The sequence below is a fragment of the Tetrao urogallus genome (assembly GCF_951394365.1).
Source record: "Tetrao urogallus genome assembly, chromosome: 2".
NCBI classification, from domain to species: domain Eukaryota; kingdom Metazoa; phylum Chordata; class Aves; order Galliformes; family Phasianidae; genus Tetrao; species Tetrao urogallus.
The window spans coordinates 102,939,015-103,225,638 of NC_136814.1; the positions used below are offsets into that span (position 1 = coordinate 102,939,015).

Sequence of the window (286,624 nt, forward strand, 5' to 3'; positions counted from 1 at the left end):
TCCTTTAAAAGCATTCAGAAGTCCCAGTAAAGCCTATTAATTTTAATAGGTTTTGCTTTCAGCTGTTATGAATCTGTAGCTACAAGGTAAAGATTCCACATGAGCATACTTGAGCCAAAATCTTAGTCCAGTGATAAAGAGGTTGCAGAAACTCCTGGCTGATCAGAAAAACTTGAATATGGCCTAAGATACTATTGCTAGATCAGATGTGGAATTGCCTCTAAACTGTGTAGCACCACCATTTAATTTCTTGCACGGTAAGCTAGGTTGATTGACCATCAACTGTACAGTTTGACCATAAACTGGTAAGTTTTTTGTAATTTTCTTTTTTTTAGTGATTTTCTTTTTTTTACAGCTTATTGTTGGCCATAAAACAAATGAACTTTGTACATTTTCTTGTGAGTTTTAAATAATGTGTACTTCGTATGCGTGCTCAGTACATGTGACTGGAAGAAGCAGATTCTCTTACTGACATCCATTCATACAAGAGCCAATTGAACACAAACCTTCTGCCTCTCCTGATCGTCAATAAGAAGGGCCAGGCTCCCTCCCCAGGGCTCTCATTCAAGTAATACCCAAATAAATTTTAAGAACATGGGAGAGTGGATTAAGCTAGCTGGGGGTCTGATGGACAGAATGCCCACCTGCATACAAACTGTTCCAATAAATGGATTTACACAAATAGAGGGAGAAAAGGACAAGAGAATTAACTGTCCCTGGGTAGTCCTCTGTAACGTGGACTATGCCCATTCCCAGGTATTTATACAAACTGGGAGAAGATCTCCTTGATCTGTGGAGATCCCAAGCCCCGTGGAGAAGGACTTGGGGGTCCTGGAGGACGAGAAGCTGGACATGAGCCCGCAGAGTGTGCTTGCAGCCCAGAAGGCCAGCTGTGTTCTGGGCTGCGTTAAAAGGGGTGGCCAGCAGGGAGAGGGAGGTGATCGTCCACCTCTACTCGGCCCTTCTGAAGCCCCATCTGCAGCACTGCATCCAGGCCTGGGGCCCCCAGTACAGGAAGGACATGGAGCTCTTGGAGCGGGTCCAGAGGAGGCACTGAGATGAGCAGAGGGCTGGAGCAGCTCTCCTGTGAGGAAAGGTTGAAGGAACTGGGCTTGTTCAGCTTGGAGAAGAGAAAGCTTCGGGGAGACCTCATTGTGGCCTTCCTGTACTTGAAGGGAGCGTAGAAACAGGAGGGGGAACGGCTGTTTTTGAGGGTGGATAGTGATAGGACAAGGGGGAATGATTTTAAACTGATACGGGAGGTTTAGGTTGGATCTTAGGAGGAAGTTTTTCCCCCAGAGGGTGGTGAGGCACTGGAACAGGTTGCCCAAGGAGGCTGTGGATGCCCCATCCCTGCAGGCATTCAAGGCCAGGCTGGATGTGGCTCTGGGCAGCCTGGTCTGCTGGTTGGTGACCTGCACACAGCAGGGGGTTGGAACTGGATGAGCATTGTGGGCCTTTGCAACCCAGGCCAGTCTATGATTCTATGATTCCACGATTCCATGATTCCATGATTCCTTGTCCTTGCGTGAGGTGAGCTCACGGCCACCCAAATCTTCTAGGCTGGCCTGGTTGCTGCTATAGTCAGTAGCAGAGCTTGTCACATGTCTAGTTTTATCCCCTTTGTAGTTTCCGCTCAAAAATAATGCTGAAAACTTCCAGCTGGAGCATTGCTGCTGGCAGTCAGTCACCCTACAGGTCGCAACTGAGTGTGCAGACAAGTTGCTGTTCCCTGTCACTGCAGGGGAGAGTTGCTGCTGGCAATGCCACCAGCCATTGTGCTGTCCTGTCTACCCCTGGGCTTGCAGGCTGTTGCAGCTTAGGGGGATTAGATCTCTTATGCTGAGTCCCCCGCTTCGATAGGTGACATCGGACATCTGTCCCTGGGCACCTCCTTAGGTTTCAGGTCACCAGGTTTTCAAGAGAGGCTCTGTAGATTTGAGAACTAATTCCTTATGTCACTTCTGTTCCTCAGCATAATCACTGCTGGAGTCAATCCCTGCTGCATCCTCTGATTTCTACACATTCTGTACTTCAAGGAAAATCCTCAAAAGTGGACAGAGCTAAACTCTGCTTTTTTGGGTCCACGGATATAATTTGTTCATCTTCTTTTCTACTTGCCTTTCTGGGACACAGAAAAAAAACCCTAAACTAAACCAGTCATCTCCTTCATCTCTTCCAACCATCCATCTTCCTGGATGGTTGGACTGGATGATCTCGTAGGTCTTTTCCAACCTTGGTGCTTCTGTGATTCTGTGATTCAGAGGAGGAATTTCCTTGAGAGAAGTCTGAGTTCTCTAAGACCTGATATTTTTTTGGCAAACTCTTCGAAAACAAGCAAAAAGAAGGCAAGGATGTTCCAAGTCTCATGCAATAGGGCACAGCCAGTAGCTCTTCTGTGTACAGTAGTCACATATCTTGTATGAATTTCATATCACTGCTTAAAAAATTGAAAAACAGCCTCGAAGAGTTACAGTAGAAGCTTTCCCTTCAGAAAGCTGCTTGCCTCATTGATGGAAAGGTCACCTGGATTCACCCAACTGACAGGTGAGTGATTTTCTGCTTGTTTGTAATTTCTTTCTGAGATCACAAGTTCCTTGCGCTGCTCTGAGTGCTTCTTTTTTCCAACTTAACTCTCTGTAAGACCGTGGTTCAGATACTAGCAAGAAAGCTGAGTAGCGTGGTTATAAAAATGAGTTTCTGTTACAGGTTTAAGATATGAAATTAGATAGCTTTCACATCATTAAGCACCAAATCTGCTGCATAAACACATGCTAACTCACTGTGAGGCTTCGTTTAAAAGACAGAGAAGTACATTTCAGTCCTTGAGGTGGAAGAGGAAACTTTTCTGGTTTACACCTGAAATCTTGCAGCCTTTGAAAACACAAATTGGTGAAACAGAGAGCCGAGCAGACAGCTGAGGGAGGATGATCCTGGAGCTACAGCACTCTGCAGGAAAGGTGGGTCCCTGAGTAATATCACAGGTGCTTACAGAGCAGTGTCTCTAACCGCAGCTGGAGAGCAGCTGTGCTGTTGGATGGCAGGGAAAGGTGTCTTTTCTAAATCAGAAGATTTGGGTCTTGATGAAGTTCTTCTCTGCTTTCTCTCTTCAGTGTTGCTGCATTCTGCTACAGGTGGTGAGGATCCTGTGGGACTGACACTTGTTCAGGTTCACCTGATGGAGGTATGCCTTGGAGCCCCACGTCCATCCCCTGCCTGTTTGACTTTGCTGGTGCCTCTGCAATCACTTACCTTCAGCAAGGGATCAATGGGATTTCCTTCACAGCTCTGTAGGCTCCATCATCTCTTTTACCTAGAGCAATTTTATACTTGGAGATTACCTTTTCACTCTAGTGTCCATTCAGGCCACCAGCTTGTCATGTTGGTAACAGCACCACGCTTATAATGGCTAACCAGTTTCTTTTTTTCTTATCCTGCCCAAATGAGCTGCTGTCCATGAGGAAGAATTTCCATTTCCAAAACAAACTCACCCTTTGTCCATCATCAGAGCCATTGAGAAGAATCTGCACGTTGCCACCAGCCTCAGCTGCAGCATTTCTACCAATGCAGGCTGACTTGAGAGATTTTCTTTGCAGCTTTTAGCTCTGTTGTACCTTTAATATCATATTTTGTATGCAGATGATTTATGACAGTGGCTAAATTTCAAAATAGGCAACATAAAAGAGACTACATTATTGCAGAGGCAGCAGCTCCAATTCCATAATCTCATCACTTGATTCCTTCTCACAGTTAAGTGTCACTGAAAGCCCGATAAACCGCTTAATGTGACCATGCTTTAATTTTACGGGTAGCAATCTTGGATTACTGTGTTTTCCTGGTGCTGCAATCCAGGAAATGCAGTCCATAAACCTGTGCAGTTCTCTAAATGTCACTGTTTCTCACTACAAAGGCATTAGAACTCCAGCCTTTAAACTGGAGGCTCTCAGGGCAGCAGGTGATGGGCATCCTCTTTTGCCACTTTAGCACACAGATAGGCAATAAAAAGCTAATATTTATATATTTGTATATTGAAGGCAACTTTGTTAATATAATAGTATTTCTTCAAAGGAAACAGTGAAATTTTCAATACTAAGACAAAGAAATCAATGAAAAGAATGAAAGCATTTGCTAGGAAGTTGTAAAATGAATCAAAAGCAGCTAATGTCGCTTTGCCTATGGAGATGGACTAAGTCTGGCTGCCCTGGAGGTAAGTTTTCTTTACGGCAGCCCACGTGGCGCTGTGCTTTGGATCTGTGACCGCGCAGAGCTGCTGACACAGCAGTGCCTCACCTGTTGCTGAGCAGCATTCACACAGCATCAAGGCTTTCCTTTGTTCCCACTTTCTGCCCAGCAAGGAGGCTGGATCATCAAAGGGACATTCCATTCCACACAATGCCACGCTCAACAATAAAAGCTGGGGGAAAAGAATGAAGGGGGGTGAAAACATTTGGCATTACAGAGTTCCATTTCCCACGTACCCGTTATGCAGAATGATGCTCTGCTTGCCCCCAAAGCTGCTGGAGATCTGCCTGCTGATGGGAAGTGCTGAATGAACTCCTTGTTCTGCTTTGCTTGCACACACAGCAATTTGCTGCTAACCTTTTAAACTGTGTCTTTCTGAACTCATGAGCCTGTTCTCAATTTTGCCCTTCTGATTTTCTGCCAGTTTGGGTCAACTGACCACCCACACCTCCACACGTGACAGTCACTTCCCCACAGTCACACTGCCAAGTAAACATGGGCACAGGAGGGACAGAAGGTCTCACCTCCATGCACTAAGGACCTTTACATGACCCTACGTTGGCTTAACTCCCTACACCTGAACCTTACAGCACCATCTGACACCTGGGCAGAACCAGATGCATTCTGCTGCACACAGCGGCTCCCTGTTTCTGAATAAGAAGGCAATATTTCAGGATTTGGCAGAAGTGAGAAAATGAAGAAAAATGCTGTGTTTTCACAGATGTCTTTATTAAGCAAGTTTACTATTATCTAAAAACACCAATACATTAAAGAGTAGAATCATAGCTTCAGCTCTGCTGCTTTAAGACCTCCTATCTTCAATCACTGATACAAATACCTGGTATACATTGCAAGAGGCATATTAAAAAACACATCTCAGAATAAAATAAAAAGGCTAAGGTTTCCAATAACTTACAGCGATGGTGAACAAAGATGATAGAAATCCAAAAGAGGTTTGAGACAGACCTTCATTAGAGTTTGCAGTCCTAAACTGTAAGTTCAAAAGTCTCCTATGGTAAGACAGGCACTACGAAATCACTGTCCAAAGTTACATTTTACTGCTGGGCTGCTCAGAAGGACTGCTGCCATCCAAAGCCTTGGAGGAGCAGTCTCGGAGGACTTCCAAAGAGCTGGTGATATCCAGGCTTTCAGAAGCAGCATGTCTGCACCCTTCTGTGGAACTGATGATGTCTAACGTTTTGGAGGATCGGGCACTGTAGCCTTTCATGCTGGCATCTCTTACAACCACCTCCTGCATGGATGTAAACGTCAACGGGACGAAGCCGTCGCCGTCTGCTGTGAGAACGATCCAAGATGAACCTGTGGAGACAGAGGAGCACCCGTTCGTAAACATCCCTCTCATCAGCTATGTTGATGGTATACAAAACCTACTTCTTCTCCAATGGAAAGTTAAACGCTTCTGTATGCTTACAGCTTTTGTAGCACTAAAAGGGATGGGAAGATGCAGGTTGCATAATCTCAGAAACAGAGGACTGATAGCAACCGTGCAGAACTCAGCTTCCTGAGCAGCTTTCCCACTCAGAGATGTGACTGTGAGAAATGCACGCTTAAATAAGTGGAAGAGGAATTAAATTCTGAATAGAATTCATAACCATCCAGACTTGGTTTTAATTAGGTGTTCATAGGCTGCCCTACAGTGGCTAAGCTGTGCAGGCACTGTACAAACAGCCATTTATTAAACTGTATGACAAATTTAATTTTAAAAAATTAGGAACAATTCTGCGACGTTCAATATAATTAATCCCAATAAACACGAGGAAGAAATACTGTGCTGTATTATGCAACCCCGTGCACCTGGCCATTTTGCTATTTGACTTCACATCATCATTACTTCCAAGTCAGAAGCACTGACTTTTACCAGTTCTTCCAGAAGCTGTCATAGCTGTATCCATTAAGTTGATGAAGTAATGAGATAAAGATGGGGGCGCAGGGGAATTCAGGGAACCACTTCCAGCTGTTCATACAGTTACATCATGGAACTCCACGGCACAAGTAAGGTCAGGAGAAGATTGCAGCCTAAAAGCATACGGCCCTTTAATCTTTTGGCTTCATATCTCATTTGGGAACAAACCTTGAATATCAATCCAATTCAGGAATTCAAAACTACCATTCCTGCTGTGCCCATTTACCTCCTAACACCAGATCAGATTCACAAACCTGCCTACCTTTCTCCCTAGGTATATTGCACCCCTCTGGGCTGTCGCACCAGCAGTCACTGTGTGTCACTACAGGACCCTGCAGTATGACAAGCATTCAGCAAAAATAACAGCAGAAAGAACCTTTTAAAGATTCATCAGTTATTGACCTGTCCCTTCTATCTGTGTATTGGAACATCAAGCATTTTAACAACTGTTTATAGAAAAGTAGGACTTGCATAGTGGTAAGTACAGCAACCTGAAGTCCTTTGGATAGCTGCAAGTGAGGAGACAGCAAACAGTGGTGAGCAGCTGCAATACAGTGCTGAGAATGTATGCAGTCGTGAGAGGCTGCATCCCAAAGGCAATCCACTTAGAGCTGACATGTATACAGGCACATCAACATGCACGTGGGACCTTCGGGGTTATTTCTCCAGATCAGATTATGCACACTGCCACTGCCCACTGAAAATGTTACCCGTGTTTCAAGTGTTTATATGACTGGATAATTATATTACAACGTACCGTGCTGCATCTCTACAAGAGAGATGTTGAAGATCTGCTGGACGACACTTAGACGGAGTTTACCCTCACAAAGAATAACAGATCGCCTTTCATCTGCATCATTTCTGGAAAGCTGCTTCTGCAAGTGCAAGAAAGACTCATTAGATACAGCAATCTATTTTTAAGCAGAAATATCAAGATAACAACCATCCAAACGGAATCACAAGTTTGTAAAGCACCAAGTTCTCTCCCCCCCCCTCCCAGATCCTTATCTTATGAACAGGTAAGAACTCCTGTCCACAAACCAGGACGAGGAACAGGCCAACAAATCAGCAGGGGTTGTCTGTCTCACCTCTGATCATCACTGCTCTAAGCCTTAGAAGCTAGCAAAGCATATCCCCCCACGGGGCAAAGCAAAGCAATTTTTAAAATGACAGAAACAAAGTGAATCCTGACTCCTCTTCCATGCCATCCATGCACACAGCCACCCATCCACGAGAGATACGTTAAGAGTGAAACTTGGAAATGTACCAATTTTGCATATGCTAAATATTTGCAAGGTAGTGTCATAGAATTGTGCATTACTGGCCAGCTTTGACTGTAAGTGAGCTTTCTGCTGTCACAGATTTTCTACCTACATCAGTAAATACCATCTCTGCAGTCCTTCCATGCTGCACAACCTCATTTCTAGAGGCCATACCAAGAAGATCCCTGCTCAGCCAAATCAGCCTTCTGCTCTGCTTGCTTGACTTCCTACATTCTGTAAATGCCTGCTCCTGTGCTCTTAGGGCAGTACCTAAAAAGTTACCAGCAGATGCCTTCAAAACTAGATTCCCAGGGGACCCTGGTAGCTGGTTTCCTGAGCAGCCTGAGGTCTGCTCTCCCCATAAGCAGTGCCAAAGCTTTGCTGGCAGTTTTCCCCCTATCACTCGAATGCTTCATGTCACTATGGCCAAGGTGGCCACCAAAAATCACTCTTCCCACAAGACCCTCTCTGTTCACAAGCAACAAATCTAGGATGGCACCTTTCTTAGTACCCGTATTCAGTTCCTGTACCAGGAAGTTATCAGCAAGGTGGTTTAGAAATCTCCTGGACCTGTGTGATATTCCCACTTAATGTCAGACAAGTTGAAGCCACCTACAGAGATAAGGATGGCTGACCTAGACATATCTCTTCTCTTCTTACAGATTAATTAATCAGTGTCAGTGTGGGAGTCTACTACAGGCCACTCAGCCAGGAGGACAACACCAGCTGTGTTCTTGGGCGTCCCTTGGCCCTCACTCTGAGGCTCTCAACCACATCACTGTGATCTGCAAACCCCACAGAACCCAACCCCTCTGTTCCATACAGTTACTCCCTGCCCATCCCTCCTGAGGAGCCTGTACCTACCAACTACAACACACCTACACAGGCCTCCTCCCACCAGGCTCAGCTTCACACCAATGATGTCCTGTCCTTCCTGTGTATAATCCAACAGCAGCTTTAATCCTGTGCTTTACAAAGACCATATATCCATATACAGATACTGTCATTCAAGCTTACAGTGCTAGAGTTACCTGATAGGTGATGTTAATAAAAGGGGGTTCCTGAGAAGAAGGGTACATTGAATGATTTCTCTTCCCCGATTTTAGCAGCTCAGTTAATTCACAGACATGATGCTGTAGTTGAGTAAAGTTACCAGACAGTTTTTCTACATTTTTTGAAAAGTAGCTTGCTTCCTTTTCACTTAGTAGGTTGTTTTTGTAAGAATTTGGTATTTTGGAAGCTGTCTCTATCTGTCTTTTTGGAGACGTTGGCTTGTTAGAAAATGCCAGCGATGTGGTGGACAGCGATGCAGACTGATTAAGTGCTTCAGCATTGAGAGACTCAACAGCTGGAGGAAAATTCAAGGAAACCTTTTTTTCTTTGAGGTCACTGATGTTCAACAAGCAGCTCTGTTCATAGCCAGGACTCTTAATTTCCTCAATAAGTTTTCTTCTGCTGGTGGGGGACTGGATGGCAGCGCGATCTGGTAGCAAGAGTCCACGACTAAGAGGGTGAACATCTGTAGAGACATCGTGAGGTAAGTTTGAAAGATTCAAACTCCCACTGACGGATGCACAGCTCCCATTAACCGACGCAGATGTTGAAGGAGCCGCTTCAAATATCAGCTCCTTTATCATCAACCTGATCATGTATTTGTCTGATCTCGAAGACGGAAGAAAAGCAGGATCAGTGAATTTCTGTTTCCCAACCAGTATCAATAACAATTTATTGGTCAAGAAGCACAAACCCTTTGGTTTTTCATTTTTCTCTAGCTGAATTTGTTGAATATTTGGTAAATTGGACGAAGTCAGCGAATAGACTAAAATAATGTTACAGGTATTGGAGGCGACTGATACGGTTTGAGTTTTGAGGTCAAAAGCCATTATATCAGGAACCAGAATGCCCGGGATGCTAACTTTTTTGGTAGAGGTCACCTTTTTTTCAAAAGTCACCAAAATGAGATGTGAAGAATCTTGGCCGCTTCCCGTTAGGTAATCCTTGGGCCTCAGATGAAGCAGAGGACTGGAGTCAGCACCCGGCTTGCTAGAGAGTATGTGGGTCAGATCCACGGGAGATGTAACTGCAGACATGGGCTTCTCAGCATCCAGCACCTTCTTCCCCCCGTCCATGGAATATTCTTCCTCACCACATAAGCTGGACTGCGAGGGAAAGGATTCCGTTTCAATGCTCGCTGGAACCTCGAAAGCCACACCGGCATTCAAGCCACAGATCTTGTCTAGAGGAAGCTCAGTAGCGACAGCAATTTGAAAATTCCAAGTAGCTTCTACAGCACAGATGTAGCCTCCCACGTCAAAGATTGGGCAAAAAGTACAAGCACTGAGAGTCTTCTGAGCGTCATCCCAAATATAAGAATGAAGGGCACTGCCTACGCCGACCACTAAGCGATTGCCTTCCTTGGTCCAACAAGCACAATGGATGAGACCGCTGCCTTTAATATCGGCTTTAATTCTACAGTTGTTGAGATGAATGGAGTGCAAGACCGAGGCATCCCGCGTCGTCAGCACGGCCAAGATCTCCTTCTTTGGATGCCACACGCAGCCTTGGGGGAGCACTGGAAACGGCTCACTGATGTCACAGATCTGAGAAACCAAGAGCTTATTTCTGTCTGCAGCGTTAAAGCAGAGCTGCCAAACAGTGATGTGCTTTTTGTGTTGAACAGCGAGCAGTGCTGGGGCATCAGGGGGACCTGGGCCCCAGTAGAGTCCATGGACGTGTTCAAACTGACCAACAACGCTCGAGTCACCAAATTTTGGCTCTCCGTTATGAAGATGTAAGGAAGTTAATATGACCTGTTTCCCATCAGTCCAGGCAATCCCGTGCACAGGGTGAATTGCTTGGTGTAAGGCATTAAGGCCCGTTCTCAGCAGCTTTGCCTTTCCTAGCTCCATGTCTTTTTGATACGAGACATCTAAACAAATTAAAGAATAGAAATTATTGTAGAGGACAGAGGCAAACATCTGTATGTATATTTAACTTATGACCCTCCCCGTGCTGGACTCTTCCTTTCAGTCAAGGCAATGTACACAATACTCACCTACACTTAATCCACAACCCTACTTTTTTTTTTTTTTTTAATTATTATAATGTCTTCATAGTGAAATGTAATTTTAAAAGAAAGAAGTTGTGATGTTTACATAGGCCTAGGCTGCTGCACTTTCATCACAAAACCAGTTTGTTCATTCTATTTGACAGGATGCTGCTTCTCAGAATATTTTGTAACAACTTCTAGCATTCCAAATTTTCAAAATATTGCCTCCTCATTCTCAGCTTCATTGACCATTTGTGATCAGATAAAGTAATCCCTTACAAGTATAACAGAGCATTAATGTATTATTTATAAATCTGATCCTGTATTAAGAGGGTAAGCAAGAAGCACTTGCCTGGTTATTCCCAAAACCTTCCTAAAAGAGCAAGTGAAATTTTGAAGGAAGTTAATATCAAAGCAGATTTTTCTGAGGAAATGTACAACGAAGAATTTAAAAGAACTTAGAACACAAATGGGGACACAACCATCGACCTGAGGCATGACTGTACTGTGATAACTTGATAATGAGTGACTCACTAGCTTCAACACCGTCTAATGCAGTCTCATCTAGCAATACAGATCACAAAGAGAATAATTCAATAATGTAAGAACACTGCAAAATAAGTCAGTACAACTTTAAGAGAGATGCCATACAGCAGGGAGGTAATTACCCCATTAGCCACGAGCAAGTGCTATCTCCACTGGCATTTTGTGCCCAGTTCTGAGCTTCATGGTCCAATGACAATGAAAAGGTTTTGTAAGCTCCAGCACCAAAGAAACACAAAAAGTGGGTTCATTCAGTTTGGAGAAAACTGTGAGAATAAACTTGCAAACACAAACCAGGTCATTGGTGAGAGAGCACTTATCAATTTTCTCCAAGTCCACTGTGCAAGGTAATAATCAGCTTAGTGTTAACAAAGGAGATTTAGGTCAGCTCTGAAGGAAAAATTAAAACAAAAAATGACAGCTCAGCACTGAAGCGGGTTACCTTGGAGAGAAGGTGCTCCGTGAATTCGATAATCCTGAAGAGCTACTAAGTGAATGTCTGTCAAGAACAAGTCTAAGTGGTCAAGTGGACAAGTCTGGTGGTGGGTGGATGGTTGGACTAGGTGATCTGACAAGTCTTTTCCACCCTTAATGATTCTAGGATTTTAAGTATGCTGGATGCTTCCTCACAGTAAAAGAGCACTCGGAGGAGTTGGATGTACCTCATCACCCAGCTGGCTGTCCTCTAAGCTCCAACCACCAGCCTCAATCACTGCAGAAACATCGAAGCATGAGTTGATCACTGTAAGCAACCTGAACGACAGCTCTCTGCACGGCAGTACTTACTTAGGGAAAGGAGGTGATAACTCCCCTCACAGGATACAGCGAGACACTGAGCTTTGTGGCCATCTGGGTGCCTTCCTCTGCCACAATAGAAGCTTCACGTTCCCCACGGCAGACCTGGGAAGATAAAACCAGGCACAAGGGCCGGCGAGTTCACACAGCCCTGTGCCACAGCCCGCCCCTCAGTCCACCACACGGGCACGACCCTTGGCACGCCGATTAGGCCAGGTCTCCCCGCAGCCACCCGGCCCTCGCTTCACACCCCAGCAGCCTCCAGTCGCCCCAAGATACCCGCGGGGACCGCAGCTGGGCTGCAAGGCGGGGCTGTGCAGCCTCGGCGAGAAAGAATGCCAAAACGCGCCCGCCCGCCCCTCTTCGCTCCGCGCCGGGTGCCGCCCGCCCGAGCGTCCCAGCGCCCCGCCGCTCCCTGCTCGGGCCCGCCCGCACCGATCTCCCCCGCCTCCCACAGCGGTCCGCTCGCCACGGCCGGCAGCCTCACCCGCCCGGCGGCTCAGACCGACTCCAGCGAAGCGCCACCGGCAGCGGAGCACGCCGTCCTGAGCGCCTTCTGCCCCCAGCCCGGCCCCGCCCTCCCGCGCGGCGCTCCCGCCGGCCACGCCCGGGCCCCGTGACGCAGCGGGCGGCGCCTCCACGGGGAGGGCGGCAGGACTACAGCGACCATCAGGCAGCGGGGCGCGCTGTGTGACGTCATCACAGCTCCACCAATCCGCGGGGGGCGCGGATGGTTTCTTCCGGGCGCCCGGACGGCCGTCGTGCCTGAAGGGGGAGTTTTGCTCCTGAGGTTCCATTTAAACTCAGTAAAGAAAGCGGCTTCGGGACCTCTGCGTTGTGAAAGCAAAACAATAAATAAATAAACAAAAACCTCAGGCTTGAGACAGTCATTTATGAATATGAGGTTACTTTTAGCTTAGAAAATAAAGCGGTGGAGCCAGATGCCAGCTTTCCTGTGTTGCTCCATAAATTAATCCTCCATAAATTAATCCTCTGGGACTTATGAGAATTCATCTCAAAGTGAAAGTGATTTTCATTATCTTTCCATTCCTTTTTCTTTGTTAGCAGCAGACATGGTGCGGAATGCTCGCCACTGCAAAGAGAACAATCCAAAAACAGCGTGCAAATGGAAACCTGAAAAATTATCTACTTCCCATAGAAATGTTCTCACAGTCGCCGTGCACACGTATGTCCCTCATCCACTCTCAGATGTATGTTGGTTATATGTTATGACTCTCAGATGAGCAGAGCTGAGCCTCGCCTGAGAGACAGCACTGACAATCATTGCATTTGCTGCTCCTCTTCTAGCTCTAGGAGGGAAGCTTTAGGTTGGATGGCAGGGGGAAGTTCTTTGCAGAGAGTGGTAAGGTGCTGGAACAGCTGCCCAGAGAGGCTGTGGATGCTCCATCCATCCCTGGAGGTGTTCAAGGCCAGGTTGGATGGAGCACTAAGCAGCCTGAGCTGGTATTAGATATGGAGATTGGTGGCCCTGCGTGTGGCAGGGGAGTTGGAACTTCTGACAAGCCATTCTCTGATTCTATGATTCTATGAAGTGCAAATGTAAGCACTGAACAGCACTGAGAATTTCTGCTCCCTCTTTCTCACCAACCCTCCCTCTGGGTTGGTGAGAAAGTGAAATTTTCCAGTTCATCTGCCTTCTCTCTATAGGACTGTATGTGCTGGAACACTCAACACTGTATTACATCAGTCACTGGCATTGGCACAGGATCACTGCAGTGCAGAGAACAAGAGAGCCTGTTGTCCTTTTGTTACAAATAAATAAGGGTGACCAAAATGTGCACCTTCTGTAGCACTAATGATGTGCCCTATGACTTTGAAAGATTGAAGGTAATGCAGGAAAGAAAACTTTGGGGGACTCGTTTCAGTGCTGGGATGGCCATATGGTGTTGTAAATCGTGCCCGGCACCCAAGGGCTGCGCTGTTCTCTCGTGCTTAAGGCAGAGCTGGGCCAGCAGAGGGCTATACCAGACAGATTGCTGCAGAGGAGCTGAATTCCTCAGTGCCGTTATACCCCTATAAAAGACCTGATTTTTTTTCTCTTCCTGTATGAATGTATCAGGTGTCAGGAGGAAAGACCACGCTGAAAAATGCCTTGGAAGATATTTTTGCATTCATAGAATCATAGAATATCCCCATTTCAGAGGGACCCATAAGGATCATCAAATCCAGCTCCTGGCTCTACTGTCTTTGCCTAGAATCATACAATAAGGCATTTTTAAAAACTTATTTTCATCGTGTGAATTTTCTCATAAATGTACACTTAAATCTTAACCAAGTTCTACAAACAAGCCACAGACTTTACAAACACATGTAGTCCTTTGTAAATCTGTCAAATATGGCCAGTTGTGTAATCTTTTGGTTGTAATCGAATTGTCTCAGCCTATCAGATGGCTGATCAGCCTGGATGGTAAGAGGGTAGTTAGTATTACTCCTAGATTGGCTATTTCTATGGCCAATAGGGTATGTCTGGTTTGTGTCACCACAGGATGGTTGTTGATATTGTAGAACAGCATGAAAGTGACCATGGGCTGCTTGGCCAGTGGCCACTAGGCATGGCTAGTTACACAGCTGTAGTCACTGTGCTTATTAGTGGCTGTATGCAAGTAAACATCTGTTTTCTCTCTTCTATTTTCCCCCTAGATTCTTCAAGGCGTTTACTGCTGACATATATGCTGCCTCTGTTACTTCAGGGATGCAAAACCCTTAGGAGCTGTACGTAAAATAGAAAGTTGGACAGTGAAATTACATAAAAGAAATTGTGTTTAAAAATCACAGAATCACAGAATGGCCAGGGTTGGAAGGGACCTCAAGGATCATGAATCTCCAACCCCCCTGCCACAGGCAGGGCCACCAACCTCCATGTTAAATGCTAAACCAGGCTGCCCAGGGCCCCATCCAACCTGGCCTTGAACACCTCCAAGGATGGGGCATCCACAACCTCTCTGGGCAGCTGTTCCAGCACCTCACCACTCTCTGGGTAAAGAACTTCCCCCTGATGTCCGACCTAAATCTCCCCTCCCTCAACTTAAAACCATTTCCCCTCGTCCTACGCGTATCAACCCTTTCAAAGAGTTGATTCCCCTCCCCTCTGTAGGCTCCCTTTAGGTACTGAAAGGCTGCAATGAGGTCACTGCAGCCTTCTTTTCTCCAGGCTGAACAAGCCCAGCTCCCTCAGCCTGTCCTCATAGGGGAGGTGCTCCAGTCACCCTAGTGGCCCTCCTCTGGACCCTCTCCAACAGCTCCCTGTCTTTTTTGTACTGCGGGCTCCACACTTGGACGCAGTATTCCAGATGGGGCCTCACAAGAGCAGACTAGAGGGGGACAATCACCTCCCTGTCCCTGCTGGCCACCCCTCTTTTGATGGAGCCCAGGATACCATTTGCCCTCCGAGCCGCAAGAGCGCACTGCTGGCTCATATTAAGTTTTTCATCTATCAGGACCCCCAGGTTCTTCTCCACAGGGCTGAAAAAAAAAAAAAAGCTGAAATTGTAGACATAATTTCCTATGGTCATGCTCATTCAGTGCATTATAAAGTATATATATTCTTGCATTGAGTCAGGTTTGTCCTTGAACACTGAACTGTTTCACAAAACTGCAGTTCCTGCAATGAGCAACCTCCCCTGAGACAGGCCAGGTTTAGGTTGGATCTTAGGAGGAAGTTTTTCCCCCAGAGGGTGGTGAGGCACTGGAACAGGTTGCCCAAGGAGGCTGTGGATGCCCCAGCCCTGCAGGCATTCAAGGCCAGGCTGGATGTGGCTCTGGGCAGCCTGGGCTGCTGGTTGGTGACCTGCACACAGCAGGGGGTTGGAACTGGATGAGCATTGTGGGCCTTTGCAACCCAGGCCAGTCTATGATTCTATGAAGTAGAATGGATTTGTGTTCTCATAACTTACCTTGCAGCATCATTTTGGCATCTGCTTGTCAAGTTAGTTTGAAACACAATTTTAATAAAAATGTAGGACAGTCTGGGAAAGAATTATGAATACCTGTTGAAGAATGGCAGGGAAAGAAAATGAAATGGATGCAATGAAGAGACATGCTGTAGTATCATTATTTATGTGCTCCATAGAGTCTTCCTCTGCTTTTATTGAATATTTCCTCACACAAGGAACATAATATTGCAAGGGAACTGAATAATTTGAAGATACTTGCTGTTAACTTCATAAATATAACATTTTATGAGATCTGCTTAATCCGGGCAATGGACATCACTGAATAAGCGAGAAGATCTCATCATTATTTCTTAATGGAAAGCTCAGTGAGGCACTGCTGTGTAATTTAGACCCTTAAACTAGATGTGGTAAAAGCCTAAGATCAGTAATTAAAATGTACATGCATTTTAACTGCTTTTTGCTATTACAGTAAAGATGCTTTGGGTTTCTTCTTACTTTTGGGAAGCGATTAGTAATAAAAATAATAAAAGATGAGCAATTTTGCAGAAAATGACTAAGACCTGGCTGAATATCATGCTGTTACAAGAAGGCAGACATCGCTGTGGGATGTGTGAATGGGATCATTGTGTGCACTGAGTATATGTAAGTAACTTTGGCTGCGTGAAGCCAGAAGGGCTCACAGTATTTTGTAGGCATAACTGAATGTTTCTGCTCTGTAGTGAAAGGACTCGGAGGGAGTTCCATGTGGCTCCAGTCTTTAGAAGAACAATGAGGATCAGCGAAAGTTTGGGGAGATTAAGTCAGGGACAAAGTGAGACGGGATTGCTGCCTTTCTCTGCAGCAGTAGCTACCAGCCGTGTCTCTGCAGCAGCTTCTGCTCCACATCCCCATCCCCATCCAGCCAAAAGGCAAAGCACATAAACGGTGAATAGTCAAAAGCTCTGCTTTAGGACAGAAGGAATGGAGTAGGAAACCTTCCATCCACTGTCATGTGGCTTTGTGTGCAAGTGCTCAGAAGGAAGCTGTGTCTCCTGACTAGTCTCAGTTTGTTGTGTCCCGTCATAACACGTAAAACTAAAACAACGGGGTATAAAAAGTGAGAGAGCCTTTTGATGAGAAATGTTCTGTTTTATAACTGATTTGGTTAAAACTATTATTTCTACATAATGATTTTTAATATGACAGCATTCCTTTGGAATAATCTTTCCAAGGGTATTTGTAGACAGACTTTTTCAGAACCAGCAATATATTTGCTTAAGTCAGGCGTGTCACTGATCTGTGAAAGCACTGTTTTCATCTCTGCTATGTTGCAGATTAATCCTGCTTTTCAGGCACCCTCTCACCCTCTCTTGCAGTTTTCTTTTATGTTGATTACAGGTCCAAGCCTTTTGAGATAACGGTGTATCAGTGCAGATCAGCATGGATCTATTTTGTGTCCCTAACTGTGCTGCGTATCTGTGCTGCTTTTGTCCCTTGTCTGCTAGGATAGCACGGTGCCTGCTGACAAGTAGGAGGAATCCTTGCCAAAGGACAGAGGTTGTCGAGTCCTAATGGTTTTAACTGGCAGGTCTGTGCAAATGTCACCTCCTGTGCAGGAACTCTTCCTGTGCCAGTGCTGGGCTTCGGCACCGCGTGCCTCCAGACATCTGATCACACCTGGTTGTTGACACACTCTTGTCAAATAACAGTGGAGGAAAGGTAAAGTTCAAGGACAGCATTGGCTCACTGCAGACAGAGGCTGAGCTGCAGCAAGCACTCTGGAAACTCAGCTGAGAGGTACCCAAATGCCATTAGTGGGGAGCTGGCAGCCCTCTGTTAGATAACAGCACCAGCAGGGACCTGCTGAGCCTCCGCAAAGTGTGTTTGCATTTAACAGAGATGGTGAAACTGCCTCAATCTGGCAGAATGCTGAAGCAATAGTATTCACTGATTAACATATCTAAACATATATAATAGGTAATGCTAATACGTAAGTTCATTTCTGCAGTGTGGGACAATGGGAAATAAGTTCGTAACTTCAAGTGAGATACTGAGTAACTTCTGGGATTCACTTGCCTGACTTCACGTGCTTTAAAGTTAGGTCACGTGAGCCTGAAGGATTGAGCTGTTTCGTCTTAGCAATCTAGGACTGTATGGTGGGGGTTTTTTAAGATCAAATTAGTAAAACTGTCTATTAAATGTTATTTAGGAATAGGGAGTACTGTGTTGGGATTGAGAGGACTTCTGGTCTACACCTTAGAATCAGAGAATCGGAGAATCATTACAGTTGGAAAAGGCCTCTGAGATCCCGAAATCCAACCCCAGCCCAGCCCACCATGCCCACTGCCCACGTCCCTCAGTGCCACATCCCCGCAGTTCTGGAACTGTGACCCCACCACCTCCCTGGGCAGCTGTGCCACTGCAGCACTGCTTTTTCTGAGAAGAAATGTTTCCTAGTGTCCAACCTGAACCTGCCCCAACTTAAGGCCACCTCCTCTTGTCCTAAGGAATACTGGTCTGATGCTTGCAGTTTCATGTTAAGACAGGGTATACATTCATTGTCCAAGCTGGGAAAACAGATAAAAATCACAAATAGGGAAAAGGAAGTTAGGCTTGATTTATGCTGTCTAACCGATTGAAAGTGTGCTAAAAGGAAATTCATAACTGAGATTTTGAGCATGAGTACAGACAGTAATATTCTGGAGCTTTATTCAAGGGTACCCAGGTCTTTAGTAATAGCAGAGGAAGAAGGGGAACTAAATGGTTGAGGGTCATGCAGGGTGCACCTCATACACCTGCAGTAAACGCTGACTTTTCAGTTGTTATGAAGAATACCAAGGAAATATTTCACTGTGCAAAGTCAGCACCACAGATTGGCCAACAGCCATGCAACTGACTTTCATTTTGTCGCATGACATTTTTCTATTGTTTATCATTGTTTTCACTATACTGTTTTCAAAATCAAAAGAGGGGGGAAAAAACCTCAACCACCTGTCATACAATGCTCCTGTGCTTAGCAGCTCCCTCAAGGAGGCGGCAACAGAAGGAACCAGGAAGACTGAAACAGATGCCACATGTTTAACAGCAAAATTATGGAGAGCGTAAGGTAAGTTTCAGCTATAATTTGGAGCAGATTGTACTTGAAAGTAATGACATACTAGCACCTAAAATATACCAGGTTCTGTATAAATGTGCTGGATAAAGATGCAGAGGAATTTAAATGGAACTCAAATTTTCTGGTATGCTCTTTATTCCCCACAAGGGAAGGAGGAGCTGGTATACCGTGAAGCGTTCCAAGTGCCACCAGTGTGACACACTGAGTGCAACTGTTAAGCTTTGGCTTCTAATTTAAGTCCCAAGGTTCCTTAGCTTTCCTTTGTTTAAATTATGAAAGAGACTTCCCCACAGGGTGACTCTAGGCAGGAGTCAGCACAGCTATCCCTCCTTCTCATTGCTTTCCTGGAGGAGCCCAAGCTTTCTGCTGAGCCTGAAGAGGGGTTCAGCCCCTTCACAACGCAGAGGTCACCCAAACAACTCTTCCCTTTTTTCTGTTTTGGCCACCAGATATAAAATAGCCTTGCTGGAGGAAGGTGAATGCTTCCCAATCTGTGTTTTTCTCCTTTTCACAACCTATGGTCTGCTCAGCTGAGCCCAGACTCGTTTTATCTTTCCACATGCCTTTTGCATTGTTTGTGCAAAAATCTTCTGTACAGCTTGTGCTTAATAGAACAGTCTTCTATCTCTCTACTTCACTGATTCTCCATCTGTTCTCCATCTAAACCAAAGCTGAAAATTTATCCTCTGCTTTGCATAAATCCCTTCTGCGCTTCCTCCAGTGCTTTTATTACTTTCAATTTTAAATTTACAGCCCTGTGATAGACACTACATAAAATACTTCTGCACTGGATCCCTAAATCATTACCTGTAAACAAATATTTCTTCGCTTAGGAGTCGTTTAGTTGTAATTGCATGCATATGATTTAAACATTTTCAAATTGATTTAGATGTGCGTGATGTGTGTTCAGAAGCATGGAAGGTGTTGCTGTTTTTTATATATTAATTTGTCATTGATTGTAAAGAATGCTTCTCCTAAGCCGTCCTGTGCAATTCTCAATGTCCTCAAATGAGAACTGGGGTCCCCATTTGCGACTAGACTAATTGTGCTGAGTAACAATAATGCCTTCAGACAGACTGGTTCCTACTTTGGTCCATGAATCATACAGCAAGGGAAAACAATGACCCCGAATTATAACAAATAAAAAAAAGTTTGTTAAACATCACAGAATTAAGTTTTTGAACGTAACAGTCAGCTATGCCCTGAAACTAATTGTTCTGTCATCTGAAAGTTTGTTGGCCTCCTTTTATCTCCAGTGAACCAAACCAAACTTTGATAGCCATTCTGGCACAGAAGCTCTTTTCATTCCTGTTCTCAACATTCAGATCGTTTCGTAGAAAAGCAGCACATACACAATTAAAATGGTAGCGTGGCAGGCTGACATTGAAATGTCTAGTGATAATTGTAAGTTCTGAGGCAGCTTTGATGCACACACTTCCTGATCTTAATAGTTAAGATTTCCCCCCTTGGTTGCTGTGATGGCACCAAGGCATGAAGTTGACAAAAGGTGGAACACAAGTATTCCTCCAACAAGGAATCATTTGGAATAATGCATATCACAAACTCAAAGAAACTATGGAGTACAGATGGAAGTGCGTTGGTGTGTAACCAACCTGGAAGGCTGAGCCCTGGTTTTGTTCAATTTTGTATGTTCACAGTGCGGATCTGCGCCATATAGCACACATTTTGTGTTTCAGTAGCCTCATATAAGTGGACCAACCTGTGGGCTATCACCATTCCCTTTAGAAGGGAACACTTGTCCAAAAACATTTCCTTTAGTTCTTCCCTTAGTTTAGCCTAAATATTCTTATAAAATATATCCTTCCATCATTTCTAGTTAATTACAATTTAAGTTTACTTGGCCCCAGGCCTATATATTTTAAACACCAGATTCTGCTGTGAGACACGAGGATGTTGTTCAAATATATTTTGCTTCTTCAAAATACGTTACATGACTTAGAAATGTGGCAGTACAAATACACCCAGCTACATCTCACACCTGAGCTTGAAGGCTTGTTAGAATGATGATGTCTCAGTCTCTGGGAAGACGTTTGCATGAGAAGGACATTACTTATTTCAATGAATTGAAACTGTTCTCAGAGTGAGGTTCATCTGAATAAATGTAAATGTCTGAATTCAGAGCAATCACACCCGCTTGCTTTGCAGCCACTAGAAAGGAATAGGCACTTAATTACTTATTTAATAGGGATGGCTCACCATGACCAGTATTAGAAACTATGTTAGGACACGAATAATCTGCTATAGGGGTGTTTTCCTTTATTTGTCTGATCATACAGGATGGCAAGTTCAGCACAGACCTCTGCATTTAGCCAAATGACATTTACACTCAATGTCTTTGATCTTTAATTTACCTGACAAGTTGTTTCTTTTTTTTCCTTTCTCTTCAGTGTGCATGTATAAATCTCCATGCTGTGTGAGACAGTGACAGGATGCAGTGATGCAGCTGTATTTGTAGCTGAACGTTTTCATGTTAGAATTACGCATTTCTGAAAATGTTGCAGGTTTCCATGGGACCCATAGGAACTTCATATAGAGCCAAAAAGTGCTTTCCCCTCTCTTTTTGCAGTTTTCCTTAGTATAAATGCTCGTTAGTAGCACTTTCTCCAGCTTTTGTGTGGGCTGTACTCCCATATTGGTTAGGCTGGTTTTTACTGCATGATTTTCAGCATACTGTTGTTTCTCCCAGAACATCCTGACCACAGTTGGAGTCTTGTCACTGCTCCGGCCCACTGGCAGTCATTATTAACAAAACGTTATTAATAACAATTAATAACACTGGTAAACTCCATTCTAGGTCTGATCATTCTGAAGACATCATGAGGGTGTAGTCAACCCTAGGACTCAACTATTGTGTGACCGTGCCCCAGATTTTAGTCTGAATATATTGAAAGTAGTGAAGACAACTTTCTAGTCATTCAGTGTCTGATGCCACAGAACATCTCTGTATTGCTTCAGCAAAAAAAAAAAAGGGGGTCATTGGTGTTTTTTGGTGAGCGCTTATGTCACTCTGCTTGGTGGCTGCATTAAACTGCCCTTTTTGTAGGAGTGACGACCGCAGACTTCTGAACTGTCAGTTCCATCCCTTATGATGATGTCCTGTCTTGCTTTGAATATTAATGGCACAAAGCCGTCCTTGTCTGCAGTGAGCACGATCCAAGAAGAGCCTACAAAAGTTAAGCAAAAAAGAAAATGAGTGCACTGCTCTGGTTACATAAATTGCACAGTGATGCTTTAAGACAGTCATCTGGCACATGAGCAGAGTGGGCTTCCTTTTGCACTAAGCCTCATTACCTTCATGGCATTAAGACCTGGCAGTCCGTGCTAAACACACCTTTGTATAAATGCAAAGGGAGGCAAAATGAAAGCTCTTGAAAGTTTTAAGGCATTTTGTACCTTATCACAGAATCACAGAATGGCCAGGGTTGGAAGGGACCTCAAGGATCATGAAGCTCCAACCCCCTGCCACATGCAGGGCCACCAACCTCCCCATTTCAGACCAGGCTGCCCAGGGCCCCATCCAACCTGGCCTTGAACACCTCCAGGGATGGACGGGGCATCCACAGCCTCTCTGGGCAGCTGTTCCAGCACCTCACCACTCTCGTATCAAACCTTATTGAACTTAACTGGAAAAAACCCACATATCTTTGCCAGTTCTGATAAACAATGAGTATCTTCATTTTCTGAAACCTCAGACAGGCTTTCCATGCCAACTTTGATCCACCCCTGCTTCTCCCATTTGCTCATCTGCTGTACCCAAACAATGAAGCACAGAATTGCAGGGATTTGAAGTCTTTAGCCATTTCTACACACCACTGAAAAGAGCCTGGCCTCAAACAGTTGCCTCCCACACTTCAGATATTTATGACCACTGATCAGATCAATCTTCTCTTCAGATCCAGGCCTCCCAGCCTTTCCTCATACAGGATATGCTCCAGGCCCTTTATTATCCTTGTCGCCCCCCACTGGACTCCTTCTAGGAGTTGGCAAAGAAAATGGTTGCACTGTATTTATTCTAGAGGAAAATAGGGGTTTTCTTCTCCTACACTAAGCCAGGGTTGTGCAGTATGCTTACAAATTCATATAGCAAATGGAAGTTACAGCTCGATGATTTACAGAATTGATACTATAAATTTTTTCATTCTTTAATTATTAATCAGAACTTTTCATAGAGAAGAGACTGAACAAAATTCAAATGATATTTTTCATGCGTTTGTTTTGTGTGGTTTTTTTTTTTCCTGAAAAAAAAAAAAGAGACAAGATTACATGAAAAAGACATCAAAATCATTCAGGTTCACTTTCTATATCGCAGAGAAACAGAAATTAAACTTAACCCTTCAATTTTACCTTCCTTTGAAAGTAAGTTTGGAAATGAAGCGATCTGTACTATTTTTTCTCTAATGATTCATCTGTTTCCTGATGGATGCTGCAGCTGTTACAGAAAATTCTGTCTTTTGTTCAGTTTGACATTTTGTGGAAAGGAAAAAAATGCAAACAAACTGTAGCAGCTGGTAAGCATTGCAGGAGCCTTGGTGTCACACACTGCTCTTGGAGAGCATGATCCTATCGTGGCTGGGTGCTGCCATTGGCTGGGATTTGAGGTAAAGAGAGCCTTGTTACAGTTGCTGTTCAGATTTTTATTTTGGGGACATAAAACTATTTTTAAAAACAATGTGGAATAAGAAAATGTAGGGGATATAGGCTTAGTTTTTGTCATAACAAAACCATTTTACTGGACAAAGCAAATCTCCCCTCTTTATACCATTAAGAGAGCACCTTTCCAGGCTGCACTATTCCACGTTGTCATGTCACCTGTTACATCATAAGAAGATTGTCATTCCAAACCACGAATCTTTAATCTTCTGCTCTTAATACTTTCTTATTCTGGACAGTCTTCTGATTCTGAAAACAATGGGCCTAGAAGTAGAAATTCTGCCATCCAAACTGGTAATTACATGGGTGTTCAAATTAATAAAGCATATTCTTTTTGTCGTACTCTTAGGACTTTTTATTTTCACCTGTTGAAACATTTGAACTTCTCTGTGTAATTGCTAACACTTGCTTTGAAGCATAACCCACATAATATATATATTGAAGGTAGGAAAATCTTACGTTGAATACATTTTCCTTTTGTTATGCCAGGTTCTTACCATGATAACCTTCAGAAAAGAGTGACTTTTAATGTAGTGTGCTAATACCAGGGCTCTGTGTGGCAGGTTATATTTAGTACAGGTAATGTTATTACAGTTCTGGACTTAACGTACACATGATGAGGCCAAGCTCATTGCTCTTATAACTGTTATGATCTTAATAGCTTCGCCGTGGGTATGAATTTGGTCTGCAGTTATCAGCTTCTTTATTTCCATATATTCAAGTTTAAGTGTATATTCATAGCTAAAAACATGCAGGACTGCCACTGCAGTATAAGCACACTCTTGATTACATCTCTTTTAATTGTAAAATGTTAAAGAATGGGAGTGACATTTTTAAACACCAAATTTAATATTCAAGCATAGTGGTGAAGGAAAGGTTTAGGAATTTAAACCTCTACTGATCGTAAGTGAATGAAGAGATACATAACAACCTCTGCCCAGAACCTGATAGTTCTTCAGGATTATGGGGAGTTTCAGAGTGATTCTTGATTCAGTCTTTCTTTCTGCTGGCAACAGATCTGATTTCTGAAACGCCAAGCAGCGCAGTGAAGAGGCAGAGGGGCAGAGGGACACGTTAGGGTTCTGAAGTCTGACTCAGGAAATCGTAGAGTTCTACTATCTTAATATTCAGTCGTCTCATTGAGCTGAAAATAGGCATTCTCCATCCCATCACTTATCATTTTCATACTGAATAATGGACCATGAAAACCTGGTTTCATTATGGGCATTTCCTTCCAAAATCAAGAAGTGGAAATACAAGCCAAAAATTACATTCTTCTTGCCCTGCAAAAGATAGCATTATCTACATTGCATTATCACAGAAGCCTGCTGAGAAATAGGTTCAGGCCTTTGCAGCAAGTGAAAGTTTTTTATCACAGAATCATAGAACGGCCTGGGTTGAAAAGGACCACAATGATCATTCAGTTTCAAGCCCCTGCTATGTGCAGGGTTGCCAACCACCAGACCAGGCTGCCCTGGTCTTTTCATATCGGCCTTCACTGCATGTACAGTGTCAAGAAAGACTGCCTTCAAAAATACAGAAGCTGCATATCGTTATATTCTGGAGCAGCTCTCAGAAAGCCAGGGAAAAACCGAAATATCCCAGTATGCCTAGGTGAAAGGCACTTTCCTGATCTGTAGTATGTATGTAGCCTTCTTATCAATTAGCCTATTACACGCCAGTCATTTGGAAAATCAGAGTGTTATTACTGGCCTTTTCATTTTGCTTTCACCAAGAGTCAAATTCAGTTCTGGCTGTACTGATTGAGCCGACGGGTCTCAGCCTGCAGGGGCTAAGGGCCAAGACAGTGAGTTAGTTGTGGATCTCTCCGTGGGGAAACAGTGCAAGCAGATCATAATTACAGCCAATACTTTGTACCTCAAGATCTTGATCTGTCTAGGCTGAGATGAGAAAAGCCTTTAGAAGTGTTATAGAGAAATGGCTAAGAAAAATAATCTGTATATTGCTGAGAAAGTAGCATGCATGAACAGACAGGGACAAGGTAATTCAGTGACCAGTCTGGGGCTGGGTTTCCCCTAGTAGTGTCTGCATTTAATCGGTGGTGGTAAATGTGTGGTGGGAAAATTAGAGCACTGAGCTTTGCTGTTTGTCTTAGAGTCAAAGAATCCCAAATGCTACACGACACACATCTGTCGCGTTCCGAGAATGAATTTTCCTCCAGCCTATTCCTTATTGTCAGGTGTGGGACATGTTGTGCAGATAGAAAAGGCAGAATACCAAAAGGTCTCATAAGGAAGAATTTCTGTTTCCATATAATGCAGTGGACTGATTATTTTCTCAGTCTTCCTCTGCAGAGGCATCCAACATATCACTCCAGTAATAGGTAGCTCTGCAATTACTTAGCATTTAAGTGAATTTAGCTATCACCATTTTCTACAGTAGGGGATAATTACCACAAATGCCTCATTTACACTAAAAATCTCGGTTGAAACCAGATACTTGAAATAGAAAGAACGTACCATGTTTCATTTCAATAATGGTCAGGTCAAACAGCTGCTGGACTAAATTCAAATGGATCTTGCCATCACAGAGGAGAACATCTTTTGTTTCTTCAGTAATTGCTCCATTTGAAAAATTTTTCTTCAAACACATATATGCAAAAGAAAAGATCTCGTTAAAGGCTTAGATATTTTACCAGAGTTCTTCTAACCGTTGCTCTACTCATAGTCCTTTCAGTTCTTGAATAATTTTGCTTTTTTTTTCTCTGTTACTGCTACAGTTTATCAGTGCCACAACCTCATAGTCCCACGTGAAGAAGCGTTTGCCTCTTTGGTTTTTGCTTTTTGTGCTTACGCAGCTCCAAACTGCTTGGTCTGTGATATGTAATGTATTAGGCCACACTTGTGTCCATTGGGCCCTTCTGCCTTAATGGTCAATTCAGTGAAAGGGAATATATGGTAACAAGTAGAAAGTAGCTTAGATCTTACACTGCCAAAGCCAGTGCTCTGCTCGCTATCAGTGCTACATGTGGGTGTTCATTATAATCATCATTCAGCTATTCCACCCCAGTAAAATCCCCCATTTCTGGCACGGAGAGAATTTCATGGAGACAATCTCTTTGAAAAGCTGTCACAACAATCTAGCTTGGAAACTGTATGGCTTTTTTTTTTTTTTTTTTTTTTTAATAGAGAGAATACATGGACTCACTTCCCTGGAAGCTGCTCTAACATTCACAAAAAATACACTTTAAACGTAAAGCTGGCATAGTTGAGGTGGCATTTGTGAAGTTTATCTGGTCTTGAGAATTGACAACATTATGTTCTGTCATTCAGATTACTACAAAGTGCAAGGACCACAGAATAGCTGAGTTAATATTAGTATGGGATGAATATATATTTGCATTTACAACTTCCTGCTATCCTTTGAAAGTCAGTCTTAACATTAAAACTTTTCCAGTGACTTAATGCCATTATAAAAATATTTGAGTCAGCCATTTGCTTCTAAACAACCTTGCTCTACTTTTGTTCTGCCGATTTGGATCTTTCCTCTCCACGCTTTCCACCAATACAACAGAACTTTGTCGTTTTTAGGTCTCTTCAAATTATGTAGCATTATATTCTATCGAACCTACATACAATTGAAACTCAATGGACTGGATTTTCAGCACAAGCACATGCATTGCATTTGCACTCCAAAGATGCTATTTGCCTTACAGGTATTTCATTGGTACAGAGCTTTTCATTGCTGCATAAAGTGGATCAGTATATCTAACAACTACTTCATTTTCCCAATCTCAGGATAAAATACCAGCGTTTATTCAGACTTGTACCTCAATTAATGAATTATAAAAAGAGGTGGGCTTCAACTGAGACAAGTACCCAAGTGATTTTTTTCATTAGATATGCATCAGCTCAAAAATAATCAGAAAATAATCTAGCTGTGCCTCTGTTGACTTGCAAGCAGTTGAATGGATGTGGATGACTTTGTTCTAGAATGATTTCTACTTAACCATGCAAGTTACTTTAATGGCCCTTAGAAATGGAAGATTTTTGCATACACAAAACCACACAATATTTCGTTTTTATCCTTTCCTATGGTTCTACAGTTTTTCAAGTACAGACATCAAAGCTTACATTTCAGAGGTGCTTGTCTTTCATCTCTTTGGGGCCTTCATATTGATTCTTCTGTCTTTGTCACATACTCCTGCTCATCACGTTAAATGTGATCACATTTACATTTTATTTTTGTCTGCTGACAAATTCTGCTCAAGATTTTTTCTTTTTCTCTCTTCTGTTTGTTAGTTTCTTTTGTTTAACGTTTGCTTTAAGTGATGATAACATTTCTCTTTGAGGAGTATGTTCACACACGTGAGCTTTCTTGAGAGCTGTGTAACTGCTTTTATTCTCTTTTTATAGAAGATCAAACCATTACACCAGAAGATTAAGAGATTTACTCAAGGTCATGCAGGTAGTTTGTGACAAAGTTAGAAGCACAAATGAAATCTCACTTTAGTACTTGCCATTTTCATGCCTTAACCCAACAACAATTTTCTGGTCAAATCTAAATTTAATTGTCCACTTCCTAAAATATGTATCTGTTTTACAGTGCTGCTGGTAATCTCCAGCAGAAGCAGACGAGGACTTGAAGATTTCATATTTAAAGCCCTTACTGTTGGTTGTTTCATTCTAAATCAAAGTTTATTGGTGTACTTAGCACACATTAACCACAGAATAAACAAATATATTTCCACATACTCGAGCGGATACTTTCAGATAAAGTCTCTGTAGCCAAATTCCTGTAGTCTCTCAGGTCCAACCCTCCCTCAACAAAAATCCAACAGAAACAAACCATCAATTCAACAACTGCTTTCCTTCATCTGTGTCAGCCTGCCCCTCGATCATTTTTTATAGCCTACAAAGGATCTTCTGGGCTGCAGCCAGCCGGTCACAGTGTTGCCAATCTGTCTTTCAAAATTCTTGTTTTGGAATACAAATATATATGGGAAGAAAATAATTTATTAAGGCCAAAAAAAAAAAAAACAAAAAAAACCAAAAAGGTTCCTGGATTAGGTGCTGTACACTCTATGACTGCATAATAAATAGCCTTCTTTTATAGCTTTGTTTGCACCCGCTGAGCAGCCAGCCAATTCTGCCTCCAGGGCCTTCTGTCTACGTATCTTTTATTTTCTAACTCACAGCCTACAATTACCTGGATGCAAAGATCATCTCTGTGAACTTAAATTCAATGACTGATGAAACTGTGATATCCTTCATGACACTACCAACCAAAAATGTTTTGTACTAACCTTGGGTTAGTAACTGCATGAAGTTTGAATGTGTTTTTCTTGCGCATGGATGTCTAGAAATGCAAACTCCAGATGAAGCCTCACACTGCGTTTCTTTCTGTGTATACCTCCCCAATGTATTAAAAAACTGCCTTTATTCTTTTCATAAACTTATCATCTTCCTGATTGACACTTGTCTTGCATTCACTCAACACATGTAAGCCTTTCTCTTTCTCAGCTGTTTCCAGACAGTGAGTATCCAGTTTACAGCATCAGTTTTTGCTCTTAATACTGGTATTTCCACTATGCACTTCAAACCAGTTCATTTCAATCCATTTTTATTATTCTAGATGTTAAGGACATCAAATTACAGGTATGATATCTTGATCCTCTATTGAAAATACTACCAACATTAGGCCATAAAGAGATTTTAATAGCTTATCACAAAAGTGGTTGGTGATCCTGTATGTAGCAGGGGGGTTGAAACTAGATGATCATTGTGGTCCTTTTCAACCCAGGTTATTCTATGATTCTATGAAACTTTTAGATTAGCCTGAAGATCGATCATAGGCAAATCCAAAAGTAAATTTATTCCATTTTCTTTTATAATACTACAATCATGTCCTATACTGTTCCCAGCCAATTTTTAACTACAGAACCACAGAATCATAGGGGTTGGAAGAGACCTCGAGAGATCAGAGTCCAAACCCCCTGCTAAAACAGGTAACCATCTTTCACTTCTTCTATTAATCCCAATTCTCTGCTGTCAAACCAATAATTTTCCCTACAGCACAATTTTGAGTGCTGCGTTGAACCACAGATATTTTAAATGTTCTTCATATCTTTTGTGTTCATAATCTGTTCTTTTATAAAGGAGAAGTATCAGGTTAGTCAGTCCTATCTATGCACTGTTAGATGAAGAAGGGCTGTAGTTGCTTAGAACTCTGTTTTCTTTTTCTTACACCCTCGATTTCAGCTCTTTGGTTTGTGTTTCATTGCATCTTCAGCTGTGATGCCTTAGTACCTATTAGTCAGCTCGCTCTTGCTTTGCCCCCGCACTCATTGTGTGGGATGCAAGACAGCTGTCAAATCATATAGACATGAGAGATCCGACCAAGAAGACAATGAAAGATAATTGAATGGCTGAGGAACAGCACTGAAGAGGAATAAGAATTGTGATTGCTGATATTCAAGGCACTGCCTATCTGGAAGCTTTGTGCAGCATTGCTACAGGTACCAGTCCAGACTGCCTGGGCTGCTTCCCTTTCCATGAGTTCCACTTTTGGCGGATCCTGATTTTATTTTGGTGGAGTTCTCAGTATCCCCACAAGCCCTTAAGTGAGACATTCCAACTGCGACCCTATAAAATGTGAGAGAAGTATAAGCCTGTCAAATGTTTAGAAGAGATTTGAGGTGCTCAGGGGTGCTTAAATCCCAGTGCAGTTTGCATTTATAGCACACAGAAGGACTTCAGCTCTTCCGATGATACAACGCTAGGACTTCTCTGCTCTTGGCTCCCTGCTGATAGTTCTGCAATTAATGTTTTAGTGCCTCGTTATCTAAGATACACCTTATTCCCTCATGCTTCCTGATCTTCCAGAGCTGTTCTTAAAAAAAAAAAGAAAAAACTTGAATCTTAACTTTCTTTCAGTACAAAAACTTGGCTACGGTTTTGACATTACATATTCCTTTCTCTTTTGCGTCTATGTATCTGACAACCAAATGATCTGGCCTAATAAAAGGTGTCACATCTCCTGTGCAGACCCCGCTTGTCTGCTACTGATCACTTTCATAGCGGTGTCATCAGAATTTGTTCTTAACAGATTCTCCAATCTTTGCTCAAAATGTTGTCCATGCATTAATCACACCTCGTCTTGGCTACTGCAGGTCTTTTATGGTCCTCCTAAATCTCTCCCTTCTAAACTTCGAGATGACTAGTTCTTACTCTGGGGAGCAGTCAGAACACCTTCCTCTTCCATCATTTTCATGACTTTCTTTTATTGCTCAACTCAAGCCATAATTGCCCTTTGGTTTTTCAGGAGGTTCATGCTCTTCTTATAACTGATCATTCAAGTTTCTCCTTATGTCTTTGACTACTTTCCTGTCACCATTGTGCAGTCCTCCTCCTTTATCTCTACTCTATTTATTTGTATTAAAAAAAAAAAAAAAATTGGTGGGATGTGTTTGGACCCCTTCTATTCATCTCCCAGCTCTGCATAAAAACTTTTATTTCACAGCTGACCTTGTCGATAAAATTTCCTATAGTGATTTATAGAAAGATATCAGAGAAGGACAAACTGATTTGTATACAATTGTTGGCCAAGGTTAAGAAAGGGAAATCCTGGTGACTATTGCTGAAAATAAGTTTATTTCCAGTTTAATCATGAAATACATGCTTTCAGCAATACAGATTTTTGACACAGTGCTGCGTGTGAGCAAAATGTAGGAGTTTTGCGATACTCCTCAGATAAGAAAGAATCTGATTCCTTCTGGAGAGGTTTGCCTCAATGCCATTATTTTCAAATCCAGATTGGCTTTATTTCCACTGTAATTAGCTTTTGAATGAGGCTAGTTTAAATATTCTGCAGCTGTTTCTTTTCTGGGAGATGGATGAGAAAATGGATAAGAAAAGTATCTTTTTTTGCAAAATGAAACAGAAATAAATTCCCTCACTTCTTTTTTTCTTGTTAAATAGTATCTTCTTATTGCATCTGTCTGTCTGCCCTCCCACGCGAGCCTGAATCACAAGTCTGTATGTGATGAAAGAGCAATAATATTTGCTTTTCAGGGTTGAATGATCAAATCACCTCTGGTGGCTGAATGCTATTACACAAGTGATAGTGCGGTGACATTTCCGAAGTGTGAGTGATCATGTTTTTCTTTTATGGCTGTGAGCTACAAAGCATATAAATTCTGGTAGCGCTGCATGGACGTGACTTCAGAGAAATTATGGGCAGGCTGGCAGTAACAGGATAAACAAAGGTTTTGAAGACTAGTTAGTAAGCAGATATTATGAATTATTAAGTAACATACATTCTGGTTTATGTTAGGGTTTTCTAAGCAGAACTGGAATCTTTCTGGAAGTCAATACTGCTTCTGCACAGCAGTGTTCATAACTGACTGTTAATTACAGCTGCTTTTTTTTTTCCATAATGTTTTAAACTTTCACATTTGTAATGTGTAAATGTGGTTACGTAGTATCGATCATGATACTTAATAGAACAAAGGATTTCTCAATCAAGATTGGGCTTCTGCTGTGCTGGGGATTATGCAAACACTTAAGAAGACGCAGACTTGGCACCAAAAATTGACAGATAATGGCCATATTATGGACTGGACTGCAGTGTTTCTGAAGTTTAGAATGTTTTCCACTGGCTGATATTTATATCATAAGGCAATAAAGCTATTTCCTGACTCTCTGCACTGTGAACAGTGCCTGGCTGGAACCCACAGCCCAGCTGCTCTCTGAGCTCCTGGAGCGCTAATCAACTCCTGGAGGAGAATCAAGGTTCAGATGTCTCAATGCAAACTAATCAAAACAACTTTTTTCTGAAAAAAAATTATTATCTGCCTACGAAGCAAATATTTCCTTCTCTGTGTGGAGACCTTTTTGCCGTCAGTCTATTTTTCATTATCTTTTGGCATCATTTTGTGATCCTGTTAGACTTCAGAAGAGAAGCGGAGCTATGCAAAGCATTATAAGTGAGGCTCAAACAGAAAAGCTATGTGTTTTGGAAAGCCATGAAGTGGCACTTTTTCTGAGTCATTATAATGTAGTACTAGAGGGGCTTTCTTCTGGCTCAATGCAAAATTAACCTGCTTAGAGAAATAAGAGACTGCTTTTCTAAATGTAGTTTGGCAGTATCTTAGGCCTGCTGGTTTTATTATCTTTGTCTTATTCCCAAAGAGATAAACTGGAAAATTATTTCTTACTGCATGTGTAAGTCAACACGTGCACAGTGAATTCAGATCTTAGATTAATGTTAGGTGTCACAACCAGAATTTTTCTTTGGAAAGGTTAATCCTATCAAATCCAAGAGATAGAGCTGCTTGTAAAATAAATAAATTGATTTATATTAAGAAAACAGTATTAATTTGAACATGCTGGAACATGAACAGAAGAGCATGCTTCTTAGCAAACAAAATCCTAAATTATTTTCAAAAGGCATCTTGTTTTTTCACCAGAATTCATATAATATATCAAAGTTATGGTGCTAATTCAGGTCAAAAGCTTTGCTTTTATCCAGTCTACTTAGCATACAAGAATCTGCTAAAATACCAAGTGAACAATTGCTAAGAACTAATGAATATTTTTGAATGGAGTCACGGTTCCCTTAATGAGTGTGTAAGGAAGGATATTTAGATGTCTGTATTATCCTTCCAAGTGAAAGGAGGCTGTATAGCTGTGAGTCAAATCTGTTCAAGAAACAGGTACTTTGGCATCGTCACTGTGAAACAAATGTATCACTTGGCATAATTCTGCTCATCTTGTAATAGATAAGAATCCATTTGAAATTGGCATCAACATCCTGTAAGGAATCCCAGTTTTAGCAGCAACACAATGAGTATTAGCACAAACAAAACTATTATCAGTATAATATCGGTATTACTGCTAATAATGCTAAGAATTATAGCAAGAAATTATTGCTATGTTCCCAAGTTGAAATTCTTATTGAAGCCAGTAGGAATTGTGCCAAAACAAGGGTGGGGTAGGAATTTGATTTGACATTCATATCTTTATTTAATGAAATGATAATTACATACTGGCAGATTTTTTTTCTGAAAATTTGAAGTGATAAAACTTGCAAATTGATTATGTCCAGCTGTGAGAAGACTAGCAGTAAGACAAGTAGAAATAAGCCAACTTTGTATCATCTGCGTCTGAAGTGTCCATAAATTGAGATTCACTACTTTGCTTCAGCCTTCATGAGAGTCCAGTTACGTTCAAATTTTGGATTTGAGCTTAGGTTTGAATTGACCAGGTTCCTAGCAGGGATGTCTAATTATGGCTACTTGTAGGCTCATCTCTACACTAAGCTAGCACATAAATATTTTTTGTACATCATTAACTGCATAACTGTTCTCTTATTCGATAGCTGCACCCAGAATCAGCTACTATGCAAGACTTTTGCTACGAAGTTGTGCAAAGAAGACGCAGACCTCCTGTGTGAAATATCCTCTAAGTCACTCACAACATCCTTAGTTACTGTTTCAAGAATAAATCATAATACCATTTAAAACTAAGCTTGACGCCAAACTCAGTTTACATTTCTCATGAGTTGACAAGAATCAAACTGCATCCTCTTGCTTTTAAGTGATACAAATAAAAGATAGCGTAAAACATCAGTGCCCCATCACAGTGTTTTTAAATTGATGAAAAGTTTACCTGGTAAGTGATATGAATGACCGGTGGCTCTTGTGAACTTGGGTAGGCTAAAGATACCCTTCTCCCGTTTTTAGCAAAGTCTGTTATTTCAGAAAGACTCAGTTGTAAGTCATTGAAACTGCCACAGAGTCTCTCTAAATTTCTAGATATGTGACTCATGCCTCTTTCACCTGGCAAATTGTTGTTTTTAGGAGAACTCGATGTTTCTTCAATTACATTGAACTGCACTTTAGGGGCAGCTGGTCTGCTGGAAAGCCTGGTAGCTGTTCCAAAACCAAGAAGAGCCATTGAACGATTGATAGGTTCAGCATCCAAAGTTTCTAAGGCAACAGAGGGGTCACCTGGGAGCTTTTTCTCATCCAAGTCACTAACACTTGATGAAGAGCTCTGCTCATAACTAGGGCTCTTCACTTCTTCGATGAGTCTTCTCCTGCCGCTGGGAGATTGAATAACTGTACTTCTCGGTATTAACAGGTCTCTGCTTTGATGCTGGTCTTCTGTGGCAAGGTTTTCAAAGAACTTTCTTTTTCCAGGTATGTTCACAGACGATACAAAGTTATAAAGCATATGCTGCTTCGTGTCTGGCAGCGTTGAAGCATCTTCTTCCAGCATCAGTTCTTTGATCATCAAGCGCATTACATACCTGTCCGAACTTGAAGATGGAATAAGACTCGGCTCAGGGAATTTCTGCTTCCCAATTAATATCAATAGGAGTTTATCTGTCAAAAAGCATAAGCCTTTTGGTCTTTCATTTTTTTCCAGCTGGATTTGTTGAATATGAGGCATGCAGGAAGAGGTTACTGAATACACCAAAACAATATTAGAAGTATTAGAGGCTACTGCCACGATCTGAGCTCTGAGGTCAAAAGCCATTATATCAGGAACCAGAATACCTGGGATGTTGACTTTTCTGGTGGTGGTTACCTTCCTTTCAAAAGTCACCAAGATCAGGTAAGAAGAATCTTGACCATTCATTGCTGCAGAATCTTTGCGTTTCAGAGTAATGAGAGGACTGGGATCGGACCGACGGTGATTTGCAAGGATGTGGGTTAAATCCAAAGGACCTGATGAAGAAGAAGCTACTGAATCAACAGTACCTGATCTGTCAGAGTCTGTGGACTTTCTTCGCATGTCCATAGAGTACTCTTCATCACCAAGTGCTGTAGTAGACTGCGAGGTTAAAGAACTAGTTTCAGCACCAGATGGCATATCAAATGCAATGCCTGCGTTCAAACCACAGATATTATCTAAAGGAAGCTCAGTAGCTACAGCAATTTGGAAATCCAGCGTGGCTTCTATAGCACAGATATAGCCTCCTACATCAAAGACTGGGCAAAAGGAGCAGGCATTTAGAGTTTTTTGAGCATCATCCCATATATAGGAATGCAGGGTGCTGCCTATAGCAACTACTAAGCGATTACCATCCTTAGTCCAGCAAGCACAATGAATAAGCCCACTGCTTTTGATATCTGCCTTAACTCTGGTATTGTCCGTTCGAACAGTGTGCAAGACTGAAGCATCTCTTTTTGTAAGGACAGCCAAGACCTCCTTTTTTGGATGCCACACACAGCCCTGGGAAAGCAATGGGAACGGCTCACCGATTTCACAAGTCTGAGAAATCAAGGGTTTGTTTTTCTCCGCAGTGCTGTGGCCCAGCCGCCAAACGCTAACATGCTTTTTATGCTGAACAGCAAGCAGAGCTGGGGTCTCTGTAGAGCAACACGGGCCCCAGTAAAGCCCATGCACGTGTTCAAATTGACCAACAACACTTGAGTCTCCAAACTTCAGCTCTCCATTATGGTAGTATAAAGCAGTCAGTATCACTTGCTTCCCATCTGTCCAGGCAATTCCGTGCACAGGATGGATGGCTTGGTATAAAGCATTGAGGCCGGTTCTCAGCAGTTTCGCCTTTCCCAGCTCCATATTTTTAGGCTCTCTGTCTACTGGTGATTGTTCCAAAGACGAGAATCTATGGAATTCATTTGCAGATCACAATGAGGAAAAAAGTGCCTTCTATTTCCTTCCCTTCCTTTGCGGAATGAAGCTTTGTTTTTTTCCTTTTCTGCTAGTTGTTGAAGAGTCTGTCTTGTGAACTCCTTCCCAGTAAGCCTGCAGCTGCTCTTCTAAGTATAAATCCATGCCAAAGCTGCTTTTGCTATGTCTTTTCCTGGGAGGAGTTATCATCTTCATGTGATGCCTAACAAGGTTTAACCAATTACTGGACGTTTTTGTAGGAGTCTATTTTTAACTCTTTACTGCTGGGTGTATCTTTAAAAATAGCATTCTAATACCTTGACCTGCACTGAATGAAGGTCTTTGGTGAACAGTGGAGAGAGATCATATACTGTTAAACCTGAGCATTAAGCTACCGCCTGAAATAATGGCCTAACACTTCTTTCAACCAGCTTTTGAAGGGTAAAAGAAGATTTAAATATATCCGAGAGCTACACAAAGCAGATTGCAATCTCCAGTGGACAGTACATTTCAGATATCTAAGACCTCAGTGGCTATGAAATTTAGGTAGAAAAAAGAAATTACATTCTGCTCTGCTAGTAATTATAGGAAGATGAAGAAAGGTGAAATTAAAAAAAAAAAAAAAAGACAAATGTTCTCAAAGAGAACATCTGATTAATGTGCATTTTACTGGATCAGATTTTGCAGCTGCAAAGAAACACTGATTTTGACTAATGTGAATAAATTATACCTGAGCAAAGAAGGTTTTCAGCTGATGGATGTAATAACTACAGCCAAAGGTTTAAGACAACTATATGCATTCTGTATCTTTGGCTGAACTCTAGAATCACTAAATCCTTAAGGTTGGAAAAGACCTCTCAGATCATGTAATCCAACCATCCACCTACCACCAATATTGCCCACAAATACTTCATATATTTTATACTACTTTTTATATATACTTTAGGTATCTTTATATACTACCTATCAAAAGGAGATTTCTTGTTGGATCGCTGCTGGAAAATTTGTTTTAACGTCCTTTTTCAAAGTGTTTTTACTGAAGATGGTGAGTACCACTAGGGAACTCCCAAATTTATGTACAGCATGCTGTATTGTCATTTACAGCCATTTCATTTTGTAGATGATTTCATGAGCATTTCATTCAAAATCAGAATATTTTATCTTCATCAAGGACAAGCCAGCAGTGATGACTGGAATAGGTAAAAATTATCCTGTTTCCTACCACAGAACATCTTTATATCCTGAACTAGAACTTTTCTGGAAAGTCTGAAGTCAATCAGTAGAAGGGCTTAGGAGACACCGAGTTACACTGTTCATTTGCAGCAAAGGCAATTCAGAGATCTGTGCCTACAGAGAACCTTTGTAACACAAATACAGTGAATTCAAGATAAGGCCAGTGGGAGCCAGGCTATGGGGACACAGAACCTTTGAAGAGTTTGCTCTGGCCTTTTGGTAAATTTCTAAGGCTTTGTGTTCCTTGAGAGCTGCAGGGTTTGGACAGACCACGAGGCTTGTTCTCTAGCAATTGAGTTTGAACACTGGGCTCCATTGGCATAGCGTTTGAGAATCCCAAGGAAAATTTCCTCCCCTGGTTCATTCTGTGGGTTTTTGAGTGGGAGAGAATAATGTGCAAAGAGAATCATTGAGTACCTCCACAAATGCAACACACAAGGAAAGTAATTTGAGATACGATGACATTTCAGAGTTCATCATTAAATAATTTTCTAAATAACAGAAGACTTGTAAAATATACAAAGGGAAAAAACTGGAGTTCTAGCACGGGGACAGAACTGAAATAGTGTACTCTGGATCGAAGCAAGTTCCAGATGCAGACAGAAAGCGAATGAAAGAGGAAAGAGATTTTGTTTGACACATTCCCATTTCAGATACAACCGGTAAGGGGGACGTTCCTTTCATTCCATCCATCTATTTCTCTGGAAATGGGTGAAACATTTTAATAATATTCCTGTGTCACCTTGGCACACATAGATCTATATAATGCATGAAATAAAGTCTGGCAATTGAAAGCTGCCCTGGCAATACTTTAGTTCTCCTTTGAGACTCAAGAAAGCAGCAAGAAGAGTAATTTATTAGTAATCTGAGTCGTTCATTGAGCAGTCACAGTCTCTACGCTGATACTGAGCTAGATTCTGATCCTATTCATGTAACTGTGCCTCTGATTAGCTTTGCTTTAACTAAGGTGTTCCAGCTGGTGGCACCTTTGCGTCTACATCAGTAGTTGTTAGAAGTACCACACAAAGTCTAAGACTGAACGCAGTCCACTGATGGTGAGTTCATTAACAGTTATGTTAACAGCACAGAGCTGTTGAAGAGCAGGGTTAAGTTCCCATAGTTCACAATGAGTGTTGGAAAACCAAAACCAGCCCTCATAGTTGCAAAGGTTGTGATACTGTTTTTACAATTGTGATTTTATAGTGCTGTGTTCTCACACTGCTTTACCCATTATTCACCTCTCTCTCCTGGGAAACTCTGAATACTTTTTGTATTCAATATGAATCAGAGCTAATGAGATGCAGGCTCTTAAATATACTTCCTTGCCTATTTCCAGTCTAGGGCAAGATAGGTATCTTAAGTATCTCTGTGGATCAGAGTTCAGTGCCTTGCTGGAAATGCTGAGACTTCATACTTCATTTTCTCCTTTATTCATGATAAAACAACTCCTTCTGGGCTAAATCTTGCTTCGAGTTAATTAAATTGATGTTAATATTCCTGGTGACTTCAAAGGAAGACAGATCCAGCTCAATATGTAATGAAAACATAACAGTAATAATTTTTCTAATAGTAATTTAACTCAAACGTATAAAATATCTAAGGCTTTGTGATATTTCTACTTCAAAAACATTTCTATTTAAAGCTACCCACCATGATTTCACCAATTTAAGTTGATGTGTCATTGAGTTCAATACTTTCAAGAAGCTTGAGTAATGTATTTATTTTTCCACATTGACATTTCTTTTCCTCGAGATCTGATTCTAAAAAACAGTTATCTGTCACAAGCTGACTGGAACAGAATGTGAAAATGATGTGCAGTTAATAAAGATACAAAATACGTAATCCATCAGAGCAGATCCACTGATCACACGATGTAAATCAGCATCCTTCTGACAGAGCTATGCCTGGGTGCTGTTACTGCTCTCCAAATAGGATTTCAGCTGCTCTTTTTTTGCTAGCAAGGTATGTGTCAGGTAAAGTGGGAAAGAGCCAATGAGCTCTTTGTTATTTAAATAAATTTGTTCAAGCAAACTGTTCGTAATTCCGCCTGGAATTAAATCTGGCAAAGGGGATAAAGGATAATAAAAAAGGTTTTTTCAAGTACATTAACAGTAAAAGGAAGACTAGGGAGAATGTGGCTCCCCTGCTAAGTGACGGGGGTGTTCTGGTAACGGGGGATGCTGAGAAGGCGGAGATACTGAATGCCTTCTTTGCTTCTGTTTTCAGTGAAAAAGCTCCCACTCGGGAATCTGAGACCCTGGAAGTGAGTGAGAGGATCTGGGGAATGGAAGACCCCCCTTCTGTCAGGGAAGAGGTGGTCCAGGAGCGCCTAGGCAACACCAATGTTCACAAATCCATGGGACCCGATGGGATTCATCCACGGGTGCTGAGGGAGCTGGCAGAGGTGGTTGCTGAACCCCTTTCTGTCATCTTTGAGAAGTCTTGGAGGACGGGGGAGGTGCCTGAAGACTGGAAGATAGCCAACGTCACCCCGGTCTTCAAAAAAGGCAAGAAGGAAGACCCAGGCAATTATAGGCCAGTCAGCCTCACCTCTGTCCCTGGAAAGGTGATGGAACAGCTTGTGCTGGATGTCATCTCCAGACAACTGGAAGAAGAGGAGGTTATCAGGAATAGTCAGCACGGGTTCACAAGGGGGAGGTCGTGCTTGACCAACCTGGTAGCCTTCTATGATGTTGTCTCTGTCTGGGTGGACAGGGGGAGAGCAGTGGATGTAGTCTACCTTGATTTCAGCAAGGCATTTGATACTGTCCCTCACGACATCCTTATAACAAAGCTGAGGAAGTGTGGGATAGATGAGTGGACAGTGAGGTGGGTTGAGAACTGGCTGACTGGCAGAGCACAGAGGGTCGTTGTTGGTGGTGCAGAGTCCGGTTGGAGGCCTGTAACCAGCGGTGTTCCTCAGGGGTCTGTGCTGGGTCCGGTCTTGTTCAACATCTTCATCAATGACCTTGATGAGGGGATAATGGCCACCCTCAGCAAGTTTGCTGATGATACGAAGTTGGGAGGATTGGCTGACACGCCTGAAGGCTGTGTTGCCATTCAGCAAGACCTGGATAGGCTGGAGAGCTGGGCAGAAAAAAACTGGATGAGGTTTAACAAAAGCAAGTGTAGAGTCTTGCATCTGGGGAGGAATAATTCCATGCACCAGTACAGGTTGGGGGATGAGCTGCTGGAGGGGAGCTCTGCGGAAAGGGACCTGGGTGTCCTGGTGGACGACAGGTTGGCCATGAGCCAGCAGTGTGCCCTTGTGGCCAAAAAGGCCAATGGCTTACTGGGGTGCATTAAAAAGAGCGTGTCCAGCAGGTCAAAGGAGGTGATCCTCCCCCTCTACTCTGCCCTGGTGAGGCCTCATCTGGAGTACTGCGTCCAGTTCTGGGCTCCCCACTACAAAAAAGACAAGGATCTCTTGGAAAGAGTCCAGCGGAGGGCCACGAAGATGGTGAAGGGCCTGGAGCATCTCTCCTATGAGGAAAGGCTGAGTGAACTGGGTCTGTTCAGTCTGGAGACAAGAAGACTGAGAGGGGACCTGATCCAGGTCTATAAATATCTAAGGTGTGGGGGGCAGAATGGCGAGGCCAGACTGTTTTCAGTGGTGAGTGGAGACAGGACAAGGGGAAACGGCTGGAAACTGCAGCATAGGAAGTTCCGCACAAACATGCGCAAGAACTTCTTTACAGTGAGGTGACGGAGCACTGGAACAGGCTGCCCAGGGAGGTGGTGGAGTCTCCTTCTCTGGAGATGTTCAAGACCTGCCTGGATGCCGACCTGTGCGACCTGCTGTAGGGAACCTGCTTTGGCAGGGGGGTTGGACTCGATGATCTCTGGAGTTCCCTTCCAACCCCTACAATTCTGTGATTCTGTGATTCTGTAAGCCTCCTTAATTTCAAAACATTATGTAAATTATTATTTAAAGTAAAGCCTTGAGCTTTTCTATGCAGGCTATATTCAACTAAGGAGAATCCAGGCATGGATGTCACAGCTTCTTGTGTCTCAAGGTGAAGCTTTTGGTCCATGGGGCTGGGGGAGGAGAACCAGAGCATTCTGGAAGGACACTTCATTCTTGCTCCTACCCAGACTGTCGGGCTCAACTTTTTTCTGCCTTTCACAATGCTAAAGCAAAATAGGTGAGGAATTAGGAAGGAAGGCACGTAGAGGGTAGTTGTGCAAACACAATCACAGAGAATGAGATTCAGCTCACTTTTAAGTGTGGGAATGGGATTCATCTCCCAGATCAATATGCTGAAGTTGAGGTATGCTGAAGTTGAGGTATGTACATATAGCTGCCTACAGGAAGAACCCAAGCTCCCATGGGGCAAATGAGCTGGGCCTCACCTTTCTGACACAACTACTGGCATAAACAGCACGGTTGTCTAAGTCTGACCCTCTGCTTACTGACTCATTTAAAAATTATTAGTGAGAAATCGACCTTTTTAGGGCATGATTCATTCCACTCTAAGGTACCTAAAACAGACAAATGATTCTTGCTTTATCAGTCCAGCTGATGTACTTAGATAGGACGTGGTTATGGGCAGATGAATGCCAGGTAGGCATTACGTGCATGTCTGTTACAGCTAGCAAACTTATCAATGATCAGCCCACTGACAGCTCTTTCTAGAGCTGCATGCTTCCTACCCACACCTTGCCCAGTGCTGAATGCCCCTCTGCCTCACACCACTATCTGTATATGCCAGCCTCTTGTGCTTGCTGTACAAAGCAGCCACAAGTTTTTCCAAGGTGTTCTCAAAAATGAATATTTCTGAACTTAAGCAACGTTTATGTGGAATAGAATCTCAAGGAAAGTGATAGAAACTCCAGCACTTATGTTATTAAAATTAGAGTAGGAAGAAGAGTATGAAATGTTCTTTAGAAAACATTCCTGTCTTGGCAAAGAGGGGGAAGGAATGATCTAATAGGTCTTTCCATCTGTAAGTCGGCATTCAGCTTCCAAATAGTGCCAGTCTTCTTCTTTCACAAGCATTACATTTATTTATTCTTAAGGAAATATCTATTAATATTTTCCATTGCACACAATGAAGCAAACAGAAGGTATATACTGGTCCTAGATGGATAATTTGCAAAGTCCACTTAGAATGTGTACTGGGAAAGCAATTTATGGTTGTATACCGTAGGACAGTACCCAGGACAGTAGGACTCTGATATAACCCTGTATCAAAACTGGTTCATTAACACTGCAGACCAAGTCAAACTCTTGGCAACATCTGCTTTGAGAAGTGCACTAGGAAGCAAATTTAATAAAGTGTATCAAAATTGGCTGCTTCTGAGTCAAATGGATTCCAGTATTTTTTCAAGCAGTTAAGCAGTGGTTGAGAATATCAATCGAGGGGAATCACCAGGTCTCTCTCAGAATCTCATTCTGCTTCATGCGTATGAAGATAACGCTTCCGATGGAATGTAACGTGAACAGCTTCACTGCTGCCTTCACTGGTAGAAGTGTTCTGCTTTACGGATGATGAAAGCCCATTTTCAGAAGGATGTGAACAAAGCTGCCTCCCAGCTGTATTTGGAAACCCTTGTAACAAATCACCTTTGGCTTGGTCTTCCCTAGAAAAGTTCCTGCTAGTTCTTCCTAGGACTCCCCTGTTTCTCCCCACCAATACAGACAAATAGGTCAGTGAGTGTTGTCGAATACAAGCATAATAACTAAAGAGTGCTAACATCCTGCTGCTGTCCATCTGTGCTGTTTGGACACAGGTCTATGGTAGACCTGATGAATCTACCTTTCTGCCTCCGGGTCTTTTCTTTATAACTTCCAATCACTTTGGTCTGGAGGTTCTAGAAACTCATTAAACAGCGTTATAATTTCACATGCAGAATGAAGGAAAACAAATAGAGCCTTAATTTTCTGAATCCATTATTCATCTCCCTTGATTCATGTATCTGGAGGACTGAGAATGCCAGTTAATTTCTTTTCCTCAGTTGTATTTTCCAGAATCATCAGAAGACTAATCAGGAGCTTGTAGCTAATATTTGCGGTCTGCTTGGTTTTCTCCTGTTGTTTGAACTGTTTCCAACACGTCTAGCCAGTGACATTTCCTCACAATGCAGAATAAATACCAAAACTATAGAGAAAAGAGTTTTACTGGGAGATAGCAGTAAATGTATTGCATTGTAAATACAAAGATTCTCAGAGTGATCCCTCTGTCGCTTCCATGGCGAGGAAATGACAGAGCTGGAATAATTGGTGTACTGTTTATAGATAGGATTCCAGTTCTGTTTTGTTCAGTGTGAAAGACAGACTTACATTTCTTTTTATCCCTTTTTATTTTTGTTATGAGAGATTGGATGAAAGAGAAATGTTAATCCCCCTGAGCTGTCTGCATGTGATATTGTTAATATGAGAAGTTTTATCTGTGAGAGCACACCGCATGACCCTGGGTTTAGTCTCTGGGCCCCAAGCCGTTACATTTATTTATTATAAAAGAGGACCTCTGCTCTTCAACTGTTTGCAATCTAAACAGACGAGGCAGAATTATCATCCTCATTATATAGGGGGAACACTGTGGCACAGAGCAATTTGGAGTAGAACTTCAGTTCAGCAAGCTGGCTTCCAAATGGCAGGCAGTGAAGCACATCCATGCAACAATCTACATAGTGCTAATCAGCTGGATGGATGCTGCTGTTTCAGATTTATATGGCATGTGAAATGCCTGCTACTTTTTACACATACCATTGTACATTGCCCAGTAGACATATTAGCCAGTTTGGAGTATTATGCATTGCAAACATAACCAAAGTGATTTAGTGATGCACTCAGTCTGTTCCAGAGCTGTGAGTTGTAATTGCATTTCTTCAGCCTAAGATTAACACTGTGCAGTTCACCTCACTACCATTGCTCTTCTTCCTTCTCTTCCTCATTCTATGGGGAAAATATTACAGGCTCATAAAGCAGTTGAAGGGAAGGGAGGCCATATGGTGCAACTGCTTGGTGCACCAGCTATTCCCAAGGTTTGGTCAGGTTCCCCAAAGCTTTGTATGGTAACTCACCTTGTGCAGAGTTCCCTTGTGTTGGAACTTCCCTTGTGACTTGTGTCCATTGCCTCTCACCCTTCTGCTATGTACCTCCACCCCTATGAGGGAACTGCAGACAGCAGTGGAGGTCCTTCCCTAGCTTTGTCTTATGCAGAACAACCCCAGATCCTCATCCCCTCTACATCCTCCAGCCCTATCCATGCTGGGGACCCTTTTCTGAACTGGCTCTACCATGTCAGGGTGTTTTACTGGGGAGACAGAAGCTTGGGAAAGAGTGAGTTCAGTTCCAGACATTCATTTAACCCAACATTTTTTGGAAGTGGTAAATTACATTAATCTCTTCTCCCTCTTAGGTCCTGAGTTGTGGAATATTTGCCTCCATTTCTAAGCACAAACCATCAAATTCATTGCTCTAGAAACCAATGTGTCTAGCTTTTAGTGGTGTGAATCCTGATGAGCTGCAGCTCTTCCCTGCGCATAGCCAGGGTGACTTCACCTCGGCCTTTGAAGATCAAGACAAGACCATGACTGCCATGAAAGCACCGTGAGATCTTCTCCAAGGATGCTGGTGTTTGTTGTCTGTTTGTTGTTTCTTTTGTTTGTGACATCTATGAATTTGTATACTTGCAGGATTTATGCTTTCCATTTACGGGCAATTTAGTGCTTTGACCCTCAGTGCGCATATGGAATCTATCACCCATGATTTGTAGAGCCTTTGTAGATTTTAAAAACAGTGAAGAATGGGATTTTACAATATAGACACGATGAAGTAAACGATGGGTGAAAGTAAAACACTCTGAAATTCTGAAAACTGATTGTTTTCCTAGAAGTTGAAATGCAGTTTCTAACAGACAAGCTGCAGGGGTTTAAGATAAAGAAAATGAAATATTCTGCTGTTAAACTCTGAGATTTGGGGTTTCTGAAAAAAACCTCACAATGACTGTGACCACTTTGTGACCACTGAGGAAGGCTAGAAGTTGGAGTCACATGGTTCCATCATCATATCTGGGAAGGAGCTTTTCTAGGCTTTTCCAGGTTGACGTTTTTGTTGCCAGGATAGAAAGATGCATCGTGAGAATGCGAACTCTACAGAAGGTGAGCTCTGCAGAGCCTCGAAAGCTGAAACCAGTGGACTTTATACTTGAGGCACAGAGCTCCCAACAGAGGACGAGGTGGGCGTCATGCAGTAGCTTTGAAAGAGTGTTCTTTAAAACATTAATCTCCTACTTCTCCAACTTGGTTTTAGTCATTCTCTTGGTCATTCAAAGACTTTCCCTTTCGGCCCTGTTGTTTATTTTACCTCTCCTCCAATCCTCTGCCAATCCTAAACCATTTCCCCTTGTATTTCAGAGATATGAACATTTCTTGCTGAAGATATGGGACATTCCTTGCTTCAGCTTTCTCTTCAGAGGTCTTCATCTGCTGTGCAGTTGTTAATACAGTATCTTTGAGGACCTCAGTATCACTGGTGAGTACAATAAGGTGAGAAACAACAACACTGTCTGTTGTTCAATATCTGTGATAACGAATATTTTAAAACATATATTTAGAATCATAGAATGACAGACGTTGGAAGGAACCTTAAAGCCCATTGAGTTCCAGTGCTTTGCCATGGGCTGGCTGCCATCCGCCAGTGCAGGATGCCCAGGGCCCCATCCAACCTGGCCTTTGTTTACTCAAAGCAGACAGGACTGCAAACAGAACTATTTATTTTGAGTGCGTGGGAACTGCAAGGTTCACATACACAATAGTTTACTAGGAAATAGTGTTTTCCATTTACCTCAAGTACATCTAACAAAGCTGTGAGGGATCTGGAGCACAAGTCTTATGGGGAGCAGCTGAGGGAACTGGGATTGTTCAGTCTGGAGCAGAGGAGGCTCAGGAGAGACTTCACTGCTCTCTGAAACTCCTTAGAGGAGGTTGTGGTGAGGTGGGGATTGGCCCCTGCTCCTGGGTAACAGCAATAGGATGAGAGGTGATGGCCTCAAGTTGCGCCGGGGGAGGTTCAGTTTAGATATAAGGAAACATTTATTCTCAAATTGGTGAGATATTGGAGTGGGCTGCTCAGGGAGGTCGTGGATCACTGTCCCTAGAGGTGTTCAAGAACAACGGAGATGTGGCAGCACAGGCAGCCCCAGGCCCAGGATGATGGTTGGACTAGATGACCTTGGTGGTCCGTCCAACCTTGATGATTCTACCATTCTCCAATCTGCAGAAGCAGCTGCAGCCTCTTGCACAGGCAAACGTACTTGCGATCTCACATCATGGGAGCACCTACGGAATACACACACACACATTTTCTTCTTTAAAGCTGAGGGCGGTGCCTGAGGGCGGGGGTGCCGCTGCCCTCCCCGCGCTGAACAGCACAGCACAGCAGAGCACAGCACAGCATAGCAGAGCACAGCACAGCACAGCGGAGCATTGCACCGCACCGCACTGCACAGCAGCCCCGCGCCCCCGAGGATCTGCGGGTGGGGGCGGGCGGCCCCCCTCCCCTCCCCTCCCCGGCCTCCCCGCCCCTGCCCTGCATTGGCTGCGGGCGGCTGACGGGCAGCAGGGGAGGCCCCAGTCAGCCGGCCGCGGAGGGGCATGCCTGCACTGGGGGTCCGGCCGCGCCGAACCGAGCCGTGCTCAGGGCTGCCGAGCGGAGCTCAGCGCCGAGATGGGGGTGGAGATCGAGACCATCTCTCCGGGAGACGGTACGTGCCGCAACGGGGAACGGGCGGAGGGCAGACCTGCGGGGCGGGGGGCGGCGGTGCCCGGCTGTGGGGAGCTCCCGTCGGGCGGAGCTCCGGCACCGGGAGGCAGCCGTGCCCGGAGCGCCGGGTTGCGGGGGGGGGGAGGCGGCGAGGGGATTTTCTTCTGGCATCCGCCGACAGCTGCACGACGCCCAGCGCTGGCGGTAACTGGGGCTCGTGAGGCCGGCACCGCCCCCCCTCAAACTTTGCCCGGCGCTCTGCTGGCTCTCCCGGGGGCGGGCGGCCATTTGGGGCAGCATCCATCCCTTCTCCGGAGCCGGTACCCGGCTGGGAGCGGCATCGCCCTTGCAGAGCCGCGCTCAGGCTGCTCTGTCGTTTCCTAGCTCTGCTTTTTGTTATTTCTACGAGACCGCAGCCCCTAAGGTGCCACCATCCCCATCCGTCTCAAGCCCACATTCACCCTCGGCTCGACGCAATTCGCTGAAGTCCGTCCCGGTGTAACTTTCTCGGCCCGTTCTCTCTGCTTCCTCCATGTGTGCCTTTCAACTGCCCTCTCATTCCGCGCTCTTATCTCTGGATGGGTGCACAGGTGTGGGATCTGAACGCCGTGTGGGCACCGTGGGGCTCCGAGTGCAGTACTACGTGTGAGCTCTTACATCTTTGGAAGCCGGCTGCTATCCCAAATAAGGAGATATTGATCATTTCTCTCGGTTGTCTGTTGCACTGCAGCTGGAGGGGCTGCAGATGCATGCAGGCTGCTGCTCAGGGTGTTCGATGATGCTCAGGAGCACCATCTTCTCCACTGCGTGATACGGCTCTCTGCGTTGGCCTGTTCCCCTTCTGCTTGCTTAGTGGTTTGGGCACACGAGTCCTGAATGCACAGCTTGTGTTGTTAGCTGATGTACACAATATTTTGCATAACTTGCTCTCATGTTAAGACAGACTAAGGAGGCCAAAGGACCAAGTAAGAGGCGAACAAGCCTTAGTTTCTATCTGAATCCCTATTTTTCTAGCTTTATGACAATGCTGTTCATTAATCATTTGTCTCATTTATACTTCCTAAGTTCTTGAGTCCCCTTGCTGGCCTTCCCCTGGCCAGCACTGCTTTTGAGATTAAGGTTAGCTGAGCCAGTGTGCAGCCAGTACCTTTGTGAGCCCAGCAGTTCTTCCCCCAGCCTGCAGTACTTGGAGCAGGTAACATGAAAACAGTAATTCCATTTTTCATTAAGGAAATCAGGTAAACCTTCTTTTCCTTTTGGGATGAATGTTTTAGGGGGAGCTGCCAGGCTCACATAAGGATTCAGCATCTCCCTGCTCTACCATAGCTCAATACTACAACATTAACATTAGCGACTGAAGGAGCTGGGGCTGTTCAGTCTGGGGAAAAGGAGGCTGAGGGGAGACCTGATTGCTCTCTTCCAATATCTGAAAGGTGCTTACAGCAGAGCAGGGCTGGTCTCTTCTCACTGGTGACAGGATGAGGGGAAATGGCCTCAAGTTGTGCCAGGGTCAGTTTAGGTTGGATATCAGGAAGCACTTCTTTACAGAAAGGGCTGTTAAGCACTGCAATAGGCTGCCCAGGGAATACAGATGGATTTTTTTTATTTTTTTTTACAATGTCAAACTAAGGCTTTATTTGAAAAAATAATGACAAAGACATTCTGAGAATTTTCAAGTTGCAATCCACGAAGTTTTGGCAGTCTTTTTGCATGTTGGGAATGTAAATGCATACTATGCACACACAGATACAGGGAAAGTTAACTTAGTGTGAGTAAAACAAGATTTGGTCTAACAGCTTAGCCAAGCTGGAACGTTCTTGCCCGTACCCTACCAGTTCCTGCCCCTTGTATCAGTGGTTTGATAAGACACAAATCTCACTCCGGCATTTTCTTCTTGAAATACACACCTGTGTAATTACAGGGATCAAAGACAAAATGTACAATAACCTGTTATCGCTTTAACAGGACGGACGTTCCCAAAGAAGGGGCAGACATGTGTGGTGCACTACACAGGTAAGGCATGTTCTGGTTTTTGTGTCCGTGCCAGCTGAATTATGCCCAGGAGCGTTGGATCAGTTCAGTCGTGGCTGTTGGATTCTTTGCTTTGTGCTGCCATTCATAATCAATTTAATTGTGTTGTGATGGATTTCCTGAAGGTTTGACTTGTAGTTCAGGCTGCAATATCTAGATAGTGTGCTAGTGAATTTGTCAGGAGTGGTGTTTAGTGGGGACAAGTTGACAGATGAATCTGCAGACCCGATTCTTTAAATCATTCCACCAGCAAATGAAATCGAGCATGAAGCAGTGCAAATGCCAGGTTTGTATTTTTTCCAGTCTCTGGTCTTGATACAGACAATTAACGATTGTTTATATCTTAAAAGAACCTGTGTATTGGCAGTGGAACTCATTGCAGCCTGAAGAGATCAATTCAAGGGCTGGTTAACACCTGCTTTATGGGCACGTGTGAATCTTAAGCGGTGAGTTAGCTGATGGAGCTGCTTATGCTGCACCTTTGCACAGAGGAAAAATGTCCTTTAAATCAGTTTACAGTGTTGTCTTTTGTTTTTAGTTATGTAAATTGTCCAAAAAAGACTTCTGCAGCCTGAGCCCTGAGTTGTGGTGTTCACATCAAGAGCTGCCATTTCATGAGGTGTTTTCCTTGGAATGCAAAACATCGCTATTTTCACTAGATACAATTAATGAAGTTATGTATATTTATATATATAAATATACACGTTTATATTTCTGAGACGCTTTTTAACAGTTTCAATAATCTCTCTCCTCAGAGTGAGCACAGTTAACACACCAGCTGAGGATATGAGGAGTCAGGGTTTGCTCTTGTATACACTTATATATTCAGAGTAATTTTATGTAGGGTTTCTAATGTGAATTAGAATAGTGGGGAAGTTGAACACATAGATCTCCCATGCCAGTCTCAGCTCTTGCAGACATTTCCCTGCACTTTGGATCTGAGAATAGGTGTTTTGAAACTATTTTTGTGAAGGTGCTGAAAGATACGTTTCTGTTCCAGCCCCAAATTCAGAAGTTTTCCTGAAACAAAATTGTCACCTCCCACCTCCAGTTGGATTTAGACATGTGAATGTCAGAGGTGAAAGAGGCAAAGAATGCAGAGGTGGCAGTGCGTAGAGGTGGTGGCAATGGTCTCTGACAGCCACAGAGTGCAGTTCTGCTGGGTAACTTCAGAGGGAGTGCAAGCAATGAATGTGGGAAGAGAAGGTGCTGCTCATGGCGTTAGACAGATGTTTTAGTTGAGGCTTTCAGAAGCTGGCTTTTGATACAGAAGACTTTATGAAAACTCATTAAATCAATCCCCAGCCTAAACTGTGCTTCCTCCATGTATGTTGCTCTTGGTGCTGTGCTCTCTAACTCCCAGATTAGAACAATGTCAGATGAAACTCACAGTCTCTCTTTCAATGCTGTAATGCTGTTTAAGCTGTCTTTGGTAGCAGTATCTTTAAAGGAAACCCGTAAATCATGTATAAGGTGCTTCCTTCCAATGGACTGCAAAATATTAGGCCTCTTCTTGGATGTAACTAGAGATAGGATGAGAGACGATGGCCTGAAGTTGTGCCAGGGGAGGTTCATGTTGGATGTTAGGAAAAATTTGTTCTCATGAAGAGCGGTGATGCAGTGGCACAGCTGCACAGGAGGTGGTGGGGTCACCAAACCTGGAGGTGTTCCAGAACTGTGGGGATGTGGCACTGAGGGACGTGGGCACTGGGCATGGGGGGGTGGGTTGGGGTTGGACTTGGTGATCTTAGAGGTCTTTTCTAACCTTCATGATTCTCTGATTCCATGTGGGAAAATATGAAATATAAATGTCAAGTTTTAATTAAAATGACTTTATCTGAATGCGACGTGACTTTGTACAGTTGTCCAGGTATGTCTGGGATTCATCTTGAAATGATCTGTCTTATTTGTGTGATCTCATTAGGCGCCCTGTACTTCATGTTTATCCTCAGCACACTCGTAGCAGTTCTGTTTTTTTACCAGGCAGGTAGCAAAGTTCCAGAGCAAAGTTCTGGAGAGATATCCAGAACATACAGCAGCAAAGGGGCACAGGAACCATGGGCAAGAGGGTGACAGACTGGTTCAGGCACTTGTGAGAGAGCTGGAGGAGTTGTATTGCATTCCATAGGATTCGTTTTGTACTTCTTTTAGCCCTTGATTTTCCCACACAGTGGTGCATCATTTTGACAACTTGGTTGGTCACATATCTTCTTGCTTTGCCCCTCACCATTCCCATACCAGTGCATATATTACAGTGATGCAGCTCCTTGGCTTGCAGTTGGTTCCTTGCTTTCCTGAAAGGTTATTTTATTTTGAGCAGACTTAAGAAAGAACATTGTCTGTTTGCTAGTTATTCATGCTTTGAGAATTCCCAGCAAGGAGGAGGAGACCAAGAGGGGGCTTAAGTTATGAATTTCCAATGAGAAATGCTCCCTTCCTGGAAGCATTCCAGGCCAGGCTGGATGGGGCTGTGAGCAAATTGGTCTAGACGGAGGTGACCCTGCCTACAGCAGGGGCTTGGAAGGAGATGGTCTTAAAGGTCCCTTCCAACCCAAACCGTTCTGTGATTCTATGAGAGTCGAATAAGAAAGTGGGCTGTGGGATCTATTTTGCCTTACTTCCTCATCTTGCCTTCCCTCAAGTCCCATAGATGCCCGTTTCCCATGGGATGAGGAGTGTTGGCAGAGAGAGCGTGGGCAGGAGCAGACTACTGCTGCAAGAGTGAAAGGCCTGTGGGTTGATTCCAAAACACATCTGGGATAAAGGGTTTTAGGAGCAAGCTGTCTGTGTGAGTTTTCATGACAGTCCATCTGCAGCAGGTGAGAGGCTGAGCATCCCAGTGCTTTGCAGCAAATGTCCAGAGAGGACCACAGTCTGCTATCCTCCATATTTGGCAGAGCTTCAGAGTCCTGGCTGGTCACCTTCTGTATTGTTTGATTCGTGCACCTTCAAGGTAGAGATTCACCAAGGGAGTTTCTAGTCTGACAGCCTAAGGAGGAGGAAGTGAGAACTGGAATCTCCTCCAGATGAGGGAGAACTATGAGTTTTTACACTTCTGCCAGTGCTTCAGCTATCAGGCTGTTACATGCAGCAGCTTTGCCTCTTTCTCTCCTTTTCCAATTAGATGCATAACCCCAGAAGCAGGCATTGTGCTCTGACTCACAAATACATTCTGATGCCTCAATGAACAAGACTAAGTTCCAGTGGCAGCAGGAGGTAAGGTGCGACTTCATTAGGGAAGAGATTAGGGAACATCTCTTCTAATATTTAAGCAAATATTTTTTTTTTCTTCCTCCCCTAGGAGTAACTCCTGGCTGTGTTCAATTAGAGCAGGATTTTTGGATTACCCTTCAGGAGTACCTAATTGCCCTTCCATAAGGCGCCTTACAGCCTAACTTGGTACTGTAAATCACCAGCTAATTTTTCAGCTTGGCACAGCCTTAGTTAAGAACACAAATAGATTATTAGATAGGAAGACTGAGAGAGCATATGGAACCTGGTCCTGATCTTTTTCCGTGACCAGAATATGATCAGATCCCCATATCTTTGTTAAGAAATATAATTAACAGAACCACTTTTTCTGATCATCCAGCATCAATGTTGTCTGAAAAGCAACCTGACACAGCAAAGTAATGAGATTAGTGGATATGGCAGTGAGTTGGCACCGAAATGCACTTCCAGCAGCGATGGTTTATGTCATGCTTTTGTCATAGATTTCCTTGAGCAAGCTTCTGAAAGCTTTTGGCAGTCTGCTCACTCCTTCTGTTTTCTGTCTGCAAAGTGATGGCCGTACTTTGTCTGCCTTGTGCAGATAGATTGCCAGCAATTTGGGGTATGGGCTGCCTCCATCCCCGTGCCTAATGTAATGGCCTCCTAATCTTGATTGGGTCTTCGGGTTATGTTGCAGCAGTGATAGCACTGCCAGTAAACAAATTACAGTATCATTAGTCCTGGAGTGTATCAACAGAGCCGAGCCATTTGCTGTAGTTTTCTTTCCTGTTATTTTTAAATTCGTTGACTCTGGGAGTAGGAATCAGCAGTGCTGAATTTTCAAAGATTGGTGAAGATGATGCAGCCTGTGGCTTTTGCTGAGAAACAGCCCTGAAAGTGACAGAATCTTTGCTGAGCTGCTGAGTGCTCTGACTATGTGGTCAAACCTTCATCCTGGGAAGGTGATTTCTGGCCCTCCTGTTCTTGGTGGTGTCCCCTCAAATAAGATTTGTGTGCGTAGCTCCTCACCTGCAACTTTTCTATCATTATTCATAGAATCATAGAATGGCCTGGGTTGCAAAGGACCACAGTGCTCATCCAGTTCCAACCCCCTGCTGTGTGCAGGGTCACCAACCAGCAGACCAGGCTGCCCAGAGCCACATCCAGCCTGGCCTTGAATGCCTGCAGGGATGGGGCATCCACAGCCTCCTTGGGCAACCTGTTCCAGTGCTTCACCACCCTCTGGGGGAAAAACTTCCTTCTAATATCTAACCTAAACCTCCCTTGTCTCAGTTTGAAAACATTCCCCCTTGTCCTGTCACTATCCACCCTCATAAACAGCTGTTCTCCTTCCTGAGCTGCCATTCTCTGGTAGTCTGTAGTAAAGGTGAATTCATGACCTTGTCATTGTCCTCCTAGCCCACATGTACCTCTGTGGTAATACAATTACCCTCTTAAAGAAGAAACTGGATGTTCAGCATCTGTAGTGTGCTGCAACAGATTTCGTGGAGTAAGACCATCAAGGCATATTAAATCCTTAATTATTAAACCAAACTTCTATGAAAGAAGGTTTTCCTTGGACTTCTTAGGTCCAGGCAATGACCACAAAATTACATAAATACTAAGAAATTGATTTATGTTATTCTCTATTCGAGTGTTAGAATACTACTTCGTTTATTTCAGATATGCTGTACAGATGGATTCTGTCTTAGGAAGCAGAACAAAAGATGACTTGTTCTTTTCCTAACCATCTGGGGACAGACTCGGATCATCTTCTTTTTTCCATGTGTTACCAAATTGCTTTGTGTTATTTATTTTTGTTTCTTCAGCTTTGCCAGTGCTGCGATGCTGTGTTATGCTTGCATCCGTGTAGTAGAAAGCCTTTTCTTTTTAATACCTTTTTTAATAACAAAAGCAGACTACATAGATTTATAGAACATGCCTGATTTACTGTGGTGTGAAATGCATCTTCATTTAACTCGATACAAACATAATGCAATTCCTTTGCAATAACACTTGCCAAAAAGAAAAAAGATCTGCCTATATTTCCTGGATCGAAATCAACCCAGTGTAAAGCGCATGCAGTAATAGCCAGACATTTGCCAAAATGCTCTCAAAGAGACTGATGTAAATCCAGAATAACACCGCAGAGTGTCATATACTTGTCTATGAACCTAAGTATCTGTATGGCTGGTGTACACCAGCTTAGTGTGGGAGTGCTTTGTGCCAGGTGAGCACAGGGCTGTGCATGGTCCCATGTTCTGAAAAATCCCTGCAACTTCCATGAGACCCAGAGAGATCTGTGAGGAAATGACAGAAGAAATTCAATCAAAATTATGTGTCTCCAGAAAAACTGGCTTGGTGATTTTGGAAGAGAATAGTGAACAACAAAGATAGCAATTAGAGCTATCATGAAGAAGAACTGTATTTTAACAGACATTATAATTGAGTCTTGAATTAGAGCCAGCTAAATCTTGCTTACCTAGAAAGAACGTAATTGTTTTATCGAGCACGTTCACAAGATGCATTCTTCCAGGAGAGTGAGATGTCTGTCCATCCTTTGGGGCCTGCCAGTGCCTGGAATTTTTTGACTTGAAGCAATCTCTCCAAATTGCCCTGGTTTAAAAGATGAAAGCCTTTCACGTCTTTAAAGATCTTTGTGACAGCTGAGCACTTAAAAACATGTTGCTTTTTTTTCTTCAGTGAATCATAACTGCAAGAAGTAGGTTTGACTCTTCAGGAAAGAACACGTTCTTTTGATGTCCCGCAGACATGATTTGCAAGTCTTAAAGCTATTGATAAAAGGAGTAAAATGTTCATCTTTGCTTATTTATTGCAGATTGGTTACCTTTGGAAATACTTCAGTAGCACATTCAGGCGATTGGTGTCCTGAAGCAGGAGTTGGAGGAGGGCAGATTTCTCTGAAGCATTTTGCTGCCAGCCTTGTGGCTGCTCCCAGACGTATTACTTGCACCTTCAGTTTTGCAATTTGACAGGGAAAGGGCCCTGCCTCCCAGTATGGTCTTGAAATTCATGCTTGCGAGTGCTGTGAGGTTGTCTATAAGAAGAGAATATTGATGTGAAAAAATGGTTTGATGGAGGAGGGGGAAAAAAAAAAAAAAAAGATTCCACCGTTTGTGAGAAGAATTTGGTAGCTTCAGCAGTTAAACTGGTGGGTTTAAATTGATCATATCGGATTGTTGCATGGCGGAAAAGGATTGGCACAGTAACCATAGCCTCATGCTTCCTGGTCCCTCCTCTGCTCTGAACATGTACTGTGCCCATTGGTTTCGAGGAAATTCCTTGCACTATTGGATGCTATTTAATATGGGTTCATAAACAGCTTGGAATTATCCACTGCATTCTTGCAGGCAACCTCAGCAGCACAGCTATATTTTCATAGAATCATAGGATGGCGTGGGTTGGAAGGGACCTTAAAGATCATTGTGCTCCAACATTCCTGCCTTAGGTTGGTTGTTCTCCACCAGCTCAGGCTGCTCAGCCTGGCCCTGAGCACCTCCAGGGATGGGGCATCCACAGCTTCTTTGGGCAGCAGTGCCAGGGCCTCACTGCCCTCTGAGTAAGATTTTTTTTCCTAACATCCGATCTAAATCTCCCCTTTTATGGCTTAAAACCATTCCCCCTTGCCCTATCACTATGAGACCATGTGAAAAGTCCCTCTTGTTTACAAGTTCCTCTCAAGTTCTGGAAGGCTGCGATGAGTTCTCCCTGGAGCCATCTCTTCTCCAAGCTAAACAAGCCCAACTTCCTCAACCTTTCTTCAAAGCACAGGTGCCCCAGCCATTTATTCATCTTAGTGGCCCTCCTCTGGGCCAAATCCAACAGCTTTGCATCCTTGTTTTGTGGGGGCCCCAGACCTGAACGCAGTATTCCAGATGGGGCCTCTCAAAGACATAATAGAGGGGGGCAATCACCTCCCTGCCCCTCTGCCACCCCTCTGTTGTTCCAGCCCAGGGTTCTGTTGGCCTTCCAGGCTGCAGGCGCACATAGCTGGCTCTTGTCCAGCTTTTTGTGCACAAGGACCCCCCAAATCCTTCTCCACAGGACCGCTCTCAAGGGGTTCTTCTCCCAGCCTGTGCTCATATCTGGGATTGCCTCAACTGAAGTTTTCAACGCCTTGCACTTGGCCTTGTTAAACCTCATTAGATTCACATAGGCTCACTTTTCGAGCCTGTCCAGGTCCCTCTGGATGGCACCCCTTTCTTCTGTTGTGTCAGCTGCACCACTCAGCTTGGTGTCATCAGCAAACTGCTGGGGGTGCACTTGATCCCAAGAGGACAGGATGAGTTTCCTGCAGAGTACAGATTGTAAAGAGACTTGTTCAAGAGACCCTGCACAGGTGCTTTCCTCCCTGACAGGCACTCTTCTATCACTATGAGAGAAGCTGAATAACTTTGAGACTGCTGGCTTCTGTATTGGAGCACACACCAAACTCTATAGGATTTCTCTTCATGGACGCACTGTAATATGCTCTGTTCCTACTGTGCACAGAAATGAAATTGCTAGCAAATCAGATTACATAGTGTAACAAAACTAGTACTGCAGAGCATCAAGTTCTTAAACTCACAGCAGTTCTAAACAGTTCTGTCTTTAAAAAAAATTAATTGCTATTTTCAAACAAAATATTTTTGCCCCATCCTCTTCATGTGAAGATGACGCAGAGATGTAGGAAATCTTGGGAGGGGAAATGAGTAAATGCATACAGTTAATGCAGTTGGTGCTGGTTGACACAGCTTGTGCTGTTCATGGTTCTTTCTGAAAATGGGAAAATGCAATGCCTAATTCAGTGGAAACAGCAGGACTGCACCGTTTGGTCAGGCATTGGAACAGGCTGCTCGGGGAGGTGGTGGGGTCACAGTGCCTGGAGGTGTTCAGGGACTGTGGAGATGTGGCACTGATGGACATGGTTAGTGGTATGGTGGGGTGGGTTGGGGTTGGACTGGATGGTCGTAGAAGTCTTTTCCAACCTGAATGTTTCAATGGTTCGTGCTTATTTTCAGTGATCCCAGTGTACAGTGCTGCCTTACAGCTCATGTATATGTCCAATGACCAGGGCCTGAAAAGTTTGCATCAGCTCTTGATAATTAGAATTCCAGATCCTCACAAGGCTGAGATTGAAATTATTTTGCACAATCTATTAGAAAACAAAGAATTCCTCAAAAAATTGTTGGATAGTGGACTAAATAGTTGGTTCCTGTAAATGGACAAATGGTTACAGCGTAATTAAATGAGAAACTCTATCAGCTGGCAACATTGATAGGCTTGTCTCCCTTTATTGACAAAATAGACCTGACATCACCGTATTTACCTAATTAAGAAGTCTAAATTGAGAGCTTAGTTACCTTATGCTACCTAAATATTTAGCCTTTGGACGTGCCTCTCTCTGTCTCAATTAGATAAAGAGCTTAATCAGGTTCCTAAGCCAGACAGCTCAGCCAGGCAGGGCTTATGGAAGGGGTGGTAATTTTAATTAGACAACATGCAGTGTCATCACTCTGTGGGGAGCAAACAGCACCTACACTTTGGGTGGCACCCACTGGGCTGCCGCATGGCCAAAGCCATCTGCAGGTTGCTGATGATCTGAGCTCTACAGGCTGCAGTCTGATGGAGGATCACTGCCCAGGAGCTCGTGGGGTGCGATGGATCAGGAGGCCACAGAGGAGCCCCACGCCACTGCAGGAAGCAGCGATTGGGTGTTGGCATGAGTTCTGCTGAGCCTCACTGAACCAACGCCAGGGCCCTGCCAAGCAGGCTCAGTATTGAAAGCAGCATCTCACAATGGAGATATATTGTTTAGGTTCGCTTACTCCAGGGCACTGTAAATCTTACTTAATTTTTTTCATGAGCCTGCTGGCTGCAGAAGTTTGTACTCCCTCCAGTGCAGATGACATGGCCACAACGGTGGGTCCTTGTCAGTGGGGCAGCAATAGGTCCGGGCAGTCAGTGGAGTCCTCCAGCTCCTATCCGACATCCCAGGGCTCCTGAAACTCAGTGTTGCAGCGCTGACTTGTAACTCTCCCTCTGTTCCTGTGCATGGTATGCCAAGTCTGGTTTCCTCCAGACCTTTCCTGAAAGGTCTGGACACAGAAACTGTGTAGTTTCTGGTTCTCGCCAATGTCTTGCTGCTCTAAATCCCTTAGCTAATGTGGCTACATTGATTTACCAAGATTGACCTCTTCTACATGAAGAATTCTTCTAATTGAAGAATTTTGTTTTGGAAAGGGTGAATTCTTCTTGGAGAGAGACTAACCTAATGCTTTATTCCGATCCTGTGGCTGCTGTATGCAGTGTTTTAGGGACACATTGGTTGTCTGCTTTTAAATGACCAAAGTGATAATGCTATTTCTGCTACATTAATCATAGAATCATAGAATGGCCTGGGTTGAAAAGGACCACAGTGCTCATCCAGTTCCAACCCCCTGCTATGCGCAGGGTCGCCAACCAGCAGCCCAGGCTGCCCAGAGCCACATCCAGCCTGGCCTTGAATGCCTGCAGGGATGGGGCATCCACAGCCTCCTTGGGCAACCTGTCCCAGTGCCTCACCACCCTCTGGCTTTCTTTTTTAACTTTAGGAAACTCACAAAACAATAACAAAGGTGATCATTCAGAAAATAGGCTGTACTGCTACATAGGGATTGTAGTTACAGTAATTTAGATTTTCATTCTTCTCCATGAATAAGTTTCTCCTCATGCTACAGGCAGGATTTCCAGTAGAAGGGGAAGGTTTGGCACTTTGGGAGGTGAAATTTAGCAATATCTGGGACACGTGAAAGAAGACAGAAGGTGAGTCACACAGTTCCTGAGACGTTCCTGAAGCATCACCATGATGTACTGCCGTTTCCAGACTGGGATGCATAATTTTCAGCCTGAAGAATTGGAGAGATTTTTTGTTGCTGTTGCTGCAAAAGCTGTAATTTTGGTTGAAAAAGCTTTTCCCACAAGTTTTATTTTGAAGGTTGACGATCTGAGACTGAAATTCATAGGCTAACTGCCAAGTCTATATTGGTTTGAGCTGAAGTGTTGGATATTAACAGAAGAATGTGGCAGAATTTAAAGCTGTGGAGCTGAATTTTACAGCTCAGACTCCAATTCAGATCACAACTAAACATGTTGCAATGGGTTCTTCCTATTTTCACTGTAGGATAAGGATATTTTTTCTTAATAAGGGGTTATTCTGTCTGACCCTACTGTAACCCTTCTCTGTCTTTCTTGCTTGAAAGTTATACTGCATGATGGTCAGGTTCCTACAGTCATGCACCATGTTACAAGCATCAATCCATGGCGTTTGCAGGTATGGTAACTGTCTGCTATGCAATCATGCTTTAATTACAGAGTAAAAGCAGAATTACATGCAGTGTTTTTGCAGTATGAAACTGTTCTCCCTTTTAATGGAAGAGAGTAGAACAGTGATCACAAAGACTTTAACCCTTGGGAGTCTTCCTATTCCATGTTATGGATGGAGAAGAGCAGGCTTTTCCACAGGGCTTGACAGCCTGACCTTGGCTTCAGCTTGAGGTCCCAGTCTGGCAGTGTCTCTCCACTGACAAGGACAGGAGATGCTCCTCTGTCACACTGCCCTGTGACTTGCTCTCCCAGCCCCTCAGTGCCCAACTGTGGCCAGCTGGCAACAACTCTACAACAGCACTGACTGCATCTGTCCCACCCTGCCAGGGGAATTTCTGAGTGCCCAGCCAGCCCCATCAGATAGCTTTCTGCTTCTGCTTTGCTTTCCATTTTCTTCTGCTGTCATTTGCACCTTGTCTTCAGCCAAATAAACAGCAAGGGCAGCTTCACAGCTCCTGCTCTGTTCCTTAAGTCACTCAGCAGCGCTTCTGCGCAGCACAGCTGAGAGCTATCATCTCGCTGGGGCTGAGCCCCTTTTGCAGTGTCCTGCCTTTTCCTGGCTTCCACTCAGAAGTCATGGCCTTGTATCCAAACCTTGAGGACTTCTGAGGCTGTAACTGCAAGAAGAGATGTTGTAAGGGCAGTGAATCAGATTGGAAATGCTTTGTTCAAAAATTATACTTACTTTTGCTGGTAAGACTTATTCCATGTGAAGCCTTTTATGCAGCTTACCTCCTTTTCAACACTGATTCAGATTCCTAGCTGGGAACGCAGGAGTGTTAGACACTTCCAAGTCAAATGCAAATTCATGCTTGATACCATCATAAAGAACTGCCGTTATTAAACCCCTGTGGACAATTTTTAAAGTTGAATCTGATCAAAATTCTATACCATTCACTCATAAATCGCTTTGGAAAGGGAAAAGTATTGTTAACTCCTCTGTAAAAGACAGGAAAATTCAGGAGGGAAATGATTTATCCGGGGAACACACCAAGCCTTTGATAACAGGGGACAGAAATTTATTTCAAGTCCTTATCTGTTATGTTTTCCACTAGGCTGTATCGACTCTGGAAGAACTGTTTTTCTCCAGACCTAAAACTTGCTTAACTTTTGAGAACAAACTATAGATAAATGTTAGAAAATCACAAAGTACTGTGGTTTTTTATTAGATTCTCTGTCTTTCTCTAACCAATGCTTATTTCACTGGTTATATAAGCATTGTAAACAGATTAAGGGCTCAACCCTTTCTTGCTGTACAGAATAATAGGGGATGTGATGCTAACATTATTCTTTTTTTTTTTTTTTCCCCAGTAAAGAAACTAAAACTTGCCATACATTGACTGGATAAAACTGCAGAGCCATTTTGAAGGGGTTTCATAAGGAGAGCACCTCTCCTGTGAAGAAAGGGTGAGGGAACTGGGCTTGTTTAGCTTGGAGAAGAGAAAGCTTTGGGGAGACTTCATTGTGGCCTTCCAGTACTTGATGGGAGCATAGAACCAGGAGGGGGAACGGCTGTTTTTGAGGGTGGATAATGATAGGACAAGGGGGAATGGTTTTAAACTGAGACAGGGGAGGGTTAGGGATCTTGGGAGGAAGTTTTTCCCCCAGAGGGTGGTGAGGCACTGGAACAGGTTGCCCAAGGAGGCTGTGGATGCCCCATCCCTGCAGGCATTCAAGGCCAGGCTGGATGTGGCTCTGGGCAGCCTGGTCTGCTGGTTGGTGACCCTGCACACAGCAGGGGGTTGGAACTGGATGAGCATTGTGCTCCTTTTCAACACAGCCCATTCTGTGATTCTGTGATTTGCTATCATGGCACATTCAAAACTCTTGTTCAGATGAACAAGTTTATATAAAGTGTTTGGGAAAACAGCATCAAACAAAGAAGGTGGGACCCGAGAGAGCTGAAAATACAGATGTCAGAGGGAACAGAGAACTGAGAAATGCTTTGCTGTGCTGGAAGTATGCATTTAATTGAATATACAATGAAATGTTGAGTCCTGAGAATACAGGATTCTTCCCTGCAGGAATATGGGCAGAAAGATTGACTGACTGCAAAATTCCTCCATCCTACCAATGGAGTCATAAGACCTGTAATCTTCCTGTTATTTAGTCAATCCCTGTAGGACTCGCCCATGTGTAGAGCACGAAGCATTTAAATGATGACAGCTATATTAGGGAGTATTGCACATAGTTATACCACTGCGTTAATAAAGCAGTAAGATAACTACCAGTCTTCAGTGCTTCCCACGTTTATTTTAGTTCTCAGACACCTCTGTACATTTTATGGACAAGTAGCTGAGTTGAAAAAAGTGGGGAGACCATGACAATGGTTATCTTAGCTCTTGTTTTCCTTTGAGAAACTGATGTACAACACAGACCAAGAGGGTGTCAGCTGATAAAAGCCAGGCTGATGTGAAGTGTTCTTTGGATTTGATGTCATGTCAAGGAGCCAAGAGAAACTAGATGGTGTCTGGAAGCACAAGGAGTGAATGAATGAATGAATGAATGAATGAATGAATGAATGAATGAATGAATGAATGAATGTCCCCTTTCCACTGCACCCTCCTGCTGGCCTGGGCTCTTATTATACACAGGAGCCCTTATTTTTCCTCAATATTGAGGTTATAATAGACTCTGACAAAAAAAAAGTTAGCTTACTGCACGGTTAGATATAATTTTACATTACAGGCTGAAGGAGCTGGGCTTGTTCAGCCTGGAAGAGAGATGGCTGTGGGGACATCACATTTTGACTTTCCAGTATTTAAAGGGAGTTTATAAACATGAGAGAAATGAAGTATGTACACAGGTAGATAGAGGACAGAGTGGAATGGTTGTAAACTAAAGGAAGGGAGATCTAAATTAGATGTCGGGGAGGTTCTTTACTTAGAGAGTGGTGAGGTGCTGGAACAGATTGCCCAAAGAGGTTGTAGATGCCCCATCCCAGGAGGTGTGGAAGGCCAGGTTGGACAGAATCACAGAATCACAAGGTTGGAAACGACCTGCAAGATCATCTAGTCCAACCACCCTCCCATTCCTATTAGTACCACAAGCTACTAAACCACATCTCGTAGCTCCTCATCCAGGCGCCTCTTGAACACTACCAGGGACGGCGACTCCACTACCAGGGACGGCGACAGGACCCTGGGCAAATCTGATCTAGCACTTGATCTAGTGGTTGGCAACCCTGCCTGTGACAGGGGCACTGAGACTTGATGATCTTTCAGGTCCCTTCCAACCCAAGCCATTCTATGATTCTGTGATTCTATGATCATGCAATGGGACTGCTGCTTGTTTTCTCATTGCCTCTTCAGAGGGAGAGGTGTGTGCTATGAAGTGTTTTTAACCCATGCAAAGTGTTAATCTAAACCTGAATTTCAGACTGGGTTCCTTAATGCAGACCAAACCTCACTCTTAAAAACTTAACAGCCCTGCATTTCCAAGAAGTTCTTATCTGCATCTCAGTTCTGTAGCTTATTTGTAATTAGCCAGAAATGAAGTAAAGTGGGAAGAAAAGGGCACTGGAAGACATGAGTGCCTCAAGCAGTGCCCTAGGAATGTGCTACACTCATCTTCTATCCCTGACCTTGCCACTGCTCCCCCTCAGGTAAATCACCTGGCTGTCCTTCCTTGTTTGGAACATCACAGAATCAGGAATCATAGAAACAGGAACTTGACACAGGAAGAAGAGGTTGGATGCAGGGCAATCAGTTTCACATGTATTTTGTGCTAGTAAATTGAAAACTATGTAAGCTCCGCAAGGCTTTGTGTTAGTAAATTAAAAACTATGTAAACTTTGTAAGGCTTGGGGCAATAAAGAATGAGGTCATTGAGTAAGAGCAAAGCTTAGAAGAAGAATCACCAGGCTGGCAATTACAAACAGCAGTCTTTCTGCCCTCCACATTCCTCAACTCACGCACCCCTGCTCCCATGAGGCTGTTTTGACTTTGGGGCAGAACTGTCCTACCTGAATTAACAGAGAAACAAAGTTGGAGAAAGTTTGACAATGTGCAGTACCGCATTTCTTTTTTTAATTCAGCCCTTCCAACGGAATTAGAGACCTAATTTTAGGTAGTATCGAGGTAAATGTCAAGTCAGAGAGGACAGCCTATTCTTCTGCTGTCACTGGAGTCAGGGGGCATCAGTGAGAGCGTGTTATGCTTCTACTTAAAAAAACAACCAAGAAATCCCATGAGTGCACTCTGCATTTGCAGATGCTGCTTGTAGTATAGCATGACGGACTCCCAATAGGTTCCAGGGATGCTGGGATAAAGATATTTAGTTAATGTGAGGCTAAAACAGGGCTGGCCAGAGCCATCTCTTGTGCTTTTGCACTGCTCTTTTCTGTGCACAGACACTTCGGGGGCTACAACGTGAGCTGGGCTAAGGATCTGACACGACATCTGGGACAGAATTATTGTTACTAATGTATTTATTAATACTGCATACATTGCTTTTTTTGGAGGACATAGTGCTGCCCTTCTACTGAGCGACTGCAAATTTAAAGCTTTATAATTAGCTTCTTACCAGAAAATAAATCAATGTCACTAGCTGAGGATGCTTCTGAACATGACTTGCATAAACCTATCACTGAGGAGGACCCACCAGTTCCTGATCAAAGGACAGCAGCAGAATGGACGTGACAAGTCCTACCAAGGTGAAGGATTTAAAGATAAAGACCCCCACCTCACCCTGAAATGCTGATCTTGCAGCCTAGGAGCTGCTGGTAACATACTGGAAGAGGTTGCCCAAGGAGGTTGTGGATCCCTAGAGGCATTCAAGGCCAGGCTGGATGTGGCTCTGGGCAGCCTGGTCTGCTGGTTGGCAACCCTGCACATAGCAGGGGGTTGGAACTGGATGAGCATTGTGGGCCTTTTCAATTCAGGCCATTCTGTGATTCTGTAATTCTGTGAAATGTTTAAGCTGAGTAAGAACTGACTCCATGACTACCCGTGCATATGAGGAAGACACTTGGGGCCTTCTTACCATGAGAAGACACAATTCATACATGGTCTTCTACTGCTGCTTGCCAAAGTGGGAGAGAAACATCTCAGAGCAAGTTTGGGTTCTATGGATAGCAGTTGTTGTCAAGCTGGCTTTCCAAGATCAGGTATATGGACAACCAGACAATATCTACAGAGATACAAAGTTTTCCATCATGCTCTGCGCAGGACTTGCAATGCTTTAAGTAAGACATTGAAAAGATAGAAAATAAATATGCCAGTGGATGTAACATTGGCTCTCTGAATAGGAGGCTTTCTGTTGGGTATTAAAATGGACTATAAGTGACATTGTAATAGTGGAAAAAGATATAAAAAAGACTACAGATGATAAGAAGTAAATATTTCCTAAATAAGGGATCTCATCCAGTAGGCCATTGACACACAATAATAGGGATCACTACCTAAAATGGTCACAAGCAAATAATATACTTATTTCAGTTTCTGTGAAATCTTTTGCTCTTACACATAGGACATTATAAAGAATGTAGTCTGCACAAATAGATAAGAGGATTTTGTCACAGAAGCAGCAACACTGAAAATATCCTGGAGAGTGGTAGCTGATTGTCAACTGAATACAAACTCCAGAGCAGCTCTTATGCCAGAAAGTTGACTACAATCCGTGAACATATATAAACAGGAGCATGAGGAAAAGAGAGGAGGTTCAGGGCATCACACTGCTATGACTGTACTGAAAACAGGGGGTTCAGTCTTGTAATCCACAATTCAGGAAAGAAACCAGGGAAACTGCCTGACTATAAAATGCTCAGTTTGTTCAGAGGAGGTGAAGGGGTGTTATGGGGAACATGGGGAACAAAAGATTCATAGGATGATTAAATTGTTCTGTTAGTTCACCAAGGTATATTAAAATATCATGGCTGGAAAGTGATATTTTACAAGTTCACCTTAAAATAAGGCATTTGTTTGAACTGGAAATAATGGTTTATAATTGAGCATCAGTCAAGAACTGCAGTCAGTTCACCACCCCAAAACATACTTAAATCAGCACTAGTTCAAGCAGGAATTCTTTAGTGAAAATCGTACAGCCTACACTAAAGTAGGAAACCAAATGAAGAGATTGCAAGGATCGCTTCTAGTGTAGAAGTGCAATAATTGATAGTTTTGTCATGTATTTTGGAAGCATTGGTTGCACGCTCTTTTAATGCTCTTTGTCATATGCAGGTCATTCCTAAAAGTTTCAGACTGTTCCTGGATGCATGGCTTTTAGGGATGGGCTGACAATTAGTCTGACTTCTCCAATAACACTAACATTGGAGCTTGAACTCATTTGCTTCCCGAGGCTTAATCAAGTCAATTATTTTTCCTTTATTGCATTTCATTTTTTTTGCTTCTCCAGAGAATTGATGTACTTTTCTGTATAGCGATGGAAGTAAACCACAAAATGGAGTTGATAAACGTTATTTGCTTTTTCAGCTTCTCCTTGGCTTTTAAAATGGTCAGAAAAACACTTTGGTGAAATTTACTGGCAGCAGAGGACAGTCAGCACTTTGTGGGGGATGCTCCGTATCATGAACAATGAGCTGGTACATAGCTCTAGAGCCATTTGCATTCTCGTGTATTCTGGTTGCCAGCCTGCACCAGGCATCCTTAGAATTGGTCACTTCTCTAAAAAGAACTCAGAGAACATTGAAAAGTGATTCTGGACATTAGGAAGTATCTGGACATGAGGAAGTATTACTTTTCAGAAAGGGTGGTCAGGCACTGGAATGGACTGCCCAGGGAGGTGGTGGAGTCACCGAGCCTGGGGGTGTTCAAGGAAAGGCTGGATGTTGTGTTGAGGGACATGGTTTAGTAGGAGCTATTGGGAATAGGTAAACGGTTGGACTGGATGAGCTTTTAGGTCTTTTCCAACCTTGGCGATTCTATGATTCTATGATTGACAAAATGGTTAATCGATTCTAGGACGTTGTATTATGAAATGGAAGCCATTTTATGTACGCAGCCAGAGGGCTTAATGAAGTTTTTACCCCGCTTTGGGTGATACGATTTTTATTAGATATTTCTTCATGTGCATAAAAACCAAAATGATTGCATTGAAACAGATAGGTACATCATGTCAAGGTCCTTCTTCAGTGCAGAGATCACTCTGCAGAAACCTCTGCGCTGTAGATGTGGCCAAATCGTTCCGTTGGTAAGAAGTGGTGAGCATTAGAAACCCCCAGTGTAAGACTGCAGCCACCACAGGAGGGGAGGCTCTGTGTCACCATCTGCAACGCATAGAAATATTTGCAGTTCAGAAGATTGACAAGCCAGCATGCTGCTCGGGGTAAGGAAAGCCATTTGCACAAATCCCCTTGCTGCGATCACGTCTCATTTAATTGACATCCCACCAGCTTGTTGTTTTGGGTTGGTTTTTGGTTTTTTTTCCTACCTTTAAAACTTCATTTGGCTGAGCTTGCTGAAAAACCCTGCATTACCAAATTCTAACACTTCTGCTGTTCTGGGGGAGCTAATTTTAGCCTGGTGAGGCATTGTCCTGCCTTCAGTCCTGCCCTGTGCGTCACTGCATGCCCAGCCATGGGCTCCCGTGTGCTGCGGGCTGTATCACATTACCAGAAAACCCTGCGTTGGCAAACAGCTTTCACAGCTTATGCTGGTAAGCATACCTCAAGGACATCTGTGTATGTTAAAAATAACAGCCACAGGGCAGCAGGGCTGTGGAGAGGTGCAGCAGAGACAAACGGAGCCACGATGTGATCGGGTGCGTGGTTGTGCGGCTGGCAGTGTTGAGTAGGAGAGGTGCAGGCCATGTAAGCCTGTGGAAATGCTAAAAGTCTGCACGTCTTCCCCAGCATAGGCCTGCAGAATAAACAGTACAAAAAGTGTATTTCTTCCTTGTATTGAATCCCAAAGTATCTTTAGAACTATCGAAATACTGAGTTCTACTTTGGGGTGAGCACGAATATCTTAAAGTCCAGTCATAAAATGCAGCCTTGGGTATCAGTTTGGGTATCAGATTGTTCAATTGTTGTATTTTAAGTAGAAAATATTGCCTTTCTTGTATATTTTTAGAGGGAGGGGGCTAGCGATCAAACTAAATGTACAACAATGTGTCTATGTGAAAGATCATAGAATCATAGAATTGAGATGGAAAGGACCTTCGGAGGCCACCTGGTCCAACTCCCTGCAATGAGCAGCGACACCACAGCTCCATCAGTACTCAGAGCCCATCCAGCCTGACCTTGAGTGTCTGTAGGGACATCCACCACCACTCTGGGCAACCTGTGCTAGTGCTTCTCCACTTGTATTGTAAAAACCTTCCATATATCCAATCTAAATCTCCCCTCCTTTAGATTGAAGCCATTCCCCCCTGCCCTGTTACAACAGACCCTCTTCCCTTTCTTCTTACATCCCCCTTTCAGATACTGAAGGCTGCTCTCAGGGTTCCCTGCAGCCTTCTCTTCTCCAGGCTGAACAGCCCCAGCTCTCAGCCTGTCCCTGTAGGGGAGGAGTTCCATCTTGTGGATCAATTTTGTGTCTCTTATCTATAATGTCACGCATCGATAACTCTCAAATGCAAATCAGAGAATCATAAGCATGAACCCACCAGTAAGCCCTGATTTTGCTGCTCACCAGTCATGTTTTGACTTCAGTGATTTTATTCTTCAAGTACATATTTGTCATTATTTTCAACACAATGCGACCATCCTTTATTTGTGTTACAGTAACCCCTAGAGTTCCCAGTGGAAGGTTTCATCATGCTACATACAACTGACATAATAAGGGTCGTTTTATTTAGTGTCTGTGGTTCTCTCTACCCCAGTGCTCATGATTCATCATTTCTTTTGTCAGTGAATAGCGAGATAGTGAGCTAACAGGCTGACAAGGGCAGAAATAAATTTAGATTTACAATAACTGATGTGCCTTGTGAGCAGGTTCAGCTAAGGAGGACCTCCATCTGTTCGATGGGCATTGCTAGGTCAAAGCTGACTCAGAATTAGTATTTATGAATACTCTTTCAAAATGTAAGCATAAATAACGATAAATGTCTTACTAATACACACATTAACTGAAGATTTCCACTTACCAGTATTTTTTTAAATCTCTATACGCTGGCATTGATAAGAATAATACTTTAAATATCATTGGCTCAGAATTATGGCTGCCTCTTGCGATGCAGTGTATTCTTCATCTGAGACAATAAAATTCTGTGTTATGCACATGATAAGATTTGCAATGTTCCTGCCTGGTCCATTTCCTCATTTTTAAGAATTGGGTTTTAAGTGATAAATGTCTTGTAGGTTTCCACATGCTATTGCAGCTTAGGATGTTGACCTTTCTTAATGAAGTGTATGAGTTTGTGATGGTTATGCTTTATATCTGGCGAAAGCTGAAGAAAATGCTTGGAGTTGAACTGTTTTTAGAATGATTTAGTTGAAATCAAAGAAATTAAATGCTCAGGTGCATTTGAAATTCCTGCAGTATGACCACTCTGTCTTTAGACACCTAAGTACCTTCAAATATCTGCATTTTATGCTGTGCTTACATGCAAAAAATGATGCTATTTGTAGTTAGTGTTGTGTTTTTTGGCATGAGCATCTTAATGCATATTATGTGATTATTCACAGAATCATAGAATGGCCTGGGTTGAAAAGGATAACAGTAATCATATAGTTTCAAGCCCCCCGCTTTGTGCAGGGTCGCCAACCACCAGACCACTGGGCCATTATTGCAGACCTGTCAAGAGGAACTTCTGTACTCAACCAGCGTTTTCGTATGATAGGAAGTGTATGTGAGACCAGGTATTGAGTTCTCCTATACTAGCATTTTTAATCTAGTTAATACATGTGGATCCTGTATACATTCGTGTAGAAAAGAGGGTTTGTTGCTGCTCTATTGCAGTGTTTCTCAGCTTTTACTGGGCATTCAATGCTATGAGTCACGGAGACATGGGAGTATTAAGCATTTCTGGCTACATTAAATGAACATTGCTCCCACTTGGCTTGCAACTCGAAGTACTTATTAGTTTATTTAATCAAAGGCCTTTATTATGCCTATGCGTGCGAATTGCAGGCTTAGGATACATGGCACGTTCAGCCTCCAGCTTGAGAGGATCCACAGAGCAGCAGACAAGCACATTGCAGCTCCTGAACAACACCCAGGGCCGTGTCTGCATTTCAGCTGAGGAGCCCGGGAGGGGCTGGGAGCAGAACGGCTGCGTGAGCCACCGCTTCTGATCACAACTTTGCCCTGCAGGCAGTCTGCAGACAGCCTGGCCGAGTGCACTGAGGTGCCTGGCAGAATATTAACCTGCCAGACAGATTCAGACATAGAGTCCCTCGGGTTGCGCCAGGGGTTGCACTTGTAGCTTCACCATCTGAATACAGAGTAAGCCTGATCCGGAGGGCAGCCTTTGGATGACCCCAGAGTGCGATGTGGAAATACCCATGGTCTCAGAGCTCATGCAGCTCTCTAAGCTGGAAAGTCAGGTCGAAGATACATTGCTGTGAAGGAGAGAGAGAGAGCAAGCCATTTCAGCTGAGGAAACATCCATGACCTCTATATGCCCCAGCTACGATTCTGTAGCCCGCCACTGGTGATAATCCATGTTGGCTCAGACCCCAGCTGGGATCAGACAGGTCAGCTCCTGCTTCAAGGCTTCTGACTGGGGAACAGAAACACAGCTCTGAGTGCAAGGAAACGAATGAAAAGCTTTAGAATGATGGTGATGTGTGGCTTGGCAGCAGGAGTGCCACACACACGCAGTTTGAGAGCAGCTTCCTGACCACACCGCCTATATTGGTGCAGCAGAGTCCAGGCTGTGTACCAGAGCATTCGCAAATCTCCACTTGGCTCTAGAGCCAGCCACAGAGCTTGCTACTGGCCTCACAGGGCAAATTATAGTTTCTTTTATTTGCTCTTACGTTGGGCATAGTGAGAGCCTGATGACAAGAATGTCCAGGGCATGATTTAGCTTCTGCAGATGGTCAGGACGTGCCAGTGTAACTTCTTGCACGTAGGCGCCAAGGGGAGAGAAAGCAAGGAATTTAGTGGGCACTGTGGAGCAGTTGCAAGGAACGCCCTGCTGGGCACAACGTAATGTGAGAGCTGCACAAGGCAAGTGTTGCTTTATCTATGAGGACACCGGGTTGTGTTTGCATTGTGGATCTCCTCAGGCCAATGTAGCAAGAATATTTCTGTGCCTTTTGAAGGCTGAGCATTGCTGCAGTTTGGGAGGATTGTGGGTTATGCTGTTGATTTTATTTTTTTAGGAGAAACGGGTATGGAAATGGATGTGTAGGAAGAAGGGGCCATTTTGAAATGGTTACAAATAATGCAGTTAAATCCCTGTACTAAGCTACAAGATGTGACCATTCATTTCAAGGTCCTTTTTGCTGTTCTTCTGCTGCCATCAACCAGAGGCAGTTCTTGGGCTTTTCTCATACATGTTAGGGCAGGGACATCAGGATGGATCTTTTGAGTGAATTTATCCTCTGATAATATAATATAATATATCCTCTGATAGTGCTCAGAATGTAAGGAACGAGGTAGCTGTTTGTCGATGTCATCACAAATAACAACAGTTTTAAAGATCCTTTCTTTGCTTTCATAGTGAGTGCCATTAAGGCCAAGTTCTGCTCTCAGATATACCCCCACACTGTAGACATTCCCACTTTTTTTTTTTCTTTTCTGATAGCATCATCGTTTCCGGGAACAGAGAAAAGAGAATTTGATTATATTGGTATCATAGCATCATTCAAGAGCTCCATTGTGCTTAACTCTGCACAAACAGATTAAGACAAACTGTTATTCCCAGACAGTTGAGGAAGGTGAAAGGCAAAGAAGAGGAATAAGGCATGCAGTCAGAGACATGCATATGTATTATATTTACTGCCTATTTCAAATGTACGTAAGGTAGGGGGCCAAGTCAGCTCCTTGTATCTCTTTTCTCTTTGATGTTGGGACACATTTGAGTGTTGAGGGGAGATGCTCAGATGGAGGTGGCCTCAGAGAGATGCTCAGAGAGAAAGAGAACATTCAGGGCATGGATCGCAAGTCAACCCCTTCTGCAAGGTCTCTAAGATCATCTTGTTTATTCTGAAAGCATTTTAGCCCACAGGCAGCCTCACCTTTTCTAGCTTCAGAGGGAGATGGTTACACTGGAGTGTGTACAGTATGAACCACTGCTATTAATACACCCCTGGGGAGAGGGAGGGCTGCCCACTAGAGTATGTGTGAAAAGACATCTTGTGCCGGCAGCAGCACCGTTGAGTCATCCCAGCCCGTCTGCAGGGAGCACTGAGGGCTGTAAAACAACCACCATAATCATTATTAGAAGCACTTCAGGCACGGCTTGCTCCCCCCCTTCAAGTCTCCCTCCACTTGGGGTGTGTAAATATTTGTGCTGTCCGCATCCATTGCTGGCACAGAGGCATAAGAAGAAAGTTCTCCTCAGCCTTTGCTTGCATATTTGGCTTCAGGCCAGTGCAAGTTAAACCCTCAGTCTCTCGCTGCCCCTGCTCGTTATTATTTTTTTCAGTAGTAAATGATGACTCTCTTGAAGATAGGCTGGCATTTCCTGAGGGTGGGCTGGCACTCCCCCAAGGCTCATTGCATAGCATGTGCCAGAACAAGTAAACAGCGGGACGGAAGGGTTTTTCTTCCTTTTGTTCACACCATCCAATTTGTTCCTTGGCAGCTTCCCCACTCCCAGGGAAGGATGGCTGTCTCTCTATGCAAGCCACGGTTGTATTTTTCTTATCTTCCTGTAGCTATCTGCAGCAGGCACGCATTTCCAAAAAGGAAGGTGTTGATACAAGTATCTCTTACTGCCCCTGTCAGGACATTTACGCCACTGTTATTTGCACGCTCCCCAAAATGAGAAGAGCAATTTGAATGAGTCAGGAGATCACTCTTACTCACATTGACGTGGGAGCGTCTCAGGATCATATATATTTCTATTAATATAGGGTCAAACTTGAGTAGGGAGCTCTGGTTTGATTTGCCTATTTTTAGCAAAGGCACAGCAATGCAGCAAAACCAGCCAAATTCAACGTAGCTGCAGTTTCACTTTGTTAAATCAAAGGGACATGAGTTAGTGGGCATGGTGGTGATGAGTGAGTGGTTGGACTAAAAGATTGTGGAGGTCTTTTCCAACCTTAGTGAGACTACGATTCTATAAAATAAATTAAAATAAGTCAACGGAGTCCTTAAGATATGGAAGCATTCACTTTATTCTGCGCTCACGTAATGGCTGTGGTGGGGAGTTTTGTACAAAGCCCTCCTTCCCCCTTGCAGCCCCTGACTGATGTGGCCATCCAGCACCAGACGTGCTGCTTTTGCAGTGACAGGTGCTGAAACAGAATTCTTTTTTCCTTCACAAACCACAGATCTCTCTGCTGATCTCTTCTCCTTCAAAAGTGTTCATGCAAGGGTACCAAGAGAGGTTAAATCTTTCCTCTTTCCTTCCCCTTCAGAAGGCACTTGACACAAGGACAGATGAAGAAAGAGTTTGGATCCAGGTGTGCTGTCTGTTAAGAAGTAGTTTTGGGTGCACAGTCTCACTCTGTCTTTTATGATGCTATCAAGGTTTATGAATCCTGAATCCAGCAGAATAATGTGGCTGCCTGTTAGAGAAAGTGGATGGTGCAAGGATTAGAACGTGTTAATTTTCTTGCTTTCAAGGAGGCAAATCTTTAAATACAACAAGTAAGGAGAACAAAACAGCAAGAAATTTAAATACAAAATCTGGAAAGCTGAGGAAATTCTGTTTAGGAGATAGAAAATGGTTATAGGAACTTGTGTGGTGGGAAAATACCTGTATCTGGAAACTCCTATCTCTGGAATGGCTCGCTGAGAATTCCTCCTTGGCTGGGGCAGATTGCAATGCTCTTTTGACCTTCCCAGGGTTCAGCTGATTTACTCCAGCTTAAAATCTGCCCCTTTGTGTCCAGATAGCAAGGTGACGCAGAACTGGAAGAGATCAGAGCAACACTTCCTAATCTCCACAAAGGCTTCTGAAGCAGATAAAAGGGTAATAATCCTGCTTTGCATTCTTCAACACTTCAGCAGAGCAAGAGGGATGTTGAAGTTGCTCTGAATGAACAATGATTAGAAAATCTTATTGCCCTAAAACTGCAGGTGATGCTGATTTGTGGAAGCAGCCAAACTGAGACGTTGCCCGTTGTTTTTAGTCTGGTAGCACTGCAAAGATCATATGTAATGGGGTTCTATGGACTGCTGAACACATTCTGGGTCAGGTACGGTGTTCTGCTGGCCACTGGAACAAAGCTGTCTGCCTCAGAGTAAAAGCATAGCTGGGAAGGCTCCCTGCAAACTTCTTACCGTGTGTGGAAATCCATATCGTTTTTAGGGCTGTGTAAAGCATTAGTTCACCTGAAAAAAAATGACAAAAATCTGTAGATTGAATTGGCCTCCCCTCTTTATTAGGCAACATCAAGAGTCAGCACAGCTCTTGGAGCTCACCCAGAGGTATTTGATTTGAACATGCATAGCGCATCTCTGAAATTCAGACTTGACATGGAGGCCAAGACAAATCCATTCAGACAGACAGCCTGAACCTGCAGTCTGTGTTACATGACAGCCTGATGTCCTGCTTTTAGCCTGTGCAGCATTCGTAGCGCAGCATTCGGAGCAGCCATCATCCTTGCAGCATCACAAGCAAGAGCTTTCTGTTGATTTTTAATGCTAGGGCTTCATCTGCAGCAAGTGTTAGATTATTTGATAAAGAGCCTGGCACAGAGCTCGAGCTAATGCGAGGAAATACAACTGTGTGTATCTGCACAGGCAGCAGTTCTGAAGAATTGGTATTGCTCATGTTTTTATTGGAGATAGTTACGATTCACCTTTATGCTGCACTACAGCAGTGTGTGCATCACTGCCTTTCCTAGGGCCATTGGTGATCTTCCTTGCTGATACAGTCCTGTAATTTCCTGTCCCTTCTCGTTCTTCTAGTTTCATTTGCCACATCAAGATTTAAGTACAAAAATGGGATCATTTGATTCCTGCTCAACAATATCCTGGGAGAGCAGCTTGGGCTGCGCCGCTGAAGAAGTTGCTACAAGATGATGCCATGTGGCAGGAGTCCCCAAAACAAGGCTTAGTATTGCAGCAGCTAAACATGGCAGTGTGCACTGCACCAGCATTTCAGTACTGTGGTCCTGCAGAGCAGTTTCATTCAAACAGATGCAACCGAATGCTTGGCTTCTAGCAGGATGCGTGGTGCCTGCATTATGCACATCATTGTTGGCTGTGGGCCTTGCTCCAAAAATGGCATCTCTGCCTAAAGCAGTGTTGCAGTCCAAACAAAGCAGGTTTATAAAGCACTTGACCCTACTTTCTTTTAAACCCCTGAGAAAGCCCTGATGAAAGCCATGTTTCTGAGATTCGTCAGCAAAACTTTGATTTCAGATTTGCTGTGCGGGGTCTGGTGTGGGAATCTACAGAGTCAAGAGTTCAGATTTTTGCAGAAGAGGCTGTTTACATTCAGGAAGCTACCTTTGTGCTAAGTACAGCTCTCAGGGGGGTTAGCTGATTCATTTGCAAGCTGTGCAAAAGTTTAGATGTAGATTTTGCCTGGAGAATTGGCTCCCAAATACCAACCAGATTGGTCTTGGGAACATGTGACCTCTCTAAGAAGACCATGAAAAATGAGTTCTGCAGGGGCGAGTAGATTTCTACTGGGAGAAGTTAAACACTGGGGCACAAGCAAGGCAGAGGATGCTTTGACTTATAATGGCAGAGTGTGCAAACACTGAAGAAAGATGCATGGTTCTCGTCGGTGTCGTCTGTCTTCTGGGCAGATTATTAAGGTGAAAGCAAAGCAGTGATTCCAGAAGCAGTGAGTAGATTGGGTGAACAGTGATGTTTCTTGTACTAGGTGGACACTTACAAGAGTATATGGTGCACCGTGTCTCTAAGATACTGCCTGAGCCCACAGGATGCAGGGCGTACCTTCATGTGGTTTATTCCTGTTAAAAGAGAGTTATGGCTTAAGTGTGCCCAGCTGTGTACTTGGGTCTTTGGACAGGTGAGCAGGTAGAAGCCCATAGATGTTCAGCTGTGTTAGAGAACATGGATTACATGTACCAAGAAGTACAAATTCTCTTCTTTCTTGAAAAACAAACACGCAAAAACCCTACAAATAAACCTGTTTTCCCAGGAGAGAGATTTGCACCTGTGTCTGTTTGGGGTCAAATCAGCAGTAGTTTTATAATCATTTAAAAATCAGATAAATAATCATATCCATTTTATTTCCTTTCTTTCCTGGCAGCTCTTTGCTAACACAAAATGCTTAAGAGTTCTGATGAATGACTTCCAAAGACTGGGCAGTCTGGGTGATCACTGCTCCTGTGAGCTGGATGACTCCCAGCTGCCTGCGCAGGCAGCCAGTAAATCTGCAGATTTGTCTTTAAGCATTGAAATGATACACAAAACTAAGATAGATTAACTCCCACAATCCCTTTTATTTGCTCTGCAAAGCAGGAAAATGGGAACAGTAGCGTAAAGTAATGGAGCTTTGCTATCACAAAATAGAGTCTTAGAATATCCCAAGTTGGAAGGAACCCATGAGGATCATCGAGTCCAACTCCTGGCTCCACACAGGACCACCCAAAAATCAGACCATCTGCCTGACAGCACTGTCCAGATGCTTCCTGAACTCTGGCAAAGTTGGGGCCACAACCACTGCCCTGGGGAAGCTGTTCAGGGCCCAGCCTTTCTCTTGGTGAAGAACCTTTTCCTGATATCCAAGCTGTGAGTTGGCTGTGTTCCATAATGTTGTTATGGATTCAGCACGCTCCTCGTGGACTTTTTTTCTTTTATTTTTTTTTCTCCTTAAGAGCTCTGGTATCTTGTAGATTGGATGTGGCTAAACAATATGTCACATTAAGTAATTGGAAAGGAGATGTTGTTGAAGAACTCCCCAGACCTCATAGAAGTTGAATTTAAATAGCTCATAAGAGTAATCTGAAAACAAAACAGTGTATTCTCAGTGGAAGGAAATATTTCAGATAAACAGAAGGCACTTTTTTCATTTTTGAAAGCACAGTATTTCACTTTCCATTCGAGCCTGAATTGTATTTTCTCCAGAGTTTTGCATAAAATTGAAAAAGACAACCCCTTATTTTACTGTAGAAAAACTTTTTATGACTGTGGTCATGATGTGTGTATTTTGGCTATTGGATTGTTAGGAACAGATATTTATGTACTTCATATACTAAGTTACTCATATATGATGCCATTTTTTCAGTTCTGTTTACTAGGATGATGAAAGATGGCATGGCTTGTAGCAGAAAGCTGTTGGGTCCATAACAATTGCTGTGAGTTGTGCTATATATTTAGCAACTCTGTTTTTGGTTTCACAGATGATAATAGTGCATGTTTCACCGTGGAGTCTGAAATCATTGCTGGTGTTATAATATATTTGTTTATGTTCACAGTTAGGTACTCTCTCAACTTGTTGTCTTGCTTTCCATTCTTGTGCTGTTGAGGTATTCTTGCCAGTGTTTGCTTTTGTTATTTGTGTCTATGGACTGTCTACTATTTTTATTCGTGGCATCTAACCTGGTTTCATTTACAGTGTCTTTTGTTTGCAGCAGTCCTAAGCATGAAAATGCTTTTTGGGAAAGTATTACAGCCTGTGCAGTCCATTGCCACACTCCTACTGAAGTCAAGAACTTTAGGTAAACAATGCAAGGACAGACTCTGCACAGGATTGCTACAGTCGTGCTGACAAAGTCCTGGCAGCCAGGATCCAGGTCTTTGCCTTTCCCACATACCTCCCTACTTATTACTTCCTTACTCTTCTCCTGACTTCATCATTCTCTCTGCCCTGCCAATATATGGGTTCAAGTGGAGGCATAGAGAGTGACCCTGTTGAGTGGTTGATCATCTGATGATGGGAATACCATCAGAGAAGGTGAAGAACAAGTTTATTTTCAGACCTGAAGTGGAGTTGAATTTGTGGTGCTCTTGGAAAGCGCTTCGGGTGGAAAAGTTGAGCAGAAATATGCTTTCTACCAACCACCCTTTAAGAACAATGAACCCTTCTCAACTTTGTCCTTAACACTGGATTTAAAACTCCACCTCCAAATTAGATGATGATGCTAAATGCTATGAAGAACAGAAAGTTGAGACGCTCCCTTGTCCTTATCTTGCCCTACTGGCTGACTGTAAGCACTCAGCGCACAGGCTTTCTGTATCTCACCTGCAAACGTGTGTTTGTCTCCACTGCTTCTATAGCAACCTTATAGTTATTTGTCTGTCATTTCTGTTAAACTCCAGGGGGGACTCACAAATAGGTAATACTTGTCTGATTCTGACCTTATTCTCTGAGATGTTTCCCTGAAGACATTTAGTGTGCGTTCTCTTCGCTTCTTCCCTTCGCTAGTCCAAGACTTGAGTGGGTTGTCAAGTAGATGGAAATAGAAATTGGAACTTGGCACTTGGAAATTCCTATTGTTCTCCAGAGAGACGACTGTCTAATGTCCAGTGGAGCAGTGGAGCAATGCCTGAGACCCATCTGTCAGGACAGCAGCTGTCACTTTTTCCATGGTTTGTTTGTAAGATCGTAGGGATCAAAACTTTCAGATGGAAAAGACCTATTTATAATAACAAACCGTGCTGTTAATAGCTCCTTTCCACTGCAGCTCTGAAGATATTTTAAAGGCTTGCTGAATGAAGCCTTTCAAGATTCCTAAGGCAAAGTATATTAATTAATAATATTATTCTTGGATATGCCAGTGACTGTCTGACATTTGGGAAACCACAGTCATCATTTCATAGGGAGTAAAATCAATCTAAGTTATATTTCTGTAGCTGCCCAGTGGTTGAACCTATTCTTTTTGACTTAAAGCTGTTTGTGCTGATCACAAATCAGCACCACTCTGTTTCCACCCATGCTTCTGCTCTGGAGAGCAGTTCCAAGTGCATCATTCAACTTAGTTTTAAATTAATGTGATCCAGGTCTTAACCTGCTATATATATTTCTGTATTTTCATTAACATCGGGACTACTGTGCCAACTTAACACTAGTGAGGATCAGCAGCAACGGAAAGGATGAGCAAAATCAGTAAACTGACACATGGCAAAAGAAGAATTTTGTAGCTAATGTTATTGTAGAACATTCTCAGAGTTTACAACCAGAGGCATATTTTGACGCTGCTATGGTCTGCCTTGGAGCCCACAAAACTATTTACACTGAAAACAGTACTGTAAAAATGATATTTTTGTGAAAGCAGGTACATATTAGTGAGAAGAGCAAACTATATAAACTTCTACGGACAGCTCTGTTCCTTTGATGAGTGTTGCTCATAAACCTTTCGACAAGAAAGCCTAGAAAAATAAGTGTCTGAATAAGATGTTCTTCACTGGAGTGCTGCAGCAAATGATAAAGGCTGTTTGCCAAAATGCTGTTTTTATCTGATCTTAATTGTAGGCTGCATTCTGACAACATAATGAGGGTTACTGAACGCATAACTTGTTAATAAATCCTTTTCTGTGTTCACTTACAGACCAGAAGTGACTTCTATCTCCTAATATTTATACAGCATGTTTACTATATATGTTACTATACTAGGTAGATCTGCAGTCACTGAGTCTAATGGACTGTGGGCATCAGAATCCATGGGAAGGAGTTTGGTGTGCAAAGCAAAACCAATTTGGGTTCAGACTGCATTTTCTCACTTATTTTGACTGTGATTGAGTCATTTTGGGTGGAATCCACACCAGCTGCCTTTTGCTTCCTAAATCCATGATCTCTCCACACCAGTAGAGGGCAAGCAGCGTGTAGATAGCTGTCCTTGCCCACCCTTGACCAAGGTTTGCTGAGTGAAACAGCTGTATGTTTCACCTGACCACCCTGCAAAATGCCCCTGGTGTAGTGAGTCCCTTTGAGCCCTGTTATCAAATTGGTGCCGGTGAAGTCATGTCTCATTTTCCCATGTGGAATCACAGTCGGGAGGAGACGATTCCTCAGGACTTCTCTGAACACTTGTGAAGGGAAAGGCCATTACATAATGCCAGCTAGGAATGTCACACCACACCTCTAAAATGAGACACATTACAGAAACGTCTGGCCAGTCTGGATCAAAAAGTCGCATGCCTCGGATAAAAGCCATTTGACTTTGGCATTATGTATGTTTTGTGCACACGAGATGGGAATAGAACTGCACTGTCTGTCTCTGACTTATTTGGAGTAAATGCAATCTTGGCATATTGACCATCCCTTCTTATACAGCTTAGTCAGCACCCACTTCAATAAACTATGTTTTCTCCTCTGTTTGTATGTTTTTCCCCTTTTTATTTAAGAACACACTAGTTCCTAAGTCCTTCACAAGATGTTAAGTGATCAGTGTGTTTTTCAAGGTAAATTTCAGTTGAAAACTCCCCTGTGAAGGAGATATAACCATGTGTGGTAAAAGTTAAATGTGACAAAGAACCTTGTAAACAGGAGCCTGTGGGAAAGAAAGTCTGTTCATTCACAAGGAATCTGGGGAGGAGTGTTGTGTTCCAATTCCAGATACCCCAAAGGCCAATGTCTTGGTGTTAGGTGGTAAAACATTACGAATATACTTTGTCATGTTCAAATTTGCTGTTTCAGGGTGTGCAGAGCCTCTTAATCCCGTGCCCTACCAGAGATGGATAGATATGTTACTAGGATGCTACTGCCTCTAGCCAAGGAAACCCAGAATCACAGTTATCCCAAGTTGGAAGGCACCACATGGACTTCTGGCTCCACACAGGACCACCCAAAAATCAGAATTCTCGGTGTTTAACTGACAAATTAGGATTTCAGAGCTGATTTTATTCAGAACGAAATAGAGGCACATGCTGGAAATCTAAATAGTTGAAAATCAAAGGGTGTCCAGTCTGGGAACAGTGGGCCATGAAATCCTCTGCTGATGGAGCATTGTTAGTGGTCTGTGCCAGAGTGGTTGGCAGAGTGGTCCCAAGGGGGGAATTAACCCCATAGGGAACGTGGTCATTTGTTCCCAGCTTCCTTCAGCAAGCACTTAACCCAAAATGGTTCTGTCGTGTGATCTCAGAATTGTGTTCAGAGCTTTCCCAATCAATGTCTGGTGATCCCTTTTTGCTTTCTGTGGAGTTTTTCATGTGCTCCTTGCATGAAGACACAAAAGCTTTGGTGATCCAGCTTGGGCTGTTCCTTTGCATTACACAGAGATAGGTGGCTGTTGTGTTCAGGTATGTCAGTGAAGTTTGACTCCTACTGAGTGTGCAGCTTCCCACTGCAAGGCTACCTGTATATTCAGATATGTGCAGAAGGCTAAAATATCAAATCAACACAACTACCTCATGGGCAATCAAACGCTAATTAAGGGGAGAGGAAGTACAGATGAGCATTATGTTATGAGGGGAGACAGAATGAAACCAAAGAAAAAGGAGATGAACTTCTGGGTAGCTAGTGATAGGACCAGAGGAATGGCCTCAAGTTGTTCCAGGGGAGATTCAGGTTGGATATTAGGAAAAATTTCTTCTCCAGAAGAGTAGTCAGGTGTTGGAACAGGCTGCCCAGGGAGGTGGTGAAGTCACCATCCTTGGAGGTGTTCAGGGAACATGTAGATGGAGATTCTTCTCTGAAAGAGTGGTCAGGCACTGGAATGGGCTGCCCAGGGAGGTGGTGGAGTCACCGACCCTGGAGGTGTTCAAGGAATGCTTGGACATTGTGCTGAGGGACATGGTTTAGTGAGAACTACCAGTGATGGGTGGATGGTTGGACTGGGTTATGTGGGTCTTCTCCAGCCTTGGTGATTCTATGATTCTATGTGGTAAGGGACGTGGTTCAGTGGGCAGTGTTGGTGGTAGGTGGATGATTGGACTAGAGGATCTTGGAGGTCTTTTCCAATGTTAAATTGGAATCCATGATTCTGTGATTCTGTGATTCTGTGATTGTGATTCTGGGATTCCACTTTATTAATTTTACTATCCTATAGATTGCCATAATATTTTTACCAAGCTCTACTTCATGTGTTTGGGTGGAAAAATATCTTTTTATTTCAGTCATGCTCTTGATTTGTTGTTTGTGCTTCTTGACTGGTGCCGTGGGGCAGTGACAGAAAGACCTAGTCTGGCCAGGAGCAGTCCCTGTCCCTCCAGAGCCTGTGTTTCAGGATGTGGTACTGAGGGGCAGAGATGCAGGAGGGCTCAAGGATTTCCGTAGTAACATGTTCTTTCCAAAACACTGTTTTAGACATCAACTGTCTCAGTCATTAGCATTGCCAGACTGGCCTGATTCTGCTATGCCTATTCAAATGAAATTTGCCTTATGCTGCAGAGCATGTATATCTTACAGCTCAATTCTATAATGGTAACAGAATCAGAGCCAAAAATGAAATGTCTGCATTAAAGCAACGGGGTACCAGAGGAATTATTTTCGTCTCCTTACAATTCGTGTAGAATATGCTTATTGAACCTTATAGCTGCCTTGAGGGCAAGTCTACTTTTCTCTTTTAAAAATATGCAAATCCATAAAGCCATTAGGACAGGATGATGCCTTTCAGTAGAGTGAGCTAGACAATTGCATGCAACTTTGCTTGGCTGTGAAGTCAAGCTAAGTGCAAGGCTCAGTCATACTGTCTTGTAGTTGCACGCAGCGCTGACATATGGTGCATGGTAATGCATTATTGAGTAGTTGTCTGTTGTGTCTTCATTGCATGGTGTCAGCTGTGTAATAAATAATTGATAACATTGCTCTTACTCCACATTAAAGATATATGAGTATATAATACAGGAAGAAAATGCAGCAGCAAGGCAACCTTTGCTGAGAAGATCAACCGTTCCCAAGTACTCTGCGGCAGCATGAAGCACAAAGTGACCACTGCCACCATTTCCCATTTCTATACTTCGAGTCTCTGATTGTTTGTCATGGCAACAAATGGCACACTCAAACCATTGCTGTTGCTTTTTAAGCAGAAGAAAAATTGTGGTAAAGAGCTGATGTGCTGCAGAGCTGCACACCCAGGTCTCTCCAGTTATTATCCTTGTAGACTGAAAATTCCCTTAGGAAGATGCTTTTTCTTCTTAAGTGGCTGTTAAGTGGCAGAAAAAATACATTCTAAGCAAATCCTTTTTCCTCATAAGACCATTTATGTGTTAAGTATAGGAAAAGTTAAGGGGGAAAAAGTTGCATTTGTATTCACAGAGGTATTAAATCTCTGTTGTTGAACTGCTCCCCTGGAAAGCCACGCTCTCTTCATTAACTCAATGCCAAGGTCCTGTACAGGACACGGTAAGATGTCTCACTGTGCAGAGAAGCAGAAGCTTTCTTCAGCTCTTTCATTTCCATTACAAGAATAATCCTTTCTGATGACATTATTTTTTTATCAGTAAAACTGTTGAGACAGCAGATTTGTTCAGGAAAGATGAGTTTGCAAGTCAGATCAAGGAGATCAAAAAGGAATGGGCTGTGTGGTTGTTCAGAAGGAGGCACACGGCCAAGAAAAAAACTACAGGTTACTGGAAGCTGTTATTATGACAGAAAGGTGTAAAACTGTGTACTGCATGTTGAGGTAATACCAAAATAACAAATGGAGATGCAGGAGGTGTGAGATACCCAGCCTGCACCCTGAATTCTGATGGAATGATCTGAGGAGCCAAAGGCGCGTTAGCTCCTCCAGGCATGTCCCTGGGGATGAAAACAAGGCACCAACTGTTTTGACCTAGACAAAAAATTGCCCAGATCTTTTCCTTTAACACTGAGGCCCTGAGACAGGGAAACTGATGGAAAACTGCAAATTTTCCCAATGCATTAGACCTGAGCTCCAACCGCAAGGTAGGGGAAAAAGCCACTGTCCTGCTTTACTGCAGTATGTCAGAACAGAATAGTCAAGAAAGCTGATCTATTTTAATGTGGAATGTGAGTAACACCAGTAAAATCAGTGGAGTTCTGCTGGTGTAATCCAAGCTGGGATGTGATTTGTGCCTTCATGGATTATAGGTTTGTGCTGAGCTCCTCTGCTTTGCTAAGCTGCATCCGCCTCTATACACTGTGAAGTCTGTATGCACGTAACACTATATATGTTGATACAAAGGTTTTTGTGCAGCTTCAAAAACATCCCAGTAAATAACATCTTTCAGGCTAAAAGTTTATATTGGTAATATTGACAGGCTATAAATGGGAAAAATCAGAATTTCCAGCCTGTGTGAAATTATCCTGACAGCTTACTGACGTGTTTTGACATTAGAAACAATATATTTCAGGCAAAAAGAAATAAACTCGAGATTATAAATTCTTAGCCCACAGCAACACTAACTACAGGAAACTCTGCTTCTGAGAGTCCCAATTGCTCAAGTGTTGGTAATCAAACTGAAGGATACATTTATAATGGCACAGATTTATCACAAGGCATAATTGGAAAGGTGATTGCATTTAAGACCATCAGAATATAGTCCCTATCCTGAAGAAAACCTGGTCTACATAAAAAGAAACAAGTTAGCATCCTAGAAACACCTTCTGAATATCTGCCCCGCCTTCTGATACCAGCAAGTATACAGAAAATTACTGTCTTCAAGTACGTGCATTGAGTTTACTTTCTGTATTGGTAATTATAGAAAAACAAGGGAATTCATTACATCTGTTTTTTGGAAATCACTTGTTCAGTTCATGCCCTTAATACTATTGTCAGGTAAGTGAATCCCATTGTAGACACATAGTAAAATAAAGGGATTTGTCCTGGATTAGAATCTCTGATTCCCAGAACATGACAACAGTTTAAAGACAAGCAACTCAGCAAACACTGGAGCTGGGGAAGCCTGGGATGCAGTTCAGTCTGCTTTGTGTAGATGGATGTGTGAGTTAATGCCTGGTCTGGTGGTTGGTGACCCTGCACATAGCAGGGGGTTCAAACTAGATGATCATTGTGTTCCTTTTCAACCCAGGTCGTTCTATGATTCTATAGCACTCTTTCTCCCCTGACTGTAGAAGTAGCCCAGGTGGCAGGGCTGAGACACAGCTTCTGTCTCTGAGGTGGCTAATGTAAGCAGTAGAATTCACTGTGCCTCAGTTACACCTCTGTTAACTGGCTTCAGGCACTAGATTTGACATGGTATCACGTAGAGCTTTCTGTCCTCTCTTTCTCCATCTGTCTAATTTGTAGATAACAGTCTGAGCATGGCTTTGGGCATGGTTTTGTTGGAACCATAGTTATAAATCAGGTGCCTTAGTAGCTGGGTTCCTTAAGCAGAGAACAGTTCATCTGGAAATTCAACCAGCCACACAACCAGAACCCCCAGTAAAAAGAAACTTAGACTACAGGATAGCTATGACATTCCTATTTCTTTTAAGCTCCACTTCATAATATATGTTCTCTGGTAACAAAGATGAGCCCCTCTCTTTGTATAAGCTTCCTAGCCAGATTTCTTTCCATGAAATACAAAGGTCATTAGGAACCCCACTCCTCTGCCAGATTTGGTCGAAACTGGCTAAAAGATTGAAAACTTACATTTTCATTAGCCCTCTCTCCTTAGGGAACAGACTTACACAGCGTGGTCTTAGCTGAGGTTGAGTGACCTCAGGTGGGTAATGCACATTGAAAGAGTAGTACAGGCATGCGTATCCCTGGTCATTTTCCTTAACAAGATCAGTCGTCAACTCTTTGATCTTCTTCAGTTTCAATGAGGTTTTCTGCAGCCACCTCAGTTTTAACACTGATTTGTTGATTAGGACGCCCTGTAGGTAAGAACGTTTCCAAATCCAGATGATATCCTGATAAATGAGTTTCTATGATTAATTATTCTTGTACACTAGTTTTTACCTTTCAGAATCAAATGTGAGGTAATTGTAACAAGCATATAAGCTTCTTGGTGTCCTTGCTCAGTGCAACCTCTCATTGATTGCCAAGGGAGTTTTGACTTTGCAAAGCAACGCCGTTGTTCATTCCAGACTGTGTTTTTTTTTGCCTCCCTGTTGTTAGCTAGATAAATAAAGGTACTTGCAGGCTGAAGATGGGCATCCGTCTTTGCTGAAGAATATTAACCAAATCCATTTTTTCACAGAAAGAAAATCAATTGATATATTAGCAAGAGAGAAAACAAAACATTTTGCTGTTTTAGCTCCCAGGAGACCAAAGAGCCAGTTCTTAACTTTCAGAAATAGAGAGATAAAAAAGATAGGCTTCAAAGTTCAGATCTAAATTCAGATCAGAACTTCTCCAGGGCACATGGGGACTCTGACTCATTTCTAATCTCGATGTACATTTAAAGGGCAGTCATATAAAAATTGACCCTCTTGTATTCAGCAAATACAGACACACCTGACTACTTGAATCCCAACTTGTCTTCCAGAAGCAAAGAGGTGGAGGGTGATGGCAGGGGAGGTTGCATTTTTTGATTCATTGCTTGATGAACTTTTATCCATTGCTGACCATAGGCTGTTGCTGTAAAGAAGCTTGTTTCCCTCTATACCTTTGATCTTTGATACGCTTTTGATGGGAAAACAAGTCAGGTTTGGTATGATATATATTAAACTAGCAAGCTCTCCGGAGAGTTCATTCTGGTTCAGTTTGATGTGTGGTATACAGTAAAGCATCAGACCTTTAAGCTAAGTATTCTAATAGGATGTTATTACAAAAGACAGTGAAAACATACCAGAGTTTTGTGGAACTTTACACGTGAGCTGAACTTTCAGAGTAAGGCTATTTTATGATATCTTTTTCTACCTTCTTGGGCTGCTGGGAAGAATAATTAATGTTTGCATACTACTTTGAACTCGCAGGATGTAATGACAGTACTAAGATATAATATTAAAACTGTTAAATATTGAAATTGTCCAATAGTCTCCTTCCACTTCATAGAAACAAAAGATTTTCAGATGCATTTAAAAATAAAATTACTGTAAGAAAGGACCATAATTAAATACAAGATCAAATAGTTCAAAAAGGATTATATTATATGCCCCAGAGTTCTCCCCGAGCTGCTTCTTCCTGCCTGTCCTTCTCCCTGTGCATGGTATATTTCTACCACACAAATGAATTTGTGTTTGTTTGTAATTCTATTGCTTGCAATTCTACTGTTAATAAAACTTCAGGAATGTGACAAATGTGAAATGTGCCTTATGGGCAGGTTATTCCATAATTACCTGCTAAGGCCTTATACTGAAACACACACACTTCTCTGAAGTGCAGAATTAGGCATGCTGGACCTGATGAACAGTTAATTAGCCTTAATATGTCATTTGTACAAGACATCCAGCCATAGGACCCCACTTGAACAACCAAATATTGTGTGCTTGTTACTGCAGGTCTAGAATGCCACCACTTGTGGTTTAACTGCTAATGAGTTTGGAGACATCTGTGTCTGAGCTAGTCAGTTGGACTTCCTTTGAATATCATTGCAAAGAAACAGGCACAGCTAGGATGCAATTCCTTGTGTCCTGTTGTAGATCCCACAATTTGATCGGATGAATTGCCTCCTAGAGTACTTTCTCTTCTGACTTGGTTATAGAGGGAAGCAGAGTAATTAGCTCAAAAACAGCAGGCCACATCTCAGCAGAAGAAAGATAGGTAAGATGAATCCTACCCTTTAGGTCTTTGGTTTTGATTCTGGCACGCCTTTATATTTACATTCTTTAAATAAGACACGTGCCTTTTGTTGTTGTTGTTGTTTGAAGAATAACGAATGATTTTCACTACGAAAAAAAGCTGCATCAAGCTGGTCTATTAATATAACAGCTTTAATGAAAAGAAACCAGAAAGACTGTATATTTTCATATTGAGTCATGAGGGCAGTATTTCTCAGCATTTTCTGTCAAAGCTCAAAGCTGTGCTTTATAAAATTGTTTGCAACTGGAAACCGTCTCAAATATAAGCTTATTCACAAGCATTTCTTTTTACAGCACCTTGAACAGTAGAGTCATGGTATGTGTCCAAAAAACTCTGGCATTACAACATTACAAAGAAAGTAATTATTTTCATATGGAAATACCCACCCAACCTTGCAATATTCAGAATGTAACTGGAAAAAGCAATTCTCAGTTACTCTTAAGGTTAAAATTATAATAAAATCCCTTGCTTGAAACAATAATGAGAATATCTCAGGGTATAGAGCTCTGTGAAAGCTTATCCATCTGCTGTAGAACCTGTGCATGCATACATATGTTGAAACACTGTTGTGTTCATCAACATGTAAGGTGTTCCTGTGACTGTCTTGAAGGACAAGGGAAGCAAGGACCACTTCTAATGACTCCTGTTGGCAGAGAGTTGGTTTAACAACCACTGGACAATAACTTGTGGTGATGGTTCTGCACATCAGCCCTCACCCCACACAGATGTTTTCTCTCTGTTCCCTTTCACCATTTTAAAGTGAAAATGGAAATAAACAGTTGATGTAACCAAAACATTAATTTTTCACTTCTTTCTCCCATACTTCCCAGCACTTAAATTTAGATGTAGCTTGGATTGAAACTGTGTCTCTTCTTTTGGCAGGAATGCTACAGAATGGAAAGAAGTTTGATTCCTCCAGAGACAGAAACAAGCCTTTCAGGTTCAAGATTGGCAGGCAAGAAGTCATTAAAGGATTTGAAGAAGGTGTTATACAGGTACAAAGACACGATTCTGGCTCAATTTCCAACTGGGTGAAAGATGTGTCAGGGCTTAGTGTTCAGTGCAGTGTTGACAAGACCAAGTGGAAATCACAGTGTCAAATCCTGAGTGGTTTTCTTAATGGTACTAAGTTGCTCCAGGGAAAGGTTAGATTGGATACTAGGAAAAATGCATTCATGAAAAAGAAGGTCAAGAATTGGAACAGGCTGCCCACTGCAGTGGTGGAGTCCTCATCCCAGGAAATATTTAAGAGATGCAGACATGGCACTAAAGGGACATGATTCAGTGATGGGGCTCAGTAGGTGGGGTTGATGGTTGGACTTGATCTTGAAGGCCTTCTCTAACCTGGATAATTCTATTATTCTGTTCTGTGAAAGCATGGTCTGTTCAAGAACAGTATTTCCTGTAGTCCTCCACTAGCTGACTAAGACACCTCCTGCTCACAAGGCTTTACATGAAGTGTGCATTTGAAAAAGGAGAGGCAAGATCCTCTTGCCAGGTGTCAATGTGTATATAAGTCTTGCTTCTTCCAGGGCTAACTACCTCACATAAACCACAGTGGCCTCTAAACTGATCCAGGTGGCAGTATTTTATGAAGTGGCCTCTATTCAGCTACTCAATAAAAGACCAAGCTGTCGTTTTTGACAACATCTACGACTGTGCTGCAGATTTTGACCCCTACTGAGTAGGGCACCATACTGCACTGTTAAACTTTTATGACTTCAGTACTCCCAGCTACAAAACTTAACATTCAGCAAGCAGCCATAAGACATTAAAAAAGAAACTGCCCTCCATTAATTACAGCTTGAGTGGCAGCACAGTAAAACTCTGAAAGAGCCACACAGAGCAACTCCATGCTGTCTCTGCAGTGTTTTGTCTGCAGTGCTTGTGAGGGCTTAAAGTGTGAGGAGTGCAGTCAGGGTGCTGAAGTGCGAAAGTTACTCCATTTCTGATTTCTGGAGCTCATAATAAGAGGAAATTGCTCAAATGTTATTGACAGGAACAAATTCTTACACTTAAATACAGAGAGGGAAAGAATGCAAAATGAGAAGCAATCCAGTGATGAATGATGCAGCCAGGCTCATTTGAGAGGAAAGGAAAAGAACGTGGTTTCCAGCTCCACGAGAAAGCAACACAAGCATATCCTTCTCTCCAAGCTGAGAAGGAACAGGTCCATCTGAGGAATCCTGGAGTCTGAAAAATATCCACCTTCTGCTCTAACATCTAGGGGCACTCTTTATTATTTGCTTTGCCTATGGAGGGCTCAGGGCCCCCATGTGCTGAGTGCTTGAAAGGCAGAATTGGTGGTCTGCATAGAGAAGAACAACAAAATGGTTTCAATAGAGCCAGCAGCAGGGCTCTTTGCAAATATTTCCATGATTTTTCATCCACCTGTTGTCATATGACAAGGAGACCTACAAAGAGAAGGAACCCGAAAGTGCATTTAAGTTCAGTTGGGATTGCTTTTATCCTAGTCAGAAACCAGTGCAGGAAAAGCTCTGGAAACAAGCTCTGGGTGAATCGGTTTTATCTCTGCCTTGAACACACTCACCAACCCCTGTCTCTTAATTACTGTGGCCTAACTCCATTCCAGCAGTGTGGCCACATGCTGCCCTCCTGCTCCTCCTAGTGGATCACTAAGTTAAATTTGTGGCTGTTTCCTTCCACCTCAGAGTTTTTGAGGGTTTGGGGAGCGTGATTGACACAAGGCATGTGGAAAAAAGCAATTCACTACGTCGAGCATTTCAATTTTCCAGACCTTGGTTTAATGCCTGTGAGATGGCAGCAGCATCTGCTTTTCTGTGCTCAATTTCTGACAGCTCGAGGTTGCCCCATGCCTAAGATCCATGGATGAGGTACCAGCTATCTTACTGGCAGGGACCCACCGGAGCACCAGAGACCAGTGTCAAACCTTGCAAAGACCAAGGAAGTTATTTGCTCTCACACCTTCATCTGCATTCTACGAATGCACCCTGAGTGTTGGGGAGGTTGGTGGCCCTGTCTGTGCACTGGGGTTGGAGTTTCGTGATCCTTGGGATCCCTTCCAACTCAAGACATTCTGTGATTCTATGAATGTGGGAAAGTTACATTCCCATTTTTCTTCTACCTAGAATGACTGAAGCTCTAGCTTTAGCATATTTCATAGAAACAGAAAACGAAATTCAACAGGAGAAACTGGGTAATATGTAGTTCAGTCCAATCCTGGGAAAAACATCTGAATTAACCTCACTGCATAAAGTCAGGGATTATTTCTTGGCCAGTGAATAGCTGGTCACCAGTATAGTGTACATAAGTCACAGCTGTACCCCAGAGCAGAACAGAATTTTCAATCTTGATGCTGCAAATCTTGGTGAGAACTTTTACCTCTAAAGCTAATCTGGTGTGAGAGAGCTCGGCACTTCTGTCTGTCCCAAGGATGAGACAGAACAAGCTGTGCATGAGCATCTGTCCTTGGGCTTCAGTCTAGGGAAACCTTTCTTAATTAGGACTGCATCAGTCCAGCAGCAGAAAGTTGGGTGCCTCTTAATATTTGTGTTTGGTCAGTAGCTTTGAAGTCATCGATGATGGTGACTGAAAAAGCAAAAAACACTGCTGGACATTTTTAAGAATCTGAATCAAATGGTATCTCTGTGCTGATCTGTCATGAACACAAAGCTCTGATCCTACCTGTTACTAAATCTTTTCCATAACTCCTGCTGATGGTGTTTTATGTATCCTGCACTCCACAGAACTCACACCTCATGCAACTGACTCCAGGGTAAGCAGTATAGATCACAGTGTGCCTTGGAAAGACTTTCGTTGCTCCCAAGCTGGCTCTAGCAATTTAAAGAGAAGCCAGAGGAGCTAGGCAATGAATGTGAGCTGTTTGTAGCAGCTTCAGCTTTCTTGAAGAGCAAAAAGATGAATTTGACCATCGTGAATATCCTTGGTTCTGTAAATCTGCCATGTAGTGCTCTGTTCTGTCTTCCTGCTAATACTGTGTTTTATCTTGTCTTTTTCCTTTTCCACCATCCAAAAACCAGATGAGCTTAGGACAAAGAGCAAAGCTGACTTGCACACCTGAGATGGCCTACGGAGCCACGGGCCACCCCGGGGTCATCCCTCCCAATGCAACGCTCCTCTTTGACGTGGAGCTTCTCAGGTTGGAGTGAGTCTTCTTGGGGGAGCTGGCTGGAGGCACCTCTCCATAACCATCCCTTCTTTCTCACCCTCCCAGCAGCGGGGGAAATCTTCACTGGAATCCTAATCTTCCTGCTCAAGCTGTCATATCAATAGCATTTGCCGTTAGGTTTCTTAAGCCTTTCTTTCTCCTTTCTCCTTAGACTTTGTGGTGTCCATATTTGCCTTTCATTGGAAGCTTTGCTTTGGGAAAAATGTCTACCGTTGTAACATTCTCAAGTTGTACATTTTATTTAGTCTGCATGTGATGAGAATTCACAGTGACGATTGAAAATATATATAAATATAAATATATATATATATTCCTTATTGAAAAACCACTGCCTTACTGTACACTTAAACCAAGAAAATTAAAAAAAAAAACAAAACACAAAAGGTGCTCAAAAACTCCAGTGTACGCCTTGTACATGAACGGGCATTAGCCAAACGGAGTTACCTGCGCTGCCACTTTTCTCAACTTGTACGTTCTGCTTGCTGCTGTTTTAAAGAATACTGTCTCATTTAAGAATTAAGTATATATGTAAACAATAAAACCTTGATACTTTACAGTTTGTGTTTTCTTTTTTTTCCTGCTTTCCATTGGCCACTGCAATTCTTTTTAGTGAATGAGAAGTTCTTCAGAGAGACATGAAGGTTGAGGGAACTGGGCTTGTTTAGCTTGGAGAAGAGAAGGCTACAGGGAGACCTCATTGTGGCCTTCCTGTACTTGAAGGGAGCGTAGAAACAGGAGGGGGAACGGCTGTTTGTGAGGGTAGGCAGTAATAGGACAAGGGGGAATGGTTTTAAACTGAGACAGGGGAGGTTTAGGTTGGATCTTAGGAGGAAATTTTTCCCCCAGAGGGTGGTGAGGCACTGGAACAGGTTGCCCAAGGAGGCTGTGGATGCCCCATCCCTGCAGGCATTCAAGGCCAGGCTGGATGTGGCTCTGGGCAGCCTGGTCTGCTGCTTGGTGACCCTGCACAGAGCAGGGGGTTGAACTGGATGAGCATTGTGGGCCTTTGCAACTCAGCCCATTCTGTGAATCTATGAAACGTTCACCTGTTATCTTGATAATTATTTATCTTCCTACACAAAATATGCATAATTCCATGTATTGCTTCTGTTATAGATTGCATGGGGAAAGATGTCCAGGAGCACACACATAGGTGCTGCTGGGACAGAGGTTTCCTGACTCCCCATCTGCCCTGCACTGCCGGTGGCCCCTGACTTCTGGGCCAGATTTGGCTGTTGAAGAGAAGGAAATTGATGTTTCTCAGAGTCACAATGCTGATCCCATGCTATGCTTTACAACAGTAAAACTGGCATACAAATTTCTGCTGGAGCTCAGGTAGGCTAAACAAGAGCAGAATTGTGTGCATCCAGCTCACAAAGCCAATCTGAACCTGGGGCCACCGGTACAGGAGAGATGTAAAGCTGTTGGGGCACATCCAGAGGAGGGCCACTGAGATGATCAGAGGGCTGAAGCACCTCTCCTGTGAAGAAGGGCTGAAGGAGTTGGGCTTGTTTAGCTTGGAGAAGGCTCTAGGGAGACCTCATTGCGGCCTTCCAGTACTTGAAAGAAGCTTGTAAACTACTTGCATCATTTTCAACTACAGGATTTTTTGAGGTATCTGAAACAGTTGCTCTGTTTTCTTGTGTGAGGTTCTGTAAGGAAAACACAGCTCTCGTGGGAAGATGGACTGCAAAGCCACATAGTGAGGGCATTCCTCCTGGAGATGAGAGGACAAAAGCAGGAAAGCCTGTCTGACCAGCAGGGACCACAGATCTCTTTTCTTTCTCTAGGCGGTCATCCCAACCACAAAGCTGCCTTTTAGTTTGTTAATTCAAAAGCAGATAACCCCCTCCCTCTTGCAGGTTATTATTCACTGAAAATTAGTAAACTTTTTTCTTGCTCCTCTCTCCTTCTAGCAAACAAAGGAGAAAGCCCTTTTTCAGTGGAAATTCGGGGTCTCTGCAGCAGCTGGGTTACAGATCCATGTTTCACTGAGAGGTTTCATTTAGGATATTCATTTAGGATACAGGCCTTTCTCAAATGCCTCAAAAGCATACAGTGACAAGAAGAATGAATTGGTCCAACCAATACTGCTGTTTGCACAAGAGCTGGGGCATCACTCTGCACTTCTGCTGGGTTTCTGACCATGAGCGCTGCATTCCTGCTGGGCTGTAAGAGCTGATCACAGCCCTGTCATCTCCATCCAAAGAGCTGCTGTGCACTTACCTTTCCCATTGCCCTCAGCTGTGCAAGCCTGCCATTAGGAGTCTGTAAAACCCTTATTACAGCTGCTTGATGAAGCTCTCTCCCTCATCACTCTCTCCCTTCAGAGACCTTTGTTGGAAGCCGAGATTATTACATCTTTCATGCCAAATTCATTTAAAAAAATGTGAAAGGAAAACTAATTGTGCTTTGTGATACTTAGGGAAATTAAGTCTTCAAGGAAATGTAATCTCCAGCTCTTCATTTGACTGCAAATGTGTTAATTTATTTAATTGTATCATCGATCAACACAATACATATAATTATTGCCACTATATAATGGATTAGAAAAAAATTTACTGTTGCCGCCTGTGTAATCAGATCTGCTCTTGTTACTGATTTCTAAACAGTATAGCTGGGAAAAAAAATGACCTTCCAGGCTTAATTTCATGCCCTACTTCCTGAAAAATTAAATGGAAAGTGAGCACACACAAAAATCAGCACAGATGCAGACTGCAAGGCTGGTAACATCTGCCTTATTTGCTGCCCCTTCTGCCATTCATATAACTGAACTCATTTCCTCGTCCTTTGATATTACATTTCAAACAAAATCTTGAGCAGACCTCATCAAAACAATCCTCTGGGCATTCGGTTTCCATTCTCTCTGTCTTACAGGTACAAATTATTATTTCATTTTCCACGTATAGGGACATTGAAAGCCCCAGACAGACTCTAGAAGGAAAAGTATGAAATGGAATATTTAATGAAAGGCAGCAGCTGAGCACTTGGAGATATCAAAAGCTGCTGATGTTGAGGATTCATTGAAGGAATTTTTATTAATCTTATTACCCTCTAGAATTGCTTTTTATATGTATTTTTCAAACAGCACCAAATCCTCATCAAAACAGACACTACAGAGCAGGCAACATGCTGTCTGCTATTGACAGATGGAATGCAGTATTTGCACATGATTTTAAACGAGGCAGACAGAACACGGCTCCATTATTAGCACTTCAGTGGGTTGTTACCAGCGTTTATCATTATTTATTAAAGCATCAATCCAGTTCTTGTTACAGCCAAGAGCCATCTACACGCCCAACAGCTTGTGTAAAGAGCATGTTCATGTGTCTCCCTCCAGCCTTTACAGAGCTGTGGCAGGTCACTTAGAAGTCTCCCATGAGATTTCATTCATTTAAACATTTTAAGGCAAGCTGGTTTTGCCTGAACAACGTAGACTTGTGTTAACCTCACGGGCTGGACCTCTTCACCAGGTTGACGCAGGAGAAGTAACCAATTGTGCAAGTATGAAGCAGATGAAACAGATCACTGCCCCTGTGCATTTCAACATGCACGTCGATGGGAGAAGCAGGAGAGGCCTGAGCAAGTCAGAAAGCCACCCACACTGGCAGCAGGGATTTAGAATGAATCTCAGGCTGGCTTGGGTTGGCAGGGACCTGAAAGCCCATCCAGTCGCAGGGCCCCCTCCAACGAATGCTGGTATTTTGAGAAATAATTAAAAAATCAGATTTTTTTTTATCCTCTACTGGCTACTGCAAGTTTTCCACTCAGCATGAACTTCATTACAGTCACAGTTCAGGTATCTAAAATTACTGCCAGCATCTATTGCCTTGCTTTGGTCCTGTGTTCTCTATGAAATATTGAAGACATTAGCTTCATTCCTGTTGCTTCAGTTCAGTGCAAATCTGGTACACTTCCAAATCTCTTCCAGCATCCTCAGCCGTACAGCAGTGAGAGCTGTCAGGAGGAGCTCTTAGCGCTGGGCATGAGGTATCTTGACAGAAGTCACCTAAACAGTTGAATTACTTCACATGGCCCCTCATTGTCTATTTGCAGAGGAATCTCCATTATAAATATAGCTTTGTTTCTAGCAAACAGCAGCCAAATAGGCTAAGCCTCCTTGTTTTGGTTTCAGCTGGAACACAATTGATCTCCCCACAGTGTCTGGTATGATGCTGTGTTTTTGTTCTAGGAGAAGAACAACACTGATAACACGCTGATGTTTACAGTCACTGCTAAGCAGCGTTGTACAGAGCCAAAGCCCTTCTCAGTGAAGGGCCTGAGGAGCTGGGAGGGAACAGAGCAAGGACAACTAACTGAAACCAGCCACAGGGATATTCCATAGCCTGGAATATCATACAGATAGAGTTCTGAAGGGAGTGGGAGTTTGTCTTGCTCTCTGCTGCTGTTCAGAAGGCTAGCTGGGCCTTGGTTGGCAGGTGGTGGACAACTGCTTGTGGATCACTTGTTATATACACGTACATGCATATATTTGTCATAACTATCACCCTTTTCTGCAGCTTAGCATGTAGTTTTATCGCAATCCATGAGTTCTACTTTCTTTTTTTCCTTTTTCATTCTCTGTCATTCACTGGGAAGCAGGGGGTGAGGAAACAACTGGTGCTCAGCCACCTGCTGGGTTAAACCACAACACTCCAAACATTTCCAGGAAGAAAAAGAAACAATGAGTTGTATACAATATGTAAGAATGAAGAAGAATCAAACCACAAGCAAAAAAGCAGGAAGGGTCCTGTTTACTTGCATTTAATCAATTTTTGGAAGCAGCAAGTGAAATTCAGAGATAGTTCATATTGAGCCCTTGAAATTCTTCTGCATCATCAGCTGGCTACCATGCTTAAAGTCAGCTCTGGAGGCTGGGGAGCAGCAGGCCAGAACTGCTCCACTTATGTGGTCCCATCTTCCGAAGGCCTGCCCCAAACAGGACTGTGGTTACACAGCACTTACCCATCCAAGCCCTTACAACACAGGAAGTCGTGTCCCTTCAGGGGATTTTACCTTAAAACAGATATTCTGATGTTTCACATCTATTCAGTTGATCTAAAGATTCAAATTACAGCCTGCTAAAAACACTAAGTTATACTTCAGTGGGAATCCTTACTTAGTTTCAAAACACAGCGGCAGATCTGGAGAACAGTTTTTAAAACACATCAGTTTATTTTGGTGGGTCTGTATTTATTCCATATTTTTCTTTGAGCAGCTTAAGCTGTTCCTCTTTCTTCTTTGTGTCCATCTTTTGGAATGCCTGTAATTAAGGGAAATAATAATACGCATGAGAAGAAAAACTGCATCTTTAGGTATGTTATTTCCTATAAACTGCAACTAACTTCTCATTGTGAATGACATCAACATCACATGCAAACAGCACTGCTTAATTCTCAACCTCAGAGAACTCCACCAGACTCTGGGCCTCATCAGGCAGAACATCAAGGATTTACAGACTTCTTCCTGTTAAGTAAATCTCAAAGCCCTCTGTCACAGTTTGGCCCCTTCTACCTCTTCTCACCAGAAGCACAGCTTCCACATCCCTAGTCCAAAGGCTGTGGTGATATATGCACATGAATCACAATGAAGATGAAATCCTAGCCGTTTATCCAATCCAATTCCAATTCTCTCTATCAATTTGGAATTATTTCTTAAAAGCAGCCAACCATTTTCTCAAACTGATTTTTTTTTTTTTTTATGCTGAACATCTTCAAAGGTAACAATAAGAAAACCGAGAGCACTTACCCTGTTTGCATTGTAGTACAAAACGACAAGGTATCTGTTGCACACATTGAATCCTGACAGATGATCACAAGCATTTTTGGCATCAAAGATGTCTTCATAAACCACATAGGCTGTTCCTCTTGTTTCTGGAGTGTTTCCACTGCAGAGCAAATGTTAACAAGCATTAATATCAAACTCGATGCACAGGACTCAATTAATATTCAGCACTGAGACAGAATACTGTTCTTAGCACAACACAACTACACTGATGCATGCTGCTTCAGCTGCACGACCATCACTCATCAGATCATCAATTCAATTTCCTTTGCCTGAGGAGCAGGAGACACATCTGGGCACATCACTCTAACCAGCTCTGAGCTTACACAGAGCTTATTACAGAGCTTACACAGCCACGAGATCTCAGCTAAAAGCCAACTTACGAATCACAACAACCCTTTCTTAGGAGCTGACTTATAAATAAACTCCAATAAACAACATGACACACGTCCACATCATGGTGCGTATGCAAACAAAAAGGATAAAATTGCACAGAGAAGGAGAAGAATTACAAAGGGAGTTTCACAAAGGGAGCTCAGACCAACGCTGGGGAAGAAAGGATTGAGCGCAGCCCTGCTGAAAAAGTCCTGGGGGTACAGGTGGATGGCAGCTGGCCATGAGCCAGCACTGTGCCCTCACGATCCAGAAAGCCAACTGCACCCTGGGCTGCACCAAAAGCAGTGTGGGCAGCATGGCGTGGGAGGTGATCCTGCCCCTCTGCTCTGTGCTTTGAGGCCTCACCTGGAGCACTGCATCCAAATGTGGCGTGTCTAACCTAGTCTTTTTCATATTAATTCTCTTCTGTCAGCGTATGTCAATGAGTGAAAATCCCAGCTATTTAGCCAAGCAAAAGGATTATGTTCTCTCTCTTTCTTTTAACCCTTGCCCAGTGCATTTTGTTGTTTTTCTCTGTATTAATAAGACCCCACCAGCTGCACGTCCCAACACAGTATGCAGGAGCACACCCCACTACTCCCCTCTGTTCATGTTTACTGGGAGTAACTCTACACAGAAAACTCTGTTCTTTGCACTGAGCCATCGCTTTTTTTCACTACAGCACTGGCCAAAACAAGCACTTGGATTTGGGGTAGCGTTTGATCTTTTTAGCTGTTATCATATCTATGCCCCACAGAATTGATGAACATTATGGGTTCATTACCCACCCCAATCTAAGAGCACGGGGAAACAGAGCAACAAAAACAGCAAGGACACGTTCAGCTGTCAGCCAGTCAACAACCTGTGAATTCAGAGATGCCACAAGTTATTTTGCCAACATCTGGATAAAGGCAGTGTGAAGAAAACCATATCATATCTACCCTACATTTAACTTCTTTTCAAGTATTAAAAGATGAGCACCAAATCTTATTGCTCCTCCCTTCCAAAATATTTCTCTCAGCTTGGAAAAAAAAAAATAAAGATCATCTTGTATGAACGCCAATACTCCAGCCAATCTTACTGCAGCTCTCAACAGCTAATCCTAAGTCCTCAGCCAACTCTTTCTGCCTGAAACTTAGAACACAGCATTAACCAGATGAAATTACAGTTAGATCCATGGCACGGCGCTCAAGACAGCAAGGAACATCAGAGCTCAGGTCATCAATATTTGAAGGATCTAAAGGGAAGAGGCTAGGATTTGGCACAGGCAAGTACAGCCTCAGCGTATTTCGAACAAAATTCAGTCAGATCACATGGCTCAGAGCTGAGCTGCACAGCAAAGGGTGCAGTATTTTCTGCACCCATCAGTGGTACCATACCTGTTTCGTCATTAGTTCTTATACTAATCTAATACTCATTGAGCAGAAGTGGTTGCCTGCAAACCTTGCTTTTCACCTTTACCTTTTACCTTTTATTTTTACCTTTACTTAAAATAAAAGGTTAGTTCATTTAAGGTTTAAGTCCTTATTTTTCTCCACTTATCTACATTCAGACCAGGCTTAAGCCACTCCCACATTCCTACCAGCACCGTTCTGCTTACCAACAAACTGACACACAAGAGAAACACAACCACATGCTCCTTTAGCACACAGGGATGCTGCTAAAGCACACTCAGCTTTTTCAGCTATTAAAACCAGCTGTTCCCACTGTAATAGGCATACTGACACATGACAGCCATCCCAAAGCTTGGGATAAGTTAAGTCCTTCTCAAAGAAAACTGAAATTACTTACACCCTGATTTGCCGAATAGGTCCGTATTTCCCAAAAATATCATACATCTCCTCCGCGGTGATTTTATAAGGCAAGTTCCTGATGTATAGGATCCGATTAACCTCCGGTGGCAGCCGAATCTGAAGCAGAAACAACGCACACTGTGTTACACACAGAACTCACTTCGAACCTTGAATGCTACAGCCTACCTACTACATCTCAGGCCTACTGCCCATCAGCTATAGAATTTACGTGGTTTTCCCAAGCTAGAACCCGGTAAGCGCACTCACGTTGGCTCGCTTGGCCGCTTGCATCGCCATGGCGCCGGGATAACGGAGGGGCCTCGGGCCTGGGAGAGAAAAAGCGGCAGGCAGCGGTCCTCCAACAGCGGTCCTCCGACGCCGCCGCTCTTCTTACCGGAAGACCCGAATGCTACCCCAGGTTGCACCGCGCGCGCTCACCGGAAGTGCTGCCGCGCTACCTCGCGTAATTGCGTGCCTCTAGCCCCGCCCACCGCCCTGCCCCCATTCCCGCCTCCCGTGGGCTGAGGGAAGCGGTGCAGGCCGCCATTTTGTTCAGGTGGGGCTTGGCTTGGGCCTGCTGAGTTGTAGGAATTGTGCGGCTTGGAAAGCTGTGAGAATACAGAAATGAGCCCAAAAGTGAGAGTGGAGATAGACTTGTGGTGGTTTTCACAGAATCACAGAATGGCCAGGGTTGGAAGGGAGGGATCTCAAGGATCATGAATCTCCAACCTCCCTCCCCCCCCCCCCCCCCCCCCCCATCACAGTCAGGGCCATCAACCTCCACATTTAATACCAGACCAGGCTGCCCAGGGCCCCATCCAACCTGGCCTTGAACACCTCCAGGGATGGGGCATCCACAGCCTCTTTGGGCAGCTGTTCCAGCACCTCACCACTCTCATAGGAAAGAACTTCCCCCCAACATCCAGCCTAAATCTTCCCTCTTTCAACTTAAAACCATTTCCCCTTGTCCTACTGTTATCTCTTTTCCTGTGTAAAGATGTCATACGCTGTATCTGCAGTGTGAATTGCTTTTTTTATTCACATATCCTGTAAGGCTTTGCTTTGGCCCTCATTTTTTTACATCTTCCACAATAAATCATTTCCAATTTGAAAGCAGAAATAGCAGAAACTCAGCTTTTAAGGCATCCATTGTGCTCCTACCCGTAAAGCAACTACAGCAGAGGGCCCTTCTTTAGGGTGATTTCAGTGGCATTTCAATAACAATTTTGCCAATGTTCTTGTTTTCTTCCATTTTCCTGTGTGCCTCCACAATCTCATGCAGAGGGTAAACGCTGTCAACAAGTGGCTGGAGATGCGGAGAGGCTCCTTCAGAGAAATAGGGCAGCACATTTTCTATGAAGGCTTTCACCAGCTGCTCCTTATACTGCAGAAAAATAAAGCATTTTTGAGATCATTTTCTAGTCATTCACATTCACTGAACAGTCTCTGAAGACAGCATAGAAAATGTATACAATTCTCAGACATTTCTCAGGTTGACTCATGGGCAACATCTATCCTGAAGTGCCTTTTATAGTCATAACTGAATTTCCCACATAAAGTGATTTTCTTTTGGTAATTTCTGGACTTGAAATTAACTTGGTCTCTGCTTTGAGGAGAGTGTGGCTGCAGATGACCTGATGGAGGTTCTTCTCTTTCTCTCCCCCAGACTTGATCAAGTCATCTGATTACCTGAGTTTTATTTCTTAGAACAAATCTTTTAGAATTATGGTAGTCATTAAGAATGTTAAAAAGTCCCGAGTATTCCCAATGCATTCCTCTGGTGTACTGGTTACTGGAAGGATGCACTTCATAGAGGTAGAAAAAGGAAACTAAGGTAATTTTGCAATGTTTTCTAAAGTTTGTAATAACAATTCAACCTGGTACTCTTTTTTTCTGCTTTAGAGCTGATATCAAAAGAAAACTTTCAAAATTGTCACAAATTTAGGATTAAACTATATACAGCGTTGATAGTCATTACTTGCCTCCTTGTCTCGTGATCTTAATAGACTTGCGTGGATGCTCCCTCTTTTGGAAAGCAGCCTTGCAAGCAAATCTCCATGAACTTCACCTCCACTCAGTAGTCCATAAATAACCCACCGGCCATCAGTTCTCAAGCAGCTGAGATTCTTCTCCCAGTAAGAGCCACCAACACAATCTAAAATAATATCTACTCCAGAACCTCAAGTAGAAACAGAAAGAAAAGAAAAAAAGAAACAGCAATACCATTGAGCTGTATTAAAGGTAGAATAATCTCAAGCAAGCAAAAGTAAAACATTATTCTCTTTAAGTACAGAATTATTCTTGCAGGTATTACTTAAATCCTGGGAAATGAACTGGCACAAAGATTTGTAAAGAATCCCAGCATGAGGCACAAAACCAAATCATTACAGATACACACGTGTCAGAAAGTGCCTCAAATGCTTTTAAAACCCTAATTTTTCCTAACTGTAAGAGAACAAAGTTTTGTGCACATATTCAAACAAGTGCAAAGATTTGCTCCTACATTTCACTGTAGGAGCGACAATAATATTGGCACCATTTTTATACTGCCAATGAACATAAAGCCAAAGGGACCCATGTGCAAAACAGAGCCCAGATAAACTAAGGAAAGATACATTCTTGGCCTGAAAAGGATGTTATGCTACCTGTAGTAACTCACGAGTAGTAAAGCAGATTTGATACCACTGGATTCCCAACCTCTTTAGCACCAAACGGAGCATGGAAGATTTGCGTGCTTCTTTTTGAAAAGATGGTGGAAACTCGCAGTTGAAATTGAGTGATGTGCATATGCTTTAGAAGATACGCACTTTTTCTTAACTGTGTCTTTCAGTCACAGGTTCTTACCTTGGGTGAAGGCCAAGACCTTTTCGCTAAAGTCTTCATTCTTGTAGTCGAACCCTGCAGCTGCTCCAGCGTTTGTTGTTGCTTTCAGTTTCTCCTGAGTTCCTGCTGTCACGATGGGAATAGCATTTGCCAGTCTCACCAGCTGAATGGCTGCCATACCAACCCCGCTAGCTCCAGCGTGGATCAACACTGTTTCCCCTTTCTGTATTTTACCTGAAGGAGGATGTAAAGGAAACGATTACCCTTTGGGGATTATCTGGGAAGTAAAACATGATCAAAGTGGCAAAAACTGAACAGATAAAAATAGTGAAATCTTAAAGAGATACCCTTATTCACCGAGTCCTATTTACAACTTCATGTCACAGAATCACAGAATCACAGAACTGTAGGGGTTGGAAGGGACCTCCTGAGATCATCGAGTCCAACCCCCCTGCCAAAGCAGGTTCCCTACACCAGGTCGCACAGGTCGGCATCCAGGCAGGTCTTGAACATCTCCAGAGAAGGAGACTCCACCACCTCCCTGGGCAGCCTGTTCCAGTGCTCCGTCACCTCACTGTAAAGAAGTTCTTGCGCATGTTTGTGCGGAACTTCCTATGCTCCAGTTTCCGGCCATTTCCCCTTGTCCTGTCTCCACTCACCACTGAAAAGAGTCCGGCCTCGCCATTCTGCCCCCCACACCTTAGATATTTATAGACCTGGATCAGGTCCCCTCTCAGTCTCCTTTTCTCAAGGCTGAACAGACCCAGTTCACTCAGCCTTTCCTCATAGGAGAGATGCTCCAGGCCCTTCACCATCTTCGTGGCCCTCCACTGGACTCTTTCCAAGAGATCCCTGTCTTTTTTGTACTGGGGAGCCCAGAACTGGACGCAGTACTCCAGATGAGGTCTTACCAGGGCAGAGTAGAGGGGGAGGATCACCTCCTTTGACCTGCTGGCCACGCTCTTTTTAATGCACCCCAGTGAGCCATTGGCCTTTTTGGCCACAAGGGCACACTGCTGGCTCATGGCCAACCTGTCGTCCACCAGGACACCCAGGTCCCTTTCCGCAGAGCTCCCCTCCAGCAGCTCATCCCCCAACCTGTACTGGTGCATGCAATTATTCCTCCCCAGATGCAAGACTCTACACTTGCTTTTGTTAAACCTCATCTGGTTTTTTTCTGCCCAGCTCTCCAGCCTATCCAGGTCTTGCTGAATGGCAACACAGCCTTCAGGCGTGTCAGCCATGTCCTTTATTAAAGCAACAAATCCAGAATGAACACAACTCCTGGTGTACTAACAGGACTCCATTCTACTGACTTCAGTGAACTGCTGCCAACAGAAAACTCACTGAATGTGAATATTGAGAAATCGGGCACTCAGCAGTGGAGAAATTCCTCAAGTTTTGGGTAACATTAAGGATTGGTTCTCCTGAAGTCAGCAGAGTATGTTGTGACTGGACAGATGTGGTCAGGATTTCAGAATGTGAGCTCATACCTTATTCTGACCAGATAGGTAAGATGTGAATGGTGTGACAGAGAAAACAGTTTGAAGGCAGACAGCATTCACATGGAGGCAACAATCAGAGGATTTAACAGCAGAAATGAAGGTGAACTGTTTTGACAGGATAGAGTCACAAGTACACCTCACCTACAAAATGCAGCAGCTGAAAAGCTGTTAACCAAGCCTCAGGAATGGCTGCAGCCTGAACAAATGTAATGTCTTTGGGAACTGGCATCAGCTGGCCTTCAGGTACTGTAACATATTCAGCCTGGCCGCCTCCAGAGAGCAGAGCCATCACTGCATCGCCAATCTTCCACCGCCCAGTGCAGCCAGGTCCGAGCCCAGCCACACTCCCAGCTGCTTCTAAGCCTAAAATATCACTTGCTCCCTTGGGGGGAGGGTACTTCCCTCTCCTCTAAAACAAAACAAAAGGGAAGGAAAAGCCATACATCAGTGAGTGTAACAACCTGTGGTATTTTATTTGCATACCTCCTATCTGCATGCCTTTTTATTTTATCCTGATTTTGGACTGTGCAAAGGTTTCAGTAATTTAAGGACCTTCCATCCTTTGGCAACACTCCCTTTTCCCTAGTAAGTATATTTGATTCTTAAAACTGTGCAAGTATCATTTCCTGCAAGCTCCCTACATCCACACCAATCCATACTGGGAATGGCTTTCAGTTCCTGATCATCGTTTTCTGCTCAAATTAGCGAATGGTCTAAGCATCCAGATAGACCGGAGTTCTCATTTTACATATTTTTTTGAAAGACAGCTGCTTTTCCATGTCTCCATGTATTGCAGGGACCAAAATAAAAGCATTCACCTACTCAATCAACACCTCTTCTTTCAGCCCTATGAGCATTTCCTTAGAAGACTCCCATCCACATGCTCACCAAGGCCAATCTCTCTTAACTCTTCTGATTTGTCATGACTACAAACGGACACTTGAAAAGTTGGTGTTTTCAGGTGCATAAACCCACTTAACATACACATACCTGGAGTAAATCAGCCCTGTTCAGAGCACTGGCAGAGACTTTCACAAGAACTTCTCCTTCTCTTGGATGTGGTTTCATCACTTCTTTCACGTAGAGATTTTCTGGGCCTCCTGGGCAATCAAAGTGGGCTGCCAGCATCTTCCCTAAAAACCAATCATGTCAAAGTCAGCATGAATGCAGGCATACTGTATAGGTGGAACATCTCTGCGATCTCTGCGATTAGTACAGCTAAACTCCTACACCTCTGGAAGGCAGAGACACGGGCTGAAGTGCAGATGGACAACACAGACTGTGAAGCAATTTGAAGGTGAAAGAGCTGCCTGAGAAACGGTGAGTTAGCATGATTGAAGGGTAAGAGATGCTTTGAAAACCTTCCTTGCCTCCCTTAGCAGGTGATTCCTGACTGCTGCGTGCTGGAGTCACTCCTGTAAAGGGTCCCACTATTGCAGAACCTTTCAGGTAACTCTTCAAAGCTTCTGGTTTTGCCACCAGCAGTGTTGAGATGGGCTGAGATGTCAAGCCTGTTTCCACCTGGAAAATCAAACTGGAGTAATCATCCTTCTGGGTACCGAGTGGAAGCACAAGAGGAAAGAATGGGAAAATCTCTGTTATTTCCTGTACTTTGCAGCATATAAATGCAATATAGATCTGCTGCACAAATGTGTGTGCAGGATGCACTGCAAGGTTGACCCTCTTCAGGTAAGCAGAGCTGCGTGATAGAGCTGCATGCCCTCTGCAAAGTCAATTGCTTTACATGATCTGCACAAAATGTTTAAGTGCGTACTTAAACATTTGTTGTAAGGCTGGAAATGTGGAATGAGAAACACCTTAAAGCCCAGGGATGTAATTCCCCACAGGGTGGTGCTCTGTGGCTGCTTTATGGTGAGTTGAAAACTGCTACCAGTTGAAAACTGCTACCAATTATTGGCATAAAGTGTAACTTCAAGGCTTCTTGTTCTGAGACTGGCTGGTTTTTTGTTTTTTTTACTCTCAGCTAACCCAGTCAATCCAGCCTGTCAACATTCATCTGTCAGCACAGAAATGTAGTGGGAAGCCCACTGGATAGCACCCTATACACGTTTCTCCCCTCTAACCCTGTTCCACTACAAATAATTAAAAATCAGATGGTAAAGAAGTTTTCAATCCCTCTTCCGACAGTCCACCAAACCCATTTTTATGAACGCTGTGTTGCTGGAAGCAACACCAAAATATGCATGTATATAGGTTTTAAAAAGTGTTAGCAATGATATGAATACCCACGTTGCTTTCAAATGCTTACAAGTGGAGAACCAAGTTTCCAAACCTTCAAACGATCAGATGTGCCAGCGGTGGCCTGAAGCAGCAGTTTGAGGGTGCGTGGTTTCTGGCTGTGTCTTGTGAGCCACCTTTTCCTCCAAGGAAGAGAAGTTGCGCAATGGGAACTGTCACTGGGAGCAGTCAGGTCTGGTTCCCTCCTCCCAGGCTCTGCCTTTGCAGTCAGCTGTTCCCCAGCAAGACAAGGGGTGCATTCAGAAGAGGTCGTGCTTTACTTGGAGAGAAAGACCTGAACTCAGTCAGAAATATTAGCACATCTCACTGCTATTTCTTCTCATAGATACGCTTTGTTCCACGGATCGAGGCAGAAATCTGCTTTTCCCTTTGACATCGACCTTGAGATTTCACGCACGCCCCCAGCGTGCAGGGAGGTTTGGTTTGGTGCCTTTACCCTGCTGCCCTTCATTGATTGGCTGGTTGTGTGCGTTCGGAGCTTCCTGAGCGAAGCATTTAAATGCGCTTTGGATTTCTGAACTCTGAATAGCACAGGCTGGATTTACTCACACTGTGTTAAGGGTGCATGAGCTGTGACCGCCCTTAATGCTAATTAGATCTGTCGCTGCTTCCTATGAGACTGCAGCACTCAGAGCTCGCTGGCTCGTGTCCATCCACCCACTGCAATTCTCCCTGCTGGTTCAGCCACCTTATCTCACCCCTTTGCTGAGCTTTGCCATTTCCCACAGTGGGAGGTGCCTCAGGTTATGCCTTTATCCACATCCCACCTGCCAGCTCCTGATTACGTGGGAGTTGTCAGGAAATAAAACTGCCATTTCAGAGTATTTAGATACGGTATCAATTTTCATATGTCTGTCTGTGTGTGGGGTTCTTTTGTGAGTTTCTTTTTGTACTGATTTTAATATTTTGGGATTTGGACACTTTGAAACTAAAAAAATTTAGAAACAAATATAGCAAAAAATTCTTTGAATCATAGAATCACAGAATGGCCTGGGTTGCAAAGGCCCACAATGCTCATCCAGTTCCAACCCCCTGCTGTGTGCAGGGTCACCAACCAGCAGACCAGGCTGCCCAGAGCCACATCCAGCCTGGCCTTGAATGCCTGCAGGGATGGGGCATCCACAGCCTCCTTGGGCAACCTGTTCCAGTGCCTCACCACCCTCTGGGGGAAAAACTTCCTCCTAAGATCCAACCTAACCCCCCCATCTCAGTTTAAAACCATTCCCCCTTGTCCTATCACTACCTACATGTGTTTATTTTCACATGACTCCAAGAGCTATAGATTATTTGCTTCTGCAGATGAGAAGGTCATGGGACCTGGTTTTCTTGAGCCTGTTCTTCACCTGGTGGTAAGGCAGAGCCTCAGTTGTCTTCTGTACAGTTCAGGAACTGTGGAGATGTGACATTGAGGGACATGGTGGGACAGGTTGCAGTTGGACTAGATGATCTTAGTGTCCTTTCCCACCTGAACAATTCTTCAATCCAATGGTTCTAGCCTGGTAGCAACGTTGTCCCTCCTCATGAGTCTTCACAGAACTTCACAATCCACTGTAGATTAAAGTATTTCTATAGCAGTCAGTGACAGTGCAAACAGACATGTGAAAAATGTGTTTTAATATTCAAAGGTGTACAGAGCAATCTGAAAATCTGTTAATGCGGCAATTTCCTTAGCCTCCTACGTCTGTGGTGCCATAGAGAAACGCTATGAGTTATTTTGCACAGGAAAATTCATCACCTTGTTATCTGAGAACAAACTAAAAGCCAACATACAAAAGCCTAAGGAAAGCATCTTAAACCAAATCCCGTGGGCATCACTTTAAATTCTATTCAGAAACTGGGATGATACATGCAGAGGGTACTCCTCTTGGGAGCTGTGAACTGTCAGGAGTTCTTGAAAGAAAAACAGAAGGAAAGAGCCTTCACTCTGCACTGGAATGCAATAAAACAGCAGGTGCTCGCTGGAATTGGATAATATGTCAGAGTTCTGTATTGTTTTGCTGGTGAACAGTCCTTCTGAACTTGATGGAGTTTGAGTTTTCTGCTGATTCAGCTACCCTTCTCTCTTAAGTAATCCGCTATAAAAACACAAGGAAATAAATTTATTTAAAAAAAAAAAAATCAACAATGATGAAAATCACACACAAAACTGCTGTAATCGAGATGCTTTTTTTCAAGTTCAAGTCCACCTCAGGCTTTAATTGAAAGGACAGCAGTCTTCCTAATTGCACAGCCAAAATCCTAATGCCTATATTCGTGTGGTATTATCTGTTCTACAAAATAAACACTGATCACTTTATACCTAAATAATTTGCAAAAATAAGATGCAAGTAAAAGCTAATGCCACTTTGTTTTCACAAAGAAATCATCCTGAAGGGAAAGAATAAATTCACATTGTCAAAACCGCAGGAAATCTGGCTCTGGAAACATGTAGTGGAAGTTTGAAGAATTTATTGCTGTCAGTCTTACAGCTCATTTCAGACTAAACAGCTTAGGCCCCAGAACACAGATTAATTGCACTTACGTGTAGGCACCTAGACAAGGAACAACACTGAGCACAATAGATCTGGAATTTCATTCCTACACAGTAAAATGGGCATACTCAGAGGTATAGAAATACCTGTTTCCATGGTGAAAACCAGGGCTACTCTGGGATCTGCTCTTTGGCATTCAATCCATCTGGATGATGTGATAAAATGATTTTATCCCCAGTAGTCAGCCGCACACTACAGCAATAGGATGTGTATCTGTTATTTGTCTCCCTGGCATAATCCTTGCCAGCACCTCCACACACTGAGAAAACTACATCTGAGATGAGCACAGCTTGTCTGCAAAGGACTATGTTTTGTTTTATTCTCAAACGGGGAACAAAGTGTGAGATTTTAACCCTAAGTCTTTGAAACACCGAACCTCAGAGAGAGGAACTTAAGAGGAGTCCCACAAAGGGAACTTGGGCAGAAGAGGGAAGGAAATGGGCACTTCTGTTAGAGAAGAGGTGCTTTGTAACTGTGAAACAAAACCTGAGAGGAAGCAGCTTAATGATGCTTTCAGATTCATACAGGCATAGAAGGAAAGTTTGAAACACCTGGAGAAGCTCATGGGTCTTTGAAGAAGTGGAATGTGAATCAGAGTATCGAAGATGATGCTCATACGATGTGTGTTAAGACACGGGCTCAGCATTAGTTGTATGAGGTCAAGGAAACATGACTGTTGGGTTCCACTGTGTTTAAGGGTAACAAACAAAAAACTTGTGCCACAAAGGCCAATGCAAGAGACAGTTCTGCAACCTGTTGATACCCATGGAAGCTTTGGATCATGGTGGGATGTCTGGAGAGCAGTAACCCATGGCTGTATTCAAGCTGCCAAGATTTTCAAATTTTGATAGTATGTCAGATAAATTTTTGAAGTTGTTTCAAGAGCAGAGCCAGTCAGTGAACCACTGACATGCAGGCACACAGGTACATGTGTTTGTCTTACCGAGTTTCTCCACAGCTTCCACACACACACTGGGACACATGCCCACTCTGTATGTAGCAATCAGGATGAAAGCTTTTGTCTTCACTGCTATGAGGCCTCCTTCTGCCTAGATAATACAAGTGGGACAAAGTTAGATGCATATACATACACACTGCCTTACAATTTAGGTTACCCACATTCCCTTTGCCAGTATACTTGAGGAAAAGACGAATACTCTCAAATCCTAAGAAAGGATGTAGACAGAACAGTAGCTGTGCATGTTTTGAAGACTGCTGCTTATTAAAGTCACTCAGAACCCTTATTGTATTGCCCGTTGTTGCTTCCAATGATTAATCACAGAATGATAGAATCATAGAATCACTCAGGTTGGAAAAGACCTTAAAGATCATCGAGTCCAACCACAACCTAACCATACTACCCGAACTCCAACAACCCTCCGCTCAATCATGTCCCTGAGCACCACATCCAAATGGTTTTTGACCACATCCAGGGATGTGACTCAACCACCTCCCTGGGCAGCCTATTGCAGTGCTTAACAGCCCTTTCTGTAAAGAAGTGTTTCCTGATATCCAACCTAAACTGACCCTGGCACAACTTGAGGCCATTTCCCCTCGTCCTGTCACCAGTGAGAAGAGACCTGCCCTGCTCTGCACCTTTAATGTATTATTGCACAGCAGTGTGAATAAGTTTCCCCAACCTGCTGGGAAAGCAATACCAAGAGAAAGAAGGAAAGAAACACACGAAAGCATTCATCCTAAGGCAACCAGAGAGTAAAAGAAGGAAGTAGGAGGCTTCCAAACTTCTCAGGACTGCCACAGCTGTCAACATACATTTTTAAGGTAGATGGAATGCTCATCTGCTCGAACGCACTTATAGTGCTTCTGCTTGAAGTAGAGTCCTTCCTTTCTAACTTGCAGCAAATTCTTGTAGAAGGCATAGATGAGGTTTATGGCATTCTCTGGTGGCACCTGTGTGCATACAGCACAGTGTTATGGACTGAAAATGTACGTCTTCACAATGACGAGCCGCTCTTTACTCATGGTTTACTCACCCACTTTCTTTGATACTTCACTTAAAATTACGTTACCTCAACCCCTAGGGCTCTGTTAGCAAGTCTTCTGAACACACTCCTCTGAGCATCCCAATGGGGAACTGTGCGTACCCTTGTCAAAACCGTTTGGTGGTGGTGTCACAGGGATTAGGAAAGCACGTCTCAGTGCCAGAGGATGCACAGACACACACGTGCTCACAAAGCACAGCGCAGCGCAGCTCCCCGCCCGCACCACCACTCTGAGCTCCTCCCGCCGCCGTCGCCCCGCAGCTCCCATTTCTTACATAGAAGCCAGAGGTGGAAGCGCAGACTTCCCTTTCATTTATGCCGATCGCAGCTGCGTTCTCCACGTGCTTTGTTCTGATGAGGCTTTCCTTCAGCAAAGCCTGAAGTTGGATCATTTGTTCTGTGAGAAGGAACAGATGTGTAAATGTTTAAAAGATCGCCCTCTTTTAAGCTGCAAACCAATTCTGGGAATTTAGGAGTTTCGACAATTAACGCTAACCCTCAAAGTAAGACACCAAAAATCCCAAACCTAAGAGAGCGGCAGAATAGACCGGCAGTAGAACGATTCCCTTTGCCAAAAAGGCTGTAAAACCCCTCCAAAAGTTAACTTTTATAGCATTTCTCGGTTGTTTTTCATAGCCGCAGGAACCGTCCCGTGCCCTCAACCGCAGCCCTGCGAGGCGTCGCCAGGGCAACTGCGCCCCCAGCGTCGCCTGCGCTGCCCACAGCGCTCCCACTCGAGAGGCGGGCCGTGCTCGGCTCCCGATTGGCTCACTCGGCAAGGCGCTCCCATTCTGATTGGTGGAAAAGTCCGCCCTGTGACTCCGGACCTGGCGTTCGCGTTGCTATGGGCTGCCGAAGCGCTGGCGGCGGGCGCGGAGTGATCTGGTTGCTCTTCTTCCCGCCTCGTCCCCTTGAGCCCGGGCGGCCACCGCTGGGTGCCCGCCCTGCGGACAGGAAGCCGAATCGCTGTCCTGGGGGTTCCCTCCTCTTCCGAGAGGCTGGAGGTAGTGGGGAGGGACTATTTTCTTAGGCGGAAGGACATACGGAATGGGTGGTGTGATCCAATCTAGGGCGGCGCCATTTTTGCCGCCCTGGCTGTACTGCAGCTGTGGAGGCGCTGAGGTACCCGGGTCAGGGGCTGCCTCGGAGCGGCCATCGCTGGGTCCTTCGATAAGTTTGGGAGGAAAGCCTTTCTGAGAATTTCACAGGGTTTGAAAGTCCTCATTCCGGTGCGTTTTAATACGTAAAAGTTTTAGTATAGCAGTATAAAGTGTTTCTCTTCTGAGGGGAAAAAGGAGAGGAGAGGAAACCATGAACGTGCAAATCCTCTTCTGTGTGAGGATTTGACCTGTACACGCAAACAACACAAATAATCTTACTTTACCACATTCAAGAGGAATAAAAAGCAGTTGTGTGTCAGGCGGTAATTTGAATTCTTAATTCTCTGCCTTCCTTTACACAGTCTGCAGGTTTCAGTGTGTTGCTAACAAGTGTATGTATGGTTTTTATAACATAGATATCAAGTGCATTGTGACTGGAGTTGGTCTTAAGGGTTTAGTTCCAACCTAGATCATTCCATGACTGTGAGCCTTCAGGGCAGCTTCTCTTAAAGGCTTTTGTCAGAATGGGCTTTTGAGAGGACAGAGCCTCCCCTGTAAGGGAATTTACTTTCTGCCACAGAAATGATTAATCTGCCTTCTCAGTGTTTCTGCAAAACCGTGCTTGGGGAGTGTATGGGAACTGCTGAGTCACGGCCTGAACCCCTGATTGATCACCTGAGGCAAGCAGTGAGTCAGCCACAGGAGCACAGGTGAAGGCAATTCACCTGTGCTGCCAGAAGGGGTGGAGCCAGGCTCCACTCCTCCTAGCCCTATTTAAGAGCTGGCTGCCAGTGGGGAAGGATCTCTTCTGGAGATCAGCTCTGCTGGAGTTTTGTAAGTGAGCCCAGGATAGGGGTAAGCTTTCTATCCATTCTCTTTTTGTTATCGTTATCTGATTTGCTAAACTCTCTTGTTTATTTTGTAATTATCGCATCTTAATATTCATTGATTATACAGGGGAGCTGCCGTGTATTTTAGCAGAGGGAAGAACGCGCTGCTCTACTGAACAGCACTCCTGAAGCAAGAGGAAATTTATTATGTTAGTGGAAAATGTTGGTGATAAGTGGGTGGTTGGACTGGATGATCTTAGAGGTCTTTTCTAACCTTGGTGATACTATGATTCTGTGAAACATACTGGTGCACATATAATGGAGGAGATGGCGTTTCCTGGCTTGATCTCGGTGCTTTAGCGTGAGCTTCATCTCTTAGAACTGGCTTTAAAAACCACTGAAATGCAGCTATCCCTATTGTGGAATGTAGTGGTTACTTGAAGGTAACTTTTATGTAATTGAGAAAGGCACGAAGGAAAGAAGTAAAAGTCACAAGGCAGAACCTGATGACTCTGAAATGTTTTCAAAGCTGGAAGCATTCTGGAGTAATTTGTGGTTCATTTTGTTCTTTGAAACAAAATTTGCCATCCATTCATTAGGGGGATGAGAACAGAAAGGTAGTGCCAGACTATCTGCCTCTAAACGTGATACTTTGTCTCCCTCCTTTTCACTTACAGTGATACAAAATGACGGTTGGTATGTTTGGCAGGTAGAATTCCTACAGAGCTTTGTTGCGTGTTTGTCTGGCATTGTAGGACAACTAGCTTTTTGGTGTTTATGGAACAGTTTCATATGGTTTGGAATGTTTTAATGCTTCTTGCAGCCTCCCCCTGCAATGCATACTGCACGTAGCTCAGAGATTGCTCCCCAGGCTACAGGTCCACCACCTGCAGCAGAACTCTGTCAGCATAAGCTGTACCAGGTGAGCAGCTCTGTATTCCTTCAGCTGTGAATTCTGATGCAAAGAATGAAAATGAAACATGAAACTTGTGTATAGCTGAGAACCCAGGGCATTTGGCTATATCTGTATTTCCTTCTTGGCACTGGCAGCTGGTACCCACAGACCTGCCTTCCTTGACCAGCACCTGAGATCATCAGGCATCCCAGTGAGCAGGGACATCCCTGTGGTTTTGTCTCCACCCTATGAATGCTCAGGGATGTGTATCACAGAATGGCCAGGGTTGGAAGGGACCTTAGGGATCATGAATCTCCAATCCCTGTGCCACATGCCTCCTCATCAACCTCCATTTGAAGATTGATGCCTCCCATCAACCTCCTCATTTAATACCAGACCAGGCTGTCCAGGGCCCCATCCAATCTGACCTTGAATGACCTCTCTGGGCAGCTGTTCCAGCACCTCACCACTCTCTCTGTAAAGAACTTCCCCTGACATCCAACCTAAAGCTTCCCTCCCTCAACTTCAAACCATTTCCCCTTGTCCTGCTGTTATCAACCCTTGCAAAGAGTCGATTCCCCTCCTGTTTGTAGGCTCCCTTTAGGTACTGAAAGGCTGCACTGAGGTCACCCCACAGCCACCTTTTCTCCAGGCTGAACAAGCCCAGCTCCCTCAGCCTGTCCTCATAGGGGAGGTGCTCCAGTCCCCTGATCATCTTCGTGGCTTTTCCCTGGACCCTCTCCAACAGCTCCCTGTCTTTCTTGTACTGGGGGCTCCAGACCTGGACACAGTACTCCAGATGGGGCCTCACAAGAGCAGAGTAGATGGGGACAATCACCTCCCTGTCCCTGCTGGCCACCCCTTTTCTGATGGAGTATATGTGTATTATGGGAAGATTCATGTGCTCTGCCTTTCCTGTCCATTTATTGTAGGTCAGGCTGTCTAGAATCCAAGTACTGTGCAAATCTTCCAGAGAAACCCCAAAAGTTAGTGCTGGTGGAAACATCAGTAAATGCAGTGCTGCAATGATGCTGCAGCCTGTCTGATGCATGCATGAAAAGGTTGCTGACCCAGTAAGCAGTGGTCTGGTTCCACAAGAGCCGCTTCCATTACAGCTATGTAGGATTGAACCTGTATGTATTTATCTATTTGAAGAGTGCTCTCACTGTTAAAATCACTGCTCTAGCTTGGGATATCTCTATCTCCAGTGCTTCTGTTTTGTGTGTGTGAAATGTTTTCTCCTGAAGTACTGCAGAGAACTGCTAAAGTGAAAAAAGTGCTGAAGTTTTGTTGTAATTCCTGCCCTGGGAGAATGAGGTTTGCAAGGCAGCATGGTATGAGGATCTTAGGTGAACTTCTTGTATCCCAGTCTGTAGTCTGACTGTGGAACCTGGATGAGATCTTTATAAAGCAGGTAGATGTTTTTCATGCAGACTTTTTCTTTTTTTTTTTAAATTTATCCAGAGATGCTCCACAGCACCAGCAAGGAGCAACGCAGCAAATACATTTGATTGCAGTAGATTCTCTGGGAAGACAAATACTAGCAGATACTGGCTGGTACAGAAGGACTTCTATCGTGCGAAGGTACGAGTGGAGGAGTGGAATAGAATGGAAGGGATGAAGGAAGGAATAAAAGATGGTTGTTTGCAAAGTTCTGTAGGTCTGAGTTATGTTTGTCGTTGGAGAACAAACAACTGAAAATATTAATCTGGTGGGTTTTATTGAGCACTTTGAGGTACCTTTGTTGAGTTCCGTGACATTCAGAAAGTTTTCACATGAAACCTAAATGTTGGGGTTTATTTGGTTTTGGTTTTTTGTTTTGGACACGCTTGAGCAAGTGGCCTGGATCAAGTGGTGGCACAGCCCCAGTGAGGAACATCCAAGGAGGTGCCTGGGCTGATCACAATGAACGTGAACGCTTTTGTTCTTCCAAAACATGACTTGAGTTTAATCTGTCTATTCAGAGCAAGGCTCACAGAGCTCTGTGTTGTTCTGCCAGCTGTGTTAGGGTGTAACATGCCTTAAATCCCAGCTCAAGTAACTATTCTGATCTAAAGTAATTCTGACAGCTGCTGTAACTCCCTGCTTTTACTTCATGTCTTTTCTTGCTGTTTTGCCAGGTGACTCCTGATGAAAGCAGAGACATCATCGCTTCTGCTCAGTCCATCTTAGACAGAGAAAATTACTTTGTGAGAGTAAGAAATTATCTCTTTTTCTCTTGCTTGCTGTTAGTTTTCTGTATGTAAAAGTCTTTATTTCCATTGATGAATTATGATAAAATGTCAATTGTCTATATTCCTGGAAAACTAAATTCAGAAATACATCCTTCTGACTTCCTGAGGACAGGACTGAACTGACAACCCTAAATGTGAGTTTCACAGTGAGTTTCAGTGGCTGAGTGCCCATTTGCACCTAACTTTTGTTCTGTGGATGGCGGTGAGACTGTGAATAATGGACAGCAGGGCTGACCCAATCCAGCAGACTGCTAGAGGAAAAAAAATCCTTTTCCCAGTAACCTGGAGGGGGGGGGGGGAATGGAAAGAAGGGCTTGGAGCCAACAGGAGAGAGGGAGCAGCAGAAGGGAGGGCTGGCAGGGAGGGCAGCGCTGCCCAGTCGGATCAGGTCAGCCGTGCTGCATAGCTTCATCTGTGGACTCATTAAGATGATTGCTTGGCTGACGTGTTGTGTGCTTATTTTTCCATTTGTCACACAGGAGGTGGACAGGTATTTGAGGCACCACGATTTCTTAAATCTGAGAAAGAAGGAGATCCTATACAAGAAATGGCTTGAGGATGTTTCAGAGCCACTGCTGTGGAAAATTGAGGACAAAATGGACAGCCAGTCGAGGGAAGAAATACAGAAGAGGAGGGAAGAACAACTGTCTCTCTATTTAAACTACTGTAAAAAGAAGGTATCAAGATACAAATTTCTGCCAAGGAAAGAATTGTGGATGAGACCGGGGTCTTGGCTGCTATTTGCTGTTAGTTGACCAGCCTCGTGTTCCAATGTGCCTTATTTAAAACTTACTCTTCCTGAGGACCTCTGATTGTGGCATCATCCCGGCCAGTTGTTTAAATTCGCCATCAGAAAAAAGCAATTGCTTTGCTCAGTGCACTGAGCACACACTGGGTTCTGAGGATGGTCAAAGAGTGGATTTCATTTGTGAGTTCCATCAACAGAGCTCCATCAGGTGAAAGCAAAGGCCAGCAGTCACTGTAGGAAATGCTTCTTGTTGTTGCTCTGAATTTCGTATAATTCTTTAAGAGATTCCACGACTCAACTTTCTGCACCTCTGACTTGGATATCAAGAGCAATAAGGGCAGTCAGATCACCTGCCACAAATAGCACAGTATTTTATACAGGGCAGGCTTTTGTTGTCAGTGGAAACCACTGCACAGGGGATTTATGAGACTGTAAACAAGCTTCCTATCCAGAAATGAGAGCACTGTGGGAGCTGTGGCGTTGAAATGAGAACAAACAATCTATTCTTCAAAAGTCTGATGTGAAAGATCCATGCATTTAAACTGCACTTAGTGATGAAAAGCTGAATCAGTCCTTCAGCCCAGGTCCTGGCATTTGGATCTGTAAGATGTACTGTGCACATCTGGGTCTGCATCAGTGCATCTTGCCAACCCCTGTGTTGGGTCAGGATTTTGCTGGGTGACCTTTGAACACAGTGGCTGTTGCACTGGAGTGTTCTTCACCCCAAACAAGTGCACCATCAATGACCAACCCCCACCTTTTCTCGCTGCCTCAGTGGGCTGCAGCCCTCCAGAATAACAGCATTGTTATTTGCATATGTTTGCATTAATGATGGCAGCATATGGCACATTTTGCAGAACTTAAGACACTTCTATGGACCGGCTCACATCCCAAATTCTGGCTGTGCAATTTTTTTTTCCTCCCTTCTCTTTGCCCATTTTCTCTTGTACCACTCCTTGCTTTGTAGACTTTTTGTTTTGTACCCCAGATCTCGCTTTTTTGTTTCTCTTTCATCAGTCTATTCTCTCTTTCTATGTAAATTCGTCCAGTTTCTCTTTTTTTTTTCCAGTCCAAGGCCATACATGCTGAGTTGGAGTTTGTGGCACAGCATCCAGCACTGAGGCTTCAGCCACTACTGTAATAGGATGACATACAGTAATTAACCAACGGGTGGCACTAAAACTTTGCAAATCAAGGCATGTTAGTTCTTAAAGTTTTGCAGAAGGTGGGAGAAGCTGCTAGTGGCCTGCCTGAGCAGTCTTTGCTTTCAGCAGCAGCTCAGGTTCTGTAGGGCTGCCCAGGTGCTCTGTGAGAGTCTGGAGCAGCAGGCCTGATGGCCTGATTCACTTGCCCACTGCAGGGCCTTCAATACAGTGATATCTCACACTTACTGTAGATCCCAGGGCTTTGGTTTGGTTGGTTTGGCCTCACGTTGCAGCCCTACTGACTGTTCCAAGCATAAAGTTTCCAGTTCTCATTTGCTGATCTCCAAAAAGAATTATGTAGGGCAGAGAGCCAAAAGCTGCATCCCTTCCTTGCTGTGACCCCTGGCCAACTGTGCCCACAGGAAAGCTGAAAACCTTCATTTAAAGGAAAAAATGAGGCCGGTGGGCCTCAGGTGCTTTTTTCTTTCCCTTCTTCGGTCAAAACCTGTTCCCTTGAACAGAATTTTCACTACCTGAACTGCCCTAGTAATAATTAACCTTTTAGTCTGGATGTCTGATGCTTCATGTAAGTACTTGCAATGTATATATGCTTGCATTCAATTAAAATGGATGGAGGTATTTGCCTGTTATACTACAATGTAACCTACTTCTCCTACAGGGCTATGTGGCTTTGGAAACTTATGACCCATCAGAATATGACCCACTGTTCCTGAAGACGTGCACAGACTGCTGGAAGGTGGGGTGGTTTGTGCTGTGGAGATCATATCAAATGCACCAAAGCCTCGTGTAGTGGGTGGGAGAGGCAGGTAGGAAGGACTCGGGCACAAATCCACAAAATGCAATTCTCTAAATCCTTCCTGGGTGCTGTGAGCCCTCGGGACCATCTGTGTCTCATCGTTTGTGACAGTGTTGAAGGAGGAGCTGCAATGCTCAGCATTTCTACGAACTGGGGCCACTTAGGTCTGTCCCTCATCTTTTTGCTCATAAAAACTGAGGTTGATATTTCTCCCTGCTAACCGTTTCTTAAAGTTTACATTTGTCTGACTTTGAGACACCCTCATAAAATCCTTGTCTATGTGCTTACGCTTGAAATTATTGTCTGTGTCACAGGTTTCAATACCAGCTTTACAGGATCCTCTGTTAAAAGCTATTCAGAAAAAGTTTATTGAGACGGGCATCGTCAAGCGATGTGAGACAGGTAAGATAAATCATCAGTGTCCTTTAGAAACTTTTCATGCTGGGGGAAGCTCCCCCTTCCTTGGCAAGCATCTGTTTCCTTCCCTCAGGAAGACCGTGCTCTAGCAGAGAGCTGCAGGAACTGCCCCTGCTTCCCCTGGGCCGGCAGCGCATGGATGCGATCGAGTGGCTGAAGGTTCCACACACCTACATTGCTAGTGAGCTCCACCGAACAAGGAGGTAAGAGCTGCTGTGTTTCTTGAGAGAGCAGTTACACCAGGTAAAGCCTCTCGTTTGGCTGCATTGTAAAGTATTTGATAAAACACTCCCAGTGATTCACCTCTTTTTGAAAGCTCCCCGGCCTGCTGGTGCAGTGCACAACAGTTAAAGGAAGTTCTGTTCCACAGTGACAAGAGCATCAAAGCTCAGCTGGGAGCCGGATGTCCTTGAAGCCAGCCCACTCACTCCCCTGAGCCCATGTACTGGAGCTTTACTTGCTGGCCCAAGCCTTTGTCCAGCATAACTGTTAGAGCAATTATGGGCTAGCAGCAAGTTCTAGAAGGGAAACCGGTCACAAAGACAAGCATTTCCTGGAGTAACTCAGTGTGGGAAACAGCTAGTGCAGGAAGCTGTGTTGGGCGATGGCAGCCTTGCTCTTGAGTTGGCTGACAATGGTTTTTATTTCTGTTTGAAGGCTGAGAGTCGTGGACCACCACAAAGACAGTGAGAGCAGATGATGTCACCTCCAGCTCACTGCAGTGGCAAGCACAGCCATCAGAAGGTACTGTCTGCAAAACATGTTAGGTCTTCTGCTAAAGCAAGTGACAGTGGGCCAGGTCTTCTGGAAAACTGCAATAAACTCATTGTCTTAAAGTAGTGCTTCTGCAGTACTGTTACCAGAAGTCAAAGAAATGTTTGAAATACTGCTGCTATTACTTCCAGCAGTGGACAGGGGAATGACAAAGCTTGCATTTAGCTTCAGGTGTTGCAATACTGCATGGAGCTGCTGGTGCCCTAGCGATGCACGCACAGTTCTGCTGTTGTCCCCACCTCCCCACTGCTGTAATTGCACAGAAGCTCTGATGCCGAAGCCTGAGAACAGCAGCAGCTCTCTCTCGCTCTCTCACAGCACAAACGTGATCTCTCAAGCGTTGCCAAGATTTAGTTTTATTTAGGATTAGAAATACTGAACCACAGAAAACTGTTAAAAGTAACAGAGGTTGACTCAGCTCTGTAACAGGAGGGTACACAGATGGCAGTCAAGTGTGGAACTGTCAGACACCGGGAGGTATTGTGGCACCCACAGAAAACAAGGGCACCTGCTGTTCGGAATTGCATGCTGTGCTTTTTCAACAAAGCAGCTGAAGGAGGCAGTAGGATGGTTACCATGTATCAAACCCTTTACAACAATCTTCCTTAGATCAGCCCTACTTTTGGTGCCCTAAGAAGGGTTTTGCTTGCAGCCAGTCTCATCTTGCAGATGAATGCTGTGCTAGCGCTTCCTCTCAGCAAACATCTTAAACTTTTAACAAACTTCTTTTGAATTTAATTCCATAAGTAAGTTTTTCTCATTATTTCACATTCTCTTGTACAATAAAATATACTTTTTAAAAGTCACTATGCATCAATAGACATCTGTAGACAAATTACATTAATAAACTTATATTTTACTCTCTATATACAATGTTGGCAATGTCAAAGCTTCAAGATTCACATGGAGGTCTGCAAAACCAAGGAACTGTACACAAATAACTTAGATTTAGGAAAACCAAAAGCTGGAAAGTATTTTTCCACATTATTGTGAGTCACAGTATTTAAAACATTGTTTCTAGTTCTTTTTTTACAATGACATTGTCTCAGCAGAGAACGATTCATCCAACTGAAGCAAAAAGAAAAATCAAGTTGCAGTTACTGATTTCAGTGCAGAACTAAGTCAAGTGAAGAACTACACTTGATTCTTAAAGAGTATACAAGAGATTGGAGAACTCTCCAGTGCTAAGGCTTCTTCAGCATTTAATCTTTAAAACTATCATCCTGAGACAGGAGGATTCCAGTGGATATCACTTTTCAGATTTCAAACAGAATGATTCTAGTGCGATACTAAACCATTCCTCAGTCTGCTCATTAGACTATGTGGTAAAATACACATATGTTTTGATGCCACGTTTCTACCTAATACTTTTTATGGCCCTGAAAATGAAAACATTGGCATCCAAAACCAACATATTCCAATGTAATAAAAAGGCACTGAGCTATAGTACTGTACGCACAGTAACGTCTGTGTTTGCATAGATGAACGACAGCTTTGAACGCAGCAAGGAACTAAATGCAACCAGTGACTGAGGGAATGGGAAAGCAGCAGGTATATTGCTTAATGAGGAGCTTAGGGCAAGGAATCTTATCCCAAAGTTCAATCCGTCAGTTTCATTTGTCCTTCATAAATTAAAGAGGTGCTCTCAGAGGAGTGTTTTCTGGTCAAAGAGCTGCAGGTCAAAACGGACCCAGACCTCGCCGGTCGGCACTTCATGCAGCAGTAAGTGCTTGGTTGTGGGGCCTTTGCTCTCCTGCTCTGTTCGGATTTTTGCTACCGGAATTTCAGTGCGACCCAAAAAATCTGTTGTACAAAAACAAGCATGAGATGTCATGAAGCACAGACATGAAGCTCAGGAACTCTGAAAGTGTGACGTTAATCAGCAGTGCTACGTGCTGCGCAGGGAAGCACTGTGTGGACCTGAAAGGGAAGCTGTTCCCTGTCAGACAGGGGAGCTCAGGGCTGTGCAGCAGTTTTTCAGCATCACGCAGTTTCCTTACCACACAGACTTTGATTTCAAGCACTACTTTTGCTTATTCAGTTGTTACTTCCAGCATTAATGATTCTGTACTATCACACTTGAAATGTTCTGTCTGCGACATCTACAATTTATGACAAGTGACAGTCTCAAGGTCAGAACTAAGTAATGGCACCCGTTTACATGTCAGCTGCACTGCTACAAAGATCATAAAAAAATTAAGTACTTTGGCTCAGACAACTTTTATTTAGGCTTCAGTGTCACTTCACCTTTTAAAGACTACCAGCAGCAGACTGCAAAAAAATGTTTGGTCTCCAAGCAAAAGAAAGCTCATCAAGTAACTGCTGTATAAACGTACCCTAGTACTTTATTCTCAGGCACTGCCTACAATGACAGACAAAAACTCCTTTCAGCTCCCAGCTCTACAAAAAATAGTTCTGTTCCTAATAGAAAAGCCTGAGTGGGATCAAATCTGACTGTTGGCTCTGGGCAGCTATTCAGCCTCTTCAGTATGGAAGCACTGCTTTTTACACAACATTTTGCAGAAAGCAACTGTACCTACAGACTGTTGGTGAAAATCCATGCATCCCAAGTCACAAGAACACTTTATTTTCCTAAAACAAATGTTCACGCACTTACCGTCAGGAGAGAACTGATCCCTGTCAAACATGGTGATACAGAGGACATCCTGATACAGATCCTTAATGAAGAACTGGCAGTTAAAGTTCCACTTGGGGTTCAAGGTGTCCTGCATGGTCCTCGTTGTGTAGCTCTGAGAGCCCATGCTGATTTCACAGTACGGGTTGCTCTTCCCTAAGCAGAGAAGCAGCAGTGAGACACCCCAGAAGTGCCAAAACCTCCCTGTCTGTCTACAGGCTGCTTGGACACACATCTACGCTGCTGTCCAGATGATGTGGGGTTACATATCCACAGATCTTATAGCAGCAGAGAGCTGTTTCTCCATTCACTCCCCTGAAGCTAAATAATGGCTGTTATGTCCAGGAGCTGCAGCTGTAACCACATTTCCCAAATTGCCAGACTGCTCTTAATGAGCCTTTCCAAACCCTGCAGGAATGTGAGACTATTTCCATCACTTACCATTGGGTTTACAGGCCTTCAGCTCTGTTGCTTCAATCACGTGCACCATCAAACGTCCTATTCCCGAGGTCTTCTGTGAGCGAGCTGGAAACAAAGAAGTCAGAAATTGGCTGCAACCACAAAAACTGGCCGTTTTTGAAGAGAGATTCCCCCCAGAGATGTGCAGCGTCCTTCAGAACACACTGGGGGTCTGGGTGGGTGAGGGAAGAAGACAGAACTCAGTACCTTGATATGCTTTTTCACGTTTCTTCTTCTCAGTTTCAATGTACTGCTCGGATGCTGCTTTGATTTTCTGGACCCAGGCAGTGCTGCAAAGAGCAATCCCAACATAAGAGTTGTACCATAGGCAGGAAATCCCTCATCAACAGCGACTCTGCCCCATCCTCTTTTGCCATTTTTTATTTACTGGATTTCAGAGGCATCACAAGTCAAGTTCGCTTAGGGACCAAAGCTGCAGAGGTTTCACATTAATTCTTATGGCACGCTTCCATATGAGCCTAAATAAATGAAATTGAAATGTCTGTTTTATTACAAATTGCAGGGTCACATGGAAGACTGACCAGCACTGAGGAAGAATCCTACGGGATGCAGGACTTGGCAGACCTAAACTACTCTTCTATGCAACTACAACATCTGGGAGCAGTAGATGCAATGCTGTCTTTCAAGAGCTGCCCTACAAGCGGAACAAAGTGACAGAAAGCTTGTAATTCATACAAGAGTCAGAGGAGTTCATGTCCTGATGGGGAAGCTAAGCCTTGTCCTGCTCACCAGGAACACAGCCCCCAGCCACATTCAGAAAGGTTAACCTCAAATTCACATTTGCTCCACTCACCGCTCATTGATGTTGTCAGTTTTAAGTGTGTAAACTCTGTCAATGTGTGATATGTGGAAAACTGGCTCATCACTGGAAGGATCTGTGGGCAATTTCACCAGGACTTCATTAAGGAAAACAGGCTGAAAGAAAAGCAAACATTGCTGTGGCGTCATCACCCCGACATTAAGCTGAAACTCTACAAGGATATTTCAATACATGTTTTTTTCTGCAGGGTGTTTGAAAGTTGAAGGATACAAGAAGAACAATCAGATCACCGTGTAAAGGAGGCAACAAAGGACTGAAAGAAAAACTACTCCGAATCAACAGGACCATGGGGCACCTCCTGTACTCACCATTTTGTACATTTTGAACTGGGAGTTGGACTTGGGGCTGAACAGTTTATCAGAGCCAGAAGAGACAAACTGTTTGACCATGTAGGTAAGCAGCAGGAAGTCGTTGAACAGGAAGCCATACAGCTCCTTGCTGCTCTTTGCCTTGTACAGCTTGCCGCTGTGCAGGAGCTTCCGTGGTCCCAAGCAGTTTGTGAGGGAATTGAACACGGGTTGCTAGGAGAGACAAAAACCCATGAGCAGCAGCAAGCGAATGCAGGCATTAGTTCCTCTTCACAACAGCAATTGCTCAAACTGCTCAAAATCCTCTTTTGCTTACTGAATATGGAGTTACCAGTGAAGAGGAGGGAAGCTGTCTCACGATCTGTCATGGTATCAGCACTATTCCCAGCTGTAAGCAGGTTAAATCTGCTTACAAACAATAAATGCTCAGGTCTGGAGCAGCCTTCACCTCATGGTCACTTTTCTGCTGTCCAGAAGCTGTGTTTAAGAAGAGTCCTTGAAATCTGCAGTCAGGTAAGCTCTTATGAATGCACAGCAAAACAATGGCACCAGGACAGGCCCGCTGGGCTCTGTTCCCTGTCCAACCCTGGCTACCAGTGAAAACTGGTACCACACTTCATTTTGAAAACTGTCCCAAAGTGTATGCCTGATTTAGTTCAAAGGCAGCACGAGCAGAACTTCAGGACTGGGAGTTACTTCTGTTTGTTTAACTGTTCGAATGGTATTAATTATACACTGGTAAACAGAGATTCCCCATTGCCAAAATAATGCTTGAACAATGAGGGCTCATCATACTGTGGCTGTGAGCAACATCTCTGCCAAGAGATCAGCAGTGGATCACATTCCTACTAAGGGATGTGGGCAAGCTCTCTCATTTCCCTGAATCACAGAACTGTAGTGGTTGGAAGGGACCTCTGGAGCTCCTCTAGTCCAACCCCATGCTAAAGCAGCTTCCCTGCTGCAGGGTACGCAAGAAAGGATCCAGGCAGGTCTTAAGTATCTCCAGAGAAGGAGACTCCCCTGCTCTGGCCTTCTCAAAACAAACTGACACAGCCTCTGCCAGAGAGCACTGCAGTGCAGCTACCTCAGCAAGGCCTTCGCACTGCACGTGGGACTGTATCCATTCCAGGCGGTCCGAGTTCTCTTTCTCACGCACCCCTTCGTTAACCTGAGAACACAGCTCTTCTGCACGCTCCAAGGCAAGCCTGAGGTTACTGTGATCTGGGTGATTTTCTGGAGTATTCTCTAGAATCTGGTGCAAAACAAAATGAGGAGAAACCAAGACAAAAACAGAGGTAAGCACGGAAGATAGTTCTCCACACTCTTCCAGAAATCCCCATGAAGAGATAAGGTTTTCTTTCTTTTGCTATAGAGAATAAAATCAAAGCATTTTCGTGCAAGACTTCACTCAGGGTACTCACACTCTTTATAAGCAGAGGGTAGCGTGTTATTCTTTGCATGGGTTTCAGGAGGAAACTGGAGAGGGGCATTCCTTTGCAGCGAGGATCCAGAGCGAGTTTCTACAGTGCAATCCAGAGACATGGTATTACTCATCAAGAAACAGCTGCTTCACTGCACTGAAAAGGGTCTGATCAGATTTAATTTTTTCAGGCTTTCCAAGAAATCTCAGACTTTTAGGCTAGCAAACAATACAGTCCACTTGTATCTAGAACAAACAGGAAAGTCAGCGCTGTCATTGTGCCCAGATGCTTCGCCAGCACAGCGCTGTAGCATCATTGCCCATGCAGAGTCAGAACATACAAAACCATTCCAGCTTTTATTCTGACATAATATGCTCCACTCAGGTTGAAAAAACAAAACAAAACAAAACAGTGAATGAAGCAAATGCCTGATGTCAACAGTTCAAAGGCACAGCATCAGCTGCAATACAGCAGCGATCCCTTACTTCTTTCTGCAGCTGCCTGTGATGCTCACCGTGTGCAACTGAAGGCCCAGCCCCTGCTGCTACTTCATGCCCCATCGGTTTGCACACTGCACAGCACATTCAGCACTACAGCTTTCTTATTTTAACTCCACAGACTTCACCCCCTTTAGACCACGTGGATTTAGGGAAGGTGCAGACACTGGCTCTGTAGCTTTCTAAGGTTAACCACTACACCAACGTAATGAGGAACAGAATGGGAAATGGTGTAAAGTACTTGCTGAAGAAGCATATAAACCTCCACTCCTTGGAATTCTCTCATCTTATTTTTGCAAGATTTACTCCTCTGGGTTATTCTGATCTGGTCGATGCTGGTCAGAAAGGCTCCTGTCAGTGAGGAAAGCTGAAGGTACAAAGGCTGCTGAACAAGATACCTTTAAGTAGTCCTTGAAATCAGCTTCTTCATCAGTTTTCTGCTGCAGCAATGAAGCCCCGTTAAGCTGGCAGCTGCAGAACCGAATGTAGGCCTGCATGTGTGACAGCTCTGCTGCCAAGATGTCCCCAATCATCTGTACTGGCATTTTTTCTCCTCCCGTTTTCTTACGCACTCGCAAGGCTCTGAAGAGAAAATAAATTACCCTCCTGCCTTGCATTCAGCTGTTCTGAATGCACACATTGCATACACAGCACATACACAAAAACATGAGACAAGAACACAAGTACTCACTTCAGTAACTTAGTATTTGACATGATGAGTTCCTTCCAGTTAATAAAGATCAGCCCCATTTCCCCTTCTGTGAGACAACCCGAATCAGCCATTGGCTTCTGGAAAACCTGCAATCAAAAAGATCAGAAAGATGAGCAGCTCTTTGGAGAAAAAAGCATTTGCTCTCCCTTTAGTTGGGTCAGCACTGCTTTTGCTTTGTTTTTTAAATAATTTTTTAGATTGCTGGTCAACCAACCTAACACTTCACACAGAGGGTGGTGAGGCACTGGAACAGGTTGCCCAAGGAGGCTGTGGATGCCCCATCCCTGCAGGCATTCAAGGCCAGGCTGGATGTGGCTCTGGGCAGCCTGGTCTGCTGGTTGGTGACCTGCACACAGCAGGGGGTTGGAACTGGATGAGCATTGTGGGCCTTTGCAACCCAGGCCATTCTACGATTCATGAGGTAAGGGAGGTACTCACACAACCTCCTGGCATTTCACAATTTTTAAGCACCTCTTCACTGCTATTATTCTTAAGGACAAAGGTGGTGTTTTTCCAAAGACTTCCACATGAAAGCATCTCACCTCCAGGACAAGCTGAAGATCATCCATATACCTTTCTTCTGTCTGAATGAGTTCATGGATGTAGCCCTGCCTCTTCCTTTCCATCGGCTGCATGGTATCGAGGCTTTGGAGATCAGCACACCCTACAAGAAGCAAGCCAGTAGTTCAGATACCACTCAAGCCTTCAGATGTGATGAATTCACAAAGTTACATCAACATATGCCAATCCAAGGGTCATACTATACATGAGCACTTTCTTTTAAAGCCCCTGTCCACAGCAGCACTGGGTTTCAACTGACTGTGGTTTGTACCCTGCTCTCTTTATAGCAGTTTTGAGTCTGCCACCTTTTCACTCCTTTGAGCATCCCTTCTTCCCACGCTGTGATGCAGAATAAGGATTCCTGACTTCCTGTAACTTCCTATGTCTCTTCTTTTCCGCAACGCTGTTTTCAAAGCCATGATTTCCTCTTACCTTACACAATGTCTGCTGTGAGACGAAGTCATCTAGAACGTGTCTGGTGCTGATTTACAGCACGGCACCTTTAATCTTGACCCAGCTTCTCAAGTAATCTGCCTCGGCTACTAATTTATTATACAAACCACCAGGATATATTTGCAAAGTTGTGATGCATAGTTTTAAGTAGGTTGTTTTCTAGTTTAGAAACCAAATGAGCCAGAGATACATTGAATTATTCTGATGCACTGAGTACAAATAATCCAAACCATGCACGAGGACACAGAGAACATTCAATGACACAAATCCAGTTCTCTATGGGAACATGCAGACTCTACAGTTTCACACTTTTTCTCCTCATTATCTGTGTTAGTAAACATGACCAGCAGTGTTTGAGGTTTAGTAACCAAACAAAAAGTGGCAAAAACAAGCAGTAAATATGTTTAGATGGGTCAAGGAGGGTACATAAAGTGCAACTCTGATCCACCTGTTGGCCATCACGTGCTAGCAGAGCACTGCAAGGGAGCAAGGAAGAAAGAAGAAACAATTACAGTTTATTTAAGAGTATACATCGATCACTTGATGCAGCTGCATCCAATTTTGATAAAATCTACACCAGAAATGACAACAGCCAGACGTAAAATGAGGGCTTTTCAGTTCTGCTGCGTGCATCCAGAAGGATCTTGAACTTTAAGCTTTCTAACAAGAATAAATATTGCTTCTATAGAGCTCTGGGTTTGCAGCTCTTCCAGCTGCAAAGAATGCTGCTTCGAGCCTTAGTTGCTTCCAAAGTTATAATGAGGATAAAATTAGAAGAAAAAAAGGAGTGAAATTTTAGCCTGGTGTGATTCCTATGAAGTCTGTATTGCATAATCCATCAAGATTGACTTTGGTCAGTGTGTGCTGCTTCTGTTCTAGTGACATTCATGTACATAGCTGGATTTAAACCCAGCTGGTTCCTGACACACTCGATTCTGGTACAGTACAGTACAGTACAAAGTACAGTAACTGTACTTTGCCCACACTTAGACCTCAGATCTCAGCTTTGACAAAGCGCTTCTTTTTTCTATTGCAACGTGCAGCCCTCCAACAAGGGACAGCAAAGTACTGAAGCTCCTGTCACTGTCTGCTTGCATTATAACTGTTAGAAACACACGTACTCTTGCATTTGTGTCTGTCTTGTTCCATATATGTCAAGTTGAAACAAACTCTGGGAGGCAAACACGCATTTCATACACACCAAGGATAGGTGTGATTTATAAAGCTTATTGCCAGACACAAAACAGCAGCTGACTCAGATGGCTGTGCAGTAACCCTGCACTTGGACTGTCATGGCTTTTGGGATCAGTGGATGAGTACTAGTTTACATTTTAATCATCACTGCTCAAAAAGCTCTGAGTTGGGATGGGTCTGATGATACCACCATGAAAACTGTGGAATCCATTTGTCTGACTTTAGAAGGCCTGCGTAGGCTCTGGTATCTGAAGGGAAGAAAAGCAAAGGGAGAACAGATCACCTTAACATACTTGCCAGTGTTTTCTACAGCAGCCACAGTAACCTGCTGGCTCCCTGGCACAGAATGGTGAACCTGCATCTCCGCCCATTCTCCTCCCACATTCCTGCTGCCCCTCTCCCTGCGCCAGCTCTGGCACTCAGCTTACCTCCAGCTCACAACCCTGCCAGGAAATGAACCGGGACTTTCCTGCTAGTTCAACAGCCAGGAGCCCTTGCCTGGCAGCAGAGAGCTGTTGCTTTGGTTTCTGGCTTGCAACAGCAAAGCAACGCCACTCTGTCCGAGGAACAAGGTTTGCCTTGCTCCCTCCTGAGCACAACATCTACAGAGCTGCTGTGAGCCTGGCACCTTTGAGTCACAGGCCCTAACCACACAGCAGTGCACTACTGACATATTCAGGACTTGAGATAAGTTCTAGGGGAACGAGGACACTTTTTGAGGGAAATCTGCTCAGGCACCACATGCTTTGCCTAATTCCCATGGACTTCCCCATACAGCCAACAACATAAACACCCATTTAGAAAGTGACAACTCTGGAAAGACACCTCAAGCCTCACGGAGTGCTCCAACACTTTCCCCGAAGGATCAAGCCAGATCTAAGCAAGCCCAACACTGAAGACCACCTAGTGGCAGCGGTGGTCTATGCACAAACTGCACATGTAAGAAGTTTGGTCTGTTAAGGGCTGTAGGTTTGTTTGGGTTTGGGATGTGCTGAGTAGTGTGCTCTGTTGGTTGGTTTGTCCTTTTTGTGTGTGTCTATATTATCTTCTTCTCCTGGGCTACCACAGAAAAACACACCTTGTCACAAGTGCCACGGACCAGCATTAAGCAGTCCCTCCATTCCATGCTGAGCGCAGACGGATGGTGTTGAACAGCACCCACCCCTGCTGGCACACCACAGCAGTGTCCTCCTGCCATGCCTGTGGGGTCAGACACCTCTGTGCCTCCTGCAGCCCATGAAAAGGTCAGTTTTCATCAGGCTCTGGGAAACACCATCAGAATTTTGCCCAGGCTCCCCTAAATGCTGAGTGCAGTCTGCGTTTCCACCACAACAGCATCACAATTTGTGAGTCAGCTTGCAAGAGGTGAAAAGCAAGACTCAGTCACTGCATCCCATACCCAGGCAGCATAACACATGTCCCCAGGTGAACAAAAAACCACAACAGACAAGCTGGGTCCTTTTATGTGTCCCTTTAATAAAGTACATTTGCATAGTTATCTTACAACTGCGTTTCAACCCAAAGATGAACAATTGCCTCATGCTAAGCACAGCCTGCATTTGCATGTCCAAACAGTCATCCTCATACGTTAATACTCCAGCTCAAAGAGAACAACAGAAGATATTTTAAGGCAGCACACACCGTTCAGCAGCAGTTTATTGGTTCATTACATGGAAGCAGCATTGCCCCACAGCAGCTCCCAACGTCACTGCAGGGCACAGTTTGCCAGCGTTCCTACGAGCAGATCTATGCACAGGTGATGAGCCCCACTCAGAAACATCACAAAGGGATACAATCTGACAAAGAGTTGGGATGGAATAAATATTGGCTGTAGGACACCCAGTTACACAGCAGCCCCCATTTTCATAGAAAACAGTACTAAGCAAGTACTGCGCTACAGGCAATGCCACCTTCTGCTCTCTTGGATGGCTTCAGATTTAACTGTTAATGCCTCGTTGCTCTGAGAAGCATTTGGGCTCTCAGGGCCAGAGAGGGGATCGGCAGTTCAGCAGGTATCCCTTGTTTTCACCCTGTCCTCACCTGCTCCAAGACCAACGTTCTTCTCCCAGATTAATACAGCTTCTACAGCTACACCTTGTTTTAAAATCTGCCCCTTAATACACCCTTGGCACAGCCTTTCTTACTGATAACCTCATATATGTGTACAGCTCTTTCTGTGCCAGCACGTGACAGGAGAACAGAGAGAGCTCTCAGGTGACTGTGCCTGATGTGCACAAGGACAGGGGCTGAGGTTTTTCCAATCAGCATTGCAAATCATACCGTTATCAATATTATTAGTTAGAAGATCTGTACTCAGGTTATACTGAAACATCAGGAGAAGCTGTGAAAGCCCCCAGTGCTTCATTACAATACTCATCAGTTTAAGCAGAGGGGCAGCTGTTACAATGGTTATTATCACCTACACACCCAAACGTGGGGCTGTTTGTGTGAGATGGTCCTCATACACCCCAACTGCACCACCCAAGGATGGGTGCAAGGCCAGCTGCTTTTGCCCAATGCTATAATGCTACTTTTCCTGCATCATTCCAGATGGGATGTAAGGTTATTTTCCTTCCCCCCCCCCCCGAATTAGCAGCAGTTTGGCCCTTAAGGAAATCACTGAACATCGGGAAGTCAGCTGAGCTCCGATCCCACAGGCGAGCACTGCCTTGTGGACATGGGGCAATTTGTAAGATCACCTGATTTTTAGACCACAGGGAGGGACTGCTTGATACCACTCAGCATCTTCTAGCAGAAATACTGAAAAACATAGCTTCAAAAGGAAATCAAGTCAGGCAGAACACTGGAGAAATTACTGAGCACGTCATCTGCCTACAGCAACATGATCTCGTTCCATAGCAAAATACTGGTTGAGACAAAATACATCCAGAGTAAAAATCCATTTGCAGTTTTCTGTAGGCACATTGCTGTGGTCAATATTGCACAAAAGAAATACCTCTGACCTAAAGGGCACATCCATACTATTGGATAAAGCATACTGAATGCATTACATAACACTCTTTCTATAGAGGTGCTGCAGAAAGGCTGTTACATCTCTGCAGTTTGACCAACCTTTCCTGATCGTACCTTCACAACATTCACAGACGTGTAGTAAACACAGGGTGGCTTGTAAACATCTCTGATTGCATAAGTGACCTTTGCTGTTTTGTTACCGAGTTCAGAAACCAACTAAATTAAATAGATTAATTAAATTACCTACATCTCTCCTGCTCCTACGGGATCACACTAGTGATGTAGTGTGAACTAGTCCTCAGACAAGCAGCCTGCTGCTGCTGACTCCTTTCATCCAGATGGGCATCAAGGTTACAGCCTTCTATTCTGCTCTTTCCCTCACATTGACAGCGGTAGTGCAGTGTAACTGTGCCCTCTGCCTTAAACCCAGATTCTCTGCCTTCAGCTCCAGGTGTCTTTTAGTGTTTTCTACCAGCACCTCTTTGCCAGGGCTGCCTATGCATCAGGCAGGAGGGGGCTGGTAGCACAGAGGCTGTTTAAGCACTTACTGACCGCTACAATTTACTGTTAGCCAAAACTGAAAGTGAGCTGTCAGAATAAAACACTTCAAGGACGTTGGTTATGGATAGGGCACACTGAGCCAAAACAACCTGAATTCCTGCCATAGAGCTACTGTGAAAGAAGAAGACAAATACAGATCTTCCATTCGATGCTTACTATCTTTTTCCTCAATAAAAAGGTTATTTGGAGGCACGACTGCCCCAGACCCAACAGACCTCAGCCTCAGATTGTGCGGCATATTTGTAATCACAGTGACCACCAGCAGCTGAAACAGGAGGGTTTGTTTTCTGGGTGAGCCCTACAGGCTGTCAATTTCAAAAGCTCAATACGTAGGAGATTAAATCAAGTAAATTAAAACAGCAATCAGCAAACATTTTAATTCTGCAAAGTATGTACATTACAACATCAAAAGAACACAGCTCCCCATTCAAAACAGCGCAGATAAACTGTGCAAATAGTGGGTCTTTGTGTGCCTGCAATCCCACCATGCAAACGATAACTGGATATGCATGCTAATGATCGAGGATTATCAACGCCAAAGAAAAATGCTGAAGGAAACGAGAATGAGCAGCAGTGAAAGCCACACAAAGACCCACTATCCTTTCTTTTACAAATCAACGGTAACTGTAGATAAGAAAACCCAGGATAACCTAATTTCTTGACTGGATCTAGCATTCAAGCGGAGCAAAAGGATTGTTTCAGAGATACGTGAGCAGGGCTGGCCACCCTGCCTCCACGCTACAGTCAAACTCGGATAGTGGGTCTCTGGGGTGCTTTCACACTGGAAGACAACATTGGGTCCTAAAAAAAACAAAAACAAAAAAAAAAAGAAGGATAAAATGAACATAAATTCGAAGAGTGAAACATATGAGTTCTACGGACAGACAGAACAACACCAAAAAGGTTGGAAAGGAACGACAACACAGCTTTCTGCAAACAGACATCATGCACTTCTACTCTCTAAAGCTGCAAGTTATGACCACACGCAGCACTGAGCAGCTGTGGCAGTCATCACTGACTCAGAGACACGCTGCAGTGACTCAACTGGAGAAAGTTTCTTCCCAAGGAAGCCTTCTGTTACACAGACTTTAACGCACCAAGTCAAGCCCCAGGCTCCTTGTAAAAGGCAAAATACCCTGAAACTTCAACAAAGCCAGGATTCCTCCCAAAAAAACCCTTGTGATGAGACATTAAGTAAGCAGAGTGTAGACTTGTAATGAAAAACTTCACTGCAATGGATTCATACTGGCACACACAAATCAACCCGCTCTACTCTGTTCCAAGGCTGAAATGACAAAATCATGTCTTTGGTATTTATCCACATCATTCAATATTCCCATCAGAAACCCAAGGCTGTGAGATCTAGAGCAGGCACTGCTATGTCAGGGTAAAGGCAGATGTATGCCCTGGATTTATGGGCCCTCCTTCACCCACAGCCCAGATATGGAAGCTTGAGAAGACCTGACTGAAATTCACCACGACTTTTTAGACACACAGAGTGACAACGTGCCAATGGGGACTGATTTCACATTTGCTTCCAGGTAAAGGGGGAAAATATTCAGTCCAACAAAACCTCAGAATGTCTTGGAATCTTCACACATTAGAAAGTGTACTCACATCTGTGGCATTCCATGGTTCTAAGCCACTGATTCCGTGAGCTCTTACTGCCTAACCAAAAAGAGAAGTTCCTTGGCAGTAACTGAGTGTTTTGATGCGTGCTGTCCATACACGGGCACTGAAACGCACCCACCCCAAGCACGTCAGTGTAGAACTTAGCTCTATGAACATCCTTGAGAATGGGTCAGCTTCACTAATCAGATGATGGTGCACAGGAATTATGAACTTTCACGCACAGAGAAACTTCTGGAAAGGCAGCTCCTATTGAAAGGACAGGACTCAGCTCATCTCTCCAATATGTCACGTGTAGAAGTAGGGTTCTGGGGAAGGGGGGAAACTGGGTTGATCCAGTAGTGGTCCTAAAAACATCCAGGAAATTCACACTGCTGCCCTATGCATGCCAAGAGCAGGAAGAACACATGGCAGGCCTGCACCATGGAGATACCAGCCGTGCCACAAGATCTCACCTTGGATGGATGGGGGAGCACTCAGAGAACAGAAGGTAACACACATCCCTTTAGGTAAATATACAGCTCCTTATGCTTTAAAGCCTCCTGCACATCTTCTTTATGTGGATGATTTGGGACAGACACCAGAACAAGGGCTAATCAAACATTATCTAAACATGAACAACTCTCACAAATACCAAGATCACTAAGAGCATGACTCAGTATTTCCTGTTCTGCAATGACCAAGGTCTGGGTTGCAGTAAGAGCTGCTGGCAGAGCTATGGCACCCTGAATTGTTCTTTTCCTTGCAGAGCCCTATGGCAGAATACATGCCAACAAGAAGTCATCCTTGTCAGCACAGCTTCTTCTGCGCAGAGAGCTGCTGACACAGCTCAAGAGGTGAACCAAGGGAACCTTGTTAGGGAGGTCTGCACCACAGGATAAACAGTAAGCCCCAGGAAAGACTGGGTACAAAGGTGTTCCATATAACAGAGCTTAAATTTGAGGGGAAAGCAGAATTATCACAAGCCTCAAACCTCTGTGAGTAAACCCAATTTGTTCCCATTCAAATACATTCAACTGGCCAGGAGAGACAGTGGGAGAAACTCGTGTCTGCAAACAGAAGCACTGCAATATTCACTCTGCCCAAGTAGGGATGACACCTGCTCTCTGCTGACTGCTGCTGCCTGGCGCTGTCAGTGCCATCTCAAAGGACAACTCTCTTCACACAGCCACAATCCAAAGGCTGAATCAAGACAGCTTAATCATCTACCAGCAAACAATGAGAAAGATTATCACATCAAACGGTACCTATCAAATGTTTCCAATTGCAGTTTGATCTCAGGATTGCTTTTGTTGAAAAGTTATGTTATATGTAACCATCCTGCACTCATCACATCCAGCTACACAAGTCACCAGTGTGATAATGATAAGCTCTTTCTCATTTTTGAAAAATTCAGGAGTGTTTAATCATAGAATGGCCTGGGCTGAAAAGGAGCACAATGCTCATCCAGTTCCAACTCCATGCTGTGTGCAGGTCACCAACCAGCAGACCAGGCTGCCCAGAGCCACATCCAGCCTGGCCTTGAATGCCTGCAGGGATGGGGCATCCACAGCCTCCATGGGCAACCTGTTCCAGTGCCTCACCACCCTCTGGGGGAAAACCTCAGCCAGAACCTCAATTTCATGACCTGTACTCTATGCTATTTTGTCCAAACTGTATGCAAACAGAATATTTCCAAAGGAAATATCAATCTTTTAGATAAGCTCAATCAAAAGTAGTTTCAATCTAAACACAGCAGTTTTTTGACACCAAAGTCACAGTCAGTGCATAAAATAAAAATGTGTTACCTGCAACGTTAGCACAGATGTGATTTAACTACAAATGGGGCACTTTGGCCAGATACGAAGCTTCTGAGTGGACAAGCCAAGCTTTCCAACCCAAGCTGGACCTCTGTCACCACATTTGGGAATTCTAACAACCAAACTAAGTTCATCAAATCTCAAGTGCAAGCTGCTCCCACAGAGCTGCAGGCTTTTCAGGATATACATCAACCACAATTCCAGATGTATGCCTTTGTACTGCAAAAAATACAAGTGATGCCTGGCGAAAAAACAGCAAGTGAAGGGATGTGACTTGCTAAGTGAAAGGGACAACTTTCCCATCAACTACCCAAACCCTAACGGGCTCCCAAAGCCACAAATGCCATGGGCTGATGAAAGGTTGATTTAAATCAAGTGCCCAAGAATGAAAAGCTGAAGGAGGAGTAAGAGCAGTGGTAATTTTCTCTGAGGAAAGCTGACAAAAGAAACAATAACTAAAAAAGCCAAGAGGGGGGGGAGAGGAGGGGGACCAGAAACATTTCCTATATTTATGTGCAAAAAAACCCAACAGAACAACCAGGAAAACACCTGACCTTCAGACAGGCAAATATCCTGGCATTCAGGTCTCAGGCTGCTGCTGCTGATTTTCAGCTTAACGTTGCTTTGATACATACACCTCATTTATCAGAGCTGGACAGGAGCAGTTGTGAGCCAGGACTGACACATCTACCACAGACTACTTCACTTGTTAATGCTAGAATTTTCTTTTTTCTTAAATCCTTTGTGATTACTTTTACTGAATTGACAAATGTTAAATTTAAGTTAAAGAAGACTACAGCAGACACTTTCTTCGTGGTTTATGAAACTTGTGGAAGCCCTGCAATGAAGCATAATGCTCTTGTACTGGCTTCCAGTCAGCACCAGCTATCAAACACCAGATATCTGTATGTCAGCCTCTCTTTTAGGTGGACACCCCCCAGATGTATTGCCCTAGCTCACCTTCACACTCTCACTACTGCACTTTGGCTGTTGGTGATCTGATGGTTATTTGCAGGTTGAACAGAGAAGTATTTCAAGTACAGAGTTCCAAAGAAAAGTATTTAAAGAAAGGAGTATTTAAAATCCCAATAACTTCAGTTGACGCTTGGAACTCAAAATTCCAAGTTCAAAGCAAAAGAACAGTAATGCACTTCTGAAAGAAAGAAACAAAATGGTTTTTAATAAAATTGTTGCTTACACTGCTGACTTGGATCAGAATCTGTGGTCATCTTCACGTAGTTGGAAGGGAAGAGACCTGTCACACCATTGAGTTCTCCTTGCCACCAGTCAGCATCATCTTTGCTCAGCACGTTAATAAGCTGCCCTTTGGAGAAGCTGAGCTCATCTTCATTGTTTGCCATGTAATCATACATTGCTATTACTTGACACACTATGAAGAAAAAGCAAAGTTAGCAGGATGCTGTGACACAAAACAGTAAGGCAGTTTTTCAGTATTTTGCACAGACACAGGAAAGAAACAACAATTTCACATGAACTGCTACTGAAGAAGAACACCAGACGTGATCACAGCTTGCTAAGGAATCAAGTTTACTTCTGCCTTCCCTTGGCTCAGCACAGAAAGCAAGTTTGGTCACCTTGCAGATTCTACTTGTAAGAAAAATGCAGCAAAGGAAGCGTGCACTGCTCATCATGTGCTGCAAGTTCCAGCAAAGGGAAGACTTGTCCAGACAACCAGGTACAACCAAAGCATGGCTGTTGGGAGCTCCACACAACCAAAAAAGCTACTCTACTGTGAAATCATCTCATTTGTACTCAGGTATCGAAATGAAAAATACACTGTGGGATGTGCAGCTCAGTTTCCTTCTTAGAAAGAGCACTGCATGGAATTCGAAGGTGCTTGCCAATGACTGCTTGTTTTCTGTAGGGTTTTTGCTAGTTTGGCAAGAAGGAGTTTACAAATGAACTGAGTTTGGTTCTGCAATGCAGGCAGAAAAATTAAAGAGCCTTACAAATAGTATAGGCTGGGGCAGGGACCCCATGCAGGATCGCTGTAAACACATGGGAGATTTTCCCTTTCGTGGACAGAGATTAAATCTGAAGGACACATATGCCAAAAGACTCAGATTCCGACTAGGACTTCACCTTCTACAGCAAAGCACAGCAAGATAAAGTCATTAAATACAGTGTTAATTCAAATTAGTATGTGAACAATACAAGCAGTTCAATAACAGAAGTGAAATGAAATACAAATAAAACCCTTTTTTTCACCTGAGGGGGCAGCTGATGTGTTTCGCTCACTGCTCGGACCCAGTAACTTCACATGGCTGGCAGGGAACCATCCTTTCTGTCTCTTTTTCCCTCTTGCCTGTAGAAATGGTTATTACACAGTCAAGAAACAAAACAGCATAAGGATTGGAAAAACACAACAGATGCATCACACAGCTCTGCCTATGGAAAACAAAGTTGGTCTTTCAACAGCAATTAAGCACTAAGCATCTCAGAAGCTAAGATCTGGCTAAAGGATGAAACAACCAAACTCAAATAAAGCTGCATCTTAATATGCTCTCACAAATCTGTACATTCAAAGGTTTTAAGTGCAGCTAATTATTTCAGTGCACCATTTCACAGTAGGGCTATATATCTGCTCTAAGAAAATTCCACTTACACATCAATTAAAGAGTCTCAAATGAGGTACTGCCACTTTCCAACCAGCTTTCAGAGCGCTCTACTCAGTGGCTCATCTCAAGTTGAACCAAACAACCCCTCACTGCTGCTCATCAAGCCACAATGACTGTTCCTCCAATCACTCACCTGCAGCTCTCCTTGCCACCATCCGCTAGCATTTTTCTTCAGGATAAGTATGAGCTGCCCAGGAGCAAGACTAAGCTGTTCACTTCCTGATGCAGCATAAGCAGTAGTCACCTGAGCAATTTCTGAAAAGAAAGCATATGAATTGTCTTTGTTATACTTTCACTACGATAAGGGCTACTTCCAAAGAAAGAAGCTGGTATTTCTCTTGTAAGTAAGCACACTGGCAGACCTTAGAACACTGCTATGAACATACATGCCTTATTAATCACTTAAAACACAGTCCAAAATGGTGAAAAGTTGTAACGCACTCACCAGGTTTCTTATTTATTGTTCCAGTTTTGCCAGCATTACTAGAACCCTGTAACAAAGACACAACAATATTCTTTTCATGTTTAATAAATCCAGTGGAGTTTATTTACCCTGTTTTTAAGCATGTGGCACGTAGATGGAGGTTTCAACTCTGAGCCCTAATTTAACAAAACGCCAAGATCCTGCTGTGAGAGCAGCAATGGGACACTGTGGTTAGAGCAATCTGGGACTCGAGTCCCCTAGGATCCTCTTTCCTGTCAAGCAATTTAATCTCTGCTTAACATCAGCGTATCAGTAACAGGTATCAAGAACAGAAACACACTAAAACACAAAAAAGCATCATGAGTTACGCAAGACTTGAAGTAAGAACTCACTTCTTGATCCTTTGGTCTGACATAATTGGAGGGGAAGATCCCAGTTCTGTCATCAATGCTCCCTGTCCACCATTCCCCTTCTTTCTGGGTCACCAGGATTTCTTCACCTTCAGTGAAAGTCAAGTCTCCAGGCTCAGAGCTTGAATAGGAATACAGTGCAACGTACTCTGCACAAACAGCACACAGAGGTGGAGAGAACAGCTTCAGATACGAGGATAAAAGTCCATCAGATACAAACATCTTGGATGTCAGCACCCCTCGTGGTGTCCATAGTGTGGATCACATCACAGAATCATAGACTGGCCTGGGTTGAAAAGGCCCACAATGCTCATCCAGTTCCAACCCCTGCTGTGTGCAGGTCACCAACCAGCAGCCCAGGCTGCCCAGAGCCACATCCAGCCTGGCCTTGAATGCCTGCAGGGATGGGGCATCCACAGCCTCCTTGGGCAACCTGTTCCAGTGCCTCACCACCCTCTGGGGGAAAAACTTCCTCCTAAGATCCAACCTAAACCTCCCCTGAATGTCCTGGCAAGCCTGTGAAGCAACCCTACCTTACAGACTGCTATCACAGCTTGCCTTGTGCTCACACCTCTGACTTCAGGATACACAACGTTTTACAGATAAGAATTTGGCAGTGAGTTACCACACTTGGAACAGACTGCAGATAAGCAGAAGCCTGGGGAACTTACACCCAATTGTAGGAAGCAAAAAAACCCAAACAAACAACACAAGCAATCAAACAAAATCAAACCCAACCAAACAAAACCAAGATGGCTATGCTCAACCTGAATTAATTACAAATATTACTGAAGTTCTCATTTTTGGATTCTCCTAACAATAGCTCAGCATTTGCACTGCATTTTCTGGACAAGCACTACAGGAATTGCTCAGACACATCTCACATATTTCAGCTCCATCACACACTGTTATTCACTCTTACCTTCTCCCGCTGGGTAGAGCTGTGCACTGGACTTCTTCTTTACTGCTGCATAAACAGCTTCTGGTCTGCAGAAATTAAAAAGGACGTTTGAATAATCAAACTGCTGACCAACACATCTCTTTATTAGGATGAGCCTAAGCTCGCTTGAGTGTCTCCAAGTTGCTATTTTTCATTACAAAAGTTCCCTCCACTTTTAAAAAGGTGACAGATATCACTGGTTTTAAGACCTGAGCAGCAAGCAAGAGCACACCACACTCCAAAGATCAATGTCATACTATAAAACTAGAAAGTATTATTTACCAATTGTTCACATCCATAAAGATTTTTGCCCAAATTCTCTCATTCTGTAGTATTTCTAAGAACTTTGATCATAACACGATGAGAACAACTCACACACAATGGTGCAGCCACCCCAGCATTAACCAGACTTCAGTAAATACCCTGATGAATCATCAGCCACCGTTGACTTTTCACAGCACTCACCTTGTAAGGCTGTTTATTTACACAGCAGTGAGCCCAACATTAATTGGCTTCCAAGAATGAAGTAATAAAAGTGTAAATCAGTGTAATCAAAGAGCATCCAGAATCTGCACTGCAATCATTTTGCACCCTGGAACACCTCTCTGCAAACTGCCAAATAAAATACTAGTCAAAGTTACACTCACTCCTCTTTCTTCTCACTTCCAGGTAAGAGCTTGACATAAGACTTGGGAAACCAACCCCTTCCTCCATGCACCTCTCCAAACCACCAGTTTTCCTGCTGCTCCAGGACAGAAATGATATCATTTTTGGAGAAGTTCAAGTGGTTATCTTTTTTTGCAGTCCAAGAGCAAAGTGCTTGTGCTTTCAAGTTCTCGACGGGCTGCCCCTGGTAAGACAGAAGCAGAGATGTGTTCGCATTCACCCTCACTGGTGTGGGTGTTAAACGTGCATTGATGCATCAGTTACTGCAGTCCAAGCAAGTTCATTCCTAACTGTTATTTTTTTTTTCTTGTCTGGTCAATGATTTACAGAGGTGACTAAGAAACCATCTCCACTGTTTCCTATCTCACAAACATCTTGTGTGTTTAACTACAGGTGAAACTATCCTAATTCAGAAACGCACTGCACGTGTCCTCTTGGTCCCCACTCCATGGATGGGTGGAATTCTGTCACAACACACAACGTACCTGTCCATGAATGGGTGACACAGATCCAGGGGACACAGTGCGGGTAAAAGCTGACTTCTGTTGCCACGCTGCATTAACGTTCAGGCTGGAGAAATGTACGTTCTGGTAATCTGACTCTTCTACAGATCTGCTTGGTGAAAGTGGTCTGCAGATTGAAGACAGACGTAATAAACACACAGCACTTTTTATTTTTAAAGCACTTCACGTAGAATCACTTCTTTTTTTTTTAAATATAGATACAAACAAATAATACTACAGTTGTGGATGCCCCATCCCTGCAGGCATTCAAGGCCAGGCTGGATGTGGCTCTGGGCAGCCTGGTCTGCTGGTTGGCAACCCTGCATGTGGCAGGGGTTGGAACCAGATGAGCATTGTGCTCCTTTTCAACCCAGGCCATTCCATATTCTACACAATGAAAAAAAAGCCTATCAAATACTTAAAATATGCAAGCTGTGACTTTCCAATAGGTTCTTCAGTAAGTTCTCTTCTTTTAAAATATCACTGACTGACACCACACAGCACATTGCCTTAACTCTGAACAAGCAATCTGCACACAAATATAACAAAACTCACTCTGAAGTAGCTGAGGTAGTAGATAAAGATACTGTAGGAGGAAGTAAGGCCTTCTTTGGAGACAAAGCTTTTTCTCCTTCTGGTATTCTTTCCACATAATTGCACGGAAACCAACCAATACGTCCTTGGAAGCTCCCATAAAGCCAGCCAGGCTCTCCAACATTTTTTTCATCAACCTACGGACAGGAGGATAAAAATACAAAGAAAACATAACTTGCAGTGTGAAACAACAGGATATCTATCATATGTCAGCGCCCACTGGAAGACCAAACAGCACGAGCAGCGCTCACAGGGGCAGCATTTGCAATTCTGTCTCCTCCCAGAATTGAGCTGATTACACATCGGTGGTGATGCAGCTGTGCTGTGTCTCCAGCAGCTCCCCAGGTAACAGACCAACTCAGTGACTCGTGGAGGCAAGCAGGGACAGCCTCAGGTGTTGCCTTCAAATGGGGCCCAAAGCCACACAACACTGAGGATTCACAGACGACACCAGGAGCAATTCTGGCTTGCCAACATTATGATGTGTTGTGTTGCAATTTCGACGGCATGGCCAAGAATCAGTGGCTGGCCAGCCAAGCAGCACATGAAAACTGGTGCAGTTTTAAGAGCTGTGCTGCTCTTAAGTGAGGAAGCCCAAATATTTCTCAGTAATCTTAATTTTTAATAAAAGACAAAAATGTGCTGAGCCTCCAATAACTTTATTCACAAGGCATCCAAAAATTTTCTTATTTACTGTAATGATTAAGCGTGGAGCATTTGTGCTACACACCCGTGTCAATATGGAGGTCTCCATCATGCTGCCTATCATCAAAGGCAGAGGAAGAAAAAACAGGCTAAAATTAGCAGCTAACCAAATCCCAGCAGCCAGTCAGCTTAGTTGAGGTTGGCGGCAGAAGAGGAGGTGGTGGCTGCTGGTGTATTTCTAAAATAAGACACCTGCAGTTCAACAGCTAATTGTGTCTGAAAAGGAAGCCGAAACAACACAAACCACTTTTGTTTCCTCTGAGGGTCAGAACTGTTTTGTGAAGTGTTAAGTACAAATGGCAAATCTCACCTGAATTATATCTCCAGTATTAAAGCTCATCTCATCATGATTCCTCGCCTCAAACGGATACAAAGCTCTGTAATTCACAAAGGCAACGGAATTCCTGGATTCTGAAGCACTGATGGCGTTGCCTGAAATGATAAGAAAACTCATCATCATTCAAGGCCAGGCTGGATGTGGCTCTGGGCAGCCTGGTCTGCTGGTTGGTGACCCTGCACACAGCAGGGAGGTTGAAACTAGATGATCATTGCAGTCCTTTTCAACCCAGGCCATTCTATGATTCTATCTTTCAGCACCCCAGTTGGTTCTCACTTAACTCAGTTAATTAAACTGGCTAATGAGAACTGGCAAGAACTAAAGAAAGCTGAGTTGCAGTAAAGTCACCTTCTGGGAAAATACTGTTAAACAAGGATTTCTGAATACCTACAGAGAAAGTCAGGTTGACTTCAGTTCTTTTTTTGTTAATCAGAGGCACTGAGTGGTGCAAAAAGCAGCGGATTTCAGTGTTAACAAATCACTGAGGGTTACCTGTGCATCCACTCATCACCTGACAAAGCTCCATGTTAGCCTTCTGCTTTAATGACAGAGAGATCAGGCCTCACAAAAAGGCTACAGTACTTCTGCTTCCAACAACACCTACACTTTGTTAGCCACAATCACTGGAAGATTTGCCATTGGGGCCATTGGTGGCAAAAACGGAGCAAATCACAGAATCACAAGGTTGGAAACGATCACCCAGTCCAACTGTCTTCTCATTACCACTGAGAAACTGATAAAGACAAACTGGATCAATAGGACGATTTACAGCTAACTAAAGACATGGAACGTTGTGTTTTGTTTATAACACGAGGCAGTAAGTGCCACGGTGTCACAGTAATGCACCTAACGAATGAAAAATTACTTAGGAAAACAAGAACCACCAAGGCAACAATCTAAGATTACCTTCATTGGTCCAGGGTGGCTTAAGACTTTTACCCTCTGTCGGTTTCAACAGATCTCCAAACTTCTCACTTATGTTTAATTTAGCAGCACATTTCTCTGCCTCGTGAGAAGTGGTGGCTTCTTTTAGCTTTTTTATTTCTTCATTCTGCTTACGCCTCTCCTCAGCTTCTTTTGCAATTTGTTCTTGCCTTCTTTTCTCTTCCTCCAGTTGTCTCTGCCGTTGCTCTGTTTCTCTCAAGATCCCAGCTTGCTTATTTTTCTCCTCCTCTTCATGAAGCTTTTCCTGAACCTTTTCCTGCATTCTCTCTTCCTCTAATCGCTTCTTCTTCTCCTCCTCTTCCCTTCGGATATTTTCCTGCCACCGGTTCTCCTTCTCCCTTTTTGCTTTCCTTAAAAAAGGAAATGAGAAAGAAGTAGGAGAACATTCATCTAGAATTGAAAGAGATTCTATTCACAGAATAATCAACTTCACTTGTAAGTGGACTTGCAAACAAATCTGAATCTATGATATCAGTCACTTTTCTCACTGGACAATCAGCTCTTCCACAGGAGACTGCTTTATCTACACAAGAGTGCCAGGATATCCCATGTGTAAGTAATAAATGGATTTGAATTCTTAGTACAGGGAGACTGCCACACAGATACCTGCCTCCTCATACACTTCTGCTCGCCTGCACACAAGCAAGACAGAAGTGCATTCATTTAATAAGGGTGGCTTGAAGCTGCCCACCATGGCAACAAGCTTCCAAGCCCCATGACTGAAAAGTAAGATTTCCAAATAGATGAGTAGTAAAATTACGTTCTGTTATAAACATAGGAATAGTCTTTGCATGCTATCTTTGTTGCTTTAGCTCTCTGTTTTCAGCACCTACTCAGTGTTTATTGCACCACCGCTGCCACGCTCTTCAGCTTCTAAGGATAAAATGGGTAGCAGAGAGTCAGGAGAGGAGAAAAACAGTGGCATCTTAGGACAGCAAGTTTAAAAGCCCAAAAACTACTGTTTCTTAGTCAGCAACACAAAAGAAACTACACTTATTGGGAACAAGACCATGAAAAAGCAAGAGGCAGCAACTGAAAAGCTTGATTTCTCAGTACCAGCTGAGCAGCACAAAACCAGCACTTCGTACATGAACCAGGGCTGCTGCAATGATTTGCTCAAAGACCTATCCTAACGTTCTGGTCCTCCTCCTAAAACAGAAATCAAACTTACAGTTAAAAATGTAAGTTATTGAGCTCCCACGATTAACACAGGCAGTGGCACAGCCACATAGGGAGGTGGTGGGGTCATCGTCCCTGGAGGCGTTCCAGAGATGTGGGGATGTGGCACGGAGGGACGTGGGCAGTGGGCATGGAGGGGTGGGTTGGGGTTGGGGTTGGGGATCTGAGGTCTTTTCCAACCTGAATGATTTCATGAATTAAGAAGTCAATGTCCTCCCTACTGTGTAAGTACCATCTCACAATAGAATGAATATACACAACAAAGAACTAGCAACTACTCAAGAAGAAGTGCCTTTAAGGAAATATTTAAGAACTTTCCAAAGGTAACAAAACAAGGAGAAAACATGAGGAATTGCAGATGTGTGAGAATTATCTATCTGCAGTACTACAACCAGGCCTGGGGCCTGCAGGACATGAAGGACATGGAGCTCTTGGAGCAGGTCCAGAGGAGGGCACTGAGATGATCAGAAGGCTGGAGCAGCTCTCCTGTGAGGAAAGGGTGAGGAAACTGGGCTTGTTTAGCTTGGAGAAGAGAAAGCTACAGGGACACCTCATTGTGGCCTTCCTGTACTTGAAGGGAGCGTAGAAACAGGAGGGGGAATGGCTGTTTACAAGGATGAACAGTGACAGGACAAGGGGGAATGATTTTAAACTGAGACGGAAGGTTTAGGTTGTATCTTAGGAGGAAGTTTTTCCCCCAGAGGGTGGTGAGGCACTGGAACAGGTTGCCCAAGGAGGCTGTGGATGCCCCATCCCTGCAGGCATTCAAGGCCAGGCTGGATGTGGCTCTGGGCAGCCTGGTCTGCTGGTTGGTGACCTGCACACAGCAGGGGGTTGGAACTGGATGAGCATTGTGGGCCTTTGCAACCCAGGCCATTCTATGATTCTATGACAAAAGAAGCTAAAATGTTAATAGAAAAAGTGTTGCTTGGTTTATTTGCCCTTCACACCTGAGTTTCTAAATTCCACGAAAAGATAAAAATAGATCAGAAAAAGGAAATGCAGAACGCCTTGTATTGGTGGTACTCCATTTAAACTGCTTTTCTCAAGACAACTAAGCAGGATGTATTTTTGCCAATTATACTTCCTGTGTATTAAAATCAGTATCTGAAAGACACCCTGGCACTCCTTTGCTCTAAAAACTGCTATGCTGACACACTTTAAGACATGGTACCTTGCAGCTTCATCTTCCAGCCGCTTTTTCTGCGCAAGTTCGGCTCTTCTTTTCTCTACCTCTCTTATTTTGCTCTGTTTGATCTTATGGAGCTGCTCCAAGGCTAATTGCTGTGTGCTGTAGCTTTCTCTCAGGTCCTAATAAGGAAACACAATAAAGTACATCATAAGAAATGAAACCGATCTTTTAGGAAGCACCCGAGCACTGTAACACTTTGTGAACCAAACTATTATTTTATCCATACAAATGAACAACGTAACACTGAGTTCTTAACAGTCCTTGAAGGTCACTGCAGAGTCAGACAAACTGAAGTATGAAAACAGCTGGCAGGTTTGCAAGTCCATTCATAGAACTCGGGCTTTCAAAGCGCCCTTCAGACAAACACCTGCTGGAAACAGCAAATGTGACAGGAAACAGGGAGAAGCGTCACGTTTCCATACAACACTGTGTAAGGACAAAGACGACAGCGAAGCACGCTCTGAACAACCACAAAACACACTGTTGGAGAGGCAGGCTTCAACTGAAAGCCAACACAATGCCATAAAGCTGAGAATACACCCCCAGCACCCCCCCCCTTTGCAACATTTCTGTTCTTTCTCTTCGCTCCCAATTGTAAAACACAACGACAAATTGCTGCATGCAAATGGAAGACTGAAATTATTTGAGCAGAATAGGAGGGATCAGTTCCATAACTCAATCAAAAAGCTTAAGAACATCCTCAGTAGGCTTACCACTGCAGGCAGCTACAGCCTAACACTCACACTGCCTTCTTCCTCTATGAACTTCTACTTTTTGGGGCACATTCTTCAGTTCCTATTTCACCTCCCTCTGATAATGGACATTTTCACAGGACACAGAGCGTGAATCTCTGGGATAATTGCATTTACAGGAAAGAAAACCAGCAATAATTTGAGTACCTCAAGAACTTATTTTGTCACAGTACAAAGCTAGACGTCACACTACCATGAGGAATCCTACTGACACACACTGAGCTACAGGTGCACTCTGCCTTGCTGTATCTGATGTGAAATGCAAATAAAGCAGTTATCAGTGATCTGTTCCCACCACAGTAAGCACTGCCAACCACAAACACAGTGCCTGAGAAACACTGTGCAATTCCTACAAACAAGATTTCTGTGCCAGTGAAAGTCTCAAACACATCTACTTGCTACTGTTTTTTTCCCAAATGTATTCAGTTGAAAATATTTTCTCATGCTACACAGAAACTGAGGATTGCTATGGAAACAAACTCTCATATCTTTGCTTTAAGAAGGAAAAAACCCAAGCCAGATTTCTGACACCAGCAGACAAAAGCAGCTTGAGGAAAAACAGGAAGCAAGTTTTAGTGCAGGGTTAATCTGGAGGTTTAAAAGCATGGCTGTCGCTGTGGCATGTCATCACCTGGGCACTGACACCACTTCAGTCCCAAACTCAGGATTCACACACCTGACTCCACATACATGACTTGAGGGCCAGAGCACCTCCCCTACAAAGACAGGCTGAGGGAGCTGGGTTTGTTCAGCCTGGAGAAAAGAAGGCTTCAGTACCTAAAGGGTGCCTACAAACAGGAGGGGAATCGACTCTTTGAAAGGGTTGATAACAGCAGGACAAGGGGAAATGGTTTGAAGTTGAGGGAGGGAAGCTTTAGGTTGGATGTCAGGGGGAAGTTCTTTACAGAGAGAGTGGTGAGGTGCTGGAACAGCTGCCCACAGAGGCTGTGGATGCCCCGTCCATCCCTGGAGGTGTTCAAGGCCAGGTTGGATGGGGCCCTGGGCAGCCTGGGCTGCTATGAAATGTGGAGGTTGGTGGCCCTGCCTGTGGCAGGGGGTTGGAGCTTCATGATCTTTGAGGTTCCTTCCAACCCAACCATTCTATGATTTTGTGATTCCCAGCTTCAGGTGCATGAACTAGACATGGTGAGACGCAGAGAGAGCAACAGATGGAAAGCAAGGAGAAGACACTGCTTCCATCTTAGACAGTGCTCTTTTTGTTGATATTACCTTAACTAAAAAGAAACAGTTGAGTAAAACAACTTAAACACAGTCCATTAAGACATAAAATAGCTATCATCACTTTGCAGTTTGGCTTTCTAAGCAGGTAAACAAAATTGTACATCTTTATGAGGATTTAAAAGCTAGCAGAAAGAACAAAACTACTGGTTTTCTTTTAGGAAAATTTCTTTAACATAAGTTACATATCCAAACAGAAAGGGTAAGCAGAGAAAAAAATGCGAAATAATTAAAAAGCAAAAGAGCCAAAGATTAGAAAATAACCTTAAGTAAGAGGAAGAGGTTGTTGAGACAGCTTAGCAGAGACAAAAGGCACTGAAGAACAGAATCATCCATACTGTCACACTGTAAGATAAGGCAGATAAAAAGCTAATTAATCTTTGCACTGTATTTTGGAAAACATTTTTTAGGGAAGACTAAACAGTGGATGCAGCCACTGAACACAGCAAGCCATGCAAGCATACAAGGAACTCAAAATGCACGTCACTGATGTTTCATGCAGCCTGTCCTTCTTCCAAGAAAAGCAACTCTTAGCAATGCTTACAAATTCAATCCCTGTCCTTTTTGATGGCGAGTGCAGAGCCCTCGAGTTGGCCCAGGATAAATGCACTGCGTAGGAATACAGTTCACATCACTGCCACTGAGAGTAAGCCAGGAAATAAAGTTAAGTGGATTCATGCCTGAGCACTGGGTGCATTTTTAGGTACATCAAGAGTTGCTGCTGAAACAAAAGTAGTTTTAGGGCCAGCAGTCAACATTTACCACCTTATCCTCAAAGCAGCAGCCTATGCTGACTTACAGAACAACACCTAAGTCTGCTACTGGGTCCTGTGCAGTGTGCTGTGAAACCCTGGACTCCTTTCAACAGGAATTAAAACTCCACGATTCAAAGATTGTAGCCCATAAGAACACTGTATAACCCCATAAAAAAAGAACCTTCCAGAGCCTCAGAAACCTCAATTCCAAAGCAAAGGTTGAGAGTGAGCAACAGTCGATTCATGCAAAGCAATGATCAGCTAGATGTTGATATTTTAGTACATCAGGATAGCTTTAAATGAATTTTTCTTGTGCTACAAGACTTCTGGTCATTCTTTTGTGACACTGAAAGTTGGGAAGACCTTTTGGAAGCGCCAGCAGTCTTTCCACATGGATGAAGAAATACACTCACTGTACGCAGTCAGAGAACACACGTACCTTCAGCTGGCTGTTAAACGCATCCATTTCAGCAAGCTTAGCAGCAGTTTCTTTCTCAAGGGCATCTAATTGTTCCTTAAGTCTTTGGCATAATTCTTCCTTTTCTAGAGACTTCTTCTGCACTGAAGCAATTCCTGCATCTGCATTAGAAGATAAACAACTTTCTGTTCTCATCAAGTTATTTTCTCCCCAGCATACATACATACATTCCCAAATTCCTTCCTTACAAAAATCTTTTGACTTACCCTCCTGTTTGCATACAGCACCAAGAAGTGGGCCAACATCCACCTGACACATAGAGGCATTACGTGTAGTATGGAATGCTTTACAAATGGTTTTTTGTATCATGTTGGATCAGTTCATAGCAAGCTTCTGAAGGCAGGAATTTGCAGCGTGCTTTGATACAAAGATCAGTGTAAACTTTTATTGAACCCCCCTGACTTAATGCTACCAAAACCACACTGTGTAACAAGGATCATTGTATCTGAGGATGGCACAGTCTGCAGAAAGGAAGCTTTAAGCAAACTCTGTTTCTCACAAAAATGTGCTTGTTTGCTTCTTATTCACAACACAGTAGAAGCAATGGAACACAGATGCAACAATTCTTAGGTGGCTCTCACTGAAAAGATACTAAAACAAAGGCAGGATTGACCCTCTCTGTATCCTACAGCTTATTTTTTTAATCAGCATGACATGAAATGACAAAAACCCAGCAACGTGAACCAGGACTCATCTGCAGGCACTTACTTTGAGTGCTGTCGAGTTGAACGTTTTTAATTCTCTCACTTAACAACTGCTTTTCAGGAACTAAATAAGTCAGCTTATTCTGATACTCCTGTAGATATTGAAGAGAACATAACACATTTTTAATACTGTGTATATATTCACATGCAAAAATTTTCAAACAGAACCCCAAGGCACTTTAATGAAACATGGATGCGAGTTAGCACTACAGGGAGGAGGAAAAACTACTTCTATACTTCCTGTGTGAACAACATTAACACCAAATAACTTTTTAATCTTTAAATCTTATCACAGCTGGAAAAGAAGTTAACAGATTTATTAAAAGTGGAAACTATCATGAGAACAGAGCTGCAAGCTTCTTAGAAGGAACAGGACAGGGGTGGGGGAGTTGCCCTCTAAGAAGAGAGACTGCAAAGAGCTGCCTCTGAGGAACTGATCATCAAGTTGAGAGCCTGTGGGTTAAAATTAAGGACCAGACCAATGAAGGACATCTGGTGGTCAGGGTCCACTACAGGCTGCCTAAACAAGGGGATTCTGTGCATGAGGCCTTCTTGCTTCAAATGCAGGGAATGTTGTGCTGGCAGACTCTCATCTTGATGAAGACTTCAACCACCCAGATGTCTGCTGGGAAAGCAACAGCAAGCAATCCAGGGGACTCCTGGAGTTTGCTGAGGATAAATTCCTGGTCCAATACTGGACAGATCAACCAGAGGTGAAGAGTTGCTGGATCTGATGCTCACCAGCACAGAGATCATGAAAGAGGTTAAGGCTGGGGGCAGCCTGGGCTGCAGTGAACATGGCCTGGCTGAGTTCATGATCTCGAGGAATACAGGCCTAGCAGAGAGCAGAGACAGGACCCTGAACTTTGGGAGTAAGAATTTCTGGCTGTCTGATGAACAGCCAAAAGGTCTAGGCAGGGCACGAGGGAGCAAAATCCCCTTCCCCTCACTGTAAGAGCAGAACAAGTCCAAAACTTTCTCATGAGGCTGAATGCATACAAGTCTACGGGGCTGAACAATATGCATCCCAGGGTCCTGGAAGAACTGGCTGCTGTGGGTGCCAGGCTGCTCCCCAGCATATCTGGAAAGTTGTGACTGTCAGGCAAAGTCCCTGGTGAGTTCATAAAAGAAAACATCTCTCCTATTTTCAAGAAAGAGAGAAAAGAGACCTAGGCAACTACATGTTGGTGAGACTCCCTTCTGTGCATGGGAAGATCTTGGAGCAGATTCTCCTGCAAGGTATGTTAAGGCACACGAGAGATGAGGAGGTGATCTGAAACAGCCAGCAGGGCTTCACCAAGGTCACATCGTCCCTGACCCACCTGGTGGCCTTCTGTTATGGAGTGATGGCACTGGTGGACAAAGCAAGGGCAACAGCTGATGTATGCAAGGCCTGTGACATGGTCCTGCACCACATCCTTATCTCTAATTGGAGAAACATGGATTTGAGAGCTGGATGGATTATTAGTGGATAAAGAATGGAAGGTTGCGGCCAGAGAGTTGTTGTCAATGGTTGTTCGTCCAGGTGGAGGCCAGTGACAAGTGGTGACCCCAGGGGTCCATCATGGGACCAGTGCTCTTCAACATCTTTGTCAACAACAAAGACAGTGAGATAGAGTGCAGCCTCAGCAAATGTGCAGATGACACCAAGCTGAGTGGAGCAGCTGACACAACAGAAGGAAGGGATGGCATCCAGAAAGACCTGAACAGCCTCAAAAAGCTGGCCACAAGAACCTAATGACGTTCAACAAGGCCAGGTGCAAGGTGCTGAACTGTAGCTGGGGCAATCCTGGATATGAGTACAGAGACCAACTTTTTACAGTTTGATAGTAGTAGGTCGAAGGGAAATGGCTTTATTTTAGAAGAAAAAGGTGAGATTTAGGTTAAATGTTAAAAAGAAATTATTTGGTCAGAGAGTGGTGAGGCATTGGCACAGGCTGCCCAGAGAATCTGTGGTTGTTCCATCCCTGGAGGCGTTCAAGGCCAGGCTGGATGGTGCACTGAGCAGCCTGAGCTGATGGGTGGCAACCCTGCCGACAGCAGAGGGGTGAAAGTTGATGGGCTTTAAGGTCCCTTCCAATCTAAGCCGTTCTATTGACTGCCTCAAGCCTAACACAGAAATCCTCACCAAAAACTGAGGCTGGAACCATGAAAGTAACAAAAAGAAGTCACTATTACCAGTTAAAAAAAGTTTTGACTACTGTCTCCATTCAACTATCACCTTGTTATAGCATGCAATCAATTCTTTAGCACCACAGATGAGCCTAAAAACCTCTGCAACGTGGATGGCCTTGCAGATTCAAACTGATACACTGTTCCTCCTTGCTGGAGCACATAAAGTTACCCAAACACAAAACAGGAAATAAAGGAGAATTAAAAGCTTAATAGAAAACGATGTACCTGAAGTTGCTGTTGTAGTTGCTTGACTTCCATAATTCCTTGGTCACATTTTCTATCTAAAGCCTCCAGCTCAGTCCTCCGAATCTGCTTCTTGCTTCGAATATCCTGCAATCTGCCTGAGATTTGCTGATGTTTGTCCGTCTAGAAAGAAATCAGAGTAATGACACTACATACAGCAACAAAACCTTTCTCCGTACATCCGTGGAGAAGGTGTTTGATTACAACACAGTCAACTCCCTAACAGAACTCAAAAACACCTGGTTTAGATTGCTCATCCAAAGCAGAGTAAAACTCCTAGCAAACCATTAAGTCTATGTGCTAAGATTTGCACATTTCAAAACATTGCATTTCATTTCAAGTTGGGCAGTGAAACGTATGCCTTACCAGAGCTTCTAATTCAAGATTAAGGCTCTTCTTCTTAGAGGTCAACTTGATAATTTCTTCTTGTTCTCTGTTACGCTGATTAAGAAGTTCTTGGCGACGAATTCTCTCCCATTCCAAACGCCGCTGGCGCTCCAGTTCTTGCTTTGCTGCCTATAGAGAAGTTACACTGCTTTAAATCACCATGCAGGTACAGAACCCTGAGATCATGCTTTAATACAATGTGCTCAACTTGTAGACAGTGTAACAGTAACACAATGTACTGTTTTCCTCAAAATGTCTTTATAAACATCAGCGTCAAAGAACGGCGGAAGTGATCCGCCAGGATTCTTCATGCCACGCTCCTATCCCTGGTAAAGGAAAGCAATTTGATGAAAGATGCATAATTCAGAGGAAAAAAGTCTATTTAGCTTAGAAAACTGACCACAGATGAGCACGCTGAGGTATTATTCCTAACCTCTTTTGAGTATTTCACAGATCTACCTAAAACATGAAAGCCTTATGCACACACTGAGACACCAAGCAGAAGCAAATCTGCCTGAAGTTCAAACAGCAAAATATTATCAGCTGTCAATTCAGTAGATTCTTGTTTGGAATACAGATATATATATTTTTTAATTAAAACTAAGAAACCTATCCAACAAGTCTCATCTGTCCTTTGAAGAATCCGAAAGTCTTTGATTCAATTCAAACACCACTTTGTTCATTTGTAACACACACCATTTTCAGACAGAAATGCCATTCTTTCTCTCCAGGAGAGCCTGCCATTGGCCACTCAATGAGAATGAGTCGAGGTCAGTGCCCAAATCCTGAGCGCTCCATCAAGTGAACACCACATGCACACACACATTCCTTAAAGCATTACAAAGACAATGTCAAGAAAACAACCTCCCGCCTTTCTATTTCTTTCCTCCTTTCTTCTTCCCTTTGTCTTTCCAGCTCTCGTTGTCTTTCCAGCTGCCTTTCCAATTCAAGCTGTTTTTTCCGTTCCTGCTCCTGACGTTCCCTCTCTCTTCGTTCTTGTTCTTCTCTTTCTTTCTGAGCCTTACGTTCTGCCTCTCTCTGCTGCTGTTCCAACAGGACCTGACGGCGTTTTTCCAGCTCCACGTTTCCTCTCTCATAGTTTGCTTTTCTTTTGTCCTCAAACGTCACTAAAACAAGGAGAAGTAGTTATTTCTGTCCTGTGCAAAACACTGCTCTCCAACAAGTGCCTCAGTTATGCCACTAAAGATAGGTATTCTCTTTTTGGCAAGTTCAGGTGGTCAGGCCACGACGATGGAAGCACTTGGCATTTTTTCTAGTATTATTTTTCTTCCCAAAAATACCTTCAAACTTTCCTAAGTCGATTCCAATTGCAAAAACATTGCATTTAAAACTGACCAAGAAAATGGTTTTAATTTTAAAGGAAACACAAAGGAGCAGCTTTTACAAGCTGAGAGAAGTCAATATTTTGTTACAGAGGTTTTCCACTGAGCAAGAAATGTTAACACACAGAGTGAGCCTTAAAGGGCGTTCCCTGTAAGATCTCCTGGAGTTAAAAACAGCAGAAAACAAAACAGGATTAAGCTGAACTACAGCAGGATAAAAGGAGACTGAAAGGAGTGACTGAGGTTCCCAGCAGCCACTCTTAAAAAGAGAGGCACGTTGAGTCCCACACTGCACACACAACAGACCGTTGCCATCAGGCAGCCAACAGCAGAATTGACTTTTGTGTGCACCTCACATCTTGTCTTTAGATAATTAAACAACATTGGGATCTCTTGTTTTCAGAATGTCCAGAACAAAGTACTGCCAGTAACACTCAACAGCAAAAAAATTTTGCAGTAGCACTGCAGTAGTTGAAAATGAAAGATTTATTTTCCAAAATACATTATTAATCAGCACACTTTTCCATTCCTACAGCTAATAATAGCACCCATCTCTGCCTTCTCCTTTTTATTAGATGTAATAGGCTGACTACAGCCACTTAACAACCCTCCTACCGTCCAAGTTAAAAGGGATCTAGCTCCTGAAATGAAACCCCCCAGGGATTTGGTTATGTCTTCCACTTTCTAAGTGTTCCAGCGTCCTTCAAAGACAGCCTTATTTACCAACAGTGAGACCATGAACTTTGTTTTACCTGGCTGTTTTTTCTGTGGCTCCTCCTCTTGCACAGGCTGGTAAGACGGCAGAGTTCCATTGATATTTTCGGAGTATTTTCCACTCCTGGAGATGGCAAACAAACAAACAAACAAAAAAACCAACAAACACAAAACCCCATCAGACAAATAACACAGTTACCTTGTTTGCACAAAAAGCTTCTGTTGAAGGCACAGTATGTTTCACTGCCTTCAGCAATTTACCTGAAGGAAGGTGGTACCAGCTCCAGAGGCAGAGTTAGTGGCAGAGGTTGCCCAGCTTTGGCCATATCAGTTAGGTGCATGGCTAACACAAACTCATCTGCTTTCAGCTGTCCGTCTCCATCAATATCAGCCAATGACCTGCACAGTTTTAATAGCAATAATAATTAGAACTAAACATCACCACCACTCACAAGTGACAGCCGAAGATTTTCACACCTGGAACTGTGAAATAACAAACAGAAAACTCCTCTGACATGTGCCAAAATTAAAATTAGTAATAAGAACTGTGGATGGAAGGAGTGGCTGGAAGGAGACACTATTCTCAAAGAACCATCGATTCAGATATGAACTGTGTCCTTAGACTCACTTAGACTGGACTTACGTGAGATGCTCAATACGTGTCTGTGCTGTATTTTGTACTCAGGGTTGGACACACACACAAAAATGAGCCATTGAAAAAAGAATCAAGAAGGAAGCAAACAAAAAATCCAGCACCCACTCACACGCCACAGGGAAAAAACAAAAGGAGGAGATGATGAAATGAGTTTTTTATTGTGCTGACAGACCAACACTATTCACACAGCACTGTTATTTATTATTACATTGTTAGTGCTATATTACAGTAATTAAGACCACAATGCCAGTAGAAGTATCAGTAATCCCTTACTTTGGGCAAAACTGTAAGTTGGTCTGGTAATCTACACGTGCACAGAGACATCCCTGCACTGGCTACTGATGCATCCAGACCAGGCACCCAGGAGGAAAGCAGTAGCTGTGTACCTGCTTTATTTCCCCACACTCCTACATGGATGAACACAACCACAAACTCCATTTTTACCCTCACAGTGTGCAATCAAACAGGAATAATGTTTCAGGTCGCTGTTGATACAAACAAATGACTGCCCCCAAGATAAAGACAACAATGGAACCTCAGCGTTCCTCTGGAACAGTGAAGTTCACATGTGAAATCCGAGTTTCAACTGAAAGCAAAATCCAAACTATCTTATCTAGCAGGTTAAAGGCAAATTATTCAAGCCTTCAGACAACTGTAACAATTTCCACCACCACAGCAAAGACAAATCTTAAAAGCTGTTTGATATGCAAGTACCTTGATGGGCAACTCCTTCTTTAAGCTCTCCATATTTTAAAACTAACAAGATCATAGAATCATTTCAGAATCACAGAATGGCCAGGGTTGGAAGGGACCTCAAGGATCATGAATCTCCAACCTTCTTGTTGCATGCAGGGCCACCAACCTCCACCTTTAATACCAGCCCAGGCTGCCCAGGGCCCCATCCAACCTGGCCTTGAACACCTCAAGGGATCCACAACCTTTCTGTGCAGCCTGTTCCAAGATGAGATCACAGAATTGTAGGGGTTGATCTTTTGCTTTACAATTCTGCTTTTCAAACAAACAAATCCTCACCTCACCTTAAGGATCCCACCACTGAGATGGAAGTTGAAATGAACATCTGTGCTACTCCATGGAATTCAAAAAACAAAGTGTGAATAGAATAGAATCATAAAATCCTTAGAGTTGGAAGAGAGCCCTGTGGGCCATCTAGTCCAAAAAGTGAAAAGTTTAATATATTAAAGTTGAAGTGTCTTGAAAAATCAATCACCAAATGAGTTTAAGAAGCAGCTTTGTTTCTGCTTATAGTGTCAGATCTACGGTGTCCTTTCATCATTTCTTATTAAACAAAAACTTCCTCTCTTTTAACACCATAAATGTATGGAATGCACATTCAGCAACTCAACTTACCAAATAGTAGCCAGCTGAGTCTGTGAGAGGTTTGATTGCAGAAGGGCATTCCTTGCTTGAAATCCTTCATGCAAAAACACAAAAGAGATTAATAAATACTTGGAACAAAGATTCACATGTAGCAAAAATGGGTCATGAACTGGGGCATGTTTATTTTTAATGTTAATCTAATCCATTTTCATTAATCGCTGACAGTTGGCATTACTTCCAGGCTTAACAAAAGGCATTACAATCTGAACACAATGAAGATGTGAGTATTCTGGTGTAATTCTCTTCTCATTCAAAGGTCAAAACTGAAAAACTGACATAAAAAAGGGGTATTTATGGTAATCCCCACAGCTGTTACAAGAGCACAGCTGACTGCCTGCTGGAAGTTTGAGCTGGTAAGCTGGAAAACTGCCAGTTTTCCTTGGTCAGCAGAGAACCATACGCCTTTCTCAGGCAAGTCAACGAAACCTTCAGCCCCAAAATCAACCAAACAAGATAAAAATGCATAGAGTCCCTTTCAGGAAAGAGACAATTGTCCTTTTTTGTGTACTAAAAAACTGAGGCAGAGGGTTGGCAAGCAGTCAGTCAAAATGAGAAATCTGCTCAGCTACAGGCATACATTCTGACTCCAAATCTATCTCCACTCACCAGATTACCATTAATAATCCAGTTTTACAAGCACTTTCATTTCAAATTCTGCTCTTGTGCTAACTTTGTGCAAAGTCTTTCAAAGTCACCACAATGCTGTGGCACAACACAGACGTCACTGGAAGTCAACGAGGAATTACACCCTTAAATTACATTCCAGAAGTTACAATCCATGCCTGCACGACTGCCACATCTTTCCTCAGCTGCGTTCTTTGAAAAGAAGACAAAGCCCAAATATCTAAGCAGTTACTGATGGATACACACAGAAACGGAGACGTGGCACAAAAGGCATTGTGTAGATGTGTCTCATTTTCACAGAAAGCACTGCTCCACTGCTTTTTCCCCATGTGTACCAAGTGCCATACTCACCTGATAAATACCCACTCATACTTTTATCAAGACTGTTAAATTTCTGTCTGTATTTTAATCTGGAAGCCTGAGGAACTGCCCAGTCTGAAGGTGCAATCTTTGGTGAATTCCCAGCTAGCGAAGCACTAGAGGAAGAATTTGAACTGCAACACAGTTTCAAATAAGAAAAAAAGAAAGAAGATCTCTAAGTTAGTTACTCAGCTTAACAAACAGGCATTGGTACAGAAGATACACAGCATCATTTGTTGCCCAGATGAGAAGCCCAAAGTTGGACATGCATTCATCCTACATCTTGTGCCAGCAGCAAAAAAGTACAAGCATTTCTGAACCACCTTCTGGAACTGAGAACCCCCTGCACTCTTTTGGGAGTTGCCCCTTCGAAGCCCAACTGTACAGATAAAGCTAAACCCTTTCTTCTGCCTGTGACAAAGCTCTAAAATCAGCAAACAGAGCAGTGATGACAAAGATTGATGATCATCTATTATTCACGAAACAAATTCACAGATAAATATTTATAACACTGTTCTTATGTGCCTGTTGGTGCTATCTATAATGAATGACCACATCAATCCATAAGCACTGCTTTTACAACCACTTGTCTTACTTTTATTTGCTAATGCTGTGCATTACCTTCTTTTCGGCACTGCTTTTACTTGTTTGAACTTTCTCTTCTACTTCAGAAAGTTTGGATAGAGTTATTGAAAATATTAATTTGCCTAGATCAAAACAGTCTACTTTCAGATTTGGCAGGCCATTATCAATGAATAATACCTAAAAAACATAAGTGCTTTGTGTTTTTTAGGAGGCGTACTATTCGAGTATAAGATATAGCCATTGTAAACTAAACCTTCATACCTGCTAGATCCTAAATCGATTAGTGACTGTGCCTTCTGCATGTTAGATCCACCAAACCCTCCTGCCATGGGACCTAAGGAACCGGTATGAGGCTGCACTGAAACAGACAAAACCAAAAGCTGTAAAGAAAACTGGTATACAGTAATGATTTGTAAGAAACACCCAAGTGTTTGGGAGAAATAAGAAAAGCTCATCAGTGCCTTGTTTTAAAGGTTGTTTAGTTATGAAAGACGTGACGAATGCAACATTTGGAAAGAATGTGTGCATACTGGGTGGCCAGCAGGGAGAGGGAGGTGATCGTCCCCCCCTGCTCAGCCCTTGTGAGGCCCCATCTGCAGTACTACAACCAGGCCTGGGGCCCCAGGACATGAAGGATGTGGAGCTCTTGGAGCTGGTCCAGAGGAGGGCACTGAGATGATCAGGGGGCTGGAGAGCACCTCTCCTGTGAGGAAAGGGTGAGGGAACTGGGCTTGTTCAGCTTGGAGAAGAGAAAGCTACAGGGAGACCTCATTGTGGCCTTCCTGTACTTGAAGGGAGCGTAGAAACAGGAGGGAGAACAGCTGTTTGTGAGGATGGATAGTGATAGGACAAGGGGGAATGGTTTTAAACTGAGACAGGCCAGGTTTAGGTTGGATCTTAGGAGGAAGTTTTTCCCCCACAGGGTGGTGAGGCACTGCAACAGGTTGCCCAAGGAGGCTGTGGATGCCCCATCCCTGCAGGCATTCAAGGCCAGGCTGGATGTGGCTCTGGGCAGCCTGGGCTGCTGGTTGGTGACCTGCACACAGCAGGGGGTTGGAACTGGATGAGCATTGTGGGCCTTTGCAACTCAGGCCATTCTGTGATTCTATGATTATGATTCTATACAGGTTTATTAATTTATTTATTAACTTGCATATTAGTGCGTTTCTCTCTGAAATTAGCCAGGGGAAAAATGAGATTCACCCATCAAACCAAGCAGTGGACTGCACTCTACTTACTTGAAGAGAAAGGTATGGCCAAAGGCTGCAGAAGGCTGGATGTTCCGTTTGGCAGTGATGAGGTACTGACAGAAGGCACCAGGGGAGCAGAAATAACCAAAGGAGGAACGGATGTCATTGAGGTCAGAGACATTGGAGCTAACGGTGTGATCGTAGACATGGATGTTGGCATGGACAAATTTGGCATACTACCCATTCCTAGAGCAAAAACAAACAATTCATGATCTTGTATGGCACACGCTCCAGCAAGAAATGGAATCCACCATGCTAAGTAAAAGCACACAAAGCAGCCTGCATCCAGAGATGCAATTAAATAGATGCTTGTGTAGAATATTTACTCTTCCCCCAACATTCACACAGCACAGCTAACAGAAGGAAATATACTGAAGATGAATTTACAAAATAAAAACCCAACCCCACTCCTTACAAGGAATTCATTCTCCAGGCTGACCTGGCAAATATTTCACAAAAGGATTAAGATGTAATTTTCTATAATTATCCACATAACTCATTTTTCAAGAAGCCTTTCTGTGTCTGCCCCCTGAGACAGAATTCTAACAGAACAGGAAACTTGTGACAATTCTCTACAAAGAGCAGCTGATGACATTTCTGAACTAAGCCTCTTCCTAATCTTGGTCCCAAAAAAATGTACAAAGGTGCAATGTCCATATTTAGGGGCACATGCCCAACACAGGATTGCTTTAAGGCAGTTTTCTGATTAAGACACTTGAATTACTGACTAAATCTTGTGGAGGAAAACAGGATGCAGATGAGGTGATGAAAGGTTAATAGCAAGTATTCATTTGCCAACCACAGCTATATATAAATGCATGCACTGGTATGCAAACACAAGATTCAGAGTGGGGCAGACATCTAAAAATCACATGTGCAATTATTGCACACACACATTGAACTCCACTGTATAAACACTGAAAGAAGTACAAGCAGAATTTTGTAGCCTAGCTGAAACCAGGTATATATTTTCTGCTACAAAATTACAATCAGCCATGCACTGACACAAACTCAATTCCAAAACAGGGCAGAAAAGTTAAAAATAATTATACTCCATCGATGATCAAGTGAACAATCTGATTAATTCTAAAAAAGTATTTTAAATACTGATGTCAAAACTTTGACCCTTGCTAAGTTTAACTGAAAAGAAGAAAAAGAAAGTTAGGAGGGTAATCTCATGAGTGAATAAAGGGAGACAGAAAAAGGCCTTCAGTATGACAGCCTGCAAGCCAAAGGGCAGACGTGAAGGGCCCTCCTGAACCTCAAAATTCAATAGATGCTGCTTCTTTATTATTAAATGTCTTCAGAGAATGAAGTCATCAAAAAGGCCATTTGCTCTGCCTCAAGTAAGAGGCTTTGTGGATTTCTTGCATCAGCACAGCCACGGTGGTTTCTTGTTTTTAACTGATCCCCTCAGTGCTGTGGTCAGATTAATGATACTTGTGTTTGAATGCAGATCAACTGTGTGTTTTCTCTCTGAACACCAATTAACTGTATATTAATAAGTACCAAAGCGAGCTGACATTAGAGGTGAAAGTACTGGAGTTTGTTTCATGACAGGAGGGAGAACCATAGGCAAGTGCTGTCCTTGTAATTTCAGCTTGATGAGTTTCATGGCTATAGAGAACTCCTGTTGATCCATTTTTCCATCTTTGTTCAAGTCTGACAGTGCCCTTAAAGGAAAAACAAGAAAAGAAAGAAAGAGTCCACACAGCAGAAATGTAACAAAGCTTTTCACCAAATGAGAAGCTTTATTATCAATTTTACCTCTGTTTTTATACAAGAAAAAAACACACTGCAACCATCTATATACCTTCTCCTTATGACAACATCTAAATTCTTCTCAGTTTGCATCATTTCAAAACATAATATCTAACTATATCCAATTTAATTCACTTGGTAGACTTCTACTTACTTCAATTTTCAAGTTACTATGTATTAAATACTTAGAGTAGGAAGGTATTTGGGAAAACAGTCATCTCCTGCTTACTTGTTGCTACAGCAATGTTTTTTTCTATGCTGAGAGCAAGAGCAATTATTTTAAATGAGCATGTTGCAGCACAGGGAATTACTGCAAAAAAAAAAACCATTACAATACAGAAACCTGCTAGAGGCATTAGAAGCCACTTCAAAAACCGTATTACTTCACAAATTCTGAAATCTCATTAATAAATTAGATGTCCATGAACAGGCACAGGAGCGTGGATAAAAAATGGCAAGGTTAATAACGAGCTACACGTTCTCATTCCCAGCTTTGTTCTCTTACTACTCAGAACAAATCAGTGCTGACCTGTGCTGTGGAGTGTCTGAAGAAGGAACTAACTTAGCGTTATATCAAAATGCTTTCTTTCACACTGTCCACCAGTGAGTCCCTCTTCATGATTACGGTCCGCTCTGACTTTCAGCATGTGGCCATCCTGATAACAACACCCACTGCAGCACCGTGGGTGAAGACTGAAGAATTTCAAAGAAGATAAATTATCTTTTAAGTGTTGCAACCACCACATGCGTGTTGCAAAGAACAGAACTTTGTCCTGTTCCTATGTTACAGCTCTGGGTTGGTACCTTACAGTCTATTATACCTAACCTACGATGGAGCTTCAGATCGTTGTCTGTTACAGCAGTTGGATGCCACTCACTTCCCCTTTTAAAAAACAGAAATATAAAATTGAAGCAAGAACACCTTACCATATGTCAGCGAGGACTGAAGATGGTAGACCTGATTGCAAAAAAAAGGTACGTGCTTGATCACCTATGAGAAACATGAAAGAAAGAGGCTTTGACTCTATGGACATGGATATTGACAAGCATCAAATCTCAGACAACCTCAGCACTCTCTCGTGGGAGCAGATCCTCAAAAGGAATCACCACACTTTCTAATCTTTTTGGTTGTGTGTCACTTAGCTCCTTCCTTCGTGACAGCTGTTATCAGATGTCTTCCTGTAATCTTGAATCCGCTCTCAAAAGCACAGCTTCTAAATAGCAGTAAGAAGCTTTAAGATGTGGGAGGAAAAAAGAAGCAAACAACTGCCAACAGTTTAACAACTGCACCATGTCAAGAGATGTCATACGTACGAAGTACGACTAATGAGCAAAAATTTCATCCTGACCTAATTACTTTTAGAGGAAAGGATGAGCACTCCGCTTCTTTCCTTCTCCTTCATCCAACCTAACCTGAGCCACTACTGTCTCTCTAGGAAAAGGAAAACAGAAAAAAAAAAAATAAAAAGAAGCAAAATCTCATGTTCTAAGCAATATTCTGTTCCATCACAGAAGCATCCAATAATTCAATATCTCAGGAAGGGAACAGGAACCACTGAGCACATTCATACCAAATTGCACATCAACTGACACTGACTGTGCTGCTAAACAAAGATATAATAAAGCACAGGCAGTGGTGTTTATGCTTATCTAGGAGCAAATTATAAAAGCTTAAATCTAAGGCTTCAGGTTATTTTTTCAGCACCTTCTTCCCCTTTTATTCACAGTCTTTAATTTCAAGCACTCTACAAATAAATAACGAAGCCTGCAGACATGCATGTGGTGGCCACGACATGGCCTCAAGGTAGTTCCTGGGAAGGCACACTTTCCAGCTGGTGCTAAAACAGCATTGAGACATCAGTATTTGTTTGGTCAATGCAGGAGATAGTTATCTCTTAGCTAACAGAAGTGCATACTCTCCACAGACAACTTCCTACTCTTTTCTCTGTCCCTTTCAGACCAAAAAGAGGAAAAACAGGGGCACCAGAGTTAGCAGATAGGGTACAGACTCAGCAGATAGTTAGGCAGGCAGGAGTGAGGGTTAATAAACTATAAGCAGTCATTAACAAGGATGAGTTGTCAGCATCTCTCTCCCTGCCTCCTACTCCAGAACAAAGATATCTCACATCGCAGTGTTCTCCAGCTCTTTTCAGACAGAAGAGAGCACTTCTTGTGTCCCTGGCATCGCTTGCCACAATAGCTAGAAGAAGTGTTTTGTTGGCAGCTTCCCATCTCAGTGCAGATTCAGCCTCTGACTCTGTTTTTTGAAAGCAGGCAGAGTGACAGCACTTGACTGCTGGCTGCAGAAGTGATGGGGTTAACAACTGTGTGCTTCTGTGCCAGACTTCGGTCCAAAGCTCGTACAAGTTTAGTAATAACCTGTGGCTGTTTGCCCAAACTATGCTTATTAGTCACACCACAAAGGCCTGAAATAGGATGTAGTTTTCAAACTGTTTCACAACATTACTTATGTGTACCCAGAAGTTAATGTGTAATGCAGAATCCCAGACTAACCTGTAATGTAGCCTCCCGTGGGCTTAAGGCTATCAAACTGCTTGTCGTGCTTGGCCCGCTCTTCTGCGGTGATGGCCCATATGTTTGGCCCTCCTAAAACAACAACACAACAAAAACTGAGAGATTGAAGATTCTGACAAATCAAACACGTCATTCGTAAAGCAAAGCTTGGCTTCTTGAAGGACAAAGCCAGATTTAGGCACGCCCAGCTCCTACCAGTTTGGCAAGGGCATTATGAAACCCAAACCCGCTCCCCAGATGTGGAAGTGGCAGCTGTAACTCTTCAGCCCTGCTGCTTTTTGCTCTGCTTTCAAACAAGCTGTTTTGGCTTTCCAAGCCGGTGCAAAGTAGTTGCCTGTGGCTGCTGTCAGCTTGCAGCTCGGGCAGGAAGCATGCCAACCACAGCACTCTGTGTGAACCAACGCTGCCCCGCTCCACCGGCGAACAAACAGGATTCAGTGTCAACTACAGGGTCTCGCAGAGGAGGCTCACATCCTACAGCTGCCCCAAAGACTCGTGCTTCGTCTTGCTGATGCTCTAAAATCAATGTTGGGACTGTTAATAAAAACAGTCTGGTTTCGTATGGTAAAGGAGTAACGTTATGGATTTATTTCTTAAAATAGCATGTGATTTCAATTGAGCTTTTTTCACTGCTTAAAAGGAAAATGTTTAACAATATTATAGCTCCAAAGTAATAAGGAGAAACTGCAAGGAATTATCATGTGTACAGAGACGTTCTGGTATACTACATGGAACCAAGAGTGACTTCAGAATCACTCACATCTGCTTTATAAAGGTCTGGCTGCGTGTCTGAGCAGGACAAGTAGTTTCCCAGTAACAGCTGGTTTGGGATTTATGCAAGAGAAGTTTTAATTGGGAAGCTTTTGACAAAATCTCATCTTTCAATCAGTGAATGTAAGAATGAGCCAAAATTTTCAACGGAATCCCCAGTAGCAACGTTAAAAACTTACTAAAAACATCTCCAACAAATTCTACCCAGCATTACCACTTCCAAAGGACTGTTACACCATCCTCCAAGGAATGGTATCACTCGCCAAAAAGCAGCCAAGGAAACAAATAATTCTTTCAATAAGATATTTACAAGGTTCTCTAAGGGCTATCATTCTCCTCCCATGTTTACACGTTGAATTCTTTACACTGCTGTTTCATATGGAAAGACAAATAGTTAGAAAGCAAACAAATAAGAGGAACTCAACGGCCATACGAATGACAAAATGGTGGGAGGACCTTTGGATATAACCTTGAAGCACCTGAGTTTGGAGTTCCACCTCCCCTTCCAGCAGCAGTTAGCAAAGGTCTACGCTGAAACAGCTGTTTTGTTCAGAGGAGACCTCATGGAGACCTCATTTGGAGGAAGGAGAATGAAGACGGGACAAGGCACCCCGCACTGCCAGCTCACAGTCCTCCCTCTGGCTCTCCATGCTGCCATGCCGGCCCACCTGGCCACGGTCTCACTGCTGAACTCAACGATGCAGGCAGCCACAACACTCTCCAGTGCTACACAAAAAGATCACACCACTCACACCGCTGTAACTTGTCGAAGGAACACAATTTGTATTATATTGCAGATCTCTGTTTACGTATGCACTGAAGTCCCCAGCATCATATAAACATATCATGAAGTATACAAGAAGATGGTGATTACTCTTTCAATTCCAGCAAAATGGACATTTGCATAACATGTGGTGAGTTTTCTTTCTTTTTTCCCCCGAGTTCCCTAACAAAACATGCAGAAGCACTTCTACAGCAGCCATCACCACGGCCAAGCATAAATTTCATTCAAGAAAAGCCTTGACTGCAAACAATGTTGTTATAGCAACAAATGCAGAGCCCGAGTGACACTCCAAAAGCTACTGAAGCTACTGTCCTGTCCAAGTGTGAGCCACAAAGTCATGTGTCAGCAGAAGAAGGAACCCTTCCAACTCTTTGCAAGGGGTGGAAAACAGCTGGACAAGGGGAAAGGGTTTGAAGTTGAGGGAGTGGTGAGGTGCTGGAACAGCTGCCCACAGAGGCTGTGGATGCCCCGTCCATCCCTGGAGGTGTTCAAGGTTGGATGGGGCTCTGGGCAGCCTGGGCTGCTATGAAATGGGGAGGTTGGTGGCCCTGCATGTGGCAGGGGGTTGGAGCTTCATGATCCTTGAGGTCCTTTCCAACCCTGGCCATTCTGTGATTCTGTGAAATGGAGAGAATATAGATCCTGAAGAGACCCATCTGCCAATAATTCATTTTCCAAGATATGAATTTCAGATTCTCCCTGTGCCAGAGAAACCATAAATCCTTCATAACTTATTCCATAAAGATACGCCCTCATCTACCAAGGGCTTTTGTAGACATGGAAGAAAATAATGCAACAGATCTTAAAACCCAAAGCCCAGGTAACCTGAATATTCTACTTATAAGGAAACATATAAAAATATACATTATTATTCAAAGAAAACACTCATTTTCAATAATTCTAGCAGTATCTCTCAAGACTTGCCAACATTAAAGGTGTTTAAGAGGAAATAACAGAGCACCTTGTAATTTAAAAAGTTGCAGGAAAACATGCTGTAAATTCCAAACATCACTGAGATAAGCAGGGTGGAGCAAGGAATACCCAAAGTCCTCCCGGGGCTGTAATTCTTCACAAGCTAAGAAATAAAATGAAGAGCACAGCATGAGAGGGAAGGTGAAAGTGTTGTGAGGGTTCATTTTCACCTTAACCAGGTGTCTGGGACTCTTTTGATGTTATAATTTGGAGATAAGAATAATAAGAACAAAAAACACTTATACTGAAAGTGTCATTAAAAACAAGATCCCTCCAAGCAAAAAATACCACATCAGTCTATCTGAAATCAACCCTTTGAACAACAGGGTTGAACACAAGGCCTTGGCAAGTCCACAAAGTGCCTCATGAAACCGTTCTTCAAAGTAATTACTGTGTTTACTTATGGTACAAAGGAGACCATCACAATAAAGACTTAGCATAGATGATGAAACTGGTTTGAAACTCAGCCCCCCTGCAAAATCACTATCGAAACCCAATACGACCCTCAGTGATACCGTGGTCATCTCCCAAAGCAATCATAAGCTAAACCTGACCTGTCAGCACTGCCTGATACACAAACTGTCGAGTTTGCTGGCCCACTGAACGTCTTCTGATGTACGACAGAGACAGATAAATGAACAAGGAGTGTACAACTCCACTAAATCATTAGCATGGCAGGCACACTGAAGTGTGCAACAACAGGGAGACCACTCCTGCAGGAAGAAAAAAAAGAGAAATATGCCACCAAGACATATCAATTAAATATCTCTACATTCCCTCAACAGCCCTTTGCCCAAACCTCTCAGTCTCTGGGCTGAGAAACGTGCTGCTGGTAAGCCAGATCCAGCCAAAGGGAACAACCAAGCTTGCCCAGAGCCTTCATCATTCTTCATTTCTCGCTGCCCCAGTTCTTAATCATGGCACATCATACATGACTCACAAAAATAAATCAACCTGCAGGCATCTAGCTCCTCTGGTCAGACTTGGTGGGGATGCCTTTCCATCACAGCTGTGGGGAAGAGGCACTCACAGATCCCTTGGTGAAGCAGTGATGAGCCTGGTTTGGAAGCAAGCAACTATGCTGGGGATTAAGCAACTTTTTCTGTTCCTTTAAGCTCATCCTAAACAAAAGACATCTTCCTAAGAGAACTTTAGGGTCTGTTTACGACAGGATCATAGACCTTGTTAGGGACAGCCTGTTTTCTTCAGAGGTTATCAGCCCGATGCAGAGCCCTAATGGCATCTCTAAAGGACTCACTTTGATGGGCTGCCAACACGAAACAGAAACAAACATTTCTTTCCTTCAAAGGGCGAGCTGCAAACGTAAAAGAGGGGAGGAAAGAAAGTGAAGCTCTAGAAGAGCAATAAACAGCCTTCAAAACGCTGCTGTGAAACTTCTGCTGCTGGTTAGTATTACAAATGCAGCTGTGCACACTGGTGTTAGTAGCAAAACAGACAACCTCTTCACTTGCAGAACACTGCAAGGCATTACCACGTTCTACAGGGAATGTGTGTTTCTCACTGGTTGGTGCTGCTTGTTTGGTACTCTAAGAAAAACTATGCTCCTACGAGCTACAAAGTTAATTAACTCCACTGAGATAATAAAACTAAATTGAGAGAGCACTCCCTGCACATGTAAGTCACGAGGACGAGTGATTATACACCACCTCTTTAACCATCCAAAAAAAAAACTAGCAGTAAATTTCATAATGAGCCTAAATAAATATTTATCCCCATGTTTAAAAAGGGGAAACTTCACACAGCAGCTTCCCTGCAGCTTCATAACCAGGGACTTTCCACAGTTCAACCATCCAGAGCATTCGTTGCTGCCTCCCATCAAGTGGACTCAAGAGAACTGCCTGGTGTGTGATGTGCTGGGATAACCCTACCTACAGACACAAACAGGGGGACACTGGAATTAAGTGCACCACAGACATATTCACAACAGATCAAACTGAACGACCCCAACTGAGGCAAATGAAGCGTGGAATCACACTTTTCATTTTTCTTTGGTGTTGGATAAGCACACTAAGAGTCTCAAACACACAGCACTTCACCATTATTATGAATTCCCACATTCCCCATCAGCGTTTCTAATATTTTCAGTACTTGTTTCTCCTATTTTTTTTGTTGACTTTTCTCTATTTTTGTAGATTTTCTGCCCACCCCAAACACTAACTGCTCATCTTTGGCTCCCAGCTCCCTCGGACCACAGCACGGCCCACGCTCAACCTGCCTTCCCAACACACACATTGATCCCACTACTTCTTGTCCCACCCAAAAAGCATCACAGAGGCTCTGGGAGTACAAGGCAACACTGCAGCAACCGCCAGAGGAAAAGAAAAGGGCACGTCTGTGCTTAAGGACAACTTGAGCAGTTTCTTTAACGCAGACACTGTTACAAAGGAAACACCTGTAGCTGAAGCCCATTCAACAGTAGGAAAAAGCTCCTTGTGTTTCCCCTTCCATTTCACATTTTCACTAAAGTTTTGAGTTTGTTTTTTTTGTTTTTTGGGGTTTTTTTTTGTAAGATTTTTAAAAGTCTCTGATGTGCTGCCCAAAAATAATTGTTCCACACAGCAAAGCTGGTAACTCATCTGGCCAAGAAACACCTGCTTAACTCAAGGGCACGCTCACAGAAACGTGAAGAAAGAAGCAGCAGATGTTGCACTGTGGGGTTTAATTCATACTCCCCCCTATTTTGTACAGGATTTCTACATATTGTGGTGCATTAGGAAGCCTCAGCTTCAGTAGTTCATTAAAATTAAATACTGGGGCTGTTTACTCACGTGCCCTGTAAACAGGAACAGCATTCCATACCATGCCCTATTTTCACCAACGTGATCATCGTGACTGAAGCCCCACTTCAGTGTACAGAACCTATCATAAAGAATGAACGTAAGAACTTCTTTGCCATGCTGTGATCTCAATTAGAAAGGCACTCCTTTCAGAATGAGTATAATCCCTACAACAACCTGAAGACACACTGTCTCCTCTAGTGTGAGATACATCATAGCACAGTCATAGCATCACAGAATGGTTGGGTTGGAAGGGACCTCAAGGACCACGAAGCCCCTCTGCCACATGCAGGGCCACCAACCTCCACATCAAATACCAGACCAGGCTGCCCAGGGCCCCATCCAACTTGGATCTTGGACACCTCCAAGGATCGGGCATCCACAACCCCTCTGGGCAGCCTACTGATGCTTACAGTGATGATCCACTTGTTAGCTGAATTTCACAGTGCAACTTGATGATTCCAAAGCACTTAAACTATCAGGTTGTAACAATGGGATATGACTATACTTACACAATCACAGTATCATTTATCATTATGGCTATCCATTTTTAGAAGCTCCTTTTTAATTCAATTATTGCCAAACTCCACTGAAACACGATGCAACGCAGCCAGGAAAACGTTTTAAAAGAAAAAACACAGACAGAGCAAAGTGCATCAATTTCCTTTTCAAAATGTGTAAATGAAGATCGTTTTAGAGATCTATCCAAGCTCCACTAGTGCAAGAACATGAGTATAAACATGACTGTACTCTTCAGTGCACCCAGGTGTGCTGCCTTTTGTGACAGTTGGTTCTAGCACTTGTGTCAACTCATTCAATGGTATTCTGTGAAGTTTTAATGAAACAAGAGTTCTTGAATAGCATTCCCCAGACCTCAGTTCAATAGCAGCAATAAATATGAAGTACTTTTTGCCTAACTGGAGAACCAGTGCTCTTGAAATCATCCGTAATCACTGAGTTACTGACAGGTGCACGTAGAGTAATCCCATTTTTCTCTCCACTGACATGGATTTGTACAATATGAATATTTCCTGATGGACCTTAGAAAAGGGACAGTCATAAAGCCACAACTACAGAAACTCAGTAGAAGGTATGAGATGGAATGTGCTCACAACATGAAATGGAAGGTCCTCTGCCACATTCTCCCATACCCTGGGAGGCAAAGGTTGCCTCCGTTTGTTGCTGGCGTAAGCGTACTGGCAGCTGGCAGCCTCTGCAGCTTTCCTTGGCACAACATGACACAGAAGCTGGAAGATATGCTTTATCCTTCAGTTTAGAGCAAGCCAGCAGCTCTTCTGGGTGAACTGCCGTCAACCTGTATAGAATCAAAGTGTTTAATAAGGAAAGTAAAAGCTTTTAATCAGCACTGTTCAGGAAGAAAACCTGCCGGTGCTCAGATTAAAGTCTTTCATTACTCAAAGTGGATTCTTCTTATACTGCTGTCCACCAGCATTCAGAAAAACCCTACTAATTAATTGAAAAGTTACAAAAGGACAATTTGTTTAATCATTGCCTAGCAAATCTCTGTGGAATGCAGCAAAATGAACAAGATTCAGGTCAGTTTTCATCTGCAGCTGCTAACAAACCTTTGAGTGCTGGGAGCGATGCTGGCAGAAAACAAGGAAGAGGATCCAAAATGAACCTTGAAATTAGGTTGAGGAAAGGAAAGGATGCTCTTACAACAACAGAAGGCGACATAAAATCAGAGCAGAATTTTGTTCAAATAATATTATATCCTCTACAGCAACTTCTGTAGTTATCTTCGTATTTCCAGTTTCTCAGACTTGAAGAGGAAGTCCGGGACTAAGAGGAAAAGAGAACCACCACCAAATAAAAATTAAAAAACAGACAGGAAGAGTGAGACAGAAGGGAGAATGAAGAGGCGCTTCCTGAGCTATCTGTGGAATCAAACAAATCAGGAGATATTTTAAGAAACAAGCCATGGTAACGACTGCCAGCTCAGACCAACTATCCTCGCTGAGCAGCCAGCTCCCAAGCCCAACACCTGGCATGGAAGGAAAGCATGGAGTGAGCCTGTGGTGGCATTTCCTCACTGTGTTTCCTCAGCCCTCAGTGCAGCCCGTGACCCAGACCTGTATCACATTAATGAGATGAAAATGCATCTATATCTAATCAACCATGGAATCCATGTCACCTTCTGGCAATCCACAGCTTTCAGAGCTTACTGACACTGTGCCAAGTGCTCTGATTGATAGCTGCCTTGGTATTTTCATTTGATACTGGTTAATTCTTCTATTATGAGAGATCAATTACCACTTTGCTGCCACCTTCCTAAGGTCACTCATCATTCTATATGCATTTATTGTATCCATCATGCCAAGCTGGAAGGTCCTAGTCAATGTAATCACTCCAAATGAGTATGATAGCTTGAGTCCTTCCTTGAGCATCACACTCTCTTGACTTTCAGATATTAACAAACTCAGACACTTCTGGAGCCAAAAGTCCACAAGTTTGGTTCCAAGCACTGGGAGCTTTGGTTCCCAGGTGTTTTGAGACAATGAGTCCCCACCAATAAGGAAAAGAAAAAAGAAAAAAAAAAAAAACCAGCACATTTTCTGCCAACTGTATAAGCTCAATCATTTCATTGTGTACTGGTAAGAAACTCAGTCCCACAAACATTTTGTGGGTTTTTTTTTTGTTTTTTTTTTTGTTTGTTTGTTTGTTTTTTTAAGTTTTCCAGCCTTTCACTCCTTCCAGCCATCTCAGTTATGATTGAAGGCTGTTGTTCAATTGTAAGAAAAACAGCAGATGTCTCAACAACTGATCCGGAATACTGAAAAGCCCCAACCTAAAGCATCTCTAATTAAAGTAACACTGCAGCATTGTGTAAATGCATTCGACAGACCACAGACAACGTCTAAAAATGGTTTATTCTTGCCATGATGATTAGGGGGCTAAACCTGAACTCATTCTGCCAATACCAATTAATTCTATCTTTGGCCTGTTCAACATGTGTAGGCCATAATGACCACGAGAAGGCACAGGATTCAGCTGATGTTCAAAAGGCAGGATTTCACACTGTGACAAACAACCCTAAGTTACACCAACCATACGAAGCAGTTTATCAGACTAGAAGGGCAATTCCCAAAACGTTGGAGCTCATCTTCCTATCAAGATGAGAGAAATTTTCAATAGTCAGAGCCCTGTGAAGCTCTGCCATGTGGTAGATTGATGTTTGAGTCCCTGCAGTGAAGCCTTCAGGCTCTGGCTTCATTCTGGGGAAGTATTGGTTGATCTCCTTACATTTTCTGTTTTGCCTTTTTAAGTATACACTTTGAGGTACAACAGAACCACGAGGAAATCTCACTGGCATCCAAAATGATTAAAGCAGCCGAAATTATAGACATATTACAGAAGATGAATCCCTTGGTCCCCCACTCAGCACAGTCTTACCTTACAAAACCCAACACAATCCTAAAAGTAAAACCTTATCAAGACAAGGCAGCTTAAAGTAACTCAGTGGATGACATTTGCCAAGTTACCAACTAATGGTGAAGATTGGTTTAGGACTGCAAAGCACTTCCAAGGTCATCATGTCCAGACTGCAGCTGCTCTGAGGAGGTGTCACACAGAACTCCTTCCCCAAAACCAAGCTCTGCCTTATGGCGCTCAGATTCCTCCCTGACCACAGGGACCAGAACATCCCAGAACCATTCCAATTTCCATCCCAACACACTAACAGCCAATTCACAGCGGGTTGGAGCTTCATGATCCTTGAGGTCCCTTCCAACCCAACCCTGTGATCTCTACTGAACTTTGTGCTGCCACTAAGGTCACCAAGTCCAACCCCAATCCACCCCACTATGCCCACAGTGCACGGTTCCGGAACACCTCTAGGGACAGTGACCCCACCTCCCTGGGCAGCCATGTGGCACTGCATTATGCAACAGCACACAGTATCACTTACTTCACCACCACGTTCTACGATGCATTTCCTTTCCCTCAAATTACATAATTATTACGTGATTATTTAAGACATCCGCTTGTCTTCCCCCTTAGTCACAGCCAAACCCTGGGCTCCCAGCACACAGCAGAAATTCTTCCAGCCTACAGCAGCATGACTACAAAGCCACCTGAGGAAGCACAACGGAAACGCGATGGAACTGAACCAGTGATGCAGTGCTTCCTGATGAATCCTCCCTGGAAAATGACTCCTTGTGTCATCAGAAAATCGAACCAGCATACACGTGCTTTGTATTAACGATGTTTCCATAAATAATAAACGAGTTCGTTTGGTCCCAGGATAACAATCCATGTAGAATTTCACTACTACAACGACCAAGACTGGTACTTCCATTTTCTCTCCCTTTTAGCCAGTTCTCTCTCTAATAAACTCCATCTGTTTGACTCTACCCACAAAGTTTAGAGACTAAAGAAAGCATGGGATGCCCTCTGCATTAAAACCTTGCTCCTTTTACTGTGTTATTATTTACCTCCATGTCTCACTATTTGCAGCTTCCAAAATGACATATGAGCAAGACACTCCTGCAATTCTACAGAACTACTTCTCACTTCTTAGAAGTGAAGCACACATCTGATACAGGACGTGCAACTGGAAACCTAATGTTTTGCAGTTTGATAGTGGAACATGTAAGTCCATCTGACTTGAAGTCATGAAGTTTGCTCCGTATCAAGCAAAAACCCACATCCTCATATAGAACCCAGGAATTAATTCACAAACGTAAGTAAGGCCATAGAATATTTCTGTCCTTGTCTTTGAATCTCCCTCATTTCCTTTGCCTTACTTGAGGCGAAAGAACAAGTTCTGACACTTCCTTTGCAAGCTGTAATTCAGCTCAGTGTCTTTATCTACACTTGCTGATATCCAAGTCTGCAGTTTCCATGCCTGCAGTACACACAAGGTTAAGAGTCATGTTGCACCCATTAAGGTTTTAATTGAACTGCAATGACCAATTCCAAGAAATTTCAGACCAGGGATCTTGAGATAAGACTTTTTAAATAGAGAAGACAATTTGTGACTGCATTATTCTTGACAGCAGTGGAACCAGAACCCCATTCAGCTCTGAATTCACTAACTAAAACCCAGCTTGAAGTATTAAGCTTAAAAAGAAAGTGAAATGGAGTTCTGAGTATTACTTTTTGCATCTCAGCTATCAGAGGTGTTTTCCTGTTGGACCACTACACATTGTATCAAAGGAAACAGGCAGTAGGAGGGAAGAGGAAGGACAAACAAAAACATAAACAGGAAAACCAGTCCCAAAACTCCCATGGTACTTAAGGAAACTCTGTGAGATACTGATCAGCAAAGACTGCCTTCCTCATTCCTGCCCGACTGCCAAGATTAAATCTCCCTAAACCAAGATCCAGCCCGACTGAGAAATTCTAACCTACAGAAGAAGAGGAGTTGGGAGAAGAGCAACATCTTGCAGCTGCTCTCCAGTTGTAGCAGAAAACATCCCACGGCAGGGCAAGCTGCTTTATGACAGATACAGCAATCAGAAAGATAAATTACATGGAAGTTGTTTCAGTTCCTATCCTATTTTTAACCGCTAACTCATTCTTTAGAAATGTAATTTTGAAAGTATTTGATATTTAGTTTAACCACTTTTACAGGATTTGAGATGAGTTCCTTAGATTAGCCTGGATCTCACAGTAGACTCTCTGTGATGTCTCTGATCTATCTGGCGCTGCACACATGCTTGCAACTTGCAGCCTTCCCACAGTAAGGCATCGCTCAGTCTTGCCTGTTCACATAAGAAGTCACCACAACCATTACAGTTAGCCTAAGTTTGCCAGACCTGGCAGATGCATCCCGAGTTCCATGAAATCAACATGCACTCCTCAAGTCCTGCTTCTCCTCTCTGCATTTCCAGCCTGTTAGTAACACACCCACAAAAGGCCACATTTTGGTCACCTTGGACCAAAATGGAAGGTCAAAGGGAACCCATCTGTAGATGTTCACTGTGTACTTGTATATCTTTAGAGAGGAAAGGTAAGTGGTTTAGCAAGAGCATGTGTCCCAGGAGCACAGAAGATCCCACCAAGCTGAAGTTTACGTGTGACCATACAATTAGAAAAGAATATGCCAGTTCTCAGCCCAACACACAGCCTGGCTGTCAGCCACACGCTCAGGCTGCAGAGTCTTGAGAAGCTGGTTTGGGAGAGCTCCCAAGGTGCCCTCCGTGAATTCAAGGCTCTGAACTGGAACGCCAGCAGTTAAGTGAGTTAACCTTCTTCCCTTTCTCTGCTCAAATGGAAAACAAGGTGCTGCAGACTCTTCTGCTCACATTGTTTGAGATGATGTAAGTATCTCACTTCGTCATCCGAACCCTGCAGTTCTCAACCCCGGTGTCATTCTGTACCATGTAATTGCTCTCTTGCACACACACGCTATCTGCTAGCTTTTAACACCAAGCACCAAAAACAAACCTGAAACTACTTTTGTAATTAATGACCTAAAAGCTAAGACTTTGCACCTTGATAAGAACGAGAGGTTCTTCCCCCAGAAAAAAACCCCACAGTTTTCCTCTAGCAGAGAGCAAAAGGGCCAATGCCCCACGGCAGGCAGCCACTGCTCTCCACTTGGGCTGCAGGAGTGCCTGTGGGTCTTACTGCCTCATGCATCACTGCATTCTTCATCCAATGCTTGAAGCCATTACCAATGTCTAATACCATAATTAGAGGTCTGCAGTGAGTGTTAAATGTAGGTGATCTACTTTGGATGCAAACAGTAGTAGGAAGTAGCAGGGAAGGGGAACACAGATTACAGAACAGTTTCAGTAGTAAAAATTGCTCAGTATTTATCCAGAAATCAGTTAAAACTACTCTTTTCTTCCTTGCCTGGTATCTTTCATATTTAATCAATTCTGATGAGAAACATCATTGCAAAAGCACACACAGTCATTCAATTACACTGTGAGCTTAACTGCTGCCTGCTAGCTCACATTTTCTTACTAAGTATTTCAACACAGTGAAACTCATTTCTTGACTCAACAAAACCTTTTGGCCTAGTTCCCTTTTGAACTGTGCAAGGGATTCCAGATGAAGAAGAGGAACTCTTCCCCAAGCTACATCCTTCTCAGTTCAAGTCATGCATGTGATCACTGCTGTCAAATACCTGCAGTCCTTCACCAGAAAGAGAAAAGAGCCAAACAAAGAAGACAGAATCGTCCACGTGTAAATCAACCACAGGGACAGCCGAGAGCACAAACCCATGTCCTCTCTGAAGAGCATTTTGTGTTTAAGCTGGGGAGCAAAGAGCACACAATGACAAGAAAATTGTTTTTCTATGATGCCCAAGAAGTGGAAGTGATACATAGGTTTTTGCCCTATGATATGCAATATGTTGACTCGTTTTACTTCTCTTTTAAGTCTGTGGAACAAAGTCCAGATCAAACTGCAACTGTCTGTATAAAAAAAGGTATTTTATGCACACGTGAAACATGTAAAACAGTTCAAATGTGAATTCTGAGCACTTTGCTTTGGTTAAGAAACACTTTTCTTTTTCTATTTCACTCATTTTAACAGCAATGATTTTCTAAACTGCTTACATGCAGACCCCCCAGTCCTGCAGTAACCTTCACAGAGAAGAAATACCTTTATCATTCAGCTCCCTATCTGGAATATCTGGAGCACCAAGCATTGTTCCTATATTTGTCTTTCCATTTTGGCCAGCTTTGCAAACAACAGCACATAAACATAAAATTTCTCAGCAGACAGCTGCAACTTGTGCCTTCACAAAGAAGCTTGCTTTAGAAATAGTGAGCTCCACTGTACACATAAACACACAAACAATTCTAAACTTTGGTCTTTTACACATCTTTGATAGAGAATCACCAAGAAACAAATCCAAAAGTTTCCACAGAGTGCAGAATTAAGAGGGAGGTTCTGAAGTTTTTCTTACTTCTAAAGATAGTTCTACTTAACACTAAATGATTAACATATTCTACTATTTCAGCTTGAGTAGCACGTTATAACGAAACAAATGTTGTGCTGCATTACATAACACAAAAGGTATGCAAGTCAAATCAGCTATTACTTTGCATTTTCCCACTTGCAGTCAGTCAGTGCTCACAACACAAGACCAACATTCCTCACCCCTTTAAATGATCTGAGATTTCTAGATGCTCCAGGCATTTCTGTATCTAAATCATGCCACAATTACGCTCACAGCCAATTTCTCCCGGTCTTACAAGGTAAGCTGAACTACAGGAAGCAGTCTGCAGCAAACTGTCCATAACGCTGCAGCAGATACAAAAATCAGCTCCTTTTTCACAGGGCCATTTCAACAAAAAATAAAAACAAATGCTCCCACCCCTACCTGAACAACCAGAACCGAGCTACTCACCATTCACCGCCGTGGGAAACTGAGCCATCATGGTCCTGAAAGTGCCTTGCTAGCTTTCAGCCATCTGCAAAATAAAAACATCGTGCCATTAATAATGCAACAAGGTCAAAACGTCGCCACGCGCTCCTGCTGAGCAGGGGAACGTCTGTCCCCTTCAGCTCCCACTTCCGACAGCAGACAATGCAGGGCTTCACACTGCTGCTGAACAAGCTGAATTTACATTTGGGAGGGGGTGGGGATTTTTTTATTATTATTATTTTATTTTTTTTTGCTTGCAGTCTTGAACCTAGTGGCATATTTTTAAAGGGAAACAGTGCCGACTGTTTAGCAGCTCCTGCATAAAGCACACAAACAGCTGCCTCAGGGCATACAGAGTGGGGTGCAGCACTCTCTTGGCAAGGGGAGGGCCTGCATACCCTAAGCGTGCTCCCTGGTGTTACTTGTGCCTACCACTAAAAAGTTCACCTGCAGCTCCGTATGGAATGCCTCTGCTGAGAAAAGAGGAGAAACAACCACTGTTCAAACTCACCCATTCCTAAAGTGATTTACAGAGAGAACAGGATGACACAGTGCTGACAGGATGCACTCTGGAAAAAGAACTGCCCTAATAAAAATCACAGAACGGCCTGGGTTGAAAAGGCCCACAATGCTCATCCAGTTCCAACCCCCTGCTGTGTGCAGGGTCACCAACCAGCAGACCAGGCTGCCCAGAGCCACATCCAGCCTGGCCTTGAATGCCTGCAGGGATGGGGCATCCACAGTCTCCTTGGGCAACCTGTTCCAGTGCCTCATCACCCTCGGTGAAAAAATTCCTCCTAAGATCCAACCTAAACCTCTCCTTGCCTCAGTTTAAAACCATTCCCCCTTGTCCTACCAATATCCACCCTCATAAACAGTCCTTCTCCCTCCTGTTTATAAGCTCAAGTACTGGAAGGCCACAATGAGGTCTCTCTGTAGCCTTCACTTCTCCAAGCTAAACAATCCCACTTCTCTCAACCTTTCTTCATAGGAGAGATGCGCCAGCCCTCTGATCATCTTAATGGCCCTAACTTGCAGTTTCCTTTCCATCAGCAATGCATCTCAACCCCATGCTGCCCTGCCCCCAAGGAAACTGCTGCACATCCCATCCCAAAACTCACACAGCTGGAAAGAAAGCGTTCCAGTTCTGCTGCTGGACAGAAGAGAATATTTGTGCCTATTGCACATTCCTGCACGGGTCCAATGTTAACAACCCTGCCTCTGTATATTTACACACCATTATTTTTAAATCCACTTTAATACCTATTATTCATATGCTTATACACCCTGAAAATGCCATGTAAAATCAGGTGACTGGGATGGGATGTCATCCATTCATTCTCACTGGGTCACCTGTAAACATCAGAGCCATGTGTGCACTGGGCTTCCCCAAAATGAGCCGAGAAGAGCACTGCATCCAAACTTAACTCACTCTGCATTGCTCATATAACTGCCCAGTGAGGGAAGAACAACATATCCATATCTTAAATGTAACACATTACAGAGCAGTTTCATTAGGAGACTTGAAAATAGCCACCAATGTCAGGTATGCTAATGATACTGCTGTGCAATGTGTTCTGTGCAGACAAACAGATGCATACGTATCACAACTATATCGTGTCGTTTATGTAGGATATATGTAGGATACACACCTGTGTATGTGTGTACACATACAGAATACACACACACATGCACATAAATAGAAACAGCAGACGAGTCCAAATGATCTCTCAGGGTGACATTAGGCATCAGCTGCAGAAAGATGAAAAAAGGAAGCCTGGATCTATTCCAAGAGAGGAATTCTAAAATGAATTTGGGTATTTTTAGGTTGCTTGCAGCAACCCCTCCTAGGCTCTACAAGCAAGAGACACTTGAGATCTATGAATAGCTCTCCTGACAAATGCTTCCAGTGTTATTAAACATCGCTACAGCATGCCTTGCTGCAGAAGCTGTTCTGCCAGGAGGGCCAGGAGAGAACCTGAAGGCAGGAGAGCAGCGGGATGCTGAGCAACACCCCCAGGAGCAGCAGAGCAAAGCACAACACAGCAATGTAGATTCATTCCTAAAGCCCAGAAATCTCAAGATACATTTTTCAAGCCAGCTACGGAGGAGTCAGCCTTTGCAGTTCTTGGGTCTGATGAAGCATGTGACTGGCTCGTGTACACTGAGCTCCCTACACTCTCCCACAGCTGTGAGTGGGAAAAGCAAGCTGGATTGTTAACGGGCTCAAATGAATAAAGCTTCTCTGCCCTGTTCTGATGCCCCTGGAGTCTCAGCTATACCTTAAAAGTCAACTTTAATTGATAACTGTCACTTTGAGACAGCAGACCTGCAGTAGGCGCTTCCACGTGCACTTGTGGATGACGATCAGTAGCCTGAACAGACCACAAAGACGAGAAAACAGCCATTATAACCAGAACACCCCACAAAAGATTCATTTCTGCAAAACATTATAGAAGAAGTGCTCGGTGAACTCATTTCTCAGCTCCCATCAATGCCAGGAACAGCACGAAATCCAGCCTGCCACCCAGCAGCTTCAGGTGTCCCACTGACCACCGGAGACAACACAAAGTCCTTCTGCCATTTAGGGGGAAAACATGAAAGCTTGGATGCTATATTTAAAGGGTAGAACCATCAGTTCTTGTAAACAAATTCTCAGTGCTTCAAGCACTTGTTAATTGTTTGGGATGTGCCAAAGTGCAGCTTCTGCTCCCTTCCTCAATAATGGGAAGGGAAGGGAAGGGAAGGGAAGGGAAGGGAAGGGAAGGGAAGGGAAGGGAAGGGAAGGGAAGGGAAGGGAAGGGAAGGGAAGGGAAGGGAAGGGAAGGGAAGGGAAGGGAAGGGAAGGGAAGGGAAGGGAAGGGAAGGGAAGGGAAGGGAAGGGAAGGGAAGGGAAGGGAAGGGAAGGGAAGGGAAGGGAAGGGAAGGGAAGGGAAGGGAAGGGAAGGGAAGGGAAGGGAAGGGAAGGGAAGGGAAGGCCATTGAGACAACATCTGAACTGGTCAGAATGCAGGATAAAGGGAGGGGGGAAAAAAAGAAAAAAGCTTCTCTGAATGTTACAGAAAGGCTCTGCCCTGGAGGGCAGTGGGCACAGCCTTGAGCTGCTGGAGCTCAGGGAGTGTTGGGCAGGGCTCTCACCCACAGGGTCTGGATGATGCTGTGTGGAGCCACGGCTTGGACTCAATGGTCCTTGTTGGATCTCTTCCAATTTGGGATATTCTACAATTCTATGATTTGTGACTGGTATATTCTTTGTCATTTTACAAAAAACAGCCTTACTACAACCTTTGTTATCATACCTAAATCACTTCTTTCTCTAAAATATTTCCTCAGAGAAACCACAGATGCGTGGTTTTAGCTGGAACGCAGGTCTGGAGTACCTGGTTTGTCACCCCAGGTGTTATTGGAAGAAAGCAAACTCTACAGAAGCAACACATCTGGACACCTCTACAATTTTTCCACCTTTCTCAAGGACAGCAAGAAGCTGCACTGCAGATTTCTGCTGTAAGAACAATTAGGAAACACTGTACCTGATGAATATGACAGCTATTTGCCACTGAGCTAATTACAGATCGTTTTCCATTCCTACTGTTTTGTACTTTCTGGTTTAGACCCTCCCTGCAATAGCAGGATCCCAGTATAACATGTTATTTAGGTGAGACCTTGCGTGGATTATGGCTATTTTAAAACCATAAGGCACTTGAAATGAAAGCTTTTAGAACCCAGTCAGTGTCAGCCTCCCAGGGGTGAGCTTTCTTCCAAGCAGCAGCCACCTGCATGGAGGCAATTTCAAGTCAACCAGCCAACACATCCCATCAACTGTCCTTTCCAGGACTTCACCCCACGATTCAGTTTAGAACTGCAACAGAGGTAACCCAGAACCACTCCAACAACACCTTCAGAAGTGCCAGGTACTCCTCGGGGCATCTCTGCATGGAGGAATTGCTACTGTGTACTCAAAAAAGGGCAAACACCATTTAGACTTCAGTTTCTATTCTGCCCAAGTCAGGGCTCTAACATTGGCCAAAACACACCTGAAGTCAGCAGATTAACTCTTCCAATCAAAGAACAGCACACATGACATAAACATTAATTTCACTGTTCCTTTGGAAGGATTTGTTCTGCATTTGGCTGCTGTATGTCGACATCTAGAAAGTCTCTGCTCCCACTCAATTCCGTTTCCAACTTTAATAGCCTCCTGACCCTTGGATTACTTGCTAGCTTGAAAAAAGGGTTAAACGGCATTGGAATTCACATAACATTCTTCTGCCCAGCTTGCCCGATTCATGGGTTTTCTGAATATACTGACCATGCAAAATGGATGCCACACAACATAAAAGAATCGCCGTTTCCATTGCGATGGTGAAACATAACTGTGATGGTTTGACTATTTTCTTTTCAATTATTATTACTAGCTATTTTTCCACACAGCTGCCCCGTTCTTCAGAAGCCATTCAGAATAACACGACTCAGCTCAGCTCTGTCTGGGGAGCCATAAACCCTCCTATCGTTTCTCTCAGACCCTCCCACATTTCACTGCACAGTCATTTAAGGAAGCTCATGCACAGAGTTCAGAGGAGCATTGTAAGCTCAGGACATCACCTTGCTATGTGAATATGTGTGTCACTAAGCTAAGAAGACACAGATCCCTGTCTGTTCATGCTGTCCCAGCTCTGATTCTTCCTTGCAAAGATGTTTTGAAGGAGAGAACAGGAGCCCACTTTGGGAAACTCACTACTGAAACCTTACGGTCTTCCCACAAGAGATGTATACATGAACTTCAACAGAAAAAGATGGGAATTCAACCCAGCTCTGCCTCACACTGACAGAATACGTTCATTAACCTGATTCCAGACAAGGAGACACATCACCACCTCCACTTTGTTTAGAAAGAAGGAAAAAAAAAAAAAAAAAGCAAAAAAAAAGCAGCAGATAGATTTAAAAGAAAAAGTCCATGTTAACAACAAACACAAAAGCTCTCCATTTCTACCTTTGAGAAGGAATTCCAGGCTGTAGGTTGAAGCCTTCAGGGAGAACTGAAAGTGATACAATTGCTCCTGAATGGGTGGTAACTTAAAATACACTCCTCTTTCTTGCTTCCTACTTCCTTATTTGCATGACTGCACTCGGTATGCTGCTTCTTAAGTTTGCAGATCCCATTTTGAGACGCAGATTTCAGCTCTAATTCTCTGCCAGCACCATACAAGAGCCCTAAGATGCCATCCAGTGAGCTCCATGCAGCTCCAGAAAACTTCCACGTCGCAACCCCTGAATTCATAGGATCACAGAATCACCAAGGTTGGAAAAGACCTCTAAGATCATCCAGTCCAACCTTCCATTTGTGTCACTGCAAACTTGGGCAAAGCACCTGTGTCTGATGAGCTCTCTTTACTGTTATTTCTCATTCCAACCACGGTGAGCAACACTCAGGGCAGGTTACTGATGAGCCCACCCATTCAACATCTTGTCAGACACTCTTCTCAAAGAGAATTTTGAGCCTCCTCCATCCATTCCAGCAGAAGCACAAATGAAATGTGCCTCCTAACAAAGCAGAAGTAACATAAGTACTCTTCTCTTACTATCTTCCACTTCAGATAAAGCAGCTGCTGTTTCACCTTGATGGAACAGCCAAAGAAACCCCACTGGAGAAGAAAGCCAGGCTGCAGCACCTCTCCCTTCCCATCTGAAGACCCAGGTTCACACCACGCTCAGCCCCACCTGTGTCACAGTCATCCTGTCCCATCAGCAACTGCCCCTCCAAGCATTCCTACAACAAAGAGACACCGAGATACAGGCAAAACCAGAACGACACTTGGATGCTCCAAAACTATATGAGTGGCACACTGGGAAATGCACAGCACCTACTGACAAACTGCAGTTGTATGATCGTTAGTGTAAAAGCAGTAACTAGTTTTCAGGATCTCCAGTGTTTTGTGGAAGTCTGGCTTTGCTAACTGAACAAGGACTCTTTCAGGTCATAAAAGGAAAACAAGTGAGGGAGAGGTTCAATTGGCATTTGGTTTTTAACCTTCAACTTGCTATACAACATGCAAGTAACGTGCTGACATTACAATCAAGCTTCATGAACTCAGGGAATCAATTGTTGTTGGAGTCAGACAAACATCAGGTGGTGAGGCACTGGAACAGGTTGCCCAAGGAGGCTGTGGATGCCCCATCCCTGCAGGCATTCAAGGCCAGGCTGGATGTGGCTCTGGGCAGCCTGGTCTGCTGCTTGTTGACCCTGCACACAGCAGGAGGTTGGAACCAGATGATTGTTGAGGTCCTTTTCAACCCATGGCATCCTATGACTCTATGATTCATCTCAATGTTGGGTGAAGGCCCAAGGAGCTAAATCATACATAGCTAGAAAGACAGTTGGATCTTACTAAATTCTTAGTAATGTAAACACATTAACACGTGTTAAGACTTAAATATTTAGTGTTAAAATTCTTCACCTCTGGGAACTAAGGTAGAGTTGCATCATTGGAAATCAGCTCTGATTTTTGATAGGCCGCAGTATGGCCATAATGGGTAATTCTTTTACACTGCAATTGTCATATTTTTAGAAACAAAGAGGAGTAACTCCTATTTCCTGTTCTTCCCAAATGTTGCTTCACGTACTGTTGAATCATGAACTACAGATAGCATTCAGGAGTGATGCCACAGCATTTCAGAAGCTTCACTTGCATCAGCCCTGAAACTTCTTAATAGAGGAGTCAACTCTGAACTTCAGTCTCCTCCTTCTAAAGCTGAAGGAACAACATCCAACACCAAGCTCTTCCCATCCCATCTGCTGCCCCTGGTACTGCAGTCCCAAAGCAGCACTGGACCAACGACGTTTTTTCTACCACCTGTAACTGCAAAAAGAATTAAAAATAGCTCTCAGATAATTGTTCCCTATTAAGCAATTCCAGTGAATTACTCCATCATCACGTTACGTCATCTGAGTTTCATGTGGTATTCTGAGAACAAGAGTTACACAACGCAGTGCTCACTGCAAACTACCAGCTCAACACAGCCCAGCAGCAGCCAGCTCTGCCAGACTGCATTCCCCTACTGACCAAAGTAAAGCCTTAAACGTGCTGAAGTTCAGTAGAAATGAAACTGCATCAGTTCCACGTTTCCTTCCTGATTTCTATTTTACGCATCTTTGAACATTTGGTGCTAAAGGCACCAGAAAAACAAGTCACTGCAGTCTCTGTATCATGCTGCAGTATGCAATACAGCAAAGTATGTGGGACTGCATGAGGAATCAAAAATGCCTTATAAAACAAAATCAACTCCCTTGTTTTCTAGAGAAAGGCTTAGAGAATAAATTAAAAATCCTGATAGATGGATTCATCAGTGACCAAAAGCACAACATGCCAGCGACCAGCATTTTTAGCCTGGCTTTAAAATTACAGTGCATATCAGTCCATCATTCAAAGAAAACTGAGCTTACAAGCCTCACAGTTCTGTAAAGATCCAGAAACTGAATTCCAGAGGTATTCTGGCACCTGCAACATTTGCAAATGAACATTTGAAAATGTGAGGATCACTTAAAATAGCTGCTTTAGCACTGGAAGGCTGAGCAGATGCTCTAACAGGAGCGCTTCCCCTCCATAGTATTCCTTTACACCATCCATCCCTGTGCAGACTACAAAAGGAAAATGCAACTTTAAAAGGTAAAAGATAGTAAACTGATTTTAAAGCTAAAAGAATACAGAATATTGTTTTATCTCATACCAAAAATAAACATCACAACCTCGAAGTACTTTGTGCAAGTGTTTTACTGACAAGTGACAGTGCTTGAACAAGTCAAAGTCATAAAAAAGGTAATTCCCCAATTAGCTGCACGTTTGTTATCTTTATAGACCAGTGGTCACCTAAGACATAGAGAAAGGTAAAGAAGGGTCACTGACTTTCACACACCACTCAGCCAATGAAATGAGTGCTCCAATCTAGCAGTAATCTAGCACAAATTCGCAGACGTAAATCCTACTGCTCTCCCAACTCTCACAAAGGGACCATGTTTATGTCAAGCCTTCCCCTGAAAACATGTCAGGATCCATCCTTTAAGCTCTTTATTTAGAGATGTGGCATTACTCTGAACTAAGAGTGGCTTTCAGAAGTCAAAACAATGTGAAAACAATCAATGGCAGCAGATGCTATACGTGGAACAGAGCTGGGCCTGGTGCTGCCATTAACACAAGCTGAGGTCACTGCAAGACTTTGTGGCTTTGGAAAGGTTCTGGTGCCTGGGGGAGGATCCTGATGCTGGAAAAAGGCAAATATCACACCCATCTTCTACAAGGGCAAGAGGCACAATTCAGCCATATAAAAGGCTGCAATTCTGACTAGAGTCCTTTGAAAGATTAAGGAGGATAACCCATCCACTGGAACAGGTTGCCCAAGGAGGCTGTGGATGCCCCATCCCTGCAGGCATTCAAGGCCAGGCTGGATGTGGCTCTGGGCAGCCTGGGCTGCTGGTTGGTGATCCTGCACACAGCAGGGGGTTGGAACTGGATGAGCATTGTGGGCCTTTTCAATCCAGGCCATTCTATGATTCTGTGACGATTCTGTTGTAGCCATGTACTGATGCTTGATGAAAAAGGTGAATGCAAACAGCCAGCTCACATTTATTTTGGATAAGCCACTCCTGGACCACCTGACAGCTTTCTCTTCTGATCTGAGTGCTCTGTGGATGAGGGGAGAGCAGCAGGTGCTGCTGATTTTGACTCTCCAAAAGCTTTTATGAGGTCTACCAGTGCATTCTTACAGTGAGAGCCAAACTGGTGAAGCAGAGCAGTGGGCCAATACCATTTGACATCTTTGCTGATGAGCTGGGCAGCGGGACGCATAACCCTGCAGAAAGGATAGAGGATGCCAAGCCTGCTGCATGCTGCCCAGAAAGGTTGAGGATCTCCACCCCAGAGGCATTTCCGACACGGCTGGATGCTGATCTCAGCTGGCCCTGCGTCTAGCCAGGGTTGGACCACACCACCTCCAGAAGTCCGTTCCAAACTAAACTATTCTGCGATGACATTTTAGGTAAACAGAAGCAAATGGAAACAGTTTAAAGGTATTTAAAAAAAAAAAAAAAAAAAAAAAGATATTTGAGGTATTTCCTCTCAAGTGAAAGCAGGCCAGAAACAAATATTAAAAATGAGGATGTCCAACTTCTGAGGCAATTTCAGAAATGAAAAGAGAATAACTCAGGACTTCCAAAGGAATCTCATGAAACACCGCCTTCCTCAATTTTACGTGCTGACCAAGATGCTGCTTCTGTGGTAAGAGCAGAGACTTGCAAACTGTTAATTAACAGGTCAGAGATATCTGTCCCTGTTTGCAATAGGAACCAGAGAGCTGAGCGTGCTGCTGGGCAGGGCCTAACCATGAGGTCTTCTTTCAGCAGATACCTGCGGTCAGGAGGTGTGAAGCTTTTTGCTTTAAGTCAAGCACACAAACCACCTTTCTCTTTATAAATCCCATCTCTTTTCCCCTTCCAGCTCCAGACGAGTGGATGAATGAAGAACTGCTATCAGCCCCATGGTTTAACTTCAATTTTGATGGCTTGCTACTTTGCTTTGGAACAAAATTAATTTGCTTTTCTCTATTAAGGACCACAAACAGAATTATCTGTAAATAAAACTACTGTAAGACTCGCTGTGGTCCCCGTCGCTGTAATACCTGAAACTGAATAAAGCTTTTTCTCTTTGAGCAACACTGCTCAAAATCATTAACAACTCAGTTCTGCCTTGAACTTAATCTCTCTCTGCCCACAGTCAGAATGGTAAGAAAGCATGCAGCCCATAAAGCACCGACAGCATGAAACGTCTGCAGTGGACAACTCCATAAACAATAACGCTGTGGGAACGTTACATCCCAGACTGAGCTGCTCCTCGGATGTATCTCACATCCTTGATCCTGTACAGACAGGAGAAGGAACAAAAAAAATAAATGCAATTCCCTCAGGGCAGCAATTAAACGGAAAATCATACTCACTTGATCTAATTTGGGCACCTGACTGAGGAGGCTGACCAAAATCTCTCCATAGCAGAGAGCACAGAGCAGCCCGAACCCAAACCTGTGGGGATGCTCTTCATCCCCTGGACGTCACGCAGGACCTGGGCTCTGACCAATTATTTCTCCAAGGACCCAGAGTGCTGTGAAACACCATAATTTAGCCAGGGGGAAAAAAACAACAACCGAACAACCAAAATACGATGGACGAACCCAACGGGAAGTAAAGTAGAAGCACAAAAATGAAGCTTAGCGCAAGAATGAAGCCCAGCTAGCACCCAATTTACCCAATTAGCTGCTACAGCTCGTTATTTCTAACCATCACCGCCGCATCGGCGGATTCAGGTGTTGGTCACGGGTGAAACCTTTGAGTTTCCAAGCAAACTACGTTTGTTTGTTGTTTGTTTTTTTTTTTTTTTTCCCGTCGAGACGACGAACTGCCACCAACTTCAGCCCCCCGAGCCGCAGCTTCTCACGGCAGCGACACAACGCAGCGCTCCGTCCCGCTCACCGCCCGCCCCGCGCACCTCAGCGCCGCTCCCGGCCCCGCCGCGCTGACAGCGCCGCCGCTCACCCCCCTGTCCCCCCGCTCCGCACAGCCGAGCCGCCGCCGCCGCCGCTACCTGTTGCGCCGCCCGGGAGCGCCCGCGCCGCGCCGTGCCGCCTCCTCCTTCGCCGCCCCACAACATGGCGGCGGGGGCGGGGGCCGCCCGCTGTGGGGGAAGGCGGCGGGCGCGGGCTGAGGGCGCCGCCGGGCGCTCGGCTTAGAGCAGTTCCCTACAGGGAGCTGCGGGTGCCGTCCCCGCGCCCTGTGAAGCTGAGCGGCGGAGCTCGGAAAGCAGCGCAAAGCTCCGTCAGTTGCAATCCCCTAAGCCTAACCTCCAGCCGGCCTTGGATGGGGCGCCTTTAGGAGCCGCATGTAGTCGCAGGATTCATTCTGCAGCTTCCCTAGCAGGTGGAGCTTGCTACGTACCAAAAATTAGCGTCTTCCTGCTGCGTTTTTGCCGTGTAGATAATTACATATCATCTCCGAGTACAGTTTTTTCCAGTGACTCGTTCTTCCAGGTTCTCAGTGGACCCGTCCACTTTGTTACACCTTGTGCAATTCATCGCCATCCCCTAAAGTCACGTCACTGTGCCATGTTTTGGTCACGGTCACACAGCAGGACGCGCTCCTGGACGCTGTATTTCTTTGGTGTTTAAGCTCAAATTGCTGCTCTGGTTGCCACGTGGCATTGCCAGCTTGAGTTAACATAGAATCATAGAATGGCCTGGGTTGAAAAGGACCACAGTGATCATCCAGGTTCAACCCCTGCTGTGTACAGGGTCACCAACCAGCAGACCAGGCTGCCCTGAGCCACATCCAGCCTGGCCCTGAGACATATTTACCCTCCCAGCTTCCTCAGCCCTCTCTGATTTAATGCTCTCAAAGAGATGGCATTTCCCTTCCTTACTGCCAGCTCCAAAGTACACGATGTGATTTGGATGCACAGATATTTGCTGTGGAGGTGGATGAAACGCGTGTTCATGCAGCACTTGCTCACTTTGTGTCTTAAATTGCTGTGTTTGTGCCATTATCTATGTCTTCAGCTGTGCAAATTCTGTGAGCAAAGCTTCGTTTCACTCCAAAGGGTTGGCTGAGGTAAGAGAACAGCACTGGCTCAGGCACAGATTCCTCTGGAGCCTCTCTGATGGTAATTTCTCATTTAAATTAATTTCTAATATCTCTTATAAAGCAGTCTTTAATCCCTTTACGACATACTACAGTGATATTGCCTGGTTCTCAATGTGACTTTGCTGCACAGGCATCACCTACAGCCTTCTTTGTATTCAAGAATAACACTTACATTGGACATAACAGCATTTAGATTCTCTCTTGCAAAGAAGTTTAAAGTAATAATAACCAGGTAAATGTATTTCTTCTTGTAGTAAGAAAAAGATCAGGCTGGTAATTATAGTAATAAAGCACTGAGGGGGAGGCAGTAGAAAACCTACCAGCAAAAGTCAGTAAGAAGTTAGACGAAGGTCTGTGAGCAGTTACAGAAGGATCATCAATCCTCCCTTGGATGCTGACCTGAATGAATTCCCAATGAACCTTACATGTCTTTCGTTCTATAATACACGTCAGCGCCTGGGCTCACCAAAGGAAGGGAGTGGGGTGACATCCCGTGTAACACTTGTTCCACTGCACAGAAGGATGGGCACCAAAGCTGGAGGAGGAGAGCTGGGGGAGCCCGTGCTTGGAATGAGGTAGGGCACGCTGCTGGGCACGTGATGCTGAGTCACACGGGGCGAAGTGTGGATGTACATTTGCTGGTTCGAAATGCATATGAAGTTCTGCAGTTATGCCTGTAGATACACTAAGCAGAAACACAGGGGATATGCCTTCTTCAGTACCCCCCAGGAGAAAGCAGCAATGTAATGCAGCGAGATAACTACTAATTGCCTGCTATGACACAGAATTTAAGCCAGAAGCAAACTGCAATAATATGAGCTTTGTTGCCTGGGATGGAAACAGAGAGAAAGCAAAATCCAGCTGACTCCCTCGAAAGGAAAACCTTGAGTGTGGAATTAGCATATCAAAGCTTCATGTGTTATTGTAGACAAGTTGAACGCTGTTTCATCTTCATCATCACTAGCTAATCAGAGCTATTAGAACAACACATATCTGTAAGATTAATTAGCCAGCAGGAAAAGGAGCAGAACTCACAGGCTGCTGTGAATACACAGCAGCCCTCCAATCATTTTTCTTTGTAATTAGAGCAAAGTTTAGCGTGAACTAGAAAGAAATGCATCCTTGAAATGAACTAACTCTTACCCAGCTTGAGAAGACTCTCATAGAGGCATCTCAGGGTTTGGGGAAGAGTGTACTTTTTGCAAGCTTCATTGTGGTTTTGGGAGGAGATATCAAGTATTTGGGAGGAGATATCAAGGTAAAATAAAAGACCTTTCTTGCAGTAGTTGGTACCCTTTGGGCAAGGAGTAGGCAGTGAAAAAGCAACTTAAAGCTGCAGGAATAAGTTTGTTGGTCCTAGAGAGCCATTAAAGTGAAGAAAATTACTGATGAGTAATAAAGAACATCAGCTGAAAAGAGAAGAAACCAATCATAAGATTGTATAGAAAGCTCTGAAGACACTGGGGCAGAGTTTCAGCATATTATCAACTCAGAAGAGATCAATTAAGGCAAAATGTGTGGGAGAAGCAGAAAAGAAGCAGGATATACTGTAAGCAGTAGTAATGTTACTGTTAGCATTTACTATTCTGTAAGCCCTTGGTCATACCTGAGCCAAAAACAACTTACAACATAAAAGCTACCAAGATCTTATGAAGAGAGGTAAAGTAACACAGAGTCTTTGCTGTCTTTAGCATAATAAGGGAATATAGAATAACAGAATAATTTGAGTTGGAAGGTGCCTTCAAAGGCCATCTAGTCCCACTCCCTGCAGTGACCACACTGCTCAGAGCCCTGACCATCCTGACTTGAGTACTGCCACGGACAGGCAGAGGGCACCACCACTTCTCTGAGCAACTTGTGCCAGTGCTTCATTACCCTTACTGTCAAAACTTTTTCTTTATATCCAACCTAAATCTCCACTCTTTTAGTTTGAGACCACTTCCCCTTGTCCCATCACAACAGACCCTGCTGAAGGGTCTGTCCCCTTCCCTCTTACAGCCCCCTTTAGGTACTGAAAGGCCGCTCTCATGTCCCCCAGAGCCTCTCTTCTCCAGGCAGCACAGCCTCAGCTCTCAACCTGTGCTCACAGGGAATGTGTTCCATCCCTATATATCCCTAATATCTCTGTCAGTAATCAAATCTTTATTTGAATGTTATTATTTTGTAGGGGTGCAGAGCTGGTCTGCACTTGTTCAGAGCAGGAAAGATTCCTTTGGCCAATCATACTGAAATTATTTTGAGATTTATAGAAAAGCAATATAACCATAGAAAAAGTGGATTTCCAGGCAGGCCCGAATGTGTTGCAAAGGCAACATTGACTCATGCAGACTGAATTTTGGCAAGTAAAGTCTTACCAACAGCTGAACAGACAGAGAATTTAACTTGCAAAACCTACCTACAGCACAGGCATTGAGAAACAAAGAAGCACACACAGATTTCAGCTTTTAAGTACTGGCAGTAACTAATTAATAGCATTAAGCAAGGTTATTTCTTGCAATTTGTAATCCTTAATCTTTAATTAGTAAATAATACTTTGGAAGCCAGAGTTGCAAGTTCTTTTCAAATGCCTTTGTTTCTCTACTCTCATGTGTTATACAGCAAGCCAAGAAGCCAGTCCAATCCGACAGGTTGCCATCCTTAGTTATGTTTGGTGTTAACTGATTCCCCCCCCCCCAGCCCCCCCCCAAAAAGTTTCAGTTTTAGGTGCTAGAAAGATATTATTAGGTTTATATTGTTAAGATAAAAGAGAGCCAATGGTGTGAGGGCACAGGGGGGGCAGCCAATTAATGCATCGTCCAGCTGCTCCCAGGCCTCTCACAGGACCTGCAGCCCATCCAAGGTCCATCTCCAGAAGCCTAGAGGTGCACAGGAGCACAAAGGCAATGGCTAACCTAAATCACAATTGGTGATTGCTGGTCTGTACCAGCATGTTCGGGTACAGCAGTGAGTGAGACTGGAATCCAGGGAGCAGATTACTCTTAAGAAGTCACAAAGTGCCTCTTACCAGAATTTTGTGACACCCTGTAGAATTCTAAGATGTTTTTCAAAGATGAATGATATGAGAATCGGCTTTTGAAATAATAATTCTCTGATCTTTCACGGTGTTTTTTGAGTTGCTGTAAAAAGGAAAGTTTTCCAGATTCAGAGAGATCTGCAAAGACGCAGGCACAATGAGAGCAAATAAAACACTGCTGCAAAGAAAGACAAAACAGTGTAAGAGTAAATTAAATGCATGATTAATAACATAATTAATACAATCAGGCATTAATCGACAAGTCAAATATCGCTCTGGTTTTAAACCCTTTTATGTAAGCCTGCGCTGAAGCTCTGTTGCCAATGCCTGTGGCTCTGGGTGTTACAACGCTGAGTGTTGAGGTGCTGCTGCCACCCTCTGTCTGTCTCATATTCTGCAGAACTTTCCCCACACAGACAACAAAAGCAAGCAGGAACTGTTCTCACTAATGCTGCAAATAACAACTGTGTTGTGAATTCCAGCTGCTGGAGGTAAAGAAGTTGTTGCATTCAGAGGCTTGGGTCTGTTCTCCTGTCTTAAGCCAAAATGGAGTTGGCTTTTAGCTTCTGGGTTTTTCTGCACTTGAAACTTGTTTTTGAAGAGTGGTGAAGTCAAAGCAAGTCACTTTGTAACTTAGATGGACGTGAAAGTTTAACAGAGTTTAGAGCTGAAGTCCAGGGAGCACAAAAAGAAACCATGTTATCACTCACTGCTGCTTCATTTGAATTTTTGTGCAAGATTTGTTTTGCTTTCAAGCTGCTTCTTGCTTTGGTAAGGGAAACCTGTAGCAAGTTGCTGCTCTGCTTCATCGATTTCCATAGAGGGCTTCTTAAAATTCATTTTCCTCAATAAAGCTGTAATGGTGAGACTCCAGAGTTACTAAATCAGCAACTGTTGTTGAATAACCCACAATTCTAATATTTCTGTGCAGTAATTCTCACCTATCCATTACTTTAACCGCCAGTTCTGAATTGTTCAAGGCAAAATCCTTTCTGTTCTGAGTCAGCAGTGTCAGGAAATGAGCTTTTAGTGCCTAATAAAATAAATCTATTGGCACTTGCGCTGGAGTCCTTCCAAAGCGATGAGATACTGCTTTGCTGCACTTGAATTTGTTTTTCCCTTTTGCACCAGGATCATCTGGATTAAATACAACTACTTTGACTAATATCATGGCACCAGGTGAGTGTATGAAGTGCAGTGACAGCTGCAAACAGCAGTTTCTCCCTGCTAGAAAGTGTACCATGGTCCATGTTTCTACCACACTGAAGCCCTGGATCCTACAAGCAACCAGCTCAGCTCTGCCTAAAAAGCACTCTTTGGATCATCTTTATCAAAGAAATTAAAATCAGACGAGAGAGAGAAGCGTTCTGGGCTTCCTACAGGGCCACTGAAAAGGAATGGTGCTATAAAAACAAGGCCAGGGGAATAACAAGCTTGTAGGAAAACTCGTATCTGTTTCAGCATCACAAAACATCAGTGCTGCAACACATAAGTGAGAAGTTTCATCCACATCATTCCAGGTTGCTCTACGTCAGCACACCGCACTGTATTCAACTACAGGGGATGCATTCAGTGCACCTGCACATCCCCCACTGGCATCTCTTTTAAAGTGGCCCACAGATAGGTCAAGAAGGGTTGAAATAGAAAGAACAAAGTACTCAAGACATTTTAAGCTTAAAATATATATTTTTAAAATATGCAACTGTTTTGGCTGGAATAATTTTGTTAATTGTTTCATATATTTAGAGGATTAAGGAGGAAATTTCGGTATAGGGATCACAAAATAATTCTTTATCTCATTTAAGTAAAACTCTGTTTTTATCCGCCAGTGGAGAACCTGAAGCCCACACGGGAGCGACCCGCGCGTAGCAGCAAAGGCGCCGCTTCCGCGTTTCCGCGCGCATGCCTAGTAGTGCCTGGAGGACCTTTCACCATCGAGACTGGCGGCAGAGTGGCTGCAGCAGTTAATCCACTTCCGCGTCCCAACGCGCATGCGTGTTGCTATATGGAGGAGTATAGAGATCGGCGGACCCGGTGGCTCAGAGGCTTCAGCAAGGGGACGCTACTTCCGCACGCATGCGTGTAAGGACCGATGACATCAAGTCCTGGAGGACTGGCGGGGCAGAGCGGTCACGTTCAAATCCACCGCTGGATCTGATCAGTGCTGATCGGTATCTGAATGGCAGCGGTCAGGAGGATGGGGCTCTGATCGGTGGTGCCCAGCAACAGGAAAAGGGGCGATGAGCACAAATGAGAAAACAGAAGTTCCATACAAACATCAGAAAAAAAAAAACCTTCTTTACTGCAAGGGTGGCAGAGCTCCAGAACAGGCTGCCCAGAGAGGTGGTGGAGTGTCCTCTGGAGATGTTCAAACCCACCTGGACACTTTCCTGTGCAACCTGCTCTAGGGAACCTGCTTCAGCAGGGCTTGGACTGGGGGATCTCCAGGGGTCCCTTCCAACTCCCCAGGTTCTGTGACTTTGTAGCAGATGGCCAAATGTGCAGTCAGATAGAAAACTCTCATATGACCAACAGTTACTGCAGAAAGGTACAATATATCAGAGGAAGCTGTTCAGGGACTTCAGACTTCATGCATGTTTCCATGCAGCTTTCTTTATGCTGTTCCTTCACCTTTGATTCCATTTCAAGGAATTTCAAGCCATTTATTTCTGGGTGTCTCATTCATTCTCATTGCTTCTTCTCTGGTATCTCATCCGTGTTTCTTGCATAAAGTTTTTGAAAGCTGGTTCTTCGTGACTCTCCTCAGTAACTGGGAGGAAAAGAAAAAAAAAAAATAATCAGTTTAACACCATTTCAGCATTTGTTCTATTTGTGTTCCTGAAGAAAACCAGAATCATGCTAGTCTGAGCAACACCGCAGGTCCATTTCATTACAAGGGAAAAGAAAGAAGTGATCCTGAATATTAACTGAACAAGGAAAGAATGAAGATAAAGTCTGCAAACTCTGTAACAGAACACGACACAGTATAAGAACTTAAAAGGCATAACAAGTTGCCTAGTGCATGCATCTTATTTTATGCATTATTTTATTTAAAATGCTTACTCAAATATAAAATTTGCAGTTGAACTTCCACAAGTGTGGTGAAGGAGTGTGATATCACTAAACTGAACACTGTAGTGGGCTTCTGCTACAGATTCAGACACCTTTATTTAGGTGATTGAATGTTTGCTCTTAAGCTCTTGTTACGGTCAATACAGTTAATGAAATACAGAGGATATTTCATGCCTACATGAGCAGCTTTTAGATCAAATCCCATCTCTCATTCCCTTACCTTCATGGTCAATGTCATCAGTGTCACTCTCCCTCTCTTCTTCATCCTCATCAAGATTTCCTCGTGTTAGGATCAGCTCAGAGGGACCCATTGCAGAAGCATCATCAGACCCTTGGAAGGAACAGAAATGGTTATAGGCAAAACATCACACTAATAAGTAAGTTAGCTCATGCCCTGACCATTTCTATGTGCATACTATAAATACCTACTCTAAAGGGAACCTGTAAGCACGAGCTTTCTATCCCAAGATTCAGGACAGACCGCATCAGCACCAAACTGAACCTCATACAAGGCAACAGCTCAACAAACAGGACAATTTTCTCATATTCTAATTTGACTGTTTCATCTTTTCTCAAATATTTCATTCCTCTGAGTGCATCCACTGCTTTATCTACACCCCAGGTTTTCTTCTTTGCATGTTTGTGACTGACACACAGTAGAGGTAAGTCTGACCCACCCCACAGGAACTGAAGTCCCACTCCACTAAGATGAACACTTTCATGTTTTTGCAGAGGAAAGCTATCTTCATTCCTGAGAAAATACCTGCAAGTGTGTTGCCCTGCATGCACACAGGGCCCATGTCCTTCCGAAGGCGCTCCAGCTGATCTCTCTTTTGTTTATTTTGAGCCTTCTCCTGTGGGTACAAAGTTACAAGTGGCTTCTCAAAACATTTAAAATACATCTCCCACAATACTCTGTCCCAGGGGTGAAACAAAAACAAAAACAACCCGAAAAACAGAAGTCAACAAAGCAGGTCTTACACTGCAGCTGAAGTTACACAAAACTTCTGGTTAAGCATGGAAAGCAACTTCCAGCATGATGAACTTCAGGAACATTTTCAGCAGCATAAGGAAATCTAACTTAATGAAGCTTTGCCTGCAAGAACTCTCCTTGCACAGCCAGAACTCTATGTGAGCAGAGCTACTCATTTTGGCATCCCAATTCGGTCTTCACTATGAATTATCTCAGTCAAAACTGCATTTGACGGGTGCAGAAATATGCACTTGAATTTAGCACTAATACAGCGAGCGACGTCTCTTCTACAAAACACCCCTATTTCTGTAAAGATGTGCCTCACCAAATCTAGGGGAAAAAGTCAGCCTGTGAGCTTCAGACCTTTTCACACTTAATATTAAATGAAATGTTACAGCCTCACAACACAGAGTCAATTCTACACATAAAAGTGACTGCAAGATACAGCACTCCAGGCTACAGCAGTTAAAAATACAAACCAATGTTTTCCTCAGGCGCTCATATTCAGGACGATATTCCCTGCAAAAGTAAATATACACAGGTCATTCATTCTCAGCTAAAACATCATTTATGTACAGAAAGGATCACTTTCAAGGCTTGTTTCTATCCCAAACTAAGGCTACTTCTAACCTGAAACTAAAGGATGTAAAAGAAGTGAATATACTCCCATTAAAATGCCAAACTGTTCTCATGCAGTCTGGTTTCATTAAAAAATAAAAATTGGAAAAAAAGAAGAAAAAAACAACCAACCCAGCTCTATAGAACTAGTCATTACACTGCCATAACCAGCAAATCACTCACTCTGACTAAACTAAAAGAGGGAAAAATCAGATGTTAGAAAGAAATTCTTTACTCAGAGAGCAGTGAGACTCTGGCATAGGTTGCTCAAAGAAGCTGTAGAAGCCCCATCCTTGAAGGCATTGAAGACCAGACTGGATGGGGCCCTGGGCAGCCTGATCTACCATGTGGCAACTTGATCTAGTGGGTGCCAACCCTGTCCAAGGCGATGGGGTTGGAAATGGATGGTCTTAAAGATCCGTTCCAACCTAAGCCATTCTATGAAGTTCACAAAAAGCTCTCTGTGTATCCATCTCATTTGTATGTACACAGCCAGCCACACATGACATCCAGACTCCCTATTAGTTTGATGTGGGGAGCACGAAGCTGTAGCAGCCTTTCTCAGACTGTCTGATCCAGCATGATGTATTCTCCTCTAAAAATAGTATTAGATCTGTCTTAACTATTTCCATGTAACCCGAATTCCTAGATTTGCTTTCTAATGTTACAGAGCAGTCCAGCAGTACTTCATGAGGAAGAATCCAGTAAATCCATCAAGTTCTCAACGAATTCTTGAATTTTAGCTCACTCGCCTACTCTGTCTACCTCTTTATGAGGACAGTACAAAGCTTGATCATTGCACAGAACCAGGTCAAAAAACTACTTCAGAATTTGCTAGCACAATTGGCTTTTACTTTTTTTCCCACTGACTAGCACAAAAAAATTCAGCACTACATGGTTTCTTTTGATTGCTTCTTCTTATACTCTTAGATTTCAGTTTATTAGAAACCTTACTACCTTGGCTTGAAAAATGAACACTTCTTCAAATGAAAGGAGTAGCTTAGTGAATCAGTAATTTCAGCAAGTATTCGGAGGGTCAGGAATCAAATATTACCAACTTACCTCTCATATTCTTCTACAGCTTTAGAGAGCTGAACAAAAAAATCATCCAGTCCTGTGCCTAACACAGCAGAAACACCAACCACCTGTAAAAGAAAACCATGCATTAGAACTAAAAGGTAACTGAAGTGAATTTTTAGGTGACGGACAGAGAATGCGAGCTAGAAAGGCTAAGCAATGTCTTTGAAAAAATACCTGTGGGAATCCAGTGATACCCATTTCCTCCCCCAGTCTCTACTTTTAAATAACCCAGGGAATTGAGCTTTCCTTTCTCTTCTATAAAATTAATCACAGAAGAAAAATAATACTAGTTTAAAAAGGAAAACTTGGTTCTGCAGCACACTCTTGTACTTCAGAACTCAATATCCCACAAAAAATATAGTTAAGATAATACAGTGCCTAAATATGATGAACAAGATGGGGCAATTGTGATAGTTTCACAGCAATGAAGCTCTGTCACACCACTCTCTCCCATCTCAAAGGAACTGAGGAAAAGAATAACCATTAAAAAAGGCTCCAAGGCTGAGAATGACAAGGAGATTATAGCCACAGGCAGAACAGACTCAGCATGAGGATATGAATGTAATTTATTACCAACTACTAACAGATGATAGCAGTGAGAAACTGGCCATCTTGGCCACAATGACACTCTGCTGGCTCACGGGCAACATGTTATCCACCAGGAGCCTCCTCTGCAGCAGCTCAGCTCCTAACCTGTACTGCTGCACCTGGCTATTCCACCCCACGTGTAGGACTCTACGCTTGCCATCGTTGAACCTCATCAGGTTCCTCTCTGCCCAACTCTCAGCCTGCCCACATCTCACTGAATGGCAGCACAGCCTTCTTGTGTGTCAGCCTCTCCTTCCGGCTTTGTATCATCAGCCAACTTGCTGAGGGTGAACTCTAGCCCTGCATCCAGGTCACCGATGAAGACGCTGATCAAGGGAACACTGCTACCTGCAGGCCTCCAGCTGGACCCTGAGAACAAATTGCTCCAGCATGTTGAGAACCTTCTGAGAGGCAGCAGAGCACTCCACACAGTTTGACAGCAACTGCAGACTTGCTGAGGAGGCACCCTATCACTTCATCCAAGTCACTGATGGATAAATTAAAGATTACTTGACCCAGGGGGAACACTGCTAGACACCAGCTACCAACTAGACTCCTTGAGCTTTCTCTTCTGCAGGTTTTTGTGAAAGGCATTTACAATTAAAGATAAAATTAAGAAAAAAAAAAAAAAGAGAGAAAACTTACCTTCAGTGAACTGTAAAACTCATCCAGCACTAAACTCATAGAACGAGTCAGGTTACTGACATAGGAAGTCTCTTGATTCAGAGCATCCTGAAAAGTCTCAAAGTCCTGCATCCACTCTACTGCAAAACTATGATCAATTATGTCTGTCTGGAAGGAGAAGACAGTTTTCAAGAGTAATAAATAATTAATTCTTTGTCCACATCCTGAGGCTAATTTAAAGAAATGCATGTTAAACTTACTTACATAATGCTGATGTTTTCAAAACATTCAGCCCTGGTCTGCAGTTTTCCAAGTTCTGCTTTTTTTAATTTAATCAACTACTTGAATACAAGAAGACAACACCTATCTCAGTTTTAAGGAGTGTTTAAGAAAACAACTGGAAGTCTTGCTATAAAAAATGGTATGGCTTACTGAAAGGCATCCAAACCTTGCTTTATAAAACAGCTTAATTTGTAAATGTTACATTTTATGAACGAGGTGTGACAAGAACAGATTGAATCCTTCTTTAATTGTTTGGGGGCTGTGGGACACTTCTATGTTAGGCAACACGCTATAGCACCTTTCAGCTGTGCTCTGACCTAAAGAACTTACAAACTAAACTCAGAGCAAGATCATGGACACAAAACAGATAAGATGGTTTCGTAAGTTTACTTGCATTGATAATTGAACAGCCTATTAAAGAGTTTTATAAACATATCAAAGTACATGGAAATACTCAACTATTACAACACAAGTGCCTACAACCAATATATTTCATTTCCCAGCACCAGTAGGAAGGAGGAAAACTGAAAAAGGAAATATTTCCTTGTATTATTCAAAATACTTGTGACAGAACTGAACCCACCAAGGATCCAAAACACTGACAATTTAGAAATGCTTTGATTGAGTTCTAAAAGCAAAACTGAATCACCTCTGAAAGTTGGTATTTTTTGTCCTCTGCAAATCTAATGTTTCTTAAATCTATGTCACAGAATGATCTGGGTTGGAAGGAACCTTAAAGATCATCTAGTCACAACCTCCCTGCTGTGGAGTGGGGGGGATGAAACTTGCAATTACACTGAGGTGCCCAAAGCCCCATCCAACCTTGTCTTGAACACTGTCAGGTAGAGAGCATCAACTCCTTTGGGCAACCTGTTCCAGTGCCTCACCTCCTTCATAGGAAATAATTTCTTACTTGTATCTAATCTAAACCTACTCTTAGTTTAAAACCATTAACCCTTGTCCTGGCACTACAGTCCCCAAAGCCTTTTCTTAGAATACAGAAGCCCAGGTGAGGTCTCACAAAGGCAGAGTGAAGACAATCAATCACCTCCTCTGACCTGCTAGCTATGCTTCTTTTGATGGAGCCCAAGGCATGGTTAGTCTTCTGGGCTGCAAGCACACACTGCCCACTCCTGTGAAGAAGTACCCTCAAGGCCCTCTCTTTATCACTGCAAATTCTTGGGATTTCTCCATTCTCACAAGGAATCAATTTTGAAGTGCTTGTCAATAATTCTTCAAATGCTGCTGACTCGTCTTGTTACTGAAGGCTAGAATCCAGATCTAAATGAAGTTGTGAGCCTCAAACCTTGGAGCTACCCTTCCATACACATACTGTGGAAGTTCCATTTCTTTTAGTCTTGCCAAAAAAGCATTTTCTTAAGAGAGAAAACCATTTTTCTGCCTCATGCCCTTTGCCACAGTTTATTCTAGAGCTATTGTCTGTAGAATAGCATACAAAAACTTGCTAAGTAAGGAAGAAGATATTAAAGAAATGCACTGTAAGGTTCACTAGGGAGATGCATGTAGTTGGAGCACATCAGATATCAATCCTGCTCAGCAGAGGCGAGGTAAAATTTCACACTCACAGCACTGACACTGTAAAAAGAAGGATGTGAGATACGTATGCACACACAAAAATTGCTGTGTTGGAACAACAACTCCTTGAATACAAAGAATGCCTGCGAACAGTACTTACAACAGAGTCTACTAATACATGGAATTATTATGTTTAAAGAGCTGGCAAGCTGTTAAGCTTAAAAGCACTCCTTTAGGCTACAAACCAATACCTAACACAACAACAGAGGTGCATCCTCAGCACAGTATCTGCTTTCTGGCAGATACTGGTACATTTTAAAAGTCACCAATTAGAACCATACCCATTTTGTACAGGCAGGTATGACACAATTCCTACCATAAGTCTTCAGTCCAGTGTTCAGAAGCAATGCTTAAGACAATTATTTTAAGAAGGCAGGGAACTGTAAAGGCAGATTCAATAATGAACTTACCCTTACGTTAGAAAGTTATGCTTCCTTATAGCACAGCATTAAGCTGTCAGGAGGCCATGGATGGCACACTTTAAAACAAGTGCAGATGAAAATCTACCGAAAGAACATTGAAGTGGTGGGAATTTCTGGGCCAAGGTCCAAATATTCTACTCTTAAAGACTAAGATGAGAATAGATTCTTAAAGACTAAGATGAGAACCTAGTCACTCAGACAACTTCCCAAGGGAAAATCTACCGCTGTGACATACACTTCTAGTTAACACTGAATTTGTAAAACATATTTTACAAAATTCACTCAAAAAAAAGGTTCAGAACAAGAAAGTCTCAAGAAACCAAACCTCTAACAGATCCTGCAAAACATTTTTCAAATTGGTAGCATGACATCTAATGTCATTTAAATGTTTGGGTGTAACTGCCTGTCCCTGTTTGTTCTCACTACATACTTTGCCTGGTTAAAGGTCTTTTCTAGATTCAGTTTTCAGCCTGCAGCTCCTTCCCAGCCTTTCTTTTTCAGAAAAAGCCTGGTCTGGTGGTTGGCAACCCTGCACACAGCAGGGGAGTTGCAACTCAATGATCATTGTGGTCCTTTTCAACCCAGGCCATTCTATGATTCTACGATTCTATAATAAGACGAAGACGTTACAACAAAACAAACTAAAGAGAAAAATACTCTACTTACTGGAACTTAGAAACCATAGCTTTCATTTACCTTGTTCATGACAACAATAAAAGGCAGCTTTGTCTTGTACAGGATACTGAAATTTTAACAGAACAAAAACAAATAACTGTTAAAAATTAATTTAACACTCATCAAAACAGATAAAAATATTAAGCACAAAGCAGGCAAGACTTATGCAGAACATTCCAAGATGACTTCCAAATCTCTTCTGATCTCTTCTGAATCCCTGCAGGCATTCAAGGCCAGGCTGGATGTGGCTCTGGGCAGCCTGGTCTGCTGGTTGGCGACCCTGCACATAGCAGGGGGTTGGATCTAGGTGATCATTGTGGGCCTTTTTAACCCACGCCATTCTATGATTCTAGAAATCCAATATGCTAAGCCCCTACTTGTCAGACATTTAAGTTAGAGCCATCTTTTCTCAGAGACAAGAAGAAAACTGAACTACAGTCAACATCTGGAAGAAATGCATTAAAAGAAGTCAACATTGGGATTCACATACTTAATAATTTGTCTGCTCCATTATTTATTTTAACAACAGAAATCCCTTATTCAAGTCAGAAGGCAGATTGAATGTGGCCACAACATTCTAACTTTACTGTAAGCCCTGCTCCTTCCTATCAGCCACATTCCCAAAAAATGAGTTGCACACATTCTCAACTGAAAAGCTCCCTGGATGAAGTCTAAACAAATACTCTCCCACCCCATCAGATAATATGAAGGGGACAAAGCACTCAAAAGAGACAGTTTGCATATTCAGCTTCTCTTACCTGCAGGCATAGAGCATGTTGGACATAAAGGTGATAGGGTTGGTACTGCGAGAGGTGTCCATCACATAAACAACAACTGAAGGAAAAGAGGAAGCCTGGGAAAACATGGCAAAAGGCATCTTGATTAGAAAGCAGGCCATTTTTCACACAGCCTCAATGTCAAGGATAAAGAATACACCTACCAGTGCCTCAGTTATGATGGTTCCTGATGCCGACCACGTGAACACCTCAATCTGTCCTGGTGTGTCAATGATAACATACCTGTTAAGAAGTCACCACCAACAACAACAAAAGGGAAAATTAGGCACACAGTTCTGTTGTGACCAGGTTACCACATGCAGGGAACAGCAAATCACATTATTACTGTGTTACAGATCAGAAAAGCATCCCCCAAACAGTGATGAGATAGCTGAAAAATTCCGGTGTGACTTTTGTGAGAAGCACTCACTCTCTTAAGATTCTGTTAGAGCCAAAGGCATGAATTTCACACATACTATCACAAACTCTCCAGAACCAAAGCCAAGTGCTGCCTGTTTAGGAAGGAAAGCGAGGAAAAAAGTGGAAGTCTGATGAAGGATGAGAAAAGCCAATCTAGAACCAGTAGATATTTCTTTGTAACACATATCTTGTTAAAAGTCCAGTAACCTGTTCTAGTTCCACGCTTTTTTTCCAGATAAAATTTACCCCCAAGGTGGAAGAACAACTAGGAAACGCACAGAGATCCTTTTTATGGATGTCACATATTTTCCCACATAGATTCCAGAGTAGCAAAACCTGGTGGAATACACTCACTTGGATGCATTTTGTCGTTTTTCGATAAACTTCATCACCTGATGGAAAAAGCAGCAGTACAGTTTGTATTTTAGGCTCTGAACAGGAAACTTGAATAATCATTTTGTAATGCAAGCCTCAACTTTAGCTTGCACAGCTACTATAGCTATCAAAATAGACAGTGATACAACAAAAGCTAGAAGTCTCTAAATCTGAAATGGAAACGGATAGCAAACACTCAGATACTGTGAGACCTTGCAAAAACAGCCCTGATTTTACCTGTGTTCTTGTAGTGCTGAAACAAATGATACAATGAATGCAGCTGTTCTCTACCTATTTCCTAAGAGATTTGGCACTTCTTTAACTCAATAAGCTTGCCACTCCAGTGCTGATTAAGCATTAACATTTAAGAGAACATAAAATTATCGAATAAGCTTAGAGAAACTTAATCAATCTCCAAAAGTGACTTCCCTACCTCAAAGTCAGAGCAATCACGTGCAAGTTTTTACAGGGAATACAGAAACAGAACAGTTATGTGACTTAAAGTTCTGTACACGAAGCCTCAAAATTTTACATTACAAAGAACTGTAGGAAAAGAATAAGGATATATTTCACTTAATTAAAAGACCTGCTGCAGTTTGGCTGCTTTGCAAAATAGGGAGAATGCACTAACTCTAGAAAAATATTAGAAGGTTAAATAGAACTTTCTGAAACTCTGTACACAAAAAACACATAGAGCCTCCAGGCACAGCATTAATAGCATGGTATCACATACGAGCAACCTCATACCTGATCAAATCTCGTAGCAAAAAGATTGAGAGAGGTCACTATTCCACCATTCGGGCCCAGCCCGTATCTACATGCTTCATTCAGGAAAGCAGATGATCATGGAGACCTCAGAGAGCTTTTTTTTAACATTCTGATAGTTGTTGGCCTTTTGCAACGCACACTGGATACCTTACAGAAAAAGACAAAGCTCCACACACACAATTAAGTCTTCTAAGTGCTGCAGTAGATAAATAGCGTGGCCCTTTTCTTACACCAACAAGGGTGACTGTCAAAGTGAAGAGGGTTTACCCCGAGGTTTCCCTTGCCACTATCCAAGCATTACTATTCCAGATGGAAAAAAAACACATGCACACGTTCTTTGTCTTTCCAGAAAAGATCCACTACACAGTCAGTAACTCAGTACTTGATCTCAGGTTGGAAAAGACCTTAAAGATGATCGAGTCCAACCACAACCCAACCATATTACCCAACTCCAACAGCCCTCTGCTCAATCACGTCCCTGAGCACCACAAACAAACAGATTTTAAACACATCCAGGGATGTGACTCAACCACCTCCCTGGGCAGCCTATTGCAGTGCTTAACGGCCCTTTCTGTAAAGAAGTTAATGAGATGTTAAAATCCAGTGACAGTTAACAAACAGCAAAGCAAGTAACATGTCCACATACCAAATTCAAACTTCTGCTAAGATGTTTTGCTAGTAACTCCTGATCAAACAGCCAAAATCACAATCCTAACATCCATCATTTCTATTTTTTCTTAAAACATTCCATTAAGAAGTCACACTAGTATGCCAAATGCAAGCATTGTGTATTACATCCATCTGCAAAGCCTACAACTTAAGGCATAAAAGACCTTCACACCTCTCTGGGATTGCAGTCACTTTGGTATAATATTACTGAATCACAGTCCCCAAGCTACTGTGCAGCTTAAGACACAACTGCAATGTCTTATAGACCCAGAGAGACAAAAAAGCTTTTATTATGATCAAACTATGCAGAAATAGTTTTTTCTTCACCTCCTACAGCCAAATACTAATTTGCATGATTTTAAGAACAAAATTAGATTTGTAAATACACAGGGAAAAAGCTGCTGGCCTCCTCTATTACAAATACAAACTGGGTGAACAAAAAACACACAAAAGAGATGTGGACAGAGATCCTGTGAGGGTGGTGAGACACTGAACGGGTTGCCCTGAGAGGCTGTGGATGCCCCTTCTCTGAAAGCATTCCAGGCCAGGCTGGATGGGGCTGCGAGCAACCTGGGCTGGAGGGAGGTGTTCCTGCCTACAGCAGGGGGCTGGAACTACCTGAGCTTAAAGGTCCCTTCCAACACAAACTGTTCTATGATTCACACTACTTGTAAAAACATGCTACTAAGCAGAAACACCTGCAGCACATGAGAAGACAATGACCCAAGGAGCATAAAAATCTTGCTCACACACATTTCTAATCTCAGATGTGAGAAATACACACTCGAAAACCTTTGGTCCTCATGCAACAATCTCCATTATTGCAATCCCAATCCCCCTTCATCCTCCCATGTAAAAGTGACAGCTTTCTCAAAACCTGAGATTTCAAAGATCATTGCAAGACCAAAAGAAAAGATACTGCTTCATGACTTCTTTGTACTTCACAGTGTCCCGGATATCTAGAATGGGAGCAAGCATAAATTGTTTCAGTACATTTACTTTAAAACAGTCTTCTTTGTTAATTTGCTTATCATCAAAAACCTTTCCTTTTCTATCAAGTCTCTTTTTGCCTCAGTAACAAATCTAGTATCAGCAGGAAAAATCTCATACATAAAAAACAAAACAGACCTGCTGTGCTCTCAGCAGATACATAAAACCAGCGTGACTCATGTGAAGCTTCACCAGATTGCAGAGCCATAACTGCTGAAGCTGAATTTTGTTCTTATTTCATTGACATCAGTTAATAAAGCGCACATCTTTCAAATACTTACCACATTATGAGACCCAGGACTGGGAGGCACTCTCTAACTCTTCAGCTGACATCAGTAAGAACACTCTGATATCCAAAACACCTGTTTTATTTTCTAAGAGATGGGCTAGCTCAGAAAGTTTAAGAGACAGAATCCTCAACAAAGCTAAGTGCTGGCAAGTCTTGGGGAACAGCAGATGTTTGAGAACGGCTGGGCATAAAGCTTTTTGCTTTTAAGGTATTTTATCTAAAAATTAATGTCTTTTACATTGCTTTAAGAAGTTATTTGTTAGCATACAGCCACCGCACGGCTCTGAGGATAGGAAACCCAATCAAATCTGCTAAAATGTTCATTGTCAATGATGGGGAGAAGAAAAGAAAGAAAGCCACATGCATTAAATCACACTCCAACTCCATTATTGAGACAGTTCTCATTAACATCTTCAGAAATTACTTGGACTTAGGACTAAGAGGTGCTTTCAGCATGTTTCCTGATGATACTAAATTGTGAGGAGCTGCTGGCTTTGTCAAGAGCAGAGACACCTTGCAGAGATCTAGGCAAATCACAGAGCTGAGCAATCACCAGTTGCATGAAATTTAACAAGAGCAGGTGCCAGATTCTGCAACCAGGAAGGGGCACCCCTGGCTACATATACAGTCTGAGGGATAAGATGCTGAGGAGCAACCCTGCTGAAAGCAATTTGGGGAACGTGGCCTACAGCAAGTTGAGCATGAGCCAACAGTGTGCTCAATCAGCCCAGAAAGCCAACCTTACCCCAGGGTGCATCAGGCCCAGCACTGTCATCCAGGCAAGGGAAGGGACTGTCTCACACAGCTCTACCTGGTGCGGATTCACCTCAAGCACCGTGTGCAGGTTTGGGTACCACAATATAAGGATATAAACGGAAGACAGTTTCCAGAGGAAGGCTACAAAATGGTCAAGGGTCTATAGAAGAAGATACGTGAGATGCTGCTGAGTTCCCTCAGTGTGTTCAGCCCAGAGCAGAGGAAGCCTCATGGTGGCCTACAGGTCCTCACAGGGGGCAGAGGGGCAGCACTGAGCTCTGCCCTCTGGTGACAATGACAGGACCTGAGGGAACGGCACAAAGCTGCATGAGGGGAGGGTCAGGCAGGATATCAGGTTCTGCATCAGGGGGTGTGGAACAGGCTCCCCAAGGCAGTGGGCACTGAGCTGCCAGAGCTCAAGGAGCACCTGGACACTGCTCTCAGACACATGCTTTGATTTTTCGGGTTGTTGGACTCGATGGTCCTCGGGGGTTCCTTCCAACTGAAAACAATCCAGCACCCACAACAATTTAAAGTCCTCCTCACGTTAGGCCTTGGCACTTTTTAAAGGGAGAGCAAGCAGCCTAACCGAGTGCGTGCTGTGAAATACCTCCTCCTCTTCACAGAGCATAAGCAAAGCAGCACATCAGAACAGCTTTATCTCGTTCACAGCAGAAGGGAACCACTCCGTTCTTGCAGACCCTACAAACGCGATCCCCCACCCCACCCCGTTTCTCCCCCGTCGCTCTGCCGCCCCTCTCACCGATGTTGGCGGGGAAGGGCAGCTCGTGCACGGCGGGGTCCAGGTTGATCACGTAAGGTGGGCAGCGCTGGCCGTGCAGGTGGGCCGCGAGGCACTGCGGGGACACAAGATGGCGTCAGACCCCGCCCGGCGCGGTGGAATGCGGCAGCGCCCGCCACCACCCCTCACCTGCACGAAGGTAGTTTTCCCGGAGCCGGCCATACCCAGCACCAACACGCACACCGGCGCCGCCGCCGACTCTCCCGCGGCCGCCATCTTTCCCGGCACCACTTTTGCGTTTCCGGGGCGCGATCCGCAGCTTCCGGCGATCGGCCGGAAGCTTTCGATGATTGGCTAGTAGCTTCCGGGATGTGGCCTGCAACTTCCGGCCTGGAGCCGCGCGCTCTGGAGGGTCGTTTCGCCACCGGCCCGGACCGCGTGGAGAACTCGGCGGCGCCCCCGCGGCCTGGGAGCTGGCAGCTGCTGGCAGGAGACGGTTGGAGGTGACCGGAAGGGAGCGGAGGGCCGTGCGTGGGGCTCTGCGGTGGCGTCGCCATGCCGGGCAGTGCGGTGAGTGCCTGGCGGAGGCGATCCGGAGTCGTGCGGCCCCGCTGTGGTGTGGGAGGAGCGGGAGGGGGTGGTCGGGAAGGGGGAACGGATCTCGGTATTTCGGGTCTCTTCCTCGCCTCGAGAGTCAGCCGGCTAACGGCGATAGGACGTGAGGTGATGGCCTTTAGCTGTGCCGGGAGAGGTTCGGGTTGGGTGTTAGGAAATGTTTCCTTTCTGAAAGAGTGGCCAGGTATTGGCACAGCTGAACAGAGAGTGGCGGGATCACCGAACCTGGAGGTGTTCCAAAGCTGTGGAGGTGTGGCACTGAGGGACGTGGGCTGGGTGGGGGCAAACTGACGTTTGGACTTGATTACCGCAGAGGTCTGTTCCGACTTTAGTGATTCTATGAGTCCAGAAGGGTGCTGGGCCTGCCCCAGGGCCGTCCCCGTGGGAATGGGGACAGGCCGCATGGGGCAGTTGCTGTTTCCACTGACTCCTTCTCAGTATCTGTGGAACCAGTTCATCAGCACATCTCTTTCCCTTGTTGCTTCAGATCATTTACGATGACTTAAATTCTTCATACTGATTTTGGATTATTTTACAAAGCTTAGTAGTGCTAAAAATAGCCAAACATGTGCTGTGTTTGTCAGTCATGGACGTTCTTCTCATGATGGATCAGGGCAGATGATTACAGCAAACTGTGCTCATTCATTTTATCATTATAACATCACACTTAGATGGCCTGATTTTTTTTTCCAGCTGCTGATCACACTGAGGTTCCTCCACCTTTCTGACATAAAGTTTCCCATATACTCTTGTATATGGTACTAGCAGCATGTAAACTCTTATCAAAGTAATGCAAACACAAATCCTCAACTAGAGAAGAAGAGGGAAGAGTAAAGTATTGTCTGCTCCTATACATGGTGAAGTTTGAAGTTCTTAGGGTGAAGTTTTTCACCCAGAGAGTGGTGAGGCACTGGAACAGGTTGCCCAAGGAGGCTGTGGATGCCCCATCCCTGCAGGCATTCAAGGCCAGGCTGGATGTGGCTCTGGGCAGCCTGGTCTGCTGGTTGGTGACCTGCACACAGCAGGGGGTTGGAACTGGATGAGCATTGTGGGTCTTTGCAACCCAGGCCATTCTGTGATTCTATGATACGGTTGTCTACATACCAGGAACAAAGTACAGCAAATTAGTTGTTTATACTGACTTGCAAATGTCAGTGGTGTCTGTTAGATTGCATGTCTTAGTAGGAACATAAGAAGTAGCAAGTGATAAATGACAGAACAACAAAAAGTTAAAGGAAATAGTTGAGCAACTTGTGGAGAGTGACAAAATAATTGAGATGAAGACTGAAAAAAAGAACTCAAAAGAGTATAGAAACAGCATTCTTGGCTTGGAAAATGCAAGAATTATTATGGGAAAAGGCACCATAGAAAAGTCAGTAGATGACAATCTTACTTGTCGCCATGTGGTAAGGTATGGGCAGAAAGCAGGTACCACTGAATTAAAGACAAACTGCATTATGCCCCAGTGCAAGGAGGACTGCATTTCGTATGGGAAGGGGAGAGGGGCTTGTGGCTATTCTGATTGGAGTTCTACTTTAGCAGGAAGTGAAAGGATTCCTTGTTACAGAACAGCTTCCTTGTTGCAAAAGATGTTTTTTTCCTATTCAAAGAATGGTATGCTCCTCCTCAAAGTGCAGGTGATTGTGCTTGACTGGAAAGAAGAAGAGAAATTATACTGCTGATGTGAATTGTTCTGCTTTGTTAGGCTACCAGCGCTGCGCATCATGGACAGAAGGGCAAGAGGCCAAAGTCTCTGGAAAACAAAAAGTATGTAATATTTTGTGTAGACTTTGACTGAGGGCCAAAAAAAATTGAGATTCCTGTTGAAAAACGGCAGCTGACTTTTATGTAGTAGTCTAAATGTTAAGAGCTGCAATGATTTTTGCTTGTTTGATGGAATCTCAGGTGAGATCCACACTGGCCCCTGATGGCTTATAGAGAAGTGTTTATTTTTACACTGTGATGAACTTGTGATTGCTCCTTTCATTGAAATGCTGAGGTAGGATAAATACCTTTTAATGATGCTCCCAGGTAGCTTACTAATGTCAAACTCTTACAGATATATTGAATACTAATCATATACTGCTGGCATCTGCCAGTTCATAGAACTCATAGTGAGATTTCAAATTGATGTTTTCCAGGACTAAACAATTTGAGGAGATGGAAACTACTCCCCTAGGATTGAACAGTAATTATAATGAGACAGCCAGCAACATCTCTTCTGGCTCACAGAAGAGTGCAGTGAATGGAAGAGCAGAGTCCAGAAGCAAGCGGACCATTCGTCGGCCGGCTTACTGGCTGGAAATGAGGGGCATAAAGAACAATGTGAACAAATCTTCGGATGAGAAAGGTATTCATCACACTTGGCTCAATCAAAACTGTTTTTCCTTTTCTGTTCTCTCATGAGAGATGGAGGGACTGGGTGATTTCTGAAAGACGTGGTGCAGTTCAACCGCAGGTTACAAGCTTGACAGTGATGCTGATATGTGAGGATGCTTAAACTTCCTCCACTGCAGAAGTGTAGATGTAAATTTTCTGGTGTTATGCAGTTCCTTTTAAGTGACCTTCTGTTAATATTAGTGATTCTATGAGTGGTACCAGTTTTATCTGAAGATGAGGAGTGTGAAGGGCATCTGCCAATCATTTCAGCATTACACAGTAATAACTTCAATAATAGAACCAAGCAATGCTCAAAAGGTACAGAAGCAAATCAGTGTGCAGCATTCTGGTTTAGACATGGCTTTTGTGGTTGTTAGATTTTTGGAGGGGGGGGGGGGGGGGGATTGAATGTTTTTATAACTTGTTTTCTCTCTACTGTCATTTATGATTTCCTTACTTGGAGTGGATGGGATCTTATGTTGTTTTAGGGGCACTCAGGACTCCTGGCTTCAGAATCATTTTTCACACTTTTTGTGTGGCTCTTCTTCCTTTAACGCTTTTTCCTCCTCTCACTAAATTGGAATTGCAACCTTCCTGTTGCAGGGAGGACCAAATATTAACTTGATAACAGTTGCTGCAGTTTCATGTCCATAAGTCCAACCAGTAGCAAGACTGAGCATATTTCCCATGAGTACAAACGTGTATTCAATACATGTATACGCAGCCAGCCATACAGATCAACTGCAATGGATGTGCCCAGCACTCACACAGACAGCACTGATGGCATCCATCCCATTTCCCTCTCTGGCTGATCAGCACAGAGATATGTTAGTGAGAAATAAAAAGGTGTATATACACATATATCAGACATATGTATCTGTGTCTGTACATACATGTGCAGTGTGAATCCTTCCTGTAGCTGAATTAGGCACTGGCCTCTGGATCCTGGTCTTCCCTGTTGCTGGCACAAGGACATACCAGTGCCTTGTGCCTGCAGAGCCACTCCAGGTGCTGCTGTGCACCTCCTTTCAGACGTGCTCAGACTTGCATATTCTCAGGGGAGTTGGCTGGAACTCCCCTCCTCCCTCTGGTTGCCAGTTTCCACTTGTTCTTCTGCCTTACCACACACACATACATATACCTGGCTCCCAGTTTTCTTCCCCTTCTCACCCAGTAGTCCAGTTGGCAGTTGCATGCAGTCACACTCACAGACTTGTGCCAGGTGGTGGCACCACAGACACACTGGCCACTATGACTAGAAGTTGCTAGGTTATGTCATAAAAAGCTCATCTGCACACACAAAAAGGAGCACAGAGAGACAATGAAAGGTGGGAAAACGTGGATAATGCCCTACCTATCCTCACTGTTTGAAGGCTCATCAAAGATCCAGAAAGCTGCCAGCATTTACACCTCCTTATGTACTCAGAATAGTTATTATTATATATATATTATATATAGTATATTATATACTATAATAGAATACATAGGCCACTATGTATTGCTGAAGTGGCTGGCATTTAAGCCTCCCTGCAGTCACCTATGGACATGGGTCCACAAAATATGGAGTCCTGCATGCAGATACTACACTCGTTCATTCATAGGTATGAGCAAACTTGTGTGCTGACCAACTGCTTGTTTACAAGCAAGTGGCCTTGCCCTCTGTTTTCCCACGTGTTCTTCCCCAAACCACCTCATTCCCTCCCTTTCCTTGCCTTTAATGTCTTGTGTAATACTTAAATGGCCTTTGCCTGCATTCCATGTATCCCGTAACCCCAGGCATTAACAAGACACCACCAATTCAACACACTTCCCATTCCAAAGCATGCTCCAGGGGGCAATTCCCATTGATTCACCTTGAATCTTGTACCTAAAAGGTGAGGTTGATGGGTATCACAGGAAGAAGGTATCTGTTTCATTGAATGCCTAGTTTGCCTACTTCTCTGCACTCATGGAGGGTCATAAGACAGAAACTATTCTGAGTACATAAGGAGGTGTAAATGCTGGCAGCTTTCTGGATCTTTGATGAGCCTTCAAACAGTGAGGATAGGTAGGGCATTATCCACGTTTTCCCACCTTTCATTGTCTCTCTGTGCTCCTTTTTGTGTGTGCAGATGAGCTTTTTATGACATAACCTAGCAACTTCTAGCTCTCTTCTAAACAGTACAGCTTCCCCAAGCCATGCCATTGCACTGCTCTTTCCATGTCTTCTGTACTGGAGGATTGCAGACCATGGAGTTCCTAATGTGAGTGGGTCATAAAGCTGTGTAATTACCTCACTGGTGTCCAGGGCCCTCACAAAAACCACTTTTTTCTTTACAAGTATGAGGAGAAACTGAGGTAGCAAACAGCTGCTGTTCTGCAGGCTGAGTTTAATAAGACTGAAGCATTTCTTTTCTTGCTTGTTAGCAGAAGTGCTTTTGAAAGGCAAGAGGAAATCTGAGCACGGGGAAGGTGAAGATCTTAAAGACGCTCCCAAGAAGAAGCAGAAGATTTCTGGTAATATTAAATAACTTTTTATTTCTAGTTACAGGCATACAGGTTCTTTAGACTTCCTTTCTGCCCAAATGTTGTCCTCCATGTCTATTTCTGATTCTGTGTGTCTTGTAGGATGCTGCTGAATAGTGTTTGTTTTTGTTTGTTTGTTTGTTTTATGGTGGGTGGGTGATTATTCTCATTTCAGTCTCTCTTGAAGTTGAGCAGAGGGAGGGAAAAAGGAAATAGATTAAGAACAATCTGGTCAAGTTCATTTTAGTTTCCCAAAACATTCTGAACTAAATAATCAGGCAGATTACTTGTATATGTCTGGAGATTGCTGAGTTATGTGGTGGAAATGAAGTTGCATCAAAGGAAGGTCATATAGGAGTTAGGAAGAGGTTCTGCACCAAAGGGCAGTGAGTGTGGAATGGACCTCGAGCTGCTGGAGTTCAAGTATTTGGACAAGAGTTTCAGGCACAGAACAATCCAGAAATCAAACCTTATGTGGAGCCAGGTGAAATCAGTGATCCTGCTGGGTCTCTTCTAACACAAGGTATTCTATGATTCTGTCCTGTGAACCCTCTTAGCACACTCCTAGAGAGTGTAAGATCTAATGTGAGATGAAAGCAGATGCAATCCTGAGATGTTTGAGCAGGAGTGTAGACTTTCAGGCATGACATAACTTTTTTCACTCTGCTGCAGGGTCTCTCTCAAAGTACTGTTTCCAGCAAGCAGTTCAGGAAACATGTAAATCAAATGAAGAAATGGGGCTGACTGTTTTGTTGTTAGCAAGTCATTAAGTTGCCTGATCTGTACTGTGAACTGATGATATGTTTTGGTGTAAAGAGTTCCCATCCTGTGAGCTTTGCATACGAGCAGCCATAGACTGTAAATGTGTGGATGACACTAATGCCTGCAGCTGCAAGCGAATGTGGATTTTGAGAAAGAGGAGAGATGATCATCTTTAAGTTCTTTTAAAAAAGTAAAATGGGACGTTTCTGAATGAGTCTTGAGGCTGCAGGCTGACTAGCAGCATCCTAGGCAAGCTCTGCTTTTTGTGTAACGAGGCTCACAGAATTAAGTCTCTTGGCTTTACAACAGGAAAAAAGCGGCAATCAGGAGCGCAGCAAAACTCCAAAACAAAAAGCCACCATGTTCGGAAGGAGCCAGAAACCTATGGCACAGGTAAGGAGGGAGGAGCAGTTGCTCAGAATTGTTCACAGAGCAGGTAAGAGACAGTTGTGATGCTGCGAGTTCGCTCTGAGCAGCAGCTGTCTCTCTGATGTTTCCATTTTGTCTTTCACTGGTGAGTGGCTGCTGTCTTGTTGAAGCACTGCAGAGCAACGGTGAAGGGACAGCATGCTCTCTGTGGTTTCATGAGCTTTAACCTTAAAAATAGTGTATAATGGGACAGTGAAGGAGGGATCATTTCAGTTAGGTAAAAGCCTGTTAAAATAGTTTCAGTGTAAAGCTCATAGGAACATGTATACTTTTTTACCCAGCGGAATATATTTGGAGGAAAAAACTGTCACACTTACTGTCACATCTCTTCTGGTTACCTGATAGCCAGAGGCCTAAGCAGTCTGTGCTGGAAAATTAGCATTGTAGCCTTGATTCAGCATTGGCTTGCTATCTGTAGATCACAGCACTTACTAATTACTCTAGCAAGTGCTGTTTGATTCATTGACTTTTCTGCTGACTACTCAAGGAGGGACAAGCCCTTCCTGTTATGACTGGGCAAAGAGAGAAGCCTATTTTTGTAATGAGATATTTTTATGGTAAGGATTAAAGCAGGTGGCTTTTAAGCCACTTTCTTCCCAGAAATCATATCAGTAATTTATAATCCTTGTGGATAGAGCTTCTCCTTTGCATTTCAAAAGTGGCCAGGCACTGAAAACCACGCCTCACAGGATGCTTTTCCCTAGCTGTAGGGTTGAGAGGATTGGCGTAGTGGTGCAGCTCTTTTCACTTTTGGTGCCAAAATCACTGTCTGACATAAGTGAAGCTCTTAAAATTCGTTTGGTAGAATTGAACCATGGACTTTGTCCCAAAAACTGTTCAGTCACATCTGTCACCACTTTTGTTAAAGTGTTTTGTTTTTGTGTTTTGCCAAAAGTGCATGCTAAAGTAATTCTGTAATGAAAATGAATGAAGGAAAAATCTCTGTTGAACAGCTAGAACTCTTCTCACAAAAAGAAAGCAGTGTTGAGTGCTCTTATCAAATCATCTTCCTAGAGGTGTGATGTGTGCCTTGTCTCATGATGCATTTAAAGCCAGTAATGAGCTGAAACTCCTGGAGTAGGACGCGAGTTTGGTGGCATGTTATTCATTTCCTCTGGGCATACATTGTGCACGTTGATGGGAAAGAAAGATTTTGTATTTCCAGTTTGATTGCAATTCCTTGCTTTTGACAGGTAGCATAGAAGAGCAGTGGTCTTTGGAAATTCAGGACAAAGGCCGAGTTACTTGTCCTACCTGCCGGGCTGTGGTGAGAAAGACTGTAGAAGGACTGAAGAAACACATGGCAAATTGCAGACAGGTGAGAACAAGGGAGATGTTTTCTGTACTCTCTTCAGCTTACTGATAGATGTGCCTGCACGTGGATTTGTGTTGCAGTTAAAACCATTTTTGTCTCATTACCACGTCTCTGAGCAAGAGACTTTTATCTGTAGAGGCTGCAGATGGTGCTTCCAGCTCAGTCTGTCACTGGAGTTTTGGTGTAGTGACTGCAAGTACACCTATTTTCATTGCTTCCTAAATTGTACTCTCTATAAAATGTATTTTATTTTTAATGGACAATTACCAGGCCTAAGTACAGCATTCTGCTCTTGTGCTCCTTTCTCCCAGAAACTTTCCCACTGCTTTGGTTAATTTGCAGTTACACACAAGGTGTCCTTATTTATTTGTAGGAAACATTTGCATGTCATCACTGTGGGAAACAGCTGAAGTCTTTAGGAGGAATGAAATACCACGTCATGGCAGACCACAACAGTCAGGTAACACGGTTACTCTACGTCTGAAAGTCTGACAGGGGAGATGGTCTTTTAATCCTTCCCTGATACACACAGAAAGAGAATACTGTGGTTTCTATCAAGTGTAGCTTCTCAAATCTCATTTCATCTGTATGCTTGTGATTTTAAGGATGCAGATCTGGAAAACAGTAGTAGGTTAGCAGAGATGGTAGGGATGCTGCTTCTTTAAAACAGCAGATGAATTTTATGCTTCATTGTTCCTCAGACTGCATTTTTCAGTCCTTTGGTTGAAAGTAGCTGTTTTTCTATATTCATGGCAGATTTTAGTTCTTTACAAGTTCAAAGGTAAAAAAACAAAAATGGAAAAAGCCGTTTTGTTTTTGCCTACTTGCTGTAAAGATACAAGTGCTGCAGTCTGTTTGTCCTCTTTGCTATTGCTGTAGAGAAGGTAATGTCTGCTGGTGTCACTGTGAAGCATAAGAACTTTTTTTCTTTGAGAAGTTCGGATAGTATTTGGAAAAATGCATCACAGTTGTGATTCAACAGTAAATGTTAAAGATGTAGGGTAAAGGTGAGTTAGTGCTTTCCACAGGCAGGAGGGGAGTAAGAAATACACACCCACATCCATCCCAGCAGCTATAGCTTGAAACTACATGCTGTCAAGTCCTTATTCAATCACAGCTACCTGCAAAGTGGTTTTCAGGCAGTTCACTCCCTTTAAAGGCAGTTCAGTTTTTCTGGGATATAGAGGGGGTCACTGTATTAAATCCATCTCTGTAAAATCACAGTGCTGAGCATCCTGCATTTGTCTTTCATCCTTCTGCTGTTTTTTAGCCAGTTGTGAAGGAAGGAGGAGAATTGGATGAGCAGCTTGAGAGGGACCGCCTGCGGAAGGTTCTGAAGCGTATGGGAAAGCTGAAGTGTACAAGGCAGGTGAGCTGCATTGTCTTAATCATTCTGAGTTGAACAGCAGCAGATGCATGAACACGTAACACTGAAAGTTCTGCTGGATGTGCTTTCAGTGCTGATAAAAGATGACTGTTTCTATATCCTAGCTATGCTTTAAAGACAGGATAGTCTCTTGAGAAGCTTGGAAGGAATGCTGTGTTACCAGGAAATCAGTAGGAGGCATGGAGAATTTTCTCTAAACAATTATGAAGCACTGAGCTTAGGGAACAAATTTTAAAATAACTGATGCTTGATGGGAACCTCTGAACTGAATAAACAGGAGTCCAATGAATGCTAGTGGAATTAATTGGAAGCTTTAGGGCTTTGCTCTTGACTCACTTAGGTGACATTCTCTTGCCTGTACCAGAAAACTGATCAGCTTTGCTTACTGTCTGATCCCCATTTGCACTCTGAAAGAGAGGATTACTAGGCTGACTATGAAAATAGAGGCTTTATTTTTGATTTCCTAATTTTTTTCAAATGGCTTCTTTAGACTGATTGTGTAAACATAGATTGAGCAAAGCTATGACTGAGCTTCAGAAGAGCAAGCTTCTGCCTTTTTAAGAAATAACCAGACAAGCTGTTCATGCCCCATCCCTGGAGGTGTCCAAGGCCAGGTTGGATGAGGCCCTGGGCAGCCTGATTTGGTGGGTGCCACCAGCACGTGGCAGGGGGTTTAAAACTGAATGGGCTTTTGGATCCCTTCCAACCCAAGCCATTCTGTGGTAAGTGCTTTCAGGTGAGGATGTCAGGGAGGAGGAAGTTAAAGGATAGCAACTTACCTTGCAACAGTATTGCAGACTGTTGATGGAATAATGCAGTTGTTAAAGTTGGAAGGGTTCTCCTGAGATCATCTAGTCCATGCCTTGGGCTTCAGAAAGGTCATTTAGAGGTCCTTGAGTATTTGGTGTTGATGTCTTCAAGGGGGGATTAGAAGGATATTGATTTCTTTCCTGTGTGCACCAAAAGTATTGCATTAATGTGTACTTCTTTCCTTCCTTAGTTGTTTGTAATAGCTGTAAAGATGTAAGTGATGTCTGCACGAACTGTTGGAGTTTATTGCCTTCCTCTGCAGTTTGAGATGTGATCTGTATTCTAGGAACTCCTGAAAGCTTTATTTAGGATTTCCATAATGCTGCCTTCTAGACATTTCAACCACCCAACCAAGTGTTGGCTCTTTCTCTGCCCACATCCTCCATTTGTATCTCAAAATCTTGGTTTTGTGCATCCTTCTTCAATGTCTTCTTTCTTTACTCCTTGTACTGAAATTTTCTGTTCCACGCTTCCCACAGAGAAGTTCTTAGAAGCAATATCTCCCAGTTGCAGTCAGCTCTTTATGCCAGATTTTGTCTAGTTAGAGATTAAAGATCACTGTTTGATTGTCAGGAAAGCTGGTATCAGCAGTGCTCTTATAATCACTTGGAGAGCATTTGATCCATGTGTTTTTCTTCCACGTTGACAGGGCTGCACAGGCAGCTTCACTAGCATAATGGGATACCTGTATCACATTAAAAAATGTGGGAAGACTGCTTCTGAGCTGGAGAAAATGGCAATGAAGTGCCATCATTGTGAAAAAGCATACAGATCAAAGGCAGGACTTGTATACCACCTCCGAGCTAAGCATGGGCCGGTAAGTGCTGATTGCTGTAGTTATCAGAACAGGGATGTGATGTTTCAGGCCAGCATGTGCAGAGAAGGGCCACAAAAATGACCCAGGGGATGGAACACCTCTCCTATGAAGACAAGCTGAGAGAGCTGCACTGTGCAGCATGGAGAAGAGGAGGCTGTGAGGTGACCTGAGAGCAGCCTGTCAGTGTGTAAAGGGGAGCTGTGGGAAAGAAGGGACAGACTCTTTAGCAGGGGCTGGGGTGATAGAACAAGGGGAAATGTCTTCAAGCTTGAAAAGGGTAGATTTAGGTTGGATATAAGGAAAAAGTCTTTTACAGTGAGGGTGGTAAGGCACTGGAGCAGGTGCCCAGAGATGTAGTGAATGCCCCGTCCTTGGAGACTTTCAAGGTCAGGCTGGATGTGGCTCTGAGCACCCAATCAAGGGTAGGTGCCCCTGTTTGTTGCAGGAGGAGTTGGATTAGATGACCTTTGAGGGTTCCCTGCTACTCAAACAATTCTATGAAAGCAACAGCTGTGTACAGAAGTGAAACCAAATATAGAATTCATTCACTACTTCCCATCAGTAGGCAGGTGTTTAGCCATTTCCAGGAAAGCAGAGCTTCATCGTTTGGAGCAATTACTAAAGAAGACAAATGCCACCACTCTTAACAATCACCCCTTCTTCCTCTCCTTAATTGCTGAGCATGATGTCATGCAGTACAGAACATCACTTTGGTCAGTTAGGGTCAGCTGCCCTGGCTGTGTTCCCTCCAGCTTCCTGTGCACTCCCAGCCTACTCACTGCTGGGTTAGCATGAGAAACAGAAAAGGCCTTGCTGCTCTATAAGCACTGTTCAGCAATAGCCAAAACAGTGGTGTCTTATCAGAACTGCTGTTCTGATAGACAGAGTACCCTACAAGCTGCTGTGAAGAAAATTAAGTCTGTCCCAGCCAAAAATGATACACGTGTAACCTTGTGGAGCTTCCTGTTGTGTTGTTGTTTGCTCTTAGAAGAGTCATCACTGGAACAGGGGTGGCCAACAGGGACAGGGAGGTGATTGTCCCCCTCTTCTCTGCTCTTGTGAGGCCCCATCTGGAGCACTGTGTCCAGGTCTGGAGCCCCAGTACAAGAAAGACAGGGAGCTGTTGGAGAGGGTCCAGAGGAGCCACAAAGATGATCAAAGGACTGGAGCACCTCCCCTACAAAGACAGGCTGAGGGAGCTGGGCTTGTTCAGCCTGGAGAAAAGAAGGCTGCAGGGTGACCTCAGTGCAGCCTTTCAGTACCTAAAGGGAGCCTACAAACAGGAGGAGAATCAACTCTTTGCAAGGGCAGATAACAGCAGGACAAGGGGAAATGGTTTGAAGTTGAGGGAGGGAAGCTTTAGGTTGGATGTCAGGGGGAAGTTCTTTACAGAGAGAGTGGTGAGGTGCTGGAACAGCTGCCCAGAGAGGCTGTGGATGCCCCGTCCATCCCTGGAGGTGTTCAAGGCCAGGTTGGATGGGGCCCTGGGCAGCCTGGGCTGCTATGAAATGGGGAGGTTGGTGGCCCTGCATGTGGCAGGGGGTTGGAGCTTCATCATCCTTGAGGTCACTTCCAACCCTGGGCATTCTGTGATTCTGTGAACATTACAAGCAACGCTATTCTTGTTGTCCATGTGGCTTTTACAGTGAAAGGTGTGGTAACCTTTCAAGATGGTGGCTGTGTGAAACCCTCTGCATGAGCCCTACTGCTGTGTCAGTGGGTACATCTGGGGATTTGTCTTGGTAGCTAGTGGGATGCATTTCTGTCAGTGAACCACAGCTGCTGCAGCATTTCTGTGAGGGATTTGGCTGAGCATTTATTCACAGTATTTAGTGTAGCTGAACTAGGAATTGCTGAGGAGGCTTTGTTTTTTTCCCTTCTTTATTTTTTTTCTTAACCTTCATTGTAGGTTACCTTTCTCCATGAAGAAAGAACAGAGAGCCTGAAAGATGCAAAACGGGAGCAAAGTAGTACAGGTAGAGTTCAAAGGAGATCTGCAAAGGTGGCAATCTACTATCTCCATGAGCTGGCTGGAGAAGAGCTGGCCAAAGAGTGGCCCAAGAGAAGAGTGCCGCAGGACTTGATTCCAGATGATAGGAAGGTACAAGACCTTAAAAATGCTATACAGTGTTTGAATCTTTCTCCCTATCAAATGAGTCTGGTAGTGCTATCTTCCCAGTGCTGCCAGTATTTACTGGCCCTTGGAATTTAATACTGAGGAAATGATATCTTGTGGAAGAGGTGAAGTTTTTCACTCTCTCTGATCGTAGATTAAGCTATGACTGCATTAGCAGTTACTCTGGTGTAAGTATTTTATTCAGGCAGGCTGTAATGGCTTTACAGCTACAACAGCAATAGTACTTTAATTTCCAGTAGTCTCAAGTACGAAAGCAGTTATAGGCAGCACGTTGATCACAAGTTAGAATTCTAGTATTTAAGGGGGTTTCCAGATTCAGTTGTGTTTGTAGATGGGTGGGAGAAGGTTGTTTATGGAGAGTTTGGCTATTAGAAGTGCTGTTTCACTTTCTACCATGTCACAAAAACAGGGAGAGGAAAGGGATGTGTTTGTCACATTGTGCAGCTAGCTTTGCTTTCAGCTTTCAATTCCACCTCTTTATCTCAGCTGAAATACACCCGTCCTGGACTGCCCACGTTTAGTCAAGATGTGCTGTGCAAATGGAAAACAGAAATAAAGATGTACCGAAGAGTCCACTGTCCAAATCAGGTAATTCTTTCTGAAGACTCAAAGGGGGCTGATTTCAGGTCTGTATGAGCCAACAGCTTTCCACAGCCCTGAAACTGCAGTTTCTGTCTCTGCAGGAGAGAAATTCTGCTCCATTTCTGTATGGTGGTTCATTGTAGCTAAGACCCTGTTTGATCCCTCTGGGGATGTTTGTCCTCTGAAAGCTATTAGCTCTGAAGAATTAGACAGCTTTCAGGCCCCACTGAAGGAAGCTGTCATATTGATGCATATGATGTGGAGTGCCAAGGATTTGGATACAAAGATTTCCCCCTCCCTGTCCCACTCACAGCGCTCTCCTCAGTTTTCAGGCTCATGTCATTACCAGCTATAAGAATCACAGTATGATGTCTTATGTTCATTTACCCCCAGAAAGCAGCTGTGCTACTTCACCAAGCAGTAACCCAGAAGCATGCCTTGCACTTAACCTCCTGTTTCAGGTTCTGAGCTGTCAGCTGAGAATAATCTAGTATCCTGAGACCAACGCCTGCAGCTCCACATGGGGTAGGCCTTAAAGCTGCCTTTTAAGTGGGACCATGATGTTACATGCAGCAGTTCAGCTCTGTGCCACTAGATACAAGGTCAGGGCAGGAGAGGTTGTAGTGTCGCCCTCCTGTGACATGTGCTTCATTCAAAACAAATCTATGATCTTACTCAGGCTCTTGATAGAGGGTAATTGTAACTCACTGAAATCTTAAGTCCCCTGTGAAGGTCTTTATAAGATGCTTTCTGGCTCTCTACGACTTGATATCTCCCTTCCTCTTCCTGTCTTATACCTTTGGGTATTGTGTTCCAGATAATAAGACTCTCTTACCTGGGAAGAAGTGATTTCTAAGGGAAGTTTTGCTGACACAGACATTTTTTGCCATTTCAGGGTTGTGAATCTGCATATGGCACTCTCTCAGGACTCAAATCTCACCTCGGCACATGTACCCTGGTTGGTAGCATTCCTTGTACTCACTGTCTTTCATACCAATATCCTGCCTGTCCATCTGATTTATCTTTGTTCAACTCACTGTCCTGCCATCTCCTAATCAGAATTTCTCACAATTTGAGTGCTTCTCTATGTGCCACTGGGGTTGCCATTGTAAACACCGTTTGCAGGAAGGAGGGAGCATCTTAATGGTATGCATTTTAGTGAAGCTGCAGTCCTACCTTTAGACCCCAAAATGCAAGAGCATTTTTTTACAGGTACAGCACTAGAGATCTTCCTGAATCTCACAGGGTTGTTCTATGCTTTGTGGATGTAGCTGGTCTATCATGTCAGTGTTCCTGTACAGATAAAGCATTGTCTGGTATGAATAAGAGATTCTATTTCTTACTGCTAGGTTACATCTGTACAAGACAGAAGTGCATTATATGGGTGTATCAGCCTTCTAGGGAGCAATTGGTGATATATTTCTTTGTTTTGGTGCCAGGGAGATTTTGTGGCTGGCAAATATAAGTGTCTCCTGTGTGAGAAAGAATTCATTTCAGAGAGTGGAGTCAAGTATCATATCAACTCTGCACATGCTGAGGTAAGGCAAGCAGAATTGAAGTCCTCAAGCCTTAGTTTGTGGGGAAGGGTCTTGGGAAGGCAATGCCTAACCACCAAACCTATTTTACTGTTTCCTTGCTGCTGGCAGTGGAGCCTTGAGCTCAAGTGGCATTTGGTCGCTTAAACATTCTTATGTGTTGGTCTGGGGAACAAATGTTGTGTCATGTCACAGGTCTTGTCTTGGGTGGTTGCTGTTCAGTTTAGTTTTTCACCATTTTGTCTGCCTTTAGGCAGCCAATTGCTAAATCAGATCTGACTGTTCTGAGATGGACACCTGATGAGGAGCTTCAGAGAGCAGAGCTTTGTTAGTTGCTTTTCTAGATCTCATGTTTCAGTAAACATTTGTCCCATGGATTCAACTTTCACTGTAAGTCCTGCTAACCTTTGTGCGGTGTTCCCACCACCAGTACCAACCTGTTGCCTTCTAACCCTCCAGGACTGGTTTGATATGAACACAAATACCACCAAAAGCTTTGAGAAACTAATGAAAATCCGCCAAAGAGAAGAGCAGAGGAAGCAACGGAAGAAACATCCTTTGACCCAAGGCAAAAAGAAGAGAACTGGGTCCTTGGCTACTAAGAAGCTCCCCAGTGCCAGACCTGAGAAAATGAGAAGTAAGAGAGGCCGTCCAAAGCAAGTGCGCAATGAGAGCGAGAGAAGTGAGGAAATGGAGCCTCAGGTTGCACAGAGAGACAAATTTCCAAAATCCAGCCACAAGCGAGGCCGGAAATAAACCCTAGGAGAAGGGAAGAAGTAATTCTAAATCTTTTCAGTTACAAGCTCTGTTTCTTTCAGTCTCATAACCCACAGCCTCATAACCCACAGGATTAACACAAGCAACTGAATGCCTTTGGGACTGTGACTTCATTCCCTCTGTGATGCGTGTTTTGGAACTGTTGCATCTGGTCAGTTGTGAGAAACTGTGAGCCAAAGCTGTGGTACAGAGACAGTCTGTCCCGGTTTAGGAGAGACAAGGGGATTAGCAGTGTACCCACTGTGGTTTTTGCTCTGGTTGCAGTCTCAGTTTGAGTCACATTAGTTGCTTGTTTAGGACTTCCAGCACAGTAGCTCGTTTTGTCATCTTCTTCTGATGATGGGTGAGATCAGGGTTCTTTTTAAGCAGTTCTCTCTGTAAGGAGCTGGCTAGCACAGTGTTTAGATCACTTTAAGATGCTTATTGCACAGTATGCACACAAACTAAGCAGTGCTGTGCAAAATGGAAAGGCTTTAGCTTGCCTGGTTTATTCTTTCACGACTGGGCATTGAATGGATGAAGAAGCTCTTCCCATTCTGTGAGGAATAAATATTCGCTGGCCTTTGGAGACCCTCGGTGACAACATAATAAAGATGGCCTGCGTAGGCCCTCTGAAGACAGCTTGTTTCAGACTCAACTGGGAAACAAACTTGCTTCAAGAATGGTACATATCTACAATTGCAGCACTGGTAATGCTGCAGCCTGGAACCCCTTGAGCTGCCTTGCCCCAGTGCACTGTGCTTTGTCATGCTCACATAGTGTCCTCTTCTCTGCAAGTGAGTACTGTAGATTCTTTCTTTGTTATACTACATATTTCTTTTCAATACTACCACTGTTATGTGGATGAGATATTTTAGCAGTGGCTTCCCTGCGTGGGAAAGAATAAAAGAAGGGGGTTAATTTTCTTTTTTTAATTTTTAAGTCACATGTTGGTATGAATTCTAGGGCATAGGGAATATCTTCTTGTGCTCCAGAAATGCACCAGGTATTACAGAAACTAGCACGAAGCAGCAGCACGGGCAGGGCTACTCTGTCTGTCAGAGAATGTATTCTCTCCGTTATCCAAAGACCCAGTATCCAGGAAGTTGCAAAACTTGACCTTTTTCTTGCAGGTTTGCCAGCAGGAGAATAGACAGGTGGCTCCATGCTGCTTCCCTGTGAATTTTCCTAGGCTAACAAAACAGGCAGCTGGTGCTTAAGTTCACAGGGAAGCCATTGCAGTGCTTGGTGGACAGGCAGATTGACACATGCGTGTTACTACCAGAAGTATATTGGCCCTGGTACTGGGAAGCACTGCCAGGCTGTCCTTGAGAGCTGCCTCTGCACTAAGCAAAGCAGTAAGTAGTGAGACAGCACACAGTGCTCCATTGTGATTGGCGTAGTGGTTACACTGCTGTGTTTGCTTTTTTTAAACCAGTTGTCACTCTGGTTGCAGTACTGCACCAAAAGTATAAACGTGTGGAACTTCTTGCAGGGTGTACAAGGCTTGCAGCCAGAGGGGCAAAATAAAAATGTCACCAGTGTGAGAACGTGGTTTCTTGTCCGTTTGGTGTGTGGTGTTCTTGGCACCATCCCTACCTGCACAACACACCCCAGCCTGCTCACTTGGTTGTCATGCATGCTTACTGATGCTATTTGTTTTTCCACCCCCATTCCTCTTCAGTGCTGCCCTCTGCACAACTGTGTTTTCACCAAGTTTACTGCCTTACTGATGGGCAACAAGATAAGCCCCTGCATTAGAGGAGGCTTTCCTTAGTGGGTTTTGGTCTATAGTCCTGTTTGCTGTCACTTTTAAGCCATTAATCAGCCTTGCTTTCTAGCTATGGGTACTTCTTTGTGACCATCTGGATTCTGTATTTACATCAGGACTGTATTCCCCCCACACTATGTGATGTGTGGAGAAAAACATCATTATCCAGTAGTCTGTCCACAACCTGTTCATTCTCAGCTCTGTGTTAGGGCAGCTCATCTGCTGTCTTGGCTCAAGCTGATGAGTTGGTGGCACTGTTTCTGAGGAGTGTAATCTGTTTAGGAGCACCTGCTTCCTCCTGTAGGTGAACTAAGGCAGGCTACCCAGCATGCATGCAGCATACTGCTTGGAGGCATGGGAAAATCCAGGCTCAAGGAAGGGACTGAAAGTGGGGAATTCACGTTTGTCATGTGGATCTAGGCTTAATAACATATAAAAGTTGTACTACAGCCTACCATGCTAAAAAGTACTGTTTAAGCACTCGTGAGTCTACAGTTCAGTCCTTTGTCAACGGTTCAGTTAGCCCAGCCCTCTGCAATTGCAGGTCAATAACACTACCCCAGCATATTTGCCCTGGCAGTTACAAATAGAATTTGAGCATGCATATATTTAGCAAGAGGTCAGTTTCAATGTGAACGAAGTGACAGAAGAGACCAGCTGGTCACCAAGTAGTTGTTCCTGTGATTCATTACTCCAAAAGCAATGTGCCTTACTTCTCATTGGGATTGTTTTCAGTTTCAGCTTCTGCATCTGTTGTTGCTCGATCCTAGTAAATCAGATAGCCTTTACAGTATGGGAAGGTTCTTCCTGCGTCTTTTCGATCAGAAATAACTCCATGTAATTTTCTATATGAGCTAAAGAGGTTTTCTAGTCTCATTCAAAACAGTTTTCTTTTGTTGTTGTTGTTCTGATTGTTGCTGATGTTTTATGTATTTAGCAGTGCAGAGACAAGAAACAGAAACCAAATGAAGTGTTCTGTAATAGTCTTTCTAACGTAGAATGCAATGATGATACTGCTCTGCTCTTAGTTACCTTTCTTTCACCCCCACAACTGTTTCATTATGCTGTTTATGTTCACTTTGCAACCTGCTCTATTAAATATCATTTTCAGTTCTGGAATTTGGTTGGAGGGCCTATTTCCTTTGTTTGTAGGAGTAGACATTTGCGAGGTTTCAATCCAGGCAGCACACTATCCACTGCTCTGCCTCTGTACGACACTGCAATACATTTCACTGCATAGCAGAGGCTGTAATTCAGCATGGTTTTGCTTGAGCTACCCTTTGAGGTGACTCTGTTGTATAATTTCTCATTGCTTTCATTTTCCATCAGCTTTTTTACCCTGCAGATTTGCATTGTAATTGTTTTATATTTTCATTAGTATTGTTGTTTAAAAGTACATCAGACAGCTGCAGACTCTGGCAAACTCTGGAACAAATCCTTATTTACAATATTTAGTAACTAGCATTTAAGATACTGCACACATGCTTGTATGACATATGGGCAAGAACAATGCCTTACAGAAACTGACCGTGTCAATAGTTACTTTCACCAACCCAGACTTGTAATTTAATTAAAAATGTTTACAGAAATCTGTTCTGTGTGAAACCATGTTGGTTGGTTTTACTTACGATGTCGTTCAGTGTCAGTTTTGCTGTTGGTTTGGTGAGAAGACTTCAGACTGATGAGCTGTGAGCGCTCTGTTTGCCATCATTTAAATATTGGCACAGTGCTGGCTTTCATTCCTTGTCCTGAAGAGGGGGAGAGAAAACATGGAGGGTTTGTTTTTTGTTGTTCTGTTTTGTTTGAATGACAACGAACTACAGAATCACAGAATGGCCAGGGTTGGAAGGGAGCTCAAGGATCACGAAGCTCCGACCCCCTACCACAGGCAGGGCCACCAACCTCCACATTTCATACCAGCCCAGGCTGCCCAGGGCCCCATCCAACCTGGCCTTGAACACCTCCAGGGATGGACGGGGCATCCACAGCCTCTCTGGGCAGCTGTTCCAGCACCTCACCACTCTCTCTGTAAAGAACTTCCCCTGACATCCAACCTAAAGCTTCCCTCCCTCAACTTCAAACCATTTCCCCTTGTCCTGCTGTTATCTGCCCTTTCAAAGAGTTGATTCTCCTCCTGTTTGTAGGCTCCCTTTAGGTACTGCCAGGCTGCAATGAAGTCACCCTGCAGCCTTCTTTTCTGCAGCCCAGCTCCCTCAGCCTGTCTTTGTAGGGGAGGTGCTCCAGTCCTTTGATCATCTTTGTGGCTCCTCTGGACCCTCTCCAACAGCTCCCTGTCTTTCTTGTACTGGGGCTCCAGACCTGCACACAGTGCCCCAGATGGGGCCTCACAAGAGCAGAGAAGAGGGGGACAATCACCTCCCTGTCCCTGCTGGCCACCCCTCTGCTGATGGAGCCCAATTTACAGCAGCTCACTTCTGTACCTGCATGGAATCCTTCCCGCTTGTTTCTAATATCTCCCACGGTGAGCACAGCACGCTGTGCCAGACAGGCTCTTCCATGGGTTCCTCGCAGAGGCATTATGTGTACCTTGGATGTTTCTCTGTGCACTGTCACGGGTAGCAGTTCTTGAAGCAATTTGGACCTCAGTGATGGCAGTGACCTGCACAGGAGGTGGCTGGAGGGATGATGTCACCCTGGGACACTGCCTGGCTGGAATGATGGGCATAAAACCAACACCACTAAGCACGATCAATTTCTCAGTGTTACTTGACTGAAGGCCAACTTTCTTCAAAATTAAGTAGGTCAATTTTGTAATTAAAATACAGCAAGATTAATAAAGAACTGGGGGGGAAGCAGGGATAAATTCAACAGCACTGCTTATTAATTAGTGCAGTGTCTCTTTATGTATGTTGTATCAGTTTCAAAAATCCATCTGATCTACTCTTATAGGTTTCCTAAATCACAGAATCAGAGGATCGTTTCGAGTTGGAAGGGACCTTTAGAGGTCATCTCATCTGACTCCAGTGAATGGGACGTGACAGAGCAGCGTGGTGGTGCTGAGCCACCTACCAGTGTTAAACCACCACACCAGGAGTTGCTCCTGGCCACTGCTGGAAATGAGTCCTTTTCAGCCAAGAGTTAATGCCATACCTACTTTCTAACTAGGACATCTTTGATTTTATTCCTAGCTATTTAATGTTATGCAACCTCCCTCCCTAGACCAAAGGGCCTTTAACCTTCAGCACATTTTCCCAGCTCTGTGTGTGCAGCAGAAGACAACCTTTAGGTTTCTTTTTTAAGAGCTCGAGCTCTTTCTGTCTCCTTGTGAGACGTTTCCCATTCCACAGATCTTTGTTTTCTCTGTGCTCCCCAAACGTTCACGTTCTTTTTAGGTGAGACTCCAGGTCAGTTTCTACATCTCCCATGCCTGCTTTTCCCATCTACAGACAGAACAATCTTCACAGTTTACATAACCACAGAGGATGATGTGTGTCCCTGCTGCCCTTGAATCCCTTTCAGCCATTGCTTTGCAGGATGCAGGTTTAGCACAGCCTGCTTTAAACACGTCAGCTGTGCCTACACTAAGAAATTAGAGAAGACCAGAGACCATAGCCAAGCACTGAAGTCTGACCATCCTGGCTGTTTAATTGGGGTTTAGCCCCATTGATGCTTTCCCACACTATCTCCAGGCACTCTTCAAGACATCAGCATCTTGCAGTCTGGGTACACGCATCCTATTCTGAACAATTTAGTAGCTGTGGTAGGCATAACTCTTCAGCTGACCCCAGGGCCTGGAAGTAGTAGTGGGCACAAATGCATGAGCACCATTTTGTCCAAGGGATCCAGCCTGTGAGAGCCTTGGAGAGCATCCCTGTGCCCCACCGGTGGTCCCAGTGGTAAATTGTAGTTACAGTAAACGTGTGTTTTGTGTTTGGATGGGAGGGCAGCTCTGCAGAGAGCTTGCAAGGGTGGGAATACTGCTGTGTGAGGAAGCAGGCTCCCCTGTCATCAAGAATGCCCCAGAACAACACAGCCACAGTGAGGATTTGGGCATCAGCAAGCTGAAAATCATGATAGCTCCAGTCCTCTGCTGTACTTCAAGCACAAGGTCCCAGTCTATCCGAAGGTACTGCCCTCCATCCCTGGCCTCCTCAAGACAGGTCTTTATGATCTCCTGAACAAAAGTGAATATTCTTCAGATCAGCCTGAATCTGGACTTGGAATCATAGAATCCTTACAGTTGGAAGGGACCTTGAAAGGCCACGTAGTGCAACTCCCCTGCAGTGAGCAGGGACACCCGCAGCTCCCATCAGGGTGCTCAGAGCCTGATTGAGGCTTACCTTGAAAGCCTCCAGGCATGGGGCATCCTCCACATCTCTTTGTTTTTTTCTTTCCCTTTTTGCTTTGCCATTGTGTTCTGAGCTAAAGATTGCAATGGAGAGGTTGTTATTCATTCCCTGTTGCAATTAAGCTTTCAATGAAAGTAATACATTGAATTGAATACATTGAATTTTGGCACATATGCAATTGAATATTTAAGTTGTATTTAAAAAAATGCCTATTTTAAAAGGCTTGATAGCCATTAAAAGTGTTCAGTCATCTCTGTCTTTGTAGTCTTTAAGTACTTAGAAGTGCAGTGGAATAACCCCCCCTAGTTTTATAATAATACTTTTAAAATAACACTTTTCTGTCAAATTGCTTTTCATTTTATCAGGCTCTTGGCTTCAATGCCTTCATGTGGTGTAAATGCATCTAAAGAGGGGCTGTAAGAAAGAAGGGAACGAGTTCTTTGGCAGGGTCTATTGTAACAGGACACGGGGAAATCATTTTGAACTGAAAGAGGGGATATTAAGACTGGATATAAAGAAGTTTTTTACAATATCATCATAGAGTCAGAGAATGGTCCTTGAAAAGGAGCACAATGCTCATCCAGTTCCAACCCCCTGCTGTGTGCAGGTCACCAACCAGCAGCCCAGGCTGCCCAGAGCCACATCCAGCCTGGCCTTGAATGCCTGCAGGGATGGGGCATCCACAGCCTCCTTGGGCAACCTGTTCCAGTGCCTCACCACCCTCTGGGGGAAAAACTTCCTCCTAAGATCCAACCTAAACCTCCCTATGGTGGTGAGGCATCGGTACAGGTTACCCAGAGGCGTGGTGGATGTCCCTGCAGACAGCTGAGGTCAGGCTGGATGGAGCTCTGAGCACTGAGGGAGCTGTGGGTGTCCCTGTTCATTGCAGGGAGTTGGACCAGGTGGCCTTTAAAGGGTGTCTTCCAACTCCAACCATTCTATGTTTCTATGAAACAATCTGGGAAGGGGTGAGTGGTAACATTATTCGTCAGGGATTCTCATACCACTGGATCAACAAACAGGGCATCCACGTCTCAAACACCTTATGCTGTGCGGTTGTCCCATCTTTAAAAAATGATCGGCTAGGAAATATGGTAAGGATCCACCGTGACACAAATGGTGCAGTGTGCACGCATAGAGAATAACCATTAGCTCTCTCTTACAATAGAAACTGGGAAGCACCAAAAGAAGTAATTGGGCAGCTGGTCTAAACCCAACAGAATAAATTACTTTTCACATTGCACATAATTGCATAGCAAAATTCTTGGCTTCACCGTACCCTACGATAATAAAAAGTATTGATGTCTGTTCTTGGGCAGCACTGAACATCCCCCAAGCCAATTATGGTAAAAAATTACCATCTCCAAATGAACAAAAAAAAAAGGAGATCAGGAGTTATTAGTGACTAGCAGAAGGACTTCACGTTTCATAAAGATTATAATCTCAAAGGGTTGCTATCTACCACCTGGTGATGGAGCTGAGCCACATATTTGAATCATAGACTTGTTCAGGTTGGAAAAGACCTCTCCGATCCCCAAGTCCAGCTCCAGCCCATCCCACCATGCCCACCGACCACAGTGCTGCATCCCCACAGTTCTGGAACACCTCCAGGGAAGGTGACCCCCCCACTCCCTGGGCAGCTGTGCCGCTGCAGCACTGCTCTTTTGGAGGCAGGAGTGAGGCTGTGAGGTCCTTCCGTCCCAACCGTGCTGTGATTCTATGATACCAAATGCAGACAGGTGAGGGGAATGGCTGGGCAGAGCCCCATTGGGGTCACGACTGGTGGTGTTATTGGGCCCAGCTGGGCATACAGTGCCTCTCCTGCCAGGCAGGGAATGGAACACAGCTGACACAGGCTGCAGCACTGTGGGGATAACATCACTCCAATTTTGAAGAAAGGGACAAAGGGAGAGCTATGGAACTACACCTCTGTGCTGGGATACGATGGAGTGACAGCATCAATGACAGAGGGAGGGCAACTGATGTCCTCTGCCTGGCATTGTGCACGGCCTCGGATGTTGGCCTGTAGATGTTGGCTGCCCAGAGAGGTTGTGGATGCCCCGTCCATCCCTGGAGGTATTCAAGGCCAGGTTGGATGGGGCCCTGGACAGCCCAGTCTAATATTAATTGGGGAGGTTGGTGGCCCTGCATGTGGCAGGGGGGTTGGAGCTTCATGATCCTTGAGCTCCCTTCCAACTCTGGCCATTCTGTGATTCTGTGGTCCTGCACCATGTCCTTATCTCTGCACAGAAGAGATGTGGATTTGAAGGCTGTAGATAAGGGATTGGTCGCAGCGGGAGGCTCTGTGTCCATCCGGGTGGACGAGCGGCGTCCCCATAGGGGTCAGCATTGGGATGGGACACGCTCGGGCAGCGGGCCCACGGGACGCTAACGAGGTTGAACGAGGCCAGAGGAGCAAAGCACCGCGTTCGGATCGGGGCAACCAAAGACACGAAGATTTGAGAACCGGGGAACGACGGCGGAGGGCGCTGCGGTGTCGCTCGGGGTTGCGGGGCGGAGCCGGGCCGGGAAGGGAGGGAGGGAAGGAGGGAAGAAGGGAGGACCGTCCCGCCCCGACACCCCCGCGCTGCGGTCGGGGCTCTGCCCCGCTCCGTCACCCGGCGCAGGGAGCGGGCCGGTGCCAGGGCTGCCGCCCGGGGCAGGGCTGCGGTCCGGGGCCGGCCCCGCCGCCATGGCCCGCTTCTCGGCGTACCTTAACCCCGTGCTGGTGCTCTTCAGCTGCGATCTGTGCCTGGTGCGAGCCAGTAAGTGCTGCCGGGGGACGGGATGGAGATGGGGATGGGGATGGGGATGGGACGGGTGTGGCAGACAGCGATGCCCCGGGGCTGTCCCGGGAGCTGTTCCCCGTGAGCTGCCGTGCCTGCATCCTTTCGGCTGTCCCCGCGCTGCTGTCGGTTCAGACTGAGGTGATGCGCTTTAAGCCGGGCGCTGCTCTCCTTCCTTCCCCGACTCACCTCCATGGCGATGCCTGCCGCCGTCTGTTGGCCCATTCTGCATTGCTACGTCCTGGCAACCCGTCACGGCGGAATGGGCTGCTTCATTCTGAGCTCGGCCCGGTGTCCGTCCCCTGTTGTCCCCTGGCAGCCTCGTTGCACAACGGGAACTCCGGGGCCCGCGGCATTTGGGAAGAAATGCAGTTAAAAAGTGACCCCTCATCTTCAGGTGTATGGAGTGAGGCTGGCTGCCCTGCCGCAGGGATGGATGGCTTGGACCAACATCTGTGCCCTTGAGCAGCAGTGCCAAGGGCACAGGTCCTCCTCCAGAGGCACAGCAGGACGGGGAGAGAGCGTGTGGGGCTGTGCCCCATCCCTGTGCCCAGCCACGTCCACCAGTGCTGCTACTGAGGTGCATCTGTCCAACACCTCCATGGTAACAGGAAAGGGTGCTCCAGGCCATCAGCCTCTTTTTGTGATGCTGCCCCATTCTTTAATAGGGTTTTAATCAGAAGTGAAGTTGAATAGCTTATAAATGATGCAGGATCATTAGCGCTGGATGCAGTGTGTGGGGCTGAACTCTGGGAATGGCATGCCACAGAGCCCAGCAGTCTTAGAAGAGCTTGGTGTTAGGTGTTTTCTAGAGTCATATCAGAGTGCAAAGGTTTTGCAGCCCTGAAAAGCCCACTCAGATCTTTATAGAAATAGAAATCATAGAATGGCCTGGGTTGAAAAGGACCTCAACAATCGTCTGGTTCCAACCCCCTGCTGTGTGCAGGTCACCAACCAGCAGCCCAGGCTGCCCAGAGCCACATCCAGCCTGGCCTTGAATGCCTGCAGGGATGGGGCATCTACAGCCTCCTTGGGCAACCTGTTCCAGTGCCTCACCACCCTCTGGGGGAAAAACTTCCTCCTAAGATCTAACTGACTGGAGAACATAGGTTTAATGTGGGGATCTTCCTGTGGTGAGAGCTCTCCTTTGGAGGTCTTGTTCCACTGACATTCATCTTGTGTATCCTTGGGGTTTAACATTGTCTCCGTGTTTCCAGAGTGAACTCGTAGAGTCACAAAATCATTCAGGTTGGAAAAGACCTCTCACATCCCAAAGTCCAACCCCAGCCCACCCCACCATGACCACATCCCCACGGTTCTGGAACACTTCCAGGGATGGTGACCCCACCGCCCCCTGGGCAGAGGCCATTACCTCTCATCGCATTATCTGGTTCCAACAGCTGACTCTTTCTGTCCTCACTCTTCCTGCTAAGTGTGCAAATCCCACATGCTCATCGTATGTTCTCTGCAGCAAACCAACCAAGTGACTTGTCCCAGTCCACGTGGACCCAGTAGCGTGGATCATGGATCATTGCAGTGACCTTGCTCTCAAACTGTAGTGACTCAGTGCCACGTCTCAGCATCCCCAGCATGAAGCTGGGCTGGGCCATGCTGTCTTTCTGCAGAACCTAGAAAATTCTGCAGGTTGCATACGTAGACTCTTGCATTGCTGACATGTCAGACCTTTAATTTCTCTGCAAATACGTCGGGCATGTGCAGACCTTCCTTCATTCTGTTAGATGTAAAAGTCCACCTAATTTATTATTGTGATGAAGCATCAGGTCTTGTTCTCGGCCTGAGGCCAAATGGCAGCAGGATGTGGCCACATCCTTAGCACTGAGCTCACACGTTCCAAAGAGCGTAGAGCACATCAGGGCTATGTGTTGGGAATGGCCCATGGCTCGTGCTGAATCCTGAGCCGTGTCCCTGAAGAGTTTGAGCATGTGCTGTCCAGTTCAGACCTCAGTAGTTCCAGGGGCTGAAATGACAAAACAGCAGCAGTGGTGCAGCCCGTGGGTCAATCCAAAGGATGGCAGTGGCTCAGTGTTGCTGTCGGCTTTTCAGCTGATGGCATTGCACTGTCAAAGTCAGCTCTGCCCTCTGCACTGGGCTTTCCTCCCCAGTTTGGGGCAGGGAGCAGCACCAGGCAGATGAGGTGCCCAGGCAGAGCTCCGTAGTGTGTTTATTCCAAGCTGCCCCATTTTTCTGTCACAGTTGATATATAAATACTGTGTCTGTGCTGCTTCCTACGCAGCCCTGGGTGGTGTGCCAGGCATTCATGATGTGCACATGCACAGGGCAGCCCCAGAGATTGGAGGATCCTCGTTTCACCGTCACAGTTGTGGTTGAAGTGCTGCATTAATGTAGGGCTTGTTTGGACTCAGAGCCCCACAGAAGCGTGGGACTCTACTACCAAGAAGCTGCTGTGTCTGGGCTGAGCAGCAGCATGCCATGCCAGGCAACCCTGCTGCGACTCTGCAGGATACTTTCCAATAAATGAAAATCTGAGCTGCAGTGGGCGAATGCTGGAGAAAACCCCCGTGGTTGGAGGGAAAGGGAGGGACGAGTGCCTTTTCTGACAGGTCTTTTGCTTCTCTCCCATCGATCCACCCCTGCTCACCCAGACAGGCCGCCATCCCCCGTCAATGTGACTGTGACACAGCTGAAGGCGAATTCTGCCACCGTCTCTTGGGATGTGCCAGAAGGAGACGTGGTCATCGGCTATGCCATCCTACAGCAGGTACCCAGGCCGTGTCCCCGGGGGTCCCTCTGGCCGCACAGAGATGCTGCGGAGCGAGGTGCCGGCCCACCCCAGGGGTGGAGGATTGCCTGGGAAGGGAGGAGTGAGGGCACTGCACTCAGCAGAGCCCTGCAGGCAGGGTGCAGCTGGGATCAACTCCCTGGGGGATGACAGCTCTTCACTCTGGCAGCGGCAGGATGGTCAGATGCAGCGCTTCATCCGGGAGGTGAACACCACCAACCGGGCCTGCGTGCTGTGGGACCTGGCAGAAGATGCCGACTACATCATCCAGGTGCAGAGCATCGGCCTCTATGGGGAAAGTCAGGCCAGCAAGCGCGTCCACTTCCGGACTCTGAAGGAGACCGACCGCCTCCCCTCCAACAGCTCCAACCAAGGTGAGGCATTGCCCAAGTGCCACTCGTGGGGCCGTCTCCTTTCCACTTCGCAGCCACGCTGTGCCTGTTGCCTGGGGTTGCCTAAATGCTGACCGTGAATCCAAGAGAGATGATGTGCAGCGTGGGTCTTTATGGAAAGCCATAGGCTGCATGCCTTGTTCCCAGTCAATATTTGTTTGTCATGGGGAAGTGGGCCTCTCTGTGTAGCTCCTCAGATCCTTGAATGATGCTGGTTATGAGGTGGGTTCTGCTGGGAGGGTGATCAGTGCCAGCCCTGGCCGGCTGCTCTTCTCCACAGGTGACATCACCATGGAAGGGCTGGATAAAGACAGGCAACTGCAGACAGGAGAGATCATCATCATCGTGGCCGTGCTGCTCATGTGGGCAGGTGAGTGCCACTAACAGCATTCCAGCAGGCTGGGACAGAGGCACAGTCTTGGGTCCACAGAGAGGATGGGGCTCAGAGAGTGCAGAGGAATGCTGGCATGGTCCTGGCATCCTCCTTCCTTGCAAGACCATTGGCACTGGTTCTTCCAGATGCTTCTGGTTCCATTTTCATAGAATCGTTAAGGCTGGAAAAGACCTCCTAAGGTCATCAAGTCCAACCATCACCCCAACCCCTGGGCCTGGCTGCTCTCCCACTGTGACAATGGGGAGGGGAGAAGGGGGCAGCCCCGAGGGAGTCCTTCATCCCTCCTCTTTCTGCAGCTGTGATCGCCCTCTTCTGCAGACAGTATGACATCATCAAGGACAACGACTCCAACAACAACAAGGAGAAGACGAAGCCATCCTCGGAGCACAGCACTCCAGAGCGACCCTCTGGAGGACTGCTGCGGAGCAAGGTGAGGGGGAGGGCTGACAGAAGGGCTGGCATGTAACATCTGCTGTGCCTTAGTGGCTGGTTCTTCTTAGAGGTTCTTCCTCTCTCCAGAAATAGAAAACACCCCAGTTTGTGTCCTCACCCCAAAAGCCGAGGACTAGCAGTGAGCCCTGGGGCAGTCTGTGTGCCCCATGTGTGAGTGCAGGAGAAACACCCATCGTAATGGCAGGACACCTCTGCTGGGATGGCTCCAATACTGCAGGATGGTAGCTGTCCTCTCGCTGCACAGCCAGTGCATGCCCCATCACCACCCCACACAGAGGCTACACCTCTTTTGCATCTCAGAGAGGTCAGCGCCTGACTTGTTCTTTGTTACTCAACAAAGACTGATTTATAACTCTGACAGAACATGCTCTAATGGGATGTTGCAGTAGTTTTTTCCCTTGGGTCTCATCTGCCGTCTCTATTCATCGTGCAAACTCCATTCATGTTGCCCACTGGCCTGATTATGTCTCCTTGGTTTCCAGGACTTTGAGGGCCAAGTTCTCTTTCCTCCTCCAGATTTCCCATCCCAAGATCTCCATAAAGCGTAGCCTCAAAATGTGGTTTTTTTTCTCCCATAGAAGAAGTCTCCCTCTGTCAATATAATCGAGGTGTAAGTGCAGCACCAGCTCTGTATCTGGGCTCCTGGGCATCACGTCAGAGCTAAAACAGGCCTTGGAAGAGGAGGCAGCACCAGGCAGCCAGCCTGGAACTCTGCATGCGAAGATCCACGTATCCGAACTTACGCTTTCCCAAGGGCACCTGTCTGGGGATGTGCATGGAGTTGGCTCCCGGCCGTGCATGTATGCCTGGCCCCGCTTCCCTGCCGCTAAGGAGTGTGGAGCTGAGCGATGGAGTGGGGGTATGCCACCAGCCTGTGGGGGAGCAGAGGGGCTGCTGCCCTGTCCTGCACACAGCCCCGGTGGGAGGCAGCATCCCAGAGCCCAGGCTTGGCCAGAGGCTGTGGTGCAGCTGTGTGGCACCAGACTCCTGCCGAGGAGATGTTCTGGGGCAGACCTGGCTCTCTCTGCTGTGCTGGGGGGGAAGGATTTGCACCTTTCTGGCTCCGAGGCTGATGGGAGGGCGCAGTGCAGGTGCTGGCCCCAGAGCTGCCAGTGAGGTCAAGGCAAGGAGGCAGGGGGGCTGGGCTGTGAGAGCGAGTCCCTGCTGGAGGATGGGGCCCACTGCACCCCATCATTGCAGTGAGGGGCTTCCCACGCCTCGCCCTGGCACAGGGGACAAAAACACAAATGAGAGCTTGAGGAGTTAGTGCTGCTGCAGTGCCTGGCTGGGCTGCAGCAGGGCAGGGAGCGTCAGTGCCATGGGTGAAGCGAGGCTCACAGAGCAATGGGAATGGGTCTGGCCAGCACACTGCTGTGGCTCTACCACTTCTCCGTCAGGGCTCACTGTGAGTGTGCACTGCATGCATAATGCAGCCAGCCTGGCTGGATTGGTGGGATGCGTGCTGTGTCCGAGGATGAGGTCTGGGCCAGCGATGTTCTCGTGCCAGAGGCAGGGGATGCAGGGTGACACAAGGAGCCCTGCTGCCACAGAGGCCGTGCCTGGTGCCCTGGCTGCTGCTCTTCCCTCCGTGCTCTGCTCTGTGGCTGGTCACCGAGCCAGGCGCTGGCTCTGCAGCCCTGGACTCAAGCATCACAGGATCCAGCGTCTTCCAGGAATAAACCTCCCAGCAAAGCACTTTCAGGACTCTCACTTCCAGGTGCTGTTCAGCTCCTGCTGCAGGACTGGATTGGGAAGGGACAGGGTAAGCAACTCCCTGTGGCGGGGTCTTTTCAATAAAAGCATCCTGGCTCAAAAGCAGCATTGTCCTTGCAGTATTGCAGGTGTGGGGGGAGAAAGAGGGGCACACACGTCTAATCGCTTCTTGCACTCCTGTGTATGGTCCTGTTCTTGATAGCACGTGCTCTGCAGCAGGTCCCCAAAGGCTATCCTGCACTTCTTTCTGGCCTTTGAGAGAGTACCAGCGCTGCAGGCTGGCCTGTCATGCTGTATGACATGCAGCTGCTGAAGGAAGATGATGCCAGGGCTCAGCAGGCTGCTGGCAGGAGGCTGTGCTTCTCCCCATCAGGTGAAGAGAGCAGAATACAAAAGCTGTGGCCAAATGAAAAAGGAACACAATGTCTCTCATGTTATACATAGCAGGCACAGCAACTGTTCTGGGCTGACACAAGGAGCTGGAAGATACTCACTGCAGCAGCTGGTAAAACCCAGGATTAGCTGCAGACCTGACACCCACCAAGTCCTGCAAGAAGTCACACGGGGCTGCAGCATCAGCAGAGGCACACTGCAGCAACCTCATGTCTCAGGGAGAAGGAGGCACTTGCACTGCCTGGAGTCTGACAGCTCCCAGGCAACAGGTACAGCCCACTGCCTTCCCCAGTGGCAGGAGATGGTGAAGCAGAGTAATTCACAGCAAGAATAGCAATCAGCTGCAAACCTGGCTGGAGAAACCAGGCAGCCTGCTGGCCATGCCTCCACACCAGAGACCAAGTGCAGCAGGACAGCAGCAGCAGAGCAGGCAGAAGGTTGAAATGGGTAGAGAGCTGCTGACACATGGGACATTATGCCATCTCTGGCCTCTGCAGGGTCCACTGTCAGCTCCTGCTGTGCAAACATTTGCTGGTGCACATGGAGCCCCCAAGGGGCACAGCACCAGCTATGCCTTCCTGCAGGTAGCACAGTGGACACAGCACTTCACACGCTTGCACAAGGCCCCCGCTGAGCACTCAAAAGCAAATGGACAACTATAAAAAAAATAAAAAAACAAAACCAACCCTCAGTTTATTTCCCTACAAATGCAGAGCTTTCCTTTCAAAAACAGCTCGCTTCACTCGTGGGAGGGTGCAGGGCTGAACTGCAGGGGCGAGACCCCTCCAGGCCAAGAGCTATGGCTTCCCAAGGGTCATATGCACCTTCAATTTGCTGAGCAAGCCCTGTGCCCAGCGAGCTGCTCGGCCTCAGCTGCTCCCTGTTGCCACTACAAGGAGCAAAGTCAGATCAGCACAGCCCTAGGTGCACCACCTACATCCCGCAGGCTCAGAGCACGTGGGGTGGCTATACCTGCACCAGCAGCAGGCAGAGCAACGAACACCAGTCCATCAGGCTTAAAGGGGAGCAGGGAGCAACTGCAGTTTGAGGCGGTTCATGCAGGTGGGCAGCAGGACAAGGAGTGGGCATTACAGTCCACGCGCTGCACAGCAGCGGTGCCAACAGCCCCTGTGCCTGGGAGCAGGGCAGCTGCTGAGTGGCCTGGGTGCAGGCACAGGGTGAATCCTGAGTGGCTGCTCAGTTGCTGAAGAGACGTGGCTTAGCTCAGGGGGTTCTTGGAGCAATCAGTCCCAGGGCCAGCAGTGGGGGGGTCTCCAGCTCCTCCTGGCTCCTTCCGGCTGCCTGGGGGCTGCCCCAGGCGGGGCCAGCTCAGCGGCAGCTGTGCAGTAGATGAGCTCGTTCTGGGCACAGGAGGTGCCGACTCTGAAAAGCAAAAGGGAGGGAGATCTGGTCCGTAACATTTGTGGCTAGAACCCAATACGTACAGGAAGGGGAAGCAGACCTTCCCAAAAGAGCCATCAGCCTCCTCCCTCTGCCGAGGCCACGCTGGGGGAGGTAGAAAAGCAATACGGAGGGAGAGCTTACCTGTTGGTCCATGGGCTCCCCTCCCCAGCTCCTCCATGCAGCTTTGGAAGAGAACAGAGCACCCATCATCTCCAAGCAAGCACCTGCTGAGAGACCCACGCTCATGACCCTGGCAGTGCAGACCCAGCAGTACTAGGCACTCAGACTGCTGAAGGCCCTAACCTACTCGCTACCAAACCCCTTCCCCAGGCCATCCTGCCCTGATACTGCAAAGCCACATCTCTTCCCATCAAGAATCGCCCAGGAACAAGTGGCCACATCAAAAGGACACATACACACCTTCACACTTTGCACACATTGATCCCCGGGTGACACCTACTTAGAGCACTCTCAGCCTGCTGACATTGCTGGACCCCTCAGGCACCGGCTTAACAGGTGCATGAGAACAGCCAAATGGAACAGGCTCAGCAAACCCATCACTACAGGCACTTCTGCAAAGACCTATGGGTTAATCCTCCACTTCTGACCTCCTCCCAAGCTCAGTCCCAGCTCCTAGTCCACACCATCAGCATGAGTGAGCATCCAACCTGGCCTATGCCCACAGAAATCAGGGGAAGGAAAGGGCCAGCTCTGGGCTCAATATGGGAAGCACATCTGGATAGGCTGTCCTCAGCAAAGAGTGGCAGAAACATACCCAGTGATTTCTCTTGTACTCATGTCCTCAGGGAAAGTATCAACCCCGCACTGCAAGAGTTGAACTGCAAAATCTGTCTCTTCATACCTTAGCTTCCTATACATCCAACCTCAGCTGACAGAGACAGAGAAAACAGCAGAAGTTCCCCCACAGATTTCATCCTAGCTCCCACAAAACTCATGGCTTCAGCAGTACCCCGTGCTTGGGACACGGAGAAGGAATCAAGACAGGGCTCACGAGAGTGCTCCTTACACACAGGCACCAGCTCACCACTTACCCAGATAAAGTTTCATCAAGGTTTTCATCTTCCTCCTCCTCTTCCTCCTCCTTGCAAGCAAGCAAGCAAACAAACAGAAAAGTAGGTCTCTACCAGGATCCAGACTGGGATGCCCAGAGCCTCTTCTGGGGCAGCAGGGCTGTCCCCAGCACCTTCACAAGACAGTCACCCACCAGGCATGACAAGGACAAGACTCGTCTACAAGCAGGAAGGGGAAAAATGGCACCTGCAGTACTGGGCTGATGAAATCCTTGGAGCTCAGACACAGCCACACAAGGGAAGAGACAGACCAAGGTTCTCCTCACATTCCCCAAGCCAGCAGAGCACCAAACACAGGGCGTGAACTGGGGATGAGCCACCAAGCTGAGATGGCTGCTGCACACAGCACACCTTTGCCTAGAGACTGGAGCAGGGTGAGCATGTCCCAGCTGGAGGACCAGGCAGAGAACCACCTGGAGCACGCTGCAAGCAACGATGGCCCCAACCACTGCCAGACTGGGTCAATGCTGGAAGCACGAAGTCAAGAAGCAAGCATTCAGAGGCTCCTGGGCAGGGACACAATGACAACAGAGACTTGCAACACTAGAAATGCTGTGACTGGCTCTGGACATTCAGTGGGTGCTGTGCAGATGGGCAGGGCTGAGCCTTATCCCAGGCTGGCAAGATGATGACCAGACAAAGGTTCCTCTCCTTGAGAGAGGCTGTCTCACCCCAAACCATGGCACCAAGTACGCAGAGCAGGTCCCAGCTCCCTGTGCAACAGGGCTGGCTGCTGCAATGCTGGGCCTGACAGCAGAGCTCCCAGAGCAAAGATCACCTGAGACTCCTGCCTTGTGAGCCAGACATAGCACAGACTGCTCCTTGTCACATCAGGCCCGCACGTACAAGGGGGGCTGTGCAGACACCAACAGGAGCCCGAGAGACCAGGAGGAGGGAGCTGCATAAGGGTTACTCTTCTCCTGCCCTAATGTGTGACAGACCTGGGCACGGGCCAGACTTGCACATACTGTACCCCAAACTGGTGTCTGAAGGGAGGGCTCCCCGGGGGAGCTGGCTCACTTGCTCTGCTGGGCTCACTGCGCTCCAAGACACATGGAGGGTGAAGGGGCTGTTCCTGCCTAGAGCCTGGGACAGGGCAAAAGCAGCAGAGTTAGCGCCTGGAACTTGAACAAGGCTCAGCAGGGGGTGAACAGGCAGGACTGTGGGCAAGAGACAGATGCCCCTGCTGTGCTCGGGGGACAGTGCAAACAAACATGGGAGCAGGGTGAGGGGGACACTGCTCAGGGCAGGTCCCACAGGGCCCTGAGCTGTGCAATAGCTCAGCAGTGCAGAGGAGTTGAGCATGGATAGCAGGGACACCCCCAGCCAGAGACAGGGCATGCTCCCCGCATGGGGAAGCAGCAGAGAGCACAACAGCAAAGACAGTGCCCTGGTTGGTGCATTTCACCACCCAAGCAGCAAGCCACCTCTCCTCCATACAGCCCAAAACAGGATCTGGCAATGTAGACCCCAATTCCAGGACTAGGCAGAGGGAAATGTCAGAGAAATTCCTCCTACCTGCATTTGCTGCTTCCCAGAGATCCAGTGCCATTTGGAAGGCCTGGGCCACCGTCAGAGTCACAGCCTGGGCCTGCGTGCAAAAAAGAGGGGAAATGTCTACTTCCATCTCCACCCCAAGCCATAGCAATAGCGCTGCCCAAGAACAGAGGTGCTCCAGGCCTCCCTTGTCACATCTGCTGTGCAAAGTTCGTGTGGAAGGCCAAGGCTCAGTGCTCTGCCAGTCTGTTTATACGGGCCAACCCTTCCCAAGAGGAGATCCCAGAGGAACTGGGACAGAAGAACCTCCTGTTGCTCACCATCCACCTCTATACAATGTGAGGAAACGTGCATTCCCTGGCTCTGTTTCCAGATAGGGGCACAGAAGTAAGGGTCTGCTTTCCCTGAAGGGGAAAAAGAAAGGGCTTCATACCCACCCTTACCTCAAAGAGCCAAGAGCCAAAGAGAAGTGCTTACAATCTTCTTCTTGGGTGACAGGAAGGCATGGCACTCCAGCGCCCCGCTCTCCTGGCTCTGAGCAACATAAGCAAAGACTTTGTTCTGCAGCTTGTCTGTTGTGCAGTAGGAGATCCTATGGGCAGAGAGGAGCTGCTCAGAGCAACAGGGAAACCCAGCACAGGTCTGCTGTGCTCTCAGCACACCAACAAACAGGAGAGACAGCCCAAGACTTTCACCTGCCCTGGATAACCTGCAGCCCAGCTCTCCAGAAAGGACAAAAGGCTGCCTCACACCTAGAGCTAGTAAGAGATCACTACATCCACAGGTATCCCCAACTTGTGCTGCTCAGTGTGCTCTTTGGTCTTCTGACGCCTTATTCAAGCCCAGGTGTGAACTCAAGCACTGAACCAAAAGGTGCATAGAAAAGCAAGAGCACAGCTGGAGGCCAGGCAGTAGGATGCTCTGCTTTGGTGTATCAGCTCTTGTGCCGAGTCCCAGCTTTTGCACCAAGGACACATCCTGACTCTGCTGCTCATCTAGCAACCAGCATTCAGCCATGCTCCTTTCCCACAAACACACAGCTAAAGTACAACTGGCAGCAGTAAGGAGGGAACAAACAAACAGGAAAACAGCTCTTTAAACTGTCTTTAGTCAGCTCAAGTGAGCTGCAGACCAAGGCACACTGAGGCCACCGCAGCCAGAAGGCTGGTCCTTCATCAGCAAAAAAAGGTAGGCATGCAGTCTTGCCCTAGTTGCTTCTATCCATCAGCCCCAATCTGCTGAACACAGGATGCAGAAGAGACAAGCAGAGTCCACAGAAAAGGCCAGATACTGACAAAGAACACAGAGTTGCCCAGGTCCCTGCATGCATTCAGACCCAGGCAGTGCTGTGGGGGCCAGCACAAGGCCCAGCCCACCCCTGCTGCTCAAGATCCCACTGGGTGCTCGGGATCACTCAGAATCATGGAATCATCTAGGATCACCTCCCTTACCCAAGTCCTCCTTCATGCTGTGCCCACCTGTAGATGGAGATGTTCTCAACCATCTCCTTCGTGTCGGCGTCCTGCAGTGAGATGCCCCTTGGAGACACTGTCAGAATCACCTTCTGGAACTTGCGAGCTCCCACTCGTGCCTGGCAGTGGAGACACACCAGACATCTTTGAAGAGCCACTGAGGGTCCTCAACCCTGCTCAAACCAACACCCTGCTGCCAGCCACCCCCCAGATTCTGTACAGAATGTCACTCACTTGGACTCATGCTGCAGAGGTTCCTGCTAAAGGGACAGGAAAGCAAGAGCCAGGAGAATAGGCACATCCTGTGTAGGACACCCCAGGAGTACCTTCATGCTACTGCCATGAAAGGATGAACTCCACCCTCCCAGTTCTCCCCCTCCTCTCTGTGAAGAGAGGGACAAAGTTCTGCTCCCAGCTGTGTGGAAGCAAGCAACAGTGGCTGTCCTGCAGAAAAACAGCTTCCTCCAGAGGTAGAGATCAGCCTGTCACTTGCAAGCCACCCTCCTCTTGGGAACAGCACAGTCCTTAGGTAGAGCTAAGGACTGTCATCTCGATGCCTCCTAAGTCTACTTGCCAGCTCCAAACTGGCTCTTCTCTACCCCAGCACAGAGCTGGCTCTCACCGTGGCGACGATCCGGCGGATGGCAGCAGCTGCCATGTCCTCTCCTTTGGGTTTCTCTACCAGTGTCATGCCTAGATACTTCAGAGTGAAGCACATCCCCTCCAGCAGCGGTTCCTGCATGTCAGCCCAGCTCTCGGGAAGCTCTGTGAAGACAAAATGATTTAGCAGCAGAAACCATGTACCAGCTGCCCTGTGGCTAGTCCCAGCAGAGCCACCTCACCTCACTGCAGCTTCAGTGGTCCCAGCAGCAGTGCTGCTACATGCACTCACCATAGCACTCTCCTGGTTCTGTGACAATCTTGGAAGAACACAATGAAAGGAGAGTTCAACCTCGAAGCCCTTAGCCCTGGAGGTAGCAGCTCTGCCAGCGAAGACAGTAAGCTCCTGTATATCTTCACAGAGCCTCAGATCTGCAGTGTTCAGTGCTATCCATCAGAACCTAACATTTCCAGGCCTGAGCTCCTTCACTGCAAGCAGCACGTGCTATGGACTGCATTCACCTCATCCACTTCAGGTGCTGCCACACCACAAGAACAGCAATATTTGCTGCCCCACTCTGATCAAAATCCACAAGCTGCCTCATTGCAAGCAAAGCCAAACTATTACCTGCTGTTATCTGCAGCAGCAGGCAGCCAGGAAAGGGGCAGAATGGCCAGCACTCACAGCTGAAGCAGAGGTGACTGGGAAGCAATCATCCTATAGGCTTTGTGTTACAGAACAGCTCAGATTGGCATTTAAAGAGTGCAAGCTAGCTTCCAGAAGAATGTGCTTTATGGATGAATTCCAACGAGCAGAGGGAAGAGAACTCCATGTGCATTACTATTAAATCTATTTATATATCTATCTATATATTAAGTCTATTAAAAAAAATAAAGGACAAAGAGCATCTGTTCAAACACTACTCTCGTTAGTGAGGAATTTCTTCCTAATGTCTAATCTAAATCTCCCTTTCTAGTTTAAGGCTGTTACCCCCTGTCACTGCATCCTCTGACAAAGGATCGTAGAACTGTTTGAGCTTGAAGGGACCTTTTAAGGTTATCTAGCCCAACTCTCTGCACTGAACAGGGACATCAGGTGCTCAGAGCCCCATCCAACCTGACCTTGGGTGTCTGCAGGGACTTCCACTACCTCTTTGGGCAACCTGTGCCAGTGCTTCACTAAAACAGTCCCTCCTCAGCTGTCCCGTAGGCCTCCAGGTACAGAAAGGCAACAAAGAGGTCTACCTCAAGCCTTCTCTTCTCCAGGCTGAACACCCAGCTCTCTCAGCCTGTTCTCACAGGGAGGTGTTCCAGCCCCCTGAGCATCCCCGTGGTGTTCCCCAACAGGTCCACATCTTCCTTATGTTGGGGTTCTCAGCACTGTTGGTGGGGTCTCAAGAGAGCAGAGGTAGACAATTACCTCCTCAATCTCCTCAGATTCCCTAGAGAGGGCCCTCAGCAACATTCAGCTTCCTTCAGAAACTGATTTACTTCACATTCTGCAAGTGCTGGTAGAAGAAGGAGCCCTTGCACTACTGTTACTAAGAGAGGACACAAAAAACAAGCACTGTAAAAGCATCCATTACAAGCTCTGCTCCTACCAGATAAAGCCAACACAAAGCTCAGTCTCATCAAAAACTGTTTATGAGATCAGTGCCATGCACAAAGGAACACTTCTTTCATACCAAGTACTTCCTCTGGGGATGCTTTTCAAGGACAGCTGAAGCAGAATTGAGTACACATTTACCTCCTCAAATCTCAGAGAGCAGAAGGATGGTGACAGAGAAGATTGCAGAATCATCATAGAATCACCGAGGCTGGAAAAGACGTCTAAGACCACCTAGCCCACTCATCCAACCCACCCCACCATGCCCACTGACCACATCCCTCATTGCCACATCTACCCTCTTCTGGAACACCTCCAGGTTTGGTGACCCCTCCACCTCCCTGGGCAGCTGTGCCACTGCATCACTGCTCTTCCTGAGAAGAAATGTTTCCTAACACCCAACCTGAACCTCCCCTGGCACAACACGAGGCGATCACCTCCTGTTATATAGCAGTTACCTAGGAGAAGAAGTCAATCCCCACCTCATTACATCTTTTCAGACACAGAGAAGCATAAGATCTCTCTTGAGCCTCCTCCTCAGCTGCTCCCCATAACGCTTGTGCTCCACACCACTCACAGTTTCACTGCCATTCTCTCTAAGCGTTCCAGGGCCTTAATGTCTTTCTTGTAGTGAGGAGCCCAAAACTGAACACAACACTCAAGGTACAGCCTCACCTGTGTTGCATAGGATGAGAAGGGTTACGGTACTGGGAGTCAGTTGGTCTGGATTCACCCATACAGGAGGAGTGACAAGGACCAAAGAATTAGAGCATATAAACAGGAAGGGGAAAGGCTGTTTATGAGGGTGGATAGTGATAGGACAAGGGGGAATGGTTTTAAACTGAGACAGGGGAGGTTTAGGTTAGATATTAGGAGGAAGTTTTTCCCCCAGAGGGTGGTGAGGCACTGGAACAGGTTGCCCAAGGAGGCTGTGGATGCCCCAGCCCTGCAGGCATTCAAGGCCAGGCTGGATGTGGCTCTGGGCAGCCTGGTCTGCTGGTTGGTGACCTGCACACAGCAGGGGGTTGGAACTGGATGAGCATTGTGGGCCTTTTTAACACAGGCCATTCTGTGATTCTCTTTATTCTATACACCATTAGAAGCACTAGATTGAAATCCCTCCCTGGGAATTACCTATGCATCTGCCATTCACACTCAAATAATGCTTCTCGGGGTTATTTTTTACCTCCTTCCTGGGATTAACTCCCAAAACGTTACTGCTACTCTTATAGAAAGCTCTGACCCATAATTGAAGCATCCTGAATCCACGGGGAAATCAGACGACCTCATCCGCATAGCACATAAGGCTGCAGCTACCAGGGAGCCCGCCTCCGGGCCATGCCACAGAATGGCCAGGGTTGGAAGGGACCTCAAGGATCATGAAGCTCCAACCCCCTGCCACATGCAGGGCCACCAACCTCCCCATTTCATAGCAGCCCAGGCTGCCCAGGGCCCCATCCAACCTGGCCTTGAACACCTCCAGGGACGGGGCACCCAGGACCTGGCTCCAAGCTCTAAGCACCACTTCAGCCGCACAGAGGCCGCAGCCCACCCCCAGCCACAGCCCGGCTCCGGGCCCACGGACCTCACTTTGTCCCAGGGCCAGCCGGGCCCAGACCAATGCTTCCCGCCCCACGGCCCTGTACCGACCCTCGGTTCCCCTCCGCTCCCGGCCCGCACTCACTGCGCCGCCGACAGAGCCCCAGGCCGTGCCGGGCGAGACGCGGACTCCGCAGCACAGCGCGACCCGCCGCCCGCAGCGCCTCCATGGCCCCGCCGAGGCTGAGAACTGCCGGAACTGGGACGGGGCGGGACCGGAAGTGGAGATGCCGAAACAGGAAGGGGGCGGGGCGTTGTATAGTACAGACGCGCGTGTTGATGACGTCATCAGTGGTGCCGGCTCAGCGGTTGCTAGGCAATGGGTGTGGGTTGTAGCGGGGTACGGCGGCGGTGCGATCCGGTGCTGCTATCGCTCTCAGTCCCTCATCATGCAGCTGCGGCACGTGCGGACCCTGCTGGCCCCGCAGGTCGAGTCGGGTCTTTTCGGGTCGGGGGGAGCCGGGGAGAATCCGAGCTGTGTTGGCGCTGACGCTGTGTGTGTCCCGCAGGACGGCACCGCGCGTGTGACCTGCATGGCCTGGTCGGCCAACAGCGGCCGCTTCGCCGTCTGCACCGCGGAGCGTGTGGTGCTGCTGTACGACGAGCACGGTGAGCGGCGTGACAAGTTCTCCACCAAGCCTGCCGATGCCAAGGTGAGGGTACCGAGCCCGGGCTGTTGCCCGTGGCTGTGGGCTGTGTGGATGGGACGTGGTGGCCTTCCTCTCGGGCTCAGTCTGCCCTCTGCCCACAGTACGGCAGGAAGAGCTACGTGGTGAAAGGCATGGCGTTCTCCCCGGACTCCACCAAAATCGCCATTGGCCAAACAGACAACGTTGTCTACGTCTACAGGATTGGAGAGGAGTGGTGAGTCTGGTGGCAGTGTCCAGTGCTGCACCCACAGGGAGGACTTAGGGGTCCTGGTGTGAGGCCTGGTCTGAGAAGGTCTGTAGTGTCCTGGTTGACCAACAGTTGACCACAAGTTGGCCGTGAGCCAGCAGTGTGCTCCTGTGGCCAAGAAGGCCAGCGGGCCAATGGTACCTTGAGATGTGCTGCAGAGAGCATGGCCAGCAGGGTGAGGGAGGTGATCTTCTCCCTTCGCTCTGCCCTGGTGAGGCCACATCTGGAGCACTGTGTCCACTTCTGGGCTCCCCAGTTCAAAAAAGACAGGGATCTCCTAGAGGGAGTCCAGTGGAGGGCCACAAAGATGGTCAGATCCTGGAGCATCTCCTGTATGAGGAAAGGCTGGTAGCCCTGGGACTTTTCAGCCTGGAAAAGAGAAGACAGAGGAGATCTCATCATTGTTTATAAATATCTGAAGTGCCAGATTCAAGTGAATGAGGCCAGGTGTGCGGCAACTGAACAAGGGGCAACAGGCAGATGTGGGAACACGGGAATTTCCATATAAATATGAGGAAGAACTTTACTGTGAGGGTGACAGAGCACTGGAACAGGCTGCCCAGAGAGGTTGTGGAGTCTCCTCTGGAGATATTCACAACCCATCTGGATGGGTGCACCTGTTCCTGTGTAACTACTGTAGGAAAATCTGCTTAAAAGAAGTTAGACTAAACAGTCTCTAGAGGTCCCTTCCAACCTCTACAATTCTGTGTGAAGAGAGTGATGCATCTCCATGCAGCACATTTTCTGGGTATTGGTATGGGTTCTCATCCAAGCCTGGTCATCAGTATAGAACATGATACAGATCATCTAATCTGCAGTCATTCACTCAGATCTTTCCATGGTGAGCAGCAGATAGGGTTTCATTGAACACAGTGGAACCTGGTGGAAGCATTTGCCAACTTCTGTGGAGCTGTGGAGTTGTAAAGCTGACACTGCTGTCCCCTGTTTGATAGGTGTGGAATGGAGACACACACCTGCCTCACCTCACATTTGTTTGCTGTTGTGCGTAGTGCTAGCACTGATGAGAAAGGCACATCACCAAAGTTTTGGAAGCTCAGAGAATTGCCACATTCTCCCCTCACCTTAGTCTTGCAAAATACATAAACTTTTTTTTTTTCCTGAAAATTTTCTGCTTGAAATTGGCTTTTGGTAGAACATCAGCATACAGAACTTAAGCAACCTGTGTTCAGCAGTATTCAAATAGGTCAAATATAAAGGGTGGGGTAACTAGAATATGCAATTTTACCAGCTTCACCAGTAGTCATTTTTGTCTTTTTCTGCAGGGGTGACAAGAAGGTGATATGCAACAAGTTCATCCAAATGGTGAGACCCAGACTCCTGTTTAACTCCATTTTCTCCCACAGATGTAGGATAGAGACAACAGTTGGATGTCTCTGTGCTCATGCTCAGAGACATATGCAGGCTGTCAGTGATGTTTGATTACTCAAAGACATGGATAGAAGCTAAGATAATCTCTATGTTTTAAGATATGTCTCCAAGCCTGAGAGGCCTCATAATGCTGTGATGTGACACAGTAATTAACAGTAATTAACTGTTTATTGGTCAATGCAGTCAGTTACAAGACTTCAAGGACGATTCTTGGCATCAGTGGACAAAATGTTTTTTGTGAGTTAAAATGGAGAAACGGAAGAGATCTGAGCCTGTTTTTCACAGGTCAGCAGCTCTGAAGTTTCTGCAGCTGATCAGAGATCAGACATTTGCTGTAATCCATCCATTGCTTCCTGCAGCAGAGCAATACTGGTGCCTGACTGAGACCAGAACTAGAAGAAAAACCGTCCATCGATTCCCAACCAGGCGCCATTGCTTCCTCATACCTCCTTCTGTCCTTGAAGCTCAGTGCATGGGCCCTTTCAGTTGGAAAAGCAATTGCACTGCCTGTAGTTGTGCCATTGACATTTATGTTATTCCTGCAGCTTTTCCCTGTAGCAATTCTTGTGCTGACACTCAGAGAAAATCAGTTATCTGAAACAACGATGAAACGATAAAGGGCTGGAGGAGGCTGTCTAGCAGTGTAATACAGAGTGAGAAGAACAGAGGCTGGTGATTGGATAAAATCATAGAATATCCAACTTGGAATGGATTGACAAGAATCAAGTCCAACTCCTGGCTCCACACAGTATCACTCAAAAATTAAACCATATTTCTTAGAGTGTAGTTCAAACACTTCTTGAAGTCCAACTGGCTTGGTTCTGTGACCACATCCCTCAGACACCTGTTCCAGAAATGCAGTGGCAATCCTCCGGGGTAAACATCTGATCTCCCTTTGTTCAGTATCCTGGATGACGGGATCTGTGTCCTGAACAGTGCTGTTCCACTCAAATTCATCTGGGTATCTTCTATATCTTCACAAAACCAAGAAGATCATTCACAGTTCCACATTATCCTCTGCCTTTTGCCTGCTTTTGCACACAGACTGATTGCATGGCAGTCACTGTATTCCACTTCTGCAAAAACTGTTTATGGGCATCTTCTCTCTGTTTCTGATGGCATTTCCCCTAACCCCTTCAACTACAAGACCCAGATAACCTCTCTTGAAAAATATGGAAATCTAAGTTCGCTGCCTCATAGAAGACCAGCCAAGACAGTGGATCTGCCTGAGCAGTTTGTTGTTCCCCAGCCACCATTCCCATTCTGCAGTCAGTAGCAGAGGGGATAGATTGGCAGCCAAGTGTTGCACTGTGACAGGATTGCAGATGGAATGCTGATAGCCTATGCATGGAGTTTTGGGCTCTTGGGCTCAACACTCACCCACTTTAACTTGCAGTTCTGCAGGCAGCATGTTCCTACACTGACATGTTAAAAAGCCTGCTAGCTGTGACCTGGTTACCTTGGTAACCTTATCTTATCTTGAGCATGTCAGATTCAGGCTGGATTTACATTAACAGCCAAATGTGCTTTGCTTTTTCTATATTGTTCATAACTTTAGGGTGCATCATTACCCCAAGATTCCCCATTAACCAAAATGTAAAGCATGCAGAATTCAGTTAAAATGCAGTTTCTACCTGTTCCAATACTACTTAGGTTTGCCATTTCAGTCAGGCTATGTCCTTGGCCTTTTCAGTGTTCTGCTTCTCTGGTTCTACCTGCATGTGTCAGAGAGCACTCTACCCAAACTTACTGACTGAAATTTTTCAGTTTAGCTATGAAACAGTTGAGCTCTCTTTGGCCCTCTCTTACAATTAGGTTTCATGGTCAGATTTATTCACCTGATCCCCACACCTCAGATTTTGAGAATTCCTTTGATTTGGATTTAGTGAACCTGTTTCTGCCTGGCCTACTTGGTAGCATCTCATAACCATCTTGCTTGTAAATGAAAAAATGTATAAACACTATTTGGTGCTCAGCTCCAGCTTTTCTTAGCCTCTTACTGTACCCTAGCTCACTGTTACCTAGTTCAGACATCACTATGGAGTGTCTTAATCCCACAGTAAGGTCCATTCCAATACCCACATTTCTTCTCTTTCTTGGTCTGAATGGTCTTACTTTTCGTGAGCTGCCTTATGTAGCTGTGGGATGAGCAGCTTTCTGAGTAAGGTGGAGCTTTTACATCTTTTTCTTCCTCTTTGACAGAGTGCTGTGACCTGCTTGTTGTGGCCAGCGGAGAATGCCATTGTCTTTGGTCTTGCTGAAGGAAAGGTAGAGAAACTTGTTATTACCTGATTTTCTATTCCATTCAAGATCTATGAAAGCCTGCAAGCACCTGTGCTTGAGAGTAGAAAACATTACTGTGTGGGCTTAGGACACTGATCAGCAATGAAGGGATTACACCACTAGCTTAAATTTGCTGGTTTTGGTTCCCAGTTAATCATTGAATGGCCTGGGTTGCAAAGGCCCATGATGCTCATCCAGTTCCAACCCCCTGCTGTGTGCAGGGTCACCAATCAGCAGAACAGGCTGCCCAGAGCCACATCCAGCCTGGCCTTGAATGCCTGCAGGGATGGGGCATCCACAGCCTCCTTGGGCAACCTGTTCCACTGCCTCACCACCCTCTGGGTGAAAAGTCCTTGGAGGTTCTTTTGGATCCCTGAGTCCTTTTCCTGAGCTGTCCTAGAAATGTGGAAGTGTGACTGCAGTGCTAACATTTCTGCTTGTTCTCTAACCTACCAGAAACAAATTATTTCTGGTGCTTATAAACTGGAAATCCTCTGGGGATATTGCAGTGCAGGAAGTCCACGGTTCTGTGTGGGGCCAGAAGCAACACTGACCCTTCTCTTTTCAGGTTCGTATAGCAAATACAAAGAACAACAAGTCTTCCACCATTTATGGGACAGATTCCTATGTGGTCTCACTCGCTTCCAAGTGAGTATGGAATTGCTTTAGCTACACTGCTTTGGCTCATTCTCCTGCCCAGCCATTGGCCCTAACAGAACTTGTGGCAATATGGGAGGATGGCAGAGTGTCTTTATGCTGTTGGTTCTTATCAAGATGATAAAATTCAGTGCTTCCCAGAAGAAATCACGTTCTAAAATCTGACACCTGGCCTCTCCACACCCTCCTCTTCCCCTTCTTTCCTCCTCAATCTCCCCCCCCTTCTCTTTTCCTCTTATTTCTAAACACAGCTCATGCTGTTATTGATGGATAATAATGACAAATGTGGGATTGAAATAGACAGAAGGCAACGTTCATAGAATCTGTATTCCAGAAATGAATTATCATTAAAAGTATTCATTCTGTGTACATCACATTATGTCTGTTTCCTCTTCCTTACTCCTCCTCCCTGCTTGCATAGAGAAGTACACAATACAATAATGCTATATAGCTAATGGTTTTAGTCTTGGAGTGTTTGTCCAGATGTTTTTTTTCCAACTGTTGTTGCTTTTAGGGAATACTGGTGTTACAATACCCAGCCTCATTTCCAGAGGAGTTTCAATGAAAAGATTGAAGCACCTTGTTATAAGAAATTTTTATTATTATTTCACTCAAGATTCCTTAGAATCTATGTGTTTTAGTAACATAGTATGTTACAGTAAGTTAGTTATTGTGCTTTTATGTGATGAAGATATTTAATTGCCCACTCTCCTCTCTCTATACCTTTGTCAGCTTTCTTTTTACAGACACTGGTACAGTACTACATTTTCTTGTGTTCACCACCCAACTTACGTTTGGTGAAGGTTCCTTTGATGAGGAACCACAGCCCTGTCCCTGGGACTGGCTTCTTAAGGGTGGGATAGAAAAACAAAAATGCAAGTCTTACTGAAACTTTACATCATCCTTTCTGTCTCTTTACAGTGTTTCAGGGAAGGGAATCCTGTCTGGCCATGCAGATGGAACCATAGTACGCTTCTTCTTTGATGATGAGGGCTCAGGTGAATCACAGGTATCAAAGATCCTTATTCAGTGAGCAAAATTCCTGTCTACACAATTGAATCCCCAGCTCAAGAACTCTGTAAAGTGATCAGGTTGTAGAGGGAGTGCAAGTCTGGAGAGAAGCAGTCTGTGTTTGCTGGAATAAGTTTTGTGCAGCATTGATGTGGATGGAGAAGTAATGAGATACTTGAAACTACTCTTGAGTGTATTGGTAAGAGAGGAATTTATTTTGTGTGTGAGATATGAGGTTTTTCAGGTGTCAGGAACATCTCGTGTTAGGAGATCTTGGAGAATGGGATTTGTCTTGGAGAATGATGCTTGAATGGGTAGGATTTTCAGGGAACAGTCACAAGATCACATTGTGTCTGTGGACAGGATACTGTGGGCAGCCCAGCATTTCTCCCAAGCCTCCAGTTTCTCTCCAGAAGTCTCACTGCTTTAAGCTGTGGTGAAGAAATGCTATTCCTACTCAGATCTTTTCTTTTTAACTGAAGCAATTTGAGTCACCGTCTGAACTCTAGCATGATAAACTGAAGAGCCCAAAATGTACTCTGCCAGGTTAGTAGTGCATCCCAGTCTAGTTAATAGCACTGTTCTTCTTACTGACATCAGCAATCTTCTCTCCCAGTTAAATGAGTGGAATAGTTCTTATATCTCAGCTCTGGTTTCTGTCTGCCTTCCTGCAGCCTAGGGCATGCAGACAAAGCAACACCCATGAACTGGTCTTTATGGAAAGGCATCATACTGGTCTCATTCTGGTAATCTACAGAGCTCAACTGAGGGCTAAATCCAATGGTGCATTCAAGATCTCATCTTCTGTCTCATGTAGGGTAAGCTGGTGATGCATCCTTGTCCTCCTTACGCCCTTGCCTGGGCTTTGAACAGCATTGTGGCTGCAGGATGTGATAAGAAGATTGTGGCTTATGGGAAGGAGGGCAACGTGATTCAAACCTTTGACTATAGCCGAGACTCCTCAGAGAAGGAATTCACCACAGCAGCTGCCAGTCCTGGTGGCCAGGCTGTTGTCATTGGAAGCTACGATAGGTGCGATGGCTGATGGTAAAGTCTCCCCTCTGTAGTGCTTTCTCCTTCAACTGCATTCATTTCTTCATTGTTTTTTATCTCTTCTCATAGGCTGAGGGTTTTGAACTGGAGCCCCCGCCGTGGTGCCTGGGAGGAAGCCAAACCCAAAGAAATACCTCACCTCTACACCATCACATCTCTGGCATGGAAGAGGGATGGCTCAAGGATCTGTGCGGTTTGTATCATGAATTAGCAGCCTTGAGCCAACAAGTCAAATGCCAGGTGTAGTCTCAGGCATTCTCCTGAGATGAGAGTTATGTGGTACAGAGGGCGTTCACCAGAATAGTCACCATCACCTAGGAGTGGGATGCAAGGTGCCTAGGCCTTGTGCAGGAGACACTGCTAAAGTCTGGTGTGCAATATGCCCAGTGGGAGGACAAGAGGCAGTGGGCACAAACTGAAACACAAAACGTTCCGCCAGGAAACACTTCTGCACTGTGCAGGAGGCTGAGCCGTGAAACAGGTTGGAATCTTCCTCCTTGGATATCTTCAAAAGCCATCTGGATGTGGTCCTGGGCAACCTGCTCTGGATGACTCTTGCTTTAGCAGGGGATTTAGACCAGGGGACCTCCAGAGTTCTCTGCCAGCCCCTATAACCATTTGGTGATTCTGTGTTATTTTCAGTGAACCTGGAAAACGTCATGAATTGTTGTATAGTGACTCAGAGGTAGCAAGCCCTTTGTTGATAAAAGCTCAATAAGGTCAGCTTAGCTTCTCTAGGGCAGTGTCATGAGCACCAGTTCCAGAAAAACTGAACTGTTTCTTATACTCTGTGTGCTGTTTTCAGTTCAGAGCTGCCTTTTTTCTACTTCCAGACTATGGGCTCTGGTCTGCCTTTCTCTATTAAGTAATTCTTCAAAGATTTATCGTTGAGTTTTCAGTTGAATTGGACTCAGTGAGCTTTATGGGCCCCTTCCAACTCAAAATATTCTGTTATTCTAAATTAATCTTTCTTTAAACATTTCTTGATTAAGTTAAATATCTCCCTACATAATTTAATGAGCTTTAAAGAAATTGCTATTTACAACTTCTTTTTGACAGTTTATACATCTTTTTATGTTTGACAAAGTCAAGAACCCTTAAAATCTTTTCAGAGAATTAGTTGAATAAGAACAAATATTTGCAGAGGAGGGGAAGGACATAAGGGATAGGTGAGTGCTGGAAGGAATGAGGATGTTATAAAGAAAGAGATAAAGGTGGAAGGATTCTGTTGAAAGGGAAGAGAGTTTGGGAGGGTAGCAGAGGAGTGGTGGGAAGTAGCAATAATGGAGAATAAAGGAAATGAAGATGAAGATGAGGATAAAAAGAAATTTCTTTTTTTGCCTTTCTCTGTCATGCGTGTGCCAACATTTGGTAAGCTCCATTTCTCTAGAATTTTTCCTGTTCTTTGAAGAGAGTGAGAATAGGGCTGGTCCTTATACATCTGGAGGCTGGTTCTGCAGAGTAGCAGGGGTATGTGGGGTTCTGCTGCACCTCTGATCCTCTTTGCATGAACAGGGTCTGACTGCCTCCCTTTAAAACAATTCACTGACTGAGAAGTGTGTTTGTTTCCCCAGGGCACTCTGTGTGGAGGTGTCGAGCAGTTTGACTGCTGCCTTCGTAGAAGCATTTACAAAAACAAATTTGAAATGACGTATGTGGGACCAAGCCAGGTAAGAGGATGTCCAATAAGTCTCTTGGTGGAAATGAGACCTTCCCTAAAACTAAATGTGTTTGAAGTTCTTTGTGCCATCAGCTTCTTTCCTGCCTGTAAACTTGTCCCAGCCATTCAGATTCCAAATAATCTGCTGAGAGAATTCTGTGAATTCTGTAGTAGATAGCATCAGCCCCAGTACAGCTACACAACTACCCTTGAAAGAGTTAAGAGTAATGGTGTATTTCTCTAAGTCCATCTGCCTCATTGTCTTTTCCCTTTAAAGCAGTTACACCTCCTTGAAAAATATGCACCAGAATCATCACAGGTTACCAAAGCATTTTAGGTGCACATTTACATCTGTGTTTTGTCCATAGCAACTTGTTGGGAAGGACACAGGGAATATTTCAGGAACAGGGCCAGGAACTGTGTGGAAATTTGATAGGTGTAAAAGACAATGGAGTTTATTTCCTAGCTTGTGAATTTGTTTGAGGTACCTCTGAGTAAAATAGAGGCTTCTTAAGTTGTTCAATTTCATTCAGCTTTACCTGGTTCAAAATCAGGTAGTAAAGGTGCACAAGCAATCCAGGCAGTAGCAGTTTGTGATGAGCGAGCAGGGCTCCTAAAGTATGACTTATTCTTGAGGGTGTGAGTAGTCCTCCAATAAGTTTAGAAACTTTCAAGTGGTAGAAATGAGAATCCCACACTTCTACTGCAGTCATCATCCCATGCAAAATAAACTGTAAGATTCCTTTTAAAACCAGGGTGAAATGATCTGAGGGGGTGTCTAAACAACCAAATGTTATCTGTTATATAATCTTCCATAGGACAGGGATCGCCTTCCTCCGTGTGTGGAAAGCAGACCTCATATTTTTCACACTTTCTGTAGGTCATTGTGAAAAACCTCTCAACGGGAACCCGTGTTGTACTGAAATCCCACTATGGTTATGAGATTGATGAGGTGAAGATCTTAGGGAAGGACAGATATCTGGTGGCCCACACATCAGACACATTACTACTGGGCGACATCAACTCCAACAAGCTCAGTGAGGTAATGGAAGATCTATGATGTTTCATGAATGTCAAATGCTTAACTTTGCAACTCACGGCGTTTTCTGCATGGAAAAGATAAATTTATTTTCAAAGAATCATAAAATAATTCAAGTTGGAAGGGATTTTGGGAGGTTTCTTATCAAACCACTTATGCAAAGAAGGTTCATCTTCATAGGTGTCTCCTAATGTTTCCCTTCTCTGAGCTGGAAAAGCCCAGTTCCTTTAGCTTCTACTCACAGTGCAAGTGTCCGAGCCCCAAACATCTTGATGGCCTTCTGCAGAATTTGCTCCAGTCTGCTCTTAGCAAAGAGAAAATTAAAGACTGGCTGATGAGACTGAATGTGTCCAAATCTATGGGAGCCAATGACGTGCATCCCAGGGACTTGGAGGAACTGGCTGATGTGGTTGCCAGGCTGCTCTGTGCCATACTTGAGAAGTCATTGCTGTCTGATGAAATCTAAATTGAATGTTAGGAGGAAATTCATCACTATGAGGGTGGTGAGGCCCTGGCACAGCTTGCCCAGAGAAGTGTGAGTGCCTCATTCCTGGAGGTGCTCAAGGCCAGGCTGGATGGGGCCCTGGGCAGCCTGACTGCTGGTGGTGGACACCAAGCCCATGGCAGGGAAGTCAGGACTAGATAATATTTAAGGTCCCTTACAATCCAATCCATTCTATGATTCTGTGATTTACCAGTGTTTTAATTGTCTAGTACTGGGAGAGTGGAGGGCAAAACTGGATGCACATCTGCATCCAGTTGTGATGTACATTCCAGATGTGAGTGTACGAGTTTTATTGTGCTTCTTAAAAAAATTATATGTATATATATAATGCATTCATGATCATAGTACCACAGCTTGTGCCAGTACCATTTCCAGTACTTTACAATCCAGACTAAACTGCCCAATGCCTTGAACCTGTGTGCAGAGTGATGAGACCATATGCCAAGTCTGGAAAACCTAGTAGGTAAAATGGCAGTCAGTTAAATGTCTGGCAAAACTATTAACGACACCCCAGGACATTTTTGCTTTGTTTGCACAAGTGTATAAGTTTATTCAGACCAATGGTATGCTCACAAATCTGTCTGGGAGCAGTAGTTCCCAATTATAGATTTGAGTTGGAAAATACTGCTGAAAACTTAGACAGACTAAATCTCTGTATCAGTTTTCTGCCTAACTGACCACCTGCCTGTTGTAATCACAGCAACTATTGCATTACCTCGTACTCATCTCAAATTCCAGGTGAACAACAGTGTTGACAGCTGAAGGACTGGAATGTGATCACTTGTGCAGTGTAGTTCTTGTTATCTGTCCTGGGAGATTAGAGCTTACCACAGACCACAATGGTTCCGTCCAAAAGCTGTCAGCCTGGATTGCTCACTCTGTGTCATTGCATTGTAGGTAACCTGGCAAGGATCTGGAGGGAATGAGAAGTTCTTCTTTGACAATGAGAACGTAAGTTGGATGGGGCAGGGTGCTACCATAAATGGTGGGTAAAGAAGTGTATGCTCTGGCTGAAAAAGTGACAACCACATTCCTGGAAAGTAGTGTTTTTCATCTGCTTCCTGGATTTATCCTCTCCATGTGCATCCCAATCTGCTTCTTCCCCGTGTGCCTTTTCCACATTTTTCCACATTTGCCAGGTACAGAGCAAGTCCATTGTGAAGACTGTGTAAACAATAACCACAAAGGAGAGAGGAGAAATAAAAGCAAAATAGCCAGAGAGGATGTTAGAGGTACAGAAAACAGAATGTGTTAACTGTCTGGAATCCTATGCTGTTTGGCAAGGCAGGAAGTCTGGACAAGTTTAGATTTATCGTCTGATAGTTCTCAGAATGACAGCTTAGCTCCTCCTGCAGGAGTGATAGGCCCAGAGCTAAACTCAGCAGCCTTGAGACTGTCACAAGAACAGTTCCTTGCTCATCCTAGTGGGTTTGAATTTATACTTGTCTGTAGCAGTCCTTTTCTGCTCACCTCACTGGTGGATATTTGTGCTTACCTGGCATTTCTGTAAGAGTGAATTCCTCTCTCTCTTACAGGTCTGCATGATCTTTAATGCAGGGGAGCTGACACTGGTAGAATATGGAAGCAATGACATCTTAGGGTCTGTCCGCACAGAGTTTGTGAATCCTCATCTGGTCAGGTAAGTGTGATACCTGCCTGTGCAGCCAGTACTGACACTGTGGGAGTGACACTTGGAAGCATCCCACCCTGCAGAACGTAGCTCACGGGCACTGGGACCTGAGCACACATTGCTGCATGATTTCTGAGTAGTCATCTGGCAGTAAACGGTGGGGTTTAATTGCTGTGTTGTGATTAAGGGCTGTAATGTTTTAGAAGCACTTGTAGAGCCCATTTTCCTTTTTGTTTATTCAAGCCTGATTTGGTTATTGCCTGAAAAGGAACCAGTGCATGTACTCAGGCATCTCTGTATCCACTTGATCCTAGTATGACGTTGCTGGGGACTTCAGGTGCAAGTGGGAGCTCCTCTGTCTCTCTAAAATATCATACTCCCTTTACTAATTCGGGAGGAGAGTAAGGAAGATCATGGGCTGCTCAGAGGTGGAAGCATTGTAACTACTTTGCTATTGGGAACCAATAGGGGTCCAAAGGGGCAGCTTCTGGAATGAAGCCATGAGTCAGAGGCATTGTAGGTATTGTACAAGAGTCACAGGTCAAAGAACTACAAGAGGCTCCATGTGTTGAGGGTAACTGCAACTGAGTCTTGCAAGGGGAGGATGGGGTTTGATCCTTTGAATGTAGAGAGCAATAAAGGTAACAGTTACCATTCCTTCCAAATAACAGTGTCCGTATCAATGAGAGGCAACAGAGAGGCGTGGAGGAGAACAAGAGACTGGCTTATTTGATAGACATCAAGACTATAGCAACAGGTGAATGTAAACATCACTCACTCCCCTGCATTTTGCTGGCCTCCTCAGTTCCTTTGCATGCACCGTGCCAGACAGCATATCCCTGGAGGCCCTCTTTGCATTCACAATATCAGGCAGCAGATTCCTGAAGGCTCATTTCACATTCACTCTGTCTGTCAGCAGAACACTAGACACCAGATTTGGAAGGTTAGCTGCCTTGTGTAGGCACAGCTGTGGAGTGGCTGTCACTGTGCCCAGGACCCAAGGTTCTGTAGTGCCTGTGATCTGTGCATGCTCATAGAAAGGTGGAGGGATTTACTGTTGTTGATGAGGCTCCAAGATAAATGTCAGTGCATTATGCTTTTCATGTTGCAGTGTGTTTGCTAGTGGGTCCTGCAGTATTTAAGTCCCAGATACCTGATCCCTATAGGGCAACATTGAGTGTTCAGCACCCTAGGACACATTAGGTATTTAACACTGTTTTTTCTTTTTCTTTCCCAAGTGGACCTTGTAGGTAACTACAGTGTTGGCACTGTCAGCCACGACAGCAAGATTGATTGGCTGGAGCTGAATGAAACAGGTCACAAACTGCTCTTCAGGGACAAGAAGATGAGGGTAAGGCCAGGCAGGGGAGCATGGTGAGGTGGCACACTGTGGGAGAAGTAAAGACAAGTATGCCTGAGTTCAGGGAGAGAAATGAGAAACATATGAAGTACTCCTTACTTCTTGACCACTTCTTAGGAAAAACAGACCGTGTTCAGACTGCAGGAGCTGGCAGCATCATATGTTTGGATTTTAATCGTAGCTCACTCTGAAGTTAGTTACTTGACATCTTCCTCCATCTCATTACTCCTTAAAATACAGATCATAGACTGTTTTGCTAGGAGAGGGAGGCAAGTGGGTGAATCTCAGGATGAGGACTCCAATGTTGTACTTGCACATCAATTTAAAAAGGCATTTTCTGCTTGATTTACATCTGTAAGATGAACTCTAATTCTCTAAAACAACTTAGTCACAACCAAATAGCATGTCCAATATGACCTTTGGCTTGTGCTAATTCCCTGGGAACATAGCCTGGAAGAGTGTTAGTAAGCCCAGGGCAAAGCTATGCCCCAAATGATGGTAACAGTTTCACAAACACCCTCTCAGCTTGTTGGCAGCAGTCCTTGCAATAAGATTTTACACAGGATGGACAGAATTGCAGAGTAAGGCTTGCTTGGTCCCCTAGCCTGTTTGAGGAAGGATTTAGAAGACCATTCTCCTGTTAGAGCTCTACAAAAGATATATTCTGACTTACTTATTTATGAGCTTATTAATAAGGAAGGCAGGGTCTGAGCATGCTGCTTCAAATATGCAAATATTTAAAAAGATCTCAAGTCTTGAACGGTAATATATACAAATAAAAGAGTGTGGAAGTTCAAGCAACATATTAACTCCTGGTTGGTTATATCTCTTTACAGTATTCTTGCTCAGATGTTGCTACCAAGTTCATGTCAGTAAGCAGCCCAGCCATGAGCCATACCAAACCTTTTTCTCCACTTTCCCCATCTAGTTGCAGCTGTATGACATTGGAAGCAGCACCAAGACTACCATTTTGAACTACTGCTCCTATGTGCAATGGGTCCCAGGCAGTGATGTGGTGGTGGCTCAGAGCAGAAACAACCTTTGCATTTGGTATAACATAGATGCTCCTGAACGAGTCACCATGTTTCCTCTGAAGGTAAAACTCTGGAGTCTTTGATTTCCTTCATCAGTTTCTGTTGTGTCTTGCTTACCTGTGTGGGAATAGGCAAAATGGTGTTGTGGACAGTGGACAGAAGGGAACTACTGGTTTCTCCTGGACAAAATATGAACTCATCTGTCTCGTATTGCTCTGCCAGAAATGCTCTGGTAGAGCTTTCACAGTTGGTATAGAACTGTCCTCATGTCATTACTGCCCTGCACACCCCCAGACAACATGGGAGTGTTGACAGCTGGCACTCTTTTTAGGGAGATGTTGTGAACTTGGAACGGAGTGATGGAAAGACTGAAGTGATTGTGTCTGAAGGAGTGAACACTGTGTCCTACACACTAGATGAAGGTCTCATAGAGTTTGGAACTGCCATTGATGATGAGGATTATCACAGGTAAGTGCTAGATAAGCCATGTGGTTATGGCAGGTACTCCACATCACTTAGCAGACATTTGAGGGTCTATAATCCATGAATTACACATGCACAACTTTCCATGCTGAGTTGAGGTTCAGCTACAGAGAGTGATTTTGATGCAGGATGTGGCTGTAACACACAGTGGAGTCCTTCAGCAATGAGTACTCAGCTTTGTCATCACCTTCATTGATTTTTTTTCCCTACATGTCAGGCCTTGTTTTATACAGTTTTCTTCAGAGCTCATCATACCCATCTGTTTTCAGTGCAACTCTTGTTAGGGAGCTCTAGTCAAAGAGCTCTTCTGACACTGAAAGTCTGCAAATCTCTTTGTCTCAAGGGCTACTGCATTTTTGGAGACACTGGAAATGTCAACAGAGACTGAAGCCATGTGGAAGACCCTAAGCAAACTAGCTTTGGAAGCTAGACAGCTGCACATAGCAGAGAGGTATGGGAAAAAGCTAATTCATCTTTCTGGCCTGAACACTCTCTCTGCTGAGTCCCTCACAGAATCCAGGGTCTAACTAAAGATGTGACTTTCTGTATGACCTGCAAGGTTTATTGCATCAAAGAATGAAGTGTTCTCTATTCCAGGCAATGACTTTGCCCTTTAGTCCTAGACAGTAATGACAGTACTGGAGTCAGGAGAGTGTCACTTTGTAGCATAAACTTTTGCTGGTAGCAACTCAAGCCAGTGCAGCAGCAAGGTTTCAGGGAGCTGGTAGACTGGGACAAACTCTGCACATCTATCTCTGAAGCGTAGAGGGTTGAAGCCACGTCCATGGCTTCTCCACAAACCAGGGCTAGAGGGCACATCTGAACGTGGACCTTGGCAAAATCTTTCTATTGAGGTGAGGCTACCCATCTCAACACCTTCCACTGCATGACTTTGCTGCTGTGGCTCTGATTTTGTTGTCTTAAACCAAAGGTGCTGACAAACCCCTCAGTGACTAACTGCTTTGGTTTTTCAAAGGTGCTTTGCAGCTCTGGGCAATGTGGCAAAGGCTCGATTTCTGCATGAAACCAACGCTATTGCTGAGCAGGCAGCTCAAGAGCATGTGAGTCAAACCTTTTCTCCTGTTCAGGGTAGTCACATCCCTGTAAATACTTGCATACACATTACCTGGTGTCCAAGTCCCACAGTATACTGTTACAGACCAGGACTTAGTCTTGTAGAATCTGCTGACATAATTCTTCATCCAGGTCTTCTGGCTGTCCGTTGCATACTGTGCTGCTCCTATCTTCTCACTTCTGTGATTCACATCTGTCTTCTTCAGTTTCTGTAGTGACACAGACCCTACCTGCATTCCTTTCCCTTGTACCATATCCAGAGCCTTTCACCCAGTAAAAACAACTGAGCTAACTGTAACTGCCTGCAGGGTGGGGATGGGACAGACCATTACCTGGTGCGTGCCCGCTTGGCCATGCTAGACAAGAACTACAAGCTGGCTGAGATGATCTTCCTGGAACAGGTGAGTGAAGGAACAAGGAGCAGAAAAGATCTCACTTATTTCTGAGCAGGATGATTTGTGATCTGAGAGTGATTTCTGAGAAGAAAGATTGCTTGTTCCTGGGAGAAATTTTTTTTGCCCTGGAATAGAAGGAGATGTTCTGTCTTCCAAGATGTAGAGCGTAAGATTGCTGGAAGAGAGTGAGGGAGGATCAATAACCATGTGGAGGGCATGATTCACATGTTCAAATGTTTCCTACATTTCTCACCTACCTGCTGTGAGAGTTCAATGGCAATATGTCTGCTAATGGACCCTTCAGCTTGACAATTTGCTCTTTAACACAGAATGCCACGGAAGAAGCCATGGACATGTACCAGGAGCTGCACATGTGGGATGAATGCATTGTGGTCGCTGAGGCAAAGGTACAGAATATAGTTTCTCTGGTCTGTGGTCTGTGCTTATTTGGCAAGTCTCCTGGTTCAGAGCCCAGTCAGTGTCTAGGTGCACTTCTCCTGGTGTCACATCTGCTTGGAAAGGCTCCCAAAGAGACTCTGAGCTTGCCTTGGAGATCCCGCATCTGATTCAACTCCAGATGGTGGGGTTGTTGCATAAAGGAGCCTTGACTGCTAAAGAAATGGAAGATTCTTGCCATCAGAAAGAGAGTCCAGGTCATAGAACTGAGAGAGCAAGGCACAAGTGTGGAGGTTTGGATGTAGAGAGAATTAATTATTGTGCTAGATACAAAGTGATGTCCCTAAGACACAGCAAGTGCAGAAATCAACAAGATAGCTGTTAATGGCAAAAGACCAGGTTTGGGGATGAATAGATCTTTGTTCCAACACCAAACACGTGCTTTTATTTTCTGGAGTATAGCATTACATGGCTAGAGGGGCAGGGTGCATTAGAGATGTGGTTTAGACAAGATTATGCTAGCCCAATTTGTCCACAAGAAAGAACACAAGAATAAAATCAGTGGGTTCTTCATGATCATGCAACTGACAGTCAAGGAATAAAATATCAAGGAATGTCTCAGTGTGATAAAAGAGGAATGTAAGGGGAGGTTGCTTTGATGGAATTACAGACTTGGTGAATAGTGAGGAAGAAAGGGTAATGAGATGGATTTGGAAGTAGCTGGGGCTTTGCAAAAGAATGAGTAATGCAGTGGTACACGGGGCTTTTTTGTTTTCTGCTAGCTACAGCTGCTTAGTTTAACTGGGCAGCAAGATTTCTGGTGCCATGAGCTATTCAGAGCCTGCAGGAGGAGCAGGACAACACTTGCCTTTGTTCAGCTCAACCAACGATGCATTTTTCAACAGGGACACCCGATGCTGGATAAGCTGCGTCGGGGTTACTACCAATGGCTGCTGGATACCCAACAGGAAGAGAAGGCTGGGGAGGTCCAGGAGGGACAGGGGGATTATCTGGCAGCTGTCAGCTTGTACCTGCGGGCAGGGCTGCCAGCTAAGGCAGCACGGCTGGCCATGAACAGAGATGAGCTCATGACCAATGGGGATGTCATCAATAGGATCTCCACAGCACTGATCAGAGGAGAACTGTTTGAGCAGGTAAGTGGTCCTCCCCACTGGGCCTTCTGAGTAGCATGAAAGCTCTTACCTGTCCTCTGCATCTGTGAGATTGAGAGGACTGCAGCAGATGCAATTCTGTGTTGATAAATTCATGTTTGACATTTAGTAGGAAATCCTAACTGCATCCATCATACACAGATGAAGCCTACAATTGCTTTCTTAGTCAGGAAAAAGATCACAGCTCACTGATGGCAAGTCTCCAAAGCTGAACGTTCACTAACAGCCAAGGAGGCCTCAGGGAGACCAGGAACCAACTGGAAAAGGAGTTGCCAATGAAACAGAAAACTTGATACCACTGCAGAAATGCACAGTGCTTTCTCACAGCAGAATAAAAAATGATGGTACAGCTTTCAAATAAATAGTCCAAATGAAAAAGCTGAAGAACAAAACCAAAGGAGGTTGGGAAGACACTCCAGCACATGAATGTCAGAGAAGGGTAGTGATTATATCTAATAACACAAGAAACTGGTAACTACTTATCATTAGGTGTCACTTTTAAAACAGAAGGATGTATTTGACATAGCTCATGATTATGTTGATGTAAGAAAGGAGTGCTCAGTCTGACCCATATACAGCTTGGTATCCTGGCCAGGAGTAGCCTCTTGCAGGTGCTTGAGAAGGAAGTATAAAGAGCAAGGAAGAAAAATACGTGCTGATGCTTCCTATAGAGTACTTTCATGGCTACCAGCAGCTTGCAGACTATGGTCTACCTGAATGGGCAGATTTATTTTTAGGTTTAAGAGCTTGCCAAATTATTAGTTTAACTATGGGTACTTTTGGATCTACACCATTGGCTGTGAGTTACCCAGTTCAACTGTGCATTGTGTGAAAAATCACTTCCTTCTGCTTACCTATTTTATGTGTCCTGCTTCAATTATGCTTCTCCAGTTTCATTGCACTTTGGGCCTTTTCTGACCATTTCATTTTGACCCAAGAGAAATATATGCTTCTCATAGAATCATAGAATCTCTTGAGTTGGAAGGGACCCTTGAAGACCATCTAGTCCAAGTCCCCTGCAAGGAACAGGGACGTTACAGCTAGATCAGGTTGCTCAGAGCCCTGTCCTGCCTGACTTCAAATTTGTCCAGGGATAGGAATGTGTGGGTCCACAGAGAAGACAAGGATCTCAGCACGTGCAATCTTTCCCCAAAGTCCCCTTTGTGTAGGTTAGTCTTGGTTAGTGAGATTAACCATGGTCTTGGTTAGTGAGGAAGGCATAACCGATGGAGAAGTCTCTGTGGCAAGGTCTGGTAAGACTGACAGCTCTGTAGGTGGAGGTGGTTGGGTGGATACTGTGGGGAGATGGGAGCTCTAGAAACTGGCAGCCTGTGTTTATCCCAATGTTTGTCATCAGGCAGGAGATCTGTTCGAGAAGGTTGGAAACGCACGGAAGGCTCTGGAGTGCTATTGCAAGGGCAGTGCCTTCCTGAAAGGTACTAACTGTGTGCTAACTACGTTCTACCCCCAGCCCCATCTTTTCCCAGCAGGATCCTGGGTACTCTGGCCTGGTGGCAGAATGAGCTATTGCCCTGGAGCTCAGAGTTGCCTAGTTGCTCTAAAACTTCCACGTATCAGCTCATTCAATGCATGTATTTTCACATGGTCACCCACACAACTCAACGACAAGAGCCTGTTCCCCAAGGCCTTGATCAGGCCGATTGCACCAGCATAGATCCAGATCCAGCCTTCCATAGGGTCCAGATTGCTGGGTAGCCCATTGGAGCTGGACTGGTCTAGGGATTCACCACCCCCCTATCCCCAATCCAAGGCCTATGTTTGCTTCACAGTTCTGCTTCCTTGCTGGTTTCAGCATATCAGCTTTCATGTCCCCTTACAGCAGTGGAGCTGGCTCGCCTGGCATTTCCTGCAGAAGTTGTGAAGCTGGAGGAGGCATGGGGAGACCATCTGGTGCAGCAGAAACAGCTGGATGCTGCCATTAACCATTATATCGAAGCCAGGTGGGGGCAGGTGATGGCTGTATAACCAGCAGCAGCATATCCTGGTGGGTTGTGTAATTCATATGATTTGCTTAAATCAGTAGGGCTTTTTTTTCTGAATAAGCCCTCAACCTCACTTTGCCAGTGCTTCTGATACTTTTGTGCAGTCTGCTGGCCCAGCCATGGATTCCTCACCACTTATCTTGCAAGATCTCTCAGCCCTAATTAGTCTTCTCTGCTGTCCTAGTTCTTAATTATTTTTTTCCCCTAGCTTTGCCAGTTTTCCAGACCTTTGTTCTCATGCTTCCTGAAGGCTGCTTTCTTCTCTGCTGATACTGTGAAGTTATTCAGGTCTTTCTTGCTGCTCTAACCCTGGAAGAAGAATCAAGAATCTCCCCAGCTCAGCTATAGGAGATGACTGCTGGCTGGCTGTAAAAAGTAATGTTTCTGTTGCTAGGTGCTCCATTAAGGCCATAGAGGCAGCTTTGGGTGCCCGGCAGTGGAAGAAAGCCATCTACATTTTGGATTTGCAGGACAAACAGACAGCAGTTAAATATTATCCCAAGATTGCCCAGCACTATGCAGCCCTGCAGGAGTATCAGGTGAGGCCACAGAACACAATCATTGCTGCTCTCTATCCGTTGAGACTGCTGACTATAGTCATCTCACCACAGATCGCAGAGGAGCTGTACATCAAGGGAGACCAGACCAAAGATGCCATTGACATGTACACACAGGCCGGGCTCTGGGAACAGGCTCATAAGGTAAAATCAGAAGCCAGAGTTTCTGGGAACCTCATCCTGCTTAGTGGGTTGTACTTCATCAGCAAGAGGCTTTGTGTGCCAGCATCAAGTGCTGTTTCTAAAGGATCGGTGCAGGGGCATCTGAAAGCAAGAAAGAATTCAGTCCCTTGTATCCACAATCCTCTTTACTTCAGCAGCCCCATGGTGGGTGCACCTGTGACAAATAGTGCTCTCCAAAGGGCCTGGTCCTGTGTGCTTTGATCACAGTGACAAATGACAACCAATTCTCTGCAGAGCATGTAGTGTATACGCCTGTTTGCAGCGGGAAGGAGATTCATTTTCACCTTCTGCTTCACTACTCTGTACCAAGAAAATGCTTGTCCCGTGTGTGTTTGTTTTGGCAGCTGGCAATCAAGTGTATGAGCCAGGAAGATGTGTCTGTTCTCTACATAACCCAAGCCCAAGAGATGGAGAAGCAGGGCAAGTACAAAGAAGCAGAGAGGTGAGCTTTATAATCAGTGCTAGTTCAAGACAGAGCTCTGAAAGTTTGGCTGCAGTGAGAAGGAGCTCTTTCCCTAAATAGGAGCTGAGTTTGGGACTGGGATTTGGAAAGATCCCATGTACTATCATCACATTTGGAGCCCTAGAACTGATATTTCAGAGGTCATAGGAAGAGAAGTCAAGGAAATATTGATGAATTTTTGTCCACCAGGACAGAAAGGAGATTAAGGTGTCTCATGTAGCAGAAATGAGGCAAGGCTTTTCCCTGTGTGCCACATCTGGTCTGTTGTGGCCATGGAAGTGTTTTTCAGCCAGGTTACTATTTTTGTCAGCTCTAGATTAAGAATAACACCATAAGGTTAGTAGGTACAGGGACAAACACAGCTATCTGATGCCATGGCACCTGATCTCAAGGATGCCAGTACATGAAAGGAAGCATTACAACTGGAAAGGTCACACAGAGTTTAATCCTTTTGGTGGCATATGTGAGTAAGTTGAATTGACACTGTCATGTTGTCATTCCACCAGAACTCACAGCCTGAGGTTGGAGGCTGAGATGAAAGCAGGTCACAGAAGCCCAGAGGGTCCCTCCAAGTCAGGACATGGGGTGACCAGTGAGGACAGAGGAAATAACATTGCCCTCCAGCAGATGATGGTGGCGTAACAGAAGGGCCCTGTCTAAGCAGTGCTCAGCCATGTGGTCTACAACAGTCAGGCTGTGTACCAGTGCTGTATATCAGTTATATGCCATGCTGTGTACCAGCTAACAGTGCTGGGCCTGATGTACCCCCATGTACAGTTGGCCAGGGCACACTGCTGACATATTCAGCTTGCTGTCAGCCAGAACCCTTACATCCCTTTTTGTAGGACCACTCTTCAGCCTCTCATCCCATGGTCTGTACATATATCCAGGGTTGCCTCATCTTGACTTGGTCTTGTTAAATTTCATGTGATTGGAGATTGCTCAGCCCTCCAATTTGTCAGTATCTCTGCAAGGACACTACTCAGGGGGGTCAACAGCTCCTCCCAATTTAGTATTGTCCACAGACTTACCCAGCATATACCTTCAAGTCCTGTAAGTTCTAAGTTAGCAATGAAAAAATTAAAGAGAACTGACCCTAAGATGGAGCCCTGAGAAGCCCCCCTAACAACTGCCTGCCAATCTGAGTGTAATCATCTAAGCTCAACCAGTCAGCCAATTGTTCACCAGTCTTATTATGTATTTGTCTAGATGTATGCTGGACATTTTGTCCAGAAGGATACTGTGAGAGACAGTGCAGAAAGCTTTGGTGAAATCCCAAAGGATTGCATCAGCTGGCTTCCCTTAGTCAATCAGATGGGTAACATCATGAAACAGGACTTTCTCCCCACGAGCTCATGCTGACTGTGACTAGTGACTGTATTGTCTTTCAAGCATCTTCAGTAACTTCCAGAATAATCTCCTCCACGATTTTACTAGACATCAAAGTGAGGCTGACAGGCATGTAATTAGCAGGTTCTTCTTTTTTGCCCTTCTTGAAAACTGGGACAACATTTGCCAGCTTTCAGTCAACTGAGATCTCTCCAGATTCCCAAAACTGTTGGAAAATAATTGAGAAAGGTCCCACAGTAATAATATCCAGCTCCTTGAGTACTCTGGGATGATTCCCATTGGGTCCCATAGACTTACATGCATCCAATTGGAGCAGCAAATCCTGCACGAGTTTGGTGTTGGCTGTGAGTTTATTGTTCCTGCAGTCACGGTCCTCCAGGAATGCCTTCTGATAGTGAGCCTACGATGTCCCTGCTGGATGCAGAGAGAATACAGGGCTGAGTACCATCTTCAGCTGAGTCTTGTGAACGTGCTTGTGTTTCCAGGCTGTACATCACTGTGAATGAACCTGATTTGGCCATCACTATGTACAAGAAGTGTAAGATGTATGATGAGATGGTTCGCTTGGTAGCCAAGTACCACAAGGACTTACTCAGTGACACCCACCTACACCTGGGCAAGGTGAATGCATCTCACGGCCAGGGATCAGGTAGGGCAAGCAAGGGTAAGTGTCACTAATTCATTGCTTCTAATTGCAGGAGCTGGAGGTGGAGGGACGTTTACAGGAGGCTGAGTACCACTACCTAGAAGCTAAGGACTGGAAGGCCACAGTGAACATGTACAGAGTGAATGACATGTGGGAGGAAGCCTACAGGGTAATGATCAGCTATCCTGCCATGCAGGGTTGCAGGATTCCGGTAGGAATTGCCCTGTCCATATTCACCACAAAATGTGCAGGCTTGATGTGGACTATCTCACTTATCTCTTGTATCTCACATATGTGGCACAGCAATGAAGGTCTTTGTGCCACTGCTGTGCCTCTAACTGCTCTGCAGTATTGCACTCCAAAAGCAGGCCTGGACTACTAGCCACTGTGCAGCACTGGCATTTCAGCCTTTGTCTCATTCTCCTTGGCCCAGTGGTGGCTACAGAAGGACTCCTCGGGAGAGAGCAGTTGGTGCAAGAGGGTAAGTCCTGGCTCAGCTTGCTGAAGTAGAAATTGATGTATTGTGTTTTTTCTGTTTTCTTGGCTTTGGATAGGTGGCCAAGGCACATGGTGGGGCAAACTCCTATAAGCAAGTGGCCTATATGTGGGCAAAGAGCCTGGGTGGAGAGGCAGCTGTGAAACTCCTCAGTAAATTCGGACTTCTGGAGATGGCCATTGACCATGCAGCTGACAGTGGGTAAGCAGGTCCTTCAGCCCAACACTTCTACCTTCATCACCTGAGAAAGATGGAATGGCCCAAGATATGTGCATGTGTGTGATAGCTGCAGGTCAAGGATATGGCATATCTTCCCATGCTTCTCCCTTCATGTTCTCCCCTGCCCATACCTTGTGCTTCCTGACACTCTGTCCTTGGCACAGAGGACTTAAAAGATAAGTCTTCTTCACCTGTTAGTCTCATAAATGTAAAGTCTGAGGTGGGCAGACAAAAGAAATTTTCCCTTTAACTTGAACAGAGAGATCTTGTGAGAGCCTCTGAACACAGGGGAAGGTATTCCTCATGCTACCATAAGTAACTGCTTTCCAGAAGTGTTTTGGCCCCACTCTGCAGCTGCCCAGGCATGTGTCTGCACTGCCATCCACAGTGCTGCTTTGCCCCAGCTCTCCCACTTTTCTGGGCTCCTGGAAGCTTTGTGACCCCCCTTTAGGGCTGAACAAAAGGTCTCTGGCACTTAGAGCAAGTGTGAAGGAGCTGAATCTCCTTAGTGGGAGCCAAAAAAGTTCCTAGATTTTGATCAAGAGCAGGAGTAGTGGCCATTCACTTGAAATCCCCCAGGCTCCCCCCTCTCCTCTCCCTGTGTCTTGTGCTCTGTTTGATGTCTCACTCTTGATGAAAACATGCCCTTGCAGCACACAGTCCTTCTGTGACCCTATTTTCTCTTTCATTTCAGTGTCTTTGAATTTGCTTTTGAACTGGCTCGCCTCTCCATGAAGCAGAAGATGCCAGAGATCCACTTAAAATATGCCATGTTCCTAGAAGATGAGGTAATTTTACCACTTGGAATAGGCAGAAGCCCCCTGGCCGCTCGGGTAATCAAACAGTTCCTCTGAAGGGCTGCTGCAGAAGGCACTTCTGTGGCTGCAGACACTGCTCACCTCCATAGCTATAGTCCCAAGCTTTCACACACCTCTCTGTTTCATAAATTCTCTCTGCCTCGTGGTAAGTTGAGGAAGTCATGTGCTGTTATCAGGAGAGAAAAGCGTGCACATAAACTCCTCCTTCTTTCCTAGGGCAAATTTGAAGAGGCTGAAGCAGAATTTATTAAAGCTGGAAAACCCAAGGAGGCAGTGCTAATGTATGTAGTCTTCCTGCTTTTGTACTGCTGCATCTCCCTGTCTGGTGCCAGCCTGATTGCTTCTCCAGCACTGCTCTGCCTCCTGCTGTGCCTCTTATTACATCTCCTGTCGATCCTCCTAGGTTTGTGCATAACCAGAACTGGGATGCTGCACAGCGTGTGGCTGAGGCTCACGACCCAGACAGCGTGGCTGATGTGCTTGTAGGACAGGCACGTTTTGCTTTTGAGCAAAGAGAGTTCCAGAAAGCAGAGGCCTTCCTCCTGCGAGCACAGAGACCTGAGCTGGCAATAAAGTACTACAAGGTGAGTGTTGACTGTGGCAGGATCGTTGTCTTTGTCCCTGGTTGACAGCCCGGTTTCTATGGAGGAGTAAAATCCAGCTCCTTTCAGCTTAGTAGCCAAAGAGAAATGTTTACACGGGTGCTTGCTAATTTAACTTAAATCTGGCCTTTTCTTAGAAAGCTAATCTGGCAAGAATTTCACAGCATATCTTAGCTGTTCCACAGCTCTGGGAGAAAGTACCTTGCCAGAAAGGTGTGGGTAGGCCTCAGGGATGATGTGAGTGGTGAGTTTGAGGACTGTAAGAGCCTATTCCGTAGAGTTAGCTAGGATGAATGTGGAACCTTCCCCTGAAATTGCCTGGGTGAGTGGTGCCATTTCAACCAGCAGAAGAATTGGATGACATTGCTGTGGTTGTTCCTCCCAATGGATCCTCCGGCAAGGTGACACGAGAGGCAGTATGATTTGTCATGTCAGGAGAGCAGTGGACCCTGGTGAACTGGGGAAAGCTTCTCCTTTCTGGTGTGCTGCTGCAGGAGGCTGACATGTGGAGTGAAGCCCTGCGGATCTGCAAGGAATACATGCCTGGTCGGCTGGAGGAGTTACAGAAGGAGTGTGGCAGGGAGGCTGCCAAGAAGGGCTCCGGGTAAGTATTGTGCTCAGGCTGCAGGAAGCAGACTGCTTGCTCTTTCCCTAGGCTGTTGATCTGCCAGGTCTCCAGTGTTGCCAGTGCATCTCCCCGGGTTCCTTAATCATACTCTCTTGAGTGTTAGCTGTGTGCGTTCTTTGACACACACACAGCCCCCTTTCCCTTCTGAGGTCTCTGACTTACTTTTGCTTGCACCTCCCTGCCAGTGCTGTCTGCAGGATTTCTGTGGCAGCATCACAGTCTTGTTCACAGCGTGTGTTTCTCCCTACAGAGGAACAGAAGGGCTGCTGGAGCAGGCACGGGAGTGGGAACAGGCAGGGGAATATGCCAGGGCAGTGGACTGCTATCTGAAGGTGCAGGATTCCAGCAACAGTGTCCTGATGGAGAAATGTTTGCTGAAGGTGTGATTCCCTTCATCTGCTCTGCTATCTAGGAGGCTTCCCCCATATATCTCAGTCACTGCAGGACACAAGAGAGCCATCAGCGACCATTCTCTTGAGCCCAAACAGGCTGTCCTCTTACCTCATGCTGGGCTGACATCCTTGCTGCAGCATGATGTAACCTTTGTGCCTGTATCTCCCTGCACAATGAAGCTAGACTTTATGACATAGACCTTAGCTAACTGAGCGCCCTTTCTTGGCACACATCCACCAGCCTTTGAGTGATGTTCTTGTTGGTACTTTTCACTAGTACCTGTGTCCTTGTATCCACTTCAGTAACAATTCTGTCCTTGTCTAAGCTTCTCTGAATCACTAAAGTGGGCTATCGTTTCTCCTCCTCTTTTTCTACATAGTTCAAGTGCAGCTGACTCTATATTAGCTGGGACTGAGCTCTTCCCAGCTTCATCCCTTTCTCAAACAGCTCTTATTGCTGCTTTCTGTCCGCAGGCTGCTGAGTTGGCCATTAAGTTCTTGAGCCAGTCACAGAGCATGGAGGTCACACGGACCGTGGCTCCTCAGCTGGTGGCCATGAAGAAATACAGTTCGGTGAGGGCTGGTGCCTGGCACTGCAGAAACAGTGACATAGGAAAGGAGAGCTGTATCCAAGGAGAGGAGGGCAAGTCACATCCAGGGGTGATGGGTGGGTGGCCCACTACAGAGTCAGGCAGTGCTGAGCCATCAGAAAGAAGGAAGGAGGGGAAAGGATCGAGTTCTAGAATGGGATGAGAGACTCAGGCCTTGGGAGGAGACAGAGAAGGGGGTGACTTTTTGAGAAGAGACTTTGTGTTGCTGCTGTGTGTTAGGCACTTCCAACAGTGCCAGCTCCAGCCTGGGCTGTAGGGTGCCTTTGGAGTTTTGTTCCTCATGAGACTGTCTCTGCCCTTGCAGGCAGCAGAGCTCTACCTCAACATGGACCTCATCCGAGAAGCCATTGATGCTTTCATTGAAGGGGAAGAATGGAGCAAAGCCAAACGTGTGGCCAAGGAGTTGGACCCCAAGTATGGGGTTGGACTCTTTCAACTTCCTCTCTCACCCCAGCATGGTCCCTTGCCCTGTCCTGTCCTGCTGTCCCTGGGTATTCTGGATTCTCAGAAAAAATCTTCATTCTCTTTTGTCCCTGTCTTCCCTCTTCTTGATATTCCTGTGCACATATTTCCTTTTGAAAGGTCTGTCATCCTCTGTCATCCCTTTCTGTCCTCACACATATTGGAACGAGCTGCCCAGGCTCCTCCTACCTATGTACACAGCTGCAGACTTGAAAGATGTAAAAATCCTTATTATCTCAAAGCAGACAAAGTTGAACCCAGCCTCTGCACTGATGCAAAGAACTGTTAGTCCTGCTGTGTGTTAAGGCTCTTTTTACTCTGCAGGTCAGAGGAGTACGTGGACCAGCGTTACAAGGAGTATTTAAAGAACCAAGGAAAGGTAGATTCGGTATGTATTCGGGATGTCCAGCAGGACAGGGACAGAGGTCCCCAGGGCCTTCTTTATAGGGCTTTTGCCTAAATATCCATAGGGGAGGATTCTGTATAGGCCTGAGTCATGGCAGATGACCAGATGGGTCGCACTGGATCTCTGCTTCCATAAAGAGGGAGAGACTGTGTGTATGTGAAGAAAAGCTGGAGGTGGATAGGAAACCTTGCCTTCACAGCAAATCTGTGCTGTGTCCATCCACAGTTGGTGGGAGTCGACGTCATGGCTGCTTTGGATATGTATGCAGAGCAGGAGCAATGGGAGAAGTGTCTGGAGGTTGCAGCTAAGCAGGTGAGTGCCTATGTGAGCCCTTGGGAGGGAGGCTGGGGCTCTTGGCTCTCTGAAGCAGGGACAGCAGGAATGAATGGGCAGAGGCAAATGAGCCTTCTCTGTGGGGAGCACGGGGAGTCACTACAGCAGCTCTAAAACCATCTCTCTGCTGCCCCTGTCCTGGTACACCACACCTAAAAAGGAAGTGTGAGACACCAGAAGCATATTGTGTTTAGTTTTTGTGATTGATGGAACACTGAGAAAGCTAAATGAGTTGTTTGGGCTGCAAGTAATTGGCACCAAGGAAACAGAGAACTTTCTTTCTATGTGTTCTTCAGAAGCCTGATGTCAGTTGAAATTAAGGCATCTTTGTCATGAAGGCAAATTTGACATTTTTTGCATTTTTACTGAAAAAATGACCCCAGCAGAATAATAAAAACAGAGAAAAGCAAAATGAAACTGTTTTAGAGCTATTCCAGGATCTGCTTTGGGGATTTGTTTGTGTTTGGTGGCTACTGATAAATGAGCTGCACTAAGGATGGGTGCTGATTCTCTAAAGTTGAGGTATTGCTTCAGACTGAATAACAGCAGGGCAGCCCCTGGGGAAAGTCTGCAGTAACTGCAGTTATCATAGTTAATCCCTGAGGCAAACACTGGCAATTTGGGCAAACAAACAGTGTTGTGCTGTTGGTTTTATTGTTGTTATTTCTAATGCATTAAGCAGCAACCTGAGTTTGGACTACAGTAAACTTGATTTCTTTTTGACTCAGACTTCCCTGTTGATGTGAATGGTTTTTGTTGTAGCAGCTGTTATCTTGGAGAGTCCTGTGATGGTGCTCTAATGATTCAGGAGGCAGCAGTGTTGTTTTTCAGGCTCAATTTATGTACAAGCATCTGAAACTGTCATTACCGAGTGACAAGCATTCAGCTCATTAATCTTATGCTTTCAGTTCTTATGTTTTCTGTTTCTTCTCCAGAACTATAAAGTCTTGCACAAGTATGTAGCTCTGTATGCAACCCACCTCATCCGGGAGGGCAGCTGGGGCAAAGCCCTGAGCCTGTATGTACAGCATGGAGCTCCCGTCAACCCACAGGTAATGAAGACAGCATAACATCCCTGTGGAGCTGCCAGAGAGCAGAGCTGCCCTTCCCTTAGCCTGTGCTTAGCAACAGAAGGGCTCCAAACTTTTGTCATTGAGATTTCACTCCTTTGTCTTGCAGAACTTCAACATTTACAAGCGTCTGTTTGTGGAGATGGTGAATGCAGCTGGCATGAACTGTGCTGAGGCATACTCCAGCTGGGCTGACCTGCGTGATGTCCTCTTCAGTCTGGTGAGTGTGGGCCACGGCCACCACTGCCTGTTAAAGTCTGAAGTGCCCACTTCTCATCCTGTACCCATATTCAGCAGCCCAGCTGAGGGAAGGACCCAGAAAAAGCACAGAACTGCTGAGCCTGGAAACATCTTCCCATCTCCCCAGAGCTGCTTCATGGAATCATGGAATTATAAAGTGGCCTGGGTTGAAAAGAACCACAGTGATCATCTAGTTTCAACCCCCCTGCTATGTGCAGGGTCGCCAACCACCAGACCAGGCACAGGGCTTAGAGCCCTATGCTCCTTCTCTCCTGTCTCCAAATATCCCAGCCAGAGCCCGTGATGGCCTTTGCTATTTCTGTTCCACAAATACCCACCCCCAGCATAAACTAAACCAATCAAACAATCCCATGTTGATCCAAACTCCCCTCCTTGCAGCATTGCCTGTTGCTTTCTCCTTTTCCCACAGCCTCCTCAGTTCAGCACTGCGCAGGACCTGGAGCACTCAGATCCAGACCTTTCCCAGTCCTGTGAGGTGTCTGGATATTTCACATCATTCTTTCTCCCAGTTTTTCCACAGTCTTAAGCAGTGCTCCCTGTTATTCTCTTCTTCAGTGTGAAAATTTAGCAAAGTCAAGTGAGGTGAACACTCCAGCACATGCAGAGTTTGAGACTATGCTGCTGATATCTCACTACTACGCCACCCGCTCCGCTGCTCAGGGTGTGAAACAACTGGTAAGGGTCTTGAAATTCCTTTATCAAGTCAGCACTGTGAGTGCTGTGAGCTCCATGGGGACATGCAGGTTCAGGGCATGATGACCCAGAGGTGGTTCACAGGGAGCAGGAATTGATTCCCAACTCAGTGAGGCTTCAGCAAGTGGAAAAGAAAGGCAGCCAGAAGGAGGCCAGAGAACAGCAGAGGTGAGAAGGATAGGCCTGGAGGTACACAGTCGATGGGAAAAGACTGAAGGAAGAGATAACAAAACATAACTGCTGGAACAGGAAAGAATCTGTTTTCAGAATCTTTGTATGCGTTGGATAATTAAGGAATCTAATTACTGCAAGGGAGAGGCAGGTTAGACAGAAAGAAATGCTTTCTAGCAGGTTTCCAGCTTGGAATGGCCGTGAACAAAAGCTCCTACAATGAAGCCTTTATGTCAGTAATGGTGGGTGCAGAGCTCTGCTACAGGGGCCGTGGTTATACGATCTCAGGAGATCTCCTCCAGCCTGATTTCTTTTCCATGCTTACTGTTGTGGCTTTACTGTCCCTTGTGTCTACAGGACACCGTGGCTGCCAGGTTGTCCATTTCTCTGCTGCGTCACACTGATCTCCTTCCTGCAGACAAAGCCTTCTATGAAGCTGGGATAGCAGCCAAGGTGAGAGCTGTCTGCCACAAGAGCGACTCAGGAGTTCCAAGCTTTTTCTTCCATGGTCTCCCCCAGCTGCACTGGCATGTGAGCAGCCAGATGCTGGCTTTGGAGGCCTTTCCTTAAACATTTTGTGTTTTATCATGATGTGGCCAAAGAGCAAATCTGAATTAGTGAGGGGACATGAACTGCAGACCCAGGGGTAGACCAGAGCTCTGTTTTGTGGCTCTGCTATTGCAGATGCAGGACTCTTCACTGGCCCACCTAATTGTTACCACCTAACTGTTATGTAATGACTACAGGCTCTGACCTCCTGCCCAGACGTAATGACACACAGCAAGGATAGCAGCATGTTCTTACTGTCTGGTGCTGGCTTTCCAGCCCATCATTCATATGGGAGAGTTGTGGCTGGGAAGATAAACCATCCGCTGCCTGGTCTCACTTGTGGTTTCTCTCAACACTAGGCAGTCAACTGGGAGAACATGGCCTTCATCTTCCTGAACCGCTTCCTGGACTTCTCAGATGTGCGTATCTTCTGCTGGGGGAGAGGTTGTGGATGCCCCATCCCTGGAGGCATTCAAGGCCAGGCTGGATGTGGTTCTGGGCAGCCTGGTCTGTGGTTGGTGACCCTGCACATAGCAGGGGGTTGGAACTGGATGAGCATTGTGGGCCTTTTCAACCCAGGCCATTCTATGATCTATGATTCTATGACTCATGCTTCAAAATGACAGTGAGCTGTAGGGCTGTGCAGACCCAGCATATGCTCAGCCTGGCCAGGAGATGCCTGAGGCTGAATGAGGCAGCTACACCTGAGCTGGTACTGATGGAGAATGCAGGGCCCTGAACTTGCTCTGTGTGCACATGTGGGGCTATGAAATGCCACCTCCCAGGAAGGCCCAGTCCTCACAGCACTGATAGATAGGGGCATTGGTAAAACCACCTTTACAATACAGACTGCAGTGTGAATGCCAAGGATGGTACTGCCTCGAGATCCACCACTTCTCCTTTCTCAGGCCATTGAAGAAGGGAACCTGGATGCTCTGGACCACTCCGATTTTCAAAGCACAGACATTCCCTTTGAAGTGCCACTCCCAGCCCATCAGCACGTGCCTGTGAGTATCATCCCCCTCTGTCAGATCCCTGCAAATGCTGCCTCTGTGGGTGGCACTTCAGAAGATGGAAAAGCAGCCAGGACCATCCACCACAAACACACCTGCAGCCCCTGTTCACACACACCCATGCACTCTCACGCTCCCTCTGCTATACACGCTCGCTAATGCACACATGCCTGCACTCGCTCCCCACTTCTTGCACACACACAGCATACAGTACCCCTGTCCTCTGCCCTGCAGGAAGAGAAGAGGGAGGAGGTCAGGGATTGGGTGCTCACCATGTCCATGGACCAGCGGCTGGAGCAGGTGCTGCCGCAGGACGAGCGTGACACATACGAAGCCTCCTTGGTGGCTGCAGGCACAGGGGTGCACTCCCTGCCCTGTGTGCTTACAGGTAAGCTCTGGGCCAGCTCACAGCTACACGGGGAGGTGGAGCACTTTGCACCTTGAGTTGAGAGGGGTCAGGCAGCACTGTAAGAGGAGCAGGGCAGCTACGTGGCTGCCTTCTACAAAAGTGCCCCGCTGTGAGGAACTGCGTACGGCAGGGAGGGATGCACGAGGCAGGAGGGCTGCTGTGGGGCTTGGCTGGTTGGTGAGGCTGTCACTGTGTGGCCAGGGTACCCTGTGCTAAGGAACAAGATCGAGTTCAAGCGGCCGGGCCGAGAAGCCAACAAGGACACGTGGAACAAGTTCCTGATGGCTGTCAAGGTGAGCCAGGCACTCATTCCCCCATGCTGATAATTAATCATTGTCCCACTGGTGGAGCTACACCAACCCAGGGCCATTTCATTGTACCTCCACTGAATTAATCTCACAGTACCGGGGCACAATACGCCTTGCAGGTGCAGCTCTGCCAGCTCCCAGGTGTCAGTGGGGAGAAGGCAGTCACACTTCCCCCTCTTCTACTCTGCAGACATCCCACAGCCCTGCATGCCAAGACGTGCTCAAGTTCCTCAGCCAGTGGTGTGGGGGGCTCCCAAGCACCAGCTTCTCCTTCCAGTGAGCCGGACCATCCTGTTCCTCAGCCCCTTCTGCTTCTACCCTCCAATAAACACATCTCAACCCTTCTGTGCTCCTGTTTGTCAGGGGATGCAGTGCCCAGGGACGTGTAGTTCCTGGAGGACAGAGCCGTAGCCCTTCCTCTCACTTCCTTGCCCCTCGACATGACTGCTAACCACGCAGCCTCCATGCTGAGGGGTGAAGCATCACACTGCAGCCTGTGCTGGGAGGCTGGGAGGAAAGGCTGATACACACCTTGCACTGTCCTTCGAGGAGCAGACCCAGCTTCCTGCAAGCATCCACAATGGAGAAACTGCAGCCAGCGTAAAAACAAAAACTTTTATTTACTCAAAGAAACAATGGAGGTTTACAGGAAAGGGGTTCTTCGTCTTCTGTTCATCAGCCTGCTTCTGAGCCCCAGCTCTGCATGTGGAGCACCAGCACCAAGGCCAACCCCAGCTATTGCCAGGCCTCAGCACTTCTTCTTGCCCTCACCCAGTCCCTCTACCTCCCCACAGCTGTGCATGTAAAGAGATTGACACAGCTTTCGGCGCATCAGGAGGATCCTTATGGCCCAGGAAGGGAGGATAGGGAGGGGTTTCATGAAACACAGCACGTGCTGGGTGAAGGCTGCTGGTGCTTCTGGGCAGTCGATGCCTGGGAGCAGCAGGGTTTATCCCAGGGAGGATGGTGGGGTCGTGGGGAGGAGCACAGCCCCATGCCTATACCTGCAGCAGGTGCAGCATCACCCCACTGTATGATAGCACTCGATGCAGCACCACCTGCAGGGAGAGAGAGTAGGTGTGTTGCAGCCCGTGACCTCTCTGCCGTTCGCTGCAGGGCCGTGCCCACACCACTGCACTCACCTCTCCACTATGCACAGGTCTCGGCCAGCCCCACCAGCAGCTGCCTCTCCTTCACCGTACCTGGCCTGGCCATCTGGAAGAAAAGAGGTGGAGGGCTGCAAAGGAATGCACTAACAGGGGGTGCAGGGAGTGCTGAGGTGGGGCAGGGAGCCCTCAGCCCAGTTGGGAGAGCCAGCAGTAACGGTAGGTCAGACAGGGATGCCTGTCTGCACCGTTAGGACGTACCTGGTCCTTGCTGTAGCCACGTGCACAAGGGCCGATGCCCTGCAGGACCAGGGCTGCCAAAGAGCACCTTCCAGCCAGCACAGCTTCTGCAGCTGCCAGCAGCACAGAGGGGAACCAGAGCGCCAGGGCCGTGTCCTGCAGAGCAGAAAGTGGGGAGTTTAGGGGGGCACAGACCGCAGCGCCCACCCAGAGCTGAGAGGGGCCCATTCAGACCAATGGAGGCCGGGATGGAGGGAAGAGAAAGAGAAAAAAGGCAGAGCATTGAGAAAGCAGAAGCAAAGGAGAGGGCTGAGCATCAGGCCCACAGGTACTCACATAGATGCGCGTGGTGTTGAAGGGACAGTCGTTGGTGGCTATGGCTGCACGGGCATCAGCCGGCAGCGCGGGGCTGTTGCAGCCCGTGACCAGGCGCATCCCACGGCTGTGGATGGTGAGCGCGATGGCCAGCGCCAAGCCCACGCTGCAGGCTGCAGACAGCAGACAGTTCAGCAGGGATACGCTCAGCAGGGCCCAGTGCTGCCAGCATAAGGAGAGCGCGTGAGAGCGGGACCGGCCACAGCTGGGGTAAGGCGTGGGGTTGGGCACAGCGTGGCTCTGCATGGGGTCACTGGGAACCCTGCAGAGGTTTCTGCTAGGCAGATACATGCTGTGCACACCCCCGGCTCTTGGTGTGCTTCAGCCATCCTCTGGGCTGTGCCTCAAAGAATCACAGAATGGCCAGGGTTGGAAGGGACCTCAAGGATCACAAAGCTCCAACCCCCTGCCACATGCAGGGCCACCAACCTCCCCATTTAATACCAGACCAGGCTGCCCAGGGCCCCATCCAACCTGGCCTTGAACACCTCCAGGGATGGACGGGGCATCCACAGCCTCTCTGGGCAGCTGTTCAGCACCTCACCACTCTCTCTGTAAAGAACTTCCCCCTGACATCCAACCTAAAGCTTCCCTCCCTCGACTTCAAACCATTTCCCCTTGTCCTGCTGTTATCTGCCCTTTCAAAGAGTTGATTCCCCTCATGTTTGTAGGCTCCCTTCAGGTACTGCCAGGCTGCACTGAGGTCACCCTGCAGCCTTCTTTTCTCCAGGCTGAACAAGCCCAGCTCCCTCAGCCTGTCTTTGTAGGGGAGGTACTCCAGTCCCCTGATCATCTTTGTGGCTCCTCTGGACCCTCTCCAGCAGCTCCCTGTCTTTCTTGTACTGGGGGCTCCAGACCTGGACACAGTACTCCAGATGGGGCCTCATGAGGGCAGAATAAATGGGGACAATCAGCTCCCTGTCCCTGCTGGCCACCCCTCTGCTGATGAAGATCTGATGCCTCACGCTGCTTCACCTCACCCGCAGAACCATAGAATGGCCTGGGTTGCAAAGGCCCACAGTGCTCATCCAGTTCCAACCCCCTGCTGTGTGCAGGTCACCAACCAGCAGACCAGGCTGCCCAGAGCCACATCCAGCCTGGCCTTGAATGCCTGCAGGGATGGGGCATCCGCAGCCTCCTTGGGCAACCTGTTCCAGTGCCTCACCGCCCTCTGGGTGAACTTCCTCCTAATATCTAATCTAAACCTCCCCTATCTCAGTTTAAACCATTCCCCCTATGCTATAGATGCAGAGCCACATGCCACAGAGGCTCCCCACGGCATCAATGCCTCACACAGCCCTGCCCTGTGAGACATCAGACGTGGGGCTGCAGCTTTACCCATTAGTTGGAACATTTCTGCCCCAAGAAGCCGCCCAGAGCCCAGGCTGCTGCCCACCCTTCTCCAGCACCAGGAGCTGCCACGGCCCCAGCAGCAGAGGCGGAAGGAGCTGCTGGGTCCAAGGTCCAAGGGAGCGGCTGCCCAGAGCACACAGAGCCACGCTGAGGCCCCCGCACAGCTCCATCCCCCTCATCTCTCACCCCGGCAGCCCCGCACTCACCAGGACAGCCCGGGAAAGGTTGCGCGACACCACGATGGCAACGATGCCCACAGCGATGCTCTGCGGGGAAGAGATCCTCGCTCAGCACAACACTGCAGCCTCACCCGCCCCCACCCCCTCTGGCCCAGCATGGGGTCCATCCGCACCGCACGGCTCTCACCAGCAGCCCGGACACCACGGACACGACGTTGGCCACCGCATACTCAGGGGTGACGGCACCCTTGGTCCTGGAGACGTGCCGCAGGACGGAGCCGTGCACGATGGCTCCCAGCACCAGGGTGCTGTGGCCCAGCACGATGAGACCCAGCCCAGCACGCATCAGGCGCTGCGGCTCAGCCAGGGGCCCCGGCCACCATCGCCCCGCACGCCTGCCCGCCATGGCCGCCAGCAGCAGCAGGAGCAGGCCGCTGGCAGCTGGAGCCGCCCCAAGGCGGAGCCCCACTCCTCCCAGGCCCGGAAAGAGGCAGCACTCGGGTATTTACAAAACAGTTTATTAAAAATAGGAAATGATAGAAATGAGATGCGGGAGCAGCGCCGCGTTCAGCCCCAAAGACGCATGCAGGGCTGTGGGCTCAGCCCCTCCGAGCACCCTCAGATAGAAAGGAGATGCAGAGGGAGCTGAGCGCTGGAGCACCCGGTGGCCCAGCAGAGCCCAGGCCAACGACAGCACGGGGCTCCAGGCTGCCTGCCAGAGGCCCGGAGCACACAGCAGCAGGGCAGGAGGGCCAAGCTCGGCTCCAGGATGCTGCAGCAGGGGACACAGCCCAGGGGAGCACACGCTGCAGCCCTGCACCTGCAGCGCAGGCCGACGTGCAGAGCTGCGGGGCTGTGCAAAACGAGTAAACAAAGTGCAGCCAAAGGGGAGCGGAGAGGCGAAGGGCCAGGCTGGTGCTGGATCCCTCTGCCCAGGGACGAGGCTCGTGACTGCTGCCACAGGTGGTTGCAGAGTTGGGGGGAATACAGAGGGGGAACAGGGCCTAAGGGCTCCCCTCTGCTTGCCTTTAAATTAAAAAAAAAAAAAAAAAAAAAAAAAGAAAACGAAAAAACCATTTCTGTGCTGTGCAAAAAGACACTTTGTACAATCCAAACAGAACAAATTCCATGCACATGAACGGGGCTACAGAACACCCCGAGCCAGGACCTGGCTCCCCAGCACCACCTGGCAAAATCCCAACAAAAACAGGGCTGGAAATAATACTGATGCGCAAAGTCCCCTTTAATAGGCGGGCAGGGAGGATTGTTGCTGGGCCCAGCCACAGCACATGCAGGATGAGCTTCCAAGCACTGCAGCTGGGGGCTTGCTGATGCCCTACGGTGATGGACAGACACAGAAGGGGTCACAGGCAACAAAGCTGCACCGGCCGCCCTGGAGCCAAGGGATGCTACGATGACACCGTCACTGCCGTCAGAGCTCCGTTCCGGGTGTAGTAGAACTTGCTGAATGCCTCTTCAAGTAAACAGGTAAGTCTGCTCTGGTCAGCCTGGGGGAACAAGTCAGAGTGAGGGGTGGTGCGAAGCCAAAAGCTTGCTTAGAACCTGCCCGAGTGCATGGCAGGAACACGTGCTACTTCTCCTACCTTCCCAGGCAGACAAGGACAATAAAGCCTGAGAAAGGAATGCAGAGCTACGTCCCTGCTCGAGACTCGAGGCTGCTCACCTCACTGATGAATCCAAGCTGGACCAATTCAGCTGCCAGTTCTTGGATATTATCATCTGCAACACAGGGAAGCGTGTAAATCCCACATCCAGACTGCACTGCTGACTCCAGTGCATGAGAATACAGGAGGAGAGGCACTTACTGGGCTGCAGGTCACAACTCAAGTGTCGATTCAACTTGTCTTCCAGTTTCAGCAGCAGTGTTAACTGCAGGGTAGAGAAGCTCTCGTGAGCATGTGCAATTTGACAGGCTGCCACAGTACAGGCAGCAGCCAACACAGCTAGGAATGTTCTCCCAGATCCCCCCTGGGATAGGAATCACCCTCTCCCTGCCCCTGCAGAGTTCCACTGGAGTCTAAGAGGAAAAAACACACCCAATTCTATTACTCCCAACCCTTGCCAGCAGCACAACCACGTGGAAGGAATGCTCTAAGGCTGTATCTGGAGGATAAGCCATAAATGCTAGTTAAGCAGCAGGCCATCTATAGGCACGGGCTGTAGATGTCACTGTTCATCACAGGACGACGTGACCTTTAAGGGACCCTTCCAACCCACGTTGGGCCTCAATCTGGCTTTGTGCCCCAAGAACTGCAGCTGTGGCAGCAGCACATCACACCAGACCCCAGCAGCACATCAGCACAGTGATGCCACGTGCTCAGCACCCCCTCCACACACACACACAGAACACTCAGCCAGAAGGTGGGACCGTACGTGGTGCTTCACTCCCTCCTCTACTGA

The 286,624-nt window shown here is 45.0% G+C and overlaps 14 protein-coding genes across 16 annotated transcripts in view; 5 read left to right on the forward strand and 9 right to left on the reverse strand.

Moving 5' to 3' along the window:
- Window positions 1-5,290: 5,290 nt before the first annotated feature.
- LOC306958879 (WD repeat and coiled-coil-containing protein) lies at window positions 5,291-10,343 on the reverse strand (the record flags this gene model as incomplete). Its single annotated transcript, XM_079550498.1, has 3 exons — window positions 8,460-10,343; window positions 6,924-7,041; window positions 5,291-5,562 (listed from the first exon to the last, which is right to left on the reverse strand). The coding sequence occupies exons 1-3, from the start codon at window positions 10,335-10,337 to the stop codon at window positions 5,291-5,293; spliced, it is 2,268 nt and encodes a 755-aa protein (XP_079406624.1). The 5' UTR covers window positions 10,338-10,343.
- Window positions 10,344-21,841: 11,498 nt separating this feature from the next.
- Window positions 21,842-36,048, reverse strand: LOC306958494 (WD repeat and coiled-coil-containing protein-like; the record flags this gene model as incomplete). Its single annotated transcript, XM_079550027.1, has 3 exons — window positions 21,842-22,008; window positions 25,975-26,095; window positions 34,126-36,048. 3 exons carry the CDS (start codon window positions 36,046-36,048, stop codon window positions 21,842-21,844), a joined length of 2,211 nt encoding a protein of 736 aa, XP_079406153.1.
- Window positions 36,049-47,005: 10,957 nt separating this feature from the next.
- Window positions 47,006-91,333, forward strand: FKBP1B (FKBP prolyl isomerase 1B; the record flags this gene model as incomplete). Its single annotated transcript, XM_079532847.1, has 4 exons — window positions 47,006-47,042; window positions 49,007-49,054; window positions 88,065-88,177; window positions 91,205-91,333. 4 exons carry the CDS (start codon window positions 47,006-47,008, stop codon window positions 91,331-91,333), a joined length of 327 nt encoding a protein of 108 aa, XP_079388973.1.
- A 5,193-nt stretch (window positions 91,334-96,526) lies between these two features.
- On the reverse strand, window positions 96,527-99,602 carry SF3B6 (splicing factor 3b subunit 6; the record flags this gene model as incomplete). The annotated part of the gene is made up of 4 exons (XM_079532440.1): window positions 96,527-96,616; window positions 97,102-97,240; window positions 99,304-99,422; window positions 99,573-99,602. The coding sequence occupies 4 exons, from the start codon at window positions 99,600-99,602 to the stop codon at window positions 96,527-96,529; spliced, it is 378 nt and encodes a 125-aa protein (XP_079388566.1).
- An 895-nt stretch (window positions 99,603-100,497) lies between these two features.
- TP53I3 (tumor protein p53 inducible protein 3) lies at window positions 100,498-110,845 on the reverse strand (the record flags this gene model as incomplete). The annotated part of the gene is made up of 8 exons (XM_079532542.1): window positions 100,498-100,689; window positions 101,288-101,484; window positions 102,150-102,362; window positions 103,775-104,042; window positions 104,624-104,766; window positions 109,367-109,472; window positions 110,197-110,334; window positions 110,702-110,845. Coding segments are annotated over 8 exons (1,401 nt in total), but the record flags the coding sequence as incomplete, so codon positions are not given.
- Window positions 110,846-113,042: 2,197 nt separating this feature from the next.
- Window positions 113,043-119,312, forward strand: FAM228B (family with sequence similarity 228 member B; the record flags this gene model as incomplete). Its single annotated transcript, XM_079550389.1, has 9 exons — window positions 113,043-113,048; window positions 113,180-113,278; window positions 114,716-114,835; window positions 115,372-115,446; window positions 115,965-116,162; window positions 118,058-118,135; window positions 118,510-118,597; window positions 118,686-118,815; window positions 119,270-119,312. 9 exons carry the CDS (start codon window positions 113,043-113,045, stop codon window positions 119,310-119,312), a joined length of 837 nt encoding a protein of 278 aa, XP_079406515.1.
- A 1,719-nt stretch (window positions 119,313-121,031) lies between these two features.
- On the reverse strand, window positions 121,032-177,606 carry ITSN2 (intersectin 2; the record flags this gene model as incomplete). Of its 2 annotated transcripts, XM_079532707.1 has the most annotated exons (39): window positions 121,032-121,189; window positions 122,004-122,177; window positions 122,463-122,546; window positions 122,688-122,770; window positions 123,295-123,416; window positions 123,630-123,842; window positions 124,714-124,881; window positions 125,051-125,149; window positions 125,946-126,129; window positions 126,239-126,345; window positions 126,802-126,923; window positions 136,628-136,819; window positions 137,659-137,755; window positions 138,202-138,323; window positions 138,514-138,559; window positions 138,885-139,051; window positions 139,825-139,889; window positions 140,490-140,692; window positions 140,994-141,138; window positions 141,567-141,742; window positions 142,621-142,742; window positions 143,554-143,942; window positions 145,946-146,082; window positions 148,219-148,299; window positions 149,149-149,288; window positions 149,896-149,983; window positions 152,292-152,432; window positions 152,676-152,825; window positions 153,561-153,823; window positions 154,792-154,877; window positions 155,015-155,152; window positions 156,777-156,840; window positions 157,782-157,924; window positions 158,637-158,733; window positions 159,614-159,811; window positions 161,135-161,298; window positions 162,314-162,377; window positions 163,901-163,993; window positions 177,576-177,606. In XM_079532707.1, 39 exons carry the CDS (start codon window positions 177,604-177,606, stop codon window positions 121,032-121,034), a joined length of 5,316 nt encoding a protein of 1,771 aa, XP_079388833.1. The 2 variants fall into 2 exon arrangements, with proteins under 2 accessions (XP_079388833.1, XP_079388834.1); XM_079532708.1 differs by lacking the exon at window positions 148,219-148,299.
- Window positions 177,607-194,961: 17,355 nt separating this feature from the next.
- GPN1 (GPN-loop GTPase 1) lies at window positions 194,962-208,555 on the reverse strand (the record flags this gene model as incomplete). Its single annotated transcript, XM_079549998.1, is given in 16 exon segments — window positions 194,962-195,053; window positions 195,576-195,686; window positions 196,119-196,209; window positions 196,808-196,847; window positions 198,009-198,091; window positions 199,260-199,406; window positions 202,235-202,280; window positions 202,972-203,066; window positions 203,154-203,232; window positions 203,764-203,801; window positions 204,532-204,598; window positions 206,141-206,180; window positions 208,020-208,113; window positions 208,188-208,286; window positions 208,288-208,458; window positions 208,460-208,555. Coding segments are annotated over 16 exon segments (1,389 nt in total).
- ZNF512 (zinc finger protein 512) lies at window positions 208,554-224,027 on the forward strand (the record flags this gene model as incomplete). Its single annotated transcript, XM_079549997.1, has 14 exons — window positions 208,554-208,568; window positions 210,319-210,380; window positions 210,755-210,963; window positions 213,399-213,488; window positions 214,569-214,652; window positions 215,882-216,006; window positions 216,377-216,463; window positions 217,274-217,372; window positions 218,850-219,017; window positions 220,927-221,118; window positions 221,641-221,742; window positions 222,632-222,694; window positions 223,176-223,274; window positions 223,731-224,027. 14 exons carry the CDS (start codon window positions 208,554-208,556, stop codon window positions 224,025-224,027), a joined length of 1,692 nt encoding a protein of 563 aa, XP_079406123.1.
- An 8,773-nt stretch (window positions 224,028-232,800) lies between these two features.
- FNDC4 (fibronectin type III domain containing 4) lies at window positions 232,801-237,508 on the forward strand (the record flags this gene model as incomplete). Its single annotated transcript, XM_079550568.1, has 6 exons — window positions 232,801-232,873; window positions 235,519-235,634; window positions 235,825-236,029; window positions 236,328-236,417; window positions 236,738-236,871; window positions 237,473-237,508. The coding sequence occupies 6 exons, from the start codon at window positions 232,801-232,803 to the stop codon at window positions 237,506-237,508; spliced, it is 654 nt and encodes a 217-aa protein (XP_079406694.1).
- A 2,711-nt stretch (window positions 237,509-240,219) lies between these two features.
- On the reverse strand, window positions 240,220-248,439 carry LOC306958802 (low density lipoprotein receptor adapter protein 1-like; the record flags this gene model as incomplete). The annotated part of the gene is made up of 7 exons (XM_079550390.1): window positions 240,220-240,383; window positions 242,516-242,581; window positions 243,014-243,086; window positions 243,470-243,584; window positions 244,471-244,583; window positions 245,087-245,229; window positions 248,355-248,439. The coding sequence occupies 7 exons, from the start codon at window positions 248,437-248,439 to the stop codon at window positions 240,220-240,222; spliced, it is 759 nt and encodes a 252-aa protein (XP_079406516.1).
- A 219-nt stretch (window positions 248,440-248,658) lies between these two features.
- Window positions 248,659-281,230, forward strand: IFT172 (intraflagellar transport 172; the record flags this gene model as incomplete). Its single annotated transcript, XM_079550567.1, has 48 exons — window positions 248,659-248,697; window positions 248,779-248,922; window positions 249,021-249,133; window positions 250,450-250,489; window positions 252,758-252,823; window positions 253,407-253,486; window positions 254,417-254,504; window positions 255,324-255,538; window positions 255,629-255,752; window positions 257,134-257,229; window positions 258,100-258,261; window positions 259,661-259,714; window positions 260,299-260,402; window positions 261,065-261,150; window positions 261,632-261,744; window positions 262,682-262,849; window positions 263,119-263,255; window positions 263,614-263,721; window positions 264,247-264,331; window positions 264,653-264,745; window positions 265,069-265,146; window positions 266,041-266,289; window positions 267,665-267,743; window positions 268,148-268,268; window positions 268,705-268,849; window positions 268,922-269,011; window positions 269,395-269,492; window positions 271,349-271,484; window positions 271,562-271,678; window positions 272,064-272,206; window positions 272,919-273,012; window positions 273,259-273,323; window positions 273,446-273,626; window positions 274,139-274,248; window positions 274,523-274,652; window positions 275,139-275,237; window positions 275,580-275,689; window positions 276,062-276,125; window positions 276,369-276,455; window positions 277,412-277,528; window positions 277,656-277,766; window positions 278,363-278,482; window positions 279,029-279,124; window positions 279,580-279,639; window positions 280,129-280,227; window positions 280,468-280,621; window positions 280,844-280,935; window positions 281,141-281,230. The coding sequence occupies 48 exons, from the start codon at window positions 248,659-248,661 to the stop codon at window positions 281,228-281,230; spliced, it is 5,250 nt and encodes a 1,749-aa protein (XP_079406693.1).
- Window positions 281,231-282,099: 869 nt separating this feature from the next.
- Window positions 282,100-284,609, reverse strand: KRTCAP3 (keratinocyte associated protein 3; the record flags this gene model as incomplete). Its single annotated transcript, XM_079532434.1, has 5 exons — window positions 282,100-282,165; window positions 282,318-282,452; window positions 282,633-282,833; window positions 284,231-284,290; window positions 284,391-284,609. 5 exons carry the CDS (start codon window positions 284,607-284,609, stop codon window positions 282,100-282,102), a joined length of 681 nt encoding a protein of 226 aa, XP_079388560.1.
- Window positions 284,610-285,612: 1,003 nt separating this feature from the next.
- Window positions 285,613-286,624, reverse strand: part of NRBP1 (nuclear receptor binding protein 1) — a gene marked incomplete at both ends in the record, with an annotated part of 25,434 nt that continues 24,422 nt past the window's right edge. For both annotated transcript variants that reach the window (XM_079550092.1, XM_079550093.1), the window contains 4 exons: window positions 285,613-285,711; window positions 285,888-285,943; window positions 286,030-286,093; window positions 286,598-286,624. The exon at window positions 286,598-286,624 is cut by the window's right edge and continues 27 nt beyond it. In XM_079550092.1, the coding sequence (XP_079406218.1) occupies window positions 285,613-285,711; window positions 285,888-285,943; window positions 286,030-286,093; window positions 286,598-286,624 (246 nt within the window). The remainder of the gene's footprint in view (window positions 285,712-285,887; window positions 285,944-286,029; window positions 286,094-286,597) is intronic.